The sequence below is a fragment of the Crassostrea angulata genome, chromosome 4 (assembly GCF_025612915.1).
Source record: "Crassostrea angulata isolate pt1a10 chromosome 4, ASM2561291v2, whole genome shotgun sequence".
Lineage (NCBI taxonomy): Eukaryota > Metazoa > Mollusca > Bivalvia > Ostreida > Ostreidae > Magallana > Magallana angulata.
The window spans coordinates 17295112-17583469 of record NC_069114.1 but is presented as its reverse complement, the minus strand read 5'-3'; the positions used below and the strand labels follow the sequence as shown (position 1 = coordinate 17583469).

At 33.7% G+C, this 288358-nt stretch overlaps 12 protein-coding genes and 5 long non-coding RNA genes across 29 annotated transcripts; 7 read left to right on the top strand and 10 right to left on the bottom strand.

Annotated features, from left to right (window-relative positions):
- Positions 1-532: 532 nt before the first annotated feature.
- On the bottom strand, positions 533-9274 carry LOC128181911 (uncharacterized). Its single transcript, XR_008243378.1, has 3 exons — positions 9141-9274; positions 759-857; positions 533-603 (listed from the first exon to the last, which is right to left on the bottom strand). It is a non-coding gene; the product is annotated as an uncharacterized LOC128181911 (long non-coding RNA).
- A 181-nt stretch (positions 9275-9455) lies between these two features.
- LOC128181910 (nuclear hormone receptor HR96-like) lies at positions 9456-109239 on the bottom strand. 10 transcript variants are annotated; one of them, XM_052850479.1, is made up of 9 exons: positions 109129-109239; positions 108538-108716; positions 108184-108308; positions 77944-78018; positions 48054-48178; positions 21419-21592; positions 18046-18163; positions 15540-15979; positions 9456-12689 (listed from the first exon to the last, which is right to left on the bottom strand). In XM_052850479.1, exons 3-9 carry the CDS (start codon positions 108224-108226, stop codon positions 12195-12197), a joined length of 1470 nt encoding a protein of 489 aa, XP_052706439.1. In that variant the 5' UTR covers positions 108227-108308; positions 108538-108716; positions 109129-109239; the 3' UTR covers positions 9456-12194. The 10 variants fall into 10 exon arrangements, with proteins under 10 accessions (XP_052706439.1, XP_052706442.1, XP_052706440.1 ...); XM_052850482.1 differs by having other exon boundaries at positions 108184-108237; XM_052850480.1 differs by having other exon boundaries at positions 109133-109238.
- A 4623-nt stretch (positions 109240-113862) lies between these two features.
- Positions 113863-119842, bottom strand: LOC128181836 (glutamate receptor U1-like). 2 transcript variants are annotated; one of them, XM_052850378.1, is made up of 7 exons: positions 119692-119840; positions 119529-119561; positions 116594-116782; positions 115839-116074; positions 115581-115672; positions 114651-115414; positions 113863-114456 (listed from the first exon to the last, which is right to left on the bottom strand). In XM_052850378.1, the coding sequence occupies exons 1-7, from the start codon at positions 119749-119751 to the stop codon at positions 114388-114390; spliced, it is 1443 nt and encodes a 480-aa protein (XP_052706338.1). In that variant the 5' UTR covers positions 119752-119840; the 3' UTR covers positions 113863-114387. The 2 variants fall into 2 exon arrangements, with proteins under 2 accessions (XP_052706338.1, XP_052706337.1); XM_052850377.1 differs by lacking the exon at positions 113863-114456 and having other exon boundaries at positions 114558-115414; positions 119692-119842.
- A 25079-nt stretch (positions 119843-144921) lies between these two features.
- On the top strand, positions 144922-156489 carry LOC128181819 (circadian locomoter output cycles protein kaput-like). Its single transcript, XM_052850359.1, has 10 exons — positions 144922-145058; positions 149662-149819; positions 152204-152304; positions 153320-153409; positions 153692-153793; positions 154099-154185; positions 154332-154525; positions 154627-154733; positions 154839-154980; positions 155074-156489. The coding sequence occupies exons 1-10, from the start codon at positions 144997-144999 to the stop codon at positions 156296-156298; spliced, it is 2268 nt and encodes a 755-aa protein (XP_052706319.1). The 5' UTR covers positions 144922-144996; the 3' UTR covers positions 156299-156489.
- LOC128181820 (AP-5 complex subunit sigma-1-like) lies at positions 152298-153245 on the bottom strand. Its single transcript, XM_052850360.1, has 2 exons — positions 153076-153245; positions 152298-152868 (listed from the first exon to the last, which is right to left on the bottom strand). The coding sequence occupies exons 1-2, from the start codon at positions 153229-153231 to the stop codon at positions 152449-152451; spliced, it is 576 nt and encodes a 191-aa protein (XP_052706320.1). The 5' UTR covers positions 153232-153245; the 3' UTR covers positions 152298-152448.
- Positions 156490-156908: 419 nt separating the features above from the next.
- Positions 156909-159784, top strand: LOC128181574 (uncharacterized). The gene has a single exon (XM_052850029.1). The coding sequence runs from the start codon at positions 156984-156986 to the stop codon at positions 159378-159380; it is 2397 nt and encodes a 798-aa protein (XP_052705989.1). The 5' UTR covers positions 156909-156983; the 3' UTR covers positions 159381-159784.
- LOC128181575 (signal recognition particle subunit SRP72-like) lies at positions 159715-169789 on the bottom strand. The gene is made up of 20 exons (XM_052850030.1): positions 169637-169789; positions 168877-168994; positions 168402-168522; positions 168061-168126; positions 166553-166630; positions 166304-166415; positions 165868-165943; positions 165038-165118; positions 164854-164911; positions 164303-164434; positions 163602-163730; positions 163079-163216; positions 162688-162783; positions 162226-162329; positions 161949-162026; positions 161555-161686; positions 161072-161118; positions 160335-160442; positions 160191-160233; positions 159715-159903 (listed from the first exon to the last, which is right to left on the bottom strand). Exons 1-20 carry the CDS (start codon positions 169746-169748, stop codon positions 159732-159734), a joined length of 2001 nt encoding a protein of 666 aa, XP_052705990.1. The 5' UTR covers positions 169749-169789; the 3' UTR covers positions 159715-159731.
- Positions 169790-173295: 3506 nt separating this feature from the next.
- On the top strand, positions 173296-181134 carry LOC128182557 (uncharacterized). Its single transcript, XR_008243431.1, has 5 exons — positions 173296-173375; positions 174937-175099; positions 176189-176274; positions 177162-177257; positions 178002-181134. It is a non-coding gene; the product is annotated as an uncharacterized LOC128182557 (long non-coding RNA).
- Positions 181135-181855: 721 nt separating this feature from the next.
- On the top strand, positions 181856-190659 carry LOC128180883 (ras-related protein Rab-28-like). Its single transcript, XM_052849060.1, has 6 exons — positions 181856-182072; positions 183314-183410; positions 184414-184502; positions 184917-185046; positions 185390-185493; positions 186366-190659. The coding sequence occupies exons 1-6, from the start codon at positions 181998-182000 to the stop codon at positions 186537-186539; spliced, it is 669 nt and encodes a 222-aa protein (XP_052705020.1). The 5' UTR covers positions 181856-181997; the 3' UTR covers positions 186540-190659.
- Positions 190660-191744: 1085 nt separating this feature from the next.
- Positions 191745-199653, bottom strand: LOC128181157 (ankyrin repeat domain-containing protein 42-like). Its single transcript, XM_052849448.1, has 12 exons — positions 199594-199653; positions 198535-198689; positions 197241-197348; positions 196906-197025; positions 196305-196440; positions 195676-195876; positions 195305-195430; positions 195009-195158; positions 194524-194640; positions 194098-194224; positions 193515-193653; positions 191745-192832 (listed from the first exon to the last, which is right to left on the bottom strand). The coding sequence occupies exons 1-12, from the start codon at positions 199598-199600 to the stop codon at positions 192668-192670; spliced, it is 1551 nt and encodes a 516-aa protein (XP_052705408.1). The 5' UTR covers positions 199601-199653; the 3' UTR covers positions 191745-192667.
- Positions 199654-199793: 140 nt separating this feature from the next.
- Positions 199794-205941, top strand: LOC128181155 (FMR1-interacting protein NUFIP1-like). The gene is made up of 10 exons (XM_052849447.1): positions 199794-199883; positions 200184-200787; positions 201652-201774; positions 201900-201962; positions 203208-203290; positions 203437-203529; positions 203748-203886; positions 204215-204425; positions 204903-205042; positions 205542-205941. The coding sequence occupies exons 2-10, from the start codon at positions 200185-200187 to the stop codon at positions 205878-205880; spliced, it is 1794 nt and encodes a 597-aa protein (XP_052705407.1). The 5' UTR covers positions 199794-199883; position 200184; the 3' UTR covers positions 205881-205941.
- Positions 205942-208195: 2254 nt separating this feature from the next.
- Positions 208196-238077, top strand: LOC128180144 (SMC5-SMC6 complex localization factor protein 2-like). Of its 3 annotated transcripts, none has more exons than XM_052848032.1 (22): positions 208196-208287; positions 210216-210262; positions 211316-212405; positions 218317-219411; positions 219843-219942; positions 220293-220335; positions 220705-220821; positions 222952-222996; positions 223724-223790; positions 223891-223925; positions 224550-224712; positions 225099-225194; positions 226034-226177; positions 226547-226604; positions 226824-226946; positions 228523-228600; positions 228721-228799; positions 229844-230026; positions 234578-234706; positions 235213-235296; positions 235996-236064; positions 236491-238077. In XM_052848032.1, the coding sequence occupies exons 3-22, from the start codon at positions 211322-211324 to the stop codon at positions 236641-236643; spliced, it is 3945 nt and encodes a 1314-aa protein (XP_052703992.1). In that variant the 5' UTR covers positions 208196-208287; positions 210216-210262; positions 211316-211321; the 3' UTR covers positions 236644-238077. The 3 variants fall into 3 exon arrangements, with proteins under 3 accessions (XP_052703992.1, XP_052703994.1, XP_052703993.1); XM_052848034.1 differs by having other exon boundaries at positions 208222-208287; positions 211321-212405; XM_052848033.1 differs by having other exon boundaries at positions 208236-208287; positions 210175-210262.
- Positions 238078-238463: 386 nt separating this feature from the next.
- Positions 238464-241576, bottom strand: LOC128180146 (ferritin, lower subunit-like). The gene is made up of 5 exons (XM_052848036.1): positions 241417-241576; positions 240855-240958; positions 240387-240533; positions 239192-239317; positions 238464-238671 (listed from the first exon to the last, which is right to left on the bottom strand). The coding sequence occupies exons 1-5, from the start codon at positions 241526-241528 to the stop codon at positions 238522-238524; spliced, it is 639 nt and encodes a 212-aa protein (XP_052703996.1). The 5' UTR covers positions 241529-241576; the 3' UTR covers positions 238464-238521.
- A 1259-nt stretch (positions 241577-242835) lies between these two features.
- Positions 242836-248479, top strand: LOC128180145 (yolk ferritin-like). Its single transcript, XM_052848035.1, has 7 exons — positions 242836-242993; positions 243339-243439; positions 244718-244864; positions 246070-246144; positions 247522-247575; positions 247678-247797; positions 248250-248479. The coding sequence occupies exons 1-7, from the start codon at positions 242948-242950 to the stop codon at positions 248379-248381; spliced, it is 675 nt and encodes a 224-aa protein (XP_052703995.1). The 5' UTR covers positions 242836-242947; the 3' UTR covers positions 248382-248479.
- A 3704-nt stretch (positions 248480-252183) lies between these two features.
- LOC128181116 (uncharacterized) lies at positions 252184-255674 on the bottom strand. Its single transcript, XR_008243286.1, has 2 exons — positions 255567-255674; positions 252184-252874 (listed from the first exon to the last, which is right to left on the bottom strand). It is a non-coding gene; the product is annotated as an uncharacterized LOC128181116 (long non-coding RNA).
- Positions 255675-263865: 8191 nt separating this feature from the next.
- Positions 263866-267922, bottom strand: LOC128181732 (uncharacterized). Its single transcript, XR_008243359.1, has 2 exons — positions 267865-267922; positions 263866-264388 (listed from the first exon to the last, which is right to left on the bottom strand). It is a non-coding gene; the product is annotated as an uncharacterized LOC128181732 (long non-coding RNA).
- Positions 267923-270368: 2446 nt separating this feature from the next.
- Positions 270369-276415, bottom strand: LOC128180994 (uncharacterized). The gene is made up of 3 exons (XR_008243271.1): positions 276381-276415; positions 276112-276284; positions 270369-272591 (listed from the first exon to the last, which is right to left on the bottom strand). It is a non-coding gene; the product is annotated as an uncharacterized LOC128180994 (long non-coding RNA).
- Positions 276416-288358: the final 11943 nt, after the last annotated feature.

Genomic DNA, 288358 nt, shown 5'->3' with positions numbered 1-288358 from the left:
TATTTTTTAGTGTACTTAAATCTAAATAAAAACCTGTGGCTAACTTGAATGGCTGTATTTTGTCTAAGAATAGACATCCTTTATTCTTTTCTGAAATACGTATTTTGACTTTAATAAGATTCTTGCCTGGGGCTTTTCATCTCGTTGCTAAATAAATTGACTGAAGTTTTCTTTAACATCAATTAGATGACACATGGCGCTTCTCTTTTTTTTCTCCCCTTGACAACAAAATAGCTCTTCAGAACTTCGAACCCAGTCCCCACTTTGGTTTGGTGCCAGCTAATGAAGTGTGACAGTCCGGTCATGGTTCACTGCCCCCCGTCAAGCTGCTGTTGCTACAGAAGAGGGACCCTAAACGCACTTAAAATGAACAGGGTATATAAACGAGATTTGAATTATACAGACAGTATCAGCTTACTTATCAGAAGATATTATATAGCCTAAGTACTTTAGAACACCGAACTCACAATTGTGACTTATTCGCACCAGTACTCTTATATCATAGTTATAAATTATAAAAAAAAACAACAAGTCTTTGAAGTCTTCGTTTATTTTAATAATGATTGAATGTCAGATGAAACCGCAATCGTGTTCTCTCCTTTCCTTTATAAAACAAAACAAAAAATAAAAAAACTCGGTGGTCGTCTTCTTTACAATCATTCATATTCAGAATCTGTGCAGAGTTATAATTCCGATGATTTATGTTCTATCCAATATTAAGATTTCTACGGCGTAACCGGCGCTGACGTGGTTCTTACTTTGTAGCGGAGGAATATGAATGGACAGTTCCAGAAGATAATAACGGACGCCGTCATGCATGTTTCTAGGATTACAGTACACTGGTGTGAATATCATCACTGAAATATTGATATCTTTCAAAAATATATGTCGGTTAATCTTATAGCTCGACGCAGCCATCATTTCAATAATTGGTTTTATTACAGTCTCCCCCCTAGGAGAAGATTTAAAGGAGACATTATAAGCATTTATAAACACACTAAGTAAATGGGAGCCGAATTCGTAAATGGCCTCTCAAAATAGTATTAATGTACGCAAGAAAAAAACAACAAAATTCCATGGGAATAAAGGTATAAGCCACAGGTATATTTTACAGGGGTGGCGTCCATAGGTACATGGAGGATCTTCATTGTGCTGCAATTTAATGGTGGCCATAATTCACATACTGTAGAGCGAAAAGAAGATGAGAATATGGAAGTGTAAATCTTTGGACATTTTGATATAAAAGACATATACTTATGTGTTTTATTGATACAGATTTAACACAACATGTAAGGAGCTGGTCATTTTGCACCTTAAGATTTTTTAAAGAGTAATCTCCCCTTGATGAAAAAAAGAAAATTTTAATTTCGTCAAAATATCTGCGGTAAATGATTGATTTTATTTCATATTTTAATAAAAAGACAGTTTATGCAGGTATTAACCAAAAGAGGTTTACTAATCATAAGTTACTTTTTACAATATCTTAATAAAACATGCGTTGCCCATATACTTCAATGCAAAATTCAAGGTGTAATTAGTTGGACCATAATCAATATTTTGAAAATTCCTTCGGTGAAGTATTTCATTTTGATAACACCTTCAAAATGATATCATGATTAAGAATATCGGACCATTCATTTATTAGGTACAAAATGTGGTCGTTATACATCGAATACCTTAGAGAGCAAAATAGATCAAAATAACTCAAAGCGTACATGCGTACCTTGAGTCTATATTTAGTGGTTGCTATCCCCCCCCCCCCCCCTTCCGCTTTTAAAAAAAAATCACATTTTTTGAACAATTTTTTTTTTACTTTACGCGATAAACACGTGTCTGTAGTTGCGTCGAGCTGTGTATATATTTTTGTTTTCTATAAAAAGGAAGATATCGAGAGACATCATAACAATAACAAGAGGCCCATGGGCCACATCGCTCACCTGAGGAACAATAGGTATGATAAAATCAGCTCAATGGAGTCATAATACAAACTATCTGGACAATATACAATAATTCATGTAAATCCTGTATAAATAAAATCCATTTTCCCCTGGATATTCTAATGTTTATAATCATTAGTCCCTTTTCTAACAGGATGATTTTATAGTCATATCATGTGTTGAGTATTGCAGTTCTCAAAAAGATCCCTAACAATAGTTTATATATGGGATATAAACGTACAGTAAACTCTCAACCTTCTCGTGAGGCCAAAGAATTGTCCTGAGGCCAAAGTCTTAACAATTATAAAGAATCATCTGGCTGATTAGTTTCTGAGAAGATTTTTAAAGATTTACCCTATAAATTCCTTTGTTAAACTTTGACCCCCCCCCCCATTGTGGCCCCACCCTACCCCTGGGGATCATTATTTTCACAACTTTGAATCTACACTACCTGAGGATGCTTTCACACAAGTTCCAGCTTTCCTGGCTGATAAGTTTCTAAGAAGAAGATTTTTAAAGATGACTCTGTTTATTCCTATGTAAAACATCGACCTCCCATCGTGGCCCAAACCTACCCCCAGGGGTCATGCTTTTCACAAATTTGAATCTACACTAACTGAGGATGCTTCCACACAAGTTTTAGCTTTCCTGGCTAATTAGTTTCTGAGAAGAAGATTTTTAAAGATTTACTGTATATAATCATATGTTTAACTTCAATCCCCCATTGTGGCCCCAACCTACCCCCAGGGGTCATGATTTTCACAACTTTGAATCTTCACTACCTGAGGATGCATCCACACAAGTGTCAGCTTTCCTGGCTGATTAGTTTCTGAGAAGAAGATTTTTAAAGATTAACTGTGTATATTCCTATGTAAAACGTCGATCTCCCATTGTGGCCCAAACCTACCCCCGGGGGTCATGATTTTCACAAATTTGAATCTTCACTACATAAGGATGCATCCACACAAGTGTCAGCTTTCCTGGCCAATTAGTTTCTGAGAAGAAGATTTTTAAAGATTTACTTTTTATATTCATATGTTAAACTTCGACCCTCCATTGTGGCCCCACCCTATCCCCAGGGGTCATGATTTTCACATCTTTGAATCTACACTACCTGAGGATGCTTCCACACAAGTTTCAGCTTTCCTGGCCGATTAGTTTCTGAGAAGAGGATTTCTAAAGATTTACTCTATATATTAATTTGTTAAACTTCGACCCCCCATTGTGGCCCCATTCTCAGGTGAGCTAAAAAGGTTAAGTTTACAATTCAATAAGTTGGTTTCTGGAAGAACAGATTTTGAAAATTTTCGTAATAAATATTGACAATTATTTTACTTTTTAAAGCGCTAAGCATAGCTCAGCCCTTTATTGTCGTTAGACTTCAACTTCCGGTGCATCGAATAACCGCCCCCTCTAAGCAAAAGTATACATCATTTAAACTGGTTAGGGAACCAGTTTCAGAGGTTTATGCACATAACTGCACGGGCTATTGTGAATCTAATTTACGGGTTATTGTGAAATTAATGTACGGGGCTTACATACATCATTGCAGGGACTGTCATGCAGTGATGAGGAAATATAGTGCGTATACAGAAGCTGAAATGCTATATACATATATCTGTTATATACATACAGAAGCTGGGTTAGCGCTTTTCAGTACTATCAGTACTTTGATTTAATCTTTAGCTTTTAAGATCTGTGTACAAACATAGAATTGCTAGCAATTCTCTGTATCTTGCTTATAATTCGAAGCAAACACTCAAAAATGGTTAGTAAATAGAAATTGTTAACAATTAAACACAAGAAACATGCACTACATGTATAACAAATAAAGAACACAATTTATTTTTTCGAAATGAATCATATATATACATGTATATACCTACATATTTCCGTAAGCGATATCAAACTCTATTTAAACTGAATAAACTAGAAAAAATGCCGAGCATCTTAACAAAAACCTATTGCATTAATCTACCATTACGCAAAAAATAATGCCGAATTACCGATAGAATGAATTGTATTTCAGTACTCCTACATCAGATTTTGCTTAATTTGCGCAGGTAAACAGTTAACGTAACTGTTTGATTTACCGAAGTCTCTGTTTGATTTGATACGTAAAAATCACGAAATACAGACGACAGTTTCCAGGTTACAAAGCATAAATAATGAAAACGAAACGAAAATCAGAACAAGCTAACATCAACGTCATGTGTGAAAACTGTCAACGCATTGAAATATTTAGCCTCAATTTACTTCACAAAATCGGCACCAATATATTTTTCATGTTTCAAAAATTTCCCTTCATACGCGAACTGTTGCACAACAAGCAAATTCATCATAGTCAGATCGACCCTTTTTCGTATAATGTCATGGCTGCTTTAAACAAAGAACCTCGTTTTAGAAGTATGGAATACGAGTCTTGGTAAAATGGGTAAGCAAAACCGGGCCGTGGCAAAATAAAGCCGGGGCAGATCGGCAATCGTCAATTCCAAATACGCATTATTTTGCAGCAATATTTACAGCAAATACAAATATACTGGTCCATCAAATATCCTGAAATTTTAATGAGATTGGCAGATTAATAACTGCTTTTCTTTTGTTTTGCCCAGGCCAAGTCTTGTCTACCCATTTTACCGGATGCCGAATCCGAGGCTATTAAACTTTTCCTTTATTATTATTTTCGTAATAACTCAGATTTGAAACAGTATTAGACCTTAATTTTTGCAATTTATATTTTCCTTCCCATAAGGATAATTTATGCTAAACTACGTTGAATTGGAATCAGTAGTTCTTGAGAAGAAGATTTTTAAAAATGCACCCCCCTTTTTCTACAGTTTCAAGGTTTTCTCCGCTTTGAATACAGATCGGACTTTTATTTCTGCAATTTATATTCGCCCTCCCATAAGGATGCTTTGTGCCAAATTTGGTTGAAATTGGATAAGCGGTTTTAGAGAAGAAGTTCAAAATGTAAAAAGTTTACAGACGGACAGACAGACGGACAGACGGACAGACGGACGGACGGACGGACGGACGGACAGACGGACGACGGACAAAAAGTGATCAGAATAGCTCACTTGAGCTTTCAGCTCAGGTGAGCTAAAAACTAAATATCAGTAAGTTACACATTTCATGCTAGTGCATGCAGTCCAACAAAATGTACTTCAGTTTGGCATTCAAGACAATTTTTTGAAAATTAAACAGTAGAATAATTTTGCATAGCAAAACTGTCAAGTTGCTCAATACACCTTTGAAACATCAAAATTTCAAGTACGAACGCGAGTTCAAATCAAGTACACTTTCCCTAGCCTGTATACGATCTTGCAAGTCCTTACTTATCCCGTCTATATAACTCCCATGTGTACTTTTTGTTTTCAAGAGGAACACGCAAAAAGAAAAGTGTCCAAAAATGCTACTCAACTCTGATCCGAGACATTGCGCGTCTTAAAGAGAAAATGACAGGCCTAAATAATAGGGAGGTGTATCTTAATAATTTGAATTGAAAATTATCGAAGATCAAACAAGAAAGAGTTTCTAATCTACAATCATATAATGTCTTATATAGTATATGTCTTTAAATTTGATCGGCTGCACTCGAGTTCACGTTCATTATATTCGGTCTGCTAAACTAGATGACGAGTAATTTCTTTAGGAGTTTGAACACGTAAGGTTGTTAAAGATCTTTAAATATGTTTTCAATTGATCGTGGAAAAAAAAGTGAAAACACAATATTCGTTTTTAAACGGAAAATTGCTATAAACGGCCACATTATTCATGCACTTGAAATTAATATCTGCAGTCAACAGAGACGAAACGAAAAAAAATAGGGATCATAAAATGACGCAGCAATTTTGCTTACGAGAGAGAGAGAGAGAGAGAGAGAGAGAGAGAGAGAGAGAGAGAGAGAGAGGGGGGGGGGGTAGGTAAGGTTGTTTTCTTCCTGTGTCACTATCTAACAACTTTTTTGATTTATTAAAGTATCGACGTGATGATAGGTTTATAATTCATTAATTGTAAGTAGATTTATAACCTCTGTAATAGAACCAATAAAAATATCAATGAATTGCCGGTAACAAATATGGGATTTGTTTATGACTTTTGATATATACAATTTCTTTCGATTTGTATCTTTTAAGACTTTTTTTCAACTAAAAGGTATTTTTCGAATTACATACCAGTACAAAATGTACCATGGTATTTTTAACACAGAAGTTCGAAGTCGGGGAATATATTGTATTAGAACTTTGCATTATGTAAGAAAATGGACCATCATCAACTTATAAATTTTCTATTGAAAATAAAATGTACAAAGATTAAAGGTCCAAAGAATAAAATAGCCAAAGTACTTGACATGAAAGCACTGACACGCCCCCCAAACGGTCACATACAGCTTTAACTTGTCGACCTACAAATGATTAGAATTGAAAAACTTCTTCAAATACTTTCATGAAATAATTTTCTACAGAGAGTAAACTTGGTTTTTCGTGGATAGTTTCAACAATAAATTTCTTTACCCTTCCTCAAACTCGCCATTTTCATTTTAAAAATTTCGAATCTCCGAATATTCATGGAGTGCATGCTAAATGAATAAAAAAAAGTTTGTCATGGATGAACATTGCACATCATTAGTCTGGCGAAAAAGTTCGAGAAGAAATGTTTATTTTTCATTGCATGGGCATTCAAATATTGCCAAGTAACAATTCTTGTTTTGTTTACATGCAGGTGTTTCAAGTCAGAGTACGTGGCATGTGTGCTTTTTGTTCCCAGCTAGAAATATGGAAAGGTTCTCAACCTATGCAGACAATGTTTATTGTCAGGGCAGAGTATAGGACTTCTTAGTACATGAAAACTTACTACGCACAGCTCTGAATCTACTCTAGCAAGATCTAAAGGCCGCGATTTGTCACGCACTCTGATTAAATGTTATTACCTTACATATATCTATAAATTCATATATTACATTTCATATGACGGTCGCCATTTTTCCTCTACTAAAAAAAAAAAATACAGCATTCATTTTTTTGTCGTTGGAGGGGTAATTGCGTTTAATGGCCCCCGAGAGTGAAATTTCACGATTCTGGATCTCAATTCATTGTATAAAACGGTGAACAAGTAGGTTACGCATATAGAAGGGTTTTTTGACGATTGTGTGATAAGAATCAATTATGCTTTTAAATGAGCAGGATTTTAAATTTATTGTAACTTAAAAATGGGGGGAACTATTTGATCAACGCCGATAGGGAACTACGGTCTTGAATCTCCAGTGAAGAAATATTTCTTCTCATGCCCATGATCAATTATGAGTTGCACAATGACCCGACGTCAGAATTTAGCTTCAGACAGTGTCTCTAAAAAGATCGCGGGATTTGGTTCCACCGAACCAGAAAGCTCTCTTTTCAGTCTCCAGTCAAAGTATTCCACAATAGCTATTTATTGTGCAAACAGTGTTTACCGTTTGTTCAGTCCAAAGAATTTTTTTTCTCTCTCTCTCTCAACCCTTCTGTGCACACTATGACGTGTTAACCGAGTTTTCACGTAGTTGCAGATGAACAATAAAGATGTTAATTCATTAACTGAGTTTTTCATTCAAGTAAACGATGTAGATCCAAAAAAGAAGAGGAATTAAACCAAATTGATTTTTTTTTTGCCTCAGTAGTTTGTGCAAAAGAAAAAAAAACTCAGCCTGGATAAAATGTTAATGGCGAAACGCAAAACAGGAAAGAAGGTGGAGTGTTTTACAATTGAATTATGTATACTCTCTCTCGCGCGATTAAGTTTAAAAAAAAAAGGGATACATGTAATGTATATAAGCTGAACAGACAAAAAAGAGAACAATCTCTGATTACATGTGGTATATCGTTTTCTTACATAATAAGCACCTGCAGCCACGCAGGGACGCTAAAGGTCATGAGCTCAAACGAAATCCTTATCAACTTTAGGTGAATTCTAACTAGGACGCCAACTAAATTAAAAAGATACCTTATCCAAAAGGATGAAATTATTACGCAAGCATGCCAGGTGGAATGTTCAAACGTTGACCCCAAAAGTATATAAATACACTGGTACATGTATATTATCTTGAGATGTTCCAACATGTTCTCGGTTTTCAGAATGACCGTTTTTTGAACTGTTACCTACAAGATTGCAAGTACACTCGCTCTTCATGACAGAAGTACTTCAACCATTCTTGAGTTTATGGGATTTTTAAAAGTTATTTTATTACAAGGGCTGGGGTTGATTGAAAGCAAGCTACAACATATTTAATGGCCCAATGCATGTATTATGTATTTAATAAATTCCAGCAGATTCCAGAAATGGCACAGCTGCTGAAAATAGAATTTTTCCGACATACCATGGCGATAGCATTTTCCACTACCCTCATGAAATTTCATTTCCATGAAACTTTATACAGTGCAGTTGTCTATCACAGACAAAACATTATTTCAAAATACCTTGACATATTTTCTAAATTGCTGGCAAAACGCAAGATAACAAGATGCCTTATGGGTCACATGGCTCATCTCGCAATTTTTGGTTTCATTTTTTCTTTCACAAATCTCTGAATTCAGGAAGGGAGGGGTGCACAGTAAGAAAAAAATTCCAGACCTGGATTATATAACTTCATACCAATAAACCAGGATGCTTGTTAGCTCTGAATATCGGAGATAAAGATTTTAAATTTGCTGTTCATCAAAGGATGTCACTTGCCAAGTTTAGTTAAATTTGGCATACCTGTTCAAAAGAACAAGTAGAAAGTGTTGAAACTTCATAGATGGACATACCAGACAAGGTAGAACCATTTTAACAAGAACTTGGACTTAAGGTAGTTGTGTCAAACAGCAATGTGACGTAGGCCTGTCTTGCTGGCCACTCAGCCATTGCTCTTTGAAATCAACAAGATTTGTCTGGCCTTTGAGCAACGACTACAAAATCGGTGTATATTTCGCTTGAAACTGCGTCATTTTTTACTTGTTTTGACGCAAGAAATAGATAGCTACGTCCTACTGAAAGTCCAAGGTCTTGTTAAAATAGTTCTAATCCAAGACACTTGGTGATTATAGAAATGCTTATCCCAGCCAATTCGGCTCTGGTGAACTTAAAATAAAAGCTAAAAATACAAAAAAAACCCTCCAAAATAATTCAAGGAGAGGGCATTTGCTTTCTAAAATGGGTTCAGGTTAGTTACACTAGCTTTCCATTTACCTCTAATTTGTTAACCTTTCCTCCAAAACTTAACTGAACTCAACACGTACATGTTAAATGTGTTTCTTCTTCTGTATTATAGGCTAACACTATCTTCCTTTTCTATTCTAGGAAAAATGGATTGTCATCGTGTGACAAACATCGATTCGTAGTAGGGGCTTGGATTTACTTATCAAAGATAAGAGATTGCCAAAATTTCATCCGGTTCGGTCGATTCAGTTCCATCTAAGCATAGTATCTAATCCTTAACTCCTTTGCTATTCAAAAAGAATTTAAGGGGAAAGACATTGAAATACATGTAAATAAAAGCCAAACTTGTTGTAATGTTGTCACCCATACTTTTTTTTTATTCAACAATAGACAAATTGCTGTTTTGAGCAACACAATGATATCATCTCATGAATAGCTTCATTGCCAATACATAAACTAGGCCATAAATGACAACAGGAAATCTTTTAAACAATTAACAAAAATGTGTTGTACTTTCTCCATTTCATTTTTCCTGAATGACATATCAAAGAAAAAAGCAGAAAATGTCAAGTTTTGAGCTATTTTCAGTACAAGTATAGGTCATGGATAATATTATGTATTCAATTAATTTTTTTTTGGCAATTATGTTCCATTAACTAAGTATATAATTCTACTTAAAGAGAATCCATATTGACAATAACAGGTAAATGCAAAAACATCTACACGTAGACACGTATAAAATTTGGTCACTACAGAAACATTCATTAAATATTAGCACTATCATATTGTAGAAATTGTTTCAACATAACTGCAGTACTTGTCTGATATCTTTTGGTCAAAGCTTGAACAACAGAATTACATAACGGACTGTAATAATATGCATTATCATAACACTCATAGCATCACACTTCATTTATCTCTCGTGCTCACGCCTAGTGCACACAAATTCTTGGATCCACCGGATACATTTTGACATGAGATCACAGTGGAAGGATCAAAAGAAAAAATTGTTAAAAAATGCCCAGAACACAACGTCACAACAATGAACATGGACGATATGTGCATGCATCAGGTGCTTGATGGGAATGCGGAGCATCATGTGATGACAGAGACTTGGATAATTAATTTGCCAACAAATATTTCAGTAAACCAAGATTAGGTGGATATGAAAATTAATCTCCAATTTACTTTTAATCAGTAGTTTATCAATAATTGCTTATCATCAAATCTACAGAGTTTGAACTATTATTTTCCTCTGACAAAAAGTGAGAAAAACTAAATAGATTGAAAAATATGGAGATTTGTAAAGTTTGAAGAGTTAAAAAAAAATTTAATACCACTCTGATCTGCATGCTCATTAAGTAGCTATGAAATGGACATTGACTTTTAGATCTCTTTACATAAACAAAACATATACATGTATACGGTTAAAATCTTCTAAAATCTGAACAATATTCAAAACAATGTTATATAAGACCACCCGATGTAAGCAATAGGGGCATTATGACAAACATGATAATTTGGGGGGAAAGGGGGGGGGGGGGTAGGAGGGTAGGGAAGGGGGGGGGATTTTCTGTTTATATAACCAGTCATAAACAGAACAAGTTGACAGAAACAGGTTTAAAACACAAATACAATGCCATCACTCATTTGCTGACTCTCACTTGAAACATGTTTAAACAGTCAAGTAAAACACACACTAAATGCATTCGGGTACCAATATCAAGCATGCCATATAACTTTTACCACTGGTACTTAACATCATAAGGCGCTAGGAATTGGGCCCCCACAACCTTGATTTTTGCACCTTTGGCCAGGCTGGGTATTAAAAAAAGGTGGATCGATATTCACTTACATTCAAGCAGGGACGAGAAATCAATAGACGTCTTCTAGGTTATAATAAAACACAGCAGAGACTTGTATTTAAGCCGTCCTGTTATTATGAATGATATCTGATGCGTCATCTTGAAAAATTCCTCTTCTTCCAAGGTTGTGGGTCCCTGTCATTTTAGAAGGATTTCTCCATCACAGTGCAACTGATGGTGCATTAACTTGTGACCACACTCACATCGTGAAATGGTACATCATAACAATTGCTCATCGATTAATTAATAATGCACTCACGTGTATGTACAATGTAGATATGCAGTATAAATTCCTAAGAATTCAAGATATGTTAATATTCTGTCTCAAAATGAAAAGAAAAGAAGATGAAGAGAATTTGACTCGTGGACACACTTACAAAGCAATAAAGAGAATATTTCCCCTCTAAATTTTAATAAAAAGCATCTTACAATTGTAGCACTTGTTTCTCAAAAAAAAAAAAAAAATAACAAAAAGCTTGCACACATGAGAGAATACAAAAGCGATACGCTGCAGTGACTGGGAATTGTTGCAGTGGTTGATGGGTAATAGTGAGTATGGTCTAGAGGTAGGAGCTGCCGAGCCAGAAGATTTTTTCCCTGAACGATTTGTCCTCCCTGAGGCCCAACAGTCAGAGACATTCCACCGCGTGCCAATGTCTATCTACACACACGAATTAGGCAGTTACTACTCCAGCACATAAAAGCTTTGACATGCTTCAATACTGACTACCATCTACTATTTGCAACTTGCAAAGGCCGACATACATATATAAAAATCTAAGGAGTTTTCTCCTCCAATTCCTTGAAGGAGAGGTTTTTCAAACTAAAACCCATTTCATCACAGAAATACTTGATTTCATCACAAAATACATTACTATAGATTCCAGTAAACATTTATACAAATATCACACATGCTCACAAAACTTTTTTTAACTTTCCCTTCATTCATTCCACAACAATAACATTAAGTCCGGATAACCTTAACAAGACTAATCCTGTAGGATTGATCCTGCCATCTCTACACTGATCCTGCCATTCCTACACTAATCCCAATTCCAAGACAATAATAGCTTAGCTGCCGGAGCCTGGTGCTTCAGAACATGAAGACAACATACAGAGCATGATGATGCCATATTGTACAGGGTCGTTGATGCCAAAAAAAACAAACCAAGTTACTATTCTGCTAAATCCCATTTTTTTCATTGCGTGTCATTTGATGTCACTTTTGTAAACTGAAAATTTCCACGAGCAAGGGCTCGAGTCGTGTAATATCGAGATGGGAGGCAAGCTGAGCACTTGATTCACCTAGGCTCCTAACATCCAGCAGCTTCATGAGAAGTTTAGGATACAGTTGTCTTGCTTCATTCACAGGGTAAATAGATTCCAGGTAGGCCTGGAGCCAGGTGGAGAACTTCTCCTGCCCCTTGGCCACTAACTCCTTGTTTTTGAGACTTGGTCTGTCCGATGAAAATAACTCGATCACGAACAACAGGGTCAATATGGTTTTGTTGGCTTTCGTGAGCTGATTCAGGCTCATCACGAATTTCACATGGTCTGAATACATACTGGTGTCCATAGATTTTATCATTTCGGGGCTTAGTTTTGTTTCACAGATACTGTTTGTTTGCGCTGATCCGCCTCGGACTTTCCAGGCCATGGCCTGAGCGTCAAAACCCATCACTGAACGCAGAACCATGATTTCCATAATGCCACCCTGCAAAGCAAAAAAAAATCACATTCATACAAATGTGTTGGTCTTCAAGAAACATTTGTTAATTCAACAGATTAAGAACATGTCATTTCACAATCCCTTATATTTAAAAAAAAAAAAAAGTTACAAGTGACATTGCATTGCAGGATATTTTTGCATATTAGGGTAATAAATTGCTGTTTCATGTTGATGAAGTGTGCTTTCCTTCGTTCTGTTTCCTTGATAACTTCATATAATTGCAGTACATTAAATTGGTTTTAGGATTCTGCAAAACAATCAGCACTAGCCTTTGGTGATTACATTGTTCTAGATAAGGATGGGAACAAGAAACAAGTATTTGGCATAACAATAATTTTTTGATGATAGCCGATCGATGGCCCCGTAGACGCGATACTGTAGAAGATATTTAAGTAGGCTATCCACTACATGACTTGCAGGATGATTATGTAAAACCATTCACTTGGGGTGCTTTAAATATAAAACACAGCTATTCATTGACTGTTTTATCTAATATCAATAACATGAAACCAAATAATTAATACACATTAAATTTTTAATGCCCCAAATTATGATAAAGACCAGAAAAATATTACAGTTGTTATAAAGATGATACTGTCCTTAATTCCGAAGCATCAAAAGTTTGGGAATTTTTTTTTTTCACCTAATAATACACCTTGGAGGCAAAGTATATATTTCATGAAAAAGGATTGCACTCAAGCGAATAAATTTGATTGGCTAAATAAAGGCCATGAGTTGCCAAACTAAAAGAATGCACACAATACATCAAAGATAAGCAGGAGAAAAAGAGCGCCCCCAGCTTAACCCCAGCAAAGTTCTCCATGTGTTGCGGTATAGTACCTTCTAGTGCATTGCTTGTAATTTCGGGAATGCTTGGGTGATTGTGACATACATTGCCAGTTATTAATTAAATAGGCAAAACCAACTAGACAGACTTTGCTCAAGCATCGAGTTCTTCTGAGTCCCGCCGGTACCAGACAGACTCATTAGCCATATTAAGTGCAAAATATGCTTTCCCACGAGAAAAAAAAAAATGCCTATTTCGGGGTGGGACAGAGGGAGAAAAAAAATTAGGCTACATCTAATGGGAAATATTCTTCTTTTACATCAATTCTGAGAACAGAAGACTTGTTTTTGTAATATTTACTGGTGCATATATAATTAAGCAGAAATTGACTTAGTAGGTCATGATACCATTATATAATATCAGTCATAATGAGGAATCGGGACAAGGTCACCAAATAGAACTCAACTGATGTCATTGACTGATATACTTAATGCAATGCATGGTAATTAAACGGACTTATATAGGAAGAGGGCACTTGACTTTCACATTCCAAGTACCGGTATATAAGGGTTATAGCTAGAATGCAAGTTATGTAGGAGAGAGAAATTAAGCCTTCAAGATCAAAATATACAATGTATACTTCCTAAATCTTATGTTCTTATCTTCAGCAGGAGTGAATTCAGTTCTTTCCATTTTGTTCCCATACAAATTAGTTCTTGATAGATAGAGGACGAAAATAATCATCATCATCTTAGACAAGGCTCATTAAAGATTCACATTCAAGCTAGATTTCTCTTTCCCACCACACACGTTTTTTCATCAATAATTCACACTTCTGCCACCAATCTGTTCTTTCATCTAAGTTCCCCAAGCACAGCTATTATTTATTATTGCAGATTAGGTTCAATTTAAACAGAATTTTAAAATATCTCATAGCTTAACTGGTTGGTTTTTTTTTCCTTGCTTTTTTTTTCTTGCCGAAAATAGAGTTTTTAAATGGTGAACAAACGACTGTAATTTACAACCAATTATACCAAAATGGTTTTTAAGAACGCATAAAAAAGTAACGAAGTTCATGTGGTTCAAGATTTGACGAGATTTTGTAGATGACCTAAATAACATCCCTGTGATCCATGGAGTTTGGTAGGGTTGTCTAGACAGGTAAAATCTTCTGCCATTTGTTTGTGAAATTCATTTTCCATAAATCGAATAAATTATTCAACTAATGCATTTTTTTTTAAAAAACTGCATGTCAAATGAAGGGTTTGAAAGACAATGAAAGCTCTAAATTTACTGCGCATTACAATTATTCATATAATTTGATGTACATCCCAGTCATATATATATATTTTCCTCACATTTATGCTATTCTCATGCTAATTAATGACCTCTAAAGAAGCTTTAATTTTTAAATTTTCAAATCAGTTTACTGCATTGACAAAAAATATTCCTTCTCAAGATTTTTTTTTAGGAGTACAGAGATAGCAGGAAGGGAGGAAGTTACATAATGTTTCTGGCAGCTTAACTAGCAGAGATGTTCTAAGACCTAGTCGAGAAAAGATAAAATATCTGAAATTCAAGTTCCTCGCTTATCTTGTAAGAGGGAAAGTGTATTCTTTAAATTAAGTCGGATATCAATCAAATCTTAGCAGAGACAAAGTAAAAGTGCAGGAACAAAACTTACAAATATAAACACTACTTAAACACTGCTTGATTGACTCTTTTCCCCTGACTTCTTGAAACTGTCATTTCAACAAGATCAAAGAAACTAACGAAAAAAAGTTTTCAAGGTCTATTGAAAGATATGTGCTATTCTTAAAATTAAAGCATTCATCAGGAAATTGAACTGTTTTCATGAACATTTCTTTAATTGTTGACTTGAATTTACATAACAATGTATATTATTGTTCAATTGTGAACCACAGCTTGGTTTGATTGTCAAAATGAATAGAGAATATAGGTTAATTAATTGCTATTTATACATAGGTATGTACTTTTGAGTGAAACAAAAAAGAAATGAAACAAGGTTAAAAGAAGGTAAAACATACTTTTAGCAAATGAATTTGGTCCTCTTGTTGGAGCTGTTTGAATTCTGGTACGTGTTTGGCAAACTTGATCAGCCTCCGAATAAATATGTCCGTTAAATTGAACAGGTCGTTGGCCGAGCGGGGACTTTCGGTCAGCTTCTTATACTGCGTCTCGTTGTACGGCTGGTCGAACACCGCCGCGTACTGCTCCTCCAGATTCTGAATCTCAATCCGGTACTCCTCGGGCAGTGTCCTCGGATAATCATCATCGTCCATCTCCGACTTGAAGGGGGAGTTATCGGTGGGGGGTGACTGGTTGTAGGAGGAAGATTCGTCGGAGTGGTAGTTACTTGTGGACACTTCTGGACAAGCGGTCATGCCCTCTGGTTCCTCGATTCTCCGGAGCTTGGCTCGGTCCTGTTTGGTAAGCTTCTGTCGCCTCTTCGCCAGCTGCTCATCACCTTTGGAGATTGATAAAATATTGTCATTAAACAGTGAAGGCCAGAGCTTGTCCTTGTAAATTAAATCCAAGACTCATATACAATTATTCACATTAACAGCACGAAAAAACTTGGCTTCTTTAGGGAATCATAGAATCTATAGACACTTTCTAACTTTAAAATATCTGATAAATTTCTTAATAAAAATGTTTTATTTTCAAGAATCTTTTGAGTTGGTTTGTTGTGTTTTGGTATCACTGGCAAAGAAAAGGGCTACATAATACAATGTCAAAAATTAACAATGAAGACTGCATGGTTCCTAAATTGTCTGTGCAAAACCCTGTATCACACCTAGATTCGAATTGTTTGTACTGAGCTTTTGTGCCCAACAATACAAAGAACATCATCTAAAAATAATATACCTGTAATTATATACCTACTTGTTCTGAATATGACAAAAATGCAACAAGTAAATCTTAAACCGTGTTTGTTTGGGATTTTTTACAAACCACAAAAGAGTTTAACAAAACTGGAGGATTTACATACATTTGCGGATTTGGAAAACTGCCAATTTAGAAAAAAAAAATCGAACTCATTTTTCATAACTAATCAGTCTAAACCCAGATATAGGAAACCAAATAACGGCCCAATTGCATGCACCTCCAGCATTCATGTGGACAGCCATGCCTATGATGAAATACGGCATTACAAACGCGGCGGTTTATTAACCACAGATCTGGTGATGTTCCTGTAACATGATACTACCGTTTTCTTCCCCACCCAAGTCTTCCGCGCATTATTTATTTATTCCGGAATTATTCTATGATAGTTAAGATCTGTCAACAGAAATCCGAGATCTGTGTTTTTGTTGTTTTTTTTTAAATTAAAAAAAACTATTGCTTTTTATTGTAATCCCCCAAAATTTGATGAGCTTAGCTGCATGCCGCCATATTGTTTACCTTGAAAGTTGTGAGAAAATTTTTTTCTACCCAAGCATATTTAATACGATTCCAGCTGACATGATAGATTATAAAACAACACAGCTACAACATCATCTACTATTTGAAGGATTGTCTAGTTATTCAGAACATGGCTAATAAGTCAGTAAATAAAGGTACCCAGTATAACAGATATAGACTGATTTAGTTGTTACTAGCTCTAACTATATACACAAAATTATGTTCCTTTATTGATCAAGTTGGATGACCCCTGTTTTTTCAGATAATCCCTTCATGTATGTGATCAGTACTGAGATCAATTTCTGAAAGTCTTGCCTGCATGGGCTTTCGAAAGCAACCAATTATAATGTGTTCATCAAAGCAATTTGTCGTTGATGTCCTACATAATCACCCCAGAAAAGGAAACAGCTAGATGAGCATTTGTAACCCTGTGTTCCTGATTGACCAATACATACTTGTATAATGATCCATATTCATACATAGAAACATAATAAACTGTTTTGAGTTTCCCTAATCATTTATGTCCATACAATTTGAAAATTCTGGTAACATTTAAACTTTTAAAACATTATTTTTTTATTATTTACATGAAACAAGCCCTTGACGATCTTGCAAATTGCATTTGATGCAATTGTATATAGGAATAACTCCTGAATCTTTTCTCCGATAAATCCTTTGGTCTGGACAGAGGTTGCAATTAGCAATCATCATAATTTAAAAGACAATTATGCTTTTAAAATATAAGAGAAAGATGTCCAAAATACCTTCATCCTTAAAATTATTGATAATTTTCCCCGTTTTAATGAATCAAGTAGGATATATAATTAACACAATAAGGTTGAACTATCAAACACAAATTGTGACATTTTGAATTACACATGTAATTTCATCCCAGCTCGCTTTTCGAAATGACGTATTGTAATATTTAGTATTGATGTACATGTTTCTTGTCTTCTGCGATTTTGAATCTACATGTATTTGTGTGAAAAATAGTCCACATGTATTTGTATGTGATTGTACAACCCTTCATACCACTAACCCTGAATATCTACAACACCTACGCTGCTTCCGACATTATCATACGCATTATCTACAGCGATTATCATCAAATATGGACGTGGTACTCACTTAATATCCATTCCTTCTTCATGCCGATGTCAAAGCACTTCTTTAAGCGACAACCGGAGCAGAATTTGCGTGTGTGGGTGTCCAGCTTACAGTTTCCATCAAAACTGCATGCAAAAACCTGAAAATCAATTAAAAAGACAATGAGGTCTTAATGTCTTGAGCCTTTCCTTTGAAACCAAATTTGGCACATTTTCATCATGAACTGATCTGCTTGGTTATGCAACTGTCTGCATAACAACTTAAATATTACATGATTTTATCACCATTTTTCTGATGTACATCTTGATTAAAAATCACAATCATGATTTTTCATTTCGCACCTATTGCATGAACATTATCTACTTCAAAGGAATTTTTGCATTGAGAATGAAGGGACTGCATGCATTTTTACTGTGTAATGGAGTGCACACATGAAATCTTGGCTGGTTTTTTTTTTTGTGTGTGTTTTTTTTTTTAATTTTTACCCTACTTCTAACTGTAAGTCAACATAAAACTTGTGATGTTTATATATTCATCAACAGCGCGTTTGCATCAAAAGGAAATATAAATCAAGGAGGCAAATTCTGAAATATTGAATCACCTCCATTTTTCACAATCTTGTGTTTTGACAGTTATTTGCATGTTTTCCCCAGAATTATGGCCTCTATGTATGTCCATGAAGGCTGGTACACACAGACAAGGAAGAGATTAAAGAACTCTCATCTTGTGGTTTACATTTCTTTATCACAATAGCAACATGGCCAATCATCTAGATCAACAGCTCTTGAACATATTTTCACAAAGAAAACAGTTTTATGATTGCATTGGGAACAACATACCCCCCCCCCCCCCCCCTAGACTGAATTTCATTGAGCCTTATGCAAATTTAGAATGACAATGGCAATTTGAAGAAGTCATTTCTCTATTGAATCACTATGAAAAGCTAATGCTAAAATGCCTGTTGAATTCAATTTCTCTTGGAATTGTTTGAGCAGGAAGGAACTTTGACCCTTCGTAGGTAAAAAAGTTGATAAGGCATGTCCTGTGTAATCAATATCCAGGTTACAAAATCTTTGATGTATGAAATACATGTATGTACAGTATTTTAATTACATCGATGTGGCAGTTTATTCAATTTCACTTTTTTTTTTGGTGGAATGCAGCTTCCAAGAAATCAGATACATCAAATAATGTTATTTGCATTTATGTTTATAATATCAACAGAAATTAGAATCCATACTAACTTGTAAAAAAAAAAACAATTTGCTTATCATAATATGTTTTACTCTAAGTACTGTTTTTAAGTGAATTATACAGAAAAAGTGTCCATTGATTGTATCAAAAAAAAAAAAAATTGCTCCTCCTGGTATTGTGCCTCTGTGTGTATCAAGGACACAACTAAATTTTTTCCACTTCGATCCATCTATCTTACAACCAAGTATATTGTAGCACATTCTGACGTCATTCTGACACTGTGAAGTGAGAGGGACACAGCTATACACCTATAATGTCGCAGCATTCTATGGACACAACACATGGAGGAGATAGTACCTGTTTAACACCAGTGATTGGGAAGGACCTGCGCCATGCGCCATAGTCGCATTTAAGAGAAAAATGGCGCATTAAATCAATTACTCTACGCGCCGAAGTGCGCATTCAAATTTCTCATCGGTTATAAAAGTTTTAGCGATGTCCGCTGGAAATTTACTCTGTACGACTTAGCTAATCGTCTTTTAATACATTTGTTTTAAAACATCAAATTTCATTGGTCGTGTTTGGTAAAACAGAAATAAACAACCAATAAAAATGTTTCCACTCTTTTATGCGTGGTAGATTATTCCAGAATTTCCTCCGAAAGAGGAGTTGAAGTCGCCCAGTATTCTGAGTTCTCAGTTATGTAAACTAACCCCAAATGCAGTAAAATAATGATTATCTAATTGAAAAGACGTTTTCACAGCCTCAATTAATCCCTGTTGTGATTAGTAAAACTCACAACTGTCTTACCATGCTTATCGTTACTGTAGGGGTTATAAATACGGGTGATGCAACCACACTGCATTGAAAATTACAACCGATGTTTATTTATTTAAGTGTCGATACTACAATTAGTTGTAAATTGTAATTATTTAATAACTCGCAAAATTAATGTTTAAATAATAAGAAAAACCGTTCCCTACAGTTATCTTCAAAGTTTGAAAGATTCTCTACATAACGGTAATAATTGGGTCAAAGGGTTTGACTAATACCTCCAAAAAACACAGAAGTACAGAGACTGATTTTATTTATCATTAAGCAAACACCATAACAAGAATTGCATCAGTGAAATGTATAAACACATCAAATAAATGAAATTTAACCAGTTGGTTAAGTTTTTAAATTTTATAAAAGTTGTTTTGCTCTAGGTTGGTCCATGATAATTTCAATTTTACAAAATGGCCCCAATGAATAAATAGATGGCCCTTTCATTATGAAAATGGCCCATTAAAATTAATAACTGTGGGGCCATAGTCCCATTGACATTTTTGGCCTTCCCAATCACTGTAACACCATTAACAATGACCTCTTTATTACTATGAACAGACCATTGCATTTAATGCATAACAACTTCATAAGCATTCCTATGCTAGCAGCCTCTCTCTCTCTCTCTCTCTCTCTCTCTCTCTCTCTCTCATAATATTGACCTTGACACACGTAATAATATTACTGGGAAATAAGAAGCTCGTGTATATATTCATTCACTTAAGTTGTGTGACAATAATTTGATCAAGAATCTAAAAACTACCGTTAATAATGTTAATTACAGCAAATTGATGCAATCTCCCATTAGAAAAAATACCAATTAACTAACTTAAAGTACAAAATGTGCACATAGATAAAAAAAAAAGAATATAATGCAGCTATTAATGACAGCTTTGGCCACATGCACCTATATACTCTTTGACCCATAAAACCATTAATATTACCATTCAGATACCGATATGTGTCAACCACAAGTTTTTATAACTGAAACTTAATTACGGTCACCATGGAAACAAAAGTTGGTCCATGTTTTAGCCCAGAATTAGCATAAATTCTCAATCTACGCATTAAAACTACCAGTCATAAATTGAAATATCAAAATGGAGCCTTCTTTTCTAGACACCTGAACAAATTTGCGAGACATTTTACTCATAGAATTTATAGAGCAAGAACAGCTGAAATATGTCCTATCTTTTTTTCTTTACATAAGAAGAAAAAAAAAATCTTAATTACAGAGAATATTTTATCTTGAATGAAACTCATAATACACGAATTAAAAAGCAAACCTATTTTTCAATTTTTCAAATCAAATCCCATTATAATTAAGGGAGCTGAGACCTAATGGCATATTTTTGGTTTCTATATACATAATTACCTTTGTTTTCAAGGCATTTCTTCTGAAGAATGCCTTACAAGATTCACAGGTGATGGCATCAAAGTTGTAACCCAGGGCCTTATCCCCACAAACTCCACAAACAAGCTGGGTGCCGTCTTTTGGTTTGGGCCGCCTTTTCTGTTCTCTTTTAGATGCAGCATCTCTTCCATAATACTGCAAATAAAGACAATTTTATAATTAATTCTAACATAGGTGACACCTACTAATTAACCTGTAGTGAGTGCATAAAATTTACCATACATCCCCCCCCCCCTTTCCTCCTCAACACAAATAAAACAATTTCGTGATCAAGGAATTTTAAAAGAATGCATATATAAATAGGTCAAAGATGCACATTTTAGAGCAAGTCCTTATAAGGAATATAATTTAAATCACATGTTCTAAAATGAAAAAAAATTGTGTTTATATTTTCTTTTTACATTATCTATTCTTTTGGAATTATCACAGAGTACATAAAATCACAACTGATTTAAACTGGATTAATTGATTTTAATCTTTTGACATAAATAGAAAAATATTGCATAATCTCAGATTTAATGAATTAGCAATATCATTGTATACCGGTCTACAGTTAGTATGTATGTCTGCACCTCAGTTACCCAAGTCTAATCCTCTAATCTGGTTTAAAGCTTTAAAGCTGATCATTTTGCTTCTTTAAAATCATATATATGTTATTCAACAAAGAATGGTGCTTTCAAGCAAATAATTCAAATGAAAATAATTTCAACTGAAAGTAAAGTATCGGTATTAAAAAGAAAAAAAAAACCTTGAAGATTATGAACAACACAATAAATGAGGTCAGTTTGATTCCTCAGTAACTTGGAGGTCGTTACTCTAGAGCAGTCATCTGACTCATAAAATCAAATCAGCTAGCTTAATACCAATAAATGATCAATGGGGGACTGTAAAAATGTTAATGTATAAATAATCAATCTTTGAAGAAAAATAAGCTGCTTTTTTTTTTAGATTTAGGGTACATGTGATTTAACTGACCAGCTAGGGTGCATGAATATTGTAAGTGATTTAAGGGCAATTAACGCAACATTTACAGAAATGCTAATAAAGTCTACTTCACACAACAGATCCCATCAAGACAAATAAACCCAAATACTAATTTAGTTGATTACCTTGGTTTAATTTCATTGAAATGATAAAAAAAATTGCATGTAAGTTCGTATTTTTTTTTTACAGATGAAGATTGACTCATGATAGATATTATTTTTTGTATTCATAAATAATATTTTAAAAGTGCTGCATGGATTCGATCTTAATTATTAGTTTTAAAAATCTGACTTTCGAAGTTGTGCAGTTAATACTTATGGACCAAAATGTGACTTATTGCACATACATCCCTGTCAACTTGTTTACATTAGGTTGAGGATGAAGCTCACAATAGGATCATTCTAATGATATACCACAAACAATTAACAGAGGTTCTTACAGCACTAAACAGGTTGTAAGGTGACGAAACAAAACCACAGACAAACATCATTACATAAGATCCGAACTTAAACCAACAAAAACAACCGTGACATTTATTCTGTTGATCATAAAGGCAATGCAAGTTCTAGACACAAATACAACGTACCAACAACTACTGGTATTTACGGGTTATTACTGCCGTGAGCACGAGTTAATATGATCTATAATACATGTATATGCTGCCTGGTAATAAATCTTGCACAAGAGCAAAAGATATTTATCGCTCAAAACTATCCATCCATTCCCCCCCCCCCCCTCCCCCAAAGTAAAATATCAATCTACAATTAAACAAATATAAAAACAATAGTATTTTTTGAAATTTCATTTTAATCTACATATTTCTGCTTCTCAAATTTCTTGATGGTCTTAAATTTGGCATCATTTATCATACAATCCCTCTTTGCTACTTGTTAAGACTTGGATATTTAGTCATGGGAGAGTTGGGCTTGACCTAAGTCGATTTTTTCAATCATTGACCCTATTCATACGAGTATCCAATAAAGCTCAATAAAAGACCATTCACTTTAACCAACACAAAGGGTGGAGCGTCGCAATCAAATAAAGCAGTCCACAAATATTGACACCAGCAAAAATAAGACTCAGAAACAGATCAATCTCGCCATGAAAATGATGAAACGAAAATATTGACAGGCATTGGCCCTACATTTGGTTATCCAAGGTGTAAGCTGCCTTGTTTGTACCTTTAATGTATAAAGTCAAAAATACGGTTTTACATGTATGTAGTGACATCAAGTGCATGTGTACTTCAGGTTTACCACAAAATGGTTGGAAAACAACATCCAATGTACAAATTTGCATTTTGATTAGGAGAGCTTAAATAATATATACACCAATTTATCAATATAACGGTAAAAACTGACACCACTATAGCAAAATAAAATGCGTCCCGACTGTCAAAAGTAAAACCCAGTTGGCAGTTGAGTTCTTTGTATGGTGCCACAATGGCGAAAAAGAAATTTTAAACCTTGCTTATTTTTTAAACCCTTCAAACATTCAATGTCTCTAGTAAGTCCACGCAACAGATCTAAACACGACCTGTGGTTACCCAACGAGCAGTTCCGTTGATCGTGATGGCGGCACACTGGAGATGGTTGACCAATAAACATACTGGGGTTAAGAAATTAGAACACACTGAAATAACCTTTACATAATCTGATACACTTGACGCCCCTCTCCCTCTACGGTTCATCTCACATGTACCCATTAATACCCAGCCATTTGGGGGATAAGGGGGATTCCAGCATGGAGAATTAAGATGAAAGCTTAATGTTGTCATGCATGTGTGACTTAATAATATGTATAAGATAACTGCATTTTGAATTTTTGGTAAAAATGAATCTGACTAATTAGTTAAAAATGAATTAGAGATCGTAGAAATATTAACTAGGATTAAAACTGTAATTGGCTAATAAATAATGATATCTGCCTCATTCTGCAGAAAGGAAAATTTAAAATATATATATTATTTATATAAACTGGTGTTTATATCTCCTAATTTTATAACCACGCAAGCCAATGTACTTATATTCTTATATTTGTGTAAACTTAAGGAAATCTTTCTATAATGTTATAAAAATACCCATGGCATGTATAAACATTGATAATCGGAATGTATCAATCTCAGAGTCATGGTCAATGTTAAATTTTAATGACCTGAAGAAATGTTATAATTAATAAGTTTTTCCTTCATAGATATACATTTGTACCCAATGAAGCCATTCTCTTTAAACTGTACATACATGTGTATACACTTGTACACTTTTGTGACCATACTTGGACTAAAATCTACTTCATATTATGTACCAAATCTCAATATTTTACCTGGCAGGAACATTATACAGTTTCATATATACCACCCTTTCCATTATGGCAATTTCATAAATTTATAAGCATGAAATTCACACTTGAATTTTTTCTGTAATAAAATATATCCGATACGCAATCTAATAAATTCACATTATTACTCTGACCTATTTATTACAATTTTTTGTTGTTTTTTTCTTGCCGCGGGGGTTTTCGCTTCTTTAAATTATGCAGATTGAATAAAAAAGAAATGGATCAAAATAGTATTTCCGATTGTATCAAAAACTTACATTAATATATTCTCTGTCACAGTTCAGTGTTATATTTTGCAGGATTTTTATTTCGGATTTCCGAGTTTGATAATTAATACCTGTAAAGGCATTTTAACAAACCCGAAGGAAATACACTGATAGAGTTCTAACGAGTCTCAAGCCGCCTTTCCTTAATAACTATTAAGGGTCCATTTTTTTTTTACCATTCTTGAGAATAAACACAATGTGCATTTATTTATGAGAATAAATGATCGTACTATGAAACTAGCATAGATGGTCTGAGGCTATTGTATATAGTGACCTTCATTTTTTAAAATAAAATCTAACATGTAGCAATGAAAGTTAACACTGAGCGATATAATTAACAAAAAAATAATTCAATATAAATATGTCTATTATCTCATATGTCAAAAAATTGAAATCATGTATCAATTAATTGGTTTAATCATATATTAATTTAAAATAAATGTTAAATAAATGTAATAAATAATAGTTCAGTGAAAACTATGTTTATTATTCACCAGGGAAAACGTTGTGTGTAGTTGAATGCCTTTAAACTGTAAGCAAATGGTAATTTCCCATTTAGGCTGACCTCTGTCTATTTCAGTTTGCAAAGTACAAGCAGGAAATCAATAAGAGAAAACAAAATCAATACCATATGTATTCTAGTTTGTGCATGCAGTATATACTGGTGTGTGTGTGTGTGTGTGTGTGACGATATCAATTTTCACAGTATCTATAGCTTGCGTTGACAGGATTTTTAAATACTTATTTGTTAAATAAATCCAATTTTTATGAAGCCGAGTATGTGTCCCTAATTGAACACAAATTTTAAAGCAGACCAATATACAAAAAAAGGAAAACCGAGAGTAGTAAAATAAAATGCAGTGTTTCAAAACAAAATAATTTTAATCTGTCTGCCATTATTGCCTCAGAATATTTTGATTTTGAGGGTTTATCTTTATTGCTAGAAGTGAACATTTTAAATCATTTGCAAAACTTCTACATAAAATTTTGGTAGGGTGTTTTCTTAATTTGAAATAATCCACAGAAAAAAAAACTTTAAATACATTTGAGCCTACAGATTTGTTGATGACAATTTAGCATTAATTCCTCAGGATCAGCAAGTAAAATATTTAGGTAGATTAAGTTTAAATAGTTGCATACCCAATGGGAATATTCTCTGATCAGATAAGAACGATGAACCTCACTGTTTTTGGAACCTTTTGTACTCTAATAAGATTAAGATTAAAAGAGTAAATGAACCTTTCTCACTGATCGTCATTTACAAAATCACAAACAAATTCTAAACAGGTTCACATAGGTCAAGCAAATTCATATTCTATATCTCCTGAGATCATTGTATCAAACTAATCCCAATATATAGATGGAAAGTAACAATTTCCTATACACACCAAAAAACTGAGATATATAAATAAGACGGCTATAAAGCACTTAAGAGTTGGATGTATAATGAACATTATTATTGCTTAGTTGATACCTGTACATGTAGTATCAAGAGCCATCAGTGGCATGCATATAAATGTGACCGTTTGACCTAGTTTGACCCACCTCTGAGGAGTCACAATCCATGTAAGTGTCCCCTGTGGTCGAGACCTGCATCGGTTCTTCAAAGCTTGTGTCCATGCTCTCCCGGGGTTGAGGGGGCAAGGAATGGGGAGGAGAAATCATGGGGGGACCTCCCATGTTTGGAAAACCCCCCTGATGAACCGAATTGATTGGATTGTGGGGGTTATACAACCAATCTTGAAAATCATCGTATATTACGTTATTCATGGCCGTTTTTTTTCTTTCTTAGTATCCAAACTATCCTAATGTCATTCCAATTCAATGGCAGATATATTATCAACACATTTGCTGCACATCCACAGATAAAAAATTTTTTCTCTATCTCTCAAATCCTCAGGCTGGTAAATATTTCCCAGACAAAACACTTTAAATCGAATTACACAAACAACACTTAACCACGATTAGATCATTGAACAACACAGCACACGCCAAAGTAGCACACTCGTATTTTTAACCCTCACAGTTACTAGCATTCTTGGGATCTATATTATCCAACGTGTGTGCGTAATATGTCATAAACTGTTATTGTCAAAGGCGAGAGAATAGGAGAGGCACTACAACAAAACCATATATATAAATATCGCTCCTCCCGTCGTTCAAGTAAATTATGCACACTCCATTCCAGGTAGAGAATACTTGTCTAATGTTGAGACAGGCAGCTATAGCTGACCTCAAGTCCAATATCAATGAAGCGGTGACCCTAGGGTATGTTTACAGGTTATTATATCCAGAGACAACAACACACTAGCACACCGACCTACGGAGGCCTTGTATATAACTGGTGGTGTTCAGAATTGTATCACTGTACGTAATATCCCAGGAAAAGGGCCCGTGATATGCAATATCCTGCCTTGCTGTGCTGAAAACCTAGTCAGTCAGCTCACAGTGCTGCACTGGTAATACCGTGTCAGGTGTTCAAATTTCAACACAGGCTGGTTTTATCTCAGCCCAGACCCACTATCTATATGTGATTCCTCCGCACAAGGTCATCTGAGGCAATACAGGGAAAATACCACTGTCTCTGACACGGGCCTTGTACAGCAATTAAATTCCCCTCAATATTTTTGTGCGATTATATTTAAAAGAAAAAACTTCTTTCAGTATTACGCTCCAACAGCCACCAATGTCTGAACACATAAATGGCTTCTTTTAAATGCCTAAATATATGCCATAAACAGAATTAAGGGGCGAAAATATTCCTGCCTCGATCACACAAAACCACACTCTTCTAAAACACTGCCAAAAACAAAAGACGTCTATACAGCTTAGTGGCTGCTCCGATTTCAATCAGAAAAAAGCGGAGCAGTTTGTTAAATTAGTCCGTGCTTTAACAGTTCACTGAGCAAACACAGAAAAGTCAGGTAAATAGATATGGGAGTAGGTATGAAATCACAGTGGAGAAACAAATAAGTTTCCAACTCCACTTGTAACCTGCTCTGTAAACACGTGTTCTTCACGTCATCAGAAAGCCATTTTTAAAACATTCCATAACCCGACTCCTCTTGTATCAAACACACACTGACATAATTCTCTAGCTTAGTTCCACAGGCTTGAACGCTACACGTGAATGGGGAAGCTAGTCGATAGACAATAGAAAAAATTGATCTTTTGTCCCAGTTCTAAAATGAAGAAGAAAAAAAATAATAGCAGACACCTATAGATCCAGCTATTATCTTGTAGGATTTTCTTTTTGTCTGCAATGCAACATTACGGAACTAAACGGTATTTTAAACTGTTAACGAAAAAATTAAGCACGACGCTTCGAGCCATATCTTGCGTATTAAAAAAAAATCACGTCATCTGTAAGCTTTTAACTGAATAAGATAGGAGTCCTGTCAACGCAAAGATGAATTTACAGGGTCAGACTGTCACAACTTGTTCTCAGAAGCTCCTTCATTAACATTGCGAATTTTCTATGTACATTCTAATTAAGAAAGCCTTATTTCTTTTATAGTAAGAAACCAGCTACACCAAATGCATGCTAATGTTTGAATTTCTAATGAATATATTTATTCAATTTGACATTTCACTCAGTCACAATGAATCTCCCCCAGAATAAAATTCTCCTCATTATATGCCTTCCATTATTATAAAATAATGAGAAATAAAGTTGAATGCTTCAAATTATCTTTTGATTTCTTTGGTGTGAGAATTCCTATTTATTTTTCGGGGGTAATAAATCATTTAAGTTTACAGTTACTTGGATTTTTCTGACGTATGAGGTTAGTTTTCATGAAGTCAATGTCATTTTTACTGAATTCTTTTTAACTTTTTGTAGCTTTTTTTTTTTTTATTTCCTTTATAAATATTAATGAAAAATTGTCCCGATCAATACCTATGAATGTTGTGAGAATTTTTTCTTCATAAATTTGATTATGTTCATTAACCTTGCTAGAGTTGTCCACCTTTTTGACACTAAATAATTTGTATAACTGAGAAAGAATTAAAAAATCAATTATAACAGCCTCAGTGATCAACTTTTAGAATAATAAACCGTACATAGTAGTTTCTTTATTCACACTTAATGAATATACAAGAAAAATTAACAATCATGTTAATAAAATATTCAATTTCATTCAGCATTTTAAAAGACACTATATATTGAGCATTAAAAATTCCAAGATACTGAAATCTATGTCTTAATTAACATACTTAAGTATTTCAATAAATAAATCTTTTTTGTCAACAGTTATTTAGAAATGCTTGATTTATGATAAAGTATTAAAATAGTTTACTCTAATTTTGTGTCATTATGTACCAACTAATTAAATTGTGCAATATATATATATGATATTAAAATAGCGTTGTACATATATAAAAAAAATAAATAAATTTCACATTATAAGTGAATGTCGACATATATTTGGAATCACAAACTGCATAAACCACAGTTAGTGATTCCAAATATGTTTGGAATATATGTTTGTGATTATTGTGGCTGGATTGCACCAGTTTATAACTCTGCTATAAATATACATTCACAAATATATAAACTCAGATCATTGTTGACCCTAAATATCAAGGAATAATAGCTTCCTATAATTCGTAATGGGATATGTTGATCTTGCAATTTCTCCACATATCAATTGACCTAATAATTCAAAGAATCTTCCCCCCCTCGCTCTCTCTCTTGAAGCGCATATATGCAAAGGAAGTCAGTATCTCTTCGTTTGGATAGAAGGAATTACAATTTTAGATTAAATGCACCTGCACACACTAAAAATATTTGATAAAGCTAAAAGATGTTAATTCATTAGTTTATCAAATGGAATCTCTTGGCAGCAAGACAGCAAATTGTATAACACCAGAGGAACAATCCCCCCTTCATAGAAATGCCTCTCTCTTTATTTCATATATATACCATCAATGGTTTTGATCACTGTTATATAAAAAAAAACCATCAAAAAAACACATATATATACACATAAATCAGCTTCAGGAAGGCCTCTACTATTGATCATTTTAGTTTTTGATTCCAGGGAGTTTACATCAAATCTATCATGCAAGTATTTTGATACAATGATCGAGCCCCCATACTTCATCAAACCTTCAATTTATACTGTTCGAATGTACATACTCTTGATTGCTTGTCTGACTTGCAATTAAGGCCTGAAAGTTGCCCATGCATTGCCCCATAGTTCAAAGTAAAAGAGCATTGTAGGAATTTTTATTGATAATAGATGTTTATATTTGCTGCTGAAATGTGGTGAAATGTAATAAAATCAACATTTCCTGTGGTATTATTTGATGTAACCTGATTAATGCTGAATTTTAATATTAATATAGCATCATCACTACAGTAACAATTAATTTATCAAGAAGAGAAAAAAAAATATTAATATAGATTATTAATTAAACACATCAAATTGACCTTCTCCTACTGTTTTTAATTTAAGTACCTTATATAATATTGTGGGTTGTAATTTCAGATCATATCAAACAATAAACATATTACTTACAATTCTTTTAAATTGATAATTTGATAAACATATCCTGGCTTTTATTAATCAATATGCCAAATGTATATGATTCACTCATTGATAAGTTATAAATCAAGCTGATTAGGTTTAAGAAGGCTGGATGGTCTTGGTCATTCTTATAGGTTATATCTACCTCCTTATGTAGAAGAGCTCTGTATAAAGATATTGTAAAATGCCCAGATTTCAAAGCTAAAATATTTGGTGTTTTTTTTTCTTCTGAATGTTGGTTCATATGCCCCAAAAATATCGATCATGTCAAAGTTTAAAGGCAGACCTGATGGTTAAACTGCTGACCATCCAGCCTCCTTAAGGGCCGCACATGATATATTATTTTAAAAAGCATGCAGAATTATTTTCTACATTTTGGGTGCAAAAATACCAGCCTGCAAATTTTTACTTCTTTAAATATCCCAACAAGCTCTGCTTTGACAACTGGATTTACATCTTACATTTTAGTGATAAAACATTATTCAGAAATAGAAAATTTAAGAATTGTTGTCAATTTTTTCTTTACATTTAATGTTCCAATACACCCACATGGCGCCAAACATCTTTTTATCCCAATTCAATGGACTTTAAATCATTAGTTATTTCAAATTGAGCATCTTTTTGACAAACCATGAATAGAAATTTTCAATTTTTGGGCCAACTGACTTGCAAGATAAGAAATGGTTCAGAAAATAGGCCATTCGGACCAAAAATTTAGTATTAAGGAGGGTTAGGAAATTCTACAGATGAAGATATTGATTGTATTAGATAGCTCCAATTTCACTGATGTGCACATTGATCAGTTAATCGTATAAATGATAGCTCAGGACTTTGATATACATATATAATTCATTTTTAATTCTCTTAGTTATAACTTTGGATAAGTCATCTGCAAGAAGAGCTTCTGAAACTATTAATTTGCAATTTAATTTTTAATTACCTAATAACACTTCTAGACTGGTCTTCTGATATGTTTTAGGGTAAAACAAAAATATTCATTTGTGGTCAAAAGTTATTTACCCCCCCCCCCCCCCCCCAAAAAAAAATCCTCCAAAAAAGAGCAAAAGTATTTAATCGGTTACATTGGGGAAATCAATGGGTGCGAAAATGAAAATTAAAGGATTCATATTTTAATCTTTTAATTTTTGTTCTTTGTATCTGCAGAGATGGGTACTAATATTAGTAAATGGCAAGTACAGGTTTGCGAGAGTCTGCAGTATACAGACGCATCATAAAAATTGTCATTATTATGCAACAACTGATGTCTGGCGGAATTTGGGAAATTAAAAGATATATAGGCAGAGGATCATCCTCCTCAGGAAACAAATAACCATCCCCCTGGTGCTGGGGCTTGACTTCTGAGGCATCCTTAGTTAGATGAGTAAATGCAGGTTTTCCTGTTGTGAATGTTCTGCCTTGTAATTTCTTAAGTAGATCAAGGCTGCAAAAAACATTTTTTGTATTCTTTTAGCTCTCCGAGAGCTTGTCATTTCAATTCTTCCGATAACAATTCAGTCGAGAGTGCCTCTGCTACCTCCAGCGGAGTCTGAGGGCAGAAATTCCACAATCGGTGCATGGTTAACGGAGAAGGTATATAGGGACTCGGGGTTATGGTACTCTCGGACAATAAAAAGACATTTGTGGGGATAGAGGTTAAATATCACACGTTCAAAAACAATTTTTTTTGTTTGTTTCATTGTCGGATTAACTTGAATGAGAGACTCTTAGACCTTATTACTACAGCACATGCAGATGCATCATAAATGGAACAGCATGGGAGAATAACAAAACAAGTAGCAGAGTGGCAACTCAGTTCTATACTCTTATAAAAAATATGCACTACTTCACTTTACAGCATAATTAACTTAAGTGTGTATATAAGCCATACAAACCAAGATGGCTGGGCTTCATACACCAACTGCAATTAATGTAATGACTCTTGAATCCTTTCAAAAAAAAGGTTAGACTTTTTTCCCCCAACAATGCATGACTGGTTTCCATTTAGCTGCAATAATGTAGCCCTCTCCGATTTTTTATATCTGATGTTTACTGGAGAGGGCTACAATTCCACAGGATCTCCGTAATGGTGCAAAATTAATTTTTTAATGCGACTGACTTCGGTCTGAAAAGATCGATTTTATAATAGACCTCCTTTAGATAAAATGATTTTTTAATTCAGGTTGAACAAAGTAACCGTATATAAATCAAAACCAGATAAAACACATCAGCATGTTTACCAGTCGTCTTTTTCAGCAGCCATGACAGTTCTCGCGTGATTTTATGGGATTTACGCTTGGAGTTTTGATGGGCTTGATAACGTGAATGTCAGTGTAAATAATCGATCTTACCTCGTTCTATCACTAAAATATCATTTAAGGAAATGGTATATAATGGAAAATTCATATTTACCGCGTTAATTATGTTTATAATAGGGGAATTCCTATATTCAGTTCAAGATCCGCTCCTGAATTCTCATTGGCTGTCCAAAAATAAGACCGGTCAAGGTCAGTAAACATGGCGGACAAATTCAACTTGTGTTGTTGACATACACGAAAAATAACCGATATATGGACTATGCTTGATATTTTTGGATTAATTTATGCCATAGACATCTACAATGTTTGAGTTCAGGTAAGAAATGCAAATGTTATTGTCATTTATATACGATTTGAGACGAAATTGTTGCGGGAGTGAATCACTCACGCACTTGCACCATTACGGAGATCCTATGGAGTTGTAGCCCTCTCCCAAAAAAAAAAAAAAAAAAAAAAAAACGGGAGAGGGCTACATTATTGCAGCTAGTTTCCATTCATCTACGATGAAGATGCACCGAGATCTCTTCTTGATTCAATTCAAAATTCATCCTGCCCTCGGTTCAGACTCATCTAGCCCGGTCATACTAAAACACGCCTGCCGACGCCTGCCGGGGAAAACACGCCTGCCGAGAGAAAACCGCACGCCTGCCGTTTACCTGATGGATTATTTTAATATTTTCTTCGATATTTTATTTAACTTAACTAAATTAAGTATCATAATAACAAAAAGTTGACTTTATATTGATTATTTAGCACAAAATTAGCAAAAATGTTTAATGTTGGTAAAGATAGATAACTCTTACGTAGAATTCATACGCCTGCCGAGGAAATCTAGACGCCTGCCGTTTATTTGATGGATTATTTTACTTTTTTCTTTGATATTTTATTTCTTTTACTAAATAGATGATAATAGAAATCAAAAGTTGATTTTATATTAATTAATTAACACAAAATAAGTAAAAATCGGGTAAGCTGGTAGCTCTTACGAAGAAATCATACGCCTGCCAAGAAAATGTATACGCCTGCCGTTTATTTGATGGATTATTTTAATTATTTCTTTGATATTTTAGTTTACCTAGCTTAGTAATTGATAACAGAAATAACAACTTGACTTTAAAATCGTTAATTAACACAAAATTAGTAAAAATCGGTAAAATAGATAACTCTTACGCAGAATGCATACGCCTGCCGAGAAGAGTACACGCCTGCCTGTTATCTGATAGATAATTTTTTTTTTCTTGGATATTTTATGTTTCCTAACTAAATACAGGATCAAAGAAATAAAAGGTTATTTAGTATTCGCTGTTTAATGAAAAATAGTATTAAAAATGTTCAAAGTCTGTAAAGAAGACAAAGAGTTCTTACCCGAGGCTGCTTACGCCTGCCGAGACACTGAGTTGTAAGCCTGCTGATTTAATCGTTTATCCATGTCTTTTATTTTTATTTCTTGAAAAACTTCAGCTTTTTACATAGTTATCGTTATACTGTATTAGTGTTTTCATACCCTTATTCTTTTGTTGCAATTAATTAAACAGAAACTGTTTAAGATATATTACAAACTCGAATCAGGGACATCTGTACTGTTATATGTACATGACTTTTGTATGTCTCTGCTCGAATTTTAAGATTAAAGATGGTCTCTAGTTTTTCGAAGAACCCTTAAAATATGCATGTATTTTACGTATAATCAAAATATCTTATGTTATATATTCATACGATCTAAAAGTGGTGTCTGAAATAAGAAGGAAAGTATACTGATGTGAATATATATAATTAATGCACTGTTATACCAAGTTCAGAAATACGTATGGAGTCAAACTGTAAATACTGTGTTGGGTGAACATGTAAATACAAAATTCAAGACATGTAATCGAAATTAATATTTACACCAACTCAATCAATTCAAAAGATGCAATTCGACAATTTCATTTCTTTAGAGAAGTGGACTAGCATAACCTTTATCCGTGTATGAAGGCTATATAATGTATTTCTTAAACAAACAGGCTGGCGTACTTAAATTGTGTAAGCTTTCCAGATTTTATAAATATTTATGCTCCTAAATTATTAATTCTAGTAAATGTATATGGGGAAATGTTAGACTTTTTAAGCAAAGTGCATTTACATTTTCGTACACAATTAGTTCTGTACAATGTTCGTAACTGTTTACATCTTGAAAAACTTTTTCATCTCAAGACTTTCACTGCCTAGTTCACCAAACTATATCTAAATCTCTAGATTCTGATTCTGTTTCGCTGCGTTTTCAAAATCAAATATTACACAGGACATTCATAAGCCTGTAGCAAAATTTTACTTTGCATGATATCAGTGTAGCGGATAATTATTCCATTCAAGGGAAAGAGGGGTAGGGGGTATCAGTTTGAATATTTAAAAAAAAACCTGGCTTTTTCTAACAAGAAAATCTAACATAGACTCAATCATACCCCACTATAGACTTTTAAAACCCAATACACGCTTAACCTTCCAGTGATGACTTATTCTGTTCGTAGAAGTATAGAGCATGCAATTACCAAATCAAAGTAGAACTCTTTAGGTTGATTCAATATTCAACACAATCAATATACCGGTATAATTGTTACAGCTACATGTTCAGTATATGCTTTATTTTGAGGTTATCATTCAATATTAAGTTCGTTTAATTTTTCCAAGCTGATGAAAATGTGACCGGGTTAAAACTTTACGATTTATGGTCTCAGTTTTTAATGGAGAAAAAAAAAAGAACCCTGGTTTATTGATTAACGTTGTAAAGTGATTCAAATTATGTCAATATTCTTGGTTATAAGCCTGGACTGTCTCGTAAATAATAATGAATGATATTTTCCCCTACAAAATAAGTCTTGTTTTTCTGTGTATTTTATAAGCTTCTCGAAGATATATAGTAACACAAATGTTTCAATGTTTACGGCTATGAATGGACTATACACGTTTTATGAAGAGACGTAAGTCTGACCAATTAAAAACTGATGGCTTATTAATCAGAAATAGTTTTTTTTTATTAAGTGCTTGTACATGATATATACATATATAAGGATAAAATGGTAGTATTCTTCAATTTCATATAGATACATAAAAAATACAGATATAAGAGTCAGAAACCATGATATGGCGACCTTGCTCTATCAGTTGGAATAATTAAAGTGGACTGCAAGGTTTTAATAATACTTTTGGGTTAATAATTAGGTGCAAGTTCAAAGGCAATACATAGTATCTTAAGACATACTTAGGTAGATCGACTCGTTCATAACTATTTTTCTCAGTCACCTAAAACACACGAGAGAGAGAGAGAGAGAGAGAGAGAGAGAGAGAGAGAGAGAGAGAGAGAGAGAGAGAGAGAGAGAGAGGTGGCTTGTGTACAAGGTGCGTGCTTCACGGTCGTCTTCCAATATACAGGTAGGTAAGGTCTATTGTTTCTTAAGAGACAAAAAACCGTTCAATTCACACAGAATACACAAGAAACTAACACGTGTATGTATACACGTGTATCAGAAGAGCAACGATCACTAGTTATCTTTGGACATGTAGCCCCAACCCCGATTCGCCCAAAATATTATAGCAAAGAACATAATGAGTAAATTATTTTGTTATTAGTACATGATTTGTAATAAAATGAGATAAAAATACATTAATCTGTATGTGCATGTTCAGATTGTGGTCCCGTTTTTTTATTAACAAAACTGTGAGTGAAACTGTTTGAGGGATAGTGAAGTGAATGATATTGTAAGCCGTATCGTATGATTATATACATTGAAGAATCAATAATAACGAATGCATGCATTAATCTTTTTTTTTTTTTATCAAAACCTCCACGACCTACGATTAATTATAGTCAGTATGGTTGATTAATATAAAAATTGTCGGGAAGATAGTTTACGTTCATTAAGTTCAAAGACAACCGATCTGCATAGAATATTGCGTTCATTTTTGACTCAGAAATTTTTACTCATGAAATAAATTAAAACCGAAAAAACCACCACGTTCAGATGTCAAACATTTGGAATGTGAATGTCTTACGCTTACCGACTCGCTGCAGTTTTCTCCATATTTTATTGAATTTTTTTTAATGAAAAATACATGTACTAGAACAGTTGAACGCAGGTGCAACTACATTTATTAGTATTTTTTCTCTTGATATTTGAATTGTTTCCGTTTATGAAGAGAGAAAGAAAAAGGGCAGTGGATGGAAAAGACGGAGAGAGGAGAGAGAGAGAGGAAGTGAAAGAAGGAGAGGAGACAAAGATAGAGGGAGAGTGATAGAGATGCAAGAAAACAGCTTAATTTCTTGCTTTAACACGCAAACAACTATATATACACGTATGAACACGCCACGTTTCTAAAGCACTCTCTTTTCTCATAAAGGTTTCCGTATATAGCAGTGGCGTCGGAAGCAAATTGAAAGTGGGGGGGGGGGGGGGGGGGCGGGCTAAACTAATCCTCTGAAATCTTGACAAGGAAAAAAAACCAAAAACCTAATCCCCAATTCCCTAAATCATGAAAATCCTAATCCATAGGGGGGGGGGGGGAGAGACTATAGGTAAAAAAAAATATTCTTACCTACCAAAATCCCCCCCCCCCCCCCCCACAAATCTTGAAATTCCTAATCTGTGGGGGGGGGGGGGGGAGGGGCTATTATACCTGTGACTCCACCATCTAAATATTTCAATGTTTCCATCTTTTCATTGTAAATTTCGCAAAAATTATCTTTCTTGCGAGAAAAAGTGGGGGGGCTGAACCCTCTATGATGCTATGTGCCCATTGGTTAGGTCTAACTTAGCAAAAAAAGTGGGGGGGGGGGGGGCTCACCCCCCCCCCCCCCCGGTTCCGACGCCCATGTAACCACTGGTATCACCATTTCTGTTGGTTTACAATTTTATAACACGATTTTTTATCCAGTATTTAGAAAAACTTTAAAACAGGATTGGTCTATAGACCATAAGATCGTGGAACACTATTATAGATCGACCCTTGTGATCAGTAAGCTGTTGTAGATTGGGATATTTCAATATCAATGTTCTTGCTAACAATGTTAGTATAACTCATTGGCGGATCCAGGGGGGGGGGGTCCGAACCCCCCTCCCCCTTCTCTGGGACATATGATTTTTTTTTAAAACTTGTAATTCCTATTTAAAGGCAATCTTTCCCATCTATAATATAATTACTGTAATTATCTCAAAGAAATGCTTTTAAAATTGCTTCTTTAAAGAATGTCTTACAACATACTGTAATTTACATGTATTTCTTATATGAAAAAAAAACCCTAATGATTTTTTTTATCGACAAAAAGTACTCCCCTTCATCATCCAGTGTTCACTTCCATAAGTAAATATGTGGGAAATAAAAAAAAAATACATAAACGTAAGCAGTATCGCTAAAAACACAGATTAAAATAACAACTACAATGTATTTTCTGCTCTATTTCTTTAAAAAAAAATCGATCATAGTTCATACAGTTTTGAACTGACAAGCCATCAAGTAAAACGACGTTCAAGTACGAGTACATGCATTCGTTTTACTTTTAAAAGCTGCATTCAAATGTATTTTTTAGTTTATTAACTGAAGTAATTATAATAGAAAAGTTTTACTTCGTTTCATACGAAAAATATCTAAGAATTTTTCTTTGGCCTTGTAAATGATTTTCACTCATTCTTTTTATGAGTTGATCTACTCGGGGGGAGGTGGGTAGGGTTACCCCCCCCCCCCCTCGGTAAAACTCAAATTTCTTACGGAAGTGGGGGTGATGGAGTCCCCACCTCCCTTGGAAAATATTTTTTTTTTTACATACTAGTAAAATCACCAAAAATATTTGCCTCGACAACCCCCCCCCCCCCCCCCTCGGGACAAACCTAAATACTAACCCCCCCCCCCCCCCCCCCTGAAAAAAAATATACTTGATGCACACGTTTCGTGTTACGTTTTAATTAATATCATTGAAATCTAATTGTTGTGTCTTTATTCGTTTACTTGGTAAAGTTAAATGAAATATGAAATATTGTTTGAAAATACCAGATTATCAATTTTTGCGTTAGGCGAAAAGTTGTGATATTGATTAATAGTATCCCTCTTTACAACACAGACAGTTTTATTTAATTCTTATTCTATGATCATGTACACAGTTGACTGAAGAAAAAAAATAATGAGAAAATCATATCAGGCAATAAAATAGGTATTCGACAAGCGTAAAAGCGTACACATGTATATTCCTTGGGCGTTTCGTATCTATAGACGTGTTGATAAATCTTACCCTGTATTTCTATCATAAAACGCTTCAGTGACAGGCGTAATAATCAAAATATTAAATTCTGATAGAAAACAAAACTTTGTCAAAGTTAAAAGGGATGACATACATATTATATCATACTCGTATCACCCGACTTCATATAATATGATGAATCAATAGCAGCAATAAGTAAAGTTATGAACATAATTATAAGGCAAAATGTTAAGTCTATATAATTATATTCATAAATTATTTTATACAAATAAAAATGACATAAATAAAATGGCAAGCGAGCATATTAAATCGACAGTCGTAAGATTTCTACATAAGAGGTCTCCCTTTATTTTTAAGCCATTTGCAATTTTTTTCCTTTTTATCTATGCTTGCTATTTAGTACAGTAAAATAAAATACTAACGTAAGAAAAATATCAAATCATCTTTAGGTAAACGGTAGGCGTATGGATTCCGCCTATATTTAGCCATTGTTTTTTCTCATGTTGTGTTAATTAAAAAATGTGGTAAATTTTTAATTAATCTGATCATTTATCAAGTTAGAAAACATAAAATATAAATAAAAAAATTAAAATCATCCACCGGGTAAGCGGCAGGCGTGTTCTCTTCTCGGCGGGCGTATGCATTCTGCGTAAGAGTTATCTACTTTCCCGATTTTCACTAATTTTGTGTTAATTGATGAATTTAAAGTCAAGTTTTTATTTCTATTATCGTTTATTAAGCCAAGTAAACTAAAATATCAAAGAAATAATTAAAATAATCCATCACATAAACGGCAGGCGTATACATTTTCTTGGCAGGCGTATGATTTCTTCGTAAGAGCTACCAGCTTACCCGATTTTTACTTATTTTGTGTTAATTAATGAATATAAAATCAACTTTTGATTTCTATTATCATCTATTTAGTAAAAAGAAATAAAATATCAAAGAAAAAAGTAAAATAATCCATCAAATAAACGGCAGGCGTCTAGATTTCCTCGGCAGGCGTATGAATTCTACGTAAGAGTTATCTATCTTTACCAACATTAAACATTTTTGCTAATTTTGTGCTAAATAATCAATATAAAGTCAACTTTTTGTTATTATGATACTTAATTTAGTTAAGTTAAATAAAATATCGAAGAAAATATTAAAATAATCCATCAGGTAAACGGCAGGCGTGCGGTTTTCTCTCGGCAGGCGTGTTTTTCCCGGCAGGCGTCGGCAGGCGTGTTTTAGTATGACCCCATCTAGCCTAACCGATTTTACTGTCCTGATATATATTTTCTCTCCCGAAACTTCAGTATACTATCTGGGGATAAATTGACTTTGCATGCTGTTAGATAAATCATTAGTTTACTGTATTATTTCAAGAGCAAGACTATATACCAAAAAAAAAAGTTTGCTTAAAGCATGGGGAATATGCCCAAGGCTACCAGCTAGAATTCATATCAACCATTTCCAACAGATTCACCCTGCATGTACGTAATGCACCAAAGGTAATTACAATTAACAATTTTGAATGATCCATTCTCTCTGCTGATGCATGGTAATCAAACTTTGGATAATTGATTACCATGCAGATTCCATATTTTTTCTCCCTCTTTCTCTCTGATCACCGAGGACCTGTTGCATTTTAATTGATCATCTAAACTCTGCACGAGGGAAGGGAGACAATCAAAAGTTTAGTTGATGCAATGAAGATTTTATCACAACTTTGAGCAGACCGCAATTACCCCTATTCTTTTTTGACATGCAACTTAACTTCAGAAAAATATATCAATAATTCACTTTGTACACAAGATATTGCTGCGTAGTTTTAATAAGTGCTTGCTGAACTCTACCAGTCTAGAAAAAAAATAATCAAGTTTTCTTTCAATTTCATTGTCTTATGGAAATAAAAAAAAAATTTCTACGCAATGTAATTATAAGGGTATTTTAAGTGTAATACATAAATATACATATTTTTTCTACTAACAAATCATTTAAGTGAAAGTTCACACATTAAAATTTACCACACGATCAAATAACTGTCAGGTATACTAATTAAATTTCATTTCTTTGATCAAATATTTTTTACAATTTCATTGTTTCTAACCTTTGAATAAAATAAAAATTGCACGAATGTTTCATTTAATTCTTAATAAGGAACTTAACCCGCCGAGATATTTCAATTATTTTTTTTTTAGACTTCCCGATACAGGAAGGAGAATTTCTCTCTGACAAGCTGATCTATTTCGATTTCAGCGTGAACACATTCAAACACAGTCTTGATGATGTTCTCTGGTGTCATGCCGGCTTATATCGCCATGGCAACAATCTACTACTGTAAATAGATTTTATTTTTCCTTTGTATGGATCATCGTGCCTGGATGCAAATGCCTTCAGCAATGTCTTCAACTATTGGCTTCAACTTGGCAGTCAGGATCCATTAATCAACATATTAAAATCATCGTCTGTCCATTAAATACATTGGTTAATACAGGTCAATTACAAATCAATACATTCAACAAGAACATTTAGTTTCAAATTATGGCTGATTCTAAAATTATATTAAAACTGTTAACCTTTGTTTTTTGAAGTTTTCTAATTACACATAAATGCATGGTGTCATTTTCTATACGTCAAATAATTACCTATAGTCTTGCATCCAATAAAGCTGTAACCTTTCACCACACCTAAACTCGTCTCAGAGCTTTAATGATTCTAAGGTCAGTTTCATTAGGTGAATGTGCTTGGATAAGTCATTAAATGTTATGATTGAATAAAAATAGCAGAGGGTAAAATTAACCTTGCTGTATGCTAGAAACAGCTATGACTGCAGTTTGAAAGGTTTACCTGAAAAAATTATTCCAAATGATGCCAAAATTCAATTTGCATGCAGGAATTTTCTCTTCGAGATAAATGCTACAGTTTTTTTTTTTTTACAGCAATAACACTTATTATAAATGCTATGGCGCTGTATGGAAATGTATTTGTTGCGAGTTTGATATATAGACCCCCATCTTTAGTGCCAATCCTGACTGCACTATAGAAGTACACCCATTCTCCTTTGCTATTCTTGTAATGGGGCTGTCAATTTGGACAGCTTCTCAATGGGTTATCACTGCACTCAGATTTGTGTCTATAATTATTCATTTTGGAAAATTGGACACGGTGTGCAACAACTGTGCAGCAAAACAATAGAAACCATGCATATTTACAAAGACTGTATATATCTCAATTATTCAATTCAAAAACTTTTTTTGCATAATACACGACTGTGTATATCCTCCAAAAACCAATGCAATTGAATTTATAATCTTATTTTGCGAAAATTGATCTTATAGTGACTGCATGTTCCATCATTATTTTTTTGCACATCACTGAATAAAGCCTAACTGTCAATCAATAGCGTTATGATGGATACACATCATTTCGTAGAAACATGAATTGCTATGGGCCAAGTTGATGCAAATACAAGTAGCATGAATTGACATAGCCACTTACTACTAAGAAATAGCAATTTGCTTTACTGTAGTAAGTTATTTGAGAGAGAGAGAGAGAGAGAGAGAGAGAGAGAGAGAGAGAGAGAGAGAGAGAGAGCGAGAGAGTGCGAGCTAGTAATTCTGAGATGATAATTAGAATCATATCATAAAGAGGTTGGCCCAGATTCATTAATTGAATTTCAGTTTAATTTGCCTTAAAATCATTCTAGATAGTCCTTCAATATGTATGCATATAATCTTTACACAAATACATACATACATCCAGGTATAAACACACAATAAATACTGTGCAGGGTTATGATGATTACAAATTAATTAAGATTTAATTGCCACACCACCGCAACTTGGCTATGGACCTTTTCCTCATTCCCACTGTACTCATTTCTGAACACGTGGAAATGGTATATAATGGTTGTTCACCAAAATCATATACTCCACTGAGGCAGGAGACTTCCAATTTCATAATGGTAATTAGACTTCGGAAGCGGATCAATAAAATATGGACAAGTCGGCAGGGAACGCCATAAACAAGAGACCCATCCGTCATAACCTCCTCATCAAATCTCACCGTTTCTCAGACATATTAAAGGAAGAACTGCCTAGCGGGATTTGTACCACAAACTTGCTTTCCTAGTCTGGGTATCATATTTGATGATAACATTCTTATTCCATTAAATTTGATCCTATCACTCAAAAAATTTGCGATTTTAGTAACAATTAGTATTTATTAAAATGTGGTTTCAAGTGGAATGTACTTGTACTTTATGAACCTCATGGAAAACCATGGTTTTGCATTGCATAAATGAGATTGATAAATGCTTTGTGTAACTACTGTTCGCCCCCGTTTTATTTTTGCCCCTTTTGCCCTTGTTGTCAGAGGGCGAATTTAAGACTGGGCAAACTCTACATTACAAATAATATATCTGTTAACACAACTGCATCTGGGCGATTTGAAGACGGGGCGAAACTGTTTATATTTGCAATTGTAAAAGGATGAAAATTACACAGGGCGAAAATAACCCTGTATACACTATTATCAAATAATTTTTTTTTTATAATATACCCATCAATTTTCCTTTCTTGATACTGTCAATATCACAGAGTGTGATTAAAGTTTCCGGATTCCACACTGTGGGTTTCCCTATCACCACTCTCTGAAACTGATGACGTAGTACACATTAAATAATGTCTGTATTTTTAGCTCGTTTTACAAGAATTTGTTTAAAAACAGTGTTGTTCTAAAAGTAAACGTCACACAATCGATTTTAAAAAGATCGTTCTGTAATAAACTTTTAAATGGACAAGGATTTATGATAAATTTATCATTATAACAGTAACTTGATCCAAAGAGTCGGATCACGTCTTGTACATCTGATGATACGCGCCTGGCAACTCCACATAATCCGACGCTTTGTATCATCTTACTGTTAAGATTAAGTATAATAGATTTAGTTAATGGCCACGAGTTCAAAATCTAAAATTGAAACCCTCTAATCAGAAAATCTTATTCAATTCATGTAGAAGAACTTCCGCTTCTTCCATTTTAGTGTATATTCCTTATACAGATTTTGTATGGTGGTGTTTTTTTTTTTTTAATCAAATATGTCAACATGCAAGATAATTATGTTGACATGCAAGATATGTATCTCGCATGTCAGCATAAATAAGTTGCATGTGGACATAAATAAGTAGCATCTAGCATGTTGGTAGCCACATGCAGCCACAGTTTGATTTTTTATAGAATTAAAATAATTTTGATCCGATTGCAATTTTCTTGCGTATCAACATAGTTGTGTTGCATGTTGACATAAATATCTTGCAAGTCAACATATTTATCTCACGTTGACATATTTGATAGAAATATAAATACACCTGTCTTTTTTTCTGTATATTAGTTTTCTAATGACACCTGACCAACCTTTTCCTGTCCTTTTTCTGTAAATTAGTTTTCTCTTTTCTCTCTTGCCACCTGGACAACCTTTTCATCAAATTTGATCAACCTACCACCAATTTGGTGTATTTGATATACATAGCGGTTTTGATACTCAGAGTACAATGTTATGTGTGCAGACAGATACACTGTATTAAATCTGTCAATCCTTTAAAAAAAAAAAAAAAAAACGCAGACAAATAAAGACGTAGTTCTTACTGTTTAAAGATATCGGATAAGCGTTGGGAAAAAACACGGCTTAAAACATTGAACTTCAAAATCCGATATTATTAGGGATAGAAATTGGGGAGGGTAGGGAAAGAAAAAACAACAATAAAAAATCAATATACGACAGATCACAATCCCATGTGACAAGTAAATGGCTTGGGGCTACAGATCTAGAGTATTTTTTTAGTCCCTCAGGCTCTTCCATAGACATGTAATATAAAGTCACTGACCCAGAATTTCCACACTGAGTAATAGATGGATAATTCTTAAGTCAGTCTCCAAGGTAACCATAGCAATGGAACAATTTATAGCATAGCTTCTTAAGGGCATAGAACCTTTTATGCAATGCTTCAACTTTTATGGTATTGAATATCAAGAATACTGTGATGTACCTGGTAGGTGTCTCTTGCAATTCCAAAGTTACATATTAAATCATAGTACTGAAGAACTGACGGGAGTTGATTTTGTCGATGTTTATTTATTTTAAAATCAATGATATGTTAACATTTTGCATGACAATACATGTAGTTTCTAATTTTAATTACGCACATTTTTATAATTTGAATTTTTGGACATTTCCGACAAGAATATCGAGAAACCCCCATATAAATCATGTTAAATAATATTTAAAGATACAATTAATTCAATCAAACTATGTATCAGTAATAGAAATATTTCTCAAAAATTGTATGGATTCAAGCAATATTGAACTCTAGTCTCGTTCAACCAAACGCTCGGCTGACACCGTAAATCCCCGACTAGGATTTACGGAGACAGCCGAGCGTCGAGTTGAACGAGACTATATTGAATTCTGGCGTAGGAATACATATGACTACAAAAATTTTTAAATTGTTCGTGTCATTTAAAATCTGACTATTTTCAAGGTATTTATAAATAAGTTTACTTGAAAAACAATGCTTTAGCATACATTACCTCGAATTTATCAATTATTTTAAAGAACTAAGTCTTGTCAGCAGCAATGATTTGTGCTGAGGTCCAAACACTGTTTCACTTTCGGTTTGTCTGAGTAACTGCATAGCAGAGTTGATTAAAATCAACTCCCAAAAACTGAAACACTACATCTGTGTGTAAACTAAAAACAAAGTAACCAGCAACTTAAAGAATAAACCTCCAACTATGCTGCATTCCTATTTGTGATTACTTTTTATATGTCTAAGCAACATGCAATATGCTGTAAACAGTTAACAAAGTTTGCTAATAGGAGAGGACACGTTTTTTTTAAAAGGATATATGGAAATACATAGCGCATTATACCCATTTTTTTTAAATAGTCAATATCATTTCAGCAATTGAGTCTAAATGATTGATTTATGCCTTTACAAGTCACCTCAAAAATATTTCTTTCATATCATAAATGAAAACAGAGAAACAAGAATAGTATAAGACTAAAGACAATCCTTACTTGTGTTAAATATTAATTGTTGGGACCAATCTTTAAATTATTTTTTTTTTAAATCATCCCTTTTTTTACATATCAAAATCCATCAAACTGTAAAGTTTGAAGAAAATCTGTGACTATGTGTGAACACCAAATTTTGATATTTACATAGAATTGATCTTTTAAGTTAAAACCTTACAAAGTGTAGGAAAATGTTCAAATTAGATTGATTTGTTGATTTCATCTTCAGTAATTTGTGAGGCTGATCTGATAGATAACTTGTCGACCAGACAGCACCTCCTTAACGATTCTCTTCTCACAACTCTCAAATCCTAAATCTGTCAAAATGTACTGCTATCTATTTCATATAGATTACTTGAGGAACTTAATTTAATCATGTAGTGTTAATCAATAAACAGACAACTGATGTAATACTCTTAGTTATTTGGTAATTTCAATTACAATTTCAATCAGCAGCAATGATCTAGGTCACACCTCACATTTTAGAATTACAAATTACATGTATGCATGAATTGTCCTCTGATCATTTACATTTCAATCACTTCCAAACAGTTTCTGTCAATGCCACACTTATAGAGAGTATCAGGTTCTGGAAAGACCAATACATTGTAGCTAAAACACATTCATTGTTTCCCAGTTAATGTTGATTTGTCCACACTTTACAAACACAAATGTTATGACCTGTGTGAATAGTTTGATCCTTACTCAAACATACCCTGATCCCTAATCAAATAGTAAAGCAGAGTTCCTTCACTTAGCTCATACGACCATTGAACTATTTTGTGCATAAATACCTGCAAATCTTTATAAATCTTTAATTTAATTAATACAGTTTTCACTTAAGCTGTTTGGCAGTGGGTTAAAATCCAACCTTATCTTTGATGTACAAAGTTTTGGGATGAATACAATTAACAATATTAACACACAGAGACAAACAAAGAGGATGAATAAAAAACATTCTTTGCCAAACTTTTTTTTAGTGTTTAGTATCATGGGTTTAACTTAAACATAGAGCATTTTAAAGTAGTTTTAAGATCATTCAAATGCATTATCTAGTATACATTCATTTTTAATATCATATGTGTATCTACATCATATTTTAATTATAAGGATCCCAATGCTGGATGACAACACAAATCAGCACATTTGTCACAAAAATGTCTATGAAAAGATTTTCATACCGAGTTTTTGTTTACTACTTATCATCTGGCATGAATTTGTTCCTAGTTGATACCTGGTCCATTCTTAAGGTAGTTAACTACACCTAGACTAATACTTTTTAAGACGCTACGTCACAAGATGGCGGTTAAATGTTTTGTTAAACTGTTTGTATCAATCAATTTAGATGTATATCGTCATAGCTCAGTGGTTAAAGAATCAGGTTTGTGAACCGCAGATCATGATTTCGAATCTGCCTGTGGCTTTTGTTCATTTTTACTGAATAAAATTTTTTAAAATATCATTTTTATCCGAAATTGCACATTTTTTCACCTATTTTACATATATATTTCTTATCCATCATGCTCTATCATACTCAAGTAATTTTCTGCTGATTTGAGAAACTATTTGAAGGTGTAGTGAAGTACCTTAAGGAGGTTTGGTAGTCAATAAATTACCCATCAGTTCTTCCTTGAATATTTAGATACAAGTTTTTTAAACTTTATAATATAGTATTACTATTATTTTGTAAAGAAATATTCCATTTATCTTACATTACTTTAAATTTTTAATGTTGATCGATTCATTTCTAGATATTCAAAAAAAGACCTTAATTTTTCAAGGAGATCAATATAGTCTAAAATTGGTCAGGACCATCTATAGCCTCCTTAAATAATTACAAACACCTTAACAAAAAAACCCAAAATGGCCCCTACCTCTCCATATTCATCACTGGTGGACATTGGTTCTGGCATGGAATGGTCCGGGTAACCATAGCGCCAAGGATCACCCATTGCATGATGGGGTATGTCTCGGACCTGCTCCATCGCAGTGAACCTCTCTACAAATCAAAAGAAACAAAAATTCAAAACGATGATTTACAATCATTTTTGATATACCTTCTTGGTTTTATCTTTCTTTTTTTTTTGGTTTTGCCTGAGAAGTGATTACTGGACTGTAAATACCTGTTGTACTGTTAACTGTAAGTTGTCAAAGATGAAAGCATTTGAGGATTTGACAACACTTAATACACACCATTCCCTCTCTTTCTCTGACTGAATATTCAGTTACGTCAGAAAGATCAACTGACTAAGAATTCATTGGTGACAGATAATTCTTCACAGAGTGCATTTTCTACTCTAAAGCACTGCCCCAGAAACACTTTTTTTTTTAACAACGAACCATCACTGAGCAGACTAAGAGATACAACTCTAGCTTCCAATAGCGTTAAAATGCTTGCCAGGAATTCACAGCTGCAGATTATACAGACATCAAGATTTTGATATAATATATATGGTTATCATATGTATTTTAAATTTGACCAACATCTATCATTTATTACTCTTTTTTTTAAATTTAATCTTCAAGGGTAGAAAAAATACAATGTACCTGGTACATATTAATGGATGATTTGAACATCCTTTGCAGTTAGCTAGTTCTATAGTACACACCCAATAACTACCAACTCTATCGCATATAAAATATGAAATTTCTTTAAAGATAAGATAGCGTTTTTTTCAGCAGTGGATATATGATACCAAATCCTGGCTAGCATGTTTAATAAAACAGATTCTATAGCTATCAGTCGATTAACATATACCCATCGGTATTTTCACTTTCTGTCTTTTTGATCTAGTGACAACAAAGTGAAAAATAACATGCATTAAATAATAGGCCTTGCCTTGGAGCTGTTTTGTATTATAGATAGATCTTCAACATAAAACAGATATAATTACTGACAATCAAAAAAGTTGGCAATTTCAAATAACAATCTTGTATAATAATAAAGTACTTCTTAAAATGAAATTTTAACAAAATGCATATTAACAACAATATGATGATAATACATATTTAAAATAAGAAAAGGTTTCCATGAATTTAATTCTCTTGAAAGATTAGACTTGCAAATTTTCATGCACCTTTATAAGTGCATGTATAAACTTTTAAGCTTGTCAAAATCTGAGGATCACAATTAAAAATTTGAAGCCAGTACGATGACATCCTTCAAATATTTGAATTAAATGAATAGAAAGTGCAAACATGAATTATTCAAATGTGCTAATGAAAGATGTTTCTGTTGAAGTACTTGTCTACAAGAAGTCCTGGCATCTTAATATATTTCCACCCAATCTGAACTATAGTCAATTTATTTGGCTTTTCAGGGGGAAAAAAATTCCACCATTTCTGAAGTTTTTCAGAAAGGCAACGGAAGTGACATCATCCATTGATTATAGGCCTTTGATCCTTTTGACTTTAAAATACATGTATATACCAAATTTGCCCCAACATCAGACCTAAACAAGGTGACTTGTACTTTTCTGTTTCACTAGGGGGAACAATTATACAAATGAACGCCAGGTAACAAAGCCATGATGTATCATACAAGTGTATGAGAAAAAAATAACCTCGTTAAATCAATCGTATAATTATTTGGTCTTTGGGATCATAAAACAAAAGTTCTGCTGAACAGCCATTGATCAAACTAAATGAATTCTTATTTTACCACCAGTGCATTTGAGCACCCATCAAATAGAATATAGCCTAGTAATCAAAGGTTCAAAGCCACCTTAACCTTTGTACTGCATGAAAAATACCTAAAGTCATGCCTAGTGCAGAGAAAAATTTCAGCATATAGCCACCATGTCTACACTGAAATAGAAATGTACCAGATTAACTGGAATGTACCTATTCTAATTCAGTAATCAATACACAGCTCTCTCTAATGAAAGACTATCTAGGACTTCTTATGTAATGAAGTTAATAACCTAATGAATATTCATTTCATTATCATCTTCATCATGAATATTCATCATCATCATTTTCATCTTCATCATCTTCATTGTCGTTTGAAGCAGATATTTACTGGGAATGATCTATTGATTTGGTTAATGCTTCACTGTGTCATGTTCTGGTCTGTTACGTGGGAAACTTTGATGTCAAACTGTGTCAGTGATCAATAATTTAAACAAACTGCTGGTACACATATAAAAACAGACCTATGACATCATCACTGAACTAATTAACTTCTGGCAAACTAGTTCGAAAATTAAAAATTAAAACCCCAAGGACAGTCTTCCCGTTAATGAAGTGCAGCTGTCTTAAATTGAAAGACTTTTATCCTCCTTCCTCCTCCAAAAAGATGAGTGACAAAGTAGGCCAACCTCAGCTTCAAGAATACTGAACATGATTTGATTGATTGAATTTGTTTTGGTCAGCATGTGTTCCAATGATAACAAACTGAACTGTAATTTTGCAATTATCAGCATCTTATGATTAATATGTATACATACCGGTATATATATTTATGATCTTATGATGTCATTTTCTAAGCGCTATATAAAACCAACTATTATGTTACAAAGAAAATCAGGCTGATGAACCTGAGGATGAAATAGGAGGAAAAAATGCTAAATGGCATCCCAGAGTTGTACTGAGGGGGAAAAAAATTAGGTGAAATAAAACCCTTGAAAGCAATATCTTAGAACTAAATTAACTGTCATCATGACCGATCAGAACGATTATTTTTCTTTTCGCAGACAAGGAAGTTGAATGATTGTTAAGATTCAGCCGAATTTTTATAAGTGTTCTTTTTGCGACAGATACATATCATCAGGTTTTTATATGCATTCTTTACCGACTGATATATTATTGTAGGTTTTCAGCCGTTTTCTGCATTGCCCTATTGTCTAAGGAAACATTAAATTCTCCAGAAAAATTGATTAAAACGTTAGGACGGTTTAACGACCATCCTGGGCTGTATGATGTGCACTGGGAGATGTTCCCTGTAACCAGCCATAAATCAGGTTGATGAATTCCTTAAATGTAGACTGAAGCATTCTGATTCATAAAAATATGGAAATATGCCTTTTTCTGGGGTTTTTTTCTTAACCTGTACTATATGTACTATAGTTATCTTGTCTTTCAAGACTGAGACATATTGCATGAACAATTTCTGAATGCCACTCCTTTGTGAGAAAAAGAAAAACACTAACACATCACATATTGGATATTTAGTCTCCATAAGACTCAGATTAACAAAGACAATTTCAGATATCATGAAATAGTTCTAATGAAAGTATATACCACACTGCTGTGTTTTCCTGTGTCACAAAATTTGCAAAATTGGGAAAATGTCTCACATTTTTAATTTGTGTTAGTTACCTTTAAAATTAGATCATGAAAATTACCAGATGCATAGTATTTTCATTCATTATACTGAAAACAAAGAATTAAGGATCCAGCAATATAATTTTAGCAATTTTCTACAGGGCAGCAAAAGTTTCACTAGTAGGATAACTGAGGATAGCCACTATGAACTGTAAACCAATGTTAAATTTCCAATTTTAAGAAAACTTTTTGAGATTTACAAGAACAAATAATTATTGCCACATGCAACCATAACTTACCCATTTGTGTTTTTTTCATAATTTCAAAAAATTAGGCTCCGAGAAGCCAAAACTAGTCATCTTGAACAAATTAGTCACTGATGGTAATTGGAAAAATAATGCAGTTAGGAAAAAAATGAAATTGGTTTACAATAACAAAGTAGGACTCTTTTTTTTTTACCTGATAAACTATAAGCTATACTAGTTGAATGAAACTAATCCTTCCAAATATCTGTCATAATCATGGGCTTAAAAATGCGATCTCTTAAAAATATATATCTCCTTATATCTATTCTAACACTTTACATTAAATTTAAATTTTGTTTTCAACCATCTAATAAAAAATATCTTGTTTTTGCAGACATTTTACATAACAGGACAGTGAAAAGTTGATAACAATCAATACATCACGATACATGGATGCAAGTGATTTTTTGCACCAACGTCGTTCTGTGAAAAAAAATAGACAACTAGCCTTTATGTCTAGAAGTTAGAGGAGAAATTTGTAAATGTTTAAATCAGTAAACAAACCAATAAAAATCACTTGGTTTCAAAGGAGATGCTTGCATGATCCATCCAACTCTATTACAAGTTTTCTAAATCGATCAAGTAATATTTGAAGACTCAGCTAGTTTCCAGAAATTGACTTAAGCACTTAAAACACACCAAAAAAAAAAAAAAAATCCTGATAATATGACATATGTTTCCTATGATGATAAACCTTTGAAAACCTACACACATGACCGAAGGCATGAAAAAAAAAAAATTCAATTAAAAAAGGTGGATATCTTAATCAGTTATCTGTCATTGTTCACCAAATAAAGTATCGAGTTGGGTCCATTAGGTTGCGGTTAGAGTGCATCTGATCCGGACCCATCAGTCCCAATTGAAATATTTACTACACGTATTGACAACTTGAGTGGGTGGATAAAGCAATTGTGACATCACACCAACACAGATATAATGGCCCAAATCTTGGCGAGTTTTTAATCACACTTCACTTGTTAATGAATCAGTATAAAAGAAATGAATATCAGTGTCAATTGATTTTTTGCATTGTTTCAGAACATGGTAATGATGTACGTTGATGATTTTTTTTCCCTCTGAAATAGTCTTATCGGTTAATATTATCAACTTTATAAATTATACATATTTTTGCTGGTTTTTTCTTGATAGGATCTAAGCCTATATATATATATATAGTGTTGTTTTTAAATCAGAGAACCAAAAATAATGCAGTAAAACTACGCTAAAAACATGCTACATGGCGGAAATAAAATTTAGCATTTATATTTACTGTCCAATATAAATTTTTAATTCTTTGTTTAACAATGCAGTGCACTTCAATTCCCATAAAACTATCATTTTCTTTATGGTAAGAACAATAAATGCCACTTAAAATTGAAGTTCATTACTTCTACAACAGAAACAAGAATCTCTGCATGAATATGCCTGAAAATGTTCTGCTTTCATTTAATTCTAGATTTGATTAATTATACATTAATTAAGACATACAAAATGATTTTAAGATTCCCCCTACAAATACATTTTACAGCAATAAACATCAGAACAGTGTTTTTCTGAGTGAAACTACTCATTAAAATGTTCAGATTAATATGAAAATATTAAAATACACTGTATAATATTATTAACTAATGTAAATTTAAGCTTATTTAGTCCCACACCCAATTATTCTTCAAAAATTGATACAATTGATGTTATCATGTAAATATCCTTATATTTAACTTAAAAGGGGTCATGAACTCTGATGATCACACTATTAATTGTTCCACAAATAGAGCCACATTTTAACAAAGACATTTACTTTGGGTATATGTCAAAACAGCATTTTGATGGAAGCCTGTCTATTATTGCATTTTCAGTCATTGGCTCATAGAAATCAACATCATTTGTCCATTTAAAATTGACAAGCCTTGTGTAATTAGTGCATCTTTCACTTGAGGCCAGTGTCATTTTAAATTTGTTCTGATGCAAGAACTAGATGGTTACATCATCTAAAAGTCTATCACCTTGTTTAAATACTCAGCTCTGCAACAGACTAAAGCTGTACGTCTTGAAGGTATGAAAAAGGTATAAAGAAGCAACCTAAGAAAAACGATAATTATTACATTTTCCCCATCCCAATGCAATGCTCTCTGACCACAGATATATCTTAGTCATTCAATATTCACAGAAAGCTGATTCCCTGTCGATTAAATGGTCTTCTAAAACTCAAATAATAAGTTCTAGCTCAGACATTTTGCTCAGCCCAGACAGATAAAGAACACAAATTAGAATATTTCTCTTTAATGTACCTTAATAGATTTTTTATTAGATACATCATTGTCATAAAAGAGATTAGTGTAATGTAACATTTGTCTTACTAGCTTTTAATTATTGAAATAAAATATGAGCCAGTGTCTAGAGATATTAAATAGGTTCTCTGATTAATAAATACCTTTTTATATCTCATATTTATCTCATCATTATCATCATTTGTTGGAATCAAAAGCCAACTGGCTTTTTATGTAAACACATGCACTAAAAATGTCACATCAAAATTTGTTTGGGCTAAATAATGATTTCACAGCCAATCCAACAATGGAAGTCAGTACTTTCAATACTTTGATTTTATCAATTTTTATCTATTTTGTTGTTGTTGTTTAAAGTTGAACTTTACTTTCAAAAACCTGATTAAATATTACCATTTTTCTTTGTTGAAACAATTAATCATGTTCTTTAATAATTTTCATAAGGATCATTATTAATAGAAGGATCAGCCCACTCAGAGCATTAGATGGTTGTTCAATTGACATAAAAGTCTTAAGATTAATTAAGATTAAAATCTGAATCCAAACGAAAGATCAAAAAATTTTGAAACATCCCCCCCCCCCCCAAAAAAAATAATTTTTTGCATTCATTCTTATTTTACAATTTTTACAGTACAGATCAGCCCCAACCAGTTTACTAATGTGTTTACATTTGTGGTTTACCTAAGAGTTGACCCAGAGTGCATGGACAGAGAAAGCAAACCCCGATCAGAAGTATACCCCTGAAAGCAGACACTACATGTGTATAAGGAATACACAAGGGGCAGGAATTACAGGCAGTAAGATAGTAAGATAAAAGACAGATCTGCTTCACACTTTGGAGCATACAGTGGACCCAAAAAGTAAACCCTGAGTAAACCCAAAGTAAATCCCGGGTGGACCCAACTTAAAAAACCCAGATTGGTCACAAATTTTTGAATAGCAGACCCAGATCTAGAGTAAACTCAAAGTAAGCCCCAAAATTTAACTACTGGGTTTGGTTGGTGTCTGCTCTGGTGTGAGGTTGGGTCTAATCGGTACTCTATATCCCATTATTCTAATACAAGATTTATAAAAAAAAAAATAGCATGTTTTTGGTTTGAAAAAATACCCCAAGATATCTCATATAACTTCCTGGTGTCTTGCTCTCATATCAATTAACCAAATAAAAGCATTCTTTCTACAAACTTAAGGCGTTATGGTATTATGGGACTTAATATTTTTTTTTCACTTGTTCCTTTGGGAATTTTAAAATTCATATCTAAAAAATTTTTCAAATGATTTTTTGGATATTTTTCTATATTTTGACCCCCCCCCCTAAAAAAAAAAATACAAAACAAAAAGTGCCAGCCTTCTCATCCTTATATCAGGGGATTACAGAATTGTATGTACTAAATTACCCAGTTCCTATAGTTGTATTTATCTCTTCATTTGTACTAAATTATTGTGTGTAGGTGTGCTCTATCATAATGTCGATCCCCATTAAAAGTAAGACTGCAGGAAATTTATCTACAGCCATCAAATCCATAGTCTAAAAATATATTTCAACTTGCTGTACCTGCTGCATATCTGTTATTCACATCTGCTTCATGGTGAAAAATAAGGCATCAAAACAAATTGCAGCCACAAAAGTATAATCCTTATTTGTAAAAGTCAGATGGAACTCGATAATCATAAATCTGAATCTACATGTACATCTCTTCCTGATCAGGCTCAGCTGGGTTCTAAAGCAATGATCAAGATAATATATATGAACATCGGGGATTGGCTTGGTTAAGGTCAAACCCAAAATGCTGCCCTAATTTAAATCAAGCTCATGCATTAACCTTTAAATGCAGTTTTTTTGTATTTATAGTACATCCCAATTGTTAATTAAAATTTTTTTGTGCAAATCAGAGATGCAGAATTATTTGGTTGTAGAGATGAACGTCTGATATGGTTGGACAGATTATTAATGCTCAAAGAATTGATTTAAATCTTTGCAGACATAATACCACACCTTCACTCAAGGTAAGCTAGCTAGCACATCATCATAAACCATGGCCAATATATATACAATACTCTTCCAAACTCTGGGCCATGGCTTGAGACAATGGTAATTCAAGCTTAGACTGAGTCTTATACATGTATATAAGCATTCTTATTATGCAAACACTGAAAAAATCTGACCTGCAATTAAGTGTACTACAGATACAATACTTGATATAGTAAAATTATGAGCAATATCTGGGCTTTATAGGTCCACAATGTACAATCTACAATGTACATACAATATATATATACCAGGAAATACGCCATCCACAATTAGACAACTGAAGAAATACACTTTTCATGTTATTTTCGACCGACACAATAAGACTGTCACCATTATTTCTAAGATACATGTAATATGTAACCTCATTCCTCAATCATCTTCACGTTTGCCAAGTAACCAAACCTGATGTGTAAATTATGAAAGTCATTTGACAGAATCATTATCAGAACGTTCATTATCAGAACTTTTATTTGACATTTATATGCCAGTTGATGAGCAGATAATTAAAGCCTTTTAGTTTACACTATTACCAGTTACTGTAGCTCTTTGACAACGCTCATAAGGAGGCTATACACTTCATATCTTTGATAGCCCACAGTTTATAAGTTTTGCATCAATTCAGCTCTAGCATCTCCTTACACAGAAGATTTCCTATTCAACTTACTAATTAAGCAATGGTTCCGATCAGACCCAACCCAACACCAGAGCAGACCTAACTAAACCCCAAGTTTACGCATTTTTTAAAAAAAATTTACGTCCAATCGGGGTTGACTATGGGTCCACATGGGGATTGCTTTGTGTTTACCAGTGGCTTGCTTTTGGGCTCCACAGTGAATGTACCTTTTATCTTACTATCTTACTGCCTGTAATTCCTACCCCTTGTATATTTGAAATATTCATGTAGCATGTGTGATTTCAGAGGTATACCTCTAATCCGGATTCACTCTCTGTGTCCACTCTTGGTTTACTTTGGGTTTACTCTGAGTCCACTCAAGAGTACAGTCAACCCAGAGTAAATTCAAAAAGTAAACCCAGGCTAAGTTGGGGTTCACTTTCTGTTAGGTTTAGTCTGATTGGTACTGTATATTATGTAATGCACCATATCTCACACCTTTTCCCATGTTCCTTGATGAGGGAAGATCAATGGAATGAAAAGAGAGATTGATAAGCAAAACGTAAACAAAAGATATCCATATTAAGAAATACCATAAAAAGCACAATCGTCATCATCATCATCATCATCTGCAACAGCTAAATTCTAAAACATCTTGAATGGCAACTGAAAATGTTTGTTAACCCATCCCAATAAAATCAATTCAGTATTATAATTGCTTTTTTCAATCGCCATCATTTAAAGTACACCTTTTCTTAATCTGATAAAAAAGACACATTACAAAACAGCATCAATGTCTCCATCACTACAGGGAAGATTAAAAGCTAAGTTATGTCGTCCATAAAATCCTTACATTTTAACCACATTATCTAGTTGTACATTAAATCATTATCTCTGCAACAAAAAATGGCCCCTATATTACAGGGGAAAAAAAAAAACCTCTGCCAATTACACACGTAATCCATGTACAACTTACCAATCAGTGACACCATAGGGAAATCGTCCTTCTCCATTTGTTGTAATTATAGCATACACACAAAGCCGGCAAAAGACTGAGGAAGACGCCGACACCAGAAGTCAAGTCTTCATGGACTATGTCAGTGCTCTGACATCATTACAGAAGCTCAATGGAAACTTCTCTTAAATTGTGAATGTCACTCACAGTCATTCAGTGTGAAAAAAAAGGCCTGATCATGAAAAATGTATTCCAAAGCACTGAAAGATCTAGAGGAGGGGGCAAAGGCAACGATTGCAGCAATCCAGTGGAAGAGTCAATCAATTGAAGAAATCTAACTTCTCTAAATAATCAGATTTTTGTCTGTTTGGCTTAAAAGTGCTTTTGGATCAATAGTTGTTTTATATAATCCCTTTTATGTTGATCAGGTCAAACCAACTTCTCACACATATAAACAAGTTAGGTTTTGCTACACTGGTCTGGTGCACCTTAACACGAGATTTATAACTCATTCAAGACATTTACTTTCTGTCATTTTAAATGATTATTTCAAGATTTGGCAATTCATTATCATATGTAAGGTACATCAATGAAAGTAAATTGGCTGCCTGCGGTCGTTCCTGGCCGTGTCACCATGACGACACAACAGCCTTTTTTTTTTTTTGAAGAGTTTCACCAATTTCAAAGGTCAGAAAACAAAAGAGAATATCCTACAACATTCTGAAATCTAATTAAGCAAGGTAATAATCATACTATGCGCTAATTAATTCATTTCAGTTTGTATGAAACGTGTATATGATTCATTCACCCCATGATAAATGAAATATGAGGTAAGCTAAGGTAAACAATCAACACTTAATTATTGAAACAGACCCATTTTATACAAAAACAATAAAGCAAAGAGAAAAATACCACATTATGAATTGCAATCTTTACTGAATAAAATTCTTGTCAACATTTAAATAACTTGAACCAAGCTGTCATATTAAAAATGAATAGTATCCATCATAAGTTCATGACCCTTGTTTCTGCTTATCCCACAGAGTCACATGAACTAGTGAACTTATCATAAAGTACATTCAGCGTCGGAAAATCAGACCTATATGAACAGTGTATCAAGGATGTTATATATAAACAATAATTGATTTTAGAATGATGAAACAAAAATTATCATCCCACCTGCTTGACATGAATTTAATTGTCTTTTCATAAACAATACAACATTGTGCATGTCAGGAAAAAAAGATCGAGTGTATATCAAGCTCCCAACAGCCCATCATAATTACCATGTCAGGGAAAAAATGCATGCTTTCAACCACATATCGATGATGGCTAATTACCTTAGAGAATCCACTTTTAACAAAACACAGGTGATCATATTGTTTAAAATAGCTATATAATTGTGTTTTTACAATAATTAAAATTCTTAATCAGCATAGGAAAGTGTATAGTTGTAATTTGTCAAATGACCAAATGAAAATTAGGATCCTGACAAATGAAGCAAACTTTATGGGGGAAAAACCTTTTATGGTAAAAACAGACCTTGAATTGGATCTAAAACTTGAAATTTGTGATATATTAGACAAAACAATGTCAGAATAAGAATTCCGCTCCCAAAAAAAATATTAAGAAAATTACAGTGTCATTTAGATATCTGAAGAATTAGTTCACTCTACAGCAAGTTTGATTTTCGTTGTTACCATTCCAACTGTTTCCACAACAACTGTACCGTTACATGAGAGCAAATTACATTATCACATTATTAACCCTGTTAGTCAAAAGTGACGTTTAAAGCCTGAATTTCTGACTGAATGATTGTGAATTTCAGAGTTCTAGAGACCTTAATTCTTACCTTGTACTCAATGGGTCAATGCAGACATTGGTTTCAATGATGGTCAAAAAGCAATATTTTCTCTACGGTGACTTTTCTTAAGCCAAGTTTAAGGCCCCAATATCAGCTGCCTCCTAACAAAATTTTTTTAATTTAAACTTCTTTTTGTAATCCCATGTATGATGATCCGCATCTGACAAAGGTCTGTCAAGACACTGTAGAAAAACCTCTACATCCTTAAATTCTCATATTTTGCCATGAATTATCCTATTCTAGGTACAGGTGTTAATGAATTTTACTACCTTGAACCTGATAAAGCATTGCAAGAAAATTAATTAAGGAATAAGGAATCATTCTTTGAGTATTATGAGGTGATAATTTCTGTCAGGGCATGATCAAATCCAATAAAGTCTGACCGAAATTATCACCTCATAATATTCAAAGAATCATTCCTTATTACTTGTATTTATATAATATTAAGCCATCATACGATTAAATATTCAAATATAAATAAGCAAACCCTGCTGGCGGCTTATTTTTGGCGTCATTTGAAGGTATGGGTGATATAGTTCAAAATCAATACGTAGTGTTATCACAGGCAAAGACACTGGAAAATGTAAATATTGCCTTTTACTGTGCATCACGCTTATATTTGCTCATTGATAAATACAACCACAATTCTTCAAGATTTACACATTAAACTTCTTGTTATTTGCGTCTCTAGTTTAAGTTTGCATGTCCTTTGAGCCAAAACCCCTTACTGAAAAAATATAAAAAGATGTACAAACAATTTTCCTTATAACCAGCTTTAATAAGTGCTGTTTTAACTACCGTATTTTTCGGGGCATCGGCCGGTATTTTTTTTCTCCGATGAGCGAGCCCCGGCCTTTCCCCCGGGATCGGCTATTCTTAGACTCAAAGTTAAAAAAATTTAACAGTAAAATATAAAATCCACTGTTTTTATCCGTTGTACTGTTGTAGCAATTTATTATGAGGGTTGGTTTTTTTTCATCCGTTTGAACTATTGTTCGATAGTTGTCCCGTTGATAATTTTGTAATGACATCGTGAGTAATAAAATGTACAGTACTGTACAAGGTATTTCTTTACAATCCCAATCAAAAGAATTTTTTCCCACGTTCGTGTATGAACCCTGGAAACTATTATTGCGTAGTAAAAAAGAAAACGAAACCGGGTAGAATGTAATATGACGGAATTTTGGTGAATTCTTCATTTCTGCGTTCGTAGGAACCACTGGTCTTGGGTGTAGAATAAATCAAATGCTATGTGTTTTTACAATTAATTTTCTGTTGGATGAAATAACGGTATTCTGGTGTCGTGTGTGTTTTTAACATTACAACTTCTCTGCATAACGGCAAGTCACTATTTAATTAATTAATGGAAAGAACACAAATTAAATATTCTATGTTTGGTATTTCGTTTTCTCATTCATAGCGATTACGGGGGATAACTCTATTTGGATATGAAACCACGTGTTGAGCTAATGGACGCCATACCCCGTATTTACAAGTAGATTTCAAAGTATAACTTGATTAAATGAGATTTAGCAATAAGGTATTAATAAAATATAAAAGGTTTGGTAAAATATTATACTTAGTTCTACCAGACAGAACCACGGAGGTTGGTGTTGCAATTAAATTTACACTATGTAAAATTACGATACACAACGATACACCAACGAATACGGAAGAGACCAAACAGCCACAAAACACAGATTAATTTTTAAAAATTGCTTGAAATATATATGTTAAGCAAGTTTAATAACTTTAATTACTCTTTTGACTTTCTACATCGATATTCTGAAAGTATATTCTTAATACGGTGACTTTCTTAATCAGCGGTCATACTTTCACTATAGTGATCATCGATTGAAAATCGGCTTATCCCCCAATTAGGCTAGTCTAAGGATTTTTCTTGAATTTTGTCTAAAAATTAGCAATTCGGCCTATGCCCCACATCGACATATGCCCCGAAAAATACGGTACTAGTAGTTTTTCATAAAGAAAGTATCCAAAAAAAATTCCCAATTCAAAATATTTATAAAAAATATTGCAGAAATCTTAACATTCAGAATTAAGGGGGCTGCATGGATTGTCAACAAATAAATAATTAAACCATGTCAGACCTGCGTAAAATTTAAGATATGAATTGTTTGCCTATAAATCATTATTTTGTAAAGAAAACAATCTATATATTTTATACTTTAAAATTTGGGTATATATATTCTTTATTTTTTTAATAGAGCTGCTCTTCTTCTAAAGGAGATTAATACAGTCTAAAAATGGCTGCAGGACCATAAAGCCCTCTTAAGAAGCCTGGATGGTTGTAGACATTTGTAGACTTTATTGACCTCCATCAGATGAAGAGCTCGGTATAAAGATAAAGGAAACTATTCAAAATTTATTAAAGCTGAAAATATATAGAATTTTCTTATATAAATGATAGTTTATAGATTAAAAAATTATTTCTGAAAATTTGGGCATGCAGATCTGATGGATATAACTCGTTGACCATCCAGCCTCCTTAATGTTTTAAATCCCCATACACTGTCCACTTTAGTTAATGTTTCAGATGTTTCTGAGGAGAATAATGTCATAATGCTACTATGTAACAGTTGTCATTTGCATACACATGACAACCAGAAGTAACAGACTGGAGGTCTAAGACAGTAAAACAAGAAAGATAACTTGATATACCTCTGTAACAGTTGTCCCTCTTGTAGCATTACACAAATTGATCTTTTATTAAGTTAATGTCCAAAACTGACAGCCAAAACATGATGATGAATTATGTATCATCATCCAAAATCAGATCTTTAAACAAGCATTTACTCAATATCAAATTATATATTCACTAATGTTCATCCATCTCTCTCTCTCTCTCTCTCTCTCTCTCTCTCTCTCTCTCTCTCTCTCTCTCTCTCTCTCTCTCTCTCAGTAACAACTCAGTTATCATTCAAACACAAAAATTAATCTGTAATTGCATGATGGCAAAACATGTCTGTTTAAAATAATCCTAAATTAATTGTTCATATGTTGATTTATGGAACATCTTTTTAAAATAGGACACAGTTAAAAAAATTTCTTCAAAGGTGAAGAGCTTAAATACGTAAGGCCACACCAATGTACTAATTTCTCGTTCGTCGTACATCCAATGAAGAAAGGATGAGCGGGCCAAGGATTAAATAATAAAGTTATTTTTTTTTATTGTAGGTAAAATTTTTAGGATTAAATTAATAATAATATTATTTGAACAGTGTATAATACAGTGTATAATAAGACTGCGTGGGGTCCGACGAACAAGAAATTAAATTGGTGTGGCCTAAACTGAAAAAATATATAAAAATGTACATATAGTTATGATTACACACTATATGATGTTACATTTTTTAAGCAGATGACCAAGATACATGAATGCATGCAACACTATAGAGGAACTGCCAATATAACAGTTTTTACATTCTGTTTTTGCAACATTCAAAGACAGTTCTGGCTTGAGCCTTCCAATATTGCAATGTGTGGTTACCTGAATATTAAAGTATACATATAAAATCAAGGTGGGCAACATTCTCTGGGCTGTTTAAAATTCTGTTATTTGGAGACAAAATTTTGATAATTCTTTTCTAACAAATACTGCAACCTTTTCCATAATTCTAGTAAGAAAATTTAGGGGGAGGGGGCAAAATGGAGCAAACTCCTTGAATAATAGTCTTCAAATTCATGTAATGATTACATAATGGTTTTAATGCGATGTATCTAGTCACTATACAGGACGAAACTGTACCATTCTGTGAGTCAGCTGAAAAGAAACTGAAAGGTAATTGATCAGTGAATGAAAGGTAACTGAAAGGTGACTCAAAGGTAACTGAAAGGTGAATAAAAGGTAACTGAAAGGTGACTAAAATGTAACTGAAATGTGACAAAGGGATCTGACCGGTGACTAAAAGGTATCTGGAAGGGAACTAAAAGGTGACTGAAAGGTGTATGAAAGGTAAAATAAAGGTAACTGAGAGGTAACATAAAGAGAACTTTAAATGGCATACATTCAGTCACCTTTCCAGACTTCAAAACTACATTTTTTGACCCAATGGCAGTTAGTTTCATCTTGTGTTATATGCATAGTGTGAAGCTCTTTATAGCAATAGCTAAATAGTCTTTATTAAACCTGTCTTCAAGATATATTACATAATGTAATAAAAAAAACAATTTTTGTCAAAAAATATGGTGTTCTAATTCTGCAATCAGACTTTTGATTTTTTAATATGCTAATCTTTTACCTTACATTCAGGTAAAGATGACACATTATATTATTTATAGCTTAATTAATGGTAGATTTTTAAGATACATCTTTTATGAGCTTCTTATATGCATGATTGTAGCATTCTACCTAAAAATCAATATTCATAGTATATATAGGTGCAGGTCGGTCATGCTTTAGAATTTATTAATATTGTAAAAAATTGTATTAATTAGCAATTGCCAAATGATTTAATGTTCAGGAATGTATAATTATTCATGGTAAAAAATCTGCAGAAATCTTGTAGCATGCTAACCATGCCCCTGAGTCAAAGTATTAATGCTGTTAAACTCTCCATCTACATATCTGTTGAATGAAAAACTTATCAAACTGTTTGATGACAGAATCTGATTGACAGAGGAAGATAAGAGAGGAACTAAAATCAGTCAGGGGTTTGCATTGATTTCAAGAATGACCATATTGTCATTGAATTCTCATGTTTCCACTTGCTTGAAAAAAATCACATCTCTGAAAGCTTTTACAAATTTTCAATACCCATCCTTTAAATTATCTCACAATGATTTCTCATGTTTCACCATTTCTTCTTTAAGGACAAGATCTAGTAAATGATTTCAGAGTGTCTCTTTGGTGCAATAGAACAATTATGACATCATAATTAACTGATTTCTTAAATTCATTTCCCCCCTGTATTTTCAGGCTTTAAAGGCATTTATAATGTAGAAAATGGAACAGTTTCTTGTCATTCTATATGTATTAAATCATGAGAAAAGTAATCCCGATTCCTATATTCAATTTGACATTTATCACTCCGAGAACTGTTCAGAGTCATTTATATGATCATGGCTACACAACCTTGATAAGTGACCTTGAACTTTACCACTGGTCTAATCATGTGGCCTTCCACTACCTATCCAAAGAAATGGGGTTCTCTATATGCTATTGTGCAAAAAAATGACTATTTATAGTAAGTTCAACAGGCGGTATTTTTTTGCATGCGTTACCAAAAATCAAAATCCATTGAGTACTTGCACATCTCTGATATGTGTGCAATTGATCTGCAAAACCTCCTTTCTTGAAATCTGTAGGAGAAGTTATCTGTACAATATACCCTTATGGCTACCCCCACTCACTCTGCCCACCTGCTGGCCCACCGTTTTCACCATTTCAATCACAGGGTTTTTCCACTGGAAAACCTGATTTAAATCTTACGAAAAATTCAATGACGATAAAGGTGAGGCAGAAATGAATCTGTTTGTATAAAGATGAAAAGACATGCAGACCAAAATTGGTTTGCTATCTGAAGTTTAACAATTATCCAGTCTACAATACTAATATATAGCAGCATCTATATATATTGAAAATTTATAACAAAAAAAAACAAATAAGGCTTGGAACCTTCAAATGCAATAATTAATCTGCAACAGTAAAATGCACCTTTAATTAAACTTCATTGACAGATCAACATATTTGAAAGCAAAATGGCAAAATGTTAATCTCTCAGGTACAAATCCTGGCTGGAGAAATTTTTAGGGACTCGTAGATGATAGTTCCTTAAAGTCAATGCATCACATGTTGAATGCTGCATTTACCCTTGCAATGCAACAATGGCCAATCAAAATCTCTTAATCACCCCAGTGTTAAATGAACTTCATCTCATAATTCTTTATTATAAGTATACTGTTAAATTGCTTTACTTGATTTTCTTATAAACTCTTGGACCTCAGAATTGCCAGAACAAACGACACTTTTCAAATTCTGAAATTGTATTAATGCAAATGAAAAACCTGGCCTGGCCATAAGATGATAATGACCTTACAGGGAGCTATGAACCAACAGCTTTCTTCAAAGAATACCAGCAACTTCCACTCTTTTTTCAAAGACATGTTCTCTGACAACATCGGTGTGCACTTTCATCTTACAGGTTAATGTATGTAGGCCATTAAAACGGTACGTCTCCTAATAGTGCAGCACACAATCTCATAGCTTTAAACAGGTGATTAAATAAGCCAAAAATTTGCACAAAACGCCTCATCTTTTTTCCTACATACTATTTGCATCAATCTTTCTATACAGGAGATTTAATTTTGAGATGCATATTCTAAAACACATTGAAAACAAAAAAAAATAAGTCGTAATTTTGATCAAATCATCTCTGGTGACCAATCCCTTTGCTATGCATGACCCCAAAAAACATTATGTATACATCCCACAGTATTCTATCACATTATCATTTGTTTTTATAACAATAATATGTTTTTAGAGGCAACATCTTATATTCACAAGGATCATGTCTATAAATATTCTGAATCAGGTATAGTTTAATTACTCTGTTGATGAAATTTTCCAATTACAACCCTTGATATTTGATATACTTGCAGTGCTATATTTGTTACAGACACATTTACACAAACTATATGCTAACCTCTGCTTCCCTTAAAATTAACCTGCACATAACCGCAGTTGTCTCGATAACTTGGTCAATCATTATGCACTACCAAAATATGAAAAAAAATTACACAATAGCAACTAAGTATGTCTTATTAAAAGTTAATGATAAGATGTAATCCTGTTATTCATTCATCTCCTGAGAATCATAGCATTCCACGTTAGACAAAACCACCAATATCTAGATAAATAATGTGATTGTCTGCCACATATAGGAACTAAAGGTCCATGGACCACACAACTCATCAAAAGTTGGAATTATCTTTAAAATCAAGAGATTTTTTTTTTACTCATGATTTGAAATACATAGATCAAAACAAAATATACAAGTAGTTTTTTATCAAAATATCTTTTATCCAACTTATGATTTTGTGAGTAGTCCACCTCATAGAGGAACAATATGCCCATTGGCCATATAGCTCATCTGAGTAGAATCTGACCCAACTTGTTCCTAAGTAACTTATGATCCGATATCAATAGCAATACAAAACTTTAAAATGCACAACTTTTTTCTTGAAACTTCAAACTGAAATGTGTCCAATCTGTCCACTTTCTTAATACAAGCTAGCAGACATTGCTTTATCTGAGCCAGAGCTTTCATATTATGGTCACATTCAGCTTGTATTGCTAGAACGAAAAACAATTGTTGTAGCTGTTTTTATATGTGTGCACAGAATACGAGTATTATTGCAGTTAGTGATGTTTTCCTCCAGTACAGTGTAATCGAAGGATCCAATTGGAATGGGGCAGGAGATACCTATAATATCGGATGTATATAAGAGTAGACCTTGTCTTTGGAAGTCCTACATCAAGATAAAGCACTCTATACCATCTAATGCCTGTGATGGTAAATACTTAATGGGTCACTGACCAAAGAAAGAAAGCATGTCACATGAATAGAGAGAGAGAGGGGTTCTGAATTACATTTTAGGGGCATAAAACGCTGTATACAACTAATGTATCTAGTGGTGGAGATCCTCTAATATGTAACAGTAGTGTCCCACATTCCATACAGCATAGTGCATAGTACGCCACTGTAGGTTTGTAAAAACATTTCAATCACTGTCACTGTACATGTCTTGCATATTGTACGAGTCTTTACCTGGGTTCAACAACCTGAGCAAAAACAGTATTATTGTCCTAGCTGTAGCATATTATTTGTTGCTATGATAGTTAAACGAAAATACACGTAACTGACCCGAAAATACATGTATTTATCATCGATTAAAAACTGCATTGAATCAGTGCAGCACTGATTATAAACATGCCCTGTACTGGTATATATGGTAACTGAAACTTAACACATGTTCAAGATATTCAATATGGTCAACTAACATAATTTCAATTTCAAGAATACTTAAATTTTTCTCATTAGACTTTGCACCTGTGCATTTTTGAAGCCTCTAAGAGAGAATAAGATAACAAAAATGTCAAAAGGGATTCTGGTTCAATTAAGAGACAAAAAATCCAAGAAACAAAATGAAACATTTCCGAATCACTTGTAATGCTCTAAAAATACACATGGATATAAACACAAATGCATAGAATATGTCACAAAAACATGATAAACATAAAACTCTATCCATTGTTGATATTTGGACAGATATTTCATAAAGAAGCCAATCAAAAGAGCAAGATAATAATTTCAAAAAATATTCATCCATGGCAAATTTTATTTAAAAGCTAAGAATTTTATATATTTAGAAAGCTAAAAAATAACAACCTAAAAAGGTAGGTGGACATTCTTCATTTTTTTGTTCCTGCATAAATTTTCATGACATAAAGAATTCAGACTACGAAAAATGCGAATATCCATCAGTCTTCTGCGGACTTTTACAGCAGTAATTAACACACACAATCCATGACAGTTTGGCACTTCCTTAACTGAATGCATAATTAATATGTCTACGCTACTACTTACATGTCTTATAACTCGGCTACCAGATCCGTTAAATGTGGAAAAATAAACATTCAAGCGAGTTGTCACAGATCAAATATGACTCGGGCAAACACAAAAATTAGTTTAAACATCCTTAGAAATCCCGTTTTTCCATACATATTGAATCCATCAATGGAAAAGAGGCCATCCAAGTGCCTGTGTAATTTTTTTTTCTATTTTCAAACTTCAAAGTTTAAATTAATAATCTATTTTTCTATCGATTGAGACACCATCCTGTTTGGCTCTCTGAGAATGTAAACGGAAAATTCACACCACATCAACACAATGTACTGGGGTTTTATGTTCTGTAGATGGCACCCTATAGTTAACAGAGAGGTTCTATACCATGCTCCCAATTTGACAAAAGTGCATACACTGTGTACTCTTAGCATAAACATTATACTTAAACCGAAAATAGATTATATACTCTTCAAAAGAACGAGGTGCTTTTCTGCACCAGTTAATACTCCTATACATTAAGACATGCAATCGACAATGTGAACATATCTTCTTGAAACAATTATGAACAGACATTTGGACAAGGAGAGAACCCAAAATACATATGGTGTGGAGATTCTTACACAGGATTAGGCCTATATTTATATCTACCATTCCAATCAGTGAAGTCAACACAATTTAAAGGGATTAGTCAAAATCTTTCTTACTAGCAATTATAATGCATGGCCATGCAAGTCAACTTGCACATTTAACATTCATTCATAAAGTTTCTAAGAGGATTACCAGTACTTTTATAGCAGCCAAAATACTGTACAAATTCTAACTTCACACATAATACCGGCAGTTGATTTGCTGATCTGTTGCTGCCATTTATGAATTGATCATAATAATTATACATTACTGTATATGTTAATATTATTACAGAATGTTGTTATCTAAATAAGGATTTATCTACTGGATGTTATCGTAGATACCTTATTTTATGCGAGTACTTAATTCCGCGATTCGACATGCAGTTTTTGCATCAAATCGCAGGAATAAAAATACGCGAACAGCGATTTTTTTAAAAATCAGTTTACATCTGCCCGATAAATAAAAGCAAGATTTCAAAAAACGCCAGATTAGCTTCTCGCGATTTTAGGCGGATATTTATTCCTCGCTTTTAATTAGGAATTAACAATATATAGTTATATAAGACTTGCCTCTATCAGGTGTGGGTCATGTAATCATATACTAAAACATAAAGCTGTATGGGTAAAATCCCATAACTAAATTCTTTCAACATGTAAACATCTCTATTTTTTCCAGCTAAAGTCCTTCCTCAGTGAAAAAAAAAACCCTGATATCACCTAACAGCTACTTCCTCTTACAAATATATATGTACTCAAGACCTGGAAAAGTCCATACAACCAGCACTGCTTGCAAGTATTGCTGTATAGTAATTACATCAATGAAATTAATATTTCATTAACAAACCGATCTTGCACTCAGGGTCTCGTCTGATCTCGAAGTTCTTTTCCTTTCCGGTGATGCATTGTGCTTTAATTGATGATGCCACCCAATTCTCTCAAGGTTTATATAATACAAATGTACTCAGTTCAATACACTCAAGTACAAATCAGAGAGACCGCTGTAGGACAATATAAAGACTGAACTTGGCATGTCTGATGTTAATGAAAGGAAACTTAAAATGTCTACCAACTGGAGGCTATGATATTAAGAACACCTAAGCAAGATATATAGACCATAAGGGATCGTCAATGAGTATTTGACTCAGTTAACTGTTTGGTCTATACTTTTCTTACTCAGTTTCTTGCCACAAATTAAGCTAATAAAATTTAATTTGTAAGGCCTATTTAATTCTCAAATTGACATAGTTTTGTGAGTAAAATTTCATCTAATGAAAAGATTGAACTGGTCCATTATCATGTAATTATTAATTATATAACTGTCTTAAATATCATACATGCCTTACAATCTAGCACAGATTTTGATTATAAATTAAATATTACTAAAAATAAAAATATGTTGCAGGTAAAGATGCATTTTTTTGCCTGAAACATGTGAAAAAGGCATATATAGTGAAATTGACACATGACAATATTTTTCTAAATGAGGATTCAAATGTCACTTATAAAACTTAACATGCCCCCAGCTACCCAACTAAGCTATTTCAGTGAAAGAGGAATTCCTTATAATAATCAAGGATGTATCTGAACTTCCTTTCCTATAGTCAGATATGGTTGTTAGAATAACCAGTCAAACATTCCTTCACCATGATTGTACAATAATATATTTCTCTTTGATTACTTCAGGGTAGCTACCTTTCTAAAAGAAAAAAAAACCCAGCATATTAAGCCAAGGAACAGATAGCAGAGTGAATTTCAAGTGGAAAACAACTAAGTGATCTGAACAATTCCAAATGCCTTTAGCAGGCTATTAGACCATCTATAACCTTTCTGTAAAGCCAAAGCTATATATAAACCATTAATTTTCCCCCCGTCTGTGCAACCACGAGATCATTAGCCCCATTGATTGGACCTACTGTTCTTAGTACACTGTTTGGATGGAGCTTTACAGTCAATATAATGGTCTGGTTTTTAAAAAGACATAGTGGAAAAAAAAGAATGTGTACTGCCTGACCTCCATTACGTGTCTTATTGATTTCAGACAACACAAAGACTGTGACCTATGGCAAACTGAAGAACAATGGATTTTATGCCTTCCTGTTGGGTACTTTGTAAAGTTCCAGCAGCTGTCTTCTGACTGAACTAGTTTGCAGACAGTAAAAGAAATATATAGGTATTTTAGGTACACCATTTTTCGTTCATTTGCGTTCCAAGTGTCAGCTCATATATTTACACTTTCATACAATTAATCTCAAATGGAGCAATCTGGAACATGACCTAAATGACTGTAAGAAAGGTAATTAAATTGGCAAAGAAATCATGTTGGGCTTCTTAATACATCAATTGTGCAAACCTATTGAATTTCCAAACACAATGAGAAAAACCCATAAATTCCATTGATAACTAAATCAAAATTATAAATAATGTATGAGTTCCTCAATCTGGAAAGAAAACACATGTTTGATTTCAAAAACAAGAAGACAAGTGGCCTAGAAAAATGTGAAGACATTTGAATCTTAGGGAAGAACACATGTTCAATTCAGGAAAACATTATGACCAAAACGTACCAAGTACTTTAAGGTCCCAATGAACAGTTTCAAGATATAGGTAAAGGATGTGTAACATGGAAGTCATGAATCCCCTGTTCACGGTGATTTTCTCTGACAGCAAAACAAGGGCCCAAGCTCGACTGTTACACAGCTCAGCGAATTTGATTAGGTGGTCGTATCTTGCTGACGTCATTACAATTTCCTGTATAAAGTTTACATTCATGCTGTGATCATCAAACTAATACATTCACAATTTGTTCAATCATTTTTGCCCTAAAAAAAAATTTTGCCTTTGAAAGAGATATTTGAGGCTTCGTTAATCAAAAGAGATGATAGACCCGTCGTTGAGTTGCAGATATTTTTGGGGTGAAATGTTATGCAATGGATTGCGAAACGTTTGTGATCTATGGTTGGAACATATTAATACTTAGCTATTGGCAACCTTACACAGTTTGTAATGATTGCCCAAAAGATTCCATAACAGGTTCTTGGCGTTTTTGTTGTTGATTTTATGCTGCACATTAGTAGACTGTTTGATTAGTAATGATATCATATTCTCATTTTTTTTGTATTTTTCCCAGGTAAGTCCAATGTTTGGTGTACTTTTGCCCTTGGGGTTTTATTTTTTATTTCTTGAATGTTGATCTTCTTTTTTTAAATTCTTGTATTTCTTCTCTTTGGTTAATTTTTTTTTTTTTAGAGTGCATTTTTTTGGGGGAACATTGTAAAAGACCCTATCTGTTGAAATTTATGCACAGGTGCAATAACAAATAGGAGAAAAATACATTAAATATTAACTCAGCTCTCAAATGTAAAAGTTAATATAAACACAAATCTTACATTGCCAAGTGATGACCCTACAACTGAACATCTTCTACCAGTGCATTGTACTTATCATTTTCAGTCTGACACTTTCATCTGATCAGAGTATAAGAACTTAACTACCAAGTACAAATTAACAAATTATGATCCCCTATCTAGCTCATCAGGTTTCAAAAAAAAAATTGCAGGACTGCAAACTTAGTACCACTGAGATGAATTTCATAATAACTAAATCATTGTTCAACTCATTTTCGCAAATAAAACAAGCATTCTGAGAGTATTGCATAAGCAATACACGTCCCCTACCGGTTTGTAGAAATTTGTGGAAACAATGCACTGTTATGCAGAATATCATATCTTACCGTCTCAACAGACCAACCCGAAAACGAACCCGATTGTAATAATACATAAAACCCTGTTGATTAAATTTAAAACACAATGCTTGACACAATTTTACAGAACTTATTTGTTTGTTAGAAACAATATAAGGAATGGTCCAAGAAATGCACGATATTATTACTGACAACATACTTTCCTCGTTTATTTGATGCACACCAAGCCCGATAACGAACCCGAACATTAATAAATTGGAATATAAAAAAAATTAATTTTCTCGAAAATATGTCAACCAGACGCCTCAAAAGTGTAAACTTGATCTGTAGTTTGACATTTTGAAGCTGCAAGTTCAGCAAAGGACTATATGCGGTTTTATGCATTTTTTGCCCCCAAAATCAAAGTTTTAGAAAGAGCTTTAAAAATAAAATGAAAGATAGTTAAAATCATGGAAATAAAGGTGTTAAAGGTTATTACCACAGTGACGTCATAATGTAGAAATGACGTCATGAAGATTGCATTATTTTGATAAATTGATGTTCTGTAGCAAAATATGGGCGTTTTCCGATGGTTTTTCGACTGGGAAACATCGAGCGCAGGCTTGCTCAAGTACCATTTTTTAGTATAATGTGTATAACTATCTGAAGAAAAACAAATGTTAAAATCGCACTTGAGCAGACATGCGCTCTATACTTCCGAATGCAAAATATAGAGCAAAAAAGAGAATATTTTCATTTGTTTACAAATTTGCGGGAATTTGGTCAAATAGGTGACGTCATAGATAACCAACAAATGAGCAAAGATGACTAAAATCAATATTGAAGTTATCAGCATCCTCTATACGTTGATTTTTGAAGATTTATTTTTATACGATACTATTTAAAAATTGGTTGAAATCGGGGGCAGATATTTGACCATACCGCACATAGTCCTTTCATATTATTCCTGAAACGCATAAAGAAAAAAAGTGTGGAAAACTGAAGTGGGACAGACGGATGGACGGACGGACAGACAGACAGATGGACTGACGGATGCAGAGGAAAGCTATAGTCCCCTCCGGTGAAAACCGGTAGGGGACTAATAAATGAAAACCAGTGCATATGAGAAGAACTAATGTTGCAAAGGGTTTAGCATCCTGTGTGTTAATTAGCACAGTTCAGCCAAATTTATACAGGATCCTACATATTGTCAAACTTGCTTGAGAACTGGAGTAATATACACGCAACCTCAAATTGTTTAGTTATATAGGTTTTGGGAGCTGTATATTAGAACTAAATAGGACAATCAGAAAGGAAGGTTTTCTCAACGCAAGAGCACTGTGCGCTAGCTGCAGAAAAATAACAAAAGGTCTTACAAATTTTAGATTTACTTAAGGCCATGAATATAACATTAAAGCTAAATATTTCCAGCAGAGTGTTTAAAAGACACTAAACAGAAAGTATTGATTTGTTGGATCAAAGGTATAAAACCTTATGCAACATAACCTTAAGTTATAGCCTCCCTCTACAAAAGCTAAATTGGGAATTTTATTTTTTTTAAATTGAATGCATAGCTGCAATATTTCAAACATTTTGTTCTTACATACAGATACCATAGAATGACACTATACCTGTACAAGGTCTGATACATAGATTCTTTACAGAAAGTAATAGAATCTATAGATATGTAGGACAAAATGTGGGTACACAGACAATTAAGGATCTGATAGAAATATTCCATATTACAAATATACCTTTGATACCTGACTTCCAACACTGGCAGTCGATCAATATACAAGTTAAATGTTTTGCAAAATTCACATTGCGTATGTATCTTTTTTTTCCCTTTTTTTAACAAACTGACCTTAATTGATATTCTTAATATAATCAATCAACTCGTAAATTAAGATAAAATCTTTGCCGTTTTGTTTCTTTTTTTAACAAACTGACCTAGATATTCTTATTATAAATCACCTCGTAAATTAAATATAAACATGTGTTGACATTAGATTGGGACATAAATTCACTCTGAACATTTTTTATTTATTTTTAAGAAAAAAAAGATTTTCTCTGATTTTAATGCTGTAAATCCACATGTTGATTTTAAAATTACAAATGGATTATAAATCAGACTTCAGAAAAATTTTCAATAAAATTAGGAAAAATAATCAAATGCAGATCAATGAATTTCTGGAATTACAATTTTGTGATGCATTATTTATGGGTTTCTCTCAATTTCATGAGAGGATTCAATCGCATCATGGATCTTTGAGGTTACAATACTGACCATATTGTCCAGGTCAGTTGCTCTTAAATCATTTAAAAATATGTCATGCAACCTATAAACTTCCAAAGAAAATGGGGCTAATAAATCAACCATCAAAGACTCAATGTATTTAACACTTTTCTTTCAAATCACTGAATCTTTTCATGTTTGCTTGACTCGGTGTTTTAGTATATTTTAAATTAGCTTAAGCAAGCACACCTGCCTTTCCATCACATCACCTGAGAGATAAACAGACCCAACAGTCCATCTCATCAAAATATGTGTAAACTTAATTACTTGCTGTCTTCAAACCAAATTACTCCAAAAGTGTTTTGGCACTACTATGACCCCTTAGTGGTCCAGGATATATAAATCAGGCCAAGAAAAAATACACAAATCACAAGTTCTGCACTTGCAAATAGGATGAAGATGAGGAAATTCTCCCAAGGACAAATAACAACACATCAGAAAATCTTATTCAGTACTTAAATTGAACTCAATTAAACATGTACTTGAGAACCTTATATAGTTCTTAGTTCAAAGCTGCAACATCAGATAGAAATATTCCTGACAGAATTTCCTGTCATCCAAATTGATTGACATCATCCTCTCCTCAATCTATTTAGAATCTATCAAATGTTCTTTACTTTAATTATCCTAACATTACTCAAGCTCTTAATTCTATCCCCTGATCTTGCTGGTATTTATAAAATCCAATCATAATTCCCAATGAACTTCGGTACATTGAGTCAATCAAATACCATGCAAAAACATGATACTAAACTTAAATCATCACAAGTCAAGTTAACCGAGACTACAGGGTCAAATTTCTGTCCATGTTTATTAAAACATCATAAGGCTAAATTCTGAATTTATAATGCCTGCAATGCTGATACATGCAATTTACACTCGGTGTTCTTCAAGATGGGTATCCATAAAATGTATCAACTAGATCTATTAGGTCACCACATTCCTCTAAATATAACATTATAAAGTTCACTAAATTTTTCTCGGTTAGCTATTAAGTCTTTTAAATAAAAAAGAAAAATCAGCAACAAAATTTAAAGGCAATTGAAATTCAAAATCAGTGTCATAGATAAATCAGCAAGAAGGATTTGATTTAATGAATACCCTGTACATTTTCAAAACTCTAGGAACAAAACAAAACCTCAGATGCACATGTATGTAACAGAACATGGAAGGCATGTTATTGTCCTATGAACCACCGGTTGCAACAGCTGCATTCAAGTTATCCAGATGCACCAGTTTTTCTCCAGCGATTTGCCAACTGTTACATGTATTGAAACTTTCAATATTTTTTTCATTGATAAAATCATGTCAGCTCAATATTTTATACACCTTTATTTGTGGAGTTGATTATCAATTAATCTCTACAACCTCAAGTTTTAATTAATATCTGCAGAGAGAAAAAAATTGCTTCAAATAAATTCAAATTGAATCAGGCCACCAAACATAATTTCAAGAACAAGCAAACTATCTAATATATACATGTCAAGACAATTAGGCCTTCATTTATTAAAATAAGCTACTAGCTTACAGTGTTCTGCAATATGTCCAATGCGAGCCTCACCCATCTTCTCTTTGGAGAGTGGGGAAGGGGTTTTATGTTCCTCAGATGGATGGATAATGAGACTCCTTTAGCTGACCACTGCAACATGTGCTTAGCTTAATTCTCTTACAAGAGTGTCGAGACAAATATTGTTTTAAAAGATTACCGGTACAAAGAAATTAGGTTTATTTAGGCATTTTGATACTCGCGCATTAACTCGCACTGTGCATCGCAAAAACAGGGTTATTAGTATCTAAAACGATTCCCTTTCCAGCTATATGCAATTTCATTCATTGAATATCTTGTTCCTGTGTTTATGCTGTATGAAACTTAATTATTGGCACTTTAGAGTCACACTTAATCCCATCATACATTCCTCCGAATATAACTGTCAAAATATATACAATCTCGCTGTATATATTAATTTCTTAATCCACCTCAATCTTTTCGCTAGTTTAAATGGACTAGCCTTACAACCATAACCTATGCATGACAATTAACAAAATCATAATCCTTAATGGAACTTTCAAGATCATTACAGACATCAGCAATTTTTCAAAAACACATTGTAGCATTTAATAATTGTGAATAGACAACTTCTTTTTCATGAAAGGTTAATTAAAATTCACATAAGGTATATCATGTAAAATCAAATTGCCCATTTTCTTAGAAACTAACTGTATTTACCTGTTCTCCCGACTTGAATAAATCCTAAACGCATGCACAAAATTAGACAAGTTAATCAATACACACCGTACTGAACTCTAGTGACTTTTGACTTCATGGAAGCCAGCAACATGCATGGCCCCTGATTTTAACAAAGCTTCTCTCTCTTAAATGAACGTGGCTCGAGCTTTCTTTGGTAAATATTATGACGGCCATGGCACTATATATTGATCAATACCTTGTTTTGATCGACAGAGAATTCACCCAATTGTTCACCATATGTACATAACCTTGTAGCACTGACAAGAACTCCTGCATAATATGTAATGGTCTAATCAGGAATCATTGATCAAACTCTCTTTCCTTCACACACTAGTGATCGGAAGTGTTCATAAACTGTATACAGCTATAGTGTATTTGTGACACCTGCCATGCAGTACTAATATAATCCAGGATTAGTTAAAAGTCAGTCCACTAACAGTGATCTCTGGTATGGTAACATCCTGCTTCTAATTTTATCCTTTAGTACCGTGTCACTACCCTTGTGTACTACCAATTTAACACAGTCGCTCATCCTAACAACCTCTTCACTTTCTATAAATAAACATTATAACACTTCTACTTACCACTAATCTTCAAGCCCAGAAAACACAGCTTTCATTAAAAAAAAATCTCCGTTCAAGAGGTAAATTCTTGCGAATTTCCTCTCATTTACATTCCTTCGGCTCTCTGTGTGTGTATATACACAAGCCAAAAAAAAAATGCAAAGTACATCAAGTGCGCACTCGGTTCACCTTGTGAAAAGCTATCTGGGTCATGTCGAACTAAAAAAAATACGAATCACATTCAAGTACAGGGGATTTATGTTTACCTACACACACACATGCACACATTCGACAGCAGGCCTTGGAAACACTGTAAAGTCTTTAACTATTGTGTTAAAACCTGTGCATAATAAAACCTGCTACATGGCCAAAAAAAACAATTTAGATCCTAGTGATTTAATTCTCATCATATCTACAGATTATCTGACACTAATGCACTTACCTAGTTTGAGAGAGGAGCCATGCTCTAGTAAGGGGATATTAAATGGATAGTGCTGTGAATACTGGCTAACAGATCCTGAAAAACACAGAGGGAGAGAGAAAACTGTACTCTACTGGTAATCAATGATTTCTCCCATATCACACAATGACTCGAACATCAAGACAAGCACTAAAAGTGCAGGGCTATAAATAGACATAAATATGCTTTATCCATGCTCTGCCGCTGTCCTCTTGCGACCCCAGTGACCTAGTTTAGATCATACTGCTGACCACTGGCTATACAGAAAGTTAAAGGGACCAAGAAATACTGGTCTACATTTCCCTCAATATCAATCGTCATTTGTTGGTCAGGAACAAATAAATAATTCATTGTAAATGCAAGACATGATGTAATTTATAAATTATCTTTAATGCATAACTTAATATGCATCTTAATTAGGTACACTAAATTGATTCAAATGTTGTAAAAAGATTAAATTAAAAACTTATTTTTATAAAAAAGACTGAAAATAATTGGATACTTAAAATTACACAAGGACTTCCATATATGTAGTTCATATCTTTAATTATTACAATTTTTACAACCTACTAGTATTATATCTTGCATATTACTAGTATATTGTGCTGATCAAGGAAATTTTTCTGAGAGTGGGAGTACCGTGGGGATCGAGTCCTATTTTGGTAATTTTACTGTATAAAATTAATAATAAATTGAAGTTTGAACCCCCCTTCTATCTAGATCTTTGCATGTATACACCTTAATTTACTCCTAGCTATGAGAACAATAACAAATTATTTCCCAAAGACTGTAATTGATGGCCAGGCCCCGGAATCATGAAGCAACCTTAGACATACCAGGTAAGTCAAAACTTATACACCGTCTTCATGTCTCTTGATTGAACATACTGACAAAATTAAAATTCTATTTAAAAGTGTCTTGATATAACATTGTTAATTACAAATTTCAATTGTCATTTTATGATAAACAATTTTTTTACAATGTATTAAAATTTTGATTAAAGACTGAAATTAACAGCTTCATGATCCTGAGGCCTGATCAAGGCGATTCGGAAGCGGAATGGACAACAGTTTTCCAGGGTTTCTCTTCTTACAAGGTGGATGAAATAAAACTAGAGGTACTGTAAGCAAGCTCACAAATGATACCCTCGCTAAGAAAATGTAATAACTCAAGTACCAAAGTTCTCTATTGGAAAGTAATGGATGCATCATTTTTTCTTATAATGACCTTGATCTTGCAAAATTGATCAAAGCACACAATGATAGGATATATTGGGGGGGGGGGGGGTGGGGGGGTGTGGGGGGGTATTCCTTTAACTTCAATTTCACTGTTTATTTCCTTAGTTTCAATTCAATTTCTTACATTGGTCTCATTAAAGGGGGGGGGGGGGGCAACTCCATGTTAATTCAATTTTTTGTATGCAAATTAAAAAAAAAATCTTTGCTGTGCAAAAAAGTAGGGGGGGGGGCAGCCATGCTACATGCCTGCAAATTCATGACACACCCTCAGGTCATAAGCAATCTTTAATGAGGCCGAGTACAGAACGAGTACGCACGCTTTCGCGCAGCGTTTCATTTGTATTGTGACGTCATCTTTTTGCTTTGTTGACGCCATGGCGTGATAGTTTCAACTGCAGATATTCGGCGAAATTTGTTGAAAATAGCTCGTTTGATGCGTAAAATTGATTTTATATTGTAGAATAAACATAAGTATCACAAAGTATAAGCTATATTTGGGCTCGTGTGGAAAACGTGAAGAAGGTTCAGCAAGCCTAGCCCTCTCACGTTTTCTTAACCCGCCTAAATATAGCTTAATTCATATATTTCAAGACAGTAACCATGTATTTTATATTAATGACCCTTAATATGTGATGTTATATAATTTTTTATTACTTAAATATGTCTGAATGTTTTAATACTACTATAAAGATCATCATTTCCGTCTTTGTCAAATAAAAAATAGCCATTATCTGACAAATGGGGCATACAAAAACAACTTTGATAAGACCCCTGGAACAAACCAGGAGGTAAAAGTTTTTTTTTATTTGACCATTTGATGCCTTTTAGCAATAACTTTAATATGTAGAACAGAAAAAGAAATCCCTAGGGTAGAAGTTTTAAAAAATGTGCAAAATTGATACATTTCAAGCAAAATCCCATAGGGTCCTATGTTAAAAATTAACAAACTTTGAGATGACCCCTTAAACAAACGGTGTGGTAAATGTCTTATTTTTTTTTATCTTAAAATAATAATTATATCAGTAGAAATTAATGTAAAAAATTTCATTCAAAAATCTAGGGCAGAAAAAATTAGACCCGGCCTCGTTAAGTTAAGTAGGAATGTCCAATGTTTTCCATAAGAAATGTATAGAACTGACAAAATTATAAATTTTTTTTAACAATGAACATGTTTCTCCTTATGAAAGATATAGATCATGTGCAGACACGAATTTGCCACTATTCCTCCCAGTGGCCTTGAACTTACCCAAATAACCTTGGGTCAAAATGATGACACGTCACCCTCAGATCTTAAGCAATCTTTATGTGAAGTAAGAATATCCAATGTTTCTCAATAAGAAAGGTAAAGACTAGACATTGATTAAGAACTTTTTCTTTCCAATGACCTTGAACGACTGAATGACCTTGGGTCAAAATCATGGAACCCCAGAAGGTCTTGAGCAATCTTTGTGTAAAGTAGGAACTTTCAATGATTCTCCATAAGAAACATTAATAATTGGACACAATTTCTGCACTTTACCTTCAAGTGACTTTGAACTTGCCCAAATGACCTAGGGTCAAAATCATCACACATCCTCAGGTCATAAGCAATCTTTGTGTGAAGTAAGAACTTCAAATCCTTCTCCATAAAAAAGATATGGACAAGATCTGATTGCACAGACAGACGGATGGGCAGATGGAAGGATGGACATTCCTTAATATACCCCTCAAACTTTGTTTTTGGGGGGTATAATGATCTGCAAGGATATTAACTTTTCCCCCTCATATTCATAAAGCATATATATGAGCCGGTCCTACGATATCGCGGTAGTTAAATCATTCTGTCGAAAAATCTATCAATACGGAAATATTTTCAGAAACTAATGTTATTGTGACTCTCCTTTATTATATACCTCATGATGTTCAGTGAGCCTCTGTTTACTATGTCTAAAAAAAATATCCGACTTCAAATGTCAATTTCAGCGCGTGCTGCTATACGAAAACAGGAATACCGCGATAACATAGAACCCGCGATATGATAGGAAACAAGTATATATATGTTTATGAGGAAGACAGTATAGTAATAACCAGCAACAGGTCTGAAACTCCTGGTCTAAAAAAAATTCGGATGGACAACTATATCCCCCAAAATTGCATCATAATCAAACCGGAAGCAACAGACCTGCAACTAAGTAATAACATGCTCCAAAACCTAAAATAATGGCAATATTAAAATAATTACAGCTAGTTTCTACCTATGTAAATGCAGGGGTATTTGTTCATTATCTTACCTGGGTACCTGGTGCACAAGTATTCAGATTGTTGGCATCTCATTGTCAATGAAACCAAGGCAACTGTCATTATTTCTACTGTATATTACACGTACTATTAAAGAGTGCAAATGTACTTCCATCAATTCTATATATATGCAACCTTATATAACACTATAACCATCCTACTTCCTTCAATTCAATCTGTGTTTGAACAATGCATGTACTACAAATAAAATCACTGGAAAATGGAGCTTTCAATTAATTCAAATAGTGTAAATTACGCTTCGATTTGGCAAGTGTGTTTTTTGGCAGAAATTGATTTATAAACAATTTGGCATGGATTTAAATTGATGTATTTCTGGGTGCTCGTGCAGTATTCTTTTACATAACTGTACGGCATTTAGCGATGTACTTGTCTTAGACTAATGATTTAATCAGCAAATTCTAAAAATTAACACTTAATAGAATACACAGCCAAATGTAATGAGTAAACAGTAGTTACAGCTGTTTCATATATGTTACATATAGGTTTATGTAAAATACTTATTCCTAAAATGACAAAATATGAATACAGGTACACTTACTTATTAATAATCCTTAATCTGCAATTACATGTACATGAAAGGTAGAATGTTAAAAAGCACCAAATTTTTAAACAGAATTTAATAACTTTTTAATTATGATGTAAAAAATAATCTACTCGTTAAACTTCATAAAACCTTTTCATTACATCATTCAATACAAGAGAGAGACCTATATCTAAATACCCGGTACACAATTTGATATCTATATCTAAATACCCGGTACACAATTTGATATCTATATCTAAATACCCGGTACACAATTTGATATCTATATCTAAATACCCGGTACACAATTTGATATCTATATCTAAATACCCGGTACACAATTTGATATCTATATCTAAATACCCGGTACACAATTTGATATCTTACCAAATCATTTCAAGAACCTCTCACTTTCATCTCGAGGCATACAGTGACAAAGACATGAACGGTCTCGTGTTTACATTCACAGCAATATATTTTTATATAACACGCTCATATGTTATCTCTCTTATGCGATTCTTTTTTTCTCCGACATATTAGCCTTTATCAAATGTGAATTAAGAAGGATGGATAGTCATGGCTATTTTTAGACTGTATTGATCTCCTTTAGAAGAAGAGCTCGAGCTCTGTATAAAGATACATGTATAGATTCAAAAGCTAAAATATGTGAATTGGTTTAAACCATTAGTGGTTACCATAATTTTTCGACTAATTCTTTGAAGTCGACCTATTTATACTTTTTTTTGGGGGGGGGGCTAAAAATAAGCTCCTTTGCCCTATAAACAGGATCGACCTAATTTTCGAAAAATACGGTAAATAAAAATATAACGTATATCCTAGTAGATTTTTGTTGATGACCAAGCCTTCTTAAGCAAGGTAAATAACCGGTATAAGCATGCATCATTAGATACTAACACAATTGAATTAGAGCTATCTATAAATGATGACCATGCAAACCTTTCATCTCATCGAATGACCTTTTTTAAGGTCAATGTCAAGTCACATTACATGGCTCATAGTGTTATGGTAATTTTCTTCCAAGAAAATATGCAATGTAATTTGACTTGGAAGTTCAAAGATCAATAACTTTGATGAAAGCAATTTCCATCATGTATGGTTTGTACATGCAATTGAAAATCTTCAAAAAGATCAATCCAACTTTGACACGGGCCAGATAAAGGACATCGTAGAAAACAAATGAAACCCTATACCAAGAACTTAAAAATAGACGGAAAAGAAAAGTTTCAAGGATATTTTCAAGGAAACAGATAGATTAATATCAACACAAGATTACTAAAACAATTACTAGACATTGCTGAAAGAAGCTACCGGTATTCTGAGATGTATGGCAAATCAAAGTTATTTATAATATCTAATAAACTCAAGGTTAATGCTGCTCACCTGAGCCACAATGCTGTACTTTTATCAAAGATTAAAATTCATACACATTTACTTACTTCAGTATCATTATCACAAATTCTAATATCTTAAGGGAATAATCACAAAATTAAATAAGATCTCTTAAATTTAAGGTCAAGGTCATTCAAAAAAATAAAGAAAAGGTCAACTGTGTTAATTCAGCCCCTATTCAGCTCTGTCATCCAAGAAGAACAAACCACAGAGAATTCATTATGCTGTCACTCATAACTTTGAGTTCAGGCCCCGCCATCACCAAAATGTTCAAATCTCTCAACTCAGTCCTCAACTCGAATCAAATTAAAAGAAAAGTGCATGTATTTGAGGTCAAAAGTCAGAATTATAAGGCTGAGTATTGACTTGAGGAAGGTTGGTGATGGTGGGGTCAGAAAACATTGAGTTTAGGCCTTATCATATCACTGAAAATGTAAAGGCCATTTTGTCCTAATATCAATTAATGGCTTTATGCAGCTAATTGCAAAAGCACTAAGTCATGTGGGTTTTGTTTTTTTTGCAGATAGAAAATAGTTCAGATGGGCGTTCAAAAGGCCGGGAGGTACAAAAGATGGAAATGGTTTATCATATTTTATTCATTCTTTTTACCCAGAACTAAGTTATCTGTGTTAATAATCTTGACCTACCGAAAGGTACAAACTGATTAAAAATTTCAATGAGGCAATATAGTTTAAGATGTATAGATGCAATGAAATATTTCTGATGCTTTTCTCTGCATGATCTAAACAATCTTTATTCTACACTCTGCACGTGTTCAAATGAAGAAGAAAGGTATTTCTGATTTCATTACTCACTTTAATGCACTCTCTCTCTCTCTCTCTCTCTCTCTCTCTCTCTCTTCATAAACACCCATATAAGTGTTTGAATCTTGAATACAGATCAATTTACACGGACATATATTATTTACTCTCCAACTTCCAGGTTTTTATACAAATTCAAAACAGAATAAGGTATTCAAAAGCTTCAAAAGAGTCTTTATCATACCCATGCAACTAAAATAGATTTACCTTTGAATCAGCAAAACTATCAAAGAATGCACAGTGTTTCTTGTACATGCAAAGCATCCAAGTATCTGCACTTTAATGATCATAACGAGATCCTTATAATATACAGTGTATCTAGATTATATGCACTATAATAATGAGATTCAGAGGGAACTATAACAACAGTATCTTTCCAAGCAACCATTGGCATTCAACTTTTGTCTGGAAGATTCTCAAAACAGCATTAGTCCATTAAAAACTGAGTGAGTAGAAGATTAAGACATACTGAATAAGAAAAAGATTAAAAGGGTGATGCCAATTAACAATTTAATGGACCTTCTCTATAATTAACATAAACACTAACTTTGGTTGTAGTTTTTGCCTGATAAATAATTTTTAAGAATTTAATATAAGTGCAAATTGACATATATCCTATAAAAAGATCACTCCCTGTTCGAGACATACGAATGGCTAACCTTGTAATAATTAACAAGTGGTATTTTAAACACCACAGGTTATACCTATGTAAACACAATATTTATACGTTTTAAGTATTTTCTCTCCAATTTGTACACAAACTTGATTTGTGTTTATACAGCTACTGAAAAAAATCAAACCAATGAATCACGTTCTAAATACATTCAAGAAATCAACAACATCTTGTTCATTACAATCTCAATAACTGTAAAAAAGATCATTTAAGTATATATGTAACATCTCTCATAGATTTACTGGTACATGTAGTTAAGCTTAATTGTTGAAATAATTCAAAGTTTTCAGATGTATGCATGTACATGCCTGAGTATATATTAATTAGCTATAAAACTAAACTTGTAGGTTGCTATCATCAGATTGATAAAAGAAATTCTTAATGTACAACTGTGATCATAATAAGGTGAAATGATGAACTTTCCAGCGCTCTCAACCCTGAGGAAGGTGTTCCAAGATCTACTATTCAATTTCTTTAGCATTTAGCATTTAAAAAAAAAAGGCAGCATTACAGCTCAGTGTATATCAATGGGAAATAAATATCTGGGCCAAGTATACGAGGCTGCAAATTATTAATTTTCAGACGTAAAATTTCAGAAGTGTACAAATTTATATTCACATAATTAAATCACAGCATTTAATGTAGATTTAACCATTATAAACTTTCCCACATTTTTATGAAGTAATATCATCATTTTTTTTTCATATACATCCTTTCAGAATATTTTACAAATATTGAGAAATCATCAAGCCGAGTCCTTAATATTCCTATTAATTGTGACAAATTACACCAATTGCAAACAGGATCTTGGATTTTTTTAAAGTTCTCAACTGAAAGAGATTTTCCTCATGAACACATTGGAAATATTAGTTTGTGACATGACTATAAGAATTTACAATTAAAATAAAATTAATTTTGGTTATAGATGAAATGCAATAAGAATAATGATTTCTTTTCAAAACAATATCTTCCATTTGGTTCTCGAAAAATTCTATCACTTACACCTAACCCCCCCCCCCCCTCCCCCCAATACACAATATTCAAACAAATATTTAAACTAATGTAGATTTCAAATTCTTATTTACACTAGCTAGGACTGTGAACTTAATTCTGTGATTCCACTTTCTTGCATCAAATTCCCAACATACAAAATCATGAATGCTCAATTTTAACCAATATAATTCACATTTGTCAAAAAAAAAACCCTGGTAATTAAAAGAAAGTTTTGAATCGGCAAGGTGTGCATCTCACAATTTAACATGCTCGATACTAGACCCAATGATCAAAACAATGTCTCCTATGGTCTCAATTTAAATCGCAAACATCAAATAAGATCAAGGATGCAATATGCCTCATTATAGGCATGAACAACTGCACATTTCGAATATATTGGAAGGAAAGCAAAAATCTATGTTTGCTTACCTGAGGTAAAAAACCTGGGGTGGATCCGAAACTGCAGACAAAACATTTCTCTGTTACTTAATAACTGATCAGATCAATCAGATGTGACTGTCTTTATATCTTAAAAGTATGTCTGAATTAATTTCTGACGAGAGAAACGACAGTGCAGAAAGGTCCACCAACGAAAACGAAAAAGAAGTTCAATATTTACATGGCTAAGAGTAAGCAAACAATCGATTGAGAAATCTTGCACCGACGATGGTCAAACTCAAAATGTAGCCTTTTAAAAGTGTGATCTAGATTTGCAAGGGCTCAGAGGTTAACATATCATTAATCAATAAAATCAACAATCCCCCATTTTTAGCTCAACAACCTTATTTAAACATTTACATACCCAAAGTATTGACTAACAAGTAATTTGACTAGGAATTATATCACTTTCAATTCCATTGTATTCCGCTACATGTTAACAGGAAAGTCAAATAATAAGTACACAAAAGTTCTCGTCCAAAAGAATTGATTCCATGTTCTATAGTATTCATATGTTACCATTAAAATGGGAAAAAGTACAATCTATACATATATGTATATATGCGACTAAACAAGACCTAAATGAAACCAAGAAAAATGTCCATAAGACATAAATGCAACCTCTATTAATGCTTAATGGTACAATGTCAATTATACCATTGGAATTAAGCTACTTAAGGTACCTCACTACATCAAGACTTATAGTTTTCAAAACACATCATCACAATTAAGATGGCAATTTAAATGTTTTGTTCAAGTTTTAGCATGAAACGATTTGGTTGAATATCATCATAGGTCAGTGGTTAAAATATCGGGTTTGTGAACCACAGATTACAAGTTCAATTCCTACTCAGAGGCGTTTGTTCATAATTATCTACTAAATCAAATTTCTGAAAATCATATCTTTTCATCCAAAATTGTACGTTTCACCAATTTGACTTATATACTTCTATATTCATTATGCTATCTATCGTAATCAAGTAATTTTCTGCTGATTTGAGAAACTAGTTGAAGGTGAAGTGATCGAACCACCTTCATTTAAAAGATGTGCTCTTTGGATCTTCACAAACTGAGTTACAGGATCTTTAAAAGCATTCTTATTTAAGGAGGCCGGCTTTAGTTTGCATTGCGCATGTTTTTGCGCATTCTAATATAATACAGTTGATTTATACTTCTTATGAATTTTTTTCGATATCATTTATAAAATTGAACACAATAAACAAAATACAGATAAAAATATTTAGATTGTTAAAGGAAATTTTTATTTTTAACACGATTTTTACGTTGCGCGGTAGGGGAGCATTGCCATTACGCTTTTATGACGTTATGATAAAATGAAGCTTTGCAGGAGTACGTTATAAGAAATAACATAAAAGAAAAAGTAAAAGTTGTACACTGTTGAAATTTTATATACAGAATGATGCTATCCTCGAGGACATTTTCTTCATTTTTGGAATGAATCCATTATACCAATCATCATTCGTGATGATCCAAATATATAGCAAAATTTGGTGCATTTTAATATTTTGAGATGGCCCTTACTAAAAACCAGACGGTAGAATTTTGTGTTTTTAACATATAAGGTTGGAAAAGCTATTACTAATCATGTATAACAATTTGAGAAAATAAGCTATTGTAGTATTTTTTTAAAACTGCTTTGATGTGCGGAAAATGCAGTTTCCTATATATTCCTATAGTAAATGTACCTCTATTTTGAGATGGTCCCTAAAAAGAACCAGACGGTCAATTTTCATGAACCTTTGCAAATAAACTAGAGTTGGTTTAAAATACATATGGTTAAAAAATAAAGAGTTATGCTATTGTAGTTTTTCCGCAAAAAAACCCAAATCGGCCTCCTTAAGTCTATTGAAAATGTAATGCATGGTTTGATTATGCTTTAATCTGTTTTAGTTATAGAATGTACTTAATAGACACACCTTTAAGGTAATTTCTTAATTCAAATCTTTTAATAATTATCTTTTTTTCAATTTAAAAACTGGTAAAATTATCCAAACATTGGGACATGAAAAACACTTACATAATCATGCCCTGGCCATGTATATATACATGATGCCTGTAAAAAATCCTTTGAAGCTGCAATTTTCATGTGGAAATTACTTTTATGAAAATGTTATTTTAATTCTACTAAAAATACAAAAAATGTCATGGTTTTTAAATTTCTTTTAGCTATATTTTCATGGGAAAAGCCATTAAGGAACATTAATTGGAGCAAAATTGACTCAAAATTTTAGGTAAATCTGATGGTTAATACTAAAATTACAAAAAATGTCATGGTTTTTAAATTTCTTTTAGCTATATTTTCATGGGAAAAGCCATTAAGGAACATTAATTGGAGCAAAATTGACTCAAAATTTTAGGTAAATCTGATGGTTAATTAGTTTACCATCCACTGTCTCCCCAAATAATAACCTATGATAGCATTCACCCTGCTTCTGCAAATTTTGATCTTAACTATATGTACAGCTCATTGATTTAAATCACAGTTTCATAATAACTGTTATGTTAGATTACATTAACTGCAACCTTTATAAACAGCTCCTGTTGGCTATTTAGTGTGCCATTAAAACTTTACTAAGAGACCCATGGGCCCCATCACTCACCCGATTAATTTGAGAACCCGCATTGTTCTTCAATTAAGGTTTATTAGGAGTCAAAATTTGTACAAAAATGTATCATTGCCATATAAGGATATTCTACTGTTATTTCACGAATTGTAGAACTGCAGATCTAGATACGAAGTAAGATTTTTAAAGATTTACTCCTATGTGTTCCAATTATGTCTGGAAATTGTAGAATTGGAATTCTTCCCCATCAATTCCTGTGTTGAATTTATCACTAGCCCAAATGCTACAGGTCCCATAATAGGTTTGCTGGTTAGGATATGAACAAACTTGAAAATACACCATGTCAGAATGCTTGCAAATAGTTATATCACAATTGTAGCATTGTAGTTATTGAGAAGATATTAAAAAATTCAAATAATAAAAATCTTTTGGTTCAGGCAATCATAGCAATGACAAATCAAAACTTTCAAAAAAAATTTTTATGTTAATATTTAAATGTCCAATTTATCCTTATAAGGAGTTTAATGATCTGATAAATTTAAACCTTGTCTCATATGAAAAAAATACTATTTCCCACCACCATCTTCCCCCTCCCTCATCACCCCAATGTGCATTAATGATAATGGTGGCATCGGATGTGCAATGATAATAAAATTAAAAGAAAATTCTTCTGCAAGAATATGATCAGTGCTTGTCTGTCTTTTTTAGTCAGCAGCCATACCAACTTGCAACATAAGGAGTATAAGAATGTAAGTACACAATTGCAAACACATGTACTGATGGTCCTATTAAATGACATTTGATGTCAATTACATAGAAATCAATAAGATAACTGATCTATTTGGGATACGACTTTCACGGCTCTCAGCACAGAGGTGTGGAGTATGATAAGTGTAGCATTGGGTGAAATGGATTAGTAAAAATTCAAGCCCGAGTCAAAGAATCCAATTAATTTTCATTTCTGCTCCTGATTAGATTATTCACCTACTGCTCTAGGTAACACATCTGATGTATTTGCCATGCATTATCTGAATTTTTTGTCAGTAATGACCATATAATTTCAAGAAAAAAACTATTACCTTTCCAAAATGCTTTGCAATGAACATCAATTAAACACATTTCTGAAATGTCCAAATTTGCCCTCGAAATGAACAATTTTAACTTGCATGGAGCCTCTTTTAACTTGCATGGAGCCTCTGGAGTTTCGTATTCTCTCCTCACGGACATATCTTTCACTCGAGTTTCAATATTTGTCAACATAGTCTGCAATATCCTCACTGGATCTAGAATTACTTCTATCTATCCAATTTAAAGATGTACTTTTGCCCCATCAATTTACACATAGTACAACTTTCTGTGAACTCGTCTGATATAAAACTTAATCATCTTATGAATTTATCTGCTTAGGTACAATGAAAATGATATTAATAACCACTGTCTTACCTTTTCTTTTAGTCGGTAAGTCCTCTTTTAAATGTTGGGGGAAAAGTCAAGAAGAATAAACAAGGATTGGACAAATATAAAAGTGCAAATTATGCTAAACAAGCATGAAAGATGTCCTTTGCCCAAGGCTTTGTGCAAAGGAAGTATAACTCTGTTCCACGGTACATGCCAACTTTAGGACATGCTACGATGGAAGCTTAGACATCCATTGATGGAACAATCATAATCAGAGAGAGAGAGAGAAAAAGAGAGAGAGAACTTTAACACAACTAACAAGGAAAGACATTTTTGGAAAAAATATATTCAAGAAGCAGCTAGGGCATTATCGGTGAGGAAGTCGTGAGACAAATATAGGCAAGGATTAATTGGGCTGTTAGCAAACTCTCCCCACCTCATCTCTTACATGCACAAATAGTAAAGCTCAGACAGAAAAACAATTCCTTATTGCTGTAATCAGAATGCAAATTTATGTGAGGCAATTATCATATCTGAGATGCTTCGAAGAAAATTTTCTATGTAATCAGACGATGACAACTTTAATAGGGGAATTCACCTTAATGGAAGTAAATACTTCTCAACAAGAATCCGTCAGTCAAGGGAGTTGACATAATTAATAACTCACACTAGATAACCAACCTTGCCCTATCAAATCCTCATTGGTCTATTTGTTGACACCAAAAATGCCATCTAATTACTCCAAAGTGATCAACCTTACAGCTAATTTCTTGAAAGGTAATAAAGTTATTTAGCATATAACTATGAAAGGAAAAAAAAATTCAATGCAGAATTTTTTTCTCTCTTGAAATTTGCAAATAGCATTTGTTCACGTCATATTAACACATCACTTATCAATTAAGTAAAATTAGCTGAACGAAAGTAATGAATTTACAAGAGGTCAAGTAGTCAGGAAGCAAGTGTAAGCAATTGCACTGTCTGAGACTTTAGAGGTAACACTGGATTTACTGAAATATATTACCCTTTTGTACTCAGATTTTAGGTTATTTAAGTATAACTTGATAGACTTCTGTGGATTAATTTGATGAGGGTGGAAAAGTACACAGTACATATAACACAACATTGCTTCTTATTATATGATACATGATACAGTTTGGAGAAGAGGTTGAAAATGTAAAATGTTTACAGACAGCAGACAAAAAAGTGGTCAGAAAATACTAATTGAGCTTTCAGCTCAGGTGAGTAAAAACTGCAATTTGGTTTGATTAATCTATTTCCAAACACATTCTGTAACAAGAGGCCACCGTCACCTGAGTACCATATAGCCCATACACAAAATTGTGGAGGAGTCTCATAAATGCATAATTTAATAGAGTTTCACGTGATACCCCAGATTTTGGACAACATTAGTAGAATGGACATATATATTTTCTTCAGGGACACTCATCAGAATGCTTAACATACAAAATACTATATGCTACAAAGCTTGTGCTTCTGCATTTGTATATTTGTGCATTTCTATTACCATGGCTATTTACATATGTTAAAACTGTACAATCACCACAATTTCTAGTGCACAATGATAAAGTCAACAATTAACAATTATACGGTTTTTTTTTATCAGAATCTGTTTGTACTTGTATATGTGTATGTTTGCCAGTCTTTTGATACTGATCAACTTTTGAAGCATCAATTGATCAACTAAAACAACAGTATTTTTGGATATGAGCATGGAACAAAGTCAATGGTACGCAGTCTTTCCTTTTTTTGCCTTCTAAAGTAAAAATCAAGATGTACCGTATTTTTCGGGGCATATGTCGATGTGGGGCATAGGCCGAATTGCTCATTTTTAGACTAAATTCAAGAAAAATCCTTAGAATAGCCGAATTGGGGGATAAGCCGATTTTTAATCGATGATTACTATAGTGAAAGTATGACCGCAAATTAAGGAAGTCATCGTATTAAGTATAATACTTTCAGAATATCAATGTAGAAAGTCAATAGAGTAATTAAAGTTATTAAATCTGCTTAACATATATATTTTAAGCAATTTTTAAAAATACATCTGTGTTTTGTGGCTGTTTGGTCTCTTACGTAATGTAATTTTACATAGTGTAAATCTAATTGCAACATCAACCTCCATGGTTCTGTCTGGTAGAACTAAGTATTAAATTATACCAAACCTTTAATATTTTATTAATACCTTATTGCTAAATTTCATTTAATCAAGTTATACTTTGAAAGCTACTTGTAAATACGGGGTATGGCGTCCATTAGCTCAACACGTGGTTTCATATTCAAATAGAGTTATCCCCCTTAATCGCCATGAATGAGAAAACGAAATACCAAACATAAAATTCTTTCCACTAATTAATTTAAAAAATACCGGCCTATGCCCCGAAAAATACAGTACAAATTTTCCAGCAAGCAATTACCGTATTTTTCGAAAATTAGGTCGATACGGTTTATTGGGCAGAGGCCGTTTTTAGCCAAAAAAGAAAATAAAGTATAAATAGGTCGACTTCGAAGAATTGGTCGAAAAATTACTGCTTGTTTTAATGAATAAATGGTTTAAACCAATAACGTTATCATATGGTAGCCTTTAATCTTATTTCACAGTTTTAAACAAAAGGGAAATAAAATGCATTTCTTAAAAACATCGTAAGACAAGTGAAAAGCTGTCAATGTGACAGCAAACCGGGTTTTCTTTTATGTAAACTGTATCCATAATCCATGTCAACCCTTATCCAGTGAAATGGAGTACCCTACATGTATATGCAACATTTTGCCAAAAAATGACTAAGTTCAAAAGCTGGTATTTTTTTCATAAATATCAGAAATCAAAATCCTAGCAATATGCACACCTCTGATATATGTACAATTGATCTGCAAAAGAACAACTTCCTATCTTGAGAACTGTAGGAGGAGTTATCCGTACAATGAGGGTACCCTATATGCAATATTTTGCCAAAAAATGACTAAGTTCAAAAGCTGGTATTTTTTGGATAAATTATCATAAATCAAAATCCTAGCAATATGCACACCTCTGATATAGGTGCAATTGATCTGCAAAAGAACAACTTCCTATCTTGAGAACTGTAGGAGGAGTTATCCGTACAATGAGGGTACCCTATATGCAATATTTTGCCAAAAAATGACTAAGTTCAAAAGCTGGTATTTTTTCGATAAATTATAGGAAATCAAAATCCTAGCAATATGCACACCTCTGATATATGTACAATTGATCTGCAAAAGAACAACTTCCTATCTTGAGAACTGTAGGAGGAGTTATCCGTACAATGAGGGTTCCCTATATGCAATATTTTGCCAAAAAATGACTAAGTTCAAAAGCTGGTATTTTTTCAATAAATTATCAGAAATCAAAATCCTAGCAATATGCACACCTCTGATATAGGTGCAATTGATCTGCAAAAGAACAACTTCCTATCTTGAGAACTGTAGGAAAAGTTATCCGTACAATGAGGGTACCCTATATGCAATATTTTGCCAAAAAATGACTAAGTTCAAAAGCTGGTATTTTTTGGATAAATTATCAGAAATCAAAATCTTAGCAATATGCACACCTCTGATATATGTGCAATTGATCTGCAAAAGAACAACTTCCTATCTTGAGAACTGTAGGAGGAGTTATCCGTACAATGAGGGTACCCTATATGCAATATTTTGCCGAAAAATGACTAAGTTCAATAGCTGGTATTTTTTCGATAAATTATAGGAAATCAAAATCCTAGCAATATGCACACCTCTGATATATGTACAAACAATTGATCTGCAAAAGAACAACTTCCTATCTTGAGAAATGTAGGAGGAGTTATCCGTACAATGAGGGTTCCCTATATGCAATATTTTGCCAAAAAAATGACTAAGTTCAAAAGCTGGTATTTTTTCAATAAATTATCAGAAATCAAAATCCTAGCAATATGCACACCTCTGATATATGTACAATTGATCTGCAAAAGAACAACTTCCTATCTTGAGAACTGTAGGAGGAGTTATCCGTACAATGAGGGTACCCTTTTGGCAGCCGCCTGCCCGCCCATCTGGCCGCCCGCCATTTTCACCATTTTAATAACCGGATTTTTCCGTTGGAAAATCCGGTTAAAAATGTCTGAAATTGCATCAAAAGTTTCAAACCAATTAATTCAGTACGGCCAGGTTAATTTAAGATCATTTTTTATTACTTCTCGGCTATGTGTACAAACTGGTGTAAACCGGGGGATAGTAACCTAGCCTGGAGACATGACTACGGTAGCACATGCCACCCTGTGTCTGTGTGACTTTTTACTGTGTATATACACACGAGTCAACATATCAAAGCCTGAGGGCATGACTCGATTAGCACGTGCCGAGAGTTCAACTGTGTATAAACAAAGTAGGCGCTACCCAGACAAATTTCAGAGACACCTGGCTAAGATTTCATCGAGAGTTTTATTTTGAATATACAGAAAAAACACAAATTGTTTTTTTTAATTTCTACCCGACGATATTTTCCCCCCGTAATTACCCTTTGTACGGTTCTCATTTTACTTTTACCACGCGATATCAATTTCCTGTTTATCGTAAGCACACGATCAAAATGCATGACATCATGTAATAATGATCGAAAGATGATTCAGTCAGCGATCTAAGTAAGAAATGTAAGAAGAAATAAATCTATTCACATTTAACTTGTTTAAATTGTAAATTACTACAGTATATTGATTTTAATACTGATCTTTTAAAAAATCCATACGATTTTTACACAGAAATTCAAGCTGTATTATAGTAAACACTCATGATTTTATTGGAGGGTTGCATAAATTTTTGCAAAATTTCATAACAAATTTTCCAACAAAAAAAACAAAACAAAAATAGGGCGAAACGATGAATAGGGCGAGGTCCACGTGTCAGGAAAAAAAGTATCGACCTTATTTCCGAAAAATACGGTAAACATTGTGTATAAAACAGACAAAAAACCATATGCGTTTGTTGAATTGTAAACACGTTGTAGACTATCATGCTTTGCGACTCATTCACTGGATTGGAGAATCTGTATGACATAAATATTGTCACATGTTAAATAATGCTATCCATATAAGGTAGTGTACCCGACCTGTTGAACCTACGATACTGATGAGTGAGTGGTCATCCCTGCTCAGTGTCGTATCAATACAAGTGCTTATACAGTCCAATCCACACTTGGCAGAAATAGTATAAATTTGCGGAGTCAACCCAAAAGTCAAAAGGGAAAAACCAAACAATTCCTTCTTTATTCTATCAAATTTATGGATGTCCTATGAAAAAACCCCTTTGAATCTTATTTACTTAGTATTCTTTTGATGTATGGGTTGCCCCATCCTGGGGCAATCAAAATTCAAAACGGAAACGGAATTTTATTGTCAAATGATAAATTAACAAACCACTAAACTACAAAGGCCACTGTGAGAAACCTATGGGGTTTTCCCCAAAGATGGCGACCAAGGGACATAACTTTTGTAACGTGTGGATTGGTCTATTGGATGTGATGCGGCAGAGCGCCAGCGAGAAGATATTCCTGCTAGTGTTCTGGAGCAAGTGTGGGGTACCGTTGCTTGTGTTAGGTGACTTAAAACATAGGTAATCACAGATTACAAAGCTCACCGAGATGAGGCATCAACCTTATGAGACATCACCTTTATGAGACCACCTTTATCATATTATATGAAAATCATACTTTATGATCATGGATATTCATGGATTCTGTTTTGACACAAAATCATATATCATCTGTTAAAAAATTGTATGATAATCATATGTTCATATGTTATTAATCAATATAATAATATAAAATTAAATATTGCATCCTATCATACTTACAATATATATCATATAATACAATAAAACACTGTAATAAATAAAGATGATATTGAAATGAAGAAATGACATTGTATTGTATTAAACCTTATTGTATTTGATAACATAAAACAACATCATTTTATATAATACAATATTGTATAATATGATACAATATCATATTACATAATAAATCATAACATTGAAACATATGATATTATATTGTATAATATAGCATGATACTGTATTGTATGATATTGTATAATGTTTGATACATAATATGATATTGTAACATATGATACAATATAATTTGATACAACATTGTATCATATCAAATGAAACAATTTCATGTGATAAAGTAAAATATTATATAATACAATATTATATTATATATATAAAACCATAACCACCTCCAGCATCCGAAACCTATGGCTCAAATTCAGCATGCAAGCCTGTCTGGTGCATCAGTATCATAAGACACACCATCCATGCAAGTTTGATGAAGTACGGACCAGCAGTAATTAAGATATTGCTATCAAAGAGCACCTGCAACAAAAACTTTAACCTGCTTCAAAAACCTTAACCTTCTTCAGCATCTGAAATTTAGGACCCAGATTTAGTATTCAAGTCTTTCAAGTCCATAAGTACAGTGCTGCTATCCTGAAAGTTGACAAGGATAGGATAGGATAGGATGCAGGATGCAGGATACATGATAGAAATATAAAAGTTAAGTTCTATCCTATCCTATCCTATCCTGCATCCTGTAGCCAATCAGATTCGAGTATAAATTTCAGAGTTATTTTGCGAAACGAAAATTGGCTTAACAATGTATTTTTTATGTCAATTTAATACGTTTTACAAGTTAAACCAGTTAAGAATAATTATTATATCAAGAACGCGGTGCATAACATTGATGCGCGCTAAAATGTCGGCGCTACATCTTTGTCAATTCGTACGCAAGTATGGAGTTACTGCGAGAATTCGATGCAACATTTGACAATGTCAGAAATAGATTTATGTATTTACTTCATTTAAAGTCAGCGAACTAATGAAAGCTTGAATTTATAAACGACCAATTCGGCAATTTAAAATATAAACATGTATACAAGAAACAGACATTGTTTCACGTTTCATATAATTTCTTCGATGCCCAATAACAGGGACACATATTTCTGTCCAATATTAACTTGAACATATCGAACAAGATATCTGTGAGCCAATGCTCACTAGTGATACCCCCGCTCTGATGTGAATATGCAAAATAAGCAAAGTCGACATTTAACAGAAAGCTGGCATCCGATTGGTACAGAAATATATCCCACAATATGGCATGCCTAAACAAATAGTGTGTTAAAATTTCAAGCATCTGCGATAAATAGCTGCTGAGAAATCTTTGAGGAAAATTGGTTTGAAAATTTTGGCTAAAATAAACAAAGTACTCATTTAACAGGAAGTTGACGTCCGATTGATACAAAAAAATATCCCACAATATGGCATGCCAAAACAAATAGTGTGTTAAAATTTCAAGCATCTGCGATAAATAGTTGCTGAGAAATCTTTGAGGGAAATTTGTTTGAAAATTTTGGCAAAAAAAAAAAAAGTACTCATTTAACAGGAAGTTGACGTCCAATTGGTACAAAAATGCATCCCATGATATAGCATGCTTATACAAATACTGTGTAAAAATTTCAAGCATCTGCGATAAACAGTTGCTGAGAATTCTTTAACAAAAATATGTTTGAAAATTTTTGCTAAAAATAAACAAAGTCGATATTTAACAGAAAGTTGACGTCTGATTGGTACAAAAATATATCCCACTATATGGCATGCCTATACAAATATTGTGTAAAATTTTCAAGCATCTGCGATAGATAGTTGCTGAGAAATCTTTGACGAAATTTTGTTTGAAAATTTTAGTTAAAGAATAAGCAAAGTCGTCATTTAACAGGAAGTTGACATCTGATTGGTACAAAAATATAACCCACGATATGGCATGCCTTAAAAAACACTGTGTAAAAATTTCAAGCATCTGCGATAAATAGTTGCTGAGATAAATGCAACAGAAATTTTTGTTACGGACGGACAGACAGACGGACAGACAGACAGACACACAAGGGTAAAACAGTATACCCCCTCTCCTTCGGAGCGGGGGTATAATTAATAAATATTAGCTAGCTATAAATGCTTAAGAATTTATACTTTAAAAATAACTCCAAGTGGTTTAACTATAAACAATATAAACTTCCTAAAGGAATTATTTATTTCCAGATCGTGTTTACATTCATCGCCGAACGAATCGCTCGAATAATGATAATTATGCTCAGTTATATGTGATAAGAAAATAATTTGATAAAAATATGTGACTAAACAGTTCCTCAATAAGTGCATCCAAGTTATTTATCTGTTTTTTTATGAATAAATATAATAAAATAAAAATTCGAATCGCTTACCTTGTTGTTTACGTTATTGTGTCCATCCCGCGTATGATTTAATTTTAACGTAGCACAGGTAAGTAAGTTATCTCGCTCAAAGAATATTCGGTTTTTAAGATTTAATTATTCTTTTTAAGTACTACATTAATTGATAAAATAATTTAATTCCTAAATTTTGTTTCATTTAACTTGCATTCCTATATTTTGAAGGTATGGGATAGGATAGGATAGGATATGATAGAGCTTATTTGCAGGATAGGATGCAGGATACAGGATATAGGATAGAATAGGATAGTTTTGTCAACTTTCACGATAGCAGCACTGTAGGTCCAGATGCATCATCCATGCAAGTTTGGTGAAGATAGGACAAGTAATAGCTTAGATACAGGACCTGCAACAAAAACTTTAACCAGGTCCGGACGCCGACGCTGACGGTATAGCATAAGCTCCCCTTGACTTCGTCTCGGTGAGCTAAAAACTGCACTTGAAAATAATAGTGGCAGCAAGAGCTATCCAATTCTATCTCGAGTACAGGCCTGCTGTGGAACAAAGGCAGTGACTATCCATGCCCATTGCAAATCCTTGGGCACTTGCCCAATCTTCATGACTCAGGTGACTAAAAATTGTTCTTTTACCAAACTGCAGAATTTGCGTAAACTTTGTTTTAAGTGGTCACTTTAAGGAAGTTTTGAAAGTGGCTACTGTTAATGCCATTTATTTTTATTTTTTTCTAAAACATATTACAAGTAATCAAATATCCTTGGTTTAATTTATTGCAATTCAAAGAATGATCAAGTGAATTTGAAGGAAAGCTTTTCGTGAAAACAGTCAGTGTCAGTCATTTTTAGTACCTATTTCGATGGGCAGTGAGTGTACAGTAATATTTTCATCAAAATTCCAGTATTTTATAGGCTCCTGTACAGTATTTGAGTCTCCAATTTATCACATGAATGTTTTAAAGAATATTTAATTAAGAGGGCTCGATGGTCATGACCATTTTTTTTACACTATAATTGATCTCCTTTGGAAGAAGAGCTCCGTTTAAAATATAGGAAAATAACATTCAAAAGTCACAAAAGTTTAAAAATATAGGAAAATAACATTCAAAAGTCAAAATCTACGGGGGTTTTTTTTTTGTTAAGTTAATGATAGTTTGTATGTAAAAACATAGGTCATCACAAATTACAAAGCTCACTGAAACTAGGCATCATCTTTTTGAGACCACTTTATCATATTATATGAAAATCATTGTGAATGATCTTAGATATTCATGGATACTGTTTTGACAAAACATCTTATATCATATGTCAGGGCTCGACATTAACGCTTGTCCGATTGTCCGGTACCAGTTAAAAAAATATGCGGACAAGTTCATATTGCTGGCCACTTGTCCGACTGGACAAGTGCATTTTTTGTGTAAAGAAGTCTCCAACATTTAAAAAAGAAAAGAAAGTTTTGTGATAAGTTTATCCGTAGTCTCGTTATAAGTTTATCGATTAGTTATTTTGAATTTCGATCCCGACATCAAATTACAATGCAATTGAGTTACTCTTGATCGGGATTGAAGTTTACTAATTTCAAACAACTTTCAAGGTGTGGATCTTAGTTCTTACAAAGTACCAAACACATATGTTAAGAAAAAGAAAGGAAGAAAAGGTAGCAAAGATAAAGGATTATGGAAAGAAATGTAGCTTATTTTAGGTTTCATTCATCATTGATATTAGACTATGATGACTTTCCATGTTTAGTTTAAAAAACAGCTGAGAAATCAATATAACAGTTACATGTATTTTTAAACCTGATGCTAAATTTAAAATGTCTTGTAATTTGCCATGACAAAGCTACAGCTGACAAATCATGTTTAATGTTGTATAGAACAAATACATGTACATAATTATAGGAAAGACACTTTAAGTTTCCATTTAAAAAGTCAGGTTATTAATTATAGCTAGAGTAATCAATAAATGATTTTATTTAAGTAATAGATTACTGTAGCTTTCAAATTAACAATATTTGATCTTTAATATTGAAAATTTTCGGACAAGTGAAGTTGAAGTTCGGACAAGTAAATGTTTTGGTCACTTGTCCGAATGGACAAGTAGGAAAAAAAGTTAATGTAGAGCCCTGTATGTTAAAAATAATATTATAATCATATGTTCATTTAATACGGTATTGTAAGATACAATGTTAATCAATACAATAATATAAAATATGATATTAAATTCTATGATACTATACAATATATATCATATGTTACAATATAAAAACTGTGTAATATTTAATGATACATTATGATATTGTAACATATCATAAGACATTGTATCAAGATATGACATTTTATCATATGATATGATATATCATTATGTATCATGTAAAACATTATTGTTTTTGATCACATAATACAATATCATAATGTATAATATATGATACAATATAGTATTAGATCATATCATATCACATAATAAATCACAAAATTGAAACATGATATAATATTGTATGATACAATATGATATTGTATTGTATGATACCATATATGATTTTATGATATGATTTGTACCTAAAGATACAATATAATTTGATACAACATTGTATCATATCATACAATAACATGTATCATGTAATACAATATGATCATATTATACATCAAATTGATACAATATTACATATTGGAATATAATATGATACAATTTCATGTGACATAATACTAAATTATATATAACAATATTATATTATACAATATTACATCATGCTACAAATATTATATATCATGCAATATTACATCATGATACAATATTATATATTATACAATATCATATCATATGAAACAATATCATGTGATACAATATCATAATATACAAAAAAATTGATACAATATCATATTGTATTATATAATATTTCACAATATAATACATGATGTAATATGTAAGGAATAAGGAATCATTCTTTGAGTATTATGAGTTGATAATTTTGGTCGGGCGTGGTCAAATCCAATAAAGCCCAAAGGGCTTTATGATAGATTTGACCACACTCCGACCGAAATTATCACCTTATAATATTCAAAGGATGATTCCTTATTACTTAAATTTACAATATTTCCAGCTTGTACACTTTAAAACAACATCATTTTAAAACCACAATTTTTTTATGTAGCACATGCTATGTATTACTATGCAGCGCAGCCAATACCGTTATTCGGTTATGCTATAAGAATGTACACGCCCATTTTTTGTCACTCATGTTTTATGAAGTTATTTGGTTTTAGGGTTCAAAATTGATTCATAATGTTATCACAGACAAAGACTGTTGAAAATGTAAATATTATATAAATAGTGCTTGTTTGGGAGGCTTCGTGAATTCTACGGCGAACCGTATGCGCATAATTTACACGCATGTAACAATTCATTGTGTTACCCGTGGCAAAGTGTGTTGCTAACGCTGAGGGAAATAGAACGGATTATCAACTGCGTCTAAACCAATCAGATTTCAATATCTAACATAAAAGTATAACTAGAGGTACTGTGAGCAAGCTCACAATTGATACCCCCTGCTAAGAAAAAAATCATAACGCGTGTACTTTTGCTATTATAGAAAATATTGAATGAATCTATTTCACTGTCCATTTTCTATAAATAACAACTGCTCTTTTTTTGAAAACTGTTAATGCTAACAGGAGTAAACAAACCAATTTCTATCATTTAATTCCATTTTATTTAAGTTAACTGTTAATGCATGAGGACATTTGCATCCTTCCATTAACAACCATGACCAGAATCACATTTTTTTTTTCCTTAAAAAAAATTAATCGGGGCAAGCCATTTTCAGAGAGACGGGGATGAGAATCTAAAAATAGTTTTCTGTGGCCTTAGACAAGCAGGCTTTGTGTCAAATTTTAGCTTCTAATATTTCCATTAATACAAGACATGACTCAGACAGAATTTAGCTTTTTTGAAACAATGACCTTGAACTTTCTCAATTGACCTTGGGTCAAGGTCAGGACACACCCTTTGGTCATAAGCAATATTTGAGTGAAATTAAAACATTCAATGCTTCTCAATAAGGAAGATATGGACCGGACATGAATTTTGCACTTTTTCTGCCAGTGACCTTGACCTTGCCCAAATGACCTTTGGTCAAGATCATGACACAACCTTAGGTCATAAGCAATCTTTGTGTGAAGTAAAAACTTCCAATTTTTCCCCATAAGAAAGATATGGACCGGACACGAATTTTGCATTTTTTCTGCCAGTGACCTTGACCTTGCCCTAATGAACTTGGGTAAAGGTCATGACAAACCCGTAGGTCATAAGCAATATTTGTGTGAAGTAAGAACTTCCAATGTTTCTCCATAAGGAAGATATGGGCCTGGCACGAATTTTGCATTTTTTCTGCCAGTGACCTTAGCCTTGTCCAAATGACCTTAGGTTAAGGTCATGACACACCCTTAGATCATAAGCAATCTTTGTGTGAAGTAAGAACTTCCAATGTTTCTCCATAAGAAAGATATTGACCGGACACGATTGCACAGACAGACGGAGGGACGGACAGACGGACGGAAAGACGGACTAGGTGATTCCTATATACCCCCCAAACTTGTTTGCGGGGGGTTATAATAATATATCATATAAAACAATAGCATTTCAAATTATACAATAGTACATCATAGGAATCATGTTATATCATTTAACTACAAACACATCAATCAGGCAAGTTTGCACGAGGTAGGGGTTTTTTTTTAGCATCATTGATAATGGAGATCAAGCTCTGCATCAAAAGATACTTCTTCAATTCATTTCTTTTATAGTTAAATCAACTATGCAAGTTTGAAATCGTACTATAATCTATTTAACATGTGACTTGTTCCAAAAAACTTAACCTCATCCAGCATTCAAAACCTATGGCTCAGATTCAGCATTCGAGCCCGTCAGGTGTATTAGTATCATAAGACACACTTTCCATGCAAGTTTGCTGAAGTTAGGACCAATAATAACACAGATATAATCAAAGTACTGATAGTACTGAAAAGCGCTAACCCAGCTTCTGTATGTATATAATAGATATATGTATATAACATTTCGGCTTCTGTATACTCACTATATTTCCTCATCATTCCTTGGCAGCCCCTGGTGCAGTTATGTGCATAAACCCTTGAAACTAGTTCCCTAACCCGTTTAAAAGATGTAAACTGCTGCTTATAGGGGGCGGTTATTCGATGCACCGGAAGTAGAAGTCTAATGACAATAAAGCACTGAGCTATGCTTAGTGCTTTAATCATCAGAGGGCACCTGCTCTATAAACTTTAACCAGCTCTAAAAACCTGAACCTCTATTAGCATCTAAAACCTATGGCTCAGATTCAGTGTTCAAGCCTGTCAAATGATTAAGACACACCATCCATATAAGTTTGGTGCAGTTAGGACTGGTAGTAAATTAGAAATGGCTATCGAAAGGCACCTGCACCAAAAACTTTAACCTGCTCAAGAAACCTTAACCTCCTCCAGCATCTGAAATTCATGGCCCAGATTCAGTAGCCAAGTCTTTCAAGTCCATAGGTGGGTCCAGATGCATCATCCATGCAATTTTGGTGAAGATAGGACAAGTAATAACTTAGATAGAGGACCTGTAAAAAAAACCTTAACCAGGTCCAGACGCCGGAGGTATAGCATATATAGGTTCCCCCCAAACTTCGACTCGCTGAGCTTAAAATCATATCTTTAAATTTCAGTTCACTCTTATGGTATAATTGTTCACCATCAAGACTCCTTCAAATGTAGTTTGTTGTCAAATATTGTACAGTTTGAAATTTTAAAAATGTATATCTATATTTGGAATACAATTTAGTTTTAACCACACCAACATCCCAAATGTCCCATGGCTAGATGATGCCACTACTTAATTGTTATTTAAAACTTTTCAAAACCAAAGCTACTATATTTAATTACCATAGTCAAACCATTGTTAGATGAACACTGAATAGAATTCACTCAACATAGAATACACACAGTTACCAAGAATTGATCTATCAACTGCAGGAAAATAAATGAATGATATAATAGCACTTTCTTTTTGCAGCTATACAGGTAAAAGAGAAATAATATATATCAGAGAGGACCAGAGGCAAAGTTTGTGGGAAACATTTACCTTTGATTCTTTGGTCTTTAATGGAACATAAATTGACTGGCAAGCAAATGTATCATTTAACACCCACTTAAAAATCATAAATAGACATGTAAAACTATGATAGATAATAAATAAGATAAAAAATACAGACAGTAAGAGCCATATTCTTTTAGTACTAGCTGTTGGAAATTTGCAACATCCGTAAATCATCAAATGGTTATATATATTCAAGATGCAACAATCAAGAAATTATGGGACATTCCATATTTGATATATTAGTTAAGTGTTTTACATGATCATTAAATAGGGCAGTAATTCTTCCTTGAGATGGTAAGGCCAAAAACAAAATTGTATTGGTTCTCAGTCACTGCCACATTAGGTTAAATGGTGCACCATTGATTCATTTACTGTAGAATCATTAGATTTCGTGGTGGCTCAATTTTCATGAAATACATGGATACCTCTCATCCACGAATTAACATCCTCCATGAATTAATAAAATAGGTTTATATAATCATATCTAGTTTTGTAGATATAAGAGAATATACAAAATTACGTCTCCAAAAACCTGTAAGATTTATTAAACAATCCACAAAAATTGTCCCCCACGAAATTTAATGATTCCACTTTACAGTACATGTAATTGTCAAAATAAAAAGGGGAATAACTCAATTTTCAATTTCAATAGAATAATTGAGGTGTATTTAACTTATATTTAACCTGTAAATCAGAGATTATGGAAAACTTTGGCCCTCATCCTTTGTTTGCTTTGATCCACAATAATCATCAGTATAGAAACAGTTTAGTTTTCATACTTAATTATTACTCATGCATATTCAACCTCCATACTATTAGGTCACCTATAAACTATTTTTTTGCCTTTTATTAACTTGGTAGGTAGCAAAACTATTTTCTTTTTCAATTTTATCCATATAATTTAATGATAAATAATTAGCACCTTATGTTGTACGTAAGTAAGTTTGTTAGCTTACCAGGATTGAAAAAATGAAGTCATGCATTCACCTAAAAATTATCATGTTAATAATAGGTATCGATTTACTTTCTGGTGAAATTTCAATGATTTGTCTTTTTTTCTTAGGGAGTAATTAAAGAGTAATTAATTAATATCTCAATAATTTCAAACCAACCCTCGTACATGCAGCTTATTTTTAAATACCGGTAAACTTAAATTATCTAGATTACTTTTACATCATGTATACAATCTTTCTAAAATTGGATTAAACTTATATGATTTAATTAAATACAGTAACCATGATGTGAATAAATTTGAAACATCCTCTTACAAGCTCTTCATTCTGAATTCATATATTTCAGATTAATTTCATAAACATTCTTAAGGGCACTGGTAAATCTCAGGTGGGTCTTAATCTCAGGTTTGAAAGCAATGGCAGGTCTTGCAGTCTACCTGCGGTCATGATCACTTAGTGATTCATTTTAATAAATGGTCTTTATGGGTCCAGAGGACCCCTCTTAATCACATCTATGAGTCCCAAGCTGAAAACAATGAGTCCATATTTTATTCCACAAAAGAACATGAATATCAACCATTGAAGCTACTGTACATTTATTCAAACTCAAATTCTAAATGACCAATTAGGCCTAAAAAAAAAAGTTGTGTGTTTAGGGTAACCCGACCTAACCTAGAAAAATGCCCCGATCCTACCATTTTTAGATGTCTGTTTTTATCCGATTGTGACATTTATATTATATCTATTAAAAAATCTCCCATTCTTAGGATCCATGCCGAAAAAAATATGATAAAATAAAAAAAAATCCCTACCTACCTAACCTAATTTTTTCATCAGTGTTACCCTAAACACACGACTTTTTTTAATAGGCCTTACTAAGAGACAGGCTGTGTGTCGTCACTGGGACCCTTCAGAGTTTTCTCTGGATCTTTATCACCACTGTCATTTATTTAGACAGTTCCTTTCAGCATGAAACTCTTTGTTGTATTAATCTCAGAATAACTGCTACTTATACTTTTTCATAAACTCTGTTTAAGCTATTCTGGTTCGGGAGGAATTTTGTCTGTTTTATTCAGTCAACATCAATTTCCCCACCATATTGTCATGTATCATTGAATCTCATTGGTTAATCAGTAAGTGTTGACCAATGAGATTTCTAGTGTTTTTTATTTGGAACATTTCGGGTTTCTAGTTAGAAGGTTAAGAAATTGTGTATAATGTATTTCTAAATTTAATGCGTCCTTTGGGATGCACATTAAATGAAATTATGTGTCTTAAGCAAAATTTGCGCGTATTTTATGCAGGATGCACGTCAAAATGAATCACTGATCGCTGCTTTTCTCTAAACACAGGAAGCAAATTATTACAAAGGATATCGAACCATTTGCTTAAATTGATCATATTTAGTTGGAATATCTTATTGTTCTAAATGTCAATGACAATCGTCCGACATTCTTTCTATATACCGGTATTAAACTCAAGTTTCTAAATCACAATTTAAGTCAAGAAATGCAGTGAATTATTTCTACTTTTAAAAAAATAGCTCAGTACGTGGTGTTAAACATTTGGCATTGTTTCACAAAGTAAACTTTAACGAATAATTGTAAAATAAAACCAGACAATTAGTCAGAATAAGGAATGTAGGACAGGCCTAGCTGTTACCATGATGATGGAGTTAGCTTTCCAACGAATGCTCCACTTTCTTGCTTTACCAGTAAATAAAGCTTCAGAAGTTCATAAGTCAGTTTTAAAAAGACTTTTAGATACTTAATTTACTATGTTTAGGAGCTGCTCATCTTTCTGGAATTTATAAGGTCACACAAATTTAAATATAAATTGTATAATTTCAATTATTAAATATAAAATTTTCATAATCAATTTAATATTGTAAAAATCCAAGTTTTACTCTCCTTTTTTACAAGTTTTACTATGTGGTGAAAGATATCAAAAGGATAGTGTTGGTAATTGCTAGCAAACTGAATTCCACAGACCTTGCCAGATCACACTCAGACGGTCAGGTAAATCAATCAAACTGGGGGCTGTTATTTCAAACCTGGTTGACAAGTGGCATCATATTGAAGTTTGAATGTACAGGTTAAAAAAAGAGGGTGGTTGCAAAATGTTCTGCCTTTAAAGCTAATTAGTTTGAGTGCCTACAGTAACCCGAAAACTGCATTTTACTATTTATTTAGCTCCTGCTGAAGTAACACTGATACCTTCATGTGTGGTAATTTTCGTGATGATTTAAATTTTGGCTGTTTTGGGGATTACCTTACCTCACAAAACATTAAATAAGCAGAAATTGTGCAAAAAATGATTTAAGCAAATACAGAAGTAACATATTCTTTTCAAACTTTGTAACACACACCGAAAAAGTAGACAATTATATATAGGCCTACCGTAATATTCAAAGTTTGAAAATCTCAGATTTTTCTATAAATTAAGAACAAATTTACATGTAATTAAAAGCACTTACCGGTACTTTCTATGTAGGAGAACAATGCATTCCAGAAATTCATTTTGCTTGGGACTGCAAAAGAAGATATCGCAAGAAAGTTTTTTCGAGATCACAAATTGGTTTCAGATGTAAATGACCATCATCTACAATTAAAAGACAAAATTAAATAGATTTTTACACTCTAGTATCTACCAGAGTAACTCAATGACAAATAAATAAGCAAATAAATGTTACACCAAATTCATGTGCATTATATAAGGCAACTCAAGCAGTCACAAAATTAAGGTGTGTCAAAAGTTTAATACGATTGGAGCAAGTGTGAAGCATAAATTAACAGAACTATAGCGTCAAAATATAAAATAATAAACATACTGCACGTATTTCCTCCCAATAGGAGACAAGAATCTAGTAGTCTCTCATCACATCGAGTGCTGTCGAAATGATGTCAGATTGGTTACAGCTGCAGCCAACAATGCTATGCTCTACCTCCCTCCAAAAGGCTGACATTTTTTTCGTACTTCAAAATTCCCTAATTGAAATACGTGTATCATCTACACAGAATGAAGACAAAATTAATAAATGAAGCAAATGGTTACTCAGGTGCCCGTTGATCAGTTGATCATATAATATGCGCAGACCCAGGAGATTTTTCCAAAGGGGAATCAGAGGGACATCTATGTTTGACATGTGGTCTGAGGCCTATTTTCGGTAATTTCACCATGTAAATTAAGAAATTTTAAATTTTCCAGGGATGGGGGCTGGACTCCAGAGATTAGGGTAGTCATAACCAATGAATCAACCAGGGGCGTATATACTAACGTTTACGGTTAGTATATCTATACGTCCCTGAATCGAACATGCAAATTTTCCAAGCAATAGGGCCTATTTCTTCTGCAGCGAGTGCGATAAACGGTCTCAGAAATTCATGATAAATACAATATAATCTTTTTGAAAACGACTTACGCACAATAGCAGTATTGTAATTTTGGTAAATACATTCCGTACAGACGGTACAGTCAACAGTGGCTTTCTTTTCTCTTGTATCTCGAGATTTTCATGGTGTTGGTAAAAATGGCGGGAAACGTATAGCCTACATTTTTGGATGACGCAGTACGCGAAAAAGTAAATCTGGAAGCATGTAATTCCGGTACTGGCTGATTTCAACTGTATGGGGTCGCTCTTTAAAAAAAAAAATGTTAAATGAATAGATTTGATAATTTGAAAATTCAGTATTTACATGTAAGGTGGTATGGGACACCTTCATGTTATGTACATGTTTTATTTATCGAAATAAACAAAGAAATCAAGTAAAATTTTACAGATGGGTTTTTCCCCAGTGTTGTCATCTTGCAGCGTAGTGCAGTGGGTGAGCGGATTCATTAATAACCTGTAATTCATGAGTTCGAATCCCGCTGGGGAATTTAAACTTTTTACCTTTCCAACATTTTCTATAAAACGTATTTTTTTTTTGTTAGGCCTAAATATTGTGAAAGAAATATCTAAACCGGTGCACGTATTTCTAATAAATAGTGTACTTTAATCCACATTAATATCGACAGATGTTTCAAACCATCTTTAGGGGAATTGGAGGGTGGCTTTGAATTTATCTCAGGTTTGGATACATAAATTTTATAAGTTAAGGTGGTATAGGACACTTCCATGTTGTGACGTATTAATTTTTTATCGAAATAAACAATAAAATAAAGTGTAATTACATAAGTCGTTTCTTTACAAAATTGGTCACCTAACTCCGTAGCGCAGTGGGTTAGAGAGTTTACTACGAACCTGTAAGTCATGAGTTCGAATCCCGCTGGGGGTTTTACACTTTTTACCTTTTCAAATATTTTTAAAAGCCTTTTTTTGGTTAAATATTGTAAAATTTGAAAATTCTAAACCGGTGAAAGTTTTTCAGTTATATAGGCCTAGTACTTTAATCCACATTAATATCGACAGATGTCCCATACCACATTAATATTCCCCTTTATTTTTTGACTTAGTTTTGCATTAAAGTGAATATATTTACTTATATAGGCTATATACATTTATATACATTTTCTTATAACATCAAGAAACTTTTTCAGATGATTTGTCAACAGAGTAAGAAGATATGAAAAATTATGTTTTGGGGAAAAACTAAAAAAAAATGCAATAATAAAATTTTTGAATGTTATGAAGTGTTATATATATATTTTTTTTATGTGTCTGAAGTACATATCCATCATAAGACAAAACAATTTCTTTCAATTTGTTAATAGTTAACTTTTTTAAAAAATTATTTCACAAAAACATTTAAAAGTTCTTTTAAAATAGTATCACTATCATCATTTTAATATTTGATAAGTATATGTTTTGTGGTCTAGATCTTCTATTGAAAATTGGAATAAACTGTGGGTGTATAGAGCCACCTTAAAGTGTTTATCGGATGCCATTTCCGGAGAGATGTTCAAATTAAGAGAATATTTATAAATAACTGATGATAATGGATATGTGAATTCACGCACGTAGCGAGGGCAAGACTCAACCGAAAAAGCTTGACAAGCCAAAAAAATAAAATAAATTGAGAAACATTTGAGAAACATCTTTTCTGGGCCAAAAAGTGGGGGGGGGGCTGCCCCCCGCCCCACTTGATTTTACGTGCCTGGAATTGTATATAAGTTTTTAAAATACTATGGGATATTGATATTTTTCTTATTCCAGCCTTAGAATTCACGATGGCTTTCCTAAGACATCTTGCAATTGAGTGCACATGAGTTTTGAACGTTGTTATTCTAGTAAGACATACATTTAGTTTTTAGGGTGGCTATGTGGTTAACAAATATACTTATTATTTTTATTGATATGATTTTAAATGGAAAATAAATAATTATATAGTAAAGAAAATTAATCAAAATTAATCGGTTTAATATTTTAGTATTTTCTATATTTGTTTATACAGAGTCCTTGTTCTCAAAGAGATTAATAAAATGGTCTAAAATTGGCTGCAACCACCCACAAAGAACTAAAGAAATTTCCTGTCATCGAATTCCAATGTGTTTTGGACTCTCTTGATTACATGTTCATGTCAGAAATAAGCCAAAGAGGTATTACAATATCACGCCTGAGTGGATGACAGTAATAAAAACAACCGCAATTTTTTCTGTAAATTACTTAAATTATTACACACCATTTTTCAAAAGTCGAAAACAGAGGTTTTGTAATTATTATAAAATGCATTGTATTGTAATATAGTAGATGTATTATAATTATGGTTTAATTACATGTATTATATATATGCGCAAGCACAGTATAAAACCTATCGATTCCGACAATTAAACCCTATGGTACATTAGTTCGTTTGATTTCATCGTGTACTAGTATATAAATAGTGCCTGTTTGGGAGGGTAACAGTTGAAATTGACACCCCGAGAAAACCATTGTCAACCGACGCGAAGCGGAGGTTGACAATGGTTTTCGAGGGGTGTCAATTTCAACTGTTATCCTCCCAAACAGGCACTATTTATTTTGTTATACTGAATGTCTTAATTTTTAAGAAAATTTTACTGCTTTTATATAGGAATAACGCGAATTCTACAGCGAACCGTACGCGCATAATTTTCGCGCATGTAACATTTTTTAATGTTACCCGTTGCTAAGTGCGTTGCTAATGCTGAGGGTAATAGAAAATATTATTAACTGCGTCTTAACCAATCAGATTTCAGTATTTAACATGAAAGTATAACAATATTTAATAAAACATTTCTGTTTTGTTTTAGAAATCAAAATATACGTACAGTATACGTATAATAGTCTACAAGTATTTTTGTATGTCAGTATGTACAGAAGCGTGATACTTGAACAAATGCATTTTCCAGTGTCTTTGACGGTGATAACATTACGAATCATCCATCAATGACGCATGTACATGTATCGTGAGGCGCACACGGGATTTGCCAAATTATACAAATTGAAAATGACGTAAAATTACCAACAACGTAATATTAGACAAAGCAATGAGTGAAAATTATTTGAATATACATGTAAGCACTGTAACAAGGAATCATTCTTTTAATATTATGAGATGATCAAATACAGTCGAGCGTGATCAAATCTATTATAAAGGCCCCTCGGGCTTTATTGGATTTGATCACCTCATAATACTAGAAGAATGATTCCTTATGCTTAAAATATACTCATGTATGATTCAATAAAGCATTTTCTAACAAACAAAAAAATATTCAACAAGTAAGTGCTTCGATCAGACAGCATTCTTTAAGGTGAATGGGTGATCATTCTTTTTTAACTTTAGGCTTTACAGGTAATTAGTATTCACGTTTATACAATAAATATACCTTACAAATGCAAGTGGAACAGGAGAATAGACAATATACTTAAATTATGGCAATAATTCATTTCGGTATTTTAAACTATTACATATTTATATACTTTCCAAGTTTATTCATTATTTTTACATTTTCTGAGCTTAAAAATGCACAAGTTTGAACATCGAAGGTCTCCTTCAAAAATAAGGTTTAATATATTTTTTACGAAAAATATCATACGAAGGACACAGCAATATAACATGAAATTCAACTTCCACACAATTAATAATACAATATATACATTTCTCTGATTCCTGGTGGTTCTATTTAATTGACTAGTTTCAACAGTTCTATCTTCAAATCCGAATATGATTTTTATCTATAAACTTTATTATTTATTTAAGAACAATATTTTGGGTTTTAAATTTGGATATTTTTGCTACATCTTTTTACAGTACTCTTTGTCGCAGGAGATTCATGTGGTCTAAAAATGGCTACGGCCATCAAGTCCTCTTATTAAGGTGGAATAACACATCACAAAATGGCTGACCGCTGATCAAAACGACATTTTATTAAAAGGATTTTATCGACTGCAACATGTAATTTACTCCATAGCCGAGTGGATAGTGTCAGACTTGTGAACTGAACATCCCGAGTTTGAATCCCGCAAGGGCTTTGGTTGTTACTTACTGAAATAATTATTTTAGATATTCATTTTTTATCCCCAAACTGCAAATGTTTTGCTTATTTGACACATGTACCGTAATATCATTATATCTTTCATTATCAAATAATGTCCTTTAAATTTGAGTGACTTTTTTCCATGAAAATAAACACAAATGGATGCAGTTTATCTACATCAATAGCAATAACTTAAAACAAAAAAAATGACTGTATCAAAATAATATACGCATTTATTCAGACATCATCATATAAATTTTCAATGCTTTTCTATATCGTCCAATGTTTACATGTACACAAAACACACATTCATGGTTTATATATCAGACACTCCTATTAGTGAGGTTTCTATAACAGCCTCTCTAGACGTAAGTACACTCATAAAAGCACAAAACAAAAACGAAATTTCGTAAGAAGTTAGACCATGAGTGTCAGCCCCTTGATACGGACATAATTCACTTACTCCGACATAGTTTATATAGGCGCCAACAAAACAAAAGTCTATAGATCTACAACATACGTTTTTTAAACATTTGCCAAGCAACATCCATGGACTAAAATACAAAGTTATCATTTGCAAGTATACATGTACATATGTGTTCTTAAAACAAAGATTACATATTTTTCAGCTTGATATATATATATATATATATATATATATATATATATATATATATATATATATATATATATATATATATATATATATATATATATATATATATATATATATGTAAACCAGTTGCAATTTACGAAGACGTTACCAAAAAATACGTTTTCAAGCTTACATTCATATTCATGATGTACCTCAGCTAATCATACAGTTCAAATGCGCGCTCTCGATGACAAAATCCTTTATCAATTTCGACCATACATATACATATTAGAACTAACCAAGTTCAATATTGTTAAATACTAAAAGGCATTAGAATTCGTGGTCTCATAATTTTTGTGGATTTCGTTGATATTTATCATTTTATACACGAACATAACTCCCCATCAAACGAATTATGAAACATGCAGCATATTAATCATGTATTAATTATCCTAGCAAGTCAACAAAATTAAGTTCTTATGAACCTGTGAAAATATTGACAATCCACATTAACTGCATGGTCCCAATCAAATTTAATGATTTAACGGTATGTGCTTAAACCTAATATCTATTCTTGGTCATATTTTTTAATGGAATCAAGGTATAAAACATGCATGTGTCCTTTTTATGACGTCATTCCCACCAGGTTTACTGCATGTCGTCAGTTATTGCTTCAAATGGCTGTTTGTCCGTTCCCCCTCTCCTGTTTACCGTTTTCTGCAAAAGAAAAAAAGCATCTTTCAATTTTCCCATTGATAAATCAGTCTGATAGTTTTAGACTTTTTTCTTCATGTATTAAAATTAATAACGGGCTTGTCTCAACGATTTCATTTTTAAATTTGGTATTTTGACCATTCAGTGATCTTTAACATTTTAAACGAATCAACAAAGAACCTGGGTGCATAGTTTACCTGAACTCTCCTCTCCGTACAGACATCAAAGACCAGCAGCGCAATGGACACAGCAATCCCGACAGCCAGTAGTATAAACATGCTGCCGACCTTCTCCATCGTCAAGGCATCGCTCTGAAACAAGAACCCGGATGCGTCCTTCTCCATGTTGAAAGACCTCATGTACGCCAAATAGTCGTCATAGAAATCGGTATCACAGTCACCGGTTGGCTTCAGCCATTTATCGATCAGTTCCTGGATTTCTCCATCGGTCTTTAGCTGTATGATGGCAACGTCTAAGTTTCGGCATATAGTAGTGTTTGCAGTGCACCCGAAGGAATAGGTTTTCCGTATAGATGAGTGGTGAACCAGCATAAGATCACACGGTAGCTTCCCTACGGTGAGCCTTGCAGGTATTTCCTCCATGATAAAGGCGTATCCACCACCGCTGTCCCGAACTCTTTTAATGCCATCCTCTGAACTACTCGTCATCTGATCGGGGTTATCTTTCAGATGCTTGCCTATTTTCTTGTCCACTTCGTCCTTTGCTTGTGTGAAGTATCTGTACGTAGCGCCACCGTTCACAGTTCCAAACTTGATGCCGCTTTGTGACGCAAGGCCCTCAAACGAATGTATGGGATTGCTTGGGGTTTGACGTTCCCCTCTCAACATGTAAACAGCGTATGACGTTGCCCACGTGACGTAGAGAATGACCAAAAACAGAGACCAGAATGCAATCAGAACTCTTGAGGCTCGGGAAGTGGTGTTTGCAGGTGCGAGGCTTCCTGTTTCAAAGATAATTTCAGGGAAAAGATTGTCAAATCATTTTAAGTCATTGTCTCAACCCCAGGAGACATGTCATTCTTGCAAATGTAAATGTCTTTCATAAGTTTCAGAATAGTTGCAAAAGACAGAATTAAATGGTAAAAGTGTAAAATTGGAAGCATTTACCTTGTAAACAGAATCTGTAGAAAATAACAGGTACTGCGCGAGCAATGTTTCTCAGCATACTTGGGTCAGCCTCGTCTTCCATAGGGTCAAAACTACAGAAAGTTCAAGACTCTGTTCAGTAAAACAACAATGGCCAAAGAAGAAAATTCAAATTACTCGCAACCAATGGTTTTTTTTTTTAAGAAACGGAATGTGTTTCTTGTAAAAGGTATACATGTTCTATCATTGACTATAGTGAGATGACTTACTAGTACTTACTGTATAACGACACCATAGAGAACGGGAACAATTAAACACGCAACCAACAGTGTGATCCAGACCCCAGGAGCAAAGGGCTCCAAGAAGGTGACGAATCCCTTCAGTGCATGCCACCCCCTCGTATTTGGTCGCTTAAGGACGATGGAAAGTCCTGATTCCATAAATGGATGAGACAGATCTATAGCTTTCGCTCGCTCAGCTGTCACGGTGAGAGAGGCAGCAGCAATGTCTGCAGTCTGCAAAGAAAAGAGGTGGCTTACGTTAATTCGACTGAATCGCTGCATAGTGGTCATTACAAAACCCGCTCTTTGGCACTCAAAGTTTGAATTAATTTGATTCCAAAGCGTAATAAGGTGACTTTTATCTGCAAAAAAGGAATACGTGTAATAGTATTTGATCTCTTTACATTGGTAACTCTAGATATGTTTCTATCGCGCCTTGATACGAATCAGCCTATGTATGCCGGGTGATATTTTGAATTCACTGAAAGTTGATCTTTTTAAAAACTTAGTGAAATTGCAATTGATAGCAGGAGGTGATTGCCCTTTAAATCAACTTTACTGTTGTATTAGGAAGTTGCAAACACGTGAATTTTTTCCTGTAACTTTTGAATTCGGGAATTATTTGTTTATTTGCTATCCGAAAATTTGTATCCGTCAAAATACTGATCATCGAGAGTGATCAAACGGCAATCTCAAAATCAGCTGGCAGTGAGCCTTAAGACAAGGGAACTTCGAACACAAACGTGGATTTACCCCTTTGACAAGTTCCCCGATCAATCCGGTCCAGTTGCCGTCCTGACGCTTTGAGCCATACTTAAAGTCTGCTACGTGTTTCATGTCAAAGGTCACATTGAGCACCGGCTCTATTTTCTTCAGAAGATCCGGTATAAACCCGTCAAATTGGGCAGATCCTCCCTGCTTCTGGATAACAAACGGTTCCTCCTGCAAAACAAGAGATGAAACTTTCAAAGAAAATATGTCTAATTGGTTATTTTTTTTAATGCCAAAATCTTAGACATACGATATATGTAGTCTATTTCAGTAATACCTACAAAGGTATAGTATACATGTATCTTTAGACATTATAAAAAGGCAAGGGTACCCGTTCATATCTATGTATACCTAAACTAAATTTAAAAAAAGAAATTGTTTAATAGTATTGTATTATACATGTATCTTGGACATTATAAAAAGTTGGGGGCACCCGTTCATATCTATGTATACCTAAACTAAATTTTAAAAAAGAAATTATTTAATAATATTGTAATATACATGTATCTTAGACATTATAAAAAGTCTGTTCAAATCTATGTACACCTAAACTAAATTAAAAAAAAACTTGTTTAATAAGTAAATATTTTAAAAGCAATGGAATTAGAAATACGACACGATAGTATTATGATACCAAAGTAATTAAATGAAACATAGCCCACGCGATGGAGTGTTTGCTTACAAGTACGTGCCGTCAGTGGGGAATAAGTGTCCTAAGTCGTTTAAATAACAATAGGTTTTATTGGGTTTTTTTCTGTAGCTTCAGCTCCTTCAAAATAACTTCATCTGGTCACGAATAATCTCGAAAACAGCCCGCATTTCCTCCCATACCAGCTTTGATTTGCAGGAATTCTTCTCTCAGACAGTGCATGTCCCTGCGTGACTTAGATTCATCGAGGCAATATACTACGTAGTAGGATTTTAAATATCCCGTTTCGCTTCCAAATTTAAAAAAGACAAAAAACAATGGCAGCTGAATTGTGTTGCGTAAACATGATGTGTTTCCTATTGTTCTTGTGTAGATTTATATTCAATTAATGACTTAAGCTGATTAATGGTTATCGTGTCTCAGAACTAGGTTTAAGGGGGATGTTAAGACATGCACGATTTGTATATGTGGCCACTTTCCCTGATTGAAGCCATGTGAGAGTACATATTAAGCTTGATACCTCAAAACGGCAGGCGCACATCCACAAAAAAAAATAAACGAGTTTTTTTTCAAAATTCGATCAAAACAAAGCCTCCAACGTATATTAATGCATAATGAATGATAAAGTATCTTTCGATAATGCCATATTATGTACATGTATTCGAAAATGATATTCATACAAAGATCATCTTTCAATGTTAGAGTGTTGCTATTTGGCCGTCACAATGTGATATCAACTCAACGTCCATTTTCATGTTCTTGGTCATTAAAACCTAGTTCTGGTAAAGTTTATCTGTTCCCATAAAATGACGATTTACCAAAAACTGTACCTGGTGAACTGATCGAATTTCTTACTTTTATAAGGTTTTTAACCCATTTCCATACCAGACAACAACAAATTTGCATATGAGTAGTTTCAATTTAAACAAAAAATAAATGTCTCTCGGTTGCTCTTAATGCAATAAATTTCCCCCAGTTCACATAGAACTTACCTCAATCTACCTTGTTTACCGTAAACGTGAAAGGTAGCTATGGTTTATGTAGATTTCACATCAGTATTTTGAATAGTTTCTGTTTGTGTACCTAAGATATATCATATTTGCGTGTTTTAAGCAAAGGCCATTATCCAACCGTACGCGTCGTCGATTACTACGGCCAAAACTCAGCCATAATTTCTGGGCCATCTACACACTAGTGAACATGTTTCAACTTCGAGGACGTTATTTCGCAATAAAGAAGTGCATCTTGAGTTTATCCAGCGCAATTTCAACATGATACATGAACCTGCCATTTTATCGCATGGAAACCTTTCAGTTATAAAATGTACTTAAAAATGAAAACAAGTGAAAATTAAGTCTTCATTTACTCTATATTTGTCTATTGCTAAGTTTATATTCAATTGCAAATTACATGTATAGTGTACTATTTAGATGTATTTTTCCAGGCAGATCCCCCAAACTGCCCAAAAGTGCTATCCTGAATCAATGTACAATATGCGTAGATATTTATGCGTTGTTCGTCGCTATAGGTGCATTGCGTATATAATTTTCAAAATAATATGAATGAAAGAGCTAAGAGATCAATTCCATTTTGACAAGTATATTATGCCAAGTTACATATTAAATCCTGTTCCATTGTAGTAGTTCGAGAAGTCGTATAAAGAACACGTATGGATATATTCACTTACGACATCCATTAAAGGATACGTTTTGTCGTGCTGCCGTGTTCACCAGGTAGATTATGCACCCTTTTTATCTCTTACGTGGCAAATAGTGATTTGAGTGAAAAAATCCGTTACTCTGATGACGAGTGTATGGTTGTACACACCCTGGTGTTTTCTTAACTTTCCTGGTTTTTTTCTGATTCAAATAAATGGGAGAGGGAAGCATTTTTATGTAACAAAGTGCAATTTAGGCTTTCCATGGCCACGTCAAAGGTCCTTGTGCGGATTTAGAATGGGTAAGCATCTCCCTCCCCCGTTGATGTAATGAATTTTGGCCTCCCCCCTTCCAACCGGTCAATCAATTTCTCCTTTGGACCCCTTCCCGCACACCACACCGTCATCGCCCCTGGATCATTCTAGATCCGCGCGGGGAGTCGATGTGTTGCCAGGACTATGTACTTTCATAAAGTCATTTGATCATGGTTTTTAATGGTACTTATATGCAGAGACACTGTCATGCATGCATTTTGTACTATTTATAGAACTAACAAAAAATAAGTACAGGTACACAAAACTTAACTAAAGTTGATTCCAAAAATACGTACCAGGATCGTGGTAACTTTGTAAACAGTCTGTCCCTGCGGGGGTAAAAAAAAGAACATTATGAATAACATATATGCATAAATATTGCATGCAATGTTACCGAAATTCTATTTTGATTATGTATTTGGGTCGAAAATGCATGTATACTAGCTAGCTAAGACTTACTGATGACAATGAAACTTGGAGAAGAAGAAAGAAGACCGAGGGCACAGCGTATATCCCCATACTTCACTCCTTGTGTACACGCACTAGTTATGACGAAGATCTGTATAGTCAGTGCACAAGGCTAAGGTCGTAAACAGAGCTTTAAATGTACGACAGACAGTTTCAACATTAATTCTCCCCCCAAAAAAATCGATAAACGGGGTGCATGCATTGTCATGCAGGTATTACGATAAGGTCAATAGAATTTTTATTTAAAAGCGGCATAGGGTTGTAAATTGCTTAGGGAGTTTTAAGTAGTTTCGGATACGTCTATGGAAAATTTGAAGTAGTTAGTGATATTTTTATACATGAACTATCTCTATAAATTTTTATTTGGTTGGCGATGACAAAGGGGCAATTATTTTCAAACTGTTTTGTGCCATGAACAAATTCGTATATGAATAACAAACAAATACGCTTTCCGTTGTGGTTTATGCGGGTAGAAAGGTAGCAAGCATTGCATATATTTTTTGCAAGGATTGTTACCTTCATAGCCCGTATGAACAAACACAGAAACCATTTTAATATTCAAATCTTTCCTTGGATCATTCTTCAGTTATCATATAAAGATTCTAAATCCTATTCTTGTTGATCTTTGCGTTACATTGAAGGAACAGCCAACTATTCCATTCATGGAAAATTAATTTGAAAGTCTGACGTCAGTGCATGTTGTACGAGCTTTCGTTGAAGATTCGATCGTTCGTGAATTATTAGGGCACTAGATGATAACCCGCACAAGTGCGGGAATTAACACTTTACAAATTATTATGATATAATGCTTAATATGTTGAACCATATTTTTAGACTTTGTCCGATTTTTTCCTTATCTTATTTTTTAAAATTGAAATAAAAAAAACAAAATGCTTTTTATTGTATTTATTTCAAACCGGTGAGTGGGTGTTTAGTGTATCTTTCTCTAAATTTGATTCTTTAGTTCTATTTCAATATAATTTCTATTTCTGTCCCAAATAAGAATTTCAGATAAAAAACAATCTGGAGGGAAGGGGGCATCCTATTAAACTTTCCCGTTATATGCACACATCATTTATCCATATAGACGTAGAATACAATAATCTGTTCATTAATGTTTACAAATTAATGTCTAAGTCTGTCGTGGTTTAAAAATCTATGAAATTAAAACACGCTAGATTATGCAATGATATCAATTAGTCAACACGTTTCTGGGCACCCCGCTCTAGAAAGTTCTTTCCATTAGTACTAAAGTCGCAATAATTGTTTCATTTTCTTTTTTTACTTTTTGTATTAATTGAAGTTCGATCCAAGGTATCTCCCTGCGATGCATGATAAACTTGTCCAACACTTTTCGTTAATTAGTCGATCCGCGTTCTTGGTTACCCCGTTCTGGAAAGTTCTATCCCATTCTCTCACCAGATGCCGTGCTTCGCAAGCGAATGAGCATCAAAACTAAAATCGCCCACGAAAGAAACGAATTGACTCATTTTATTTATTCAACATTTGTCAAATCTTAACTTTTATGTATTCTCTAAATAGGCTCACAATAAATATTTTCATTTTACGTAGGCCTAATCATTTAATATTATTTCATTGCAAGTATGTATTTTGATCGAGACAATCCGTGACTTTGATCCGCCAAAGCGTGACCACCACCTTACTCTCATTTTTGCTATTTTGAGCTTGTTTTTCGAAAATGAATGTAGGTTTTTGATTAATTTCACAATTACAACTTATCAGTTAAAATTCAGTTATACCTTACGGACATCATCACACATGCGTCGAAATACCAAAGGTGTAAGCAAGTACTCTGGTGGAGGCATTTTGTAGTTAATTTGCAAAGTGCCTTAATTTATAAGTAAAGATAAGCAATATCAAAAGTGTAGAATAAAACAATATTTATCAAGTAGTATCATACATACATTTTTGAATACTATGAACACTACTACATAACATTTATTCATTCGACGACAATAAACTGGGTAGATTGTCGATAGCTTTAACAACACAACATTTGGTGTAAATAATGATTTGATAAATTGCTTCAAAATGTTTTTATTAAGTTTATATATAATGATGTAATGTAGATTGGTCTTGTTACTTGAATGGAATGTACAATTGTGCAATTTTTACCCTTATAACACTCCTCCATATTTGGTCAGGTTGTAAACTTATTCGTTTTGACAAGTTTTAACCACATCTTATTAGTAAGACAAGCTTTATTTTTGCAATGGTTGCATAAACTTTAAGGCAGTTGACAATACTGGAAATCATCAAATGGAGGTTATAAAGGAAGACTGCAATTTTACAATCATACTGTCCAACCGCCTTACGACAAACCATGGCACCGCCTTGAAAATTGATATAGATTATAGCGTCATACAATACTTTGACCTTTGCAAGAAAGTTTCATTTTGACAAATCTCTTGCTGCGGGGATGAAGCACCTCGATAAAACAACTAAAAACCAATGAACTAATTTGTTGTGCACAAAAATACAATAAAAGTTTAAGAGAACAGAATTATCATGGCCATTTTAAACCTATATCGATCATCTTATATACAAAGAGCTATGTACATGTATATATACCAGTATATAAGAAAATGTTCAAAATTTAAGGTGGCTCGACACACTAATGCATTATTTGATGGATCAATGAAGAATTCTCTTTGAGAAATGATTATTCAAAAATGACACCTATATCGGCCTCTGATTATTTTATATGAATTTTTTTGTATTTTTTTTATAAAAACCGGAAACATCGTTTTAGCTGCGAACAAGATATATTAGAGCTAAAAATTTGTTATCAATTATTGCACAATACAATTATCTATAAATACATATCAAAAACGGCCAGATAAACTTTGAAATATTTTTGTAAAGAAAATATTTATGAAAATGAAAAAAAAAGATTGTAGATATTTTTTAAATCTATGGATAAAAACTGCAGATAAACTGTTACTCGCATTTAACAATTGCTGTACAATCATATTTCAACAAGAAATTGAAACCAAATAGTGAAATTAGAGTATAAATGGAAAATTTTAAAATCGAACCGATCCCGATTGTAATTAAACTGATCCCGAACGAAATCACATAAAGTTAGAATGAATCAGAATTTTGCAAAAATTTCAGTTTGTTTAGCTGTAAAATGGTTTCGTCATTTACTAACTTTATAATTTATATCAATTACTTAGAAAAAACTGCAGTATATTTGTAAAATTTCAATTTTAAAATAATTCTGATCGGGATCAGTTTTTTTCAATCGGGATCGGTTCAAATTTGATAAATAGCAATTTTTCCAAAATTTCGCATTTTCATTTCAATTTCTTTGTAAAATATCATTGTTTAGTAAATAGTTTATGTGACTACATGTTATTTTTAAAATTTTATCCATAGATTAAAAAGATATTAAAGAATTACAATTTTGATTTTCAGAAATATTTTTTTAATTAAAAAATTAAACACTTGACCAAACGATCTTTGGCATGAATTTATTTATAATTATATTACACATTAATTGACAACAAGTTTTAAGCTCTAATATATTCTGTTTGTCTGCAAAACAGTTTTTCCTATTTCACTGAAAAAATACAAAAAAATTCGTATAAAATAACCGAAAGCCGATATTGACCTCTGTTTTGTGGAATCATGTTTCAAAAAAGATTCTCTATCGATCCATAAAATAAAATTTTGGTGAGTCGAGGAACCTTAAAGCTAAAATAGTTGAAAATTTTCTTGCCTAAATTATAGTTTGTAGCTTAAAAAACATTTTAATAATTTAAAGCATACATGTATCTGACGGCCAATTTGTTTACCATCCAGCTTCCTTAACCAATTATCTATTGTTTCCCTCCAAAAAAATTACTACAATTTTGTCTTTATGTGCCTAAAATTATTTGTATTTGTCTTCGTTGATCTCAAACAAGAAACAATAGCAATTAGCAAGCCACGTATTTAACATTTGATATATCAATATTGCAGTTATAAAAATCATATTCGAAAGCCAAGTATTCGAATCGATTCGTCTCACTTTCATCTTAGAAATGAGAATAAAGTATAATAGTGTCAAACGTGCGAACGATCCTTCGATACTCTCAGTCCTTTGATTCTGTAATACGATAAGTGGGGGAAGTGGTTACCTTGCATTACCGACTCACAAGGATATGGACAAAAGCCTCGGAAATAATCCCATTACATTTCAAACCACTGATGTCGACCTTCAGGCGTCTTGGACATGACATCCAACAAATTTATTTTATGGCTTTTGAATATGAATGTTACACTCTAATTGTGTATTTTCAATGTTCTTGTGTAAACACATTTTTCAAACTTGTGTACGTTTATGTCCTTTTGTAAATAAAAATACCCCATGTGTGTGCACGTGTATCTCTATTAAATTGTAAATATAAATGTCATACGAACTGTGTATTTTGAGATGAATAATGAATACTGAATTGCAAATACCCCTTTCAACATGCTTCACAAAGAATTTTAATACAATGAATTAAATTTTCATGATCAGAATTCATTCCAAAATGAAGAATCATTTTGTACAGTTACTTTTATGGACGAAATTAAAATATACTTAAACTTCAAATGAACATCTGTTTATTATAAAAATCAAAATCTATTACAACTTTGGTATCATTTTTGGTATTTTCATATTTGAGACAAATAGAAATACTCTCTCTCTCTCTCTCTCTCTCTCTCTCTCTCTCTCTCTCTCTCTCTCTCTCTCATAATTTTTATAGAAATATTATTGCACATTTTCTGTAAAAAAAAAAGTACATTTAAAAAAAGATAAAGTAAAAGTTTCAATCTCACTGTAATTTCAGATTTTCAAATGTTATTAATTTTCCGTTTTCCTTTCTCTCGAACATTGAATTGTACAATTGTTTTTCTGGCTGATAGTTAAAATTTTACAAAAACAAAATTGTTTCGATAAGATTAAATTCATGTACGATTTGTTTGGCTGATGCCGCTGTGTTAATGTCCAAATTAGCACATCCATACGGCATCCACACAAACATCCTTTAATAATTCATTTGTTTGCGTCCAAAATTTATCTACCTATAATTAATATTACAACGACCTCCGACGCTACGTGTCTCATTCAGAGAGAGAGAGAGAGAGAGAGAGAGAGAGAGAGAGAGAGAGAGAGAGAGAGAGAGAGAGAGAGAGAGAGAGAGAGAGAGAGAGAGAGAGACAGACAGACAGACAGACAGACGGACGGACAGACGGACGGACGGACAGACAGACAGACAGACAGACAGACAGAATTTAATTTTGCCTGTAAAATTAACGCAATATGAATGAATTCTAATATGTAATAATAAGCTATACATACTTTGAATTTTAGTATGTAATTTCAAGTTATACACAAAATATCTGTAATGAAATTTATAGCATGAAAAAGAACCCTAGGACCTTTTGGAAAATGTTACATGAATTAGACAATATTCAGAATATGCTAGAAACTTCCTCGCCCGATCTTCCTTGTGAAACATTTCACCAATATTTTCAAACACTGAATACAGCAAAAAATAGAAAGTTATTCAAAAATTTATTTCTGGACTATTCTATGACACTTCTAATTAGAGAGGTATTTTTGTAACTTCAAATTTGGGGAAGCTTTTTAATAGAGTAACTAATTCCAGATTACTTGATTTAATTGAGGAATCGTCACTAATCAGTGAAAATCAAATTGATTTTAAGGAAAAGGGCAGAACATCTGATCACCTTTTTACTATTAAAACTCTATCTGAACATAGATCTGAAACAAATATAAACTAAGGTTTAAACAGCTTTTCTTGATCTTTGTAAAGCATTTGACACCATATGGAGAATAGGACTTTTCTACAAACCTCTACAATCTAACATACCTACCAACATGTTTAATATAATATTTTCCATGTATTAAAAATACAAAACTAAGATAAAGTTTGCAAATGGTCTTAGTAAATCTTTTCCATCTGAGTGTGGGATTAAACAAGGAGATATCTTAAGTCCCTGTCTTTTTAACATTTTCATTGATGGCATTGTTGATGAATTGAAGACAGGTAATTGCAATCCTGTTCACATTGGTGATATCTCTGTAAACTCTTTATTATATGCTGATGATATTGTATTCCTATCTGAAAGCAAATGTGAGCTACAGAACTGGTTAAATTCTTGAAACATATTGTTCCAAATGGAAATTACATGTCAATGTTGAAAAATTAAAAGTTCTTATACTTGATTCAAATGGTAAATCATGTACCGATAAACCTACATATAATGAAAATTTACTTAAAATTGTGTTAAAATATTGTTACCTTGGTTTGACTTTAAAATGTAATGGAAGATTTTAACTTAGCTTCAACAGTTCTCATGGAAAAGGCTAGAAAAGCTTACTTTAAGATTGAGAAGACAATTGGACTAGATAATCCCTGTAAACTTTTAAAAAAATTATTTGACCGGGTAACAGTAAATACAAAATTTACGACACATTTGTCATGTCGTAAATTTTGTATTTACTACCACCCGATAAATTCAAAATTAACAACATGGCAATAGTACCACCAGTCCTTTTCTATTGTAGTGAAATATGGTGTTTATTTACTTATATTGATGAAAATTCTATTAAAGAAAAATTTCACATGAAATTCATTAAGGAAATTTTAAGTGTACACAGTAGAACTACTTAATGCTCCTTGCAGGGCAGAACTAGGTAGACTACCTTTATGGACAAGAATACATTAACTTTTTTCAAGAATCAAGTTTTGGAACCATATTGTTACCTCTGAAAATACTCTAGCGTTCAAAATCTATAGAGCAATAGTTCATACAAAATCATGGACGATTTTTTCAATTAATAATAATTTAGGGTTTTCATTTATTATATCGACAAGGGCAGTTCAATAAAATTCTCTCTATCAAGTTTAAAACATTAAGAATAACAGACCAGTGTTTACAGTAAGAACATTAAAACAATTTTATCTCATCAAAGCTGAACAAAATTATCAAGTTGGTTTTGATAATTTTGAAGATGTGCTTATGTTGATGTATTTAAAAGGAATTTAGATAGATCAGGTTTTAGTGGTTTAAAATTAAGTCTTCATAATCTTGGCATAGAAAAAGATACTTATCTATTCCAATGCATGAAAGACTTTGTAATTTATTTTAAAACTGGAGCAATTGAAAATGAATTTCATTTTGTATTCATCGATCAGCTGTTCAAAATATTTTCATTTGAGAACAGTTTTTAAAAAAAATTTATATGCATGTTTTCATACTAAAGATTTTTTTTTTTCAAAAATGTGCGATATCCTAAGTTCTTTTTCAATAATAAATCTTCAACAGTGTTTAAATTAACTCTCTCATTTATCAATAAATGTAGATCATACAGAAACAGTGCACTAGCTAAAAGGGATATTTTCATTTTATTTCAGGGAGGATTTTCGTCAAATTCTATTTTTCTGTTTTTACTATCAATGATGCTTTAGTAATGCATTTTTAATGATCACGTGAAATTTGACAGTCAGTCGTAGAGTTAAAAGCAAGATACAGAGCTCACAATTCTTTGTCATGTAAACAAGGCTCGTGCCCTGTTTTTGTTTACATAGATTCAATATACAAGTAACAATTTTTTTCAAGCTGATTTGTCTATTTTCTTGTATTCATTTTAAGCACAAATAAACAGTTCCTAACGTATAACACATCCAATTTAGGTCTAAACTAAAATGTTCACTTCAATATTCAAATTATGAACAAAAGCGTTGTTTACATTGCATTTGTTTACAATTTACAAGAATTGTAAGCTCAGTAACTCGCTTTTAACTCAACGAATGACTACCAGGCTGAAGCTAAATTATAGATGTGTTTGTGTCTGATGAATTCAATTGAACATTGGTATTTATCTACTCGAATCCTTAAAAATTGATCCCCGAATCTGTTCACTTTTCTCCGAAAATAACATACATCGAAAATCATAAAGAATCCTCGTATTATTACAAAAATGAGAGGATCAGATATCTTACATTGTGATTTTATTCTCAATAAAATATTAGCCTCCATCGCAAACCATATACATGTAATGTACTGATATTTGGAATCAAGCGCGGTATTCAATTTGTCTGCACCGCTTGGTGTGTCATAGGACCGACGACATCCAAAAATAACCATTCAGTTTTTATCAGGTCGGGTACACTACCTTATATGGATAGCATTATTTAACATGTGACAATATTTACGTCAAAAAGGTTCTCCAATCCCGTGAATGAGTCGCAAAGCATGACGGTCTACTACGTGTTTACTTTTCAACACATACACGTGGTTTGTGGCTGTTTTATTCACAATATTTAATTGCTCGCCGGAATGTTTGTTCATCTTGATTTTTACTTTAGAAGGTAAAAAAGGAACGATTACTTACCGTAGACATTGTTCCATGCTCACATTGAAAAATACTGTTGTTTTAATTTATCATTTGTTGCTTCAAAGATCGATCAGTATCAATAGATTGGTATACATACGCATACAAGTACAAGCAAATTTTGATAAGGAAAAACTATACCTAATTGTTTATTGGTGACTTAATTATTGTACACCATTAATAAATGCCGGTAATTGTACATTTTTAACATACATAAATAGCCACGATAGTAGAAATGCACAAATATACAAATACAGAAGTACAAGTTATGTATCGTGTAGTATTTTGTACTCCAAGCATTCTGATGAGTGTCCCTGAAGAAACTTCAAAATTCGACTAATAAATGTTGTCCCAAACCTGGGGTATCACGTGAAAAACGTACTCACTGCTTCTAATAAAATAGGGCGTACATCTCTTTTGAACTTTGACAATGAGGTATTTAGATGGGTTGATATAAGGCCTCATAGGCAATATTTTTCAAATGTGAGCGTAGAAATAAAAGATCAGACATGATTTTCCATGTTTATTTCATTAATTATGAAAAATAATTGAAATTGAGTTTCCAAAGGACAATTCAAAATGGTAATATATTTTCAGTACGCTTTGTATACACTGAAACTTGTAGTAGCCCACAATGCCTTTCAATTCATTCACCTGATTGGTTTGGCAATAAAAGTAAACAGAAACCTAATTTTGTATGCAAATTTATGCCGACGTCACAAAATCTAGTGGTCTCGACCTGTTTATGCATATAGGCCTTTGCCAATTATTGTAATAGTGTCTGTGCCAATAAAATAGTTTGCATTTGTATTTGTATGTAATATCTAAAATTCAATTGAACAATCGTATTTGAAAACAATGATATCAGAATATACATTTAAGTCTTATCTGCCAACTATTTATCGATATGAAACAAATGGTGAAAGTTGTAAAATAATTATGATTATTTCCATACCGTTTATTTCCAGTTTATTTCGGTAAAGCTATTAAATTAGAGTTACCCCCCTTTTCCTGCAACTTTAAATTGCATGCTCACAAAATCAAAAAATTAAGACCATGTTGTAAGTCTTGATATATCAGTAAATCTTCAAAAAATATACTTGTAAATTGGTTTTCTACTGACTATGTCTATCATTTTTTTTTTGCTTGAGTGTCCTTGGGATGCCGAAGAAAGGAATTATCATATATATTATTAATACATGTATATATACAAAAAAACCAACACGAGTCTCTCTGCTTGGAAAAAAAAAAGATATTTTTTTTACTTAACTGATATTGTCTTTCATCATTCCGTACAAAGAATTTAATTTATACTGACTGAATTCCCCGATTACTTTTATATACGAAGCATTTCTTCAAATATGAATCACATAATTCGTCGCTAAATTCGTCTAGACATGTATCCTGTTTACTCACCAACATATCTACGTGTAGATTCGGACATCCTGCAAAACGCAATGAACAGTAATTCAGGGTGAAGTGATTATTGAACACGTCAACGTACAATAAGTATTACATAGCAGGCGAGTAGCATCATTTTTGAAAGGGGGGGGGGGGCAAACTTCTACAATTAAAATATTATTGAAATGCAAAAAAAGGTTGGGGGGGGGGCAAGACCCCCCCCCCCCTCCGATGCTACGTACCTGCATAGGGAGTACAGTAGAACATGCTTTTAGCGATATGCCAGGAACAAACAATTTATACATAGAGTAAAACACGGTTATAGCGCGCATGCTTATAATGAACTGACGCTTACAGCGAAGTGATTTCTATTCTCCGTGACTATATTACATGTTGTAAACTTGACGGTTATAACGAATTACGCTTATAACAAGCAAAATCGCCTGTCCCTAGCACTTCGTTGTAAGCGTGATTTCCTTTTAAATTGTGTTTTAGAACCATTTTAACGGGAGCTTGGACTTTGGGTAGTTGGGTCAAACGGCATTGTGACGTAGACCCATGTATTTTTTTTTTGGCCAGTCAGCCATGGCTCTTTGAAATCATCAAGATTTGTCTGGCTTTTGAGCTAAGACCACGCAATCTGTGTATATTTCAGGTGAAACTAGCGTCATTTTCGACTTGTTTTGACGCTAGAAAAACTCACGAAAGTTACATCCTACCGAAAGTCCAAGGTCTTCTTAAAATGGTACTAGAAATACGGAAAATGAAACTGACTTCGCTGTGTGTATTTTGTTTGCAGGTTTGTTTGTTTTTGTTTTTTGGTGGGGGGGGGGGGGGGGTGTAATAGTACTTTTATAGATGAATTCGATATAAAAGCGTTTGCTGTAATCGTGTACGTTGTATGTATTTGGTTAATTCGGACGAGGATTAACGATTATCCATGTTGATAGGATTAATGAATGATTTGCAATGTGAATTGATTTTTTAACATCGTCCCGTAATTTTGGACCATTCTTACACCCTTATGACTATTCCTCTAAAGAGTTCTTATTTACAAAAAGTCCAAAAAAAAAACCCAACACAACCCGAATTTTATTTCAACAGGTCTGAAACAAAATCGATTTTGACAGATCTACCGGTCCAATATAAAAAAAAATGTTGGACCACCATGTCAAAGCTGACTATTTTTTTGTCTGATTTCGTCTGAACGGAAATACCCGAAGAGCCAATCTAGTTAGAATTAGACTTGTACATCCGCTCCTCTGCCTTTGTATAGCGTATCGTAGAGGAGCGGATGTACAAGCTTAAGTCTAATTTTAAATATTCTTAATGATTTCAATTTTAATTTGATGCCATATGAGCTATACTACATAAATGGTTGAAATTATTCTTGGATTTGAAATTAAGGGTATAACAAAACAGTTTTTGAATTTGATTTTGGGCGACATATGATCGATTTGTTGGACCTGATTAAGACACAAATGTTGCGTTCGGCCTTGGGCAACATTTAATTTGTGTCCTCTGCATGGTCAACCGAATCATATGTTTCCCTCATATACCCAGTCAGTAACTCCATAACTTAAATCATTTAAAATCAAAAGACAGAGTCGATTCATGATATCTTATTGAAATTAAAATTTCTTACATGCATGAACATTTTTACTAGAGCTGAAAAAATCAATCATTCCATTAATCCTTGGATATTTTGAATTGCTCCAACTTTCTACAGGGGTCATCTCAAATTGTATTACACATTTTTTAAAAATTGAACCCAATTAGGAGAAACTAATGATTTGTCTAAATTTTTTATTTTTATCATAGCACATTTTTTTCATCTGCTTTCAAAATTACGGTACATATCTTATATGCATGATATCGTAAAAAGTTACTTGTGATGATCGAACTAAAATAAATCATATGGTTTGTTTCAAGGATGATATATAAATTCAGTTTAATTGTTCAATTAAACATTAACCCAGATTAATACAGAATTAATTGGTGAAGCTATAAAAAATATCTGTTTGTAAAATAGAAACTTCTTGGATTACCGAAACGTTTTTCTCGATGCTCTGTCAATTGATTTTATGTACAACTTCACATGTATATACATGAAATGTAATGCCCAGAAGCACCTCTAATATGTAAGCAGGTCAAATGTTTGATTTGTTTACATTACATTACTAGTACTTGAAAGCAAAACTTTGAGCTGTAAATGATTATAGAATTTTACAAAGTTAAAATCTTAATGCTCAATTTCTTACATATTAATGTTGCTGGTAATGTAAGTTTTGTTGTTAAAAAAACCACAATGCTGAAATTTTTTTTAATCTACTTCAACGATTGCACAGAAAATAAAAAAAAAAGCTCTGGAAAATTCTTCATGTAAGCACAAGTACAAGTAAGAATTTATAACACATTATTGTTAATATGGACGCTTTTAGTCCCCGAAATCCTAACAACTGCAGGGAGGCCTTAGTGACTGAAATTTACTAAGTATTGTAATTTAGTTAGTAAAGAAGATCCAAAAAGACATAACCGGAATACATTGCACATGACTACTAAAAAAAAACTGTAGAGAAATTATCTTAGTTTTATCAGAAAATAAAACTAGAATACACGTGATTGTGTCAGAATGGATACACTTGAACATGCATATTGGAAGCCCTATTCCACAAAAGGTGAGAGGGGGAAAATATACAATTCCGAACTCCAATTATTAATAACTTTATTTATCCAGTGACAAAAGTCTTTGAGGGGCTATTTTTAAATGCACAACTAAAATGTTTTCTATGGTGGCATATCTCTGCCCCTTGTGTGCAAGTTATTTTTCTATCAAATATGTCGACATGCAAGATAAATATGTTGACATGCAAGATAGTTATGTCAACATGCAACATAACTATGTTGACATGCAAGAAATTGCAATCTGATATGAATTATACAAAATCTCAAAAAATCGCCCGTCTGTGACATCCAAGATGCTAGATGTTATCTTTCTATGTCGACATGCAACTTATTTATGTCAACATGCAAGATAAATATGCTGACATGCAACTTATTTATGTCAACATGCAACTTATTTATGTCGATATGCAACTTATTTATGTCGACATGCGAGATGAATATGTCAACATGCAACTTAGTTATATTTACATGCGAGATAAATATGTTGACATGCAACTTATAAGTTGCATGTCAACATAACTAAGTTGCATGTTGACATAGATATGTTGCATGTCAACATATTTATCTTGCATGTTAACATAACTAAATTGCATGTTGACATAAAGAAGTTGCATGTCGACATAAAGAAGTTGCATGTTAACATAAATAAGTTGCATGTTGACATCAATAGGTAGCGTATCTAGCATCTTGGATGTCACATGTTGGCGATATTTGAGATTTTTTATAACTCTTTTTTGATTGCAGTTTTCTTGCATGTCAACATAGTTATCTTGCATGTTGACATAACTATCTTGCATGTCAACATATTTATCTTGCATGTCAACATAATTAAGAGAAAAATAACTTGCACACAGGGGGCAGAGATATGCCACCATAGTTTTCACATTTTTGCGAGCCGTATTTAAACTTCCTTATACCAGGACTATAGTTATGTGAGTTCCTTGAAAGCGAGTTTTACTATTGTTGTATTGGTTCCTTATTTTTTTTTTCAAAAGCTGTCATTCAAACACTAAAAACGTCGATTCTGGTAAAACGATAGAAAAGTAAAATAACGGACTTCATGGCAACTTCATATAACTGAAAAAAAAAATCCCCAGAAATATTCAATAATTTTTTTTTAGCGTTTATTTAAGCAAATCACAAGAAACTGATTTGACAAATAATGAAAATACAAAGATGAAATAGAACAGTGCAAAGTTCTGACACTTAAGGTAACAAGTGCAGTTTTGAGATGCAAAGCACAGGTTTTCTGGTTGAATTGAAAGGCTGACACTGTTATAAATTTTCTACGTGAGATAAAGAGTCTTAAGAGGGGGATGCAATATAGACCTAGAAAAATCTCATTGAAGACAACCGACAACACAACATTTCAATTATATTTCTTTATAGTCAAAATATCTCATGTAAAATTCATCTAATAATAAAATAAATTGCTTTAACTCCACACTTTGGCGGTTGTTTTTACACTTTTGAATTCCTTGTTTGAATGCAAAGTTTGACACTACTCCATTGATAAATGGTTTGTTTAGGATTTTATTAAAACACAATTTTCCTCAAACATCTGCACGGTACCTTGCCTCTTCTAATATTTGTTATTAAGGGGGTCACCGTCTCCCTTCCCCATATGTGTACTTTGCATTTGGTCGATGTCAGAAGAGAAAAACTTCCGTTTGGGGTGGCAATTTTTGAATGTCGAAAGAACTTCTGTACAATTTAAGAAACAACATCTAAAATACTAATTATTAGACCTATACATTTACCTCGACGTTGGTCAATTATATTTACAACTAGACACGATCTCGTTGCGAGCAACGAGGAGGTCTTCCGTCCGCTGAAGACGGAAGACCCTAATAATAAAACACTGTTTTTGTCTAAATCTTAATTAAAGAGTGTTTTCCAACTTGTACTACAGTCAAACACCCTTTTATGTTGAATATTTTAGTTAGAAAATTAGACAAAAAGGAGAGAAAAAAATAGAGAGAAAGAACAAATCTTGGCTCCGGCGAGATTAGAACACACAGCCTTTGCAGATGTCTCAAAACATGGCTGACGCGAAAAAATTCCCGAATTTGCCTTTGAATTTTGGGAGTTTCCGCCCGGGAGAGGAGCTGAGTTTTTGTATTAGATGAAAAACAACGTGTAAGATGTCTGACTATTCAGGTTTGGTAACAGTGCGAGGTCATTTGAAATATTGATGCGTGTTTGTGTCTGGAGGGGGGGGTGAAAAGACCCGAGCTTGATTTTCGTCGTAAATAAATCGAAAATAGAATTTTGAGGTGTGGATCTCGGATTCGGTTAACAACAATTAGGGGAAGTCCTAAAACAATGACTGATGCATTTTACCCATGTATTTCAGTGTTGAGAATGTTTTTTCGTGTCGTTTACTATTATGTTTGACTGTTTTATTTCAGCAGGATTGATAAAATCTTTATAAATGTAGAAATAACGAAATCAGTAACACGTAAATTTATTCGGTAAAAATTTGATGACAGTAAATTCCACAGTTCTAACATTCATAAGTAGTTCACACCCTGTCATAGATACAGACTAAACGGAAAACAAGAAATATACATGCAACAGAAATATTACGCGGCTGCTTACATCCCTTGTACTGTGTAAATTTTAAGTCCCCGTACAGGCTATACTCGCCGTTTGATCTCAGGAATTTCTTCTTAATTGTTCAATCCGCTGCATATTTCACAGACAATAAGAATGCGGTCCGAGGTACATTTACACAAAATTTCATTAGGATTGAGTAAGGGGCTCGGGAGTTAGAATTTTTTTCTACAGTACATGTCAAGCACGCCAATCGAAACTCGAATGCCCAAAAATTCATATCTCTCTTAAAAATGAACGAATAGGTCTGGTCTTTAGTACAGTAATCTAGACTTGAACTGGGTTGAACATAAAGGTTCAAGATGACAGATCCAGTAAAATCAGGCCAGGAAAACTAAATGATTTTGTGAATAGGAAGGGGCGGGGGGGGGGGGGGGGGGGGTCGGTGCGTGTACTGTGTAAATTTAATTTCCAGGTATAAGCAATAAGCACCGTTTAATTTCAGGAATTTTGTCTTAATTGTTCAATCCGCTGCAAATTTCACAGACAATAAGAATGGGGTCCGAGGTTCATTTTCACAAATTTTCATTAGGATTGAGTGAAGGGCTTGGAATTTTTTTTATAGTACATGTCAAACACGAGAATTGAAACTCAATTGCCAAAAACTTCATAACTTTGTTATTAATGAACGAATTAATCTGGTAATTAGTACAGTTATCTAGAATGGTAATATGTTAAAATTAAAGGCCCAAGATCAAAGATCAAGTAAAATCGGGCCAGAAAAACTAAATGATTTGATGAATTGGGAGGGGGGGGGGGGTCGGTCGTTGACTGCTTTATTAAACGTAGAATATTAAATTCTAAATATCACATATTACACAATTTCTGAATAAAATACAGATGTTAGAACAATATATAAGCGTTGTTTGAAAGATGTAACTATTGATTTTTTTACATCTATTTATTCTTAGGCTCAAACACTCATAAAAGGGTGGTCAGTTTTTAAACCTTGTCGCAGTCACCCGTTCGTTTGTATAGTTACGTGTGTAAACTTCGGAGGCTTTTCTTAATCCCGACAGGCAACAGATTTGTATCAGTATATAGACATGCACAAAAAAAGGAAAAAGTACACCATCTTTAATAAAAATGACTTTTTAGCGTTGACTTCCAATCAGTAAGAAGACAATTATTTAACAATGAATTTCAAATTATTTGAATCCATAGACATTATCCCGTAACTTGATATAAAATATGTATAATTTTTGGACGCCAATGTACATTTAGCTTTTATCCAATTTACTCCACGTTACCTGTACTAGTTCTTATTCAAATGCTAAAACATTTGTACTTGAGAGAGAGAGAGAGAGAGAGAGAGAGAGAGAGAGAGAGAGAGAGAGAGAGAGATTACATAGCGTTTTATAATGTTCAGGAAATCAATATATAAGCAACCTTTGTCAATAAACGCATGTATACATGCATGTGTGTATCTATATATGGGATTGAATACTAAGCAGTCCTCCTTTTTAAGCCGAGTAGAATAACGTGGGTGCATTGCTAAATGTTGTGTGCATACAGTCATTGAGATGGCGGCATTTCTTTGATGCCGGCAAAGCGACCCAGCGAACTCTAATGCGGTCGAACTGCAGAGGCACTTCGGCGGCATGTCTTTGATGTCGGCGATGCGACGAGCGTCGTAATTTAGAGAGCTGCTGACAGAAAAGAGCTCTATATTTATACTAAAAAAAGCCCCTATCTTTTTTTATTTATGACAAAAATAAAACGGAAAACATTCAAATCCATCATTTTAAAGATAAACCCATTAATCAAAATTCAAATGAGAGAGAAAAAAGATTCGGCACTCAGGGACTGAACCCGGGTCGCCTGGGCACAAGTCCACCACTCTAACGACTGAGCTACGCGGACCCTCGCTTCAGAACTTTGGAGTCCAAAATCTCAAGAATGCGTGGATTGATTTTAAAACGAATTTCATATTCTGAAGTTTTGAGAGCGTCTCTATCGAATGAAAAACTAAAAAAAATTCAAATCCAAAAAGTTAAAAAATTAAGGTTTTTCATTTCCTTCCGGTGACGACCGGAAGTGACGGCGGACGTTCGGATATGCGAAGGGCACTGCGGCCCTTCACTCTCTACCTTCTCTGAAATTTTGAAAGACCTATCTTGAATACTTTTTGAGAAAAATTGTGAACAAGCAAAAACATAAAATCTTTAATATCTCGGTACCGGAAGTGACGACCAAAAAAATCTCGTGTAATTTTCTTACAAATTTTGTCATAAATAAGATCTGAAAGTTTCACGAAAATCGGCTGAAGCGTTTTTGAGAAAACGTGACAGAAAAAAAAAATAATAATAATAACTAGACACGATCTCGTTGCGAGCAACGAGGAGGTCTTCCGTCCGATTTTTAGAAGAAGAATTGACCTTGTCTTTTATCTTCATCAACAAAACTTATCAGGAAATGCACATGTGATTTAAAAGAGCGATGGATGAAGGATTATACACCCCATTGGATCCCTAGTTTTAAGGACCAGCCACATTTTATTTCATATTAAATAAGAGGTCTTTTGACCTTAGAACAGGTCTAATAACCTGTAATAAAAAGAAACCTTAGAAAAAAGAGGGTCTTCCTTTGTAAACGGAAGACCCTAATAACAATAAGAAAAGAAGGGTCGTCCGCTGAAGACGGAAGACCCTAATAATAAATGACTGTATTCGTCTAAATCTTAATTGAAGAGTGTTTTTCAACTTGTACTACAATCCAGCAACCCTTTTATGTTGAATATTTTAGCTAGAAAATTAAATAAAAAGGAGAGAAGAAATAGAGAGAAAGAAGAAATCCGGCTCCAGCGAGATTAGAACACACAGCCTTTGCAGGTGTCTCAAAACATGGTTGACGCGAAATTATTCCCGAATTTGTTTTTAAATTTGGGGCGTTTCCGCCCGGGAGAGGAGCTGAGTTTTTGTATGAGATAAAAAACAACGTGTAAGATGTCTGACTATTCAGGTTTGGTAACAGTGCGGGGTCATTTGAAATATTGATGCGTGTTTGTGTCTGGAGGGGGTGAAAAGACCCGAACTTGATTTTCGTCTTAAATAAATCGAAAATAGAATTTTGAGGTGTGGATTTCGGATTCGATTAACAACAATTAGGGGAAGTCCTAAAACAATGACTGATGCATTTTACCCATGTATTTCAGTGTTGAGAGTATTTTTTTGTGTCGTTTACTATTATGTTTGACTGTTTTATTTCAGCAGGATTGATAAAATCTTTTAAATGTAGAAATAACGAAATCAGTAACACGTAAATTTATTCGGTAAAAAATTGATGACAGTAATTTCCCGTTCTAACATTCATTAGTAGATTATACGCTTTCGTAGATACAGATTAAACGGAAAACAAGAAATATACATGCAACAGAAATATTACGCGGCTGCTTACATCCCTTGTACTGTGTAAATTTTAAGTCTCCGTACAGGCTATACTCGCCGTTTGATCTCAGGAATTTCTCCTTAATTGTTCAATCCGCTGCATATTTAACAAACAATAAGAATGGGGTCCGAGGTACATTTACACAAAATTTCATTAGGATTGAGTAAGGGGCTCGGGAGTAATAATTTTTTTCTACAGTACATGTCAAGCACGCCAATCGAAACTCGAATGCTCAAGAATTCATATCTCTCTTAAAAATGAACGAATAGGTCTGCATTTAGTACATAAATCTAGACTTGAACTAGGTTGAAAATAAAGGTTCAAGATGAAAGATCCAGTAAAATCAGGCCAGAAAAAACTAAATGATTTTGTGAATAGGAAGGGGGGGGGGGGGTCGGTGGGTATACTGTGTAAATTTAATTTCAACGTATAGGCAATAAGCGCCGTTTAATCTCAGGAATTTCGTCTTAATTGTGCAATCCGCTGCATATTTCACAAACAATAAGAATGGGGTCGGAGGTTCGGTTTCACGAATTTTCATTAGGATTGAGTGAAGGGCTTGGGAATTTTTTTTTTATAATACATGTCAAACACGACAATTGAAACTCAAATGCCAAAAACTTCATAACTCTGTTATTAATGAACGAATTGGTCTGGTAATTAGTATAGTTATCTAGAATGGTACTTAGTTGAAATTAAAGGCCCAATATCAAAGACCAAGTAAAATCGGGCAAGAAAACCTAAATGATTTTGTAAATATGGAAGGGGGGGGGTCGGTCGGTGACTTCTATATTAAACGTAGAATATTAAATTCTAAATATCACATATTACACAATTTCTAAATAAAATACATATGTTAAAAAAATGTATATGCGTTGTTTGAAAGGATCTTCCGTTTGAAAACACCTTAAAAAGGCTATCGGGACATTTTTTATTTATTTCTAAACACTTTCTAAAATTCCAGTAAGCCTCTCAAAGGATTTCAACAGACATATCTTCATACTAGGAAAAGGCGATGTTACTGTGATTTTTGATAAAATTCAAACAAAAATAATTAAAGTCCATTATTTCAGAGACAACATTTTGAATCGAAGCACAATTAAGGAAGAAATAAGAGTCGGCACTCCGGGATTGAACCCATGCCGCTTGGACAAAAGTTTACTATTCTAATATGGATCGATTTTTGAACAAAAATACATATTCTGCATTGATTAAAGCGTTTGCATTGTAATATGGCAGAAAAAAATATTTAAAAACAAGAAATAATGAAAAATAAATGTTTCTGCTTACTTCCGGTGCCGACCGGCGACGTTCGGATTTGCGAAGTGCACTGCAGCTGAAGAATAACAATCATCACTGAAATGTTGATACAGAGAGCGAGAGAAGAAGGCAGTAATTAAGATTACTGAATTTAAAATCCAATGATATTCCCAAAAATTGACTTACATTGCCTGACGTTTGCTGTACATTAACTGTACCTTTCAGTGACTACCACTGTACTCCACTATACAGTCCTACTGAAGCACTATACCCTCATTGTATGGCACTGTACAGAGAACTGACCAGCACTGTACGCCACTGTACTATTGGTTTGAAAATAAAAATCTTTCTCAAAATCTTTAGGATGAATTTTTGCATTAATATTCACTTTTCTAATATATGTATAGCATTAACATTAGGAACATGGAAAAGAATGCATCAGGTCGTAAAATTAATTTTTAAATGTTTTCTAATTAACTAATTTTCATCGTTTTTTTAATGTTAGGATTACAAAATAATGGTATGTTCTTTAAGACATTTTTCCTATATCTAGAAGATAAAAAATCTAAATTTTACATGCTCAACCTGATTTTTAAAAAAGTGCATGAATTTCATATAATTAATAAGTAATTTTGTAAACTGGCAGTCATAAGCATATAAGAATACATCTTCCTCACCAGCAGGGATACAAAACAAAGACCACAGAACATTAACTGACAAGATTGGAAATATACAGCTAACGCGCGTCACCTGTTACAGTCAAAACATTTGAAATGGGCGGGAACAAATTGACGCGGACGTCTGAGAAAACACTGGATTGAAACTGTTGTTATAAGAAGCGTGTTTTCAATCCACCTGAGCATTTTTAACTCGCTATATAAGTTAATAGAAAAACATTTTATTTCATCAATAATAGTAATTCTATTTCATCAATAGTAAGCGGATCCCCATCCGAGAGAGATTAAACGCAGGGCAAAGCATATTGTCCGATGACTCGTCAAAAGTCTGAAACCAAGTGGGGGCGATTTTGAAACCGGGTTTATTTCCAGGGGAGAATAATTAATTCAAATTCCGATTAAAAAAATTAATACATATATTATACCCAGATAAAAATTTTCGCTAGGCTAATTTATACGGATATGCACATTCATTGTTTATCTAGCTATAATGAGAGAGAGAGAGAGAGAGAGAGAGAGAGAGAGAGAGAGAGAGAGAGAGAGAGAGAGAGAGAGAGAGAGAGAGAGAGAGAGAGATGAGTTTATCAAAAATCGATATGGTAAAAAAATTGTTAATTTTTTTTATCTGCTTCTTTGATACATCGATTATTTTTCTTTTTGTCTCAAGTTTATCTTTGCCGACTAACACTGTGTGATGATACCCTAGTGTTAAGTCTAAACGATCAGTGTTATAAGCAATCAGTTAATAACAGGAAATTTATGAATTATTGACCCCGCTGCTTAATCACTAATCCCGCTTTTGGGCGAACATGTACATGTAGACTTTTGTAAATAAATCTAAACTTTATAAGACTGATTGTAAATGATTGTAATCCCAATCCACCCTGCCGTAATGATTTTTATAAATCAAAAGTGAATAATCAGACTCTTTGTTTTAACAGTGTATTTCAACGATCGGTGTTTACATCTGTTAATACATAGGCCCAAACACAGATACAAGAGTGGTCAGTTTTCACACCGTATTGCAGTCACCCGGTTGTCAGGGTGTGTGTGTGTGAGAGAGAGAGAGAGAGAGAGAGAGAGAGAGAGAGAGAGAGTTTTCATAGTGTTTTATCGTGTTCAGGAAATCAAATTTATATAAGCAACATATGTCAATAAACGCATGTATACATGCATGCGTGTATCTACATAATTATGTCAATAAATACTAATATGTCCTCCTTTTAAAGCCATGTAGAATATCGTTGGTGCATTGCTAAATGTTGTGTGCATACAATCATGGAGATGACGGCATTTCTTTGATGCCGGCAAAGCGACTCAGTGAACTCTAATGTGGTCGTACTGCAGGGGCGCTTTGGCGGCATGTCTTTGATGCCGGCGATGCGACGAGCGTCTGTATTAAGCAAACTGCTGACAGAAACGAGAACTATATTTGTACTAAAAAGCTGGGTTTTTTTTAATTTATGATAAAATTAAAACGGAAAACAATAAAAACCACCATTTTAAAGATAAAATCGTTAAAGAAAAAAAAATTAGGAAAGAAAAAGATTCGGCACTCAGGGACTGAACCCGGGTCGCCTGGGCACAAGTCCCAACACTCTAACGACTGAGCTACGCGGACTCTCGCTACAGAACTTTTGAGCTCAAAATCTCAGGAATGCTTTGATCGATTTTAAAACAAATTTCATATTCTGAAGTGTTTTAGGCGTCTCTATCGAATAAAAACATAAATAAAATTCAAGTTTAAAAATTTGAAAAATTAAGGTTTTTCATTTCCTTCCAGTGACGACCGGAAGTGACGACAGACATTCGGATATGCGAAGGGCACTGCGGCCGTTTACTCCCTACCTTCTCTGAAAATTTGACAGTCCTATCTTGAATACTTTTTGAGAAAAATTGTGAACAAGCAAAATCATAAAACCTTAAGTAACTCGGTACCGGAAGTGACGACCAAAAAAATCTCGTGTAATTTTCTTACAAGGTTTGTCATGAATAAGATCTGAAAGTTTCATCAAAATCGGCTGAAGCACTTTTGAGAAAACGTGGGAGAAAAAAAAAAGAATAATAATAATAATAGAGGAAAAGAATCAAAGCAATAACAATAAGGTCTTCCGTTGAAAACGGAAGACCTTAATAATAATAGAGGAAAAGAAACAAAGCAAAAACAATAAGGTCTTCCGTTTCCAACGGAAGACCTTAATAAAATCAAATCAATATGTTTTTCAATATTGTCTAAAAATTTTAACACTCGAGTTCGATGATCTATGCAATATCCAAAATTAAAAACATTTGTCTGTTCAATTTCATAACCCATCGATAAGCAGCCAAAAACACCCACTTGGATGCATTTTACAGTCAATATTCATAATTCTAAGACCCAATATAAAAACAAACTTGACGGATTATCATATTTTTTTCCTTCAATTTCATACTTGATTTTCTTATTCCCAAGAGATTTGGTTGTGTTTTAGCTATATATTAAGGGGTGTTCTCCCAAAGGTCAACTTTCCACGGCGCCACAGTCATTTATATTGATTTGTCAACAGCAGAGAACCTCTTCAGACGGGCCGGCAGATTCCGAATTGACGTCCTCCTTCAAATCTTATCGGAATGGAGCCACTCAGTCAAAAACTGAAAGACCACTGTCACTGGCTCTCGCCGCTTGATTATCAATCCACAATGTGGGGGAATCTATGATTTTGTAATGAGAGAAAAATGGATTTTTTATAATTAATAATTAAATTAACTTATTGATACTATCAAATTACTAATCCACAGTGATGGGAAAACTGTGACTTTGCAATGAGAGAATTTTTTTTTTTAATAATTAAGGGGGTTGGATATTCGAGGTCATTCATATACTTTGTTAATCTCATTGAGATGAAGAGCTCTGTATGAACTACATGTATGCGAAACTAAAATTACAAAGCTGATATAATTGGGTTTTTTCTTCACTTAATTATATAGTTTTTGGCTAAAATTATTATATGATTTTTTTTCTCCAAATTTCAAGGTAGATTTAATGGGTAGATTATCGACAATCCATCCTTGTTAATATTTGTATATTTGTACTAATTTAAAGATATAAATCTGATTACTTATCCACATTGTGCATGAGAAAATTTTAATCTGTAGTGAGAAAAAGATATTTTTTTAAAAATAATTTTTATTTGCACTTGCATGTAAAAAAAAGTTGCATAAATTTCTTACATTGTTTTGTGCTCTATTTAAAATTATTTATATTGATGGAAGCAGTATACGTACGGTACATTTTATATACCGTATATCTGGGTATTTTCCGCGGTGATCTAATTTTTGCTTTTTTTGGAATCACTTTTAAATCGCAACATATTCAATACGCAGAAATTATATCTAGTAATGTTTGGCAAAAGAAACTTTTAAATCGCAAAAACTTACTGACGCAAATAAAAATAGGTACACATTTCCTCCTGTTTTGCAAATTTTGTGACACGCGAAAAAAAAGGATATACGGTATGCTTTAAAACTTATAATCGTCATGATAGATAAGAACACCCCAAAATTATTTAACATCAACCCCCTCCAAAAAGAACCACTATCGTTATTCTAAATCAATATAAACCTTTCCTGTATCAAGACCTTAGATTTACAGCTGTTAAAGAATGAATGTACGTATCTCAATATAAATCGGAATTGACGAAATATTAAAATGAAACAATTTTGAAAAGACATTTTCAAGAATTTTTCTTTAAAACATCTTGTTTTGGTAGACAAACATACCGTTGTATAAATAGCTAAAACTTGAATAGTTTTGCACACAAATATTTTCAAATTCCATTAAGGCATAAAGTTTATAGTTGAATAATAAAACATACACAGAAAAAATATAAAGGGTTCCCTGAATTTGGAGTATTTGTCGGTATTTAGTCCAAATATTTAAAAGATGATGTTTGGGAAACAGTCATCCTAAATCTAAACAAGAAAATAAATGTTTAGTCATTGGTTAGTTAGCTGTTTGGACAAATTAAAGCCATGGCACGCGAATTTACCTCTTGGAGTTTCGATAATGATAAAACACGTTGATAAAGATTTGAATTGAAAAATCGAATGAATTCCTTAAAAAATGTTTATTGTTATTCTACGAAAACATCCTCGGAAATCCTTAAATTTAAAACTTAATTTCGTCAGAAAAAGTCATCTTTTCAAGACAAAAGAAAAAAGCATTTGACAAAAAATGATAAAAGTTAGAAAATTGTCTTTTGTTCAATTAAAATGTAAATAAATAAAATACTAAAAATAAATGATAAAAGTTACAATAATAATTATATTATATTTTCAAAACTTCAATTACCTGTTGTCTACGCTTTGCTACCATTATCAGTTTCGAGCCGTTGGTCAAAAAATTATTATTTGCAAGTCGACAACAAGCAGAAAAAATTGAGACAGACAAAGGTCGCTGCATCAAAACGTCTATAAAATTTTTTATGACAAATGCAAGAATGTAAAATAATGCAATCTAAAGGCAACCCATTTGGCCGTTATGATATTTCAAGTTTTCAATTTACCCTTACCACTCGGGAAGTCAATGGATGACGTAACAGTTTCTTCGCTCTCTGATTGGTGACTTTTTTCACCTTTACTCGACTATCGAGTATTTGGTCAGATCTATATGAATACTTTTACCTTTATAGGTTTTCCGTGTTTAAAAATAAGATTATTGGACAAATAAACACACACTTTTAAGGGGATTAAGATAAAAGCTATTTGCCGATTGTGTCGGTACGAAGCTGAAAAGCTAGTTAATTTTCGTATTTTCATGATGTAAGGTTCGCGATATTTTAGGGTTATTGTAGCAAAGCCTAGACAAGGATAAAAATGGAGAAAACTCCGGCCTCAGCAAAACCCGGAAATTCCTCATCTTCCAAAATTGATCCAAGGTAGGAATATTTGAAATTTTATTTGAAAAAAGGTACATCATAGAAATTTGGAACACGGTCTTGTTTGCATATACTTTGTGCTGTTTATGTTAACTTTAGCTCATTCTTGTGGCAAGATAAAACGGTAAAAGCAAAATAATGAAAAAGCTAGAGCTTTCATTGTCATTATCGAAAATTCCCTTATTTTGATTAAGCAATCTAATATTATTTCTACTTACATATTTTAAAATATTTATGCAAGCGAAACATGCTATTACATTTCGTAATAATTATCCTTCACATAACTTTATGTAATTGCAAATATCTATGATCGCATCATGATATTCAATATCTTAAATATATGTATAAATACAGACTAAATACACGTCATAACAATTTAAAAGAGGAAAAAAAATATACTTGTTACATGTACAAAAAACCATCTCTAAAAACGATAAAACAGAAACAGAAAATATTGCGATTTATTTTTGTTTTCAAAGAACCAGTGTATTTTTAATTAACATATCCTGTTCCTCGGGTAATTTTCTTTCAATCTTATTGTATTTGTAAATGATTGTACAGTATTTAAGAATTTTATTCTTGTTGAGTCGAAAAGTATCTTAAAATGGTGGCATAAAATAATATATGAATAATTCTGACCTCGATCGATAAATTGATATTTTATTTCAATTTTCATAGAAGCATGGGAAAAATAATAAATCATGAAATATTGTTTTTTCAGAAAAAAAGACAATTTTAATTATTCTTGCATGGTACGTTGTTACCTTCAAACTTTAACTTGTTTCTTACTCATTTGTTCCAAAATCTCTTTGGTATTTAGATTATATGATGCACTAATGTGAGAATTATTGCAAAAATGTCCAACAGTTACAATACAAAAATCTTTGCAATTAAACAAAATACATAATCAGAGATTAGATTGTTCCGTACCTTTAGAATAAAAAAGAATTGGACCAGACTCTAGTACAAGCTTGTGTCACTAATGTTAACTAGTATTTTTTTTTTGCTTACTTTTATCGTAAACGTTTTATTTTAATTATTAATTTAACACAATCAGTTAAAACGTCGCAATCCAATGTTCCTCTTTGATTTTACATAATTATTTTTTTGTTAGTTTTTGATATTGTTTCACTTTCTTTTAACGGGAGTTGTTGGGGGAAAGGGGGCACAAAAAGCTGGTGACCTTACCTAGTATTCGTTAACGTTTCCGCTGTACGTTAAAGCTATCGGGTTATATTTCTAGCAGTTTATCCCCCCCCCCCCACAAAAAAACAAAACAAAACTCCGCAAACATATTGTTTTTAGTAATATACTTATATCTGGTAAGTCTGTGACTAGCTAGGTACAGTTGGTGTATATATTTCCTTTGTTTTTAATCATTCCTGTATTGAAATTATTTAGATTTATTATGTAAATGCCGTAATATTTTTTTTTCTCTCCCTCATTTTGTATTGCTAACTCAAAAAACTGTAAGAATCTTTTAACACAGTCAAAACAAACGGCCAAACATGGACATAGTGCATCTTAGACTACAAAGGATATAAACGCAAAATATACACAAACTTGGTAAAACAAAGGTTTGTGTTTGGGATAAGAGAACACTCGACTCTTCGAGGACATAAGAAGATTAACACCTTCACACCACACGATACATGTAATACTTGTCGTTTACGTGTACATCATCCCTTGTCCTTTATCCATATCGCAGATTTCCTTTACCCAAAAGTTTCTAGACTTTGATAATATACATCGAAAAATACCGTTTTTTAAAAATGGGATTTTTTTTCATTTTATTTACATAACAAAATGTATTTCATTCTAAAAATGCTAATTTTTTTCATTTAGTCCACCATTTCATTATTTTTTCAAAGATATATAAAATCATGTGTTAAGCCTAAACATTTATTATTAATATTATGTATCCAGTAGGACGAAGAAAAAAGAAATCGATCACTGTGAATAGAAAATATAAACCGATTTTACCATCAAAAACGAAACTCATCAAACTTTTATAGCTATTGTTATCCTTCGCCTATAAAACAAGATTTGCAAAACACTGAACTTGGTTTTTTCCCCATCTTTGTTAAACTGGCAATTTCAACGTCGACCAGTAGATCATCAGCTCCACATTAATGTTCTAAGGTCGGATTAATAAAATAATATTATTTTGCACCGATACAAGGGTTTTTTTTTTTTACCGAACATCGTAATCACAACACTGACTCAAGGTACGCGTAATTAAATCCGTCTTATGACCAACACTATGGCCCATAGAACATGAAGAGAAATCCCTTTCACTCTGCAGAGAGATCTGGCAGTGTTTCTTTGGAAATGCCTTCCATCACAGTTTAGGAATATTCCTATGTAAAGAATCCCAAAATTAAACAAAACAAAACCATATAAATCAGGCTGTCTCACTAATTTCCATGATTCCTTGAAAAATAAAAGAGAATATTTTGTGACTTGCTTATATATACGGGTCGTGTGTTGATTCTGGTGGCACGTTTTGCGAGGAAAGAGCTAGTTCGTGCCTCTAGTTTACACATAATACACATAGGAGCACACGAATTGGACGCCATTACTGAGCGTCTAACTCTTGAGGACACTTCAAACTCTCTCCAAAATTGTAAAGGGATGTTTGTTCTATAGATCTATTGTAATACGATACACCTAAATCTGGTTGTTTTTTAATGAATATCGACAAAGAAACTCTTTGTCTTTTGGTTGGCTGCTTGGACAATCTTGAACACGAGCTTCTTCGACTGTTTCATGGTTCCCAACACGATCCAGCTTTTCTTCAACTCAGCTCGTGTTCAACCCGAGAATCAACAATTCGGAATTTGACACTTGGAGAATCTTGCCGACGTTTGGCGTATTAAAGTACTTAACTGTTCTACGGTTAACGTATAATGTTCAACCAGTGGAGATTAAAAATATACATTCGATTCAAACTGTACTACGGGTATTTTTACGTAATTACTACATTTCATTCACGTTTCTTCTTTAGTTAGAGGATGACCGTGCAAAATGGAGGCTGTGTCTGTAACTTAAGTATGTACATGTAACTTAAGTATATACATGTAACTTAAGTATGACATGCAACTTAAGTATATTCATGTAACTTAAGTATGTACATGTAACTTAAGTATATACATGGACTTGTATCATCCACTGATTGCGATTCCACTGCTTTGTATCAAATCGCAAACACCATTTTTGTTCTTATTTGAAATAGTTCGAATCTGTCTGAAATATAAAAGCGAGATTTAAAATAAGCGAGATTTAAAATCCGCGAGAAGTTTGCTTCTCGCGATTTTACGTGAATATTAATTCCTCGCGTTAAATTAGGAATCTAGAGTAAACATTCCACCAATTTTTGGATTTTGTGATTTCTTGACCACCATGTACATAAGTTCCATTTCATATTCATAATAATTCATAATCATAAAAAAAATCCTTCGCATTGTCCCATATATATATTCAGCCAAGTTTTTGTTGCTGATGTAAGCGACATAGTGAAAAAGATATATATATTTTTTTCATGTGTTACTCTTCGTGGAGCGTTGGAATGGAAATACTAATGTTATAATGCTAGAACAGTCTCCGAACGTTATGTTAAGTTCTGATTTTTAATTACGTTTATAAACTCGACAAAAAATTCCTTTTAAACCAGATTTTACAAAGAAATAGTGAATGAAAAAGTATTTTTAAAAAGTTACAAAATCTGCTTTGCTATGAAACAAGATTTTAATACCAATATCTTATAAAAATTATTGCTTTTAGTATTCTGTTGTAACTTATGAAAAGAACACCATAAAATCAAATCATTTTTCAAATTAATTTTTGATTTCTTCGCCCATTTTCAAACATCTTCAATGTACAATGTATGTACATTGAGAAAGAACTTGATTCTTTGCTTGGTTAGTTCGAACATTCCAATTCACAGACAATGTCCACATACCAGACTCTGCAGGGTAATACATCACTGTATATATAATTAATAGGGGTTCCTTGTGAAGTGTTGTTCATCTCTCATCCACCCGCTATTGATAACCGGTTGACGAGCTTCTTTAGACCCTGACTCTTCAACGTCTCCAAGACGCTTGCCCCCAAGAGCCTTCAAGGAATACATAAACAAGCCTCCATCCGCGCAGTTTGTTAAAATGTTTTGACAATTTGTTTAACAAACATGGGTTTCATGTGTCAATTATTATAAAACTGATAAGATTTGTTCTCCGAGATAAAATGATGCAGGCTCAGGCCTGCTAATCAGGCTCTTAGAAGAAAAAAAAACATTTGTGACTCATTTTTACTAAAAATAACCCCCATGCCGTTACTGCTTTAGTTATCTCTTAAAATATACAGATTTTCTTAAAAGTATTTTAATTCCCTATAATTTTTATAAAACATTTGACAGTTTTTATGGTAACCTCTAAAACTTTCTTTCTGTCAAGTTATTTTAAATAATTTAACCGACTTTTTTACAGTGCTCTTTGGAATTTTGTTGTGATATAAAATAATACTAGCGGAATCACTTTCAAATGATTGTTGTACATGCTGTACAGCAAAGTATTAACAGTTTATTGGTTTTTTTTTATTGAAGCTTTAAATCCAAGAGGTACAGGGATAAGCTACGGACAGAAATTAAAGCATTGGAGTGCCTTATTCCCGTGGACAGGTCGTCTCTTCACCGGAAGTTGGACAGTCAGACGGTCTTCCGGCTTGTCATCTCCTTCCTCAGAATCAAGCTCCTCTTCAAAGGTGACTGAGCATGCGCAATATTGATTCAATAACTTATTGAATAATTTAATTGATAAAATGTTCAAGTACAGCTAGTTATTCACGTGAAAAGAGTAAATAATGCAAAACTAAACGTGAATTGACGTGAAAATTTTGCGAGTGCTCATTTGACGTGAAATTTACGTGAACTAAACGTGAACATTTTGCGAGTGCTTCTTTGACGTGTTTACGTGAATGTTTATGTAAAGCACAATTGCTCGTGTAGGCCTATACCTGTTTTAATAGATAACGAGTCATTCCGTCAATATCGAATTTATTGATGATTGCGCACTGGTGGCATATCAACATTAATTGCATCTGTCAACAAATATTACCATACAACCCAGGAATCTTTCTGATAAAAATAATTCTATTATTAATCAATACATTATGATTATAACCATACTGATTATTCAATAGACGACATTTAATCGACTACGGCGGAAATTATGAAGTTATTTAAGTTTTAAATTCACTTTGGAGAAAATAACCGAAGTCTGTCCTAATAATTCGCAATGCAGAGACATCTTTGTTTTCATTTCGCTATCAAATTCCATAAACCGCTAAATGATAAAATAAATACTGGCGAGGTAACCCACTCGAGTTGGATTTGTCGATACAGCGGGGAGATAGGGCCGCCTAATGCCGGCCTGATCGGTCATTGTGGCAGCTGACACACCCAGACAACTCTGGGATTACCTTCCATCTTCTCCTGTACTTACTCTCGTTTAGCGCTGAGTCACTGAAATTTTGGAGAGCAGCGTGGTCTGGACATGCCATATTTCTATAAGTGCATATTTGTTAAGAGAATTTGCACTTAATTTCTTGTTCTTGTTCTGAACAAATGTGAAAATAATACAGACTTCTTTCGGGCATTCCTAAGATTAAATACATGATGGATTATCAAATTCAAAAATGAGAGAGAGAGAGAGAGAGAGAGAGAGAGAGAGAGACAGAGAGACAGAGACAGAGAGAGATTGGGAGATTTGCTGTTTTACGTCCTATCGATATTGTTTAAATTCATGCAGAGTTTTAATTGACCGATTTATTAATTTGATTGAAATATTCCAAAAACATGATATACATGTATGCATAGAATTTCAATACCTTTAAAAAAAATGTTATATGCAATTGCATCTAATTATTATTTTCAATGATTATGAAATTTTGCCAAGATCCATTTACATGTAGACTATATAAATTTTTGAAACTCTGTGAATAACACCCGTCAGACTTAGTTGGCCCGCTGTCCACTTCACGACCGGGTGGTCTGAACGAGTGCAAGAGGTGTCGGCTGTCTATCTATGACCATACAGAGTCAGGTTGATGACATTTTCGATTCCACTTTAGCTCTGTGACTGAGACATTTATCTATGACGCTATCACATGATGACAGCATCATGGCGCTTCTACAAACTCTTGCGGTCCGAAGCTGAGAGACTGACCCAGGCGCCAAGAATTCGTTACCCCCCAACTCCAACCCGCGCCGAACGACAGGGGGAAAAGTGCGGGATATTTTAATGTTGAAATGTTTGTCCAACACTCCAAGCAGTTTGTCCAAAATCTAAGCACAGTTCCTAATCTCTTTTATCAAATACGGCGCTTTGTTTTTCATAAATTAAATAGCAGGGGTTTCGGCGGAATTTATCGATTGGTTTATGTCTGATTCAGGTGATATTTGCGCTGCATTTGTGATATTTTTTTCGAGTCGTTTTTAAAACTATATTTCTGCTTCAAACCTCCTGTTTTCTTTGAACTGGGCAGGAATATTTACTAGAACTTGAGAAGTAAATCTTCCGTTTACACCTAACGTGTTTCGATGAATCGCAGTAAATCTATGTCAAAATAAATGGAGAGGTTTCCAACAAACAAAGGGATATTTTTCATACAAGTTTCTTTGTTTTCTGACTTGACAAAATGAAAATGTTCAATCTGACATTCTTCAGCTTCGTAATTTTAAAAAGAATAAATGAAATCGACGCAGCATTTATGTAACTATCTCAATTTTTAACAAAACATGTACACTTTGGTGGGTGTAAAACAAACAAACTACAAGTAATGAACGTGAACATACCGGTATTATTGCATGTACTGTATATGTATGTATTTTTTAATACTATGCATTTAGCCAACGTACAAAAGATATTATATGTAATGCTGGAATGCATTTATTACAATATATTATGATAAAAATTATTAGATACAGGTACATTAATATCTATAAATATTTATTTAATGCTTACTTTGATTTTAAAAATAATTTCATTTTCCTATTTTTAAATGAGTATGAAAATCTTTTTTTTTATATAGCCTACCTTGAAATTTATATCGATAAAATAACTAATTTCTTTATCATCTTTTATTAGCATATGAAAAATCCAATACTTTATTACAAACTGGAGAACCCAATGATGAAGCGTCACATCCAAGTGCAGAACAATTCTTTTGCGGAAGAAACATATTTCAGGTAAGGTGTTGGCTTTTGTGGCTTTGTCAGTAAAAAGAATTTTTAAAAAATACATTCAGACTATAATAATAATGCTTAAGTATGCTATAGAAGAATGTCATTTTTACATTTTATGAGCATAAAGTAAATGAGCGGATTTTATTATCACAGTTTCATCAAGTTTTCCACTTCTTTTTCCAACTGCCTGACCACGCGATGGTTCATGAAAAGCAAGTTTCCATTTGGCAGAAAGCGACTAAGAATTAGAGCAATTTTGTCACTTTTGAGTCTAGCCTCCGAAGGCTGATTTATAACTCGAACATGTTCCTGTATAAATCGAATTAGAATTTTCAGTACATTTTCTGCTAGGAGTCTATTTTCCGATTTTTCACAAACCAGAGTAAATCCTGAGTTACCCGCCCCTAACCAAAGAGCTATTCTTTCCACTGTGAAAGGGTTGCCTTCTGGCAGTCTAATGCAACCAAACTCAAAGTCTGGAAGTGTGTCGTCATTTCCCATGCGTTGAATATCATCTTCCACGGCTCGTGACTGGACTGCCCTCCGAAATTGGTACTCGGAGTGAACCTAGAAAAGCAAGAAAAAAATTACAACCCAGATACGATTTATTTTAATGAAAGAAACTGCCTGTCTGTAGAATCAATTATTTGGAAAGATTTCAAATACTTAAAGCACAGGAAACCAATAAAAACTCCTACTGAAAGAAATAAAATATCTTTAAGCCCAAAATCATGTGGAAAAGGTGGGAGGGGCAGGGCGTTTTTCAGTACTTACTTCGTTGGCTATTAATTGAATGTCGTTTCTTCTACGGTTTTTGTGTTCAGCATCATTTACTTCATCTGAATACGTCGCATCCTGTCCATAAACATTGTGATAAAGGACTCGGCACGGTCCGGGAAGGAGAGTGTGGATAACAAACGCGTACACCATTGTTTGTTTACATCGGAAGTACTATTGTGAAATGTAAAAATAAAAGTTATTGGGAGGAATAACAGGTTCCGATTTTTTTTTCTCGTAGATACTTGATGGGTTTGTGTTAGCTGCAACTACAGATGGGACAGTGTTATATGCATCGGATAATGTTTTACAATATCTAGGATTTAACCAGGTAATTCATTACGTTGTTTGTATTTATACCGTTGCTGTAGTACTCGAGTATGCAGCTTACCATTACTGATATGTAAACTAAACTTTTAAACATAAATTGCGATATCTATATGTTATAAGGAAAGATATTGCCAAAAGTTAGTAACTTTTAAAATATTTTTTACAAATGTTTGTTGATATTTTTTTTTAAAACCATTCAATACATGTACAAGATTAGTATATGTGCAGCAAGTTTCGCTGATTAGAATTCAAATGGATAAAAGGTATTACCTTTATATTGTAGGTGGATTTGATGCACCGCTGCCTGTACGGCATTGTGCACCCTGATGACCACGACAACATGAAGAGTGTACTGGAGCGGCACGGCACGGCATCCGTACAACAGGTCTGCTAATTTTTGGCTTTTATTTCTATCGTTGACTTTAATACCGATTTATAATTTTTCTACGAAATATTAATGTAATTCATCCTGAAAACATACACTTGTAATGATATATTCATACAAATATTGAATTAAATGAGTGCATGTTGTTTTTCCATACAAATTTTAAAGTGAATATAAGAGGTGTTTTTCATACACATTTTGAAGTGAATGTTGTCTTCCATATTTATATACACATTACGAAGTAAATGTTGTTTTCCACACAAGATTTAAAATGAATATAAAAGTTTTCTCAATCCATGTATTAGATGACCAACGATCTTCTTTCTGAGAGCGAGAAGGTGTCGTTTGTCTGTCGAATGAAGTGTTTCAACGGGACCTCAGCTGGATACCTGGTAAGTTGTTAAGTTTCACCATCCTCTTAATGTAAACTATAATTCATTGATACCAACTCTATAAAATATTAATTGTCATATATTTTATCAAACGTTGTTTATCGGTACATGCAGCGTAATAAAAGAATATCTTATTTATCTTTTAGAAAATTCACAGCTCTGGCAAAATTGAAAATATTCCTGAACTTTCGTTGAAAAGTAATCAAAACCCACCACAAATCATGCTTCTTTTTTGCCAACCATTCATGCTGACCGGAAGTGACCTCACAAATGATGTGAAACAAAACGTATTCTGGAGTAAACATGATATGGACCTCACAATCCGCGAGTTGGACAAAAAGTAAGAATTTATAACACATTATATTAAATTCATTAATAAGTGATTTCTTGGCCCCTGCCAGCAATTTTAAGAAATATAAATTTTTCAAAATTTTCTTTAAGGGCATACGACATTATAGGATACAGCGCAGATGAACTCAATGACGTCACTTTATACAAATATGTCCATCCAGAAGATCTCGTGACGTTTGCAGCATGTCACAAAACTTGTAAGTTTATTTCATACAGATTTTACATCTGACCCCAGTAAATGATATTGAGATAATTTATTAAAGTAACTTTAAATTATCTCATACATGTACATGTATTTGCAGTGATGGAGAGTACAGAAGTACAGACGATGTATTTCCGGATAGAAACGCGGAATGGGAAGTGGATTTGGCTGCACAGCAGAGGAAAAGTGATCAGCAAAAACTCCAAGAAGTTCTCCATCGTCTTCACGCACTGTCCCGTCAGGTACCGTACATTTTTAGACGACATCCCCCGATGTATCTTCAACACGCCAAAAATACTATGAAATGAATAAAATTTATCTTTTATCAATTACAGGGAAGAAGACAGTACATTTCTACAGCAAGAAACGGCGCTCCGTCAGCGATACGCCATTGGTGACCTTCAATTCTTTATCCAGAATGGACACTACAGCAGCGGTGGCCATAGATCGGACTCTGAGGGCAACAATGAAGACATTCACGGTATGCAGAAAGTCAGCAACTTCTGCACGCCACACATGGGGTTCACTGAGGATGTGTCCCTGTCCTTTTATACGCCATTGGTCACGTGTCCCTCCAGTTGGCACATGCTCTCTGACCGCCATTCCCCAGTCTTGCCGTCAACGCATGTAGCTCACAAAATTACTCAACGCGAGAAGCAGCTTCAGTTTCAGGAGTTCAAGCGACGACAGCAGATCGAGAAGGCTGTGATAAAAACAGAGTACAATGTCTACACTACCCCTCCCCAGAATTCTTGCCAGCAGCAGTTTACCGCGCATGCGCCCCCTGTTGAACCTTTTGTGTCTTTCAAACCATGTGGCAATGACGTTCAGATGATAAAAGCCGAACCACGTGATAATTTTTACACGAATTGTGGTCACGTTATAAACTATCCTAATGTCAATAAAAACTACCATCATGTCCCGTCACCGGTTTACATGAATCCTAGCGACCCACCATCTCAACAACATTGGAATACGATGGGCCCGCCGAATTATCCCAACGTTCCGCCCAATGTCAATGTCTATAACTTCCCACCGTCTCCACCAAATTCACCCCAAAGATTACCAAATTACCCATACCAGATTTATCACAATCAAGTTCATGAAAAACCCAATGCATCGTTCGTTCATTCACCAATAAACTGTTTGCCAAATCAGTATGACCAATGTCAAATTAACGGAATTCCCAATAACCAACCTACCCAACCAATCCACCACATACCAAACCAGTACTTTTCGAACGGTTACATGAAATCTGACAAAGGGGTTAAGTTCTCCGTTCGTTGCAATGCTCCCCAGCAGACCCCTCACTTTTCTCAGCAGGGGCCAAATATAGGGGTTTTCCAGGATGCCAGTAACTACGCCATCACGACCATTGCTGGACAGTCTTGTTCTATGCCACACAGGTTTGGTCCAGACGAGAGAGTGGAGTACGACATCGAGGCCTCCATTCACATGAAGATTGTGGAAAACCCCAGGAACAGGCGAGGAACGCACCTCAAAGGGGACGTGGATCTTCCATCCATTGGGAGTTTTCTGGAATATTTGAACGACTCTTAATTTGTGAAAGCATTTATATAATTAGCGCAGCCCGTCCAAAAATCGTCTTGCCATATTTATTAATTCTTGTAAATTAACGAGAATTCATCTTGTGATTAATTCGTAATATACATGCAAACTGATGATTAAAGCTAGCTTTCCGATGTGACTGAATTATTGCATTAAATATTTGAATAAAGATCCTACCAATCCTGAAAATGTGCATTATTTTTTTTCAATTATATGACACAAAGCACAAAGTGTGTGTATAGAGTATTCAAGTTCTATGCGTCTTATGAGAATTCTTGTTGTCATAACTTTAAATGTACATAACGCTATAGTTTATACATAGATAAGTTGCAGACGTGTTTGTTTTAACATGGATCTCTCCTTAGTAATTAAGATTTCACAATATATCTTTTAAACGTAAAGACTTGTGTTAAAAAACCTCAGGACAAAACCCATGATTAGGATCAATAAACAGATTGGTGTCTGTAGCTAACGGTCCTTTATAGAGAGGCATATTGTCATGTCCTTATCTGGATCTCGTGTCGACAGGTTTAACACTATCAGCTCATCAATATTTCCCAAAGTAAAAAATATGTCCCGGTTCGTCGTTACTTATGTAACAAGATACTTTTCTTGAAGAATTAACAAGACTGAATTGTTCCTGGTATAGCAGGCACAGCTTCAATGGGCATGAAACATGTCGGATGTGGTGAAGGCACGAGGAAAAGTAGACGCACCTGCTGAAAGTTTCCCGGATGAAGAGGAGCAGCAAGATCTCTATGGTGGTAGTGAAAATAAATATGAAGAACATGAGTCTTACCCATCCAATGAAAGCAAAAAGTTGGGAAATGGAAAAATTTTCAACGCTAGCATAAAAACGTTGAAAACCGGCGAAAAGGTTGGTTCTGAATTGTCTATGATGGTAAGCGAAAACTTGCATGGAAATGAAAATAGTGAAACGAATGACAACGAAGTCAAGAAAACTGACCGTGTACGCCAAGAGAAAGATACTATGAAAATGAAATTCGCCGCCGAAAGAAGCAATCAGGCTAAAGAGGAAACCGGTAAGCATGAAAATAACCATTTGTCGCCTTCAATGAAGTATCGCCAGTATTTGCCAGAAAGCGGGGAGGACGTGTATAGATACGAAGGGGATTTAACTGTCTGTCCAATCTGTAAGCACCAGTTGTTTATGCCAAAACATCTGCCTTGCTTGCATACATTTTGCGAAAGTTGCATTGGAGATTATTTCCAGAAACTTAAGGGAAAATTCAACTCCTTTCGAATCCGGTGTCCCGTGTGCAAAGAATATCAACCTGGCAAAAGAGCTACCGTTTCTGCCAATACTGTCGCCCACTTACTGCCAACCAATCACTTTCTTCTAAATAAAATCGCCAGGAAAAATATGAAAACTTGCATTCCTTGCTCGCGAGCAGGAAAAATATCGCCATCCGAATCTTGGTGCCTTTACTGCCGAGAGTCTCTGTGTAGTGAGCACGTGTCATACCACAACAATCTGACTTCTCCCGACATTCACCGCGTCCTAAAAATTAAGGAAGTAGCTAATGACGTCGATATCGCGTACATGCCGGCGTTCTGCGAGGTCCATGCTTTCAAGAAACTGAAGTTCTACTGCGATGACCACGGTGTGGCGGCTTGCGATATCTGCCGGAAGTTGTATCATCGCGAGTGTCCCGGATTAGTTACGTCTGAATCCGAAGCAGACGATATCCGACACGGCGACTTCGTGCAAGAGATGGCGGAGAAATTGCAGAATTTGGAAAAGACGGCGGTGGATATGCTCGACAAACTAAGCGAAAACCTCTCCGATCTGTCGAAGTATCGCAAGGATGACGAACGCTCAATTTCAGATATGAGGCAAAATTTAACCAACCACCTGAACTCGCTAGAAAACAAACTATTCAATGAACTATCTTTGAAACAAAAGGAAAAGGAGTTTGAAATTCAAACAGAAATCGGAATATTTGAGAAGAAACGAGAAACGCTTTTGTTTTACAAACGTCTTCTAGAGCTCTTGCTGAGCGAGGGACTAAGTGTGCAGTTATTCGTTGAACTACCCAGCATAAGCCTGCAATCTAACATTCTGGCGGAGAAAATGCATCACAGGGCTGCAATCATGCAGAACAGCTCAATTCACGTGGGATTCAATGACGTTATTGTAAAGTTAGATTCAATGGGGAGTATAGTAGAAATGCATTCTAGAATTAAGCCGGAGATCCCTTTCGCTCGGAGTTCTGGTAGTTGGAGGAAACTCGAACTCCAGTCTCCCCAAACAACATTCAGATCGGAAGTCTTGCATCGGAAACTAAAGCATGGATTTCTCGTCATACGCTTTCAGAGCAGTACCATCACTGGTGCCACGACGATAGAAGGCCGCCTCGTTCTGGCGGATTACATCGGCCGTGAGATCCGCGCCTACTATGACAATGGAAACCATGACGACTCCCTGAATATACAGGACTTACAGGGAAATCCCTGGGACTTGGTGGAAGTTCCCACGGAAAGTGTCGGTTACACGCTCATAATTTCATTTCCGAAGCAACGAAAATTACTTCTACTCCAATTGGACGATGCCGTTGTCGTTCAAAAGTTTCACTTTACCAAACAAGAATGCTACGGAGTCACTAATATTGGAAAATACGTTCTTGTTGCCTGCTTGAAACATCTGGAACTTTGGAAAGTGGATGACGACCTAACGATGAAGAGGAAATCAGTTCTACCAGTGAAAGGCCTTAGAGTCGAAAACATACACCCAACTGAACCAAATCGTATTCTGTACACCGACTCAACAGATGACGGCTCGTTTTATTGCATCACAAAGGAAGGGGCAGTTGTGTTCCAGTATGATCACCCAGAGTTGTCTTTCCCTCGCGGCATTGCCACCGACAGGGAAGGTAATATCTATGTTGCGGGGTACAAGTCTAACAACATCCATGAACTGTCCCCCGAGGGTGAGCTACAGAGGCTGATAGTGCCTCAGATACACCTGTTCCACCGCCCACGGGTGCTTATTGAGAACGGTGGATCCATTTATGTTATATATGGCAAACACAAAGTTTTGGAATTGTCATAGATAACAGTTTATCAGAATGATCAAATTTTTATTCATAACTTCATAACATGATTTTTCAAATTAATTATTTTGTACAGAATCAATATTCTGTTTTGAATTAAATTCTTCAATGCAAATAAATAAATGTGTACTCGATCTCCAATTATTTCTTAATAACAACAACAAATTCTTGCACCAAGATCAATACAAATACAGACAACATTTAGCCCAATTTTGAAAACAATGAAAAATTTAAATTGCACACACAAAGAGATGTTGAGTTATAAACTTGTGAACATTAATTCTTTAATTTTTGATTCCTTATTGCTTTTCTCTTCTGTCACAATTTTCTTTCTTTTGTCTCTCTCTCTATCACCATTTTCCTCCTTTGCCCCCCTTCTTTTTCCGTTTCTGGGCCTGGGCGGGCTTCTGTTGCCTGGGCCCCTGGGCGGCAGGGGCAGGGGAAGGGGCCGAAGGGCTAGGGGAGGAAGCGGTGCCTGGGCGGGGGGAATTAGGGTCACTGCCAGGAGTCTTACTGGCATCTCTGTCAATGAAACAAACAAATTGGTTATCTTAATTAACTCTAAGTTTATGAGCATTATTATTTCTGACATCGGTACAAATTAAAATAATCAAATATACCACTGTAATTACTGCATCAAATTAACAAGTTTAAAATTAATTCTTTTGAATACCAATATAAAGAATATTTGATAAAAATATTAAAAAAAAATTATCAGTAATAACTCACAAATTCACAATTTTTATGATCAATATTGTGTTGAGGTACAAACATTAATAAACCTTGTTAAAAGTAGAAAATGTACTTACAAACTATCAGTCAACCCACTAGTAGCTCCTTGAGGACCTTTACCTGTAAATAAAATGGTAATAGTTGGCATTAATTAAGTAAAACAATTAGATTATAGCAAATTCCTACAGGCTATTGGTTTGAATCTGTCTGAATGAACATACCAATGTCCTTGCGTTTATCCCTCCTCTTTCCTCTGTAATATGACCTCTCTTTACGAGGAAGCCATCTTTCTGGATCAAGCTCAGCATCAAGGTTCTTTGGCATCTTGCCTGTAAAACCCCAACATGTGATAATGCATAAAGTACAGTAACTGTCGATTCATATTTTACACAAGTTTCTGATTCCTGTTTTGTATACTGGTATATTGGTGAGAATATAAAATTGCTAACACCTTAATTTTTTAACTTCATATATAGCTCTAAGCTCACAGAAAAATAATGACGAAATCTTAAAATCTGTGAGGATAGGTTCTCATGTTTTTATGAAAATATCTATTATCACTGTTTAATTAGGAATTTACTGTAGAAAAAAAACCCCATACAGTCGCACCTGTTTTAAGCGGCCACTTGTGGTACAATGACAAACTGGCCGCTTAAGACAGGTGGCCTCATATTCCAGGTTTCAAATTAATGAAGAAAAACGAGTATATTCATTTTGGCTCTATTGCACAGATTAATTACATGTAATAGCATCTGTAAAAACTAAACGTGTGGGATTGAAACTGGCCGCTCATGGCGGGTGGCCGCTGATTAAAGGTGGCCGTAACAGCAGGTGTGACTGTATTTAAAGTCATTTATTCTAATCATTTTCTTCTAAAAAGTTATTTTCTATGGCTGTTGGGCTGACATAAGCTCCTCAAACAGGTAAACAGATCTATTAAAGCTTCAACATTTCTTACCCTTCTTCTTCTTTTTCTTCTTCTTTTGCACGACCATATCACCAGCCCTATAAAGACAGAAAACCAGATAAAGCATGGAGTAAACACACTCACATATTCACCAGGATTTACTCTATCAGGGTTATTTTTTGCCTCATGTTATTTTGGCCAATTTAAGGTTGTACATCAAAGTATATCACTAAATCTAAATTTGACCTAACATAGTTAGGGTTAAAGAGAAGTAGCTTTCAGTTTTCAACCAGATCCGTTTTAAATATTCGCCCCACTGTCAATGAAGGCAAATATAAAATGGAGGCAAAGATTTCCTTGTATACAATCCCTTAATATAATTTTAGATTAGCGACATAATTCAATTTTGGCCTTTCACTATGTTAACAGTAATATCAATTAAAGAGAAACAACTCAAAAGTAAAGCAAGTAACCATGCTGTACAGCACATTCTAATACGAAGTAATTCATACTGATATAAGTGTCCTGACTTACGGTCCGGGGGATGGAGCGGCGTCCGTCTTCTTCTTCATGTACTTGGGCCCCAGGGTACTGAAGGAGGTCTCCAGCTGATCTACATCAATGTCCTGGGCAATCTCCTCCACCGAGGGCAGGTCCTTACTGGCTCTGATGGCAGGTTAAGGAAATCACAAAAAAAAACCCACTGTGCATGCTTTATGAGTCTCTATTAAACTAACACTCTAGAGTTTTTCTCAAGAAGTGTAGAAAAACACCAAATGAAAAGTTAACTTAGATACATGTGTACATTGTAAAAAAATACTTGTCAGCTGAAACAGTGTTTGCGTTATATAAACTTATATCTTTAGGAAATCAATTCCGAGTACAATAGATATATATATAGGTACTTGTACATAGAATATAAGGATACAGTTTAGCTTTTTCTGGGTCAAATTGGGAGTAAGCAGAGATCAGCTGGGCCAATATTCTGGGATCATCCGGCTTTTTCCTGTCAAAATAAAATTCCATTGGTAGTTTATTTTTGCCTAAACTTCAATAGAACCTTAAATTATGTTCTCACTCATTAATAAACCTTGGATTGATTTGAATAATTTTAAGAGAAAACAGTCTACTAGTCGCTTAAAGTAAAGCATATTGTATCGTACATATACAGTATATAGCAGAAAGGAAAAAAAAAGAATTCTTACTTCCTAAGTTCTTCCAACATTTTGGCTGCTTGCTGAGGACTTCCATTCTTCAACTGGAAATCGGCATTAGCTCTCATCAGCATGGGTAGAGATGGGGACTTTGGCTACAGTAGTGAGGAAAACATGACAATGAAGACATCAAGCACAAATGATAATATTTTTGTTTCACAATAAAATCACTTAAGAAAATATTTTCTTATAAGTAGGAAAATAGCTCATCTATTAATTCCTACGCATTCCTTTCCAGGAAACTACCTTTAATATACATAGCTCTCTATGAAAGTGTGAATGTCTCAAAGCCACTGATTTAATGCACGGCTTATACACTCGAAATGATTTACATAATTTAAAATGTAAGTTACATGTTAATGATAGTGATAGTACATGTACTGATTTATACCACTTCATAAACCTGATTCATTTAACATACAGAAAAAAAATTTCCCCTTTGGCCAATCCTACCTGGTTCTTGTTGTACCAGCTGACAGTCTGGACCAAAACCTCTGACGCCGCTTCCTTGTCCTCTTGATTCAGATAGAGTGCCACCAAGGCAGACACCTACAGATACAAAACTTACATTTATATTCTAAATAAAAAACGCCCACTGTAAACGATAGCCCTGAACTTTTCTCTATTTTGTAAAATTATTATAATTTGTGGGTACCCTGAGCTTAACCAACCAACTAAATTTCCCAATTAATTAGGAAACATGGCAATCTCTAAAAGGTAAAATCAGATCCCTGAAATAACATCTCTATGCACTTTTAAAACTGAAAACCCACTTAAATTTGCCCCAAACAAATTTCCAATGTATTCACAGAAAGATAAAAACTTGGCTCTAGCTTTGACTTACCACTCCTGGCTTGTACCGGAGATCCCCCAGGGCCTTGAGTGACTCGCAGGCCTCGTACACGTGACCCTGGGTCAGGTACAGCTGGGCCATCACCAGTTTGGTGGTCAGGGCCTTGTCAGGGTGGGTGGCTGCATAATCCTGTTGAAGTATAGAAAAAGATAAGAATCTCGTCTGTGTTGCTGATTCATAAAGTAAATGTTATGCCAAGCCATGATCAGCTTAATTAGGGAAATCTAAAATGTGTTATTCCCAATATTGTCTTATATTTTTTTAAATGGCATATTAGAATTTATATAATTCGATCACAACAAATTCACACTGCATGTAGGTGTATAAACAATGTATTATAAACAATACATGTATAATTCTTTTTGCAAAGAAACCAAATGTAAGTACATAAGGATATTCATTTCAACAAAACTATTAAATTTTGAAAAACATAAGAATAAAATCAATACATCCAAAATATTAAAGATTTTTGGGAAAAGTTATAAAACTGAGATAAAAGTAGAAGAACACCTACATTGAGAAGTTTTTGGGCCTGTTCAGCTTTCTTCTCCTTCACAAACTGGGCAGCCTCTATCAGAACAGGGGCAGCCATGTCTGGGTACTGCTTCTTCAGCTGGGCAGCTAGATTATGACACTGCTCGCCCTACAGGTAAACAAAACACTCCATTCAACAGTCTTATATTTTTTTTTTCAAGGTACATTGTAATTTGGGTTTTTAAAATGGTGGGGCTATAATCATTTCTCACCTGATATTAATCTGAAGATGTTTTTATGCTTTTTTTTTGCAGATATCATTGATATATGAATTTTTATTGATCTCAACATAAGGGACCCTAATCTTTAAAAAAAAAAAAAAAAAATTAACAGAAAGATGCATCCATACATTCACAAATGTAATGTAAATGTATGGATGCACTAATGGACCCCATTGCCAAATTTATGTATTTTTATATACCCAGTATTTACTTCAAAGTACACTGTACTGATGAGGTGGTACATTATATGTACATTACTTGGTTTGTGTACAGGTGAAGTATACACTAATTAATACATGTACATTACCTGGTTTGTATACAGGTGAAGCAGGCACTGATTGATACATGTATATGTAATTTACCTGGTTTGTATACAGGTGAAGCAGACACTGATTGATATATGTAATTTACCTGGTTTGTATACAGGTGAAGCAGACACTGATTGATATATGTGATTTACCTGGTTTGTATACAGGTGAAGCAGGCACTGATTGACATTGATGGAACACTTCTGTCGGGACGTCAGTTTCTGTTTCAGGTTATCGCCTGTAGCTAGCTTCATCTTCTTCTTAGAGTCGAATACACTCTGGTCCTGTTTACAGAACAACAAATCTAATGCAATACTTGAACGATAATAATATATTCTCTTAACATCAAGTATCAGAGTTTTATTTAATTACCGGTACATGGAATTAAAATTTAGAATGAAAATTCTATAACTTATCTTGAGTAATACTGCATTTACTTAAAAGGTAAGTACACTGTACATGTATTACTTGGTTTCATTTTAGTTAGATTTATTAAAATTTATGTTGAATGATAATGAATTTTAGTTTTTTAAGAAAAGAAAATATCGTGTACTTAATTTTATTTCACTTAATAATTCCAAATAATAAAGAAGATTTCTAAAACTGTACCTTTAATAATTATAATTCTTCAAAGTGTCAAGTATCAATTGGCTTAATCTAACTTGATTATAAATGATAATCTTTAGCCTGTGTGTAACTTTACCTTATTCAGTGTGACAATGTTGTTGGAAGCTACTGCCAGCAGTCCTACATCATCAGGTCTGTAATAGTTAGTCATGATACAATAAACAGCAATGCAATATAAAACTCTTATCATTTCTAACTGTTTTTTTTAAATGCAAAGAAGAATTTGTGAAATAATGAATATTTCCTTTATTGGCTTTTACCTGTTTTTTAGAACCTGGTTGTATATCTGAAGAGCTTCTTCATTTTTACCCAGCTTTTGCAGAACAAATGCCAACTGAACCCTGAAAATAAATGATACCTAAAATTAGACACACTGAAAAAAGACCTTGCTAAATTTACCTAAGGGGGAAAATTCTAAAACAAAACCCTGATGGGAGAGAAAATCCCAAAACTTATATGATACCACATCATTGTATATTTAAATAAAATTTATAACTGATATTATTTCAACTACCTGTTCTTACTATAAATAAGCGAATTCAATTTAATTCTATAAATCACAACTAAAATTAAAGCAATGCCACATTCAACAATGTAGACTGCTAGTTATATCTTGAACTATCATTCTGTCGGATGAGGAAACTGTGAGGACCAAGTCCAGGCTGCACTGCCAGGAAGTTTGTAAAGCCTAACCCCAAATCCAATGAGCAGCAAAAACAAGTAGCCCTCTTTTACTTTCTTTTAACTTAAGAACTCGCTCAGGGGCCATAAAACTAGGACAAGCTCACATTCCATCTTTTTCTCACTTTTACAAAAGGAATTGATGTATATTGCAGATAATGGGTTCAAAATTTAGCAAGTCTCTATACACACTGACAGTGTATGATACATGAACCACAGGGGTGGTTTCAAAAGTTGAGGCAAGATTATAGGCAGCCCTGATAAAATGAATTGAGATGATGTAGGTAAATATAAGTATTGATGTTAACTAAGCTAGCCTCTGTGGCTTCACGGTAAGAGGAGGATGTATAGTGAGGCTGCGGCCTAACTCTTGATGGCCAAATATAATAAAGTCCATTGGTAAATGTACCTGATGATTCCCAGTTCCTCCTCGATCTCTTCCTCCGTCACATCAGGATCATCCTCAAAACTTTCCTTGCAGTAAGCTGTCAATACATGGAAATAGTGTCATATTCATTATATATATGTACTGCAGCTTTACATACATTACATGGAGGGGGCTCATAATTCACATATTGTAAAACATTAGTTTGAAGTAACTAATTTTTGGGATCAAAATGAAGATTATGTGGTAAAAAAAAAATTACAAGTGACCAGATACTTTTGATGACTAGTTTGGAGTGAGAAAAAGTCGCAACGATAAGGCTCTTGCAAACCTCACTAAAGTATTTCGCAAGTGAATAAAACTTGGTTTACATTATATTTGCCAAATCTCTTCATTACATAGAAGGGGCCCACAAAGCGCATTTATGTACGGCATCTTTACACTCAAACAAGAGGCGTACCTTCTGCCTTCTTAAGCTTCTGCTCCGCCCCTTTGTAGTCCTCTCGGCCAATCAGGTAACAGGCCATGTTATAACACAGCTCATACGAGTTCTCCTCTAGTCCAGGGTTGTCCTTTGAAACCAAAAATGTATAATGAAAATTTAGAAACTGATCTTTTAAATTGTCATGTATTTACTCTTGGTCACATTGTTGACAAGACATGACACTAACATATCTTATTCTGCCTCAAACCCTCCATATATACTTACAATATTTTTCCTCTCCCATAGCTGCAGTGAAGCAATGACAGCCGAAAGGTTTGTCTGTCTCTCCTCCTCATAATCATCCTTTACAAAAAAGATTTTTTAAAAGATTTAAAAAAGTAAATGAATTCTGAACATATATATTCTAATCAATAGGATTCTTTTCTGCTTAAGGTGGCTCTATACACCACTTTTTGATGACGCAGTACGCAAAAAAGTAAATCTGGAAGCATGCATTTCCGGTACTGGCTGATTTAAACTGAGGTGAATTGTATGGGAACCGTTATTTTGAAATATTTGTGAAATGGATAGATTTAATTTGATAATTGGAAAATTCATTACTTACAAGTAATGTAGTATGTGACACCTTCACGTTGTGTGGTATTATTTATCGAAATAAACAATAAAATCAAGTATAAATTTTAGAGAGTTTCTTTAGCATCATCGATATGTTACAACGTAGCGCAGTAGGTTAGTGGGTTCACTACAAACCAGAAGGTCATGAGTTCGATTCCCGTTGAGAACAATAAATTTTTTAACTTTCCAAAAATTTCTAAAACGTATTTTTTGGTTGAATACCGTGAAAGAAAGATTCTAAACAGGTGAAAATATTTCAATTATAATATACTTTAATGCACATTAATATTGACACCTAACGGGGATGAGAGGGTTGCTTTGAATTTCTCTCAGGTTGGGATACATAAATCCTATTAGCCTAGTCAATGTTCCCCTTTATTTATTTGACTTAGTTTTGCATTAAAGCGAATATATTCACTTATACAGGGCAAAGTCTATAATGAAATATGTATGTATTTATCATTCCAACATTATATTAAGGAAATTTTCTTCAACTCAGAAATGAAAAGTCCCCAAGGTGTTTGAGCCTTGGGACTTAGGAACGATAACCCTTACATGAGGAACTTTCATACCAAATAAAATTTAAAATATTTTTTGTGTTTATTTGCAATGGTTTTCATTCAATTTTTTATGTCACATTTATTAAAATACATTTTCTTATAACATCAAGCAACTTTTTCAGATGATTTGTCAACAGAGTAAGAAAATATGAAAAAATATGTTTTGGGGAAATACTAAAAAAAATTGCAATAATAACATTTTTGAATGTTAAGAAGTGTTATATTTTTTTTATGTGTCCGAAGGAAATATCCATCATATGACAAAATAATTTCTCTCAATTTGTTGATAGCTGTCTTTTTAAAAAATATTTTACAAAAACACGAAAAAACATTAAAAAATTCTTTAAAAATACCTATAGTATCCCTATCGTCATTTTAATATTTGATAAGTATATGTTTTGTGGTCTTCTATTGAAAATTGGAATAAACTGTGGGTGTATAGAGCCACCTTAAATAGATCATAGCACACAAGAGCAATGCTAAGATCTATTCTCTATTATCTACAAGATTGTGTTTACAATATGTTATCCCTCTAATTGATATCAATGGAAACTGTTACAGATCGCAAAACCAGAATGTACATGTAAAAAGTCCCACCTCTGAATTTTTGATGACATCCCTGTATAAATCATAGCACTCTTGGTACTCTTCCAAACGATACAGCTAAAAAAAAGACAGTAGTGTTATATAGCATCTTTAACCTCTATTGGTTTTTTATTTTTAATAAACAAGGTAATTTTAAAACCACTTAACCATATACAAATTGAAGATAAAGTTCAAAAATAAATTTAATTTCAAGTTCTCCATGAAACAGCATTGTGACAATGGGTTTTTTGGGGTACTAGTCATTTAGATATCTGACAGTTATTCACAATCTAAATCATTGTCATGCTCAATGACAATAAAAAAATTGAAAGTTAAATGAAGATTCTACGAACCACTTGAGACAGCAACTCTTTGGCACGGGTGTCAGGTTGGGGTATCTTTCTCAGGGTGCTGAGGGCCTCTTGGGTCCTGTTCAACCGGTATTCACAATAGGCCTTCTCAAAAGCTACAGAACTTTCAAAAACACAAAAAGAATTCAACATAAACACAAGGGTTATTAAAAATCAGTAATATTGGAAAAAACACCACTTAGATTTACAATTATATTCTGCATTTCAATGTGTTCTAAAAGTCGTTCTTTCAATCTTTGTCTTGACAACAAAAGTTTTGATAAGGAATTATAAAGAATACATGTAAAATATGCACGCATAGACTTAAGTTGGTTAAAAAAACAGATGCATCAGGTTCAGTACCAGTAAATATACATGTACCGGTAATTGTCCTTGGTCTAAACTTATTACCGTATACTGTAATGATACATCTTTATGACAATCTAATTAACTTCTTAGTACACTTAAGATAAAATACCTTATCAAGTCTTTATTTTTGTTGATCTGGGTCAGGGCATCTTCAAATTTGTCTAGTTTGATCAAGCAAACAACCTTGCACTGAAAACCAGTTTCATTCTTTGGAAACTCATGCACAACTGAAAAAAAATTTAAATGTTTTTCTACAAAAATTCTTTGAACAATTCATGCATTATCAACTCTTTATAGCTACAAAGTCATCCATCCAAATTTTTTTTAGACCAGAAGCTACAGAACTACATCTAGATTAATGTTATTCAAACAGTAAATTGAAGAAATATAAATAGTTACTTAAATAACTGTTACGATGATTATTTTACTGCAACAAGAAACCTGTGATGCTGTAGATTCCTCTATATTTTATGTCCATATTCAATTCCCGTTATTTGTATCAAATTGCAAGAATATAAAATCGTGAGGGCCAACGTTTTGTTGTTATTTCAAACAGTTAACAACTGTCAACAAAAAATAAATGATATAGCAAAAGAAATGCTTCTCACAACTAGCAGATATTCATTACAAGTTTGCATCAAATTTGGGAATTTAAAATAATCCAGCCTTATAAAGTATTCTCCTGCCAATCTATACTACTGGTCTAAGTCTAATTTAACAAACGGACGTGATACTGAGGTAACAACTACATGTAGACATACTGTAGTACTATATCGATGGATAAAACACCCTAACATATGCCAAGAGAAAATTCGCGTATAAAATGTCAAACCGGTCCGCAAATTCAATTATTCTTCAACAAAACCTACTTCTGTTGGCTACTTTTAATGCCTTTGCGAATTCCTGATTCTGTGCAAACTTGTTTAACTCTGCAAATCTGGAAGATAAAGCTGGGGCATCTTTTTCCGAGTTCTGAGCCATGTTGCTACACCGGAAGTAGTTGGCGATTATGAATTAGACAAGTTGTTCTAAGAATACATGACTGTCACGGGCACTCTTACTACCAAAAAAAAATAATTCTGTGCCATTATCTTATGACTTTAATACAGGCACGTAGCATCAGGGGGGGGGGGGGGGGGGCAGGAGGGGCCTGGCCCCCCCCCACTTTTTATCGCAGCAACAAATTTTTTAAAATTTACATATAAAAAAATGAATTATAATGGAGTTGCCCCCCCCCCCACTTTTTTGGAAGTTAGTAAAAAATTGGTATGAAAATTAGGAAATGAGTAGTCAAATTGAAGTACCCCCCCCCCCCCCCCCCCACGGATTAGGATTTTTAAGATTTTTGGAAAACTTTAAATTTCCCTTTTTTTGCTTGTCAAGATTTTTTGGATGGGTCTGGCCCCCCCCCCCCCCCCACTTTCAAAAACGATGCTACGTGCCTGTAATATAGTAACTAGACAAATATACAAAATACAGCTTAAATATATAAACACGATATGATATAAATCTGATTTACAGTACTAGTATATCATTTCTGAATTCATCTAAAATGGGTAAAAGATAAACTGATAAAAGTGGATAGTTTAATTAGTGGCGGAGGATCTCAGATACGCTGATGGTATGTGTCGCTGTGTATAGCGTGTCTGAAGTTGTCCACTGATGGTTAGTTCCTAATTGTTGCTGGTATGTTATTCCATCGGCAATGATAGTTGCTGGCCAATGTCAGTTTTGTTCCAATTAAATCCAAAACTCCACCTAAAATTTCTCACATAATTTCAATTTTTGTAATTAATATTTGGAGACAACAGATTGGGAGATTCGAGACGACAGGATTCTAGAAAATTTATTGAATCACATAAAGATTCATGAAGAGCGCAATTACGATCAAATTATGAGATAATTGTGTAGTGAATTTCAAGTGTTTCTTTTTTATTCGCGTTCATAGCGTCTTCTTTTGCATAAGACCCCCCCCTTAGATTTTACTAATTAACTTTGCCATATATCAAAGATTTGCTCTCTTTCTCTCTCTCTCTCTCTCTCTCTCTCTCTCTCTCTCTCTCTCATGTCATTTGTTAAATTAAACTCAAATTCAATACATTTTCGGAAATCTTCATATCTTGCATTGCTTATACTCAGTGCATGGTTTAAATTAAGCGCTGCATGACAATTAAACTGTTTTAGTAAGTACTGTTATCAAAAAGTTCGATCAAAAGAAGAAAATTTCTATGAGAAATAATGTGATCCAAATTACACATGTATGCACAACTACAAATTGTACCTAACAATGTTAGGAGTTGCGCCGTCATGGAGTACTACGTACCGGTATCACTGATGATTCAATGAATATAGAAAATTCTAAGTTCAAAAGTTGCAATAAGGTTACAACATACATAATAGTACACAGTGTGACTTTAATAAGTACATATACACAGTGCACTGGCGTCGGAAGCAAATTGAAAGTGGCTTGGGGGGGGGGGGGGCTAGACTAATCCTCAGAAATATTGAGAAAAAAAACCTCATTCCCAAAATCATGAAAATCCTAATCTCCGTGGGGGGGGGGGGGGGGGGGGTGGGGGGAGTATACCTATAGTTCCACAATTTTTTTTTACCTACCCAAAATCCCCCCCCCCCTAATCCGAGGGTGGGGGTGGGGGGGGGGGCGCTAGTATGCCTATGACTCCAACTTCTGAATCTTTCAAGGTAAAATTAGGATCAATTACATTTCCGGCGCGAAAAAGTGGGGGGGGGGGGCGGGGGCGGCTGAACCCTCTATATATGATGCTATGTGCCTAATAGTTAGGTCTAACTTTGCAAAAAAAAAAAAGTGCCCCCCCCCCCGCTTCCGACGCCTATGCAGTGCTGTGAAATGTTGTTGCGGTCTAAGTTCTAGAGGACGCTGACCAAAAGGAAAAAAAACAATTAAAAATTACACCCCACCCCAGCTTATTAAAAATTACACCCCACCCCAGCTTAGGTAATGAAAAAGAGAGATATAGCAAACTACATGAAGTATAACTTTTTGTTAACATGGCATACATGGGCTAAGCATTTTTAAATCAATTTACTTAATTAATTAATGCCACGGTTGAAAAATTATCAAAGATACTATATCATATATAGCCCCCTCCCAAAGTCCCAATCATTAAGTTAATTGTTTAACAATAAATAAAAACAAAACACCCCACTAAACCAATTATTCAAATAGCCATTGATTTTGTTCTTCTTTTTTTCCGAATGGATATGTATCTCGTGCGTAAAATTATATAGAGTTCATAAACTATAAGACTTTACACTGCACGAAAAGTCGCGTTTAATATAATTTTATAGATTCGTTTACCAAATTATATTTCTTGTTTTTAATATAATTTGTATATAACGTTATATTATATGCAAAATATAATGTCATTTACTTGATTGGATTTTATAATAAAGTATAATTAGATTTAATGCGATATACAACAAGAATAATGTAGTTTAATAGAAAAAATTATACGTTTCGTTTAAGAAAATTGACATTCATACGTAAATACATTTATACATAAAGTTTAATAATGTTTCTGGTATTCAGGAAATATATATGATAATTAATGTGTCAATAATATGTTATTTTATACAAAATAAAATGTTGTTTACGTACTCGAGCATTATTGCAAATACACAAAATCGTCTATATATGTGTCAAAGTATCTGATATTATGTTCTGATTTAATCATGGGAGGGGTTCGAGACGGTAAACACAAAACATCCTAATGATTATTTTTTCAGACACGTATAAGTAGATTAGATACAATATACCAAAAAAGAATAATAAAGTTTAATAGAAAAAATATATAACTATGATAATTTTAGTTTGATCTTTATATGTAAATTTGCTTATACTTGAAGTATAACTAAGTTTGATTTGCATTAAATATACGTGATAATTAATGTGCCATTAATACATCTTTCATTTAGAATAACATATTGTTTATACACTGATAGTCTACAAACTGACAAAATATTATAAAGCATCCAATATTATTATCTGCTGCAGCTCTGAATTTCGAACTTACATGTACGTGGAAGGGGTTTGCGGCGAAAAAAACCCCCCACAAAATTAATCACTTCAAGGAAATATTTGATTTGTAGTAAAAAAAAAAAAAACTCACAAAGCAAATAAAAAACATTTGACTATAACAATTGATTCAGGATGAGAGAGAGAGAGAGAGAGAGAGAGAGAGAGAGAGAGTTTGTTTAACCTCTACGCGCATGCGAATCAAATTAAGCCAATCAAAATTCGAGAGAATTCTGAACCCGCCAAGCTGCGTTGGAGATAACATGATGATGATAAACATGTCGAGTGAAGTAGCGAAGTAGATCTATCAGAATTTAGTGCTCTTGGACTGATGAATCATCAGATTCGTACATCGACGAAATCTTTAGGAACATCCATTGTCAAGACCATTGTCAAGTGCCGAAAGGGAAGAAAGAGTCACCACCATGTCAAGCAGGTAGAGCGCTCGTGAAAAACAAGATGGCGAAACAGCTATGCCCCAACTTCTGTTCTTACATGTAGCAGCACCTTGGAGATAGGTTCGCCGGCCAGTAGTACCAGTTGTTTAATAGGTATGGTGGTGATTACGGTATCGATAAACAAGCGTCCCATTAACACATGCTCTTGTAATTTTATAGTTACTTCCCCTTGTGAACATGATTATTTCCCTTGTGAGAATTACAGTCAACTCGTAACCAAACTGGCTTGTAATCATTTAGTCGGATAGTCCGAGTGAAAAATAACTTCAAATTACATGATTATGCCCACAGTCATAACTTTTTAATATTGATATTCATTTAAATAAATATTGTCAGGTATGTCATATTATCAAATTACCATATTATCTACCTGTATAAGTATTTGTACTCACAGATGCTTGGGGACGGGACCCCCAACCCCCATATTCACCCCCCCCCCCCCCCCACATTCACAAGTTATTTTTTCACCATTTGACACCTTATGAAATTAAAGAGACCATCATTTCCAGCCGGTCAGTACTTTTTCAGTTATGAGCCCGTCCTATAGACCAATCCACACTTTACAAAAGTTATCTCCCTTGGCCGCCATCTTTGGGGAAAAACCCATATATTTCTCACAGTAGCCTTTGTAGTTTAGAGGATTGTAACTTCGTCATTTCAACTCATTTGACATTAGAAATTGGTTTCCTTTGTGAATTTTGATTGCCCCAAGTTGGGGCAAACCACACATCAAAGGAATAAATTAAATCCTAAGAGATTTCTTCACAGGACGCCCAAATATTTGGTTGCATAAAGAAGGGAAAAGTTGTTTTTTCCCTTTTGACCTTTGGGTTGACCCCGCAAAGGGGAACAACTTTTGTAAAGTGTGGATTGGACTATGATATCGCGGTAGTTATATTATTTTGTCAAAAAATCTATCAATACGAAAATATTTCCAGAAACTAATGTTTTGTGAGTTTATATACCTCAGTAATGTTTAAATTGTCTGTTTATAATGTCTAAAAATATTCCGACGTCAAATGTCAATTTCAGCGCGTGCTACTATAAGTAAACAGAAATACCGCGATACCATAGAACATGTAGAACCAGCGATATGATAGAAACAATTATAAATAATTTAAGGATTTCCTAGCGAGGTGTCAAATTTTACAAGATGGTGTCTGCTGACATTGCGAATTCTTTGCTTTTTATACCAGGGGTATATATTTTATTTCTACATAGCTTTTGCGTTAATTGTGTTTTTTAAATGTAGCATAAATCAACATATGGTTAAAAATAAATGATAAAAAAATAACTCGAGAATGGTGGGGGGGGGAGCAATGATTAAACACCCAAGTTTCAAATTTAATCAATGTTTATTATAATTTGTCCCAAGTTATTGCTTCCATCACTTTTTGATGATTTTTTATAAAAATACACCTACACTCAAATAGAAGTACAGTTGAAATCGATGAAATGGAAAATATATCCAAGATATCTCCATTCAATGACACATCATTTTTCACTCATAAAAGTTCACAGAAAGTCAATTGATTAAGAGTCGGCTTGGGTATACAAGTCGGTTTGGGTACGACTTGACTTGATTCCCCTTAGAGGCCTAGAATAACTCTTCAATGCCTGTATTTTGATTTATTTTCACTATTTTGATGAATAGGACCAGCATCGTGGCCTCTTTTCAAGTTGAGAAAGATTGAGTTTCAGCAGGAAAAAATCTTGGAGGGGCAGAAGGAAATCATCGCTAAATACTCTCTGAAAGTAATCCATCGCAAAAGAAAGGAAATAAGAAAGTTAAAATATGTGTACCCAGCCAAGTACATGTAAGTATATTTGATGTCAATAAAATATTGGTCTGATTTGCTATATTTAACATATAACCGCAAAAAAATGTAGGGATGTGACAATACACCAGTGCATCAAGGTATATACTTTGACGATATTTGGATCGATACATTTACCATAATATCAGAGCTTCATATATCAGCTATTTTAAGTCCGCGCGCCTAATATGAAAGTACAAAGATGGCAGAAAATCTCGTAAAGTTGTCAAATCTAAGCTAAATCTGGAGTGTGGAAAACTTTCGGATTACTTGTTTATGAAAAGTAGTGAATATACAAGACGAAAGTAATTTGTAAATAGTTCAACGTTCATTTTAAATATAATGAAATCACTGGACATGTGGTAATACATAGACAGATTCAATAAATTTTAAGCCCTTATTCATGTTTTCATTAAGTTGCAATGTATCGTGATATGTATCATATGTATCATATCGCATCTCATGTATCGTGATTTGTACCAAATCTGCTAAGTAAAGTATCGTCCCAGCCCTGAAAAAATTCATGACTGAATTGAAGCTGCAGATGTTTTTTTTCAGTGATTAATCTATTGTAGCTTTTTGATTAAATGTTTTTTGAATTAGGTTTTGCTGGAATCTTGTTTGGGAGGGGGGGGGGGGGCTAAGAATTAGTGGATTATGTGGTACATTCTCTGACAAAAAACAGGAATTAAAACAGTAGGCTGCATCTGAACGCAACATTTTACAAAGCTTTGGCTAAAATAAATAAAAGAATTGGGTGATAAAGCCTTTCATTTTTGTTGTAACCTGATTTCCACACCTAAAACTCATGATGTTCTGTATAACTTACTGATTTTTTTTTTTTTGCATGTTTGAATGTAATATTGCTGAGACATAACATACATATATTTGATAAGCATAAATGTTGTGACTGGCTTGTATATTAATATATATTCAATCATTTGTACACATCTAAATTTTTTGTTAATTGTATTATACAGGCTTATACTGTAATGTACACGTGGAGTGTATTGAGAGGAGTTATCTCAATATCAGCAACTATATAACTGTATGGCCTTGGTATGATATTTTGTGAATGCATACTTTCAGATTGCTGTGCATGATGGATACTCCCATGGAATTTCCCTAGGATTGTAGTGAAAAATGAAATCCGATGATGGAAACCAAATATTGAAGTAAAACTTTTTAAAGAATTAATAACTTAGACCACACCAATAAAAATTTTTGTTTGCAGGGTTCGACACTAACCTTAGTCTGTTAGTCACAGACTAATAGATTTTCATACGGATTAACAAAATTTCTGTCTAGTCAGTCCGGTCAAACTAATAAAAAGTTTTGCATAAAAAATGTGTAAATTAACAATGTGTGATTGTCGACATTTTAATGGAAAACCCTGACTGTATTTTTATTATCTAGCATATGATACATTGCAGTGATTATAGAGTTCCCGGGCGAAAACAACAGAGGTATGCAGGATATTATGGGTGACTTGATTATTTTTTTGCCGTAAGGGGATGTCCGAGAAAATTAATAGGTTACAAGCGCACGTGTTTACAACAACAACAACAAATTACATTAAATAATTTGTGATAAATTGCTTATTATTTTAAACAGACTTTTAGAGAACTTAGACAATGAAAAGAACAAGGTAGCTCATAGCCTGGATCTAATTTGCATAGATCTATTTATAACATCTGTAATGGCGGCATACACCTAGTACACAGAGATAGTGAATACGCAGCTCATTGCTATGTACTGCATAGCACAATACAACTGAACATGTGCAACACCTGTAAGAAAAACATTATAGTGTATATTATGCACCCCTTTCTTACAAATGCTATTTAAAAACTCCATACTATGTATAAGGCAAATACGGTAATGCTCTGACGGGCACATAAAATTGCCTGCGGACTGGTTAAAATGAACAGGCACTAGTCCGGCTGGACTAATGCATAAAACAGTTAGTGTCGAACCCTGTGTTTGTCAGATCCCGCGCTCTTGTATTTAAATAAAACTTTACAAATAATATTCTAATTTTTGTTGCAATGTTATATTTTAGATGCAATAAACAGATATTTCCTGTCTATGCAAGGTAAAGGAAGGAGAGAGTCGATTCTTTCAAGAAAGGAATGGATCTGTATCAAAGGAAACAAGGGTATGCCCAATTATATGCACTGCATGTTTTGAGAGTCTAGACCATACATATGTTCAGATGTCCCTGTTTACAACTGCCAAAATCATGAACTTGTATTGAAGTTCTAATTTATGCTGTATTATATACGGTGACTGTTCTATTGATTTAACTTACCTTTTAAGATTAATAAGGAGTTTTGATGTATAAATCACATTTGCAGATAAGGCAAGAATTAACAGAAATGTAAATACTTGTTATTATGACCCCTTCAGACAAGGGAGGGAATACTACATTGCTGTTGTTGATCGGCCGGTCCACCAACAATTTCCTTTAACGCAGAGGTTGCTCCTATTGATATGAAATTTGACACACAGATTCATCATAATAATATTTTGGTCAAGTTTGATTTAGAGTCTAATTGAGCAATTTTTGACAGAGTTATGACCCTTAAATATGGGAAAATCCCAATTATTTGCTTTTTCATTCATTTCTTTGTAGAGGTCTCCAAGGAAGAAGGGACAATTGTTTTTCACAAATATCTCTTGTTTTTTGAAATATATAGTCTCATAACTGCAATAGTGTGTGCAGACAAATTTTCATGATGCACAAACGCCTGTTACTCCTCTTTCCAAAAACAATGATTTAATGCTTAAATAAATTGTCTGAGGAATTTAAAAGAAAAGCCTGAACATTTTACAATGTTGGCTTTTTAAAGACAATATGTGTGTATAAACATGTGTATTTATGTGTGTATATTTGTTGTAGAAATTGGAAGTTATACTATAGACAGGCTGTCGGGCTGTATTTAAACAAAAGACCTCCTGTGATGAGGAGAAAAAGAAACAAGTAGAAACTGTTTTTCTTGTCGAGTACTTGATGATGTCATCAGAATATGAAAATGATTGGGAAGATGACACAATATATGAAATCACATCTCTAAAGTGGCGCTCTGACGAATGTTTAATTGGACACCAAAAGTTCTGCTCTGAAATCCAAATGTTCAAAAAGGCAAAGTATAAGACGTATAAGGACCAACAATGAATCATCTAGAGACAAACCAGAAAATATACCAAATGAACAGAAATGGGCCATTTGAGATTTTTAAAAAAGTTGCTACTGTCATGTATAATTAGCTCACCTGAGCTGAAAGTTATTATATGGTTTTACTGATATGCAAGCATTTTGACATATACATTGTTGATTGTATAAAATTGTTAACTCCGTCCCATGGACAATTTTTGTTCCTTGCAAGAGGTTCATATGTTGATGTAGGTTTATTATCCATGTAGAAAGAGTTGTTTAACACTTCTTGAGAACTGCAAAGCTCAATATGTGATATGACTGTAAAATCATTGCAAAATAGCTTGATGTATTGTTGTAGTATGATGAACCTAAAAATATGCTGGGTATTTTTTTAAATACAGGATCTGATATTACCTGTTCAACTCATACTGTTATATAAAAGAATATTCATTGTGTATTTTTTTATTGTTGAATTTTTTTTTATGCTGATCAATTACAGATTAAATTTGGCCATTATGATTTTCAATTTTTGTCATATTGGCATGTAACCAAGTCATACTTTTTTTTATCTCAATTTATTTACAAATATGTTTAAGTTTATTTCCAGTAATTAGTGCATACATCTTTATAGCATAATAGAACTGAAGACAATAGGAGGTTATTTATTTTTAAAGGGAGCTCTGTTGGCAGTAAGTTGCAGATCTTGATACCCAAGTAAGAGAAAGGTGGCGTCTCTGACCGATCCTTTTGCTCTTGCTTGTGGGCGAGTGAGGCTTCCCTGTCAAAGGCTTGTATAAGTTTAAAATCATAGATCAAATTATAAACTAAACACATATATGAGTGATATAAATTGGTTATTTTGATGAATATTTTATCATAATTTGTTTCTTTTGTTCTAAGTAGAGAGTTAAAGACTAGATTTTTGATAATTTATTGAGTAAAGAGTAGTTTTTATGGACATCTAGGCAGTTATACAGGACTTTTTGTATGTATATCTTTCAAAGCTTGTTCCTGAAACCTGGGCGTAGACTAGAAAGTTTACGGAAAAAATACAATTTTTATCTCAAGTTATTTTAATCTACATATTTGTACAAGTTTCACTTATATAATTAATTAGCTCTATAGTGAACAAATTTGTTGTTAAAAATATACAGGAGACAATGCAAGAGTATTTTGAAAGGGCTTTGCTGGCAGTAAGTTGCAGATCTTGATACCCAAGTAAGAGAAAGGTGGTGCCTCTGACCGATCCTTTTGCTCTTGCTTGTGGGCGAGTGAGGCTTCCCTGTCAGTTTCTTACAGATGCAAGGAATAAACAAACAAGACTTAATAAGACATTTCTGAGTAAAATAATGGGGAACTGTTTTCTTTTTATGATAAGTAAGATTGAGTTGAATATTTAGTGTCATAACTATATTTTACATTCTGTACATACATATGCCAGGTCTTATTTCAGACCTTAATAGGATAGACTAGAAGAATTTTTATTGAAAGTGAATTTTAAGCAGGAAACAATGAAAGAGTATTTTGAAAGGGCTTAGCTGGCAGTAAGTTGCAGATCTTGATACCCAAGTAAGAGAAAGGTGGTGTCTCTGACCGATCCTTTTGCTCTTGCTTGTGGGCGAGTGAGGCTTCCCTGTCAGTTTCTTACAGATGCAAGAAATAAACAAGACTTGATAAGACATTTCTGAGTAAAATATTGGGGAAACTGTTTTCTTTTTATGATAAGTAAGATTTAGTTGAATTTTTATAGTGTCAAAACTTTTTTAAATTTTGTACATGCATATGCTTGATCTTATTCCAGACCTTATTAGGATAGACTAGAAGAATTTTATTGAATTTCCATGATTTAAATTTACCATTTCGCCAAATTTTGATAATCAATTATTGTTTGCATTGGAAGTTTGTGTAAATTAAAATTTCTTTATATACGTTCCAAAATGTTAACTGAATAGTCTGGTCATTAGAATATGTATTTTTCTTTTCTGTATACTAAATTTTCAATATTATAATGTAAAAACCTAAGGAATTTTTTTTAAATCACATGAAGTGTTTAAAATTAGAGATTAGAGATGCACATGTACATCCTATTATTGAACAATTTGTTCATTCAATTTAGTATAATTTGGTATTTGTATGCATCATATATATAAATATATAGGGTTTTTTCAACGCTATTACATATAATATGATTGTTAATATATATCTTCTCTGAAGTGGTTTTCATGGAAACTCTTATCTATTTGCAGTTATGAACTATAGAGTATGAATGTAGTATGTATGTTTCTATGAAAACATGCTATTTTCAAAATACATGTTCTAGGAAAGAGAATTTGTGTGTGCGTGTGTATGTATTTTAGTGACCAATAAATAAGTAAAAAAAAATTGATTACTTCAGTATTGTCAACTTTCAACAATTGCTTTTCTTTATCCACATGCATTATATAGAAAAACTGACTTTGTCTTGTAATTTATGGTGTATATGAAAATACGCAAGTTAAACTAGAATTTGTTATTTGCAGACCATGCAGCAATTTTTATGGGTCTGTTTCAGTTGTGTTTTTTTCCCCTACTAGTCCATATAGATTCCATTATTTCCATTTAATGTGTATTAGCCTGCATTTGCTTAAGTCAAATGTGCATTTCACAATTCCAAATTTGGACATTTTACCTAAGTATTTTTTAAGAACTATATCAGAAATTGTAATGGCATCCATTCCATATGTATCTGATCATGACGTACGTATATATTGTAATTTTCTAAATTGTGACTTTTATGCTTAAAACTTTGAAATGTTTTGCTCTGTAAGAATACATTTATTTTTTTTTTTTACATCATTGAGACTTTAACATGCAATAAAATCGAATCTTAAGTGGACTTGTGTGTGATTTTAATTTTCAAAAATGATAGCAAAAACAATTTCAAAGAAAACAACTGGATGTTTGAAGTTATATAAAGATGTATGCGGTGGTATAATTATTTAATTAAACGAAAATAATGACGTAAAATATATACAATTCCAGTTTATATTGGCAGGTTTAATCGAAATATTATCGTCGCATAAACAAGAGGTATAATGTAAGTTGATAAAAGCGTTTATTTGAATGTTTTAGGAAGTTTAAGATATCCGTATATAATTTAATTTTTGACAGTTTTATAATGTAAAATGTAAATTAAACGAGAACAAATAATGAATTAAAATTCAACATTAAATTTTATTAACCAAACAAATTTAATATATCCATTAAACTTAATTTTTTGAGCATGTTTAATGAAAATTATACGTTTTATATACAAGAGGTATAATGTTAGTTTACGGAACACTTAAATCTGTACGTATGAGTAAGTTTACAATTTTTCCGACATTATTAAATTTGTTCTTTTACGGAATCCAGTAAACTCATATTAAATGCTAATTATTTTTAAACGTTTTCGGGCACACAATATGTAATACTACATACTTAAATTTTAAATAATCGTAACGTTTAAATTGCATTTAAGGTGAAATTAAACGCGACTTTTCGTGCAGTGTTATTTATGATTACCCCTTGGTTACCTCTCGACAAGCTCATGCGGGTTGAAATCTTTTTGCGTCCTCTCAACGCTTCACAACACGGTGGGGAATGCTTACGTTTGAAAGTACCTGTTTGAAAGAGACAACCGAGTGACAGGTTTCTTGTAAATATTTATTCCTTGTTACAATGTTGATTTAAAGTAAATTAAGGACATAATTTGCCATCATGTCTGATTCGGAGGATGAGGCACCAGATAAGCAGTTGAAAATTGTTATTATGGGAGATGGCGCTTCGGGAAAGGTGAGGAAAAACAAGAATGTTGGACAGTATCCAACGAAAAACGGTTTATCTGTATGTCACGAACTCGGAATCGATCGATCTATATAGAGGTTATCGTTATTTCTCCTTTATTAAATTAGCTGGCTATATCCTGATAGGGGTTGTTGTGCCAATATGACCCCAGAGAATGCCTTTAAACGTCATTGACAGTAATATTTGGAAAGTTTAAGCTCTTCAGTCTAAACTAATAACATGACAAATGTATTAGTCTGAAATTCCACTTATCTTTATTTTTTTATTTGAAAGAAGTACACTACTTCTTGATTATAAATATGATATTGATCCTTTGTGACAATGTATATATTCATAAAATAAAATTTTATGCCGCATGCACGTATGGTATTTATAGATGTTAACTAACATATAAGTAATTTTCAAATACAAATTAAGGATATAACCCCCCCCCCCCCCCCATGAGTGTGTTTAAAATTCTCTCACAGAAATGAAATTAATGAAGAAAATTATAATTATGAAATAAAAAAAAATCCTAATATATGATTAATTTTATAATGTTAGAGTTGTGACAGACTGGTTCAAATACTGGCACCAGATATCTCAGTGGGTAGAGCACCTGAATAGAGATTCAGGGGACCCCGGTTCAAACCCCAGTCTGGTCCATCATTATTTCTATTTCTCCTATCCCGTTACATGTGCATGGTGCTTTACCAACCCCTGAAACTAACAGGTTAACTCCTGCCCAGAGAAATTGCCTAAGGTGATATTCAAGGGCCGAGATCATTTAAAGGGGGGGGGGGACGTGATAGTTATACCGGTTCAAATACCGGCGCCAGATAGCTCATTTGGTAGAGTACCTGACTAGAGATTCAGGGAGCCTGGGTTCGAATCCCAGTCTGGTCCATCGTTATTTCTCCCATCCCGTAACACAGTTCATGTATATATACCCGGTAATTATTTTCTCAATGTTTCTATAAATATCATTATTAAATTGATCAAGTTTAAAAACCTTGGCCTGGCTCTGATACTCAAAAGAGATACAAGTATAAAAGTCCTATATATCTCTGTTAGTTCAAAGGTTAAATTCAGGCACTGTGAAATCATTAAATATTTTTGTTACTTATTTAAAGAGAAATTGAATGTAAACATTTGTCTGGAAATATCATTGTATTAAGGCCTTTACAGACTAATTATATAAAAATATTGTACTTGAATATTGAGTAACTCTTTAATGTGATTTTTACTAGACATCATTGGCAACTCGCTACTCTCAAGAGCAGTTTGGAAGGAACTATGTACAGACCATAGGAGTGGACTTCTTCTTAAAGAGGATTGTGTTACCAGGTAGGTTATTGAATTATAAATATTTACATTTTCCAGTGTCTTTGCCTGTGATAACACAACATATCGATTTTGTACTATATAACCCATCACTTCAAATGACGCCAAATTGAGGCGCTAGCAGGGTTTGCTTATTTATATTTAAATACTTAATCGTACGATGGCTTAAAATTATATAAATTTAAGTATTAAGGAATCATTCTTTGAATATTATGAGGTGATAATTTCGGTCGGGGTGGGATCAAATCTATCATAAAGCCCTTTGGGCTTTATTGGATTTGATCACGCCCCGACCGAAGTTATCACCTCATAATACGCAAAGAATGATTCCTTATTCATTAAATACACACTTGCCCTCATCTTGAAATAGGAAAGATCAATATTCTTTTAATATTTAATCAGAACTGTGTTGCAATTGATTTTAATGTTAACAACCCAGCATGCATCTGCTGCATATTTTTTTTTTTTTATAAATCTCATACGTTAAACACGTGTAAGTACACTATGATTTAGGGGGCTTTAAAAAGGGGAGAAACAAATTTTATTCATACATGTACTGACTACAGAGTTAAGTTTAACATTTTTCAGATAATTGTAAAATAATCAGGACATATAATGAACAATATTGAATTATCATTTCTATTATTATATTAATACTGGTACCTATATATTCTATTCACAGGTAGCTATTTTATGAATAAATCGATTTAAACCTAATGTTATTGATTAAAGTAATAATTCATACCTAAATTTTAGTATACACATGTATTGATATCTATACATGCATAAAATCAAGTTAGGTTTATTTTAGTATCTTTTTTGTTGTATGGTTTTCCATCATGCATATTACAAAATGACCCAATTTGGTACATCCAATACATGAAGATGTTTATATACATACTGAAAAAAAAATCTTGGAATGTCACACAGATGCTTCAAATTATTCTGAAGCAGTATTAGGCTGGCTCATGACAAATTTAACAACACTGTATGTTTATATTTTCAGGAAATGTTCATGTTGCTCTACAAGTATGGGATATTGGTGGTCAGACATTGGGAGGGAAAATGCTGGAAACATACGTGTTTGGCTCAACTGTAAGTATTTATTGAAGAAAAATGCTAACCGTAGATTCCTAATTAAACATGAGGAATTAATATCTGCATAATGCATAAAATCATGAGAAGCACACCTCGCAGAAATTAAAATCTCACTTCGGGGGGGGGCAGATATAAAAAAAATAAATAAAACTATGATAAAAATTGCAATTTTTCAATTTTTACATTCCCGTAATTTGATGCAAAATAATTGAATCGTGGAATTCAGTACTCTCTTGAAATAAGGAATCTCCAGTAATTCCAAGAATTGATTATTATTAATAATCAATGGGTGCAATGTTTCAAAGCCGTATATTCCTGCTGAGTTTATAACATAATCTAATGTCAGTAAAATATTGTTTTAAGTGTTTTACAGCCAGTTATTTTAATATCGTAAATTTAAATTTTATGTAGGGAATTTTATTGGTATATGACATCACCAACATTGCTAGCTTTGAGAATGTAGAGGACTGGTACAGCTGTGCAAAGAAAGTGTTCGGAAAGGACAGCAAAATGCCACACTTAGCCCTAGTGGGCAATAAAAGTAAGTGTTGAAGCATACCGGGAAGTTAATGTTAAGTGTATGGGCAATAAAATTACATAAGAAGGCAAATTTTTTGGAACAAACGTTTTTTTTAGTTACCTGAAATTCTAAATGTTAATTACTAATTGCTGTGTTTTATTTTGTATGAATAATTTTTTTGACAAGCAGATTAGATTGATATTTTAATTACAGGACTGTATAAATTGGCATTAAACAGTTTTGTGTATAGTTGTTCTTTAAACACTTGCTTATTCATTTTTCTATGAATAAACTTTTGAAATTTTGAATACCAGTAGTGTTTAAAATAACAAATTGAAATTGGATGCAAAAATTTCCATTTCAGTTGACCTTGAACACATGAGGACAGTAAAAATGGATAAACATCAAAAGTTTGCCCAAGAAAGGGGGATGTCTAGTCACTTTGTTTCTGCCAAGACCGGAGATAATGTAAGTACAGGTATTCACCATGTCAACTTGTGTGTTTACATATCTATGAACATCTGGAATAAAGCGTTTTTCTTTATCTCAGTCATTTTTGCAATCTTTGGAAGCAATTAAAGGAATTTTAAGTTTCCAATAAAATTGACAACCACTATGATAAAATATTAAAAAAGAACTATATATGATAAGGGTTGAATTTGGCCCCCATAATTTGCCATTTTTCATAGTGTTTCGGTAACATTAAAATGTTATGTTATATTTTAGAGGAGTTGATATAAAATATATTTTTTACCTATTTATTTCATTGATTTGCACTCACTTGCAGTATATGACGTCAGAAGTGACACTATTTCTATAATTCAATCAAAATCAGTCAAAAATTGACATTTTTCCTACCTTTTAACGAATGGGAAATATAGAACGCATGCTTGAACAAGGAAATTTTTTTTGTCAGTTATTAGTCTTGGCTAGTTACATCTCTGATTAAAATATTTTGTTTGTTCAAGCATGCGCGCTATGTTTTCTGAAAGAAAAACTGCTTGAAAACAAGCTATTTTATGCTAAAAATGCAAAAATGGCGGGAAAAGTCTGTCTTCATGATACCATATTTCTAAATTGTGGGCACTTGAATCAAAATGAACATAATGTTAAAACATCACATATATATCTGTACAAAGAAAACAAAGAATTACAGTAAAATGATGATGTTCATTTTAGGGGGCCATTTTAGGCCCTTATCATATATAGTCCTTTCTTGTTCTTATATATGCATGCATGTAAATGTGAAAATCTTTTAAAATGTACTTTAGCTCTTTATATAGTCATTATTTTTACATAATTCACAATTTGTAAGTTTCTTTTTCTCTCTCTCTCTCCAGGTCAGTTTATGTTTTCAAAGAGTAGCGGCAGAGATTCTAGGGATCCGATTAACGAAACCAGAAGTAGAGCAGCACCAACGGGTTGTCAAGGCGGAAATCATTGACTCAAAACACGAAGCAGCCGCCAAACCTGTCACTGCAACACCCAAAAGTTCACTATGCAGTATACAGTAGCAACCCTCTAACCAAGGGGCATTAACTCTTACTCGACCCCCCTAGAATCTTTGGCATTAATTGAAATTCGGGATCTCCCTTGATCTCAGTGGAATGAAGAGTGTGAGGACAAACAATTTAATGTTATCTGGTTGTTTGTTATTACATTTCTGATGGTTGTATATTCTCATTATTTTTTTTTTCTTCAGAGTGCACTTGCACCTTTTAAAGCTAAGGATATTATAGGTTTTGCATTTAAAAATGGCACACTGGTGTTTTGAAGTTTTATAATTCAGATACACAAATTGAAATCAACAGTAAGATAAATGTGAATTGCTGTTTTTTTTTTTTTGGACAGTAAATTGCATTCCACAAAACCTATGAAGTATTAAAATTATAACTCTTTACAAATTGAAAGATATTGTAAACGTATTATATTTGGCTGTGTAGTCTTTTTAGCGTTTTTGGTGGAAAATGGTGTCCGCTAAATCAAGTACATCGCCAAAAGTAAACTAAATAAGTAGATAAGTAGGTGCATTCAGAAATGCGCTAAATCAAATCGAAGCCAACTTGTTGAAAAATCATATTCTGCCAAATATCGTACACGCTAAATATAGTACGTTTACAGTACATGAACCGTCCAGTACTAATTTAATTTTGTTATTGCATAATACTTTAATATGTGCATGTACCTATTTCCTGAAATCTGATCTTTGAGAAGTGTTAAGTTGCATAATTTGAAAGTGTATTGAAAAACAATATTTGCTGAATTGTGATTGCTACATTAGATATTTTGAATACATGTAGTTGGTATTTTTGAAGTTAATACTTGTAACGTTTTTATCTTAAAGTTAGATTATGAGATTGAAGACAGAATGGTGTTAAATTTCAGCAACTTGTTTTGGCAAATGAAAGAGAAAACTTTCTTTTGATGCCAATGAATATATATCTACAGTGTACGTATATTGCAAATTGCTTGAAATGGTTGTGTCTGAATTTTTTTTTCCACCCGTGCATTATGATACTTTGTTACCGAGTACATGTATGTATATATATGGATACTGTAACATGTTGACAATGTTTTGGTTAGATCATTGCATTACATTTTACTACATTTACATGAATGTATATTGATATTGCATCAAGAATGGCACACATGTTCAAAGTTCAAGTAGGGTTGAGACCATGGCTTAAACCAATGCCACATTTTCATGTAAAATATTTACGGTAGTAGCTGATTTGTAAAGAATGACTGTGAGGGCATCAAACAAGCTGTGACAAAGGAAGCATCTTTTCAGCTGTGATACCCGTTCTTTCTGCCATCTGATACTAGATCTTCTATTTTATTTGATTCATTGATTACTTTGTTTTGAAAATGATTTTTTGAACGATTGTTTTTATATATTGCATTTTAACTCTGAGTTACTTCCTTTGGCATTTCAACCATTTTGGAGGTCAAACTTGTAAATTTTTCATTTTGAGCTGCCAAATTGAAGCAAGTTTTGCAGACAGAAATTTATGGGAAAATCTTTGCAATAATACCATTACAAATTGAAGAAGAAGAATTAAACATGGCTGTGGATGGGGAAAAAAATGTATCCATCAAAAACCTTAAGTTGATTTTTGTTTCGGGATATTTTTAGTTTTATTGATAATTAATACATGATGTAGGTACTACCGGTAAATGTATTGGTCCGATATGCATTGGTTTATACTCTCACCACTTTTAATTTGTTGTAGTTTATTATGAGTGGTATGAAAGGAAAAGCCACTTATGAAGATCAAGTGACTTATTCTATAAATACAGTACTTAAGATTTTTAATAAAGATTTTAATAGTTTATAGTGTATGATGTAAAACGTGGTATTTTTGAATTTTTGTTCTTTACAATTCTTGTGAAATTGACAGAGGGTTTTTTTTTGTTGAATTATTTGATCAACTGTTTTTGTGTTGTGATTCAAATTTTTTATTCACATTCATTAATCATATAATATTCATATTCTGTTATGATAAATCGTTGTAAATTCATGTCATACTTCATAATAATTCATTCACAGAATTCATTAAATAATATTCATTCATGTTTACTTTTCCGCGAGCATGCATGTTTGACCTTGTTCATGCGTGCAAGTGCATACTCTTTTAAAATTACTGATAGGAATATATTGTATTTTGTTCAGCCTGTTTTTGGTGAATTATGTTTGAGACAATGAAGTTCAATTGCTTCATATGAAATTTTTTTTTTATGTTTAATGGAACTTGACTATTGTAAATAGCAATCGGAAAGTTTTCGTCATATACTCAATATTCATTTAATCACCCCTCAACTGAAGCCTTATGGGATATAGTCATGCATGCATGTATGTGCCTGCACCAATAAACAGTAGGGGAGCACCAGAAAGTTACCCAGGGTATTCATCTACTCATGTCTTTCGTGTAAAAGCATGTCATACTCATAACTTAACGGTCATTCATACTGCATGCATGCAAATAGAATGGACACTAAGTAGCAATACTAGTACGGTTTACACAGTTTGTAACAGTTTCATTACAGTGACTTCGTCTTGTCTAACTCAGTTGCTGGTTGGGTTGCATGGTTAAAGCGTCTATATTATTTGTGTTTTATTTTTCTCTGTTTGTTTATGACTACAGCCTTTGGGTTAAATAAAGTTGGTTGTATAAATATCAGGCTTTTATTCAGTATAATATGTATTTTAGGTAGAACATGTATTTGCATGTGCCTTTGTTTTGAGGAGTTTATTTCCTATACAAACACTGAAAAGCCTTTTCCTTTAAAAGTAAACGTTCTTTTAAAAATTCAGTGTGCCACTTTGTTCAGTTTGTGTTTTTAGTATGGTCTTTTTTAAATATAGTGCATTTATTTGGAATCTGGTGGTCTTTGAACTTTCAATTGTTCCATTTCAACTATAGTCTGTCCCAAGTTATTGCTTCCATCGCTTTTTGATGATTTTTAATAAAAATACACATACCTGTGAAAGAAGTACAGTTGTAATCCTTGAAATGGAAAATATCCAAGATATCTTCATTCATTTGACAAATTATCCCTTTTCACTCATAAAAGTTTACAGGAATGAAAACAAATTTCTTACGGCGATTTATAATTGGAAAATGTTTACATCTTTTCTCCATTCGGAAGTACTCGGGACACATCGCGCAATTTTTCAACGTTATCATCTGGGCTTATTAATTGCTGATGCAATGCAAAATCCCCGTAGACTTTCTATATTGGGATGTGTATTGAAACCTGAAGTGATAGAGGGGACGTTTCAAAACAGGTAATCTGAACATTTTTCATATTAGTAGATGAACATAGTTTGAACACAAATGTATTTATTATTGAAATATCAATCGAAAAGTGATGGAAGCAAAAACTCGGGACAGAGTATAGTGGATATATGGGAGAATGGCCTTTATTGATATTTTTTTGTGCCCAGTTCCCTTTTTTTTTCTCCTTCAAGTTGGTGGTTTGGTTTATACCTAAATGCATCTTCATCCCATCTTTTCAATTCCCCTTTCTAGTACATCAAACTGGTAAAATGTTAAAATTATTAAATACATATTTACATGTACTTCATTTATAAGTATTAAGACACTATGATGAAGTTTTTTAAAAACTTTATTGATTTCAGATTACAACTCAGCTAGAAATTGCTATATTATATGGTAGAATACAATTAGTAGCCATATCTCTTTTTATCTCTATTTGGCCAGTTTTTTTTCTTCTCATGTCTAAGATCATTCATCTGTATATTAAATTTCCTTTTTGCATTTTTGAATTATCTCAAAACACTCTCAAATACCTCAGTGTGTTGCACAATTTGAATAGATAGGACAGGTATTATTTTTTCTCTGACTATGTTTTCCAGTTATGAACATTTTGTATTTACATGGGCAATACTGTATAGTATTTGGGTCTTTCTTTATGTTAAATAAATTCTTGGTGTACTTTTTACCGTTTGTTTCCTGAGTGTATACTGAAGTTGAATTGGTATGATAACAATTGGGCATATGAATATTGAATGTACAGAGTATTAAGTTTGTTTTATGTAAATGTTTATTTTTTAAAAACTGCACTTTTTTTTTTTGGTTTATATTTTTAACATTTTTATAATTTGAATTTTTCAAAAAAAAAATTTAATTTCAAGCATCATGAACACAGTGGGTTGAATTTGCATTCAAAGTTAAAAACTGTAACAGGAGTTCTCTGACAGCATTTTTTGTAGGAATTGCCAAAGTTGGATTCAGTTAAGTTGTTTAAGCAAGCACTGCATCTGGTGATTGTTGTTCAGAAATAAAATGTTGACCCTTGACATTCTTCTTTTTGTTTTATATAACATATCATAACAGTTAACCTGATGCAAAGAGGCAGATTCTGTCAGGTTGCTAGGCGTGGATCATCAGATCGACAAGATGCAAAGCCTCAAGTTTGTTCTTATGATCCATGTCTGGCAATGAGACTGATCCAAATCTTGATGAGGTTACTATTGTGATGATAATTTTTTTTATATACCCTCCCAGTAAAAGGCAAAAAAAAAAAAAATCCTTGTTTTATCAATTGTACACTGTTTACGTTTTGAATGAAACTATCCTATTGAACTCAAAAAATGCATATAACATTACCTTGTCAGCTTTTGAGAGTGCAATCTTTGCAAGCCAAGGGTTTCCGAAAGGAACAGAGTGGATCATAAACCCTTGGCTTGCAAAGGTGTGGTAAACAATATTGATTTGAAAACCACATTGTGGTGATCTGGAATTATCCTATCCCACTCGGTGAAATTAACAGTATCAAGAAAGGAAAAATTGGTCGGTAACGGCATGCTGATTAGTTTGGATGTTGATACACTACAAAAGCAGTGAAATATATCTTCAATTAATAAATATTAAACCAGATATTTGAGCAGGGTTGTCTCTAAGACCCGGGAGGCGGGGAATTTCCCTGCCTAAAGTGACGTAATTACCCGGCTATTGCATTTCAAACACAATCTAGCTATAAGCTAGACCTCCTTTTTAATTTCTCCCTTCTACTTCAGTTTTTAGAGACAACCCTGTTTGAGTTATGCTAAAACACATGTAATAGACCTAAACATTGATGGATGTTTAGCATACCAGTAGGCACATGCTGCTATGTACACAGACTGGATAGACACAAGGCATGGAAAATGTACTACAATAAAATTCAATGGAAAAAAAACTGAAGTCAGAAAACTGGGTATAAAATTTTATTTTCATTAAAAAAAAATCATATATGTTTTTCCTTCATAAACTCATTTTACAAAAATTCTATATGAAATTTCACAATTTATCAAATAAATAAAAAATTACAAAACAGACACCATATACCGGGTATATATCTCCAAAAAGTCTGACACTGAATCTCGATCTACTGCACAATTTGAATACCCTAATGCAACGGTCACATTATGATATGACCACAAAATTATAAAATACTCCACGATTACTGTTGCATTTTCAACATCAATGTTCACAAACGCACATACACACATAAGATGACTATGATCTCAGATTTGATGAAATATGAAATCATTTACACTATTGCAGAAATCGCACATACAATACATAATCAATATATCACAGTGAGGGTATCAATAATGTACCGGTATACAGGAAAATATTCGCCCCCGTTTTATTTTCGCCCCTTTTGCCCTCGTTGTCAGTGGGCGAATTTAAGACTGGGCAAATTCAAATAAAACTGTGTCTGGGCGAATTCAAGACAGGGCAAAAGTAATTGCTAGTGTAGAAGGGCGAAAATTACACGGGGCGAAAATAACCCTGTATTCAGTATATCTCCTTTGTAGTCCGGCCTTCTATACATGTAAAAACTATACAATAAGAAAAAAAATTGCCCTAGCACTCAATCAGACCTATTTTGTGTAGAAAGTTTGAATGATGTTTCCCCCAAAAAACACAACACTTGGTTAATATAAAATAGACTCTACAATATGCTTTTACCTACAAGCCAGGAAGAAAATATTTCCATTTCATTCTACTGCTCATGAAGAAGAGCACAGTCAAGTATTAGTTTATAGGTTTAGGTTTTTCACTACTATAACGACCTCTTGAGAGGCCCGAAAATGTTCAGTCTTAATTTCCCTTAGATCATCACTTGCTCAAACTATTCTGTATTTATTTCCTTTTTTGGGATTGACCATGTTTCTCTTGATGAACACACCGCTGTCTTCATCATCCGTTCGACGTCGGGCCGACCCCTTCTTACCAGATTTCTTGCCACTTTTTTTGGCTCTTGCGAGTGCTGATTCAATTTCTTCATCAGTCTGGAAGATAAATAATTCATAGATAACAGATAATCATTGGAAAAATTTAATTATCATATCATGCTGTTCTTCTAACAAATTTAATAAGAAGTATATTCTCATTTCTTTACTTCTTAAAACATAATTGATTTGAAAGCAAAAATGAGTTAAGCACATTGTAAAAGAAACAAAACCTTCAACATGTTATAAAAAATGAAAATAAAATTTTTTGCTTCACATGTATAATAGATTATTTTTTGGTTGAAACATCTGTCAAAATGTTTTCAGTTAATCAAGATTTATAGTATTCAATATGCATGCTATCAATGAGTGAAAAAAAAATTGTTTTAAGGGAGATAACTCTGTTTCAATATATGTGTAGATGCTATTTCATAAATAAAGGGAGACAGCCTAACTCTGCTTCAATATACCGGTATTGTAGATGCTACATTGTATTTCATGTACATATTTATTATCAGAGTAAAAAAAAAAGATCTATTTTAAGGGAGATACCTCTAACTCTGTTTCAACATACATGCAGATGCTATTTCATATATCATCAGAGTGAAAATTTTTTTTAGGGAGATACCCTAACTCTGCTTCAATTTAATGTACCAGGTAGATGCTATTTCATTATTATCAGAGTGAAAAAAAAAAATCTGTTTTAAGGGAGATAACTCTGTTTTTGATATTGAATGCTTACACTCTCATCTCCATAAGCTTTAGCCTGCAACTGGTACTTCATCTCCGAGATCTCTCTCCTGTACTCGTCTAACTGGGCCTCCAACTTCTCTCTCCTAAGTCTCTCATAGTCAAGCTGTGCTTCTAACTCAGTTATGGTCCTGTTGCAAATTGAGATTCCATTAGAAAATTATTAAAACTTTCAAATTGAATTATCATATATGAAACAAGAAAAGGAATCTCATGTGGTGCAATTGTACATTCAACCTAAAAAAGGAATCTCATGATTTGTTATCAGAAAGTAAGATAAATAACTCATATAATATCTTTAAAATACTAGAAATAGTAAAAATGATTTCATGAAAAAAAAACATTTTATTTTTTAATACCCAAAAGAATTATTTTTTTATAATCCGTTTACATGTAATAGTTAAAATTCCTTTTTGGTTGGTTTTTTACCTTAAAAAAAAAAACCAACTTGAAATTTATTGACATTTTTCTGTAATCATCTTCATAAATAACTTCACTGCACTCTGTACCAATGGAGGGGCCTGCCTGTTTTGCAATACCCGACATGTACCAGTGTGTGAGGGAAAGGGACTTACTTGTCCTTGTCTCTGATCTGTTGCATGCGTTTCTTGTCCTCGGCCAGACGGCCCCCTAACTGTGTGTAGTTCTTCTTGGCTATCTCCAGCATTCTCTCCAGTTCTGACACCCTCTTCTTGGCTCGAGCTGTGAAATTTGCAAAATTCAACTGTGTTATTTAAGCAATAAAATGCTTTCTTTGGTGATTCATTCTAGATATGAATGCAGCGACATTGCAGAAAAAAATACATAACCCCCGTAAGCGGGTTATGTAATTTTTTTCTGCAATGATAGCTACCTTCATAACCCGCATGAACCCACATGTTTTTGCTGATCGATGTTTACAGCATAACCTATGGTTTACACCAGTGTTTACAGTACATGTATATCATTTGGTTTACAGTATAGTCTATTTTCAATACAACTGTTTACAGTAGGACACTTACATCTGGACTCCTGTTTCTGCCTATCGTTCAGGGCCACTCCTCGGCCCTCAGTACTCGCCTCCACATCCTCCTCCCCATCCTCCTCATCTTGTCCCACCACCACCGACGTATCCTCCTCTGTTACAATAGAAAACACAGCATTGGACTTAAAGACAAAATTCAAAAATCAGTCTTCCTTAGTTAACAAATATAGCTCTCCATGCATACTGTAACAGAAAAATGCTGAAAAAGTGTTTACATTGACAGATTTTTGTACTGGTAATCTTTATCAAAATGCAGTGCAAACATGAAAATTGATATAAAGACAAAAAACAAATATCTGTAAGTCAATGAACATATATATCTTCATATACATTGTCACAGAACATACAGATATACTAGTATGTATATGTGAAAAAGTATACATACAGATATTTGTTGGTAATCTTCAGTATGATGCAGTGCAAAAAAATGTTGCTAAAATATAAAAAGGTATTGCTAGATACCTGGATCCCCTCCCAGCAGCTTGACACAGGCTAGCTGACTGAACCTGCGGGCCACGTCCCTTGGGGTCTCTCCGGCCTGGTTCTGGATGGTCATGTTGGCACCCATCTCCACCAGCCACTGCAGGACATGTAGGTGGCCGTTACCTGCAGCTGTGACGGAGGAGAAACAATGAATTTGATTAGATCATCTAGTTGGAAAATATATTTAAAATGCACATCATAAATACTGTAGATTCCTTATTTTATGTGAGTAATTAATTTTTGTGATGTAATTTTGAGCTGATTAACCATGATACCTTTGTGAGCGGGTGTGGACCCTTTCTCGTCCCTCTCGTTGATGTTGATGACTCCGTTTTCCACTAACATGCGTAGATGATCTAGATCTCCCGTGTATGCTGCTACATGGGCAGGGAAAGCCAGGTCTGTCAAGGACATTAAAAAAGGACAAATTACATGATCAAGGTCTACTTTGGTACACATAATCTAAACAAAGAAAATTACTTTCAACTGTCAACAAATAGCATTATTCCAATAAACAAGACATTGATCTATTTGGACATGTTCTGTCGGTATCTGTCAGTACAAGCTACAACTTGCTTGTTGGTATCTGTATACACAGATCGAGCTACAATGTTTCTCTGTATCTGTGGGGTGGGATGTCACTTACTCTCTGCCTCCTCGGGGTGGTCCCTCTCCCACTCGATCCCATTGATGTACTCCACCACCACATCCTTGTAGAACTGCTGGGCAAGGTCTTTAGGGGTCTCGCCCTGGTCATTCCTGGCACCGAGCACGTGCATGGGGTTCACACCCGCACTGACTAGATACTTCAAGCAGGGTAACTGGCCCTCTCCAGCTGCCAGATGTGCTAAATTAAAACACAAGAAAGACAAAATTAAGATACATTACTTTATATACTCCTGATCTTTTCAATTATTCAGGGATTTTTTTTTAGGTTATTTTGTTTGCACTTTATTTCAAGTTTTGCATTGAGGAAAAAGTACAATACATATTTTTTTATTTGTCAAAGATATTTTTTTAAAGTGTGATTTTTTTTTTATAACACGCAATAACAGATACATAATTTCTTGATGTTTCATTGTATATGATAATAAAATGATTGCAAAAAAGATGGAAAGTGGATAATTAATAATGTGATAAAAGGATACTTTATAATACATAAAGATATTCTATTCTTGTATTAATACATGTGCATGCATACTGATATATTATCTATTTCTAGATAGGGAATGGGAGAGGGCATTATTATTAGTAATTCAAGTTACATTTATTTACCTGGTGTATTTCCAGCTTTGTCAACCTCATCAATATTAGCTCCCCATTTGATTAACAGCTGTAGGCATCCGAGGCGGCCATGATAGGCAGCAGAGTGAACCAAACTCCAACCAAAATTGTCTGTCACATTCACATCCTGAAAACAATTCAACAATGACATACTATTGGTATAACTTCTGATAAAAAGTCCAAATCAATCATCTCCAGTTTTTAAAATTGATTCTATGATAGAGGCTCAGTACAGTATATTTTCATCTACATAGTAATAAAAATTCCATATGTGTCTTCTCTAGTGTTCAAATTTGATTAATTTAATGCAAGAGGCTCAATATAAAATGCTGTGGAATCATTAAAATTTGTGGGGGCCAATTTACGTGGATTACTTAAATTTTACAGTTTCATGGGGACATAATTTCATGTTTTCTATTACACCTACAAAGGAAGATATATGACTTAATTATCCAAATTTATTAATTCGTGCAGGATGTAAATTCATGGATGAGAGGTATCCACGAATTCCACGAAATTTGAGTCACCATGAAATCTAATGATTCCACAGTATTTCCAATTCTATCTAGCAATGGCTGAATAATTTACTTACAATTCCTGCTCTTAAGATGGTGTTAAGTGTGAAGGAGTTTCCATGAGCAGCTGCCAGGTGAGCAGGAGTGCTCCCCCTTGAGTCTTTTGATGACATACTGACTCCATTATTTACCAAAGCCTATATTGGCAACGAAAAAAAAAAATATAGGCTAAAATTCTTATAATTTTAATTTGTATTGGTCATAACTGAAGTCAGCAAGAATATTCGTGATCTCCCATATTAATAGAAAAAAGAAAAAATCCTCATAATAAAAACAGTTAGTATTAATGATTGGTTTACAAAAAATTAAATATGGTACTCCTTTAGAAAATGTTTGTTTATTATTTATCTACCTGCATGCAGGCATCTTGTCCTCTAATGGCTGCTATGTGGGCAGGTGTCCACCCCCTTGTGGTGGTGACAGTAGCATCAGCTCCATGCCAAAGCAACCAATGGACACACTGGATAGAAAAAGAGAATGACCATCAAAATTCATATGCATGCTTAAAGAGAGAACAGGTTTGTAGGTAGTTACAGATCGAGACTTAGTATGAAATAACAGTAAGCCGATTCAAGAAATCATAATACATATCTATTTAGAGTATTTGAGTGTAAGGGGTAGCAAGTAAAATAGGCAAATTTAAGTAAACTATGCAGTGTACAATACGTATCCTGTTACTGGAATTATTAACTCTAAAAAGCTTGCGTTATATAGGTAATATGTTAAATTATTTCATATACAGTACTGATCAGACCCAACCTAACAGAAACTAAACCCTGGGTTTACTTTCTGAGTTTACTCTGGGTTTACTTCGGGTTTACTAGAGTGGACCCAGAGTAAACCTAGAGTAAACCCAAAGTAAACCCAGAGTGGACACAGAGAGTAAACCCAGTCAGACGTATACCCCTGAAAGCAGACGCTAACTGTGTATTCGGAATATACAAAGGGTAGGAATTACAGGCAGTAGGATGATAGGATAAAATACTAGTCTGCTTCACACTTCAGTGCATACAGATGACCTCAAAAGCAATTTCAAAGTAAACCCAAACTAAACCCAGAGTAAACCCAATGTAAACCCCGAGCGGACCCAAATTTTCAAAAAGTAAACCCAGAGTAAACCCCAAGTAAACCCAAAAAGTAAACCCAGGGTTTAGTTGGGGTTTACTCTGGTGTTAGGTTGGGTCTGATCGGTACTGTACAAATATATAGTATTTCAGAAAAAAAATGTATGTTCCAGTACATAAGTAATGATCATTCATCATTATCAGCAATGAAAAAAACCCCCATACCAATCTGCCTTTAAACTGTGGCACTTTTGGAGCGAGCTCGAGGAATATATCAACAGCTCAAATACAAAGACAAGGCCGTCAGCTTATCTCAAGCTGCAATAATGTAAGTAGCCCTCTACCAATTTTTTTTTCTTGGGAGAGGGCTACAACTCCATAGGATCTCCCTAATGTTGCAAGTGTGGGTCTGAGTGATTGACTCCCGCAACAATTTTGGCTCAAATTGTATATAAATGACAACATCATTTGCATTTCTTACCTGAACTCAAACATTGTGTTGTGGCATTGTAGCCCTCTCCAGTAAACACTAGTCTGAGATATAAATAATCGGAGAGGGCTACATTATTGCAGCTAGCTTACCTCCAAAGCTCCTGCGTTGCAGGCACTGTGTAGGGGAGTGAATTTATCGGATTCTTCTACTTCATTTATACTAGCTCCGTTTTTCACCATTGATTCCAGCTCCAGAACATCTCCATTTCTGGCAGCATCATGAATTCCAGTATATCTCTTTGGGGCTGTAACAATCAAAAGATAACACAATTTTAATAAAACGTCTGCATTAGGGTATGGTATCTATGACACGTTTGCATTCATAGTAAATCACAGTGATTACCGTAAGATATACTAGTATAAAATAATAGGACCTCAAGTGTCTAAATATCAAACACTGTTACAGTATTAAACTTCAAAGCTTAGGTCATAATTTTGACATTTAATAAGATCTGATTCAATATAGGCCTACTATAGTCAGTGCTCTATACAAACAAAAATGACTGCCCCCCCCTCCCCTCCCCCAAGATCTTTGCTCTAAAGATAAAACATTCCAGGTTCTTTTCCCTGGCATAAGTAAACCAATCAGTTCCAGGGGATGGTCATGGCACATACCAAATACCGGGTACATATAATTATGTAATGTAATGGGAGAGATAACCATTGACCAGCTTGGTTTGGTCTGTCATTATTTCTCCCGTCCTGTAACAGAACATTTACATGATTGATGGCCATTTTTAAAGATCCAGCTCAAGTCTTAGATATTAGCTTGTTGATCCATCATCCCAAGTGTCACGAATATATTTATAAAAGGAAAAATAATTAACGACGGCAGTGTCTTCTTAATCATAAGATTAGCTGTCATGAATATGTATTGATTACCGTACTATCATAACAAAGTTATTGTTTAAAAATAAATAACGAAAGTTCCCGTCAGTTCAAAATCTGATTACTGTTCGATGTTCATACAGATAGTGAGATGCAGCAAAAACATTTGGCAGTTCGGGTCATTCTATCATAATTACTTTAATTCATTGACTATGTGGTAGAAAATTCGATAGCCATGAATTCTAATCATTCTATGAATCTTAATCCGAGAAACCAACATAATAGTGTATGAAACAAGATGTAAAAAATAAAAAACCTTACCTGGCATTTTGGTTGCCAACAAACTGTTTAACCGGAAGTATACACATTCCCAATCAGAAGTGAAGGGGAAAAAATAAAAATAAAAATATTTAAAAAAATAAAACATCTTACAAATCAACCTTTATCGAACATTTAAGACATATTAATGACAATTTTTCAGTGCTAGTTTGTAATGTTAATTCATTTTTAAATATAAAAACCGGAAATGCAGGTGCGTGTTTTATCTCCGCATTTAATAAAAAAACGCACGTGTGGTGAAAATATAATCAAAACATCCCCGAGATTATAATGTAAGTATAGACGTTTAATTGTACACTGTTCTTGTCATTGTTAATATATAAAAATATAACATTTTACGTATCTCTGTATAAACAATTCAAGACATGACAATGGTGTCTTATTTAATTTCATAGTAGTGTATAGTTGGATGTTTGGGAAAGGGGGGGGGGGATACAGTAATTTTGGATTTCGGAACGGTATTATCTATCTATTTTGTGTGACACGCATGGTATCGAATTCGAACAATGCATGATAATGACAAAATCAAATACAGTTTTCCAGAATGAAAATTATTAACTAATTATTTTCAGAATGAATAATTCGGGCGCAGCTGGACAGATGTCGGGATATGCACGGTTCCCAGGGCCTCCAAATTCTGGCCATCACTTCTCACCCAGATTTACACACAGAGGCCCACCCCCAAAACAACCCAATTTCTACATGCCACCCCACCAGTCATCCGTAAGACAGCAGGTATCATACTCTGATATGAACTTATTTAGCAATGGTGCCAACAGACAGAATGCAAATTATGCCTATGGGAAGAACTTCGGCCATCCTAGACCAAACTTTAACTCTCCACCCCCTCGGCACCAGGTTTCTTATGGAGATTCCAATATGTTTGCTTCTAATACCAGCCAACAATACATGTTTAATTCTCCGCAAAACCCTCCTCCACCTCAGCTAAATCAGCAAAATGGAAACCAGTGGCAACAAAATCATGGACATCAAAATGGGCAATGGAATAATCATTTCCAAAATGAAAGTACTAAAATGAATGGTAGTGTGAATTTTGCAGAAAATGGCTTCAATGGTATGAAAGCAACTCATAACAACAGAAAACCTTGGAATAACAATGTATGGAGTAATCTACCAAAAGATTTCAACAAGAAGCATGAACATTTCCCTAAAAAGGTCAGAATAACCCTGTACTTATAATAGACGATATTCAAAAATTGGAAAATATTTTCTTAATTTTAAGTTGAGAGTTTCATTATATCAGGATCTAAGCATGGAACTTGGCTTTTAGTAAGATATAGCACAAATGCCCATTTGGTTTTGTCTTAAAATACAATTAAACATTTTCCTTTCCATTTAAATTTATTTGATAATGTATACCGGTAATACAAGTTTTCAAAAGCATAATTTCAAACTTTATGTTGTTTTGTATATTTCATGTTTCAACAAACCATATTAAGGTCAGACGACACGTTCCTCCAGAATCTTTTTTGTATCTCCTAGTAAGAAAGAGTTCCAATGAAAAATATTAATTTTATAATTATTTTAAAAATGATTAAAATTTAATTGGATGTGATTATATGTCTAAATGGCCTAGTGGTTATAACCGTGGCCGCTAACTACCAGAAGCGTATTGGTTCTAGAGGTCGTGAGTTCAAAGCCCCGCCCCGGCCGAGATAGAGTTCCATTATAGTAAATTTTACTGTGCTTTATATGTTTTTATTTTTATATCAGCAATTCAAGTGTATTTTCAAGAAGATTATATAGGAAATTGCATACTCTAGTATTTTGCAGAAATGCCTGGTAAGGTACCCTAATTTTTTGCAAGAAAGCTTGTCAAAATAGTAGTAAACCATCAACAAATTCCTGGAAAAAGTTATATAAAATTGAGGAACGTGTCGTCTGACCTTAAGATAAAAATTATTGCCTTAAGTTTTGGTGGTTTTGAATCCACAACCATTGAAGTATGAAAGATAGATTTCTATGCATTGTGCAAAAAACTGTCACAGTGGAAATTTAGTTCTTTATTTTCTAATACAGAAGAAAAAGCCCAAAGTAGACAAGAGGGACCTAGCAGAAAACAATGTATATTTCTGTGAGACATGTGACAGGGGATACAAAGCTCAGGACAAATACCAAGAGCATATTGACAGTCATGTCAAGGTCAGTTATTTATAGAAACACTAGTTCAGTTATATAATATGTCTGGGATTTTCCAACCATAATCTATTTTTTTCTCTATATTTTCAAATTGGATTCAATCTTTTTTTTTCTGTTTTGTGATACAGTGCAGACATGAAGGATGTTCATACACTGCACACCCCAAACTGGTCCAGCTTCATGACAGAACGGTAAGTTATAAAACAAAGTTTATCAATCACCATTGAGCACTACGGCAATTACAAAGATATGAACTGGTTTGTACTGACACACCACTGTATACAGGGTTATTTTTGCCCCGTATAATTTTCACCCTTTTACACTTGCAAAAGGTTTTGCCCTGTCTCGAATTTGCCCAGATGCAGTTATGTTAACAGAGATATTATCTGTAATATAGAATTAGCCCAGTCGTAAATTCGCCCTCTGACAACGAGGGCGAAAGGGCAAAAATAAAACGCGGGCAAATATTTCCCTGTATACAGTATGTAGAACCATTTTAAGAAGAGCTTGGACTTTGGGTAGTTGTGTCAGACAGCAAGGTGACATAGACCTCTCTATTTTATTCTTGGCCACTCAGCCATGGCTCTTTGAAATCAACACGACTTTGAGGTAAAACTAGGCAATCTATGCACACTGTAAATTCCATATTTTACGCGATTACATAATTCTGCAATTTTGTATCAAATTGCGATAATAAAAAATTGCAGTCTTGAATTTTTTGTTACAATTTCTTTTAGTTTAAAACTGTCTGAAAAATAAAAGCGAGATTTTAAAATCCGTGAGGGTTGCTTCTTGCGATTTTCCATGGATATTAATTCCCTGCGTTTAGGGAAGGAATAAGGATTCTACAGTATTTCACTTGAAATAGTATCATTTTTAACTTGTTTTGATTGATACAAGAAATAGATAGTTACGTCCTACCGAAAGTCTAAGGTCTTGTTAAAATGGTTCTAAGTGAATTGGATATTACTGGTATATTTTTAGAATATTGCAATACACCTCAAATGTAATGAATCTGCAGCTTTTCAAATTGATATACATGTATGTGTTTCAAGATTTGAAATAATTTTTGGCATTTAGGGAGTTACTGTAGGATCATTAAAATTCGTGGTGTCTCAATTTTTGTGGTATTCATGGGTCGCCCTCCCCCACGAATTTACACCCTCAACGAATGCATAATTTAGAAAGAGTTATCTTTCTTACTGAAACTGAAAACCAACACATCCACGAAATTACATCCCCATGAATAAGCAAAAATCCCTCAATCCACGAAAATTGGCCCCCACGAATTTAAAGATTCCACAGTATGTTGTTACATTATTTACAAAGTATTGCTAAATGAACTTTAATACAGTACTTGTGGTTGATAATTTACATGTACATTATCCAATACTCCTAACAATATTTGATTTGATTTCAATTTAAATTCTATCTAGCAACATTCTAGTGGACTTGCAACCAAGATATGGAAATTAGAATCTCCAGAAGACATTGCCAAATGGAGAGAAGAAAGGAAAAGGTATTGTTTAGTTCACACAGAATGCTATCTATTTTCACTGATAAAAAAAAATTACGAATTCTCAATGCATGTATGTAAAAAATGTTGGAAGAAAAGAATATTTTTTCCCCCTATCTAACACAGTCTTTATTTTGATTTTTTTCCAGAAACTTTCCAACAGCTGAAACAGTCAAAAGAAAGAATGAGATCATACAGGAGAAGATAGCCAGAGGTGAAGTCATTGAGACAAAGACATTTGGGTAAGTGTTCAAATAGCCATCTTTGCTAGCCAAGGGTTGTCGGTCCACTCTGCTCCCCATTAGTTATTGGTAGTGGAATGGACCAAAAACCCCTGGGTAGCGAAAATGTCAATATGTCAATATTTAGACTGACTAAGATTAAACTAGAAGTACTAGTATTAGTTATGATTAAAATAATTATTTCAGTACTTGTGCAACTTCTCGCTTTTGTATTTTAGGAAAATGAGGAACAAAGGTGGAAAAAAAGATAAATTTGGAAAGTGGAAAAACAAGAGACAGAATAATAGGAATAATTGTGGAAGAAGGGAAGATGACTGTACAGAAACTCCTCCAAAAATTGGGACACCATCCACAAAGGTACCATAATAAAGTAGTACATGTAATTATTCTATAAATCAACATTCAATATACCCTTATCAGTGCAAAAATATAATTTAAAAAATGCTTCTTTTTTTTTCCTTCTGGATGAGATCTGAGGATTTCTTTTAAGTCTTTAAAAAAATAGAGTCCAGCTGTGAATTGTTTTATTTATTTTATGCAGATGCTTAATCAAATTTATGAATGAATTGAATTTCAATATCATACTCTCTTACACTCCTTCATGTACATGCATTTCATATATGTGACACTATAGATAAACAAATATTCATTGACATTTACATTGCATATATTATTGACATTTTAGGTCGCTGACAAAGATAAAAGATTTGATGCGGACCCGCTGTCACTGCTCGAGGGGCTGGAGGAAACTGTCCCCGATTCTGACCAGGCTGTGTCAGCGGTAGGAGGACTAGCCACTCTGATGGCCAACTACAGTGACAGTGATGAGGAGAAACCCCCACAGACCAACAAACCGTCGCACACTGACATACCATCACAGAATGACACACTGTCAAGTCAGTCTAATGCACAGTAGATTCCTTATTTTACACGAGGACTCGATTCTGCAACTCTTCTGTTTGGCATAATTAAATCACTAGAATATTGTAGATTCCTAATCAATATCTGGTTAAATTGTGATAAGCACATATCGCAAATCTTGCTTTTATTTTTTGGACATATGTTTACCACATGAAACTATGATAAGAATTTGGCATTCGAGTTTATGTTCTCGCGATTTGATGGAAAACAGTTGAATTGCAGAATTAGTAATAGCGGAAAATAAGGAATTTACTGTATTGAAAACTTTGGCTGTAATTTTGTGTTCCCAAATTAATATTATTCTATCCCCATGATTTTTCGGCTTACGCAGAACATATTTATTGGTTGAATACCGGTAATTTATGCTTTATATGTTTGAGTTTGTGTATTGTATTAATTTTGTTTTTGATGCAACTTTTCTCTCCAAACTCATTTCAAAAATGTTTTTGCAGAAAAAGAAATCCAGTGTGTAGAAAATGGGGAAAATAATGGCACCGAACATGGAAACAAAAGGAAGAGAAAGAGACATAGGAAAAATGATGGCGACTTTAGCTCTCGACCTAAAGTCAGGAAGTCTACACTATTAGAGAAGGTAATCTTAATGTTTTATGATGAGGCATGATATCAGAGTTCTGATCTGATCGGTTTGGGAAGAAGAAATTGATCCATGTACTACTGTGGTTTCATCAATATTCGTTGAATACCAATTTTCGTGGATTTCGTTTTTAAGTTGATCCATGAAATTAAATGTTCATTGAAATGCAATTTCTATTAACATTTTGTATTGATGAGGTCATTGGCCACGAATTTACATATCCTTGAAACTGTGATTTTCACTTTATCCAAGAAAATTGATACCCTTTAATATTAATGAAACCACAGTACATGTTGAATCCCTGAGGGATATACCAGTAGAAATCAGTTCTTTAGTTGGGACTCTAGAATATGTGTTAGCATAAAATAGAGGTCCATCCACTAAATGATTATTTGTTTACTGCATTGAATTTATGAAAATATCATAACTGAGTTCCGAACTAATTAAATGTTTGGTGTGGATGTTCTGTTGACTGATTTATGTTTTCCCATTCCAGCTTTTGGCACCAGATATAAGAAGAGAAAGAAACTTGGTACTGCAATGTGTATACCACATTGTCAAGGAGAACTTTTTCGGAGTCGGTAGTAAAAAGGAGGACAAGGAACCAAATCTCGAAGTGACATGTGATAGTGAGGAAGGTTGTGTGATCAAACCTGAGACTGATGGTGAAAGTTGTGTCCCTCCAGACTCTAGTAAATCTGAAGAGACATCAGAGGACAAGCTGAACTGTAAACAACCAAACCACTTGGACATAAAAATTCAGAACGTGGTCGTTGATCCCCTGAAAACTGATTCCATCAAGGAGTGCGTAATCGATGACCATGCCTGGGCATGAATTTTGATAGTTAATCACTCACTTATGACAAAATAAAAAATATATACTGGTAATTATCTTATATTTAGTTTATGTTTTTAATTTACTTTTTAAAGTAAAATTGATCTCATCCAGGAAGCAGACCCCAACTAAACCTTGGGTTTACTGTCGGGTTTTACTCCAGGCGCACTCGGGGTTTACTAGGGCAGACCCAGTGTAAGCCCGAGTAAACCCAAAGTAAACACAGAGTATATACAAACATGTAGAGTGGACACAGAAAGTAAACCCCTGTATTAGAAGTAGACCCCTGAAAGCAGACGCTTACATGTGTATTTGGAATATACAGGTAGGGCAGGGCTTACAGATATTAAGATGGTAGTAGTCGCAAATTTTTAAAAAGCGCATCCCGAGTAAACCCAAAAAGTATAAACCACGAAAGTAAACCCGGGGTTAGGTTGGGTCTGGTCGGTACAGCACCGGTACAAAGGCAAAAAAGAGAAGGAGGAGGAAATTAATATAGTATCTTGAAAACTTTCACCGAGTTCTACTTAAACCATTACTTTTACATTAACTTGATTGTAGGTCATTGCACTTTTTATCAAAAGGCAGTTATTTTTAGTAAAGTCTGAACAAGATATGGCCAAGGGGAGAAAAACTACAGTAAAAAACTGATACATGTATACAAAGGACTCTCAGTACTATGACCTTCACCTTTGACTCTTGAATCTTGAAGATCCCTGCACACCTTTTTATTCACATTTTATTTGAAGTATGAGGCAATAGGGTCAAGTTCATGGAGAGAATATATGGTCTGGACAAGGTTTTTTAGCTCACCTGAGCCAAAATCTCAAGTGAGCTTTTTCAGATCACTTTACATCCATCTGTCTGTCCGTCTGTAAACTTTTTTGACTTCTTCTCCAGAACCACTGGGCTGATTTCATCTAAACTTGGCACAATGCATCATTAGGAATAAGGGATTCAGGTTTGTAAAAATGAAGGGCTACACCCACTTTCAGAGGGAGATAGTTAAAAATCATTGAAAATTTGTTGATATTTTGAAAAAAATCATCTTCTCAAAAACCATCTGGCCAGAAAAGCTGAAACTAGTGTGGAAGCATCCTCGGGTAGGGTACATTAAAATTTGTTCTTATCGTGGACCCCGGGGTAGGATGGGGCCAGGATGGGGGAATCAAAATTTACATAGTTATATATATAGAGAAAAAATCTATAATCTATAAAAATTTTCTTCTCAAACACTATTAGGCCAGAAAAGCTCAAATTTGTGTGGATCAAGCATCCTCAGGTAGTGAAGAAATTATGATGGCCCCCAGGGGTTGGGTGGGGCCACAATGGGGGGGGGGGGTGGATAAGTTTTACTTAATTAGGAATATATAGACAAAATCTTTTAAAATATTCTTCTAAAAAACTATTAGACTAAAAATGCTCAAATTGTGAAGATCGAAGCATCCTCAGGCAGTGTACATTGAAGTTTGTTTAAATTATGGTCTCCAGCTGGGTAAGGATGGGGCCACAATAGGAGATAATTTTTTACATTGGAATATATTTATAGAACATATTCTCAAAAACCATTTGGCCAGAAAAGATTAAACTTGTGTGGATCAAAGCATCTTCAGATAGTGTAAATTTAAGTTTGTTCAAATCGTAATGCCTGGGGTATGGTGGGACCTGAAATGGGGAGGGGGTGTTGTGTTTAATTTTTACATGGGAATATGTAAAGAAAAATTGTTGAACATCTTCTCGAAAAGCAATCAGCCTAAAAAAAAAAGCTGGAACTTGCGTGAAAACAGTCAGATTGAGGTTTGTTCTTGATTCCTGTAGAAAAATGATGCCACAAAGGGGGTTGGGGGTTAAATAGGAATATTAAAATTCTAAAACAACAGGGGTTTGGTAATATGTGAATATAAATCGGCAGATGTATTTTAGTTTTTGTGTTAGATCTTCCATTGTTGATTGTTAAGATATTTGAATGTGATACCATTATGCTCATTTAATCAGAGTTATGGCTTTTGTTGCACAGTTGAGTGATGTATCCCATGGGCCTCTTGTCTTGGTGCAGCACATGTTTGTGAAACTTGAGCCAAGATGAAAATTCATACAGGGCAGGAAAAGAACGAATTCCCAAAGCTGAAATTTATAATATTGCTGTAATTAAAAACTGTATACTTGATTGGAGATTAGTGATCCTTAAAAAAAAGTGTGTGTCATATAAATATATAGGGAAAAGTTTGACTAGTGGTAGTCATGTTACATTGAAACATTTATGTACAACCTATCTGCATATGTTTCAAACTTCGTACGATTTACTAAATATTTTGAAGCGTCTGGGATACATAGATTATTGGCGGGGAATCTGAGGAAATTCAGAATGTGACAGAGAAATGGTAAAGAGGAAGCAATCTGACAAGGGGTATACAAATTCTGACAATTTTTACTCGAAATATGATAGAGTTATTTACAAGTATTTCTTCCATTTCATGAAATGTGTAACCACAGAGGTGCAAAATCCAGAAGTAATGAAGTTGATAAGTCCAGTACAGCAGTGCAATTATTCAGCTACAGGTTGCTTGATATACCTTCATAGCTTTCTTGCCTTCTTGAAGTAGCTTGATTTAGCTACTCAATCATATATTTTTTTTTTATTTTAACATTTGTACAAAGAGTTGCTCTCAAGTGCAGCAATAATTGTCATTTTTGAGCTGATTTAAAAAGGGCTTAAAAAGGGCGCCTGTAAAGTGCGAAACGAAATCGAAACGAAACGAAATCGAACGAAACGAAACCAAACGAAACGAAACCAAAAATCGAAACAATTGGTTTCGTTTCGTTCGATTTCGTTTCGATTTCGTTTACACTTTACAGGCGCCCGATTTAAAAACAATTCCTGGAAAAAAAATCACTTTTGAAATTATTGCTCTTTCAGCACAATTGCAGTCAAAGTTCTAGAAGTTTTGAATCTATGTTACAATGTAAACCTGTGACAAAAAACAGCTACTTCTTTAATGAAATAACAAAGAAGAACAGTTCTGATAAGTGCATGATTGGTAATAATTCAGCACAGTGTGAAACAGGGCACTTAGTATTTTTTTTTATTTGCCGTTGGACTAACGTGGGACTTGTTTTCTCCTTACAACTTGTTTAAATTAGTATCAGCAACATCTTTTCTTCATTTGGAAGTACATCGGGACACCTCGCACAATTTTTTAAAGTTATCATCCAGGGTACTTTCATGTCATTTAAATGCAAGCCTGGTAAACTTTTTATTTTTGATTGTGTATTGAAATCTGAAGAGATAGAGGGGGCGATTCAAAAAAGATTATCTGGACTTTTTTCATTTTAGTGAACGATAATATCAGCGGGATTCGTCTCTTTGGAAGAGACGTCCGTCAAAAATTTCAGTCTCAACAAATCTCACTGAGATTAAGTGATTGAATGTAGTTAGGGCAAAAAGGTTCTTATGATTATCAAGATATACCGCAAAAAGTGGTGGAAGCAGAAACATGGGACAGAAAATAGTTAGGTACTAGGTAAATAAAGCTATGAAGGTAAGTCAAGCTACATAGCTAAATCTAGTGACTGTATTGGACCTGGTATTTTTGTTAAAGCAGTACGTAACATCTATAGACTGCTTCATTACTATTTTTGGCATATTTTAAAATTGCTATTTTAATTTCTCTAGCCTATATTCAAAGGCACTAGATAAAATTATATGAGTTTAAAGATTTGTGTTTATAACGTGAAATGTATACAGTAAAACTCAGTTTGTATGAACACGGATATATAATTTCTCGATATGGCAAAGTTTTTTGGACTCCCCGGTAAAGTTTTTAACAAATTTTTGCAAAAATTTACGGTTATAACAAATTTGGACAACAAATTTATGTATAAAGCGAACTGATTTTGAGTCCCGTAGATGTGAATAATAACGAAATTTATCATTTTTATAATGAATTTCTTTACAGTCGTAAAAGATTGCAATAACATATAACAAAATAGTTTGAATGAATTTATTTTCATATAAATTTTTCAACTCACAATCTGATTATTAAAGGTATCAAAGTATTTTATTTTAAGCCTCAATTATCAAAAATTATATAGTCTGGTGAAAGAAAACTTGTATATAGTAAATTTGCTATAGTTGTTATTACGAATTCCTTAGACGGATATATAACGAATATCGAATATAATGAAGTAAATCCATTGGTCCCTAGGACTTCGCTATAACTGAGTTTTACAGTATACTGACCATTTCTGGCAATTTTCATTGTAATCAATGAATGTTAAATTATTATTATGACAGCTAGCCGCCGATTGCAGTAACACGCTGTAAATATTCTTTAGTTTACAGTCAATTACAAAGTTTTTCAAGTCATCAGAAAACCACCAAGGTAAGCTACAGCTATATATATGAGCTAGTGCACGGCAGGTCATTGGTGTAGTAAATCCATAACATACAGTACGCAGAACTCTTGATTTATAAACCATTTTCAGAATATTTATCATTAGTGAAATATCTTTACCACGTTAACACTTATGGTGCCTGGTGTCTATTACATGTAATTAAAAACTGACCATGCTTTAGATTTGTTGCCTTTAATGTTGTCTTGTGCTCACTACTGAGTTTGACCTTATTTGTCATTTATATGTCATATGATTAAGATTCATTTATTTAATTTTTTTAAGAAAAAGAAAAGGTGAAATTTGAATCAATATGACAAGAGTTTCCCTTTAATAAATTAGTGTTTACAATGGGGTGGGGGGGGGGCTCTCTTGATGGAAATAAACTGAGAGATGTCTCGTTAAATTTCTTATTCAAAAAAATTTGCATCATTACAGATCTATTTAAATTTATTTCCTTAACCAGCCTAAAAAATAAACATTGAAAAAGCTAGGAGCTCCTAGCTTTTTCAATGTTTATTTTTTAGGCTGGCCTCATGAGGCCAGATGAAAAATTCTTTAGACGGTGAGGCCAAGGTTGTAATTATTATATTCTGTGTATTTTTGTTTTCATGTTTTGTATTTGGTAATTGATGGAAGAAATTACTGTAGGACTCCACTGCATCAAATACTTGTGTTAATTGTGATTTAACAGAAAAATGCGATGAAATGCTAAATGCAATTTCTTTAAATCCTGCTGCTTAATTAAATCAATCGTATTTCAAAACTGTAAATCTTTCTTCAAACTCATTCTAAAAAAGATGTAATACATTGCTGGCAGCAGTATTATGTATTATTATGTATATTAAAAAACATGAACAATTGAAGCTTTTCTTTAACTCATGTTTAGAAAATCAAATATGACGTCATTTTTCCAGAAAATGTTAGTAGAGACCTGAGAGGCATTCCCAAAAAATAATGCTTAATATGTTATCTTTTGTTTGATTCTGATTTAAAATTCGGCAAGTTCTTTGGGTTATTGATGTTAATTCTGTATCGATTAGTGTAGCATGAATCCATTTCAACACCAGCAAGGCAGAGGATATAATCCATATAATTCTAGACCCGGTGACTGCAATAGACAGCAGTATGATCAATTCGCCAATGCTAGGAGTCGTCCACTGTTGCCGAGACCAGACCCCCCAGGATTTCGTATGGAACCACCAAGAGGTCAAGCACAATATAACATTGGGAACAATTTTCAACAGAGGTTACCAGTACAAGCATTTCAGAGGCCCAATCTGTGGAATAACCCAGAGAGTCAGTATGGAAATAGAAATCCAAATGTAGGAAGAGGGGTCAGAAATCAGTTTCCTGTATCAGAGAGAGGCAGGGGCTCGCAGGCAGGATATGGATTTCATAGGAGTGGCCAAAATTATTCAGGTGTTCAAGACAGTGTTAGAAATGGAAATATGGGTGGATTTGGATTTAACAATGCATTTGGACCTGGGGAGCAATTGAATGTTCTAAGAAATGCCGCTGCAAACCTTTTAGCAACTGGGGGAGGCCAGGGGTTTTTGCAGAATTTTCAACATTTCAATCCAGGTTTTTCTCAAAGACAAAGCTCTAATGAAGCATTTGCCAGGGTGAATACGGGTAATCAATTTCATACTCCACCAAATCCACTTCCTTCAAGAGATTCACATTTGAAGAAATCGCAAAGAACTAAAACTCTTAGATACTTGGATGTTGATTTGAATAACAGCAAAGTCGGTGCGGAAGTACAGAACAAGTCCGAATCCAGTAATCTTCACTTAAGTAATCAAAATGCAACAAATCCAACCAATCAAAATCAGTTTGATATTGCCGGAAACTCTGCAATCTATAACAAAGGATTTCTTGGAACTGTAAGCCAGATCGAAGAGAAATCAAATATCGCAAACTGTACTATCACCACCCCTATTGTGCCACTTCCCAGGAAAACGATAGAACCATCAAGTTCCGAGGAATCTGTAATAGTAGGAAAGACTAGGGACCTTAGTGCAGTGGACTGTGACACTATTATGATTGGTCGATCTGTCGGTGGGGGACAGAATGAAAACAAGTTTATGCAAGGGCTTTCTAATATGAGCTTGGCATCTAGCTTTAAACAAGGTTAGTACGTGGGCAATCTTTCTGTGTTTTCTCCTCTTTCTTCTTGTGAAATGGTTCTTTTTAATGGTTTGTAAATTCAAACTAAAACTTAATTAACTCCAATGGTCTAACTTTTTGATTGATATGTTGTTTTTTGTTTCTCTACATCTATTAACTCTTGCTCATTAAGGAAAATATCTTGTAATTGATAAATTTTCTTGCAAAGACCCCCCCCCCCCCCCCCACAAAAAAAAATAAATAAAAATAAATGATTATTGATATTTAAGAAGACAGAGTCTAACTTGTATACACAAGTTAAGTTATTAATATACATGTACTATATAACTCCCCCCCCCCCCCCAAAAAAAAAAAAGTAGCTAGGAACATGTATCTGATAAAATTTGCATCCCATTTTTCGGTATTTGATAGTACATGTAATGATAACTTTTTCTATTATTTATTTAAAGTTTTAATGAAAAAAGAATGTAATATATCTGGCTTTTGATAAATGAATTCTGTATAACAAACAAGCTTAAGTAACAATAAATGCAGGAGTTGGGGAGAAAACATGTCTGACAGTCTTTGACCCTGATTCAAACCTGGGTTCTCCGAATTTCAGGTCAGGGGGCACTCGTTACAATAGAAGGGTTTGATTGCCACAAATAGCATCACAACTATATCTCACTTAATCCATTTCCTTTTTCACCACTATGCTGATCAATGCTTGCTTGTGTGTTAATGCTTGCTTTAGTGTGTAGTATTGCATGTAGAAAGCATGTTTTGTTGTGAGTATAATATGCAGAGGGGTATTGTCGGTATGGATTTCTTTTTGTGTGGGATATGATAGAGGAATACTCTGGACTATTGCCAAAAGATTGATGTTCATTGGATAATTATTTGAATGTAAGGATAATTATTGTATGACTATTACATTTTTTTTTTACAGCAAATTTTTATGGAACCAATATCTATATATTTTATCATATTGTGATGGTAATTAATATACATGTATATCCATGAATTTTAATTAAATGTAAAATAACAGAAAATTATTTGATTGTCATTCAAGAAGCATCTCTACTCATGCCAAGATTTTAGCCACCTGAAGCATGAACTCTTGACCTCCTCTCCCCCCCCCCCCCCCCAATTCCACAACCCCATCTCTTTTAAAATTTGTTATTGACCTTTTAGAATTTAAAATGTACTACCGGTATGTACTGGTATTTGTACATTTAATCGAGTGAATATGATATTATATCAGCATAATTGTATTCAAATCTGCCAGCTACTCTTGGTAAACTTTTGTGAAAACCAATGAAAAGGATCTATTGTGAATAACAATTAAATTGATCTATAGGGGAGATGGATTTTCTGGAAAAAATCTTTGAAAATCAAAGTTTTTGTTGTTATTTCTGCGGTAAATATTTTTAATTTTTTCAGAAAAGAAGGTACAGATTCCTTATAAAATTGCCCTAAAATTCAAAAATTGTTTAAATTTGATAAAAATACACATATGCCATCTTGAACATGTGTTTATATAAAGTACGAAGTTATACACTTTTATGTTGTTTCAAAAAATAATTATGACTTCAACATTTGTGCATATTACTAAGATTTGCTCTGTTTGTGACGTCACAATTAACCCTGTGAAAGTCTTGTCAGGTAACTATTTATAAATTCTTAATTTATAGGTATAATTGTGTAAATAAACATTACAGTACAATTTCCTGTGATATTTTTAGAAATCACTCTATGACTGAAAATGTAGTTCTTTGCATTTTTAACCTATCATACTGCTCTTGCAATTTTATGATAAATCTTCGAAGTTGGCTAAAACAGCATTCTCTCAGTCTGCATGGTTTTTGGCCTAGATATCCTTCAGGACTTGCCTGCCCTTAAAAAAACCTTAGAAATTTTGATAAGTTTTGTTCAAAGGAATAATTTTTTTAGGGGCACCCCAGCCCTGGGGTTGAATTTTGCAAAAACCGACAAAAATTTCGGAAACTGATTTCTATCATAGTGGTCTGTATTTGCATCACTATGAGTAACTTCTGGATAGCTCAATAGGTTAAACCTCTGGCTATGATACACAGGATGTTTTTTGTGCCCTGGTTTGATTTCATCCATCCATCTGTCCGATTTTCTTGTTTTAATGCATGTTTGCTCTTCCAATTGAAGATATTATGAAAAGTATGTACTGAACTGAAAGCACTCAACCGTAACTATACCTTAGTGTAAGCACGCTTTGTTTGAGCTAGGACAAGAATCATTCACTCGAAACAGGTGCCATGTGAAAAATCATGTCCAGCAAAGATTTTGCGTTTTCCAGAGAGAACATCTAAAGGAAATGGTAGAAGTGGGAAAAGTACTGCAAAGTAGATGCAGTTCGTTCTTTGCAAAGAACGTGTGCACTGGTGACATTTTATGCCAAAAATGCAGTACAGTAGGAAGGTTTACAGATTAGAAAAAAATGTGGATGCGTCAGTTAGGCAATTGACAACAAGCATTGCTAATTTTTATACCCCCCGCAAACAAAGTTTGGGGGGGGGGTATATAGGAATCACCTTGTCCGTCCGTCTGTACATCCGTCTGTCTGTGCAATCGTGTCCGGTCCATATTTTTCTTATGGAGAAACATTGGAAGTTCTTACTTCACACAAAGATTGCTTATGACCTAAGGGTGTGTCATGATCTTAAACCAAGGTCATTCGGGCAAGGTCAAGGTCACTGGCAGAAAAAATGCAAAATTTGTGTCCTGTACATATGTTACTTCTTACTTCACACAAAGATTGCTTATGACCTAAAGGTGTGTCATGACCTTGACCCAAGGTCTTTTTGGCAAGGTCAAGGTCACTGGCAGAAAAAGTGCAAAATTCGCGTCCAGTCCATATCTTTCTTATGGAAGTTCTTACTTCACACAAAGATTGCTTATGACCTAAGGGTGTGTCATGACCTTGACCCAAGGTCATTTGGGCAAGGTCAAGGTCACTGGCAGAAAAAGTGCAAAATTTGCGTCTGGTCCATATCTTCCTTATGGAATAGCTTTGAATGTTCTTACTTCACACAAAGATTGCTTATGACCTAAGGGTGTGTCATGACCCTGACTTAAGGTCATTTGGGCAAGATCAAGGTCGCTGGCAGAAAAAGTGCAAAATTTGTGTCCTGTCCAAATCTTCCTTATTGAAAAGCTTTGAATGTTCTTACTTCACACAAATATTGCCTATGACAAAAGGGTGTGTCATGACCTTGACCCAAGGTCAATTGAGGAAGTTCAAGGTCATTATTTCAAAAATGCTAAATTCTGTCTGTGTCATGTCTTGTATTAATGGAAATATTAGAAGCTAAAATTTGACACAAAGCTTGCTTGTCTCAGGCAACATAAAATTATTTTTAGATTCTCATCCCCGTCTCTCTAAAAATGGCCTGCCCCGATGAAATTTTTTTGGGGGGGAAAAATGTGTGGAAAAAAAATTTCGGAAAAAAACGGGCTCAGTATACCAATAATTCAAAATGTTTAAATATTTAATGGCTGTTTGACATGTGGATTTCGTTTGATCTGAGTCATGGTTGTTAACGGAAGGATGCAAATGTCCTCATGCATTAACAGTTAACTTAAAATGCAATGGAATTAAAGGATAGAAATTGGTTTGTTTACTCCTATTAGCATTAACAGTGTTAACAAATAGAGCAGTTGTTATTTATAGAAAATAGTCAGTGAAATAGATTCATCCAATACTTTCTATATTAGCAAAAATACACGCGTTATGATTTTTTTCTTAGCGGGGGGTATCAATTGTGAGCTTGCTCACAGTACCTCTAGTTTAAATGAATAACGGACAATATTCTATAATCTGATCCTGTTCAAGCTGTAGGGCTACATATCAGTATCGACACAACTTCTTAAATTTCTTTTTTTATATAATTTTATTCTTACACCAATGACATTTTTTGAAATTAAATGTATCATCTCTGTAAAAAGACGTATGTACACTAACGGGATTAGCAACTTCTTTACTGCCATGTTTACATTTACTTCCAAAAATATCATGCACGTTTTGAAATAAATTACAAAGAAAGTGAGCGCACAAGATTGTAAATTTGCAGGAATTCTCGACACGAATCAATTGTGATTTAAATGTCTATAACCTCGAAAGGCTACATGTATGTCATAATATATTATGTTGAGAGTCAAAGTACATCGGCTATTCCGGTTATTAAAAAACTCACAAGCTTTCAAAAATGACAATGAGAGGTAAACCGATAACTAGTTATATTAGAAATGTTAATGCAAACATATTTTAATGAAGTTATATTGTGTATATCATAAAAAAACTAGTAATAAGAAAAGAAAATAGTGTTCATACAGCAGATCTAGAAATCAATAACGACAAATTAAAATATACCAGTATATTATAATTCAACATTATGTTATAATTACAAGCATTTAAAACAAAAAAGTTTTAATTTAAAAAAAAAAGACCACCAGTTGGATTTGAACCCAAAACACTGCATGTTTGTATTTACTAATACAGTACGAAACCACTGAGCCATGCGAGACTTGTCAATATGCGATGTAAAGTACTGTTTGGATCAATGGACTTTGTTTTTTATCCTTCAAAAAATAATTTTAAAAAGTACATAATTAGTCATCTCTCCATCTTTTTTTAATAAGCGACTTTTTTAATGTTGAAATGTGTTATCTTCACACGTTTCAAATTTGTGGAGAGAAGACCCGGAGACAACAAAATCATTAAAAAACAGTTGTTAGTAAATAAGTAGGATTTTTTAAAGGATATTGTGTTATTGTTTCAATAGAATAAGAAAAAATTGAAGCATAAAACGATCTTTAAAATCGCGTCACATGAGAATTTCGATAGCTGCTAATATGTCCCTGGTTGTAAATAAATGCATATCGTACAAGTATTGTATTATAGAAAGTAAACTGAAAATAAAATTTAAAGATAATAAAGTAAAAAAAGGCATCCATTACTCATACTGCTCAGACAACAACTGTGAAACTTTTTTTCAATCACTAAACATTATAAAAACTAGAACCCAATAGTTTAGTACTGTGTTTGGCCTAAAATCAAGAAGGGGAACAGAAACCGATATGCTATTTCTAAAGACAGAAGCCAACACCGGCCCTATAGGTCAATTCAATCGTAATAGACAATATTATTGATCCTTTGGTGTCTTTATTCATTCAGTTTGTTCTAGTCGGATTGATCCTGTTCATCATTGATGAACCCATTTGCATGTGAGTTGTATTACTTGAAAAGTACATGTTTGTGATGTAACAGGATCTTGCTATGTACTCTCTCTCAAAAAATAAAATCTTGTACAGTTGAACTTCGATATCTCGAACACTGATATTTAGGATACAGTGGATATGTTGAAGTGATTTGGAAGTCCCATCCATTTATTTTTTAAGTATTTTACCCTATATATCTTGAATACTTGGATATCTCGTAGTTTTTAAACAGTCCCATCTTGTTCGAAGTTTGACTGTAGTTATATAGTTTTACAACACTGGATAATTGAGTTAACATGCGATAAACTAGATCCCAATCCAACCTCTATTATTCCCTCTTAGTTCAAATTATGAAATCACATTATATTGAAATATTCCCTCATGGTTGTTTAAACCATCCAAACACATTGCTTTTTTGCACTTTGAATTGAATATGCTTCCTGTAATAAAGAAAATTCTGAATGAAATTTTAGTATGTACTAAATTGCAAATTTTATTTTTCACTGATATTTTTTTAATTAAAATTGTAAAATTTGTAAAATTTGTTACATTGAAAGGATTATTGTATAAAAGCGGTGAAAAAGTCTTATTCAAAAAATTTTAAACAAGTTTTTGCAATTTTTTTATTTGTTTAACAGATTTATTATGTGTGAATTATTTTATTTTTGTTTCCTCTCAACAGATGTTCACACTAAGGCTACCCCCACCACACAGTCACTGGGAGGGACTTCGGATCAGGATGATTGTGTGATTGTTAATCCTCCTACATGTAGGGAAACCACTCCTCAGCAAACACCTAAATGTACCCCCACAAAAACACAAGTTCAAACCTTAAGCAAATCTCCCAGTTCTTGTCAAGAGGAGTCTTATGTGAATACTAGTCAAGCATCTCCTTTCCAGAAATTGGAGAACCCTGAAATTAAATCGATTGAAACTAGTCCTGCATCACCCCTCCAGAAAATAGGTCACGCTGAGACCAGAACAGACAAAATTTGTGAACCTCAAGGTAATGATAGTCTGTGTGGTTCCTTGTCATCTGGAGAAAGGGATAAGACTGGACTGAATGCTGCCTTGATTTCACCAAAGGTATCTCTTCATAAGCAAGCCTCTAGTGGACTCAGCAGTATGGATCTGGTTAAAGATAATGTAAGTTTAGGGCAAGGCATTAATACTGTAGGAAACTCCACAAATGACAGGGAAAACACAGTCTCAAAGAATCCGAGTGATGTTGTCGGTGGTAGATTTATGAAGGGGGATGGAGCTGAGATTCCTAGACAAAGGATACTGAGTGGAGAGAGTCAGCGGTACGGTGCCAAAGGATGGCCAGCTAGGGTAGAGAAGAAGAGACATCAGTCAGAGGACATCAGATTCAAAAGGGAGAACAGCTCCCCACTGAAACACAGAGAAAGCACAGACTCTGGCAGCACTGCAGGTCAAGACCGAAAGCAGCACAGCATGCATCGGTCCCAGTCGGATTCTAGTCAAGAGATCACTCCGGAGTCTGCTCAAACCTATAAGGAGTATAAAGAGGCCAAGCAGAGACTGCTGGAGAAGGAGAAAGAGGAGCAGAGCAGGAGGAGGAGTCAGCAAAGGTTGTCCTCCTCCTCATCCTCGGAGACACAGGGTGGAGGTGTCCGGCAAGGCTCTGTACAGAAAACGGCCGAGAGTTACCCCTTAAACACCAGCAGAGGGGGACAAGCTGTGGATTCCATGGACATGTTGGACTCCAAATTCTGCATTGTGTATGGAGCTGATGTACCCAGTCCTGAAGATGATGGTAAGAATGCAAGTCTATTACTATAATTCAGTATTTTCTTGTATCATGCTATTTCATTGGCTAAATGAAAAATGACCCTGACAGTGGCCTGTGGCAAGGAATGCATCAATCTGCTTAGCATTGTTTTTTTTAATTAAATATTGTATAATTTATTGCTTTCATTTTCTTTACTTGATATTTGAAAACTGAATTATATAAAGAAAAGAATTCTAAAGCTACAGAACTTATATGATTATAAACTGGGCTGTTGAAGCTTTATAAAATGCTTAGCTGTAGACAAGTGTTTATCGTGAAGAAGAAAAAAATAACAACACTTATCATGCTTATAGTACATAAGCTGATGAATCGTAATTCAGGATGGGTTATTTACTTGTACTTGTGTTATATTTTTTTGTCCTTGGGCTGGCTAAACTGAGCTTTTATTGCTGCAGGTGATAGGCACAGTGACCTAGACATTGACTTGGATCTAGATGACTCAGATGATGAACTGCTGGAAGCACCTTCCTTTTTAAAGGATCTGGAAAATGCAATGCAAGTGAAAATACCAATATCTCTCGAGTGAATTTTTTGTACTATACCAGAAGTCATGAATTGTTTGTAAGTAAGAATTTGTTTACCTGTACGTGGGATATGTAAACCAACTTTCATACGTGTCACTGTCCATTTAACTTAACTTAGCGATTTGATAGTGGCAAACTGGTTCATGGACCACGAATTTTCCTGACCAAAGCCTGCGTTAACCATCTTAGACAAATACAAAAGGCATTATAGTATTTGCAACATGTTCATGTAAACCTTGTTAAATTTTAATAGAATAAAAATTTGGTTTACACGAAACGTATAATTGATGCAGTATAATATATTTCTGTTGATTTGCACAGAACACAACCAGTGCCACGCACCCCACCACCCAAACTCGTCTCTGTAAGTCATCAGTACACAGAATTTCCATAAGAGTATTTTTCTCTTCTATTTATTTTGACATGCTCTTTCACATAAAGCACTGTGGTTTCATTGGTAAATCGGTAATCGTGGGTATAATTTTTTGTTGATTTAGAAATATTAAAAATTCAGTTTCAAGGAAGTCGATCTTCATTTGTGAACAATTGATAGCCATCTATTGTCATAGATCAGAACATTGAAAGATTTCATGTATCAACTCAACAGTGAAAATCAAGGAAGAGTTCCGTCTTAATTAATATTGATGAAACCATAGTTCCAACAAGTATCTGTATGCATTGTTCTCTGTTGTTAATTTAAGTTACACTGAGTTTCTGGCTCCCTTTTCTGTAGTCCCCTGCCCCCGGTAGCCCTGTCCCCGGGGCGGTCTCCTCCTCTGTGTCCATTCCCTCCACGTCAAGGTTCGCCAAGTTCTCCCTGGACAGCCTGCTGGAGGAACACACCAACAAAGTAAGATGCTTCTGACTGCACAATGCCTGTCTGATAGAGGCTAATAAAAGCCAAAAATAATTAAATTGGAAGACATGTACATGTACCTGCATGCATACTATAGATTCCTTATTTTATGCAGGCATGATCCCACTGTTTTGTATAAAATGTGAGAATATAAGATCGTGAATGCAGAACTTTTATATCCAAACTTATTGCAATTCTCAACTCTGAGAAAACAAAAGTGAGAATTTAAAATCCTTGAGGGGTGATTTTCACGATTTTACGCAGATATTAATTCCTCGCATTTAATTTGGAATCTACAATAACTGCTACTCTTCTGTTTCTCTTTCTTCATTATCATTAATATGGATTCGTTAAGAGCTACTAAGGCTAATTCAAGTAATGAAAGTAAAGTTTTTTCAGCTTATTTGATGTGTTTTGTGTTTTAAAAATGACATTTCATGAAATGGCATTATAACAGACTAAATAGACACATTGAGTCATTGATAATGAATTACCAGAGTTTATAAGTGTATTGAATCATATGTATATTTAATTCATAATTCGTAAATAAAGTCAATTGTTGAATGGTCAGACAGTGTACATCCTCTTTAAACAGTTCCTGCAACAATTTGTAAATGGCTTAATAACAGGATTTCATCACAGAATAATTAAGGCTATTACTGTAACAAATAATGTTTTGCTTACGTAATGAGCCTGGTCAAAAACATTTTGTCTTGTTTCTCAGGCACAAACACTTCCCATCAGATGCTGCCATGCTGATAAATTTTTTTTCCCCAATTTAAAAAAAAGGGAATTTATTCTATATCACAAAAATGTGTTTGTGTATTGTCTTAGACTTAGTGTGAAAGAAAATCTTCATCTTTAAAATACTGTGAACGTTAGATTGAGTGATCTTTGTTACATTTTGTCCTCAAAAGTATTGATTAAGTTTGCTTTTATTGTATGTAATTTTTAATAATATCATACTTTAGACAATTATTACATTACCGGTACGTGGAAATAAGATGTTATACTGTATACAGGGTTATTTTCGCCCCGTGTTATTTTTGCCCTTCTGCACTTGCAAATGGTTTTGCCCCGTCTTAAATTCGCCCAGACAAGATTGTGTACATGTACTAAAGAAATAACTTGGAACACAGGTACTTGCCCAGTCATAAATTCGCCCGCTGACAACGAGGGCGAAAATAAAACGGAACGAATATTTCCCTGTATACTGGTATTTTAATTAATCAAGGTAATTCCCCCCACCCCCCTTTAAAATGAGATATCACCTCCAGGTGCAACACTGGTAGATAGGTCACTGCAGAATGTTGAAGAGTTAAGAGGGCTTTATGGTTGTCGCCATATTTGGACACTATTAATCTCCTTGAAAAGAAGAGCTCTGTACAGCTATATAGAAAAATGTTCAAATTAATAAGATTTTTGGAATTTTATTTACTAAGTAATGGTTATTTATACATGTAGCAAAATAAACCATTTTTAACATGAAAGGCATACTGTGGTTTCATTAATATTCAAGGGTATCAATTTTCGTGGAAAAAGTGAAAATCACGATTTTCAAGGATAAATTAAATTAAATGGCCAATGACCCTATCAATACAAAATGTTAATAGAAATTGCACTTCATGGAACACTTAATTCCGTGAATCAACTTAATAACGAAATCCACGAAAATTGGTATTCAACAAATATTGATGAAACCACAGTATCTGATGATTAATTTGTTGACCACTGAGCTTCCTTAATATATCATTAAACTTAATAATTTTTAAACATAACCTTTTATCGGTCATCTGACCTGACCTGGTTATAGATGGAGCTTCCAGAGTTATGTGGTTTTTGTTGATATTGTTTGTGGGCTAATTTATGTAAATGGGTTTTCTGAATGACTGCCCAGATACTATCAGAACAGTTTGAGCAGGAAACGTTATCATCAAATCTGATGATACAGTACATTTAGTTTCCATTCACCTCTGAGATACTGATATATTTAGTAAAAATTTATGGGGGGTTTTCATATTGAGAATTATGTTCATAAAAGCGTAAATATTTGTCTTTTATCACAATCATGTCATATTTATATGTCGATAAATCTTATGAAAAAATCTTGTTTTAAATTTTTAGCCACAAGAGCAGAGAGAGTATGAAGAAATGCACGCAGAATTGAAGGTTTGTCATTTTGGAAAGCATTTAACAAGCATATTTGTGATTTAAGGTCTTTCAAATGACATAAAGAGTACTAATTAGTGTTTTGTTTTTGATTTTGAAATACATTAGTATGTTTAATATCTATTAAATACCATGGTTTCTATTCTGTTCATGGATTTGAAAATAATGTCACTATTTACATGATTTGTATCATGATTCTCTAATGAACTATTGAAAAAAAAAGTAACAAAATTCAAAATTTTGGACAACTTTAATGTAAACAAAAACATCTTATTTGATACCTTTACAAGTCTACCAATTTCAGGAAGACTTTTTCATAGTGTATGTTTAAAACCAAAATATGTATTGGACTTTTTTGTTGTGAAAATTGATAGAATGATTGTGTTTTGTTACCTTTTTGCCGTAAACTGCAAAACCCTACAAGACATTTAAAAAACTACATGAAGTCAATTATTACGTCATATAAATCTTGACTTCATATCTGAAATACAGATTAGCTGTTGTTACCTCACAATAAAAATCTGTGAGTTATCTCCCGTAACTGCAAGCCTCATCTTAATAATTTGTCTTTTTAAACATAATCACGCATTGTATAAAGAATCTTTGTCCTGCTTTCAAGTGAGCATTTCTTTGAGAGCATTGAAAACTTATGTTTAGATAAACTGCTTGCAATGAAAAACAGCGCTGAACATTTTTATTTTGATAATTATGGCTAAATTTTTTTCAGGAATCTGTTAAACAAGGAGGCTTTGTAAAAGACACCTTGGAGAAACAAGATGATCCTTCATCAGAGAGTATGTACTGGTAGTTTCAGTTGTTAACTTCAAGCTAAGTTTTGGTATGGAAGACGATTGCTATATATGTATCTTTTATCCTTAATTTTTTCCTCCTCAGATTTACTACCGGAACACCAAGAGCAAATAGAGCATGTAAGTATCGATTTACTTACGTTACAACTGTAAATTATGTATTATGTATGTGCGGTATGTATCTGAGAATTTGGAGCAACTTCTTATGGTGTCACAAATAATATCATGCATGGATCAAAGAGCATCTCTAGAGATAAAAGATATTACTGCTTGCTCAGTGTTGCATGGGGAAATTTATTGTTGAAAATTCGGACTGAATGAGCCATTCAGGGGGAAAAAAAGAGGAGATCGAATGTTGAATTGTAAAACGGGGTTGCAGTGAACAGGTTTAGTTATGATGTGTTTTATTCAACAGTATCTTAAAATTGTATTATTGAATTATGGTATATAATGATAAATTCAAATGACTTGTCCCTGAAATTTGGCTATAACTGTGTTTTACTGTAATTGGTTTACCATATTTTTCTTTTCACAAAAAAATGATACATGTAAATATAGATGTTGCTCATCATATACATTGTACAAGTTTAATATTGCATGTAATATGCAATACACTTGTTTTATGCATAGAAACTATTTTGTACATGTATCATACAAGCAAATGTCATTCTAAACATAATTACTTATAAAAGTGTTGCTGTTAATTAAATGTACATATTTCAACAACAATTGATGCCATTTTAGCTGGAGATGAAGAAGAGTGTCATTTGCCCCGCCCACCCAGGGGAGACAATATTTTGCTCCAGCCGTTACCAGCAACTCTTTACTCCCAGCATAACTCCATCGATGTGTGGATTTAGTCCTGGGGAGTCGTACATTGACAAATTCCTATCAAGTGTTCAACCAAGTAAGTTTTATATAAAGAAAAGACAGAATATGGGAATTTTTATATTTCATATAAAGGACTATATATGACATGGGCCTAAAATGGCCCCCTAAAAAGAACATCATCATTTTACTGTAATTCTTTGTACAGATATATATGTGATGTTTTTTTCATATATAGTTCTTTTTTTGTTAAATCATTCTGTTATTTTTGAGTTATTAATTTTTTTATTTTAAATAATGAATTTTAATATTTTAGGTGCATTCTCCAAATAAAACAAAAAGCAAGGAAATTTTATGAAAAATATATAAACATATGTTGACTTTCATAAACAGGTCCCCAATTTTGGATTTTTATGTCACGTTTGCATGAAATGAATGTATTTCCTTTCTCTATTTCCTTTCTAGGAAATTTTGGAGCACTGTTATCCTCTGAGGTTCTAGTCAATTGCTTAGAGAAGGTTACACACCCAAAGCCAATTCTTAAATGGCTCCTCTTTTTATGTAAGTACAAAACATATATCATATTCCCTGTGTTAGCAATGGCTCAACGAGTATTTATGTAGATAAACAACTGCTATCATTAGTTATTATGCTATAATGAATTGTTGATCATGACCTGACTATATTAAGCAATGTAAAAATAAAGGAAAGATCTTTAAAACTTTGGTCTTTGAAAAAAACCCATAATTTTTGTTTCTTTAATATCTGTTCTCTGGTTTTCTGTGTAGTTGTGTTAGATGAAAGTTTTTGTATGCCTTGTTTGGTTTGCTGTGTTGCTTTGTTGCTGTGTTGCCCTCTTGCTATAGTCTGTCCCAAGTTATTGCTTCCATCAATTTTTGACGATTTTTAATAAAAATACACATACCTATGAAAGAAATACAATTGAAATCGATGAAAGGGAATATATCCAAGGTATCTTCATTGAACAATTATCCCTTTTCACTCATAAAATTTCACAGGAACGAAAACAATTTTCTTACGGAGATTTATAATGGGAAATGTTTACATCTTTTCTCCATTCGGAATACACTCGGAATACATCGCGCAATTTTTTAACATTATCATCCGGGCTTATTAATGGCTGATGCAATGCAAAATCTCCGTAGACTTTCAATTTTTGGATGTGTATTGAAACCTGTAGAGGGGGCGTTTCAAAACAGATAATCTGGACATTTTTCATATCAGTGGATGAACGTAGTTTGAGCACAAAGGTATATACTATTATTGAAATATCAAGCAAAAAGTGGTGGAAGCAAAAACTCGGGACAGAGTATACATGATCTTTGAACCTGATACTGAGTGTTGACCTATAACTTGTTTTTTTTTTCCATGGGCTGTAGTGTCAGTGGATGGCAGTCACCTGGCTATGGATGGATGCTGTAAAGCACTGGAAGAGTACCTGTACACTCAGAAGGTCTTCCATGAGGATGAGAACCCATGGGCCCCCTGTGTGGAAGACATACTCTCCATATTCATGAACTGTGGTAAATAGAGACTTGTATCAAACTTGCTTTTCATTCATGAAGTCTTTCATATTGAAAAATTTGAATGCTTATATACCTTTACTGTGTGTACCAGCATGGATGTCTGGTTAGGTTGACATAAGAAACACTGGTTAATTAACATATTTCCAGGCATTAAAATTGTTACTACATGTACCATTTTAAGTGAAAAATAAAATTTTTGTTACACTATGCTGAGAATACTATTAGAAAATTGTTTTAGGGAAAATATTATCATTTTAATTATTTCATCAACAAACAAGTCAATATTATGAAGCCTTTAATTTTTACTAGAATTGTAGAATACTTGTATTTATAATATATGCTTACAACTTTTTATTTTTGGAAAAGGTGCATCGAAAGAAGATGTTTTGCCTACAAATGTATTTAAAGATGATGAGAAGATAAGGTAAAATAAAATGATTTACTTTTAATTAACCTTTACAACATTAATAGATGTACATTTTAATACAATGAACATTATTCTATTTCAGAAGTTTTTAAATGGTTAATTAATGATATGAGCAGCTTACCTAAAGTTTTTAGAAATGAATAGTTCTGATGGTCATTACTATTTCAAACATTTAGTTTGAAATTAAATAAATGACTGCTTGTAATTACATCGTAGCTCCCTGAGTAAAGGAATCACAAAAGAAGCTAACGTTGGCCTCCCGCCTCCCAATGCGGGCAGCCTCAACAGGGAAAACCTGAGACTGGTGCTACAGGTGCTGGCTCTGGCCCTCCAGAGGAGGTAAGTAATGAGGCAGTCTGATAATGAGGTCAGAGGAGGTAAGTAATGAGGCGGTCAGATAATGAGGTCAGAGGAGGTAAGTAATGACACAGTCTGATAAATGAGGTCAGAGGAGGTAAGTAATGAGACAGTCTGATAAATGAGGTCAGAGGAGGTAAGTAATGAGGCGGTCTGATAAATGAGGTCAGAGGAGGTAAGTAATGAGACAGTCTGATAAATGAGGTCAGAGGAGGTAAGTAATGAGACAGTCTGATAAATGAGGTCAGAGGAGGTAAGTAATGAGGCGGTCAGATAATGAGGTCAGAGGAGGTAAGTAATGACACAGTCTGATAAATGAGGTCAGAGGAGGTAAGTAATAAGACGGTCTGATAAATGAGGTCAGAGGAGGTAAGTAATGAGGTGGTCTGATAATGAGGTCAGAGGAGGTAAGTAATGAGGCAGTCTGATAATGAGGTCAGAGGAGGTTAGTAATGATGCGGTCAGATAATGAGGTCAGAAGAGGTAAGTAATGAGGCGGTCTGATCATGAGGTCAGAGGAGGTTAGTAATGAGGTGGTCTGATAATGAGGTCAGAGGAGGTAAGTAATGAGGCAGTCAGATAATGAGGTCAGAGGAGGTAAGGAATGAGGAGGTGATAATGAGGTCAGAGGAGGTAAGTAATGAGGCAGTCTGATAATGAGGTCAGAGGAGGTAAGGAATGAGGCAGTCTGATAATGAGGTCAGAGGAGGTAAGTAATGAGGCAGTCTGATGATGAGGTGGTTAGATGAGGTTACCTATTTATGCAGTGTCAGAGGAAGTAAGTACCGGTAATTAGGTTAGATGAGGTTATCTAACAAACGTGCTAACAATGTCAGAGGTTATCTGACTAGTACTCTTATTAACAATGTCAAAAGAGGTAAGGAATGAGGCGTTTGGATGAGAAACATGTTTTTTTTTTGTTAGAGGAGGTTACCTGTATATTTGTAACAATGTCAGAGAAGATAAGTACCGGTAATAAGGCTGTTAGTTTTCTATGAAACTGTAAGAAAAAAACTTACTTACTACTTACTTACTGCCCGTGACGCCTTTGGCGTATAGGGCAGTAACGAGGGCTCTCCATCCCTGTCTGTCACTGGCTAGCTTCTGGAGAGTGCCCCAGCTTCTCTGATGCTCTTTCATCTCGGCTTCCACTGTTCGCCGCCAGGTAACTTTTGGTCTCCCTCTCTTCCTTTTTCCTTCTGGTGTCCAGAAGAGGGCTGTCTTTATGATGGATTCAGGGTCCCTTCTGAGTATGTGGCCAATCCAGGTCCATCGTCTCCTGGTGATGATGGTGGCCATATCCTCCTGATCGCATCTGCTGAGAAGGTCCTGATTTGAGATGGTATTTGGCCAAAATACTTTTAGGATTCTTCTCAGGGACTTGGTGTGGAAAGTTGACAGTTTGTTAAGGTCGTTCTCTGTAAGAAAAAAACTTAAGCATGTAAATTTATCAATCAAGATAAATTTGATTTAAATACCCACCTCTTGTGGATGAGGTCCATACCGGTACTTTTTTCAGTAAGATTTTCTTTACTATCTTTCTTTTTGTGTTTTACAGACCGAAGTATGACACTTCACACCTGACAGCGCTCTATGTAATGTTATGTAGAGTGGCCCTGGACAAATCTCTGAGCAGGTAAACCTTCGTCAAACAAAGTGTACCGTTTACAGCAAATTCATAACCTTTCAAATCAAAGATGTCATACACATATGTACTTTGGTAATATACATGACATTGTTTGTCTTTTTGTTTCAGTGGTATAGTTAATATAGAAGTCCAGTCCTGTTTAGGCAGCATTTTATGTTGTTATCCAGAATCAGAATGGAAAACCTGTGTAAGTACACCTATAGATTGATCACTCTTGTGTACAACAAGGAGTATAGTGTACAAAATACCATTATTGAAATTAATTCATTTTGGGAATTTGTACTTATAGATTAAACGTACATTTTTCAGTATAATCCATATCATATACTTTAGCCAGATTTGTTGGTCTACTTGTCAGCTTTAATATTCACTTAAAGGGACCTGGACACGATTTCAAATGAAAATTTAATTTTTGATTTCTATGTATAAAATAGTTTACTTTTGTATTTTGAATGACTCACCAAAATTTGAATGTTAGAAGTCATGTTACGAGCAAGATACAGAGGAAAGAAGTTGTTGTTATGTAAACAAAGCTCGATCGAGTCTTATAAGTTTGTTTACAAATACTGTAAAGTAAAGAAATTGCCATTTCTCTATCAAAATAACTTGTGGAAACAAGATAGACTGATTCAGTGGGTTCATAAATAATTTCATTACAACAAACAACAATATTAGATTGAAAATTATACCAATGCAACGAATATGTGAACATTAACGGGACTCAAGCTTTGTTTACAAAACAAAGAATTCTAACCTCTGTAACTCGCTTGTAACTCGATACTTGACTTATAAATTTTGTCAAAGCATTGAAAACATCCATATTAACAATTCTAGACACAAAAATTGAAAAAATAAATTTTGAGCTCAAATCGTGTCCAAGTCCCTTTAAGATTCTATAGGATATTGGATTACATTTTTTTGTAAGCAGCAGTAATTTTTAAAGTTTTTTTTTTTTTTACAAAGCTTATACACCATGATTACAGCATGTTTAATAATTTTTTTTATAATAGTAGAATGATTTTGCAAAATATAATGAAAAATACATGTACATCAAGTCGAACAAATATCAAATATTAGGTATATCACTTGAAGAAAAAAACTGCAGCTTTCATTCTTTAAACACTACTAACAAAAAAGTGTAAAATGTAAAAAAAAACAAAAAAAACCCCAACAGCTTCTGTTTATTAGACAACAAAAACAAAATGTATTTTATTTTATTTTCTTACACCAGGCAATAAAGCTGTGTTCTATCCTGCCGAGTCTGACGGAGCACCACCACAATAAGGTGTGTCTAGCCTCGCTGTCACCATACGGGAGGCGAGGCCAGTACCTCCAGAGGCGGGTCTCCTACCTCATGCTGAGGCAGCTGTTTGACATGGAGCCCAGCCCCGAGGACAAAATAGAAAACTGCAAGGTAAGGTGTTCATTCATCAACTTGACACCTATTAGAGGGTATGTGTGGCAAGTTTAACACAATAGTGCATTGAGTTTTACTGTGTAGATGATATATTCTGTTTGAAAAATTTATTTCATTTGGACATGAATAACATAATTTACTGTAAAATGAAAATGTATTCATTCAGACATGAATACCATATTTCACATGGATAGTTGGTGATTAGTGTCTCTTCTGAACTATTATTTTATTTTTGTTTTGAATAAACAATCAAAACAACATAGTTTACAGGAAACATGAATACTCTAGACCAAATTTTATTCATAACAACTTTATTTATTATTTGATGAGTGATAAAATATTTTTCGCTGGAACAACTTTTCACTCTATCAACTGAATCTTATGTTTAAAAAATTTAAACAATATAAGACATATAATGACTGGTTTTCTGCAAGAAATTCTTGCAACCACTGGTACAAGGTTCTTGTGAACCTTATGAAATTCTATCGAATGCAAAAAAAAAGTTGATTAACAGTTTGTACAAATATTTATTTCCTATGTCGCTAATAATACGAGATCTGATAGGTTAACAAGCCAGGTGTAAAGGACTAAGTGCGGTTTTATGCAATTTTTGCCCCCCAAAATCAAAGTTTTAGAAAGAGCTTTAAAATGAGATGAAAGATAGTTAAAATCATATTGGAAATAAAGGTGTAAAAGGTAATCACCACAGTGACGTCATGACCTAGAAATGACGTCATGAATATTGCATTATTTTGATAAATTGATGTTTTGTAGCAAAATATGGGTGTTTTCCGATGGTTTTTCGACTGGGAAACATCGAGCGCAGGCTTGCTCAAGTACCATTTTTTAGTATAATATGTTTAACTATCTGAAGAAAAACATATGTTAAAATTGCACTTGAGCAGACCTGCGCTCTATACTTCCGAATGCAAAATATAGAGCAAAAATGAGAATATCTTCATTTGTTTGCAACTTTGCGGGAATTGGGTCATTTAGGTGACGTCATAGACAAAAAGCGAGTGAGCAATGATGACTAAAATCAAGATTAAAGTTATAGGCATCCTCTTTACAATGATTTGTGAAGATTTCATTTTTAGCTCACCTGAGCTGAAAGCTCAAGTGAGCTATTCTGATCACATTTTGTCCGTCGTCCGTCTGTCCGTCCGTCTGTCCGTCCGTCCGTCCGTCCGTCTGTCCGTCTGTAAACTTTTTACATTTTGAACTTCTTCTCTAAAACCGCTTATCCAATTTCAACCAAATTTGGCACAAATCATCCTTATGGGAGGGCGAATATAAATTGCAGAAATAAAAGTTTGATCTGTATTCAAAGCGGAGAAAACCTTGAAACTGTAGAAAAAGGGGGGTGCATTTTTAAAAATCTTCTTCTCAAGAACTACCGAGGCAAATTCAACATAGTTTAGCATAAATTATCCTTATGGGAAGGAAAATATAAATTGCAAAAATTAAGTGGAAATTTTGTTTCAAATCTGAGTTATTACGAAAATAATAATAAAGGAAATGCGTGTTTCAATCAGTTTAATAGCTTCGGGTTCGGCATCCGGTAAAATGATTCCATACTTCTAAAACGAGGTTCTTTGTTTAAAGCAGCCATGACATTATACGAAAAAGGGTCGATCTGACTATGATGAATTTGCTTGTTGTGCAACAGTTCGCGTATGAAGGGAAATTTTGAAACATACAAAATATATTGGTGCCGATTTTGTGAAGTAAATTGAGGCTAAATATTTCAATGCGTTGACAGTTTTCACACATGACGTTGGTGTTAGCTTGTTCTGATTTTCGTTTCGTTCTCATTATGCTTTGTAACCTGGAAACTATCGTCTGTATTTCGTGATTTTTACGTATCAAATCAAACAGAGACTTCGGTAAATCAAACAGTTAACTGTTTACCTGCGCAAATTAAGCAAAATCGGATGTAGGGGACGGGTACTGAAATACAATTCATTCTATCGGTAAATCGGCATTATCTTTTGCGTAATGGTACATGTAGATTAATGCAATAGGTTTTGTTGAGATGCTCGGCATTTTTTCGAGTTTATTCAGTTTAAATAGAGTTTGATATCGCTGACGGAAATATGTAGGTGTATACATGTATATATATATGATTCATTTCGAAAAAATAAATTGTGTTCTTTATTTGTTATACATGTAGTGCATGTTTCTTGTGTTTAATGGTTTACAATTTCTATTTACTAACCATATTTGAGTGTTAAGCTTCGAATTATAAGCAAGATACAGCGATTTGCTCACAATTCTATGTTTGTACACAGATCTTAAAAACTAAAGCTTAAAAAAGTAAAATATTTGTCAATATATATTAAGAAAATTTTCAAAGTCTGTTCTTCCAGAAACCAACTTTAACAACTGATTGTATTGTAAACTTAACCTTTTTAGCTCACCTGAGGGTGGGGCCCCAATGGGGGGTCGAAGTTTAACAAATGAATATATAGAGTAAATCTTTAAAAATCTTCTCCTCAGAAACTAATCAGCCAGGAAAGCTGAAACTTGTGTGAAAGCATCATCAGGTAATGTAGATACAAATTTGTGAAAATCATGATCCCCGGAGGTAGGGTTGGGCCACAATGAAGGATCGAAGTTTTACATAGGAATATATAGAATAAATCTTTAAAAATCTTCTTCTCAGAAACTAATCAGCCAGGAAAGCTGACACTTGTGTGGAAGGATCCTCAGGTAGTGTAGATTCAAAGTTGTGAAAATCATGACCCCCGGGGGAAGGGTGGGGCCACAATGGGGGATCGAAGTTTAACATAGGAATATATAGAGTAAATCTTTAAAAATCTTCTTCTCAGAAACTAATCAGCCAGGAAAGCTGAAACTTGTGTGAAAGCATCCTCAGGTAGTGTAGATTCATAGTTGTGAAAATCATGGCCCCCGGGGGTAGGGTGGGGCCACAATAGGGGATCGAAGTTTAAAATAGGAATATATAGAGTAAATCTTTAAAAATCTTCTTCTTAGAAACTAATCAGCCAGGAAAGCTGACACTTTTGTGGATGCATCCTCAGGTAGTGTAAATTCATAGTTGTGAAAATCATGACCCCCGGGGGAAGGGTGGGGCCACAATGGGGGATCGAAGTTAAACATAGGAATATATAGAGTAAATCTTTAAAAATCTTCTTCTCAGAAACTAATCAGCTGGCAATGCTGAAACTTCTTTGGAAGCATCCTCAGGTAGTGTTGATTCAAAGTTGTGAAAATAATAACCCCTGGGGGTAGAATGGGGCCACAATGGGGGGTCGAAGTTTAACACATGATTAAATAGAGTAAATCTTTAAAAATCTTCTTCTCAGAAACTAATTAGCCAGGAAAGCTGAAACTTGTGTGGAAGCATCCTCAGGTAGTGTAGATTCAAATTTGTGAAAATCATAACCCTGGGGGTAGGTTTGGGCCACAATGGGAGGTCGATGTTTTAGATAGGAATAAACAGAGTAAATCTTTAAAAATCTTCTTCTCAGAAACTAATCAGCCAGGAAAGCTGAAACGTGTGTGAAAGCATCCTCAGGTAGTGTAGATTCATGGTTGTGAAAATCATGATCCCCAGGGGTAGGGTGGGGCCACAATGGGGGGGGGGTCAAAATTTAACAAAGGAATATATAGGGTAAATCTTTAAAAATCTTCTCAGAAACTAATCAGCCAGATGTTTCTTTATAATTGTTAAGACTTTGGCCCCAGGACAATTCTTTGGCCTCCCGAGAAGGTTCATAGTTTGATGTACGTTTATATCTAATATATAAACTATTGTTAAGGATCATTTTGAGAACTGCAATACTCAACATATGATAAGGCTATAAAATCATCTTGTTAGAAAAGGGACTAATGATTATAAACATAAGAATATCCAGGGGAAAATGGATTTTATTTATACAGGATCTACATGTATTATTGTACATTGTCCAGATAGTTTGTATTATGACTCCATTAAGCTGATTTTATCATACCTATTGTTCCTCAGGTGAGCGATGTGGCCCATGGGCCTCTTGTTATACGATACTATTTAAAAATTGGTTGAAATCGGGGGCAGGTATTTGACCATACCGCACATAGTCCTTTCTGCGTACCACCTTCTGAAGACAGGTGTAAATAAAATGTGACGTCACAATGTACTTCTTGTTTACATCTTTGGTCAAAATAATGTAATGTTAAATGAAGTAAGTGAATGAATAATTTGTCAAAATTCGTATTTCTTCATAATTTAGCTACTGGTATAAATAAATGATTTTCAGCACAATTTCAATTAATATCAATTTTTGGTTCTTTGTATCAAACTTTTTTCACTGGTAAAACAATTTCATTTTAAAATTTGTATGACATAGGAAATAAATTTGTTATTCAGGTCCAACCAACAGTGAAGGGGGATTTACCCCAGGGTGTATGGAATACAACCCAGGGTAAATCCCCGTACAACCTTGATTGGACCTAGATAACTAATATGATACATGTATTTGAAATGATGCTTTTTTTTACCAATTTAAATCGTGATATACTAAAAAGTGGATTTTACCTTTGTAGATACGAGACCTCCATCAGTTTCTGCCACACCTCCAACAGCTGGTGACGTCCGACATGTACAAACTGTACAGCTGTATCACCCTCATAGACCTCGGTGTCGGCAATGGGGTCATTTCCCCGGGGGAAAAGGTAGGACTTCCCCAAAAATTGGCTTAAAATTAGTATTTTTGATTTGAAAAAATGATTTTTTTCATTCCAGGTGGATGAAATTATTTCTTATAAATTTTTTCCCCCAACATAATATTCTAAATGGCTGATTTTGATGAATAAATTTTGATTAATGAAACAATGAAATATAACATTCCTTTATTGAAAGCCCTGTTTGTCCATAATAGTTTGGCTTTCTTGGTGTCTGATCAAAATTTACAGATACATACATGAAGATTTTAATGCTAGTCAACGAAAATTTCATGATTTTGTAGTTGAATTTTATCTTATGCAAATAATATTTCAAAATGGTTTTTCACATGTATGTAAAGTGTTTCTGACTTTCAAAAAATTAGTCAATTTGAAATTAAAATCTTATCTGATTTGTTACTGAATGTTATTTTACCACATTATTGTCAATCTTCACATTTGGATAAACATGTGTATGGATGTGAAAACCTTATCTAGCAAGTGCACTTTGTTTGTAGGACAGCCTACAGTATTTGTCAGAGCAGATTAAGAGGATTAGCGGTGATACGAGGGACGATGTCCGAGTGTTGGACAGGAGCAGGGTATGTCATTATTTGATATTCCCTGCAAATTCTGTAATATCATATATTAGTGCCAAATATTGTAGAATTATATAAATCTGTGGGAGGAGGGGAGGGGGGTAGCAATTTTCATGGGATTGTCAATTTACAGGTTTTTTGGGATAAAAATTAGTGGACGGGCCATCCACAAAATCCACAAAACTAGAGCCACAAGGAAGATTGATAATGCCACATGTATTGTTAATGTGGTTTTTTACACTGATGTTTAAGTACACATTTTCTATGGTCAAACAATAAACAATTGATCACTCTAAAATTTTGAGTTTTTACCATGTGTGCAAGGATATTTTTAAGCTTAGCAGCGCGTAACTAGGCTAAATTTCCCCAATGCGTAAATAGCCACTTTTACAGTATTGCTTGTGAGTGGCTTTCAATTGTGCTGGCCTGATTTTTTAATTGACACATTTAATGTTGATAGTGATACATATATTAAAAATATTTCATGTACAAACATGTAATATTCATTTCCTCTACCAGTTTTCTCTACCATGGTAGATTTGCTTTCAGAAAAATCTCTACAGTTGTGAAAAATTTGTTGCAAAACTGCAATCCTCCAAAAAAAATTTGTACTCAAATATGAAGAAATCACTTGCCTACAAGATTGTTTATCAAATTTTATGCATTTAAATTCCAGGTAATAATTTGTCGTTTATTTCTCAGGTGAAGGACCAGATGGTGAGACTGACCAGTAAGTGGACGCTGAGGTTACTGACTGTGGGCAGCAACCAGGTGAGACTACCGCAGGGCCATGTTATAATTACCATTGGAATGAATTCAACTGCTGCAGAATTTTTATTGGCATTAACAGTTCTGAGCAAAAATGCTGTAGCTTGTATTCATTCTTAATTATTCAATTTTCTATCATCATGCATAGAAATCTTAATAAATAACAATTTGTTATGAAATTCTATGAATGGTTTTAGGAGCAAGCATTGTGACCTTGGCAAAGAAAAACTGTGCAATTTTAAACATTTAAATAATGCATTAAAACTGTGTTACAAACAGAAATTAATTTGTTTTTTGGTGAAATGATTTTCAATTTTTACTGCGCTATCTACTAAATAATTCTGAAACTGTATTTCATGTCTACAAATGTTTATTCAATGACTTATGGAGCCCCCATTCTAATCCTGATTTAACATTTAACTTTTGCAGAGAAGTATATTCTCTTACACAACATCCCGAGCGCCACAGACTTTAGAAATTGAAACCGTACAGGCAAGTCAGACTGATGAGAGCCAGTCAGAACCAGAATCGGACGTAGAAATGGCGGACCCACTGGAAGAAGAGGAACCGCAGTCCCTGTAAATTACAAGCCACGCTACATGTAAACGACAAATCAAACTCAACGTAAACTGCCAACTGTTGCTCAAATCAGAACTCCATTCATTACACTGAAAGCAAGTGTTGATGGAATCTCATTATGTGTTCAAATTCTGTTTGTGTTAAAAATTGTTCTCATTGCTGAAAGGTCGCAGGTTTTCATTTCACTCCCATCTTTTGATTCTGCAGTCAGTTTTAACCGTCTATCATAGAAGAATGATATTTTGATGTCAAAATCTGTTGTTAAATATGTAATCATTTTGGTCAACAACCTACCCCCCCTCCACCCCCACCCCTTCTAAAAAAACTTTAAGGAAAATGAATTATGCTGTATAGCAGAGAATAAAAGTTTGATTATAATGGTCAGTATAAATTGATGGAAATCATTAATGTTTATTTAAGTTTTAGTCAATTCCTCTAAGTTGTGTACTTTCTAATGTGTACTTGACCAATTCTATTCTCACTTAAATATATAGGTGCCACTAGTTTTTTAAGGATTAAAAAAAAGCCTGACATTTACAGGATAACATACAGAAGCTCTTTTGAAATTTATGATAAGCATGTTATTATTTAGATCAACTTTCCATTTAGAAAACAGAGTGAAATACATGTTTAGGGAATAACTGATTATCTTTAATGGTGATAAATTTGCATTCATGCATAAAGTCGTGATATAAAAGAAAATATACTTTCATAAGCCCCCCCCCCCCCCCCCCCCCAAAAAAAAATAAAACCCCAAAAAACTAGTCAGAATTTTCATACTTAAATAAAAGATATATACATTGTATCATGATTAAAATATTTAATGGTGTTTTCCTACACCTAATTTCATTGCACGGTCAATAATCTTTAATATCGGATGCGATATTCATTTCCAGAGTAACTGATCTAATAAATTGGACAATTGGCATTATATGAAACTTGGAAATGTCAAAAAAGGTTAAAACTGTCTGTGAAAGGTCAAAGTAAGCCTATTGACTGCAAAGGTCAGCACTTTACATGTATGCAGGCGAGCAGTGACATTCTAGTCTGTATTTATCTGTCTGTATCTCAATTTATTAACATTTATTTCCAACTACTTTGCTATGTAGAATTGTTAACAACTTTTTCGAATACAATATTTTTGCGAAAGAAAACAAGGTCGAAATACATATATATGAACGACTAATTTGCTATGTAAAATTGTTAACAACTTTTAATACAATATTTTTGCGAAAAAAAAACAAGGTTGAAATACATATTTGTTTGATTCAAAAACATGTATGTTTACTCCGGTGAGCTTTTGACTAAAGGTGTTTAATTTACTTATGTAGTGGCATGCAGTAGTATTAACCATTGAACAATGTTACTCAGAATACATTGAATTTGTTGATTCTGTTTTAAGTTTGTACAATAAATGACCATATTGTTTTGTTTAAACATCTCTTTTTTTTTGTGGTCTTAAACTTTTTAAGATCAATTTCAAATTAATGGCCAAGTGCTTGTCATTGAATTTTGGGAGGCGATTAAAAGGGCAAAAAATGCCAAGAATGATAAGACAAATAATTAATAAAACAAGAATGTGTATTTTTTGCCCTTTGCCACCCATTTTGTTTTTAATGGATGGAAGCACTTTTATATGTTTTTGTATTTCATATATTTACCAAAAGCAAATGCATTTAACTAGATTCTGCTCTCACTTAGAAGTTTGTACACTAAAAATTAAAGCAGTCTCAAATGTTGACAACAATAATGGTATAAATCATATACATTGTACATGTATTAACATACAACAGCACAATATATTAGTCTACAGTAAGAAAAACAACAGTGATGTGGAATTTTATTTCGAACTTTTTACATCATGAAAGACTGTTTGGATCACTATTTCTGTAGCTCTAGATCAAACATGTACAGTGCGAGTCCACCCCTCTGAGACTTGTTCATGAGGTCTAGCCGGGTAATTAGATCCCCCAGCTCTTTTATTACATCCACCTGTCCATCGATAATGGTCTCCTCATAAAATAGTTTCAACTGCAACAAATAATGGAGAAAATATACAGGTATACTAGCTAAGGTATTAACAACGCATAGCAGCAGGTGTTACATGACGTAAATTGTACTTGATATGACGTGATGAATTTGAGGGAATTTTCGTTCTATTATTTTATCAATCGTGGAGATCTATTATACTGTAAAATAACTTTTTTTCGCGTGCGAGGAATTTTCGCGAGAGCCTCTTCGTCGCGAATTTTTCTCGCCGCAAACCAGTCCTTGCCCAACGGGTGTAATAACCACACGATTGTAGATAAGGCTTGATCGCGAAATTAGCCGTCGCGAACCAATTTAACTCAAGTTATTCGCGAAATAAAGTCGTCGCGAATAAACGTTGGTTTACAGTAAATTCTTCTGAATTCTGGCAATGGGTTATCTACTAGATTCTATATCTTTGCAAATTGTGAACATCAACACCAGAGATTTCTGTGGACAATTTAATAGGTTCATTTTATTTTCCGGGCATTTTTTGATGTCGCTTATTTTGTCTAGTGCTTACGTTTGGGTCCCGTTTTGACACAGCAATGTTGTGATTCACCAAGGCCCTCGCGTTCAGCTTCCGAGACAGTCTTCGTGCTAGGTCTAGTGCGGACCTCCCGTCGCTGAAGTCTCCTGTCACTGGTTTCTGAAATGAGAGCAATGATATATTAGTTTGATGATAGTAGTAACACCGTGAAATTATATACCAGTAAATCTCAAAATACTTGGAAATGTCATTATTCGTGGGGCTCAATTTTCGTGGTTATCCATTTCCCATGAATTGTTTTCAACGTTCAACGAAATATGATATTCATTTTATATAGAGACGAATTAATGAACTTTTATCCTAACGAACAATCCCTAAATTCTCCCCCGAAATAATTTGTATTATTCCTCATTTAGCTCCTTCAATTGTTTCCCAAACAAAATCAAGTAAACTTTTCATCCTAAAGAACTTTTAAGGGGATATTGGTTACTGATATTTTACATAATAATTAAAATATAATCACCGTTATAAAAATATAAATTATTAATTTAATTTTTTTTTCTTCATAAAATGCATTTTATAATTTTGTATGAAGTTTAAAGTTGCAAAACCATAGCCGGTTATTAACTCACGACTTGCAGGTCAAACGTTGACGCTTTAACTAATAGGGCTATTTCAAACCAAATTGCGGGAAAAATATCCAGTATAGATTAAGTCGCATAGTAATTTATCCTGTTTAGAACCATTTTAGCAAGAGCTTGGACTTTAGGTAGTTGTGTCAAACTGCAATGTGACGTAGGCCTGTCTATTTCATTGCTGGCTACGCAGCCATGACTCTTTGTAATCAACACAATTTGTCTGGCTTTTGAGTTAAGACTACGCAATCTGTGTATATTTCACTTGAAACCAGCGTCATGTTTAACTGGTTTTGATGCAAGATGCAAGAAAAAGATAGCTACATCCTACCGAAAGTCCAATGTCTTGTTAAAATGGTTCTATTTCTAAAGACGTCATACCGATAGTGTCCCTTTACTCTTTAACAGTCATATTGTCTGCACCTTATATCAAAGATGAAAATGCCGAGATATTAACTTTGCCGTGACTCTCTCTCTCTCTCTCTCTCTCTCTCTCTCTCTCTCTCTCTCTCTCTCTCTCTCTCTCTCCGGGAAACAAAATACCCAAAACCCAGACACTACAGAGCGTGTCGATGTCTTCCAACATTGGTCACCTTAATTGGCAATAGATCCAAAGTTCCCCCTCTTTTGTTCATATACTCCATCATGTCCTTGGCACGAGTTAGCTCCCTTTCGGCACTTGTGGTGAAGAATTTTTGAAATCCCGGAAGTGCGACATCGGCACGTCCAAAATAATTGGCCTGTATATTAAGGATTAATCTATATTAAGAAGGTATTTTTCAAAAACAAAATCATCAACAATAACAATAGACTCAGAAATGTGCTGACTGATGACTTTGTTATGATTCATATAAAATAATTGAAAATTATGGTGATAATAAATACTTGAAAATTAAGATGACATTTTTGAAACCCCCCCCCCCCCAAAAAAAAAAACAAAAAACTTCACAATATCATTTATATACAAAATACTAAAATATAGTTTTAGAATATAACATATTTTGAAAGATCAATAAAATGAAGAGAAAATAGATACAGCATTCTGAGAAAAAAATCAGTACCATAGAAAGGTACTGATAGTAGAGGTTGAAACAGTCGGAGATCATTTTGCTGAGTCCTTTCCTATTGATCTTAACAAAGTTCTGTTCCACAAGCGGCACATGGTCTGAAAAACACAAACAAAAAAAATGGCTTTGTTAATGACACCATGTTATTCTCAATTTCATTAAAATACGAATTTTGAGAATCTTTTAGACGCCTTTTGATGCCATTTTGAACCTTTTGGAAGATCGAACTAATTATCATGACATTTTTCAAGTGAATGGTCAAAACGTTACGATATGGCACACACTTTTAACCCTAACCCCTGTTGTTCCTTTTGTGAAAAAGTAACAAATTATTAAAAGAAATATGTTTGCCTTTTTTCTCACCTATTGTCAAAACTGTACCAAAATGTCATGCTTATATAAATTTAATGAAAACAACCACGAAACCGATTAGGTTTAAAAATTACAATGTAGCTTGCTTCTCTCCTACTTTCAAAATTGTGTATGAAAATATTACATAACTATGCATAAAAAAACAACGCAAATGAAGCAGTGGTTGACAATTTTATGAACGTACCGGAAACAGGGGCCTTGCTGGCGCTCGCTGTGACCCCGCCCAGCCGTGCGTGTCCATGGTACCCCAGCAGAGCAATCACCAAACCAAATAACGCAGTCACAAAGAACCTCATCGTGTGCTCTCCATTAAAGTTTTAGAAACAAACTACGGGAGCAAAGGGTACTTCCGGTCAAACAACCGATAGGTGGTGTCCGCTTGTACAGTACTTTAATACTTAAGATGATACATAAATTGATGTAAACAATTACTTGAGGTCTTTTGTATGTGATAATCAATATTTGCAGCAATAGTTCAATCTGGTATTAATTATGAAAATATTGTTCAACATAATATATTATTTTTCAGTATACCCCTGAATCTTAAAGATTTGATGGTTAGGAATTAGTACAAGAAATTAAGTCGTATTTAATTGCCATATAATACAATTTTTAATTTTTACATTTCATACTTTATATATATTGTTTATCTTTAAATGTGCAAGGGACATGTTCTGGATTTTCTAAAACCTAGATAACATCTGTAATTCATATAAATATACACCATCACTGATAAAGTTTGAACTGTACCTAAGTTTAAAGATATATTGAACTTTACATTATATCAACCATGATACAATGGCGGCCTATAGATAACGCTAAAAATTTCACGTTCCAAATGAATGAGATGTCAAATATTAGAAGAAACATTTTTCATTATCACAAAAAGATGACGAAAGATAAATAAACCAATTGCAAAGTTGCAAACATTCGAGATTGTTCCGGACCTTCCGATTGGCCATTGACATGTCAAGTTTGATGCAGCACCATGTTCTGTTAATTTGAGTTTGAATATATTATATTGCATATAATGAACATATAAAAGGAGATATTGACAACAGTTTTTATAAGTAACATGTCCATCTTCTTATGTAAGCTGCTAAAATTGTATTTATATACATGCACTAACTTTTACCTCTTGAACTTAAATAACACAATTGTTACTTGGCATCCTTCCAAAGCCTCACTTAGTACCGTTTGAAAAAAAGCAATGTTTACTTTATCTTATTATATGACCGGTGTAGTGTGATATTTGTAATTTATCATATTGTATTCAAAATTAATAATATTAATTTTGAATATATAATGTAGCACTCATTTGCATATCAAATCATACTTTAATAATTGAATACAAGTACTTGGTTTTCATTCAATCAGATGAAATCGAAATTTGCATCAAATTTCAATCATGCTCTGTCAAATGATACCCATCTCCCCAATATTATACCATATTTAACAGATCTAATGCAATACACACGTGTAGTTATGTGCATTGCAATAAAAGTCTGAATTTAAGGGCTTGGCTGATTAAGAATTTAACATAGTTATATAACGTCTAGTAGTTAATAGGCCAATGTCCCGTTATAAATACCCTTGGCCCTGGTCCTATGCTTACCGATACCCGTGGCTGTACTTTGCTCGGCCTCTCTATATCACTGATATCTCATGTCATTATTACGAAGGTGTTCTGAACAGCAGCCATTTTATCTGAAACCATGAAGTATCTCGTCGTTTTCGCTTTTCTTGCCCTGGCATACGCTGGTGAGTGTAATTTAAAAAAAATCCATTTAAAAGATTTGTCGTAATGGGATTGTACTTTGAGAATCTGAATAATATATAATTATAATCATTTTAATGGTATTTGTTTCGTTGACAATGTGTTTTCACTTATTCATCTACCTTGTGTACATATTTGTATAATATATAATTAGAAATACTTATGTCTAAACAAATAAATCAGGATATTAAGTTTAATTAACTATTCTTTCAATTTTTTTTAATACGAGTTACAGAAATTCTTGAACAGGATAAACTTTTATTTTGATAAATAAAAAAGATGCAGAGGAAAACATCTGTGATTGTTTTTGACATATTTATTTTACATAGACGTGAAAAATGTCCGTCAGAAGTTCAAAGATACAACCATCACGGCGCTGAATGACCAGATCACGCGTGAATTACAAGCCAGTTACTTCTACCAAGCTTACGTAAGTAAAATATATAACGCGTGAATTACAAGCCAGTTACTTCTACCAAGATTACGTGCGTAAAATGTAAAAGGCGTGAATTACGAGCCTATTATTTCTACCAAGCTTACGTCAGTAAAATTATAAGTCGTGAATTACAAGCCAGTTACTTCTACCAAGCGTACAAGGGTAAAATATATAACGCATGAATTGCAAGCCAGTTACTTCTACCAAGATTACGTGACTAAAATGTAAAAGGCGTGAATAACGAGCCTATTATTTCTACCAAGCTTACGTCAGTAAAATGTATAAGTCGTGAATTACAAGCAAGTTATATTCTACCAAGCTTTCGTGAGTAAAATATATGACGCATGAATTGAATTACAAGCCAGTTACTACTACCAAGTTTACGTAAGAAAAATATATAATGCGTGAATTACAAGCCAGTTGCTTTATCCTACATGTAAGTTTACGTGAGAAAAAGAATGTAACGCGTGAATACCGAGAAAGTTACTTCTGCTAATCTTTAGTTCGTAAAAGAACGTAAATATGCGAATAACAATTTAGTTACTTTCACTAAAGTACGACAGTAAAATATATAACGCCTGAATTACAAGCCAACCAAGCTTAATCACTTCTATTTCTATTCTACGAGAGATGAATTGAAGATCATTTTGTTCACATAAGTATCTCGTTAGTATATTTCTTTATTTGAAAGTTGAACTGATTTGAACATTTTACACCTTAATAGTTTTTAGGTAATCAATTTGCAGCGTAACCTGTCGTACGCGTATTCTCTAAATTGATTGCTCGGTTGAGGTGCACCATGAACCCATTCCAAGGTGTTCTACTTGCAAGTCATTAAACATGATTATGTTTTCATATAACGTTGTAATTTAAAAAAAAAGATTACAAAAATACATCTACTGTTATAACAAGATATAAAATAATGATAAAGTACATATCCAATCACGCTTTCTAAAATGGCAACTGTTATTCGGTAATGACGCATGGTGAATGGCTACATATACCGTAACTCTTCATGTGTTACAGTTCTTGGAACTTAATGGTTATAGTTATTTAGTAACTTAAGACTTATTAATTGCAACAACAACTTACATGCAATGTCTCTTGCTTATTCATTTAAATCAGGTTAAAATAACTAAATATTAAATATTTTCAATGACAGTGGGTTGAAATTAGAGCAAAACTATGAAGTCCTGACAGTAGTTACTTCGTAATTTTTCCATTCCAGTCGCAGTTCTACGTGCATTTAGTACTTTTCATTTTAAATTCCAGTCGCAGTACTTTGCCCGGGCTGATGTGTCCCTCCCCGGATTCTCCAAGTTTTTCTCCGAGGCGTCCAAAGAGGAGAGATCTCACGCTGAGAAGTTGATGGAGTACATCAACAAGAGGGGCGGGGACGTCCAGATGAAGGAAATCAAGGTCAAATTAAGGCTATTTTTAGTATCAAAGAAAGAAAAATCATTTGTAAAAACAGTATAATGATTTTTAGTGTTTCATAAGGGTATGGAGGTTGCAAACATTTGTGTAGTACATCAACAAGAGATGTGGGAACGTTAACGTCAGAGTTAAAAAAAAGTAACACTAAAGGTCAAATTTAAACTAATTTAATTATCAACCAAAGATGTAAAATGTTTTTATTGGGTGATTTAAGAGGGTATGAGGGTAGCAAACATTGCCAACAGGTTGTGTAATATTTTGCGCAATGATCGCTGCTGCTTTGACAACAAAGAAAGCATATTATATATCACCTTCGTTGATGAAAGGATAAGGATAGCGAACATTTCAGAGCATGCTAAGTTATATTTTTCCATTGATCGACACATTTTAATCTACATGTCTTTGGAAATGAAAAGACATTTTGCTAATTATATTAAATATTTTTTTCACTTTTGGGATCAGAAGGCATACCGGTACACGCTCACAATCATTGGAAGAAAGCTCCATATAAAAGATCAACACATACACAATTATATATACATGCAGCTATTAGGTACATCCTGTGTATACACATATATGGCGCTTACATATTTTAAAACAATTTACATATCTATGTAGTCAAAATAATAGCTAATACAAAGATGAACATGTTATTAAGATAATATGTATAAGTATTTCACTAATTCATTTAAAATTCATGGTATTTTGTCTCTTTTTTTTGAAAGCATTTATAAGAAAATTCGCCTAACAATCATATTAATTATTATTCTGTCTTTAATGGACCCTAATAAAATAACAAAGTCATTTCACCATTCTCCAATGAAAATAGATCCTGGTGACAAAAAACAGTTATGAGGACTACAGCAGTAAAACAACATTTTACCAAATTGATATAGTAATTCAAAGATTTACATCCAAACACTCCTCTTATTAAAACCTATTTCATACAGATTATATCAAAAGGTAAAGAGAGTAATTCGGTTATCAATAAATGTGCATATGAGTACGCTACATGTACAAAGCAACAATAATGTATACAGTCATCTAAAAACTCCTTTCAAACACTCCTTTTAATGTTATGTACTTACATCATATTTTTCAACAGGTAATGTAATCGGTTATCTATGACTGTGTACATACCAGTGATGCACTGTTTACAATGTAGATCACTCCTTGTTTACTTTCAGTTGCAAGACGTCTGTGACGTCGTATCCAAGGGTCTGGACAGCACCACCTTGACCTTTACAAAAACCACCTCCTGTGTAAGTAACACAATACCCGAGACCTAAGCAATGGTCCTTGTCAGGGTTAAGATTACACAAAACTCGTTAAGATTATTACCTTAAAAGTCAAAACTATTTTAAATGGAATGTTTAATATCATTTCTGCATTTGATCGAAATTTTAGGCAGGACTATATATATGTATGTCTGACGGAACAGAATCCTAGGAAAATATCACAGGGTTATTTTGGGTGACCAAAATTACCAATATTACACAAAAAATATACTCGTCGAAAAATCAGTAAATACACAAGGTTTCTCTTATTTTTTAAACAATAAGTTCGCTTTAAATTTTCTATAAATAAATGAATGTTTGAGGAGAAGAAATGAAAATGATTTAATCTTTTTCACAAAAAATATAATTTGATTTTTACTGGTACAATTTTAAAGTGATATTGATACTATCTCTACTGATTGCTTACAATTTCAAAATTATTGCGACAAAAATCCATTTTTTTGCGACTTTATACCGAAATTGGTTTTAGAACAGCCACGTTACATTCAAGACAAAATTTTATAACAGGACCATATTATGTATAAGTGTAGATATTGTTATCAGTTTATATCAAAGCAAATCATCTGCTTTTCTTTCAGGTATCATATAGTTTTATCACCTGCATTTTTTGGAGTTGATTTTAAATCAACTCTCCTATGCAGTTACTCAGGCAAACCGAAAGTGAAACAGTTTTTGGACCTAAGCACAAACTAACACCGCTGATAACATTTAGTCCTTGAAAAAATCGATAAATTCGATGTATTCTAAAACATTGTTTTTCAAGGAAACTTATTTATAGATGCGTTGTAAATGGTCAAATCTTAAATGGTACGAACAATTTAGATGTTTTTTGTAGTCGTACATTGTATGTATTCCTACGCCAGAGTTCAATATATCCGTAAATCTCCGACAAACAGAGAGTCTCTCTTGCTTATCGTAGACGGAGACAGCCGAGCGTCTGGTTGAACGAGACTAGAGTTCAATATTGCTTGGATCTATACTATTTCTTTGAAATATCGATTACTGATACGTAGTTTGAGGGAATTAATTCTTTGAATATGATTCATATGGGGTTTTCGCGAAATTCTTGTCAGAGAATAATTCATTTTTTTTTTAAAAATGTGCATAATTCAAATACATATAGGAAACTATTTGCCATTCAAAATAATATATCGTTGATTCTAAAATAAATAATAATCGATAAAATAAACTCCCGTCAGTTCTTCAGTACTTTGATTTAAGTTTTAAGTCAAATCAAAATAAAGACACATAACAATTTCTTTTAAAATGTAGTTTTATATGATTGTATAGTATTTATTTGTTTGCAAAAAGTGTTAGAACAATTTTGTTACTTTCTATCAGATTTGCAACTTTATGACCGGTGATGCAACTGCTCTTAGCGGGATCGATTGTGACGTAAGTAATCTAAATCTCTTCTGACGACTTCAATTACCAACTGAAGTTTATAATTCCCTTAAAAATGACATGTACTATTTTTACTTTTCTTTCATTACCCAGAAATCCATGCGTGACAGCTGGTTCAACGGATTGCTTGCTATGGAGGACACTCTGGTGCTAGAACGATACGTTAATGAAGAACTGCTTAAAATCCACAGCGGGCACGATGATGATGCTCATGTACGTCCTTTATTTTCATTGGTTGAAACTTATTTTTTTCATCATTTTATTCATTAGTTGAAATGAGGTTTTATCATTATTTTTATTGGTCAAAATTAAGTCTAATGATTATCTTCATTGCTCATAACTGGGTTACATCATTTATTTTCCTTGGTTGAAATAAAATTAAAGCGTTATTTATTGCAATACATCAAACCAAAAGGTCTTCGTCATTAACCAGCTTAATTTCTTTGGTAAACACTGTGTTTATTTCACAATAGCTTTTGGAAAGGGTGCAATGTTTAACACTCAGAAATTCTATATGTAAATGTAAAATATATATTAACATTAAACATTGTATTTTAGTTATAGTGGTTTTGATTCACTGTTCATGCAAATATTTCGGTCAAAACGAATATAAATATTGAATGTCGAGACATCTACATCTACGCAATATTGACCACTAATTTCAGCTATCTCATGTGTTGGAACACGATTTCTTGGATGAACAAGTGAATGCCATCAAGGAGATTGGAGATAAGATCAGCCAGCTGAAGAGAGCAGGCAAGGGTCTTGGAGAGTACCTGTTTGACCAGAAGTTGTAGATAGAGAACAATCACACAATGAGAGAGTTGTCAAAGAAAGAATAAATGTCAACGTTAAATTGTAACTCTAATTTAAGTAGTAAAGCTACATATTATAAGATGCTTTTTGTTATTGTTTTAAAGGTCTGCTGGTTCATAATATGCATTTAATGGCGTTGTTTCTGTTAAAAAAATACCATTGGAATATATTGTCGATATTAACACAGAAATACTTGGTACCCCAATTACTGTTACCCTCCGCAAAATTGCAGTTTTGCTTTCGTAGAAAACAAGTTGAATATATCGTTTACATCGTCTCTCTATAGTTAAGTGTACAAAAAGTGTTTAAACAATGCTCGCCAACTGGAAAAGTATTATCAAATCAGGAAGTGTAATTCCAGTACGCATAAATTTCTAAAGAAAAATATTTCGTTAAAAAACCCCAGATAACTAAAAGCTTGTGACAGACCCTGGCCAGACGCTGGTATTGCGGATTAAAGTGTTTTAATAACAAACAAAATATCGATCAGACAACACTTGGTCTACAGACAAACAGACGGACAGGTGGAACACAAGGTTCCCCTTTTTTAAACAGGAGCACAAAAAACTCATTAAAGGGTACCTGCAGCCCAGCTGATGTGAAACATATGTTAAAGAGTTTATTTACCAAAATTTAATGCAAAAAACCGCATCGAAATCGGTGCAAAAATAATGGAGTTACGCCTCTTCAAAGTGGCTATTTTTACCTGCTTTGGGAAATCTAATCAAGAGAAAACAGAATTAGGCGATAACGAGGCTTCAGCGGAAGTGACGTCACGAGGTCAACACGAGGGAAAATTTCCTTACAAAGCTATACAAATTAAATTCGATTTTTCAGCCAAAATGATTGATATAGGTCTGATGTTTTGACGTATTTTGTTAATTTAAGTATCGTAGATCTAGAAATTTGTATCCGTTATTATTTTATTACAATCAGATTTCTTTTTAAAGGATTTTAAAATTTGTTATTCTCGTCGCCTTTTTACCGATGAATACGATATCTTAAAACGCTTACATGGGCAAATTTCTGTTCATTATTCATTTTATTGATTACATAATATCCTTTCACACACGAGTGATCCGAGATAATGACACAGGTTAAACAGGTAAACTAACGAAGCCACTGCTCCAGACACACGTGTATCTGGGGTATGTATACACAAGGTACACGAGTCTGGTGAACAAAGAGAGGGTTTCACACCTCTAGACTGGTAAATTGATTTGTGTATAATTAGCTACTCAATTGTTAAAAGATAAAACAGAAAAATAAATTAGACTGTGTAAAATCAAGCATTCGTCAGCTAAAACATGTGTATAGTCCGACAATCAGTGATTAAAGAAGCATGCATGATACTATTAAATAGTAAAACTAATGTTCGAAGTAAATGCCTTTATTGTTACTTATCTTATCACTTAAATAATGACAAAAATTTACAAATCTGCAATTGAAACCTTTTTTATGTGATCAAGTAATTATTTCGGATTTATAATTTCTTATTTAATAAAGTGCAACTTTCTTTCGAGCGCTATGGTCAGCAATTAAACGCTTTATAACTCCGTATAGCTTAAATTGTAATACTGACAACGAATCATTATGAAATCTAAATCAACTGGAACATTTTGACAAAGGATGTAAATAAATGTAAAATTAAATTCCATTATCGTATTTTTAAAAGAATACGAGACAGATATAATCATGTATGCAGCCATCTTGGACTTTCGCCTTGATCCGTTTATAATCCCATGTTTGTTTGTTAAAGAATGCATACTATTTTGATTGTTATTGGTCCGATATCAATATTATTGAATAATCGGGCGACATCATTTGTAATGTTATGCCTTATACGAGGAATAGACCCCGAGTTACCTTTTACGAAATATCATTATGTATTATTAATATTATTAATCAGTTAATAATGTCACTGAGAAATCATTCGAAAGAATGACAATATTAACTAAATATGTTTCTTATAACAATAATGCTTTGATTAATTGTCATTTTGCAACATATGGTGTGCATTTATATGTAAAATGTGTTACACATTTGACGAAATTCATGAAGCAAACAATTGTCCGAATTCGGCATTTTTGTTCGATAAAATACGGGTTAAACTCAAACGACAGTATAATTAGGCATCCAGGGTTGATAAGGAAACAAAATAACAGAAAGAAATGTTCATATATCGATAAAACAATGCAAGAAAACGAACAGTTTTTATACGTTATTCCTGTTTCTCATACAGCGGCGTTGACCCCGTGACGTCACAGTTCATCTCGCGCCAAATCGGCTTGATTCAAAACTCGTTCAGGTGTGAAATCGGGTTTTCCCCAAATATCTCGAAAACTACTTATGCGATCGCTGTAAAATTTTCAGGATGATGTTTTTACACATAGATCTCCATTATATCAAAAACTGACCGGCACTGCAGGTACCCTTTAACGTTTTATGAACACAAAACCCGCGAATTTATTTGGTCAAGGTTATTTATCTGCTACATGGATATAACATATATGGCTACATAATCAAACTTTTTTTTGGTTTCATTAATTTGATAAAAGGTTAATGTAGGTAATAGTCATACCATTGTCATATTGCTTATTGTGCAATCCATCAACATTATTTTACTAATTAAATGTCAAGTGCATCCAATTTTCCACTTCCCGATAACTGAACATACGTTTCCTAAAGCACATTCAAATATTTCATAATAAGTTCGATTTAGATAGATTATTGATGTTTCTGGTAATAATTGAAAACTGAAAATTACGGTATGGGTTGCAGAGAGAGAGAGAGGGAGAGAGAGAGAGAGAGAGAGAGAGAGAGAGAGAGAGAGAGAGAGAGATCTCCAGAACACTAAGACCTCGATGTAAGGATTATTTTCATTTAATGTTGAAAGAGCGAGTTCTCGTTATCTCCTATTTTGAAAAGACAGTTGAGTATCGTTTACTTCGTCTCTCTATAGTTAAATGTACATGTACAACAAGTGTTTAAACAATGCTCGCCAACTGTATAAGTATTATCAGTTCAGGAAGTGTAATTTTAGTACGCATAAATTTCTAAAGAAAACTATTTCGATAAAAAACCCAGATAACTAAAAGCTTGTGTGAGAATCTTGGTCAGACGCTGCTATTGCGGATTGAAGTGTTTTAAAAACCAACATAAAATCAGACAATACTTGGTCTACAGACAGACACACGACAGGTGGAACACACAGTCTTTCTTTTTTTCAAAGAGGATCATAAGAATTCATAAGCGTGTTTTGAACACAAAAATAAGTTCACTCGGTCAAGGTTTTTTTCCCTATATGACATTTATGATCATATAATCAAACGTCATTTATTTTGTTTCATTAATTTGATAAAAGCTTAACGTAGGTAATAATCATACCATTGTCAAATAAATTATCAATTTTCAATTTATGATATATTAGAACTTTTATGTCAAATGCATGCACTTTTCCACTTTTCCCAATAATTGAGTTTATTTTTTCTGATAGATGTTGAAAAGCACATTTTTATATTTCATGATAAGTAAATTCTATTTACAAAAAATTATGGTAGAGCTGAAGTTGTTGGTCACAAACGAAATCTAAAATATACAGTAGGTGTTGCACAGAGAGAAAGAGAGAGAGAAACACCAAAAACCTTGATTTAAGGATTCTTTTTGTTTAATGCTGAAAATTAGGATTGCATTTAACAAAAGAAAGTCTGAATATACGACAAAGTCATAAATATTTTCAGTTTTGTGGAATGGTTGTTAATGAACGAAATTTATTTGCAAGTATTTTGATAATGTCCATATTTTTATTTGACAGTCATTAAAATATAACACTGATAAGTTTGTGATTAGTTAACATTCATTGGTCGCAAATCGTTAGTTAAATTCTTTTGTAAATGACGATGCCTATGACAGCGAATTTCTGTTCTGTCGTATTTTTGTAAAGTTAGCAAATACTTTTAGTCTTCCCGGCAGGGCAGTTCCACGAGCCATCGCAGTTACAGGTACAGCTATATCTGTAGCAACCCTGGTCCATTTGAAAGGACCCACGCCCATAGGTTCTTCCATATGCTTCACAATTTCTACAAGCAGTGTTTCTGCCTCCAGAACATATGCTAGTAGTTAAACTGCTCGGGCAATTCCAAGATCCATCGCAGTTGCATCTACATGAGAAACGATTGCATCCTCTGTCGAACTGAAAATCGCTGCCGCCTCTGTATGAGCCTCCATTAACCTGGCAGTTTCCACAAGCGCCTGTATTTTGGTTGCCGCCTCCTGTACATTTGTTAATAGTTAAACTGCTCGGGCAATTCCAAGATCCATCGCAGTTGCACTTACAGGAGAAACGATAGCATCCTCTGTCGAACTGGAAATTGCTACCGCCTCTGTATGTACGTCCATCAACCTGGCAGTTTGTACAGCCCTGGGCACTACACACCACGAGGACAGCACTAAGGAGTACCAGAAGTTTCAGCATCTATAAATAGAAGGGGGAAATGCATGTCTTTGTTAAAAAATATGGAATATCATATAAGACCCTATGAACTGATTAAAAAAGGCTTCCCCCCCCAAAAAAATGACCAATGATGTGTTAAATTTTTTTTATATTGACTGGGTTTCGATTATGAAACAAACATCCGGATTATGCATGCGTTATTTAAGTCGTAACGTGCAGAAAATATTAATATGTTTTACGGTGCTACCGTTCTGGCGAGCGCAGCAAGAATTACAAATACCTTGCATCATTGTCAACCTAGTGTTATTTAGGTATCAACGAACGTTAAAGAATTTTTGAGAGAGTATTGCTCTACAATAGGTATGCTTAAGGTATTAATTTTAATGGTTATGATACATATACATCGCAACCCCCTACCCAGAGAGAGAGAGAGAGAGAGAGAGAGAGAGAGAGAGAGAGAGAGAGAGAGAGAGCCTGGTCCCTGTTTGTAGGTGTGTAATTTCCCACTTTTAAATTTAATGGCCTGACTATATGCAATATCTACATAAATTTTTTAACTGTTTATTTATTTTTCATTTTATTCCTTTTTATTTAGTTCAAAATGTCCCATTGTTTATTTCCTCCCTTCTCATATACTTATATACACCTGCCTACTGTACATGCATGTACAATTAGCTTAAAAATGGATCGATATGACAGTAAAGTATGGCTCTTGCTAGTATATATTTATATAATCTCTATATTAAAACAAATTAAAAACAAAATTAATCATATGTCAATGAGGCAGGTATCGCAGTCTTTACTGAAATAGCTAGTACACTCATTACAGATGTTTGATCCGCCTCTAAATTTATCGCGGGAAATATAGCACGAGTGCACTGTGACGTCATCCATGACTTTGTTCGTCTTTGTTTACGTTTCTCGACTCAATACGAAGGTATGGAAGCATGTAACAAATCTTTTGAGTCTCGCCAAAGCTTATGCAGCACTCAAAACGTGTCTTCAAACTTTAAGTCACCGTAAATTACGAGTTAAAAGTCGGCCATTTTTGGCATAGCACCACGGGTGAAAACATTAGAGAGCATTATGGGACGTAGACAAAAAATTTTGTTTGATGAACTGTAGGTTTAGCTCGTTCTTTTTCCCGCGCACACTGGTTCTTAGAGCTCGCTTCGCTCACCGGCGCTGCGCGCCGGCGAGCTGCGCTCGCTATTATTAACAGTTAAATTTTTTTTATTGACTTTCAAGGGTTTTTATTATAAAACAAACATCAGTGTTACGCATGCGTTAATCAAATAGAAACGTGAATCGGGATAAACAAAAATGAACTGGATGTTTGCGAGTCCTAAAACGGTGGTTTCTGTTCTACGCTAAGTAATCATGCAGTGCTCTGTACTCTCTTTAGGGAAGTAAAGACAGATAAAATAGAATCTGTAATAATGAAATCCGCTCTATTTTATATTTTGTTGCGGAAGGTTGGGTGCTTTAATATATGGTCCATACCTTGATTATTGTTTATTATTAAAACATCACTTCTTAAATTAGTCCACCATGTTTACATGCAGAGCAATTTTATTTCTGCTTGAAAGAATACTAATTTATTTATATTTAGACAGCAAGTAACTGAAAAAGTAGTCTCTCTAAATCAAACTTCGAGTATGAATTTTTTTAGACCAAACTTTTAAAATAAATTAAATATAAAAATATAGCTTATCCGTTCCGATTTTATCAAGCAATTCTAAGTTTTAATCATTTGTTTCAGATTTTCAACGATTGAGTATTGCGGTTGCCACAGTACTTGTTAAAATTAATAATATTTCAAAAGTTTAGTTTTAAATTGTTCATAAATACAATAAGTTATATCTTTTTCTAAAGGACTTCTAACCCATAAACAGCAAACGTTAGCGGTTAAGGTATTCAATGTATAACGACCACATGTTGTACATTGTAAATGAATGATCAGATAGTTTGAATCATGGTATCATTTTGAAGGTGTTATCAAATAAAAATACCCCATAGATAGAATTTTTCAAAATTTTGATTATAGTCCAAATTCAGTCGCACATTTTGACATTGAAGTCTATGGGCAGCGCATGTTTTTATTACGATATCGTAAAAAGTGACTTTAATTCATACAAATATCTTGGTTAATATATGCAGAAACTCTCTCTTTATTCAAATATGAAATAAAACGAACCATTTACCACAAACAGATATTGAAAAAAATATTAATTTTTTAAAAATTTTTCTCTATTTCATAAAGGGATAGTAACCCTTCAAAAATGGCCGGCTTCTTATATGTGATCAGCCATGTAAATCTAATTTAATTCACTTTCATCGTTATTTTGCAATACATATTTAACTCATATAAAATGATTAAAATTGCTCAACATTCCTTCATTATACATTGAATACCTAAGAAAAAAATAATAATGCGTTTTCCTTATTAGATGATGTTTGAATTCTGGTAATTTTTTGAACAAATATGAAGTTTCTACCCTCTGTATTTGGAAACAATCCTATAATATATGAATTATGGCAACCTACATGTACACATGTAAAAAAAACGAAATATATTTTATTACGCATTAATAAGACAGAAAAAAATGTTTTTTTTTAAAGAATTCAGAGCCCATGCTGATAAAGATATATTTCCAAGAAATGTTTTCGAAAATAAAAGGTTTGATTTGTCCGGAGTTTAAAGCTAACGTACCTTTAAAAATGATGGATGATCCTTTCAAGACAATTTTAGCCTGAACATTTGTACTTATATAGCCCGATGCGAAGCCGACATTGCATTGATGCAGCGATAGCAATTGTGTTCAAATTATAGTAAGTAACAATTTAGCTATATTTGTAATAGAGCATTTTATAAATGACATTTTATAACATGAACGAACACTGATTATCAAAGTCCAATTTACAGTGTATTGCTGACTTATAATTTGGTTACAAATTCGATCCCGTATTTGATATAATTAAAGAATGTTGAAGAATATACGAAAGTGACCTTTAAAAACCAGACCCTTTTCATTTATGAATAATAATCGTTCACAACATTCCCAGAAAGCATGCATTAATTTACAATGTCCAATAATTCCTCTTTGGAAAGCATAATGCCACTTCTTCTTATTTGGTAATTTGTGATTTGATTTGAACATAATTTTATTGTACTTATTTTACAGTTGGGTGTGGGCACAAGTTCTGTAACTTAGATCGTCCTCTCCCTTCTTGTCCCGGGTAATTTGTGTTTTGCCTTGGGAAAAAATAATTTTCATCACGAGCTTCGTTTGCCTAACATTAAACAAATATCCGGCTATTTGGTAAGATATTTTTCATTAAATAGAATGCTAATACTCTGATATGTTTGTGATAATCATCAGCAGAATTGTTGTTTTCATCAAAATTATACATTTACATCTACCAAGTATTATTTCCTGTATTTCTTACGGAAACATATATTATAGTTAATTCATAACTCTATAGAAACAGCCAGACCGAAATCCTATTTATCAATTGGTCGAAATCTACAGCGACTGAAGCTGACAAGAAACTGACAGGACAAAAATTGACACGCCCTGTTTATCGGTTGGTCGAAACCTACAGCGACCTAAGAAAAATACGGACTGCACGATAAAATCATGATAATGGCAGACTCAAAGTATAACAAGAGACGAATTGGCTGTTTCTTCTAGCTAACGTACTTTCGTGCGGTAACTTTAATATAGTGAATTTTACCAACTTTTTATAGTCAATTTATTAATTAGTTAATATAAACAATAAAATGTTTTCTTTGATGATTCATGCGGGTTATGAATTCGAAGGTAGCAATCATTGCAGAAATTTTTTTCATAACCCGCTAACGCGGGTTATGCTTTTTTCTTCGTTTATATCTTCGTTTGTTGTTTTTTTATTTTTTGGCAGGCGCGAATTAGTAGTTATACGTGGTGTCATACAGTATTACAGCTAATGACAACAGTGCTTTTATTTAAACATCAGAAAGAGCACGATTTGATGCAACTTCTCGCCTCCTAGTATTTTGAATGCTCGATTAATTCATTTCGAAATCAACAGAAAGAAGTATTTATTCATATTCAAATCATGTAACATTTTCTGCAAATGTAATTGAAGATATTGCAATAATACTTATTCAGCATTTCATCATCTTTGCAATTTTAAAACCAACGATGCATTTTTTTTGGAGGGATGAATTATTCAAACAAAGCAGCTAGCATTGTCGAGAAAGTACAAAAACTGCTACAGTGGGCCAGACAATGTACACTTCTGACATTTCCTGCATGAAAAATGAGAAAAAGCATTTTATTAATTATTTTTTCATCTACATGTACCATTGAATTATTCGATAAAGAAGATGGGGGAATGTGATGGCGCAAATGCCCATTCGGTTTTGTAGTGAAATACAGAAGGGCTGTGGGTGCTTTTTCTGTGTAGACATTAAAAAATTGTTCGTTGGTTTTACATATGACCTAATATCAAAAGTATGTTATTTTCCTGAAACCTCACGCCTTTGTATATAGTAGTGTCCAGAATATTGACGCTTTTTTCTGAGATTTCATACGTGAATTTCAGGTGTTCGTGACATGTATTGCCGATGTCAAAATATTCTAGAATTTCATTTTGTGTGCCGTTGAAGGCTATAAAACCATCGTCTCTAAATCGTCCGTGGTAAAGAACTTGATTGGCGAATTTGAATTTTGATATTACATAGTTGGTGATTTGATTCATTCTTGTATCTGAAATTTCTGTATATGGTATGGCACCCATACTGCATCCTATGATTTGTTTAAAATATATCCATTGAACTCAAAGTAATTGTTTTCTAAGATGCATTTTAATAAGAAGATAAGATCTTCGCTCCCTGGATAAGGAATGTCGATTTGTAGTTTGTTTGCGTTTTTGTAAGTTTCATTGGCGGCGCTGAGTATTTCGCCGAATTCAATGTTGGTATACATTCTAGTTACATGACATGTAATCAGTAACACTTCTGCTTGAAGTTCGAGAGTCTCAACTTTATTGATAAAATCGGCGGTGTCCTGAATATAAGTTGATTGATTTTGTACTATGGGAATGAGAAAGTAATAGCAATATGCGCCGATTTTCCGTGTTGGCGTATCACACTGTGAAATAATCGGGCGGCCAGTTGGTAGTTTTCTGATGCTGCTCAGGCCGTTTTGAAGGGCATATCCGACTTCATCTTTGATTTTGTGTATTTTAGGGAGCAATTATAGATGACCGCATGTTAGCGATGGTTTGTTATCGCAGAGATAACGACAAGTTTCCTTATCTATCGAGCCCTTAGAGTACATTTGCGTTACTCTTTTTTTATGATATGATGCAGGTTCTGTAGATTTGGTTTATCAACTTGCATGTAATGTTTTGATTTGAGTTGACGCATGGCATCTGTAATATATTGGTCTTTGTCCATGATGACAATTGTATTGCTTTTGTCCGCTATTTTGATAACAATATTGTTATTGTTCTCAGCGACGTCAGCGCTTCTCTTTCAAGCTTAGAAGTATTATTTTGAATTTTCTTGATTGGAATAGTAGACAATTCTAATTTATTTTTGTCTATGTAGTCCTTTAATGCATAACATGTGAATGAGGGGTTGTAACCAGATGGTTTTTTGAATGGCTGAATTGGAAGATTTTCCCCTTTGTCAAAATGATACTAGCATCGGAGTTTTCCAGCAAACTCGTCAAAGTCGTTTAATATGATTTTTTTAATGTTGCTGTTTTGTGGAGTCGGTATAATTTTTAAACCTTTACTGAGCAGAGAATACTCGTTTTGGTTGACTTTGTACTTAGATAGATTGAGTATATACTTCTGAGAGTTGTTCTCGTTATTTTTGTATGTATTTTTGAAGTAGATTATACTGGGATCTACGTTATAGTTTTTTCTGGTTTTGTTCTGCTTTTAAAACGTCTTGCCATTTTGATAAAGAATAACCAAAAATGTAGAAGAACGTTGTTACTTATGAGAATCAAAGGTTCCGTCTACTAAACGACTGGTCGATGTAGTAGAGGAAAGTAACTGCTTTGTTAAAATCTTTGGGAAGATATCAGTTAAGACAACACGTCGCTTCAAACTACGCCCCGTTTGAAACTGAGGATAATAGACCTAAATAACCACAACACAATTTTGTGTTAACAATCAAATGATAATGAATAAAAACAAATAATGCAATTATAATGGTATAGTCTGGTATCACATGATCTGTAAACAACACAGTAGTATTCTAATCTTTCACTAACAAAGTAAGTTATTAATTTTATACATGTTCTTGATCATGAGGGTTTAACAGTTCCAATCACAGAGTATTGTGCATCACATTGTCACAGAAACACTATATTCATTTCAAGTAAAGTGTTTTTAGAAATTTTTATTTGAACAACCCGTTGGTCAGAACATTATAAGTTTGAATATGGCCTGCCTCTTAGTTGTTGTCTGCGTACGTGGTCCGGGTCTTCTGCGTGGTCTTTTACACTGGTCCCGCGTTTTGGAGTTAGATTGGGTTGCTGTTGCTATCCTGCTTCCTGGATTTCCGATATCTGTTCTTAGTTGATTTTGGTACTAGTAATGTTTTCGTCAAAGCAAAGCCTTTCACATTCAAAATCGACAGACTGGCGCCTTACTGCTTGGAGAGTCTGAATTCGGATTTAGTTACTCTCCATTTCCTTGGTTTTTATTTCGGCCTCCACATAGTCGATGACTAATTGGGTTGTTTGTTTATTCTGGGATTCGGCCATGTCTCGCCAGAATTTTCAAACTTCTCATTTCCTTCGCCGTCCAAGTTTAGCGCACAGTAAGACCGGGTATGAAACCAAGTCGGAAATCTTCCTGTCTGGATGCCATTAATCAGTTGATCGCGTAATTTTTTTTTAATATGATTTGACTTACTTCGGATATAGCCACTTTTTAATTAGATGATCGAAATCAAATCAATTACTATATAACTCTTTTGTTAAGGGCTCTCTACAGCTGTCAATCGGATACCGTCAATCGGAATGTGACGTCGCTGTGAACTTCGAGAAATTCTTAACGATTATAAACATTACTTATGTGAGATAAAAATTTTAGCGACTGCTGATTGGATGCAAAAACGGTTTATGTTCGAAATCAGATTACGCACTTTCCGGGCACCTAGCATGATTTTTTAAAGTGTGGTGAATGGGCAGACTCATCCAAAAAAACTTTTGACAAGCAAAGAAAAAAAAGGGGGAGGGGGGGGAATGACTCCATCTTTAATTTATTCACTTTTTGATATGTAAATTTAAGAAAAATGTTCGCTGCGAGAATAAGTGGGGGCCTGAGGGGGAGGGGGGGAAGCCCACCCCCTGATGCTACGTGCTGCTTTTATAAACAGTAAATATTCAATATATATCAGTGATAAGACTTTCAGATGACCGGTCTATTGCATAATTTCTCATCTTCTCTCTCTCTCTCTCTCTCTCTCTCTCTCTCTCTCTCTCCTTCATTCTTTACTACTAATTTTTTGACTTTCAATGTAAAGAATAGCTTTCGCTCCTTTTTCATTTATTTATAATTATTTTCCTTAAAAGAAGTAACAAACGACAACGTTCTCAAATTTTAATACTATATGGTATTTCCTGCTTAAACATCAACTCCAATGAAGAGCAACTTTGCTTTTACCTCTTCTGGTATAATTGAGACATTTAGCAAATAAAAATGTCGCCATCTTTTTTGTTCTACCATATGCGCGTTAGCGATTCTATATTATCGGGATTTGATGAAAACCCGTTGAATCGCGGAATTAAGTTCTCACGTAAAAAAGCATATTCACAGTAATACACCAACGAAAACATGGTTTTTAAAAGGAGGAGGTTCTCCTCTCAACAAAGCTGGACCCGACAATGATCAAAAGTATTGTAAATGGGCTTTGTATTATTGATCACATAATGATATGTATAAATAACTGTAATGCACTTTATTTCATTTAACTCAAAGTGTGTACAGATTTTTGGAGATTTTTTCCGCAAATTATGTTTAAAGACATTCACAATACAACAGTACACTAGTAGTAACTTTATTTCGAGTACCACCATTTCGATCAGTAAATAAAAAAGCATTTACATGTAACGAATCAATTTTGAGAGATACGTTGTGTTTAGATGATCTAATACAGCCGCTGATTTATTTTCTTGCTTGCAGGTGAAAGAATTCAAAGCCCGCTTTCCACATATGGACAACGAGCCAACTCCATTTCCTTCAGCATTAGTGCGGATTTGACTAAAAAAACAACTTTTTAGTTCGCAACTCTCTGTCCGAATCAACATTATCAGCTTACAAATCAGCTTATTTAACCTACAAGTGTTTTATTGAACAATCCTTTGAACATCATGCATCCCCTCTACCACCCTGTGTTCATCACCTGTCAGCATTTATTGCGCATTGCTACCTGAAAGAATTTGCTGCATCCCCAACTTCAACACTAATTTCGTCACTTTGTTTCATTTTCCATCTTGGTACATGTACATGTAACTACACAGATATTACACAACATTTCACCATTCGTAAAATGCCTCAGAGATTCCGGAAATCGAAACCATCATCTGACTCACGGCCAGCTATAACCCCAACAATTTTGAAGGAAATAATTCATGCTTTGGTGTTACTACCACCTCAGCTTTTTTTTGCTAAATCCCTCCCTCGGGCCATGTTTACTTTAGCATTTTGTGCTTTTTTACGAGTAGGAGAGTGCTCCAACCCAGCATTTTCTTCTTCTATACGCCTGATGCAAAATACGACGGATCCTTTAGTTTGCCAATGCCAAGCACTTCTACATTACCTAAATCTTAGGAAACAGTACTCACCATCGGAGCCGCTATTTTCCTTCATGGATGGTTCGCCCATCTCGCGTCAATACTTCACACAGCAACTGCGTTCGGCTTTAGCTTTTTGTAATTTGGACTTGCACCTTAATATGTACAAAGCTCACAGCTTCCTCATTGGGTCTGCTACTACAGCTGCCTCACAGGGGTTTTCGGAATTACAAATTCAGAGCATTGGTAGATTGAACTCTGGTGCTTTTAAAAAGTTCATTAGAATCCCTACACTTAAGTTTTGATTGACATTCGGTTTTTTTAGTTGGATGGTGAAGACAGGGGCTTCACAATCCTGTTATCTAGCAACCATTAGACAGGGGCTACTGGTTGTGATTTGAATATCTGTGCAATTATCTTACTTTGAGTCAGGGGCTCAAACAGTCAATGTGCTTGTACATGTTTTGTCTTTTGCAATAATAGTCTTTATGTTGTAACCTTTTTTAGTTTATAGTTAATAACAATCATTAGACAGGGGCTACTGGTTGTGTTTTTGACTTATCTTACTTTGAGTCAGGGACTAAAACACTCAAATTTGCTCGTACATGTATGCTTTTTCTAAAAATAGTCGTTATGTTGAATGGTGTTCCTTTTCCCACCAATAAGTAATTTTGTTAGAACCTGGTACAATTTTTCTTAATCATGCACTGACATTTCTGTTCAATTGCAATGTGGCTTTTGGATATGGGGCTTTCACAAGATTGTCTATATTTATATATATACGGACATATAAATCTATCGATGATTGATATAGCCTATCTTGTTAAGGTGGCAGATGAACACCCAATATCTTTACTTATATAGCAGGTACTTTATTATTCATTCCTGCCAAGGGTCTAAAACTTTGCCGCATGATAATTTACTAGTCACAATCTTAGGATACTGTGTGATATTTTCAAGGTTTTTTGTATGAATATTGTTCTTTGAGTTAAATGTCATTTATTGGAGGAAATGCCTATTTTCTACTTGTCACATCACATCACATATTCTTTATTTCGTATTATATTATGTTGTGACTTTGACTATGGCATTATGTTTCATGCAACTTTTATGCTATGTATTCTTCAATAAATGACCTGTTTCATTCTTTACGAAAAAGTTAAGTTTTGTATGTAATAGTATAGATGTGAGCAGGCAGGCATAAACATAACAAGTGCTTGAACCATGTACATTTTATATGCAGTAAAGAAGTAAAGAATAATCATTACACATTATATATAATGATATAACTTTAATGATTTTATAATATTCTGATTGTTTCGTTTCGACAGGTTTCGTTTTGTTTCGTTTATTTTCGTATCTGTAAGTTCGATTGTTTCGGTAGATTTCGTTTCGTTTTTATTTCGTTTCGTTTCGTTTCTATTTTGTTTTGAACTTTACATGAACACCAAGTATGGCATATTATAGATAGAGAACAATCACACAATGAAAGAGTTGTCAAAGAAAGAATAAATGCCAACGTTAAATTGTAACTCTAATTTAAGGAATAAAGCTACACGATATACTATTATAAGCTGCTTTTTGTTATTGTTTTAAGGCTCTGGCTAATAATATGGATTTACTGGCGTTGTTTCTGTTAAAAAATACCATTGGAATACATTGTTGATAATAACACAAATATAGTTTTATAGTTTTGCTTTCGGAGAAAACACAGTTGAATATATCGTTTACTTCGACTCTTTATAGTTAAATGTACATGTGAAAACAAGTGTTTAAACAATGCTCGCCAACTGGAAAAGAATTATCACTTCTCGAAGTGTAACGTCAGTACGCATAACTTTCTAAAGAAAATATTTCTATAAAAAACCCAGATAACTTAAAGCTTGTGTCAGACCCTGGTCAGGCGCTGCTATTGCGGACTAAAGTGTTTTAAAAACAAACAAAATATCGATCAGATAATACTGGGTCTACAGACAGACAAACAAACATGTGGAACACAATGTTTATATTTTTCCAAAGGGGAGCATTAATATTCATAAATGTGTTTTGAACACAAAACCCGCAAATTCACTTGATTTAAGTCTTATTTTCATTTAATGCTGAAAATTGGTGATGATTTTACCAAAAGAGCTTAGACAAAGTCGTAAATATTTTCAGTTTCATGGAATAGTCCTTAATGAACAGAATGTATGTAAAACCATTTGCAAGTATTTTGATTTCCATATTTATTTTTTACAGTCATTTGAATAAAACATTGAATAGTTTGTGATTAGTTAGTATTCATTAATTTGGTCGCAAGTCTGTTGCAAATGTCGAATCATATGACAGCAATTTCTCGTAATGTCGTACTTCCTGAAAGTTAGCAAATATTTGTGGTCCTCTGATTTGGGCAGTCATACGAGCCATCGCAATTACAGATACAGTTATATCGGTAGCAACCCTTGTCCATTTGAAAGAGACCGCGCCCATAGGTTCTTCCATATGCGTTACAGTTTCTGCAAGCGGGGTCTGAACTTTGGTATCCGCCTCCTGTACATTTGTTAATAGTTGAACTGTTTGGGCAATCCCAAGATCCATTGCAGTTGCACCTACAGGAGAAACGATAGCATCCTGTGTCGAACTGGAAATTGCTACCGCCTCTGTATGTACGTCCATCAACCTGGCAGTTTGTACAGCCCTGGGCACTACATACCACGAGGACAGCACTAAGGAGTACCAGAAGTTTCAGCATCTATATAAATGGAATGGGAAAATTCATAAAGACCTTATGAACTGATAAAAGGGGATATAAAAAACATTAATACTATGAGTTGAAACAATTTTTAATGACTAGGTTTCAATTTTAAAAGAAACATCCGGATTATGCATGCGTTATTTAAAGGTCATATGAAACGATATCCTGACCATATTGAGTTTTATACGGGAATGAGTTCATAAGTGCCTATTTAATAAGACTGACATTGTTTTTTGGATATTTTATGCAAAATGTGAGCGCCAGAGTCGATCAAAATCACTTAATCGGGAAAACTAACATTGACGTACGCGGCTTACCTCCCTTGCTTATGACGTCAGTAAGACCCAATAGCCTTATAAAGCTATGTTGTGAATACAAATATCCTAGTCATTTTGCAGCATTTTAAAAGAAAACAAAATACTATTTTATATAAAAACTTGTATAATTATACAATAATCAACCATATCAGTATTTTTTCTCTCAAGAAATGAAATTGTGTGCGTTTAATAGCGTGTACATATTCAGTTTCGAGACTCAGTGCACGGAGAATGAATGATTTTCTTTATAGATCCACATGCAAGTATAATATAATTTTAATATATGCGTGTATATATATGTTTTATTTCGATCTTTTTAATGAAATTGGCAAATTCAAAAATAACTGATCGTTTTTTCCCATTTGCACGTTCATGCAATTCATTAAGATTTTTCCCAAACAACTTATAGGCCTCGTGGTGCCTCATTCGCTTCACGATTATATTGTTTGTTTCGCTTTCAAATTCACAAATATGTTACCATTTAATTATTTTTAGTCTAAGAAAAATTTCTTTAAATGTTTAATTTGTTTTTGAAACGTGTACTTGTATGTGCGGTGTTTTGATTTTACAACGTGTATGTGTGGTGTTTATAGTTATACTCACAGATCCCTTCTATGTCACTTTCTTCCGCAATGTTTTCTTTCGTTTTTTTTTTATCATTATTGATGCTTGTTCTTTATAAAATCTGTTGATTATCTTCACATTCGTTCACAACTTTTTTTTTATCAAACAACCGATTTATTTTACCGATACATTTCTAAATCCTTAAATGCCATATTTCCGCGATCTAATTTAATAAAACGTTAATACACGTGTACACAAAGTATTTTCTAATATAAAGATATTGCTACATGTATATATCAATAAGTCAGAAATAAAATTTAAGAATAATTTTGCGGCATTTTATAGCAGCTCTTAAATACAAACTATGTACACAATGCCTTAAACATTTCCATTGGCCTGCCGTATACTTTTTTATGTGATAAAATAAATCAAATCAATTAAAATGCTTTAATTCCCTTTAAATGTAGCTCAATCATTATACGTACCGAAAAAGAAAATGATGTTTCTATTTCAAAAGGATAAGGATAATTCATTAATCAGCTGATAATTTTGGAGCATTTCTTTCGTTAAATTTCCACTGCAGTACGGGATCTTCATCATGATTTTACTCTGGTGAGAAGCTGATATTAGATTTATTCATTAAAACTAAGTCATCTGTAGGCTACTACGAAATCAAATGATCTCATTTGGAAAGAAAGACACGTTCATGTATGCAAAAATTACTAAAATTTAATCGATAAACTACTGTAAAATTACACTAGTTTTGATGCATTGTTTACATCGGTGGGTCTCTGTGACGTCATAAATCCACAAAATCAAGAACGATAAGCGGGGAAGAATTTTTTCAGGTGCTCAGTTTTCACGGTTATATCTCAGTAATGCAAAGGCAAAAAAAATCTTGCATCACGTATTTTAACATTTGTTTATACCAAGCTTTATATTTATGAAAGAAAATCATAGTGTTAAAAATCGTTTCATATGACCTTTAAGTCGAAACGTGCCGAAAAATATTATTATCAGTTGAAACAATTTTTTTTGACTTTGGGTTTCGATTATAAAACAAACATTCGAAGATTCGAAGTAGAAACGTGAACGGTGATATGCAAAAATGAACTGGATGTTTTTTTCCTGTTATACGCTTAAGTGAGCAGTGCTCTGTACTCTCTTTAGGAAAGTAAAGACAGATAAAATAGAATCTGTAATAATGAAGCCCGTCCCAGTTTATATTTTATCACGGATAGTCGGGTGCTTTAATTCATCCATACCTTGATTATTGTTCATTAATGAAAACATCACTTCTTGAATTAGTCCACCATGTTTACATGCAGAGCAATTTCATTTTTGCTTAAAAGAAAGAACTAATTTATTTATATTTTGGACAGCAAGTGAAAGTAGAAAAAGTAGTCTCTCTAATTCAAACATCGAATATTTAATTGTCTTTCTCAAACTTTGAAAATAATTTGATTATAAAATATAAAAATATAGCTTAGCCGTTCCTATTTTATCAAGCAATTCTAAATTTTAATCATTTGTCTCAGATTTTTAACGGTTGAGTAATGCGGTTGCCACAGTACTTTTTAAAATTAATAATATTTCAAACGTTTAGTTTTAAATTGTTCATAAAAAATAATGAGTTATATCTTTTTCTAAAGGACTTCTAACCCATAAACAGCAAACGTTTGCGGTTAAGGTATTCAATGTATAACGACCACATGTTGTACATTGTAAATGAATGATCAGATAGTTTGAATCATGGTATCATTTCGAAAGTGTTATCAAATACCCACAGATGGAATTATTTTGAAATTTTGAGATTAAAGTCAAAATTCAATCGCACATTTTCACATTTAAGTCTATGGACAGCGCATGTTTTTATTAAGATATTGTAAAAAGTGACTTAAATTCATACAATTTTCGTGGTAAATTTATGCACAAACGCTCAATTCAAATATGAAATAATTATATATATATGAATATGAAATATAAATAATAAATGATTTACAACACAAAGATATTAAAAAAAATAAAATTTTTCTCCATTTCATTAAGGTACATGTAGGGTAACTCTTATAAAAGTTGTAGGTGCAAAATGACCGGTTCTTATATGTGATTAGTCATGTAAATTCAATTTAATTCACTCTTATCGTTATCTTGCAGTACATATTTCACTAATATAAAATGATTCATAATTACTCAACATTTCTTCATTATACATTGAATACCTAAGAAAACAATGATATATTTTTTTTTTTTGCACATTACGAAAATGTAATTGAAGCCCTTATCTTAATACCTCAAATTAAAGGTGATGGTTGAATTTTAATTCATTTTAAATTTCTCCTCTCTGTATTTGGAAACAATCCTATAAAATATAAATTTTGGCGACCTATACATGTAACCGAGCAAAATATATTTTGTTACGCTCTGATAAGAAAGAAAATAAGTAAAAAGTGTTTTAAAGAATTCAGAGCCCATGCTGATAAAGATATCTTTCAAAAAAGTTTTTGAAAAAAAACCCCACAAACATTTGATTTGTCTGCATAAAAACAGAAATAGTTAAGTATTAGAAAAGTTGAAGCCAATCTAACGTACCTTTAAATGATGATGATCCTTTCAAGACAACTTAAGCCTGAACATTTGTACTTATATATCCCGATTCGAAGCCGACATTGACGCAATGATAGCAATTGTGTTCAAATTAAATAACAATTAAGCTCTATTTGTAATTATTGAACATTTTACTATACAAATGACATTTTATAACATGAACGAAATAACACTGATTACTAGTATCAAAACGAAGTCAATTTACACCATATTGCTCACTTATAATTTGGTAACAAACTCCCGTACTTGATATAATTAAAGAATATTGAAAGAAATGTACGAAAGTAAATTAAGGACATTTTTATTTATAAACAAAACACTTCAAAGCTTTTGCGATATGATCATAATGCACAACTTCCTGTTAATTAATAATGAACGCGAAACGTTCGCTATACTATGCGTTACTTTTGCGAATAAGCACGGATCATTCCGCAAATTAACGCGAAACTTAGTAATATAAATTTTGTATATGATACAAGGTACAAGTGCATTTAGAAACATCGCAGAGTTTTATAAATTCTATGATATTTATTTGCCATAAATAAACACGAATAGTAAATAAGCCCGATTTGGATCCCTCTAGCAAGGCTAATATCGATGTTTTGTATGATTTTGAGCATAATATAATGTCCAAGTTATAAAACAATGACATCATTTAATTGTAAAAAAAGTTCGACCGCTTCTTTAATTTAAAAAAATCTCTAAAAGGAAGTGAACATCAAAAAATTATGAAGGGCTCAATTCTGCTTGTTTAATGTATATAATGATATCTGAAAACCATTTAGACACAGCTTTCCTCAGTAAGAAGATATACCACTTTGAATAACTATGCATAATATACATTTATAAGAATATTTCCAACACATTAACACACAACTTAAGTGTTAGCTAGACGAGCTTTGCGAACAGCTGTCCTATAATGATAATACATCATCGGAATCATGTGTACATAAAATGTAATATATAAATATAATTCCCCACGAATGACGTTAAAAACTGCCTAGGAAAAAAACCACAAATAAAATATTTGAAAAAAACCCTATGGAAACCTGTGTCCGAACGCAAGTGTAAAAAAACGTTTCGGGGCGAATATCGGACTTATTAATATATCATAACTAATTACAGAATGATATAAAATTCAATTAATATATTAGAAACATCAAAAAACTTAAGAAAGAATCTAAGCCACGTGCGCTGAGTAAAACTGACCCTTTTATACTGGCCTTCATATGGCCACGCCCTGTATTCTTACGCAAATCTATTCGAACACGTTATTATCATACAATATTTTCCCGCTATTCTACGAAACGTGGGAAAACTGTATTCTTGAAATCCATGAGCGCTGCCATAATGTTAAAATCATTACCTCCCTTAGGTGCATGCTGAAAAAATGGATTTAATCCACTTTTTCTCAGCATGCATCTGTTCTCTGACGTAGATAAGCCACATTGCTGCTGGTGACTGGGTCAATGTTTATACATAGCAGATAGAATTGGGTCAATGTTTATACACAGTTGATAAAAGTTACAAAGAAAATACTAAAAGTATATGATTTTCAACAAGTTAGCGTGGATTTAACTTAGCGCATGCCTGAATGTATCTATTCATCTTCTTATATATTTTACATTTGGCAATGTACTTGATTTAGCAGACGCCATAACCGCCAAAAACGCTAAATAGAATCTGACCAGACCGGCCATTGTGATAGAAAATGTTTAAACTCAGTTTCATTGGTTAATATTCCTGATGGTCCAATCAGAATCAGTTTTTCTCGAAGACGTCAAAATGGCCGGTCTGGTCAGAAGTTGATGTGGCTGCAAAATAAAAGTTCAGTTTGGAGAGTATTTAAGGAGTTTTATCGGAATTTAAGGATGTAAGGATGTAAGTAGCATGCGTTTGATGTGAGATTTTAAAAGATTAGTGCGAATGTTTCTCGACTTGTTGCAATACTGCTGCTGTCATAGGCAAAATCCCATCGTGAGCCCTGGACCGGTAAATGTCCGAGTAAAAATAAACTGGCGACTTCGAGAGAATAATGACGTATATCTTCGCTATTTTAAGACCCATCAACTTGAAATTCGACATGAGTGTATCTTAGACATTACTTTTCTGAAAAATACATGCATATTGCAAGTGTTGTAAAAAATAATTGATTTATTAGGCTATTAGAGCGAGCTGGTAGTTTTTTTTTTATCTGGGTCGGAGTTCGACCCCTTTCTTTTTTTATGGTTACATTGAAATTAATGTTAAAACGGGCTTGGCCCTTGTGACCCTGACATATCTTTTCAAACCAGTTAGTATTGGATCGTGTAGATTTCTGAAATTGATCTTGTCAGTTTCTATATGTTAAATTGCAATAGGACTTCTGAAGTAAATGAGGAGAAAATATTTCGTAGTGTAAATATATATAACGCGTTCCAAAATCAAAACAGAAAATCTTTTTGTCTGTTTTGAACGTTTTACCTCATAAAAGCACAAATATAAGCAAATCAAGACAATTTAAGCTTTATTTTCCGCATAACACTTAGAGGACACACGTAACAAGAAACTCTTTAGAGAAATTTACCCCCAAAAACTAACCAAGCATCGCTCTACTTTGGATTTAAAATTTAAACAGGGTGTTAGTAGAATATACAAGTAAAAGACAATTTCTGTAGCAATTATTGGAGAAAATAAAGCTGTGTGGCATATCCTAAAAATATACAGTATATTTTTTAAATGCTAGATGCAATAAAATTGTTATTTTTCTACAGAGTAAATTTACACCCAAATACAATGCAGTTTTTGTACATGTAAGTCTTAGTAAAATTCGACAATGGAATATCTGCTACTCTGTTCGGGTAAATTTATCCCCAAGTTAAACATCGTCTTTACAAACTTGCAGTCTTAAAATCTATACAGGTATAACTGTTGCAAGTATTTGGGGGTATATTAACCAACATACTAAATGACATTTTTAGAAAGTCGAACCCTAACAAATAAACAGAAAATGACTGTGTTACAATTCTTTGGGGGTTAATTTCCTCCAACACAAGATGACATCTATACAAAGTCAAAGCCATAAAAATATACAAAACTATACAGAAAAAGCTGTGTTGCTATTCTTTGGGGTAAATTTCCTCCAACGCAAGATGACATCTTTACAGAGTCAAAGCCATATAATTAAACATAATATGACTGCGTGTGTTGCAATATTTGGGGGTAAATTTCCTCCAAAACAAAATGACATCTTTACAAAGTCAAAGACCTTATAAGAAACAAAAAAAGTCGAACCCTAACAAATAAACAGAAAATGACTGTGTTACAATTCTTTGAGGGTAAATTTCCCCCAACACAAGACAACATTTTTACACTCTCGAAGCCTTACCCCAAAAAAATGACTCTGTTACAATTCTTTGGGAGTAAATTTCCCCCCAACAGAAGAAAATATCTAAACAATCTCAAAGCCATACAAATAAACAAAAAATGACGTTGTTGCAATTTTCGGGGGTACATTTCCTTCAACTCAAGATGACATCTATACAAAGTCGAAACCATAAAAATATACAAAACTATTCAGAAAAAGCTGTGTTGCTATTCTTTGGGATAAATTTCCTCCAACACAAGATGACATCTTTACAGAGTCGAAGCCATAAAAATATACAGAGATAAGCTGTGCTGCTATTCTTTAGGGTAAATTTCCTCCAACGCAAGATGACATCTTTACAGAGTCAAAGCCATATAATTAAACATAATATGACTGCGTGTGTTGCAATATTTGGGGGTAAATTTCCTCCAAAACAAAATGACATCTTTACAAAGTCAAAGACCTAATAAGAAACAAAAAATGTCTGTGTTTCAATTCTTTGGGGGTAAATTTCCTCCAAACACAAAATGACATCTTTACAAAGTCAAAGCCATAGAAATAAAGCAAAAAATTACTCTGCTGCAATTCATTGGGGGGTAAATTTTCCCCCAATACAAGATGCCATCTTTACAGAGTCGAAGCCCCCCCCCCCCCCAAAAAAAAAATATAGAAAATGACTGTGTTGCAATTCTTTTTTCTTTTTTTTGTGTGTGTGGGGGGGGGGGGGGGGTTAAAAATCCCTCCAACGAAAGACGACGTTTTTACAAATCGAAGTCTTAGAAATAAATAAAAAATAACTGTGTTGCATTGTTGGGGGATTAATTTACCCCCCAACACAAGACGTCATTTTTACAAAGTTAAAACCTTATAAACTATATACAGATCATGATTGTTTTGCAGTTTTATGTGGTAAATTTACCCCAACACAAGACATCGTAATTTTTAACTTTAATGTATACAATACGCATCCATGTACATCTTTAGAATTTTTGGGTATATTCACTCTCAACTCTCGACACATAGTTTAAACAATACAAGAAATGTATTATTGACTAAATAAAATGATATTCATAACATCAGTTAAACTACATGTACGTTGACGATGTTATGTAACAATTCACAATCAAGATCAAAATATTATTTAGTAAATGAAGATAAAGTTGCAAACAAATGAGACCTGATTAAAAAAAAATCCACTGGAAAACTAAAACAATTCAATAAAACTATTTTAATAAAGAAATCATTCTAGAATGATAAACATATAAGTTTTATTATTAATTGAAGTAGTTATGCTTATCATGAACTTGAGTATCATTTTCTTTCCGCTTTCTCAGTGTATTAGGTTTTGGACTTTAGTCTTCAGTTTCTAGAAAAGGAAAGACAAACATGAAATTAATCACCTTAAGATGTTTTTGACAACTAAGTGGGGTAATGTCATATAATCGTTTCAAATTGTGTAACGTTCATTAGTAGGGAGGCGTATCGGGGCCTACACTTGTTGTTTTTCAACTTATAAATTGTCTTTCTTTTTATTGTATTGTCAACACATAAAGTAGTGTGACCTCCTATTTATAAATGCAAATGAATTGAATTGTATCATGTGATTTCTATATAATTTAAATCACCTTATTGAATTTTACCAGTTTTATTGCTACCTGCTTTTTCAACTTTAAAAGACATTAAGATAGAAAATTTGACAAAGAACAATAAAATAAATGCTTTATAGCCATGTTGATATCAATATGCTTTCATTTTTAGGGAACGCATTGCGAAAATATTATCGAATGAACTTTGCAGGCGCAGGAGTTCTGAAAGTGACGTCACTGAATTCTGAATATAGCTGTAACGACACATGTAGAATGACATTGACACTTTGATATAAATCAGAAACAAAGTGCAGAAATTACTTTATAATGATTGAAATTAGTATAAGTATTTGTAATCGTAGTTAGAGGACCGCTGCATAAACTTTATTTAAGCAGTTCTTTATGATCTTCTATGCATGTTTGGGTTATTCTGCAATAAACACGTGATATGAGTTTTGAGACAGATACCTGTGATTGAACATTAAAACTACATGGGCCTCTTTACTTACATGTATTATATTAACCACCTCATCGATGGGAAACGGTTGTAACAACTTGATTATTCAATCATGGTCATAATTTGGGGGTAGGACTGTTCATGTCTACCACCCCTAACTACGATTACAAATGCAGATATTTGGATGTTTGACATTAAAAGAAATGTCTGAATTTTAGAATTTAAAGGGGCATAGTCACGATTTTGGTCAAATTTTTTTTTTCGATTGCTTCAGCAAGGCATTTGTAATAGGCAACCAAAATTTGAGCGTCATTTGTTGAGTTATAAGCGAGTTACAGAGTTTATAATTCTTCGCTATGTAAACAAAGCGTTTGTTTACATTTTGAATGTTGAAGTGAAAATTCCAGTTTTAGACCTCAACTGAAAGTGTTAATCGCTAGGAACTGTTTATATATGCTTAAGATGAATAAGCTTAAAAAATGCCCCTCAGCTTAAAAAAGATTTTTTACTGGTATATTTAACCTATGTAAACAAAAAAAGGACACGAGCCTTGTTTACATGACGAAGAATTGTTTGCTCTGTATCTTGCTTAAAACTCATCGACTGGCACCCAAATTTAATTTGATAAGAAGAAATACGTCTTAAAAGCATTGTAAATAATAAAAACAGAAAAAATAAAATTTGACCAAAATCGTGACCATGCCCCTTTAAATTCCTTCATTGTGGATTGAATTTCATGGAGCCAATATTTGTAATTTGCTATTTTTAAAAAAAAGGGTAAATGGTAACATTTCGTGGAATTAATTTTATTATAAATTATGAATATAATAATACTATTATTCATAAATGGTTGTGGATTTAAATTCATGGTTGACGAAAATTAGCATTAACGAAATCCATGAAAATTGAGCATACACGAATTCCAATGATTCCACAAATGTCAGTCTACAGCTAGATTCAGAGGTGACGCACCATCAGCACTCCCGCCCCCGCGAAATTTTATTCGATAACATCATTTTTTACCATATGTTTACAAGAAATGAAAACACATTTATGTTAATTTGCTTAATATAATACACATACATTTACATTGTTCTATGTCAACATTTCTTTCTCGATATATCTAAAACTCATTATTTTTAACTCCTTATTTTGTTAAATCGATATAGCCATAATACAGATCAATTACAATAAGATGATTTAAATTATGATAGCTCATCTCAATACAATGGAAAATATTTGCATAATTAAAACGCCATAATAGTTTATATGTTGATAAGACGATAAAAAGTATGACAATGTATATAAGTTATAACACAACAAGTGTAGGCCCCGATACGCTTCCGCACATACATATAAGCTGCAATGACATACATGTACATGTAAAATATTCCCGTCAAATGACAAATGACCTCTTTTTTTTGCGGGTTGGGGGGGGGGGGGTCACTGTAAATATAAATCGTATACTGCCTATAAGAATATCGTTATTTCAAAATATATGTATAAAGGCACGGATTTGTGGATTTGAATTTCCAATACTCCTGTCAATAGAAAGTGCAATTCTAATAAATCATGCGCGACCCGCCATGACTGCTTTAAACTTGCTCGTGTATTTTTATATTGATTTATGAAGGGTTAATTTGAGTATGAACATCATCCCGATAGGTGCATCACATCTAAAGGATTTTAACTTAGCTTTCAAATCCCTCAATAAAAAAAATGCACCAGTATGAATCCAAATACATCCTATTCTTTAGTTTTCCTAGAAACGTACACATTCTCATATATATCATCTGGTGATGCACGAACCGCGAGGGTTTAATATTAGTTATCGGACAGCGTACATCTGTAATAATTTTGTTACCGATGACAAATATTACAACAATTTATAAACTCATATGTGTTTCTGAGTGTGTGTACTACATGTATAAGATTCCCCGATTTTTCAATACTAAAAAAAAAAGTATGTTGTATATGTTGAAAAAGTATACAATCTAGGGATTTACTTACAGAGGCCTTCGATTAAAGTTATGTGTTTGACAATTTTTTTTTCTATTGTTTTGTTTTATCTATTTCATCTACGGTTTTTAGAAAAATCAACATGTAGGTTGGATTTCAATAATGTTCAAATGACTTATTTTTGTTATCGCCTTATTTGCCCGTACGGCATGACTGACACAATATACCAAAACGTCCTCGTTATCCACTACATAGGCCTATATGATCAACGAGGTGTTCCGAAAACATGCATAGATATAGAATAAGTCTTGAGAAACAATAAAATCCGCGAAAACATTTCTCAAGTTCGAATTTCTTCTATAATCAAAATGAGCTTGTGCCATTAGCACGTTCACAGGACGCACAGTTCTTAACCGTGGTATGTTCAGGAGTTTGAGAAGACGGGGCTATAATTTTGTCATTTTCGCAAGCAAATTTTAGCACCTATTTAATTTTTGTAGAATCCTGTCTGAAGAATGAGTAGAACAATTAGTCTTTTTCATAATTTGATTAAATTTTAGGTACAGTGCATCTCTTGCGCGGATCTGGAAGCCCCACCCCCACCACCCGTTCCGGGACCAGCACTGAAAAAAGAATTTAACTTTTTTTACATGACCCCCCCCCCCCCCACCCGTCATTTACCTTCACAAAGAATTGGTTATTTATAAGTGCGTTATTTATGGTAGAGTAATACAAATATTTAAGATTATACTCCTTAATTAAGCGTTTTCGATATCCACCTCTATATTCACCATTTTAGAGTACGTGAAGAGTATACAATGTCTTTTCGATTATGAGTTCATTGAAGAACAATGCACAAAATGAACTATTTATCATATACTTACCATTAATGTGTACAAACATGCCATGATCTTGTTATAAAGATTATCCCATGCGAATCGGCTGACCGCATTTTGAGGCATTAAGATATACCACATTTGTGCAGCTAGGGTTTCCTAAAGTTGAACCAAAGAAAGTCCGAGCGTATACCCCGAATATTCCAGCAAAGTTCGTCATTCTTGAATAAAAATAAAGATTTTATCAAATACGTAATGGTATTATGTAAAATGGCATACAGTATGACTGTTGTTGATTAGTATCATGGTAGACTTACTTGTACTATTCTGGATATGGCGCAATTGTATATTGTGGGGGACCGATATCAATTCCGCCAGAAATAAAGCTGACAAAACAATGCAAAAGGAGTCTTCATAAATTTGCCGTCGCGTTTTATCTCTTTGTCTCATTGTCGGAGATTTCAAAGTGACGTGTAGGAATTAAACACAATGTATGGCCAGCAATGTCGGTGCTGGCACTGACCGCTATGTTCAGAGATCCCTTGGGTGTCATAGCAATTTATCGGTCAGATGAATGCCTGTCTGTGGTTTTTCCGTTAATCGTGTTCAATTTGAAAAGAAGAATTCCACAGATGAAAGCCGCGCTCGATCAGCAAGTAACACCTGAAGTATCGGACTTTGCACAGAGAATCGAAGTTCAGACACGCTTATAGTCTGATGATATGACTAATTTGTTATAAACATATACATGTATCTCTATCTCAATAAGCCAGAACATGATGGAAACGTGAAACATAGCAGTTATTATACAATCTCGATTATTAATTTAATAAATGTTTATAATACATGTACGAAAAAACATGTTTAATAATGTCTGACACAATTGTCAATAGCATTCCCTAAACTTGTACTTGAGCAGTAAATGAATTAAACAGAAATATGTGAAATAGGAAGACGGTTGCATATATACGGGTTTTTTCATTCATCCAACACAGTTGTTTATAGATATCGTTTGATATGTCCTAGGTGTATTTTAAAATTTGACATAGCAATCACAGTGATAGCTGCATGTTTTAATAAACTTCTAAAATATGAAGTTCATTTTGATATTATTGCAAAATAGAAAAAAGTAGACTGCAACGTTGACAATTATAATTATTAGTTATTATTTAAATCAGTTGTAACCGGTAGATAATATGATTTAATCGTAACTTGTCTGTTCTAGCCTAAATAAAAACAGTCTCCAGCAGTAACAACATAGAACGTGCGTCTATGCTTAATAGAAAAGGTCACATAAGAAACAAGAAATAACTCAGACTAAATGCGAGAAGCTATATTATAATAATGGAATGTTTTGCTATTTTTTGTCTCGTTTAAAAACTATTTCGATTCGAAGTATTTTAAAATTTTGATATTCTATCGATTGTTTGTTAAATAAAGGTCTCAATAGTTAGATATGACAAAAAGTGGTAAAAGTGTATCTGCTTAAAAGATGGAACAAGCAATCGTCGTCCCACTGAACTTGATGTGACTTGTTGAATGTGTGCGCTACATCATCCGCCACTAGAACAGATGCGATCCTATTCGGATAAATTTTGAAAAAGGTTTACCTTTTTACTATGGTTTACATGTAAACCCTGTTAACGGTATTATGTCACATAGCTTTCGATTCTCAGAAACATTAACCCCCCCCCCCCAAAAAAAAAAGGTGGCTCAACATATTCGTTAAGACGTGGTCAAAACACGGATACTGTCACAGGCATGAAGTGTTATGTAAATATTTAGACGCATATACACAGGGATAACTGATTTTTAATATACCTCTCTGAATTTTGTGTGTGTGTGTGTGTGTGTGTGAGAGAGAGAGAGAGAGAGAGAGAGAGAGAGAGAGAGAGAGAGAGAGAGAGAGAGAGAAGTTTACAGATCTGTATCATGTTGGAGATTTTCCTTGGGAACTTTAAAATTTTCTGGCACACTTGCATTTCAAAAGTAAATAATGTTTTAAAGTATATCATTCATAGTGCAACTCTTTTACCTCAATAGTTAATATAGTCTCGGGATATTCAAGAAAATTGACAGTATTGCCAGAATTTCATTCATACCGAGGAAAAAAAAATTGCTGTCACATTCCAGTAGAATATGGGATGCATATATCTCTAGAAAAACTTTTTGGTGATGTCCAAAATCATATTCATATTCATAGTTCTATTCACAAAGTTTATGTTTCTTTCGGACTAATTACCGAGTTTATTTCCAATGTATGATATGGCACCGGAACGTTCAGTATTCTCTTATTCTCAAATTTCAAATTTCTTACAACCATATGTTTATCTTAGATTTATTAGTTTTATGAAAACGCTATCATGAGATCTTATGACATATTTTGTTTCAGGCTGATACATGTATATTCATTGTCGTAATACTCTGTACACACTGCACATGCAGGCCAAAATTACACAAAATCAACAACACTTTCTATCAGGGTATATGTTTCTCATATTGTTCCCCTGACATATCTTGATTTATGCATAGTAACTACATTTTGTCATATTGCAAGCGTTTATTCATAAACATGTTAAAAGGATAATCTGCACATAAATGTTATTGTACCATCAAAAATAACAGCCAGTCTCGCATTAGCTTTAATACTGACAGTGTGTCACCTATCTAGATTTGATTCGTTAACATAGCTCGAGTATTCGTACTGCGTAACGATTGCTCTTTTACACATTCGTGGAATATAATTTTTTTAGTTTTTGGTGTATATGTGAATAAACGTTGATGCATTAAGTTTTAAAAACATTTGAAAACAGATTTGTGTGAAGTCAATGTTATTTGATGTGCCCATCAGACTTTGAAGTCTTCAATTGTCATTTATAAGAAGAGCCAGGATGAAAAACCATTATCTGCATTGCAAATAATTTACGGCGGAGATGTAATATATTATTAGTCTCCTACCGGTTTCACCGGAGGGGACTATAGCTTTCGTCTAGCGTCCGTCAGTCCGTCTGTCTGTCTGTCTGTCGGTCCGTTCGTCTATCCCACTTCAGTTTTCCACATTTTTTTCTTTATGCGTTTGAGGAATAATATGAAATTTGCTGAACACCTTCAAATGTCAAACTACAGTTTACACTTTTGTAGCGTCTGGTTGACATATTTTCGAGAAAATTAATTTTTTATATTCCAATTTTTTAATGTTCGGGTTCGTTATCAGGTTAGGTGTGTATTGAATAAACGAGGAAAGTATGAAGTCAGTAATAATATCGTGCATGCATTACTTGTACAATTCCTTTTATTGTTTCTAACAAACAAATGACTTCTGTTAAATAGTGTCAAGCATTTTGTTATAAATTTAATCGACAGGGTTTTTTGTATTATTACGATCGGGTTCGTTATCGGGTTGTTCTGTTGATTCGGGGTACAGAAGACGGTAAGAAATGATATTCTGCATAACAGTGCATTGTTTTCACAAATATCTACCAGCAAATTCTTAAAGGACTTGGCGAAATTACATGAGATGAATAAAGAGTATACTGTATTATTTTACCCATTTTTTATTTAATTTCCATATCAACTACGTAGTTCACTTTGAATGTCCCTTGTTCTTTTATCTCTGATTAAAGCATAACATCTCGTTTATAATAGTTTTGAAAAAGATGTATGCTTCGAAGTTCGAAGCTTTCATAGAATAATTACAAACCGGCAGGGGACGTGTATTGCCTCTGCAATGCTCTCAGAATGCTGTTTTATTATATTACATTATTTAGGGGGGGGGGGGGGCATCTGTAGTGGAACAGATGATGGACAAAATGGAGAGAGACAGACAGGCCGAAGCCAGACGGACCGACATTTAATTGCAGCTGCTATGAAATCATATCTCAGTTGACGCTAAGCAAATAAACATGTACATGTATCGTAAATTGCACCTGTAACGCTGGCTATTAAAATTGGTAGAAATACTCGTACAAAATTATGTTGCTTGTGCAAAGTTTACAAACGAGGATTGCCTCTAATGACATTATATTAATTGGAGCAATAAGATTCATAACAAATCTCTGTTACAGTTATTCAAACTGATTATGATATTTCAATCAGTGTACTACATATATATATAATATTGTATTCCATCGTTCTAAATCTGATTTCTGCATGAGCTCTCTTCGTCGCAGTAATGTCCAATCATATTGTGACTTACTGATATTCATGTGTTTTCTCTAATTCGCTGTTGATACACATCACGCTGATACAGTTTTGCGCTACAATAACGCACGACTTCAAAAGTAGAACTTATTCTGAGTTCATCGTAGATTGAGTCGTATCTACTACTATCTAATTGACATCGCAAGACTTCGTAGTACTAGAGTTTACATATATTACACCGAGTATCCTACAAGTTGCTAAGAGTGTTCATTGGGTATCTGTAATACATAGAGATGAAGCGAGATTTGATTCGATTACGATGGTGTGACCGAGTAATTAATAAATACAAGGTTTTTTGTTGGTGGAAAAAAAGAATCGGATGGCAAGTGATTTGCTGCGTTTTTTTCTATTGAATTTAATGTACAACTGGTAGTCATTGCAAATCTTCTAATATCATACACACACATAGTATTTTTACTTCCCTGTGTTCTGAAATGTATTCTTTATTAATTATCTTTTTTCATTAATTGAATTAAATATTACAGTTACATTTATTTCATGATGGTGATAATTATATTATTCAACAATAAAGATTATAACAATAGGACCCCCCTCCAAGAAAAAATTGTATTTCCCAAATGGCATCGATGGAAAGAAATGAGATTTCTCAAGGAGAATTGTTCTTTTTTAAACTTTGGAATGGAATGTCCAGAGGTTTTCAAAGCGGTGAAACATGTTACTAGTATTTATTCCGCGGGATATACGACGTTCTGCTGGTCACCTGTCGGATGACTTTCTAAGTTACCCAGATGACGCATTATATAGAAATATCACACGGGGGTATAATGATAATGCTTGTTTCATGACTGTCAAAACAAAACAACAATAAAACACATTATTCTGATCTGCCTGCTCGTTATGAGAACAAAAGAGTACCACGCGGCAGTTAAATTATTAGAGCACTATAAGTCAAAATCCCCTGAGTAACATTTTTTGGGGAAAAAATGATTATGATTACGGTTTGAGGAGGGCCAGTTCATTCATTCATACTTTATTTCCTCATGACTGAGATAATTTCAAATGAATACAATTAATTTAACCAATACAAATCAGCAATTACAGAGAAAGTGAAGAAAGACAGAGAAAAAAAAAGAAACAAGGACAAACACACAAAATGAAAGTTAACGAATGTTATATACATGTTTATCGGGTCACGACTCAGGGTTTACTAATTGACCCTATTCGTTACATCATGATGACGACGCATGAGCTGATTATACTGGGCTGAAGTATCTTGTATCAGCTTAAAGTTCTTGATACGGAAAGTCTCGGTGGCATAAGCGTCCAGTTCCGTGTTTGGTTGCCGACCCAAGAGGATGAGGAGCAAGTCGTCGTCAGGGAGGGCACACAATAAATTCTGCAGACAGATGGATGGTAAAGTTATATATAATATCAGTCCACCAATTGTTTCGAGTGCCGAGGGTTATTGCACAAGAACATGCAACATGTGCTGCTAGGTTAAAGAAAGGTGCACCACACAGATGACAAACATTCAGAGAACTCTGAGGACGATCGGTCACAAGTTTACAGATAAGTTTCCACATCCGGATCTCGTAGCAGTTCTTCGGTGCTCGCCAGAAGTTAGAAGGATCCTGTTCACTAAAGACTGCCAGAAATCGAGAAAAGTCTATGTCATTAGACATCCGGTACTGTCGCAGGTCTTTGTGAACTCTGATGGTTGTAGATCTTACAATGTTTTTCCAGGATAGTTTGGATGGAAAGGAACCGCTCTCAACCCACTGATACAGGTAAGTCAGGAGATCGTAAGTGTTCATTAAATTTATGACATCTGCATAGGCGTCGGAAGCAAATTGAAAGTGGGGGGGGGGGCTACACTAATCCTCAGAAATATTGAGAAAAAAGTAATTCCCCAAATCATGGAAATCCTAATCCGTGGGGGGGGGGGGGGGGGGGGGGGGGGGGGGGGGGGGAATATACCTATACTTCCAAAAATAAAAAAAATTACTTACCTAAATTTTTTTTTCCAAAATCATGAAATTCCTAATCCGGGGGGGGGGGGGGGGGAGTATGCTTCTGAATCTAACTTTTCAATCTTTCAAGGTAAATTTAGGAACAATAATCTTTCCTGCGAGAAAAAGTGGGGGGGGGGGGGGCTGAACCCTCTATCATGCTATGTTTCTAATGGTTAGGTATAACTTTGCAAAAAAAGTGGGGGGGCTAAGCCCCCCCTAGCCCCCCCGGTTCCGACGCCTATGATCTGGAATAAATCCGCGTTGGCTCTTCCCCAATCCCTCAAAGTAGGAAAACAGTCTTACGAGAAAAATTTGCTTTGGAAGAGTTTGGTAGGACATCCGGCACAGTCGTCCAAAAAACAGAAGTTTACGTGTGTCTATTTCTGTAGAAATAGGAAGGATATTGAGAAGGCTTTCACACATGTCGGATCTTGTTCGACTTGGGAGATTCTGCGCCGATTTACAGATAGAGTGCTGGAAAACTTGAAGGCGTTGGCAATCAGCGGCGGTAGGATTGTTCCAGAGTTCGCAGCCGTACAAAACAGATGGAAGGACTACGGATTTGTATAGGTTGGCTAACGTTAAAGGATTAAGGTACGGGGATCCAATATCTGTGAGGGCATAGAATGAGTTTCTACCCTTCCTGCAGGCGGATTTTATCCGTTCTGACAGAGAACATTTACTGTTGATGATTATGCCTAGATGGGTGCAGGAGTCTGAACATGGTACAGGAGTGTCGCCTAGAGTCCATATGCTACCTTCTTTAAGCTGATTTCCTTTCGAACGGAACTGCAGAATACTGGATTTGTTGGCATTAAATTTAAATCGCCATCTTCTGGAATAAGTATTTGCTACATCCAACATATTCTGTAGAGAGTTTGGTGTTAAAGCAATCAATGATATGTCATCACCCAGAGAAGGACAGTTACATATAATGTTAAGTAACTTTGTACATGTGTAAAGTTGCTCTATGCTATTGACTAAATCATTAATAAATACTAAGTACAAAAATGTGGATAACACCCCACCTTGTCGTACGCCTTGCAAAACATTAAACAATCTTGACTGAGTTTGGTTAACAACAATAGAACTAGATGTATTACTGTGACAGTCATTAATAATTGTCCAAAGCTTGCCAGTAACACCTAAGTTGTACAGCTTGAAGAGGAGACCATGTCTCCAGACAGTGTCAAATGCCTTTGAGCTATCTAAAAAACCTACAAAAACATTACTCCCCTGCTCTAGATTATAGTAAACAGTCTCTTGCAAGTTGAACGATGCGGTTAAACAACCTAATTTTTCTTGGAAACCTTGTTGTTGTTTGTTTGGAAAGTATTGACTATCTAAAACATACTTTGATATTCTACTATTAAGAACATTTTCAAAAATTTTAAGAAAACAAGAGAGCAGTGCAACTGGTCTGTAGCTATTTGTAGAAGTCTTTTGTTTGTCATCCCCCTTATACAAAGGAACTATGAGCCCTTGTTTCCATATTGGGTGTATTTTCCCATGTAGAATAATTGCATTAAAAAGTTTAACAATGCATCTAAGTACTTTCTTCCCCCCAAAGATAATATGTTCGTATGTTATCCTATCCGGGCCTGGGGATTTTCTTCTCTTCAGGTTGTTAACAACTGGCGAGAGATCATCTGTAGTTATTGGTCCGCCGGGGATATTTCCAGAAACTTTAGTACACTCTTCCTCTATGTGTCTGTACTTGCTTTCGACGAACTGGCGAAAGTGTTCATCAAAGGTGTCATCTTCGGAGGGAGTGTATATTTTTTCGTAGTACATTGCGAAGGCTTCAGCTACACCTTCAGGGTCTTTGAAAATAGCACCATCGTCTCCGTGAATTTCGGGATACGTGCGTGAAGTTCTCTTTTTCTGCTTTTTCACCAGTTTCCAGAAGAGGCGTATATCGCACTCGGCTGCTGTGTCCAAGTCGCGATATACACCTTTCATGTGGTTCTCGAATTCCATGTCTAGGACAGTCCGAAAGTGTCTCTTAGCGCGTTTATAATTGCGGTATGATTCGTGTATCATCCCCCTAGGCCTACCCTCTGAGATCCAGATTTGGCGCAATTGTCTTTCTTTAGTGTGTAGTTCTTTGACATCTGTAGTCCAGCCCGGACGCGTGTATGGATTGAAACCAGAGTGAGGTATAGCAACGGTTGCAGAGTCTAAAAGAATATTGACAAGATCACTAAGGAATACTTCGGTATCAGCAGGAGTATAGATTTCACGCTCCAGGTTTTCAAAGCGGTGAAACATGTTACTAGTATTTATTCCGCGGGATATACGACGTTCTGCTGGTCACCTGTCGGATGACTTTCTAAGTTACCCAGATGACGCATTATATAGAAATATCACACGGGGGTATAATGATAATGCTTGTTTCATGACTGTCAAAACAAAACAACAATAAAACACATCATTCTGATCTGCCTGCTCGTTATGAGAACAAAAGAGTACCACGCGGCAGTTAAATTATTAGAGCACTATAAGTCAAAATCCCCTGAGTAACATTTTTTGGGGAAAAAATGATTATGATTACGGTTTGAGGAGGGCCAGTTGTTATTCATGGATAACACAGGACACCTTAATCCACAAATCAAATCTGCAAATTATTTGCATCCCTTAAAACGTCTTTAAATTTATATTAATATCTTTTTTTCGATTATTTTATAAATATTATACCGATCATATTTTTAATCTGGTGTCGTTAAATTTGCTATTTCCGGGTCAGTAATTATAAGTACAAATTTGCAATTACCACTAAATCAACTGTCATACTACATGTATTAATATAATCGTTGCCCTGTTTGAATAATGTGTACTTTTCGTACAAAAATTCAATTAGTTAGAGAGAGAGAGAGAGAGAGAGAGAGAGAGAGAGAGAGAGAGAGAGAGAGAGATTTAAAACACTTGCAATATTACCGCATACTCCTAGTTGTAAACGCGCACGCATCATTAACTATTTGTACATGTAAGAGAGAGATAGAGAGAGAGACAGAGAGAGAGAGAGAGAGAGGCAGACAGTTTTAGAGAGAGAGAGAGACATTTAAAACACTTCCAATATTACCGCATACTCCTAGTTGTAAACGCGCATCATTAACTATTTGTACATGTAAGAGAGAGAGAGAGAGAGAGAGAGTGAGAGAGAGCTTTTTTTTCGAAATAAGAAATATATAATAATTTTCAACACTGGCCATATTACTGCATGCTCGTAGTTCTCAACACGCATAAAGTATTTGTACATTGGAGAGTAAGAATCTCTAACATGCTCGGAAAAGGGGGTAGGGGACTCCATATTAGAAACCCCCTTTTAAATATGTAAATTTTGGAAAAAATGTTTTCAGCGAGAATATAGTGCTTGTGTGTAAGGGGGGGGGGTCAGCCCCTCCCCCCCCCCCCCTTCCGGCTGATGCTGCTATGTGCCTATGATGTGCATGTTTTAGTCTGTACATGTAAATGAAAGAATAATATAAATGTGTACCTGTAGTCTTTGTTAATGATTCAGATTGAAAGAACAAGACGAAAACTTTAGTTGCTAGTATTAAGCAGTGTTTTTGAATTTTCCTTTCAATAGATTGTCTCTTACATTGCAGTGCACAAAATTTAAACGTCTTTCTTAGACTGAAATTGACACATACACAATGCTGCAGTAGGTAGTTATTTCGTCTGTAAAATTCAGTTTGGTTTCCTGTATTGTGATATACACAAGGCTTGTTCTTTAGTTACTTGTCAAACCAAAGGAGGGTATCTTAAAACCATTGATCTATAATTTTGTTTTGTTTTTTTCAATTGGTATACCTCTGTCAATTAAAAGAACTCTCCTATTGACATTCCACATCTTAATTTCAAAACAGAGATACTAATATAAAAAAATATCCAATACAAAGTCACCTAATCGCTAATCTACTTTTTGAAGCTAGATAATCGTAATCTAACAAAACATTGTAGCGAATTTACTTCGTTAAATTTGTGTTTTTATTGCATGTAACTAAATGCATGAAATTTTTTTTATCAACATGTCACGTTGTGAAATTCAATCTTTTGGAGTATTTTCAATTATTTTGTAAATTAATTTTTCGGACTTTGTGTTAATTGCTACTAAAACTGTTCATCTATTTCGACAACTGTTTTAAAGACGTTATAAATTCAGCGCAGCATTAATCCAACCTGAGGCACACTCAGTGAGGGACAGCTAATCTTTTAATTGACTTCTGTTTATGTTTATCGAAACTTCTTTCATCTTATTATCCTTTTATGTACATGCTGCTAAAATGTCACGAATCACTCAATAGCTGTTCTTTAATTGATTTTCTTACTTCTGTACATATTATGTTAGTCCTTCAAAGTGTTATTACATTGTTCATTTGATTATAATAATTCTGAATTGTAAATTAAAGGCAGTTGGAACCAGACCTTCAGTGATGATGCATACCAAACTCACATAAAAGTATATTTCATGTAAAGTCTATATAAAAGTCTGAAAACTAAAGCGTGTTGGCTTGTTGGAGGTGTGACCGCGTAGATTTTACGGTGCTAGAGAATTCTTCTGGATCTGCATCGGTCGTGTGCAGTACGAACCGGGTGAGGGAATGTTGGCGTAAAGGGTATAAGGTGTAGGCGCGCTGTGGGCCGTAGGGTAATAACAAAGGGTAGGTTTGCCGTATTCCCAAAGGTCCACCAGTATACAGTTCCAGAGAAATAAACCAAGTGATGAAGGATTCCGTATTTATTGGCCGAGATTCAGCGATGGCAACATTAAAACATTTTAACAGACAGACATTTTACAAACAAGTCGGATATGGCCAGTAGTGGCCTCCGGACTCAAGACTCTGGGTGAGTCGGACGTGGCCGAGGCTGGCCGCCGTATTCCAGACTGCCGATTGACAATTGTACATAATTATTTATAAGAATCTGAACAATAAGTATAAATTGACAGGTGATGACATAAGTAAGCTGAGTGAAAGGTTCACAGATATAAAATAATTAAATAAACTCAATGAGTCTTTGATGTCCAAGACATGTAAAGCTGATAATTGCACATTGTTGTTTTAAGAGATTAACAGTCCTTGAGACGTGGCACTCTGTCTCTTTGAAATCACATATAGAGTCCGAAAAGTGTCAATCACAAAATAAACTTGTAACTTAGTAAGAAATAAATTGTGAGAAAATATTACGAAACAGATGTTGAATTTTTAAAGTAAAGTCCAAAATAAAGTTATAATTAAACAGTAAATTTTGCACGGTGATAGTTGTTTCATGAGGCTGGTTCCAACAACAAGAGAATAAGCTCAAGGTTGGCCCAGAATTAGTCATGTGAGACCGCGTAGTTTTTACGGTGCTAGGGAATTCGTCTGGAGCTGTATATCCGCCGTATGCAGTACGGACGGGGTGAGGGAATGTTGGCGTAAAGGGTATAAAGTATAAGGTTGAGGCGCGCTGTGGGCCGTAAGGTAAAAACGAAGGGTAGGTTTGCCGTATTCCCGAAGGTCCACCAGTATACAGTTCCAGAGAAATAAACAGGCAATTGATGCAGGATTCCGTTTTTATTTGACGAGATTTAACGATGGCAACATTATACATTTTAACAGACAGACATGTTACAAACAAGTCGGATATGGCCAGTAGTGGCCTCCGGACTCAAGACTCGGGGTGAGTCGGACGTGGCCGAGGCTGGCCGTCGTATTCCAGACTCCGATTGACAATTGTACATAATTATTTATAGGAATCTGAACAATGAGTATAAATTGACAGGTGATGACATAAGTAAGCTGAGTGAAAGGTTCACATATATAAAATAATTAAATAAAGTCAATGAGTCTTTGATGTCCAAGACATGAAAAACTGATAATTGCACAATGTTGTTTTAAGAGATTAACAGTCCTTGAGACATGGCACTCCGTCTCTTTGAAATCTCATATAGAGTCCGAAAAGTGTCAATCACTAAATAAATAAGTAACTTTGTAAGAAATAAACTGTGAGAAAATATTACGAAACAGATGTTGAATTTTAAAAGAAAAGTCCAAAATAAAGTTATAATTAAACAGTGAATTTTGCACGGTGATAGTTTCCCACCGCTCCGGGGAAAACACGTCCTCGTGTTTTGAATG

What these genes read in the sequence shown, in the direction of transcription:
- LOC128180144 (XM_052848032.1), top strand. Translation starts at nt 211,322, where the DNA reads ATGAATCCATTTCAACACCAGCAAGGCAGAGGATATAATCCATATAAT. An exon ending in CACCACCCAAACTCGTCTCT is followed by an intron (nt 220,336 to 220,704) that starts GTAAGTCATCAG and finishes CCTTTTCTGTAG; the next exon opens with TCCCCTGCCCCCGGTAGCCC. An exon ending in CCTATCAAGTGTTCAACCAA is followed by an intron (nt 224,713 to 225,098) that starts GTAAGTTTTATA and finishes TTTCCTTTCTAG; the next exon opens with GAAATTTTGGAGCACTGTTA.
- LOC128181820 (XM_052850360.1), bottom strand. Translation starts at nt 153,231, where the DNA reads ATGGTGTACGCGTTTGTTATCCACACTCTCCTTCCCGGACCGTGCCGA. An exon ending in TTCAATTAATAGCCAACGAA is followed by an intron (nt 152,869 to 153,075) that starts GTAAGTACTGAA and finishes TTGCTTTTCTAG; the next exon opens with GTTCACTCCGAGTACCAATT.
- LOC128180146 (XM_052848036.1), bottom strand. Translation starts at nt 241,528, where the DNA reads ATGAGGTTCTTTGTGACTGCGTTATTTGGTTTGGTGATTGCTCTGCTG. An exon ending in ACTATCAGTACCTTTCTATG is followed by an intron (nt 240,534 to 240,854) that starts GTACTGATTTTT and finishes CTTAATATACAG; the next exon opens with GCCAATTATTTTGGACGTGC. An exon ending in TGGATCTATTGCCAATTAAG is followed by an intron (nt 239,318 to 240,386) that starts GTGACCAATGTT and finishes CTCTCATTTCAG; the next exon opens with AAACCAGTGACAGGAGACTT.
- LOC128181836 (XM_052850377.1), bottom strand. Translation starts at nt 119,751, where the DNA reads ATGGGGATATACGCTGTGCCCTCGGTCTTCTTTCTTCTTCTCCAAGTT. An exon ending in CTCTATGGTGTCGTTATACA is followed by an intron (nt 115,673 to 115,838) that starts GTAAGTACTAGT and finishes AACTTTCTGTAG; the next exon opens with TTTTGACCCTATGGAAGACG. An exon ending in CTACAGATTCTGTTTACAAG is followed by an intron (nt 115,415 to 115,580) that starts GTAAATGCTTCC and finishes TCTTTGAAACAG; the next exon opens with GAAGCCTCGCACCTGCAAAC.
- LOC128181819 (XM_052850359.1), top strand. Translation starts at nt 144,997, where the DNA reads ATGGAGAAAACTCCGGCCTCAGCAAAACCCGGAAATTCCTCATCTTCC. An exon ending in AATCAAGCTCCTCTTCAAAG is followed by an intron (nt 149,820 to 152,203) that starts GTGACTGAGCAT and finishes ATCTTTTATTAG; the next exon opens with CATATGAAAAATCCAATACT. An exon ending in GCGGAAGAAACATATTTCAG is followed by an intron (nt 152,305 to 153,319) that starts GTAAGGTGTTGG and finishes TTTTTCTCGTAG; the next exon opens with ATACTTGATGGGTTTGTGTT.
- LOC128181157 (XM_052849448.1), bottom strand. An exon ending in CCATCTTAAGAGCAGGAATT is followed by an intron (nt 196,441 to 196,905) that starts GTAAGTAAATTA and finishes AATTGTTTTCAG; the next exon opens with GATGTGAATGTGACAGACAA. An exon ending in CAAAGCTGGAAATACACCAG is followed by an intron (nt 195,877 to 196,304) that starts GTAAATAAATGT and finishes GTTTTAATTTAG; the next exon opens with CACATCTGGCAGCTGGAGAG.
- LOC128180883 (XM_052849060.1), top strand. Translation starts at nt 181,998, where the DNA reads ATGTCTGATTCGGAGGATGAGGCACCAGATAAGCAGTTGAAAATTGTT. An exon ending in AGCCCTAGTGGGCAATAAAA is followed by an intron (nt 185,047 to 185,389) that starts GTAAGTGTTGAA and finishes TTTCCATTTCAG; the next exon opens with TTGACCTTGAACACATGAGG. An exon ending in CTGCCAAGACCGGAGATAAT is followed by an intron (nt 185,494 to 186,365) that starts GTAAGTACAGGT and finishes CTCTCTCTCCAG; the next exon opens with GTCAGTTTATGTTTTCAAAG.
- LOC128181155 (XM_052849447.1), top strand. Translation starts at nt 200,185, where the DNA reads ATGAATAATTCGGGCGCAGCTGGACAGATGTCGGGATATGCACGGTTC. An exon ending in ATATTGACAGTCATGTCAAG is followed by an intron (nt 201,775 to 201,899) that starts GTCAGTTATTTA and finishes TTTGTGATACAG; the next exon opens with TGCAGACATGAAGGATGTTC. An exon ending in ATTGAGACAAAGACATTTGG is followed by an intron (nt 203,530 to 203,747) that starts GTAAGTGTTCAA and finishes TTTGTATTTTAG; the next exon opens with GAAAATGAGGAACAAAGGTG.
- LOC128181910 (XM_052850478.1), bottom strand. Translation starts at nt 86,392, where the DNA reads ATGTTTTGTCTGCAGTTTCGGATCCACCCCAGGTTTTTTACCTCAG. An exon ending in CCAGTGATGAATATGGAGAG is followed by an intron (nt 21,593 to 48,053) that starts GTAGGGGCCATT and finishes CTTTATTTGCAG; the next exon opens with TATTATGGAAGAGATGCTGC. An exon ending in ACCAAATTCATTTGCTAAAA is followed by an intron (nt 12,690 to 15,539) that starts GTATGTTTTACC and finishes TTTGCTTTGCAG; the next exon opens with GGTGGCATTATGGAAATCAT.
- LOC128181574 (XM_052850029.1), top strand. Translation starts at nt 156,984, where the DNA reads ATGTCGGATGTGGTGAAGGCACGAGGAAAAGTAGACGCACCTGCTGAA.
- LOC128181575 (XM_052850030.1), bottom strand. Translation starts at nt 169,748, where the DNA reads ATGGCTCAGAACTCGGAAAAAGATGCCCCAGCTTTATCTTCCAGATTT. An exon ending in AAAAATAAAGACTTGATAAG is followed by an intron (nt 168,523 to 168,876) that starts GTATTTTATCTT and finishes TGTTTTTGAAAG; the next exon opens with TTCTGTAGCTTTTGAGAAGG. An exon ending in TATGGGAGAGGAAAAATATT is followed by an intron (nt 166,416 to 166,552) that starts GTAAGTATATAT and finishes TTGGTTTCAAAG; the next exon opens with GACAACCCTGGACTAGAGGA.
- LOC128180145 (XM_052848035.1), top strand. Translation starts at nt 242,948, where the DNA reads ATGAAGTATCTCGTCGTTTTCGCTTTTCTTGCCCTGGCATACGCTG. An exon ending in TTACAAAAACCACCTCCTGT is followed by an intron (nt 246,145 to 247,521) that starts GTAAGTAACACA and finishes ACTTTCTATCAG; the next exon opens with ATTTGCAACTTTATGACCGG. An exon ending in GGCACGATGATGATGCTCAT is followed by an intron (nt 247,798 to 248,249) that starts GTACGTCCTTTA and finishes CACTAATTTCAG; the next exon opens with CTATCTCATGTGTTGGAACA.